The 205,640-nt window shown below is 41.8% G+C and overlaps 1 protein-coding gene and 1 non-coding gene across 2 annotated transcripts; both read left to right on the forward strand.

Moving 5' to 3' along the window:
• The first annotated feature begins 52,723 nt into the window (after nucleotides 1–52,723).
• LOC126188177 (non-homologous end-joining factor 1-like) lies at nucleotides 52,724–189,868 on the forward strand. Its single transcript, XM_049929698.1, has 7 exons — nucleotides 52,724–52,935; nucleotides 65,574–65,768; nucleotides 98,189–98,327; nucleotides 135,346–135,499; nucleotides 180,833–180,938; nucleotides 189,299–189,463; nucleotides 189,542–189,868. The coding sequence occupies exons 1-6, from the start codon at nucleotides 52,792–52,794 to the stop codon at nucleotides 189,419–189,421; spliced, it is 861 nt and encodes a 286-aa protein (XP_049785655.1). The 5' UTR covers nucleotides 52,724–52,791; the 3' UTR covers nucleotides 189,422–189,463; nucleotides 189,542–189,868.
• Nucleotides 97,311–97,382, forward strand: Trnas-aga (transfer RNA serine (anticodon AGA)). The gene has a single exon. It is a non-coding gene; the product is annotated as a tRNA-Ser (tRNA).
• Nucleotides 189,869–205,640: the final 15,772 nt, after the last annotated feature.

The following is a 205,640-nucleotide window of genomic DNA, read 5'->3' on the forward strand; positions in this document are numbered from 1 at the left end:
TCCGGAGTACCCAAGGAAGTGTGATAGGATCGTTATTGATTACAATGTGTGCAATGGATATAGTAACAGCATGGGATGCTCCTTAAGATTGTACACAGATGATGCTGTTGTTTACAACACAGCAGCAACTCCAGACGACAGTATTCATTTTCAGAACGGCCTCCAGAGAATCGATGAATGGTGCAGGCTCTGGCAGTTCACCCTGAAAGTAAATAAATGTAACATACTGCGCATACATAGGAAAAGAAAGCCAGTTCTGTACAACTGCGCTGTTGATGAGAAACTCCTGGGAATAACCGTAAAATATCGGAGTTATCTTAATTGTAATGACCACATAAAAGAAATAGTGGGAAAAGCATATGCCAGACTGAGATTCACAGGGATAATCTGAAGGAAATGTAATTCGTTCAAATGGATCTGAGCACTATGGGACATCTGAGGTCATCAGTCCCCTAGAACTTAGAACTACTTAAGCCTAACTAACCCTAGGACATCACACACATCCATGCCCGAGGCAGGATTCGAACGTGCGACCGTAGCGGTCGCGCGGTTCCAGACTGAAGCGCCTAGAACCGCTCGGCCGCGTCGTCCGGCGAAATGTAATTCGTGCACGAAAGAAGTGAATTATAAGGCACGTTCGACCGATTCTTGATTACTGTTCGTCTATATGGGATCCTTACCAGGTAGGACAGACAGGAGAGATAGACAAGATCGATAGAAGTGCGGCGCGTTTCGTCACGGGATCGTTTGGCCGGCGGAAGGGCGTTACTGCTCAACAAACTCCACTGGCAGACAAGAGAGGCGTTGTGCATCACGGAGAGGATTGCTACCGAAAGTTCGAGAGACCACTTCCCGAGGAGGGTCGGCAACATAGTGTTTTCTTTCACGTTCATCTCCCGTAATGACAACGAAGAGAAAATTCGAGAAATTACAGTCAGTGCAGAGGCTTACCGTCAGTGGTACTAAAAGTACCCTCTACCACACACCATTAAGTGGCTTTCGGAGTGTGAGGTAGATGTAGTTGGATACCAGGCACACTGTATTTCGCAACGAGTTTAATTCGTCGAATGTCCACGGGTTATAAGAAAACCTAGGGACATAGACAGATAGAGAACTAAAACTTTTATCCATTGTGGATGAGGGACACAGCGACTGTGATGAATGCAGGTATCTTGAAGTTACTACAACAGTCGCCTTTGGTTTTTTCCTTCAATTTTTTTATTATTCTATTACCGGTTTCGATCCGCCTAGCGATTCATCATCAGATGGTAAGTACATATTTATTAATTGTCTGCAGCAGTGTGGGAGTCGTGTAGCTGTGGGAAGATGTATAAACTAAACATGTAAGCACTGAGTGTGTCGAGAATTATTCATATTATGAGATAAATTTTGTTGGTTTACTTACAGTGATTTGTATCCGTCGGTTGGATGTTGGTGTATATAATATTGTGGAAAACACAATGAAGGTTTTCCAGTGACGTTAACTGCATTACACTTTACACACTTAGCCACAGGTTACACGTTCTACATACTTTAGAAGACGCAAATAAACCAAAGGGTATGGCTAAAGTTATATCAATGAGTAAGTGAAGAGTGTCTCATCTTTCAGCTGTTGTAATACAAAATGGCGTCAGTAAGTATGTATCTATTCCTCTATTGTAAAATAACATGTAGTAATATGTCAAATTGAAATGTATTTATAAACAATTACAGAGAATTAAACTGTCAATGAGCAGCCACTACGCTCAGCGATCTACATATCTCGTAATACGCCACAAAATTAAAAATTGTATCTTTGTTAGTGCTGATACTGCTGCTGCTTAAAATAAACGTCATTCGTCTTCGATGGAAAAAATGGTTCAAATGGCTCTGAGCACTATGGGACATAACAGCTGTGGTCATCAGTCCCCTAGAACTTAGAACTACTTAAACCTAACTAACCTAAGGACAATACACACATCCATGCCCGAGGCAGGATTCGAACCTGCGACCGTAGCAGTCGCGCGGTTACGGACTGCGCGCCTAGAACCGCGAGACCACCGCGGCCGGCGTCTTCGATGGAGTACATTAATTTTACGTAACAGCAAACTGATGGGATAGTGCAGTTTGACGACGATCTACTTTCAGAATTTCATGGTTTTATAACCTTAGTAAACATCTGTGTTTTTCCGGAGTAAATTACTTTTCTGTTATGAAATAATATTACTAGGAAGGAAAACTCTTATATGTGCTGCAATCGTCTTAAATACTGTACCAGTACTGCTCAGATGTCTATGGTACGTTAAGCTAGGCCTTAATGTGTATATTAGAAACCTACCGTGTCTTTCCTTCTTATAAACTGACACTGTACGCCCGAGGCTTCTTGAGTAGCTCCGTACACTAGTATATCCATTTATTACTTGAGACCAGTGGCGGACACAGAAAAACCTTAAGGAGGGGGCGCTAAAGATATCTTGAGCTACCTTTACTTGTACCGTAATAAAAAATAATCAAGGCACATGCAAAGTTTAAGAAAGTTTTATTTAAACTGATTATACACATACAAGGCAATGCCATCTTATGAAAAAAAAATTACAATTGTGGTTCTCTTCCTTAAATGACGCATTCTAGGCGCCTATTCTTTCTGGCAAATTGGTTAATTACATCGTCAATAGGACAATCAATGTGGGGGTGAGTATTCAACAGAGCTAAGCCATAAGTCGATCTTCCTTCCTTGTCGACCTCAACCATGTCTTCGTACACCACAATGTTGAAAAGCTTCTTTCTACTGTAGCAATAGATGAAGGTAGACAAGCAAATACTTTGTACAGCTTGTGCAACGTAGGATAGTCAGATCTTGGACAGACAGACAACGCTTGCATAACAAGAGTCACGATCATTAAGGGCGTTTTGCTCGTTTGCTTGAATTGAAGAATCTCTCCCATTATCCTCTTCTTAATCACATAACATTAGGATATTGGCGACTTTTCTCGAACAAATGCCAGACAGAGTAACGTATCGAGATCACTAGAATAACCGCGGCTTTTCTGTTAGGTATGTGTTAGCTATGTACACTCCTGGAAATTGAAATAAGAACACCGTGAATTCATTGTCCCAGGAAGGGGAAACTTTATTGACACATTCCTGGGGTCAGATACATCACATGATCACACTGACAGAACCACAGGCACATAGACACAAGCAACAGAGCATGCACAATGTCGGCACTAGTACAGTGTATATCCACCTTTCGCAGCAATGCAGGCTGCTATTCTCCCATGGAGACGATCGTAGAGATGCTGGATGTAGTCCTGTGGAACGGCTTGCCAACCCATTTCCACCTGGCGCCTCAGTTGGACCAGCGTTCGTGCTGGACGTGCAGACCGCGTGAGACGACGCTTCATCCAGTCCCAAACATGCTCAATGGGGGACAGATCCGGGGATCTTGCTGGCCAGGGTAGTTGACTTACACCTTCTAGAGCACGTTGGGTGGCACGGGATACATGCGGACGTGCATTGTCCTGTTGGAACAGCAAGTTCCCTTGCCGGTCTAGGAATGGTAGAACGATGGGTTCGATGACGGTTTGGATGTGCCGTGCACTATTCAGTGTCCCCTCGACGATCACCAGTGGTGTACGGCCAGTGTAGGAGATCGCTCCCCACACCATGATGCCGGGTGTTGGCCCTGTGTGCCTCGGTCGTATGCAGTCCTGATTGTGGCGCTCACCTGCACGGCGCCAAACACGCATACGACCATCATTGGCACCGAGGCAGAAGCGACTCTCATCGCTGAAGACGACACGTCTCCATTCGTCCCTCCATTCACGCCTGTCGCGACACCACTGGAGGCGGGCTGCACGATGTTGGGGCGTGAGCGGAAGTCGGCCTAACGGTGTGCGGGACCGTAGCCCAGCTTCATGGAGACGGTTGCGAATGGTCCTCGCCGATACCCCAGGAGCAACAGTGTCCCTAATTTGCTGGGAAGTGGCGGTGCGGTCCCCTACGGCACTGCGTAGGATCCTACGGTCTTGGCGTGCATCCGTGCGTCGCTGCGGTCCGGTCCCAGGTCGACGGGCACGTGCACCTTCCGCCGACCACTGGCGACAACATCGATGTACTGTGGAGACCTCACGCCCCACGTGTTGAGCAATTCGGCGGTACGTCCACCCGGCCTCCCGCATGCCCACTATACGCCCTCGCTCAAAGTCCGTCAACTGCACATACGGTTCACGTCCACGCTGTCGCGGCATGCTACCAGTGTTAAAGACTGCGATGGAGCTCCGTATGCCACGGCAAACTGGCTGACACTGACGGCGGCGGTGCACAAATGCTGCGCAGCTAGCGCCATTCGACGGCCAACACCACGGTTCCTGGTGTGTCCGCTGTGCCGGGCGTGTGATCATTGCTTGTACAGTCCTCTCGCAGTGTCCGGAGCAAGTATGGTGGGTCTGACACACCGGTGTCAATGTGTTCTTTTTTCCATTTCCAGGAGTGTATGATGACGCAGACGCGCGTGCTACATAGGAAAGTACGACTACTCGATAACTCGATTCAGTCGAGTAGACTGATGAAAGAAACGAACGAATTACGCTCGTCTGGGGGAGGAAACAAACAGCGAGGTCTTTGGTCCTATCGGATTAGGGAAGAATTGGGAAGGAAGTCGGCTGTGTCCTTTCAGAGGAACCTTCCTGGCATTTGCCTAAAGGGATTTGGGGAAATCACAGAAAACCTAAATCAGGATGACCAGACGCGGGTTTGAACCGTCGTCCTTCCGAATGCGAGTCCAGTGTGCTAACCACTGTGCCACGTCGCTCGGTGGGCATCCAAGTCATTGCAGCAGCGTGCAGTAGCACGTGACCACAAGAATGCACGGATGCGGTTGGTTCGCTATATTCTACTGTGTGATTGAATGTTGTTATCGCTGTTTAGCGTGATAATTATTGAACGATCATGTTACTACTTATTACAATAGAGAATTTTTCGTAATTAGCTACTTTAGTGCATAAAATGAAACCGAGTGTACAAAGTACGTTTTGAAAACGGGTATATATTTTTGTATGATCTTGCATCCAAAATCTTTAAAAAGTCGCCTAAGAGCATTACCACACAAAGAAAAATTTTTCTTCCACTAGAAAAAATTCAGGACTGAAAGGGTTAAGAACTACCACCTACTGTGTGGCGCAGCGTATTTGCCTGCAGACCACACCATGGAGCTGTGAATAAATCTCAGAGAACAAGTTTAAGTAACTGAACATAACTTTCATATGACTTGCGTGATGTGGGCAAGTTGTCTGGAGGCACGAATATTATATATTTCGTACTGAACTGTCGTTTGCAGTGACATCTGATGACAATAACAGGAGCACATTGTCATGTAAGTAAGAGGTTTACAACCAATGTAAATACTGTTTGCGAGTCATTGGTGTATGTCTGTGTGAGTGATTCATTACGTATCGGCGGCTGGCTGAGGTAGCACAACAGAACTAAAAATAAGAAAAAACACGTGTGAAGCTCACGTTGCAGCACTCCTCTTGTCAAGCTTAGCAAGCACAGTGATGCGTAGTTGAGGCTTATTGCCACAGTTCTTTGTCGCAGACTTTATGACAGACTTCTTCGCTGTGCCATGCAAAGAACAGTGTCAACATCTAGGTTTGATTCAAGGAAGGCAGGAAGTTGAAATCTGAATCACCCGCTGCGCTGCTTTATGTGAACGGAGCGAAGTTGTTGAAGCTGCAGAGGTAGTTTTTCGGAAAACGTTTTACTTGTACCGTAAAAAATATAACGACACATATTTTTGGTTCAAATGTTTTTTCGCTATGCAGCTGGTCTCAAACTACTGCAGGGAAACAGTTGTTTAAAAACATACGATTATTTCAAACTGTAAGTCCCGCATCACAACCTGACGATGTGGTGGTTATCTTTTCGTTGTTGGTCATAATGATTACAATACTTCGAACTGAGCAACTCATTGCCTGTCGTTCGAAGAATTAGCAGAGATTTAAAAAGTGCAAACTGCTATACCTAATGCGAGAGAAGCAGTAACTTGCAGTCTGAAATTGTCGTCGTATTTCAAAACATCTTTGGCCACATCATTGAGAGGTGAATGCTAGGTTAAAAGGTGCAGTGAAGAAACGTTACCCAGCCAGAAATTGATCCCGTAACTTTTGCGTTTCCAGCCAAACCTTCTACCTCCGGATCAGCACGTCACATAACGAAATGGATCTCGCTTGGTGCGTTCTCAACACTCTTCTGTTCTCTCGAGTTATGCCAGCTGTCCGGCTGGTGGCAGTGCCATCTTTTTTACAACTTAGCTTTAATTCATCGTAATTCAGACGATTTATACGAAATATTTATAAATTACGTAGAAAAACCTTCCTCATGAATCATTGTATATACTAGTCAAAACTGGATCAAAATCTCTACAGCAGTTCGTGAGATTAGCCTGCACATACGGACGGATATGATCAAACGATTTCAGTTTATGCATAGAGAGATTACTGCCAAGTTAAGCTTCTGCTGTCAAGTATAGATACTCAGTCGTTCAGTGAGTGTGTAATAAAGCAAAGGTTCTTCAGCGTTAACTGTCTATCGTATTGCGAGGCTCTCCGCAATACGTGGACAATATCGATACGATATCACTGGCTGTAGCAATTCTCAACAAAATATGTAATACTTCCAGGTTAATAATAACCCTTAATTATCACAGGTGAAAAGTTCAAAATTGATTTTATATTCAAATACAAGCTATTTCATACGAAAATTTACTTACTATCCCCTTTTTTTAAATAAAGTTTTAAAATTACGAGTGGTTCCCAATCTTTTATTCCGAGCATTATATCTTTCGTAATCAAAAATTCAACTATCGACCAGTAAGCGATATAGTATTAGCCCTCTGTTTTCTTTGATCGTAATCTACAATATACTTTCTCGTGTTCTTCTTTTTATTGCGACTTTTTTCCCTTTCATATAAAGTCGCTGGATTTGTATTAGTGAGTGTGTCATGAGTATAATTTGGCTTTAAATGATTTGTAAATGCCGGCCGGGCGGCCGAGCGGTTCTAGCACTACAGTTTGGAACCGCGCGACCGTTACGGTCGCAGGTTCGAATCCTGCCTCGGGCATGGATGTGTGTGATGTCCTTAGGTTGGTTAGGTTTAAGTAGTTCTAAGTTCTAGGGGACTGATGACCTCAGAAATTAAATCCCATAGCGCTCAGAGACATTTGAACCATTTTTGATTTGTAAATATAACTATCTATGGATTCTACTTTGCCAAATATTTCAAAAATTGTCGCTTAAAGCGAGTTCATTCCGAAGCGCTAATGCACTCAGCAAAATATTGTTCTTTTTTCTTTTGTATTTCTTTTTATCTCTTTTTGGTTTTATTTCAAATTGGAATGAGGTAATTGAAATATGTATTTGTTTAGGGAAACTAAAATAACAAGTCCGCACTTATCATATTCTTTTCGAACTTCCACAAGAAATTGTTTTATTCAAAAGTGGCCACATACACATAATAGGTTGCCGTGCACGGGTGCCCATGTTCCCCCAAACCTATCACCTAGCTGGCCAATTGAACAACAAGACAAAATATTTTAAAAAAATAAATATTATTTTGCCACCACCACTTCGACGCGCAATGAAATAGGATTTGTCAAAGCTACGCCTCGGCAGGCATCTACTCCGCAATACGTTTCCCCAGTTGTTACATTTGTGTGGATAGTCGCCACATCGGTATTTTGTAAGTGGCTACTAACACTATTCGTCAAATGGGTTAATGGTTCCTTAGGTGCAACATTAATCAACTGGCGGGTTTTAATTTTCCTTGCGAATGGACTAAAAAGCGGTATCACGAAGCTATATACACTGAAGAGCCAAAGGAACTGGTGCACCTATCCAGTATCGTGTAGGGGTCCCGCGAGCACGCAGAAGTGCCGCAACACGGCGTGACTTGGACTCGGCTAATGTCTGAAGTGGTGACGGAGCTAGCTGATACCATGAATCCGTGAGAGTACGAGGGGTTGCAGATCTCTTCTGAACAGCACGTTGCAAGGCATCCCAAACATGCTCGATAATGTTCATGTCTGGGTAGTTTGGTAGCCAGCGGAAGTGTTTAGAGTCTAAAGAGTTGCTGGATCCACTCTGTAGCAATTTTGAAAGTGTGACGTGTCGCATTGTCCTGCTGGAATTGCCCAAGTCCGTTGCAATGCACAATGGACATTAATGAACGCAGGTGATCAGACAGGATGCTTACTTACGTGTCACCTATCAGAGTCGTATCTAAACGTATCAGGGGTCCCGTATCACTCCAACTGCACACGCCCCACACCATACCAGAACCTCCACCAGCTTGAACAGTCCTCTGCTGACACGCAAGGTCCATGGATTCAGAAGGTTGTCTCCATACCCGTACACGTCCATCCGCTCGATACAGTTTGAAATGAGATTCGTCCGACCAGGCAACATGTTTCCACTCATCAACAGTCCAATGTCGGTGTTGACGGGCCCAGTCGAGGTGTAAAGCTTTGTGTCGTGCAATCATCAAGGGTACCTACACGGATTGGCCTTCGGTTCCGAAAGCCAGTATCGGTGATGTTTCGTTGAATGGTTCGCGGGCTGACACTTGCACTTGTTTATGGCCTAGCGTTGAAATATGCAGATATGTATGGCCGGCCAGAATGGGTGTTTTCTTGGTATCGTAGTAATGTGGTTTTCCATTACTCCCCATTCGGTGAGTTGAATGGACGGAACGAGTGTCATGCCGATGGGAGCGCACGCTGAGTGGCTGTGCATCTTGGTACGCATGTTTGTTTCCCCCCCCCCCCCCCCCCCTCTGTTCTCGTGCCCCCGCGGTTTGTTTCTGACATGTCATTCCTTACTTTCATGTGCCTATGCAGGAATTCATAGTCGGTCCGTTCTACGTTCATAATGAGTGTATAGAAGGTGAGAGCCTTTTATAGCAAGTTAGTACTGTTTTGGCGCTTACAATACCTAAGACTGTAATGCCAAGACAGGTAAAGCCTAGCATACAGGTTTTAATCACTCGTCACATTGTATCCAAGTCGTGCTATGAACAGCTTACTATGTGTATATTCCTGACTTCCATACATGAATAAGGGTAAATTATAATACGTAGTTTAGTATGGCGCTAATATGGATAAAGCCTTTGCTTCAGATGTTTTTACTCTGTAATTGACGCACTTTATAGGATGTATAGTATGCATAGTATGTACAATATTTACAGTAAGTGTATTCGATTAGCAGTAATAGTGAAGTTGTATCGTAGTAGTAGTGACTGGTTATACCGCGGGACTGTGTGTCCACTGCTTGGATAGCGCTATCTAGTGGCCGGTTGTGAACCACTAGAATCGCAGCAGGTATACCTGCGTGGAATAGGGCAGTGTGATGCCGACCGTTGTTGTCGAGCAGCGGTCATGTACCACATAGTTTTATCTTGTGGCTGCGGTTTTACACATTTTCTGGAAAAGAATGATCATGAGAGCAGTTGTTTTTTTTATTTTTTGTGACAATGATTTTATATCAGCTGGTCTGCCTCATGTATCGTTATATCCAAATGGTTTACAAATGTTAATCTACATTCAGGTATGTGTACTGTACTAATAGTAATGTATACAGTGTAATTCATGTAAGCCCTCCCTCAAGCCTGTCATGTTATATCTTCACAGATCCGATGATGGCACCTTTAGTGTGTTGAAACCGGTCATCCAGTAAACAGTGTTTAAGCGATGTTGGCTTTTGAATTATTTCTACAACAGTGTGATTGCCCCACTACGCACTATGCCTTCTGGAAGACTTCGTCTTTGTGTTGACTTTAAATTCGCTGTGAATCCACAAGCAATAATTGATACTTATCCAATGCCTCGCCCTGATAAATTAATGGACAGGCCTGGTGCAAGCCGCTGCTTTTCAAAAATCGCTTTACACAATGCGTATTTGCAAATTCCGCTCGACGAGGTGTCTTAGCAAGTGTTTGTGATCAACACACATTTAGGCTTGTTCAGTTTTTGCACTTCAGCTTTGGCAGCGCTCCCCTGCCTGCCACATTCTAACGCTGCTTAGAACAGCTTACTGCCGAAGCTCCCTCCTGTTCAAATTACTTGGACGATATTGTGGTGTCAGAACGTACACCGCAAGAACATATCCATAATCTTCGCACGCTTTTTCAAGTACTTTCAGCTGCAGGTTGTAATATTTCTGGCTTAGTCAGCCATCATATTAGGCTCCAGAAAGCTGTTCCCAGAGCAGTGGAGATGCAAGAAGTATACAGATGACGAAATGTGGTGTGACGTACCTGTGACATGTGTTAGATTCGGTACCATTCCCGTGAGAAAGACCGCCTGCATAATGCTACTGCTCTGTGACTGGCTGCTGTGTTCGGAGCAAGGGCGCCAAAACGTTAAAGTATAGTTATTATTATTAATTAAACCACTCATTGGAATGACTCCACTTTTTAATATAAATATCTCTCAACAGCTGACTATCAATCAGTCATTTTAGAATTATTAAAAACAATTTAAATCAAAAACAAAAGACTGACGAAATTGCAGACGAAGCACTTCGGAAGCGTTCGGGTCACGCCTTTTCTGGTATGGCGCGCGAAGTGTTTCGGGCTGTTCGTCACTCTGGATTAGGCAGTCGAGAAGAACAGACATGTCTATCGTAGGATGTGTTTGCCAGTATTCGGTATTAAAAGATTCACTCCGGTACTCATGAGGCACAGACACCTGCCACAAATAGTGTAAAGATACATTTTCGTAAACATTGTGTTTGATCATGTACTTTTCTGTATCAGAAGGTGTTGTGTTAATATCATCTAGTCTTCTCGTGTGGCTATATTAAAATACGCGAATTGCATCCCAAAGAAGTGATACATTATTTCAGAACAGAACCTCGCTAAAAGTCAGTTTCAACCTCAAGATACAGAACCTACGACCTGCGTGCTGTTTTCTGCGCTGGGGACATCAACTTGAAGACAGCAGGTTAGTGACCTATAACAGAACCTTCCTACTCCACACAGTGCAGTGGAAACAACTAGGCGCCTCAAGTGTACTGCAAGTACAGAACAAATGTGCTCAGTGACGCGTCATCTGCAGTAACGCAGAGCCGGTGAAGGTTTGTTTGGTCCAAAGAGTGCCAGGATGCATTTCAGAAACTTTAAAATGCCTTGTCGAGTGACAAATGCCTCGTTCATTTCGATCCCGCTAAGACTGGACGCTTGTTCGAACGGAATTGAAGATGTGCTTTCACATAGATTTTGTTCACAACGCAGGTTGATTGCTTTCGCTTCTAAGTTATTGACCAAGACTCAACGTAACTATTCCCAAATCGAGAAGGAAGCACTCACTATTATCTATGGCGTGACAAAGTTTCAACATTACCAGTTTGGTCGGAAGGTTTAGCTAGTTACGGACCATAAGCCACTTAGGTCTTCGTCTCATCCATCCATATCTGCTCCGCCACATACGACTCAGAAGCTGCAAAGTTGGGCTTTATTATTGCCACGGCCCACGTCGAAGCATGCAAATGCTAACGCCCTTTCTCGCCTTCCTGTTGGTCCTGATTCTGAATTTGGTGTTACTGCCGCATCTTGTTTTCAGATCGATGCGCAAGATAACGAACTTTTACAACCTTTTCCACTTGAGTATAAGAAAACTGCACAGGTCACAGAAGCAGACCTTGACTTGAACTTTCTGCTGCACTACATACATACTGCTTGGCCTCGTACAGTGCAGAGCATTCAGAATTCTTTTATACGCCGATATTTAAACTCGTCGGCATAACCTCTCCAACCAGCACAATTTGATTTTATTGGAAAATTACTCTGGACATTTGTGTGTGCTTATTCCTAAAGTGTTGCAAAAAGATGTGTTGCGTTTACTCGGCCAAGGATAATGGGGAACTGTCCGCGCAATGCACTTAGCAGTTGGCTGGGCACGAACTCCCACATTGAACAGATGACATCACGGTGTCGCGCTTGAGCTGAAAATCTGTCAGCCCCGCTGCAAACGTTTTCAGCTGGGCCAAAGTCTCAGTCGCTGTGGCAACGAGCGCACGTTGACTTTGCTGGTGCCTTTTGGAACACGCGTTGGCTTATTGTTGTGGACTCTTTTAGCAAATATCCATTTGTAGTGCCTGAAGAAACTGCAAAAAGGTGGGAATTAAAGGAGATGGGACCTGGATAAACTGAAAGAACCAGAGGTTGTACAGAGTTTCAGGGAAAGCATAAGGGAACAATTGACAGGAATGGGGGAAAGAAATACAGTAGAAGAAGAATGGGTAGCTTTGAGGGATGAAGTAGTGAAGGCAGCAGAGGATCAAGTAGGTAAAAAGACGAGGGCTAGTAGAAATCCTTGGGTAACAGAAGAAATATTAAATTTAATTGATGAAAGGAGAAAATATAAAAATGCAGTAAATGAAGCAGGCAAAAAGGAATACAAACGTCTCAAAAATGAGATCGACAGGAAGTGCAAAATGGCTAGAGGACAAATGTAAAGATGTAGAGGCTTATCTCACTAGGGGTAAGATAGATACTGCCTACAGGAAAATTAAAGAGACCTTTGGAGATAAGAGAACCACTTGTATGAACATCAAGAGCTCAGATGGAAACCCAGTTCTAAGCAAAGAAGGGAAAGCAGAAAGGTGGAAGGAGTATATAGATGGTCTATACAAGGGCGATGCACTTGAGGACAATATTATGGAAATGGAAGAGGATGTAGATGAAGATGAAATGGGAGATACGATACTGCGTGAAGAGTTTGACAGAGCACTGAAAGACCTGAGTCGAAACAAGGCCCCCGGAGTAGACAACATTCCATTGGAACTACTGACGGCCTTGGGAGAGCCAGTCCTGACAAAACTCTACCATCTGGTGAGCAAGATGTATGAAACAGGCGAAATACCCTCAGACTTCAAGAAGAATATAATAATTCCAATCCCAAAGAAAGCAGGTGTTGACACATGTGAAAATTACCGAACAATCAGTTTAATAAGCCACAGCTGCAAAGTACTGACACGAATTCTTTAGAGGCGAATGGAAAAACTAGTAGAAGCCGACCTCGGGGAAGATCAGTTTGGATTCCGTAGAAATACTGGAACACGTGAGGCAATACTGACCTTACGACTTATCTTAGAAGAAAGATTAAGGAAAGACAAACCTACGTTTCTAGCATTTGTAGACTCAGAGAAAGCTTTTGACAATGTTGACTGGAATACTCTCTTTCAAATTCTAAAGGTGGCAGGGGTAAAATACAGGGAGCGAAAGGCTATTTACAATTTGTACAGAAACCAGGTGGCAGTTATAAGAGTCGAGGGGCATGAAAAGGAAGCAGTGGTTGGGAAGGGAGTGAGACAGGGTTGTAGCCTATCCTCGATGTTATTCAATCTGTATATTGAGCAAGGAGTGAAGGAAACAAAAGAAAAATTTGGAGTAGGAATTAAAATCCATGGAGAAGAAATAAAAACTTTGAGGTTCGCCGATGATATTGTAATTCTGTCAGAGACAGCAAAGGACTTGGAAGAGCAGTTGAACGGAATGGATGGTGTCTTGAAGGGAGGATATAAGATGAACATCAACAAAAGCAAAACGAGGATAATGGAATGTAGTCTAATTAAGTCGGGTGATGTTGAGGGTATTAGATTAGGAAATGAGACACTTAAAGTAGTAAAGGAGTTTTGCTATTTGGGGAGCAAAATAACTGATGATGGTCGAAGTAGAGAGGATATAAAATGTAGACTGGCAATGGGAAGGAAAGCGTTTCTGAGGAAGAGAAATTTGTTAACATCGAGAATAGATTTAAGTGTCAGGAAGTCATTTCTGAAAGTATTTGTATGGAGTGTAGCCATGTATGGAAGTGAAACATGGACGGTAAATAGTTTGGACAAGAAGAGAATAGAAGCTTTTGAAATGTGGTGCTACAGAAGAATGCTGAAGATTAGATGGGTAGATCACGTAACTAATGAGGAGGTATTGAATAGGATTGGGGAGAAGAGAAGTTTGTGGCACAACTTGACCAGAAGAAGGGACCGGTTGGTAGGACATGTTCTGAGGCATCAAGGGATCACCAATTTAGTATTGGAGGGCAGCGTGGAGGGTAAAAATCGTAGGGGGAGACCAAGAGATGAATACACTAAGCAGATTCAGAAGGATGTAGGTTGCAGTAGGTACTGGGAGATGATGAAGCTTGCACAGGATAGAATAGCATGGAGAGCTGCATCAAATCAGTCTCTGGACTGAAGACCACAACAACAACAGTGCCTCGAACTCGACTACATCGCTTTGTCACCTATTTATTGCTTGGAAGGTTCGCCTGAAGTGTTGCAGGCAATGGTCCACACTTTATGGCTCAGGAGTCTGAACAGTTCTGTACAACGGATGGTATCATTCATCTTACCAATGCTCCATGTCATCTTCAGTCGAATGGAGAAGCTGAACGATTTGTGCACACATTGAAGCGACAGGTGAACAAACTACGTGCTCCGCACACACGGGAGCAAGCCCTGTTGTCCTTCCTAGCAACGCACTCCTTCCAGCCCCGCGACGGCTCGCCGCCGGCGGAGCTCCTACACGGCCAGCGCCACCGCACGCAGCTCTCATTGCTGCACCCACTGCAGCCTCCCACGCTCCGCAAGTCTCGCTTTGCCTCTAGTGATTCTATTCTTTTCAGAGTTTTTGGTCGAACAGGTGCTGGGAGAGAGGAACGATTCTTCGAAATTTGGGCGCTCGTACACAACTGGCCATTACAATTCCTACACCAAGAAGATGACGTGCTACGAAATTTAACCGACGGGAAGAAGATGCTGTGATATCCAAATGATTAGCTTTACAGAGCATTCACACAAGCTTGGCGCCGGTGGCGACACCTACAACGTGCTGACATGAGGAAAGTTTCCAACCGATTTCTCATACACAAACAGCAGTTGACCGGCGTTGCCTGGTGAAACGTTGTTGTGATGCCTCGTGTAGGGAGGAGAAATGTATACCATCACGTTTCTGACTTTGATAAAGGTCGGATTGTAACCTATCGCGATGTGGTACCAAAGCCAAGTCGGTAGACCATTTTCCCGTGAAAGGCAATGGTTTATGGTTCGACTCCTGGCCAGGCATATAGTTTTAAGCTGCTAGGAAGATTCAGATCAGCTTTGGAGAGTGAAAATTCATTCTGGATACAGGCAATTTGTAGATCAAATTCATGTTGAGGCAGTCAGTGCCCACTTGTTGGAACCGGCAGCTGAGCGTAAGGCTGTCCGTAGGCGCGCAGTCTGAGGGCGCCTTGTCACGGTTGCCGTGGCTCCCCCCGTCGGATGTTCGAGTCCTCCCTCGGGGGTGGGTGCGTGTGTTGTTGTTAGTGTAAGTTAGTTTAAGCTACACCACTGGCCATTAAAATTGCTACACCACGAAGATGACGTGCTACAGACACGAAATTTAACCGACGGGAAGAAGATGCTGTGATATCCAAATGATTAGCTTTTCAGAGCATTCACACGAGGTTGGCGCCGGTGGCGACACCTACAACGTGCTGACATGAGGAAAGTTTCCAACCGATTTCTCATACACAAACAGCAGTTGACCGGCGTTGCCTGGTGAAACGTTGTTGTGATGCCTCGTGTAGGGAGGAGAAATGCGTACCATCACGTTTCCGACTTTGATAAAGGTCGGATTGTAGCCTATCGCGATTGCGGTTTATCGTATCGCGACATTGCTGCTCGCGTTGGTCGAGATCCAATGACTGTTAGCAGAATATGGAACCGGTGGATTCAGGAGGGTAATACGGAACGCCGTGCTGGATCCCAATGGCCTCGTATCACTAGCAGTCGAGATGACAGGCATCTTATCCGCATGGCTGTAACGGATCGTGCAGCCACGTCTCGATCCCTGAGTCATCAGATGGGGACGTTTGCAAGACAACAACCATCTACACGAACAGTTCGACGGCGTTTGCAGCAGCATGGACTATCAGCTCGGAGACCATGGCTGCGGTTACCCTTGACACTGCATCACAGACAGGAGCGCCTGCGATGGTGTACTCGACGATGAACCTGGGTGCACGAATGGCAAAACGTCATTTTTTCGGATGAATCCAGGTTCTGTTTACAGCATCATGATGGTCGCATCCGTGTTTGGCGACATCGCGGTGAACGCTCATTGGAAACGTGTATTCGTCATCGCCATACTGGCGTATCACCCGGCGTGATGGCATGGGGTGCCATTGGTTACACGTTTCGGTCAACTCTTGTTCGCATTGCCGGCACTTTGAACAGTGGACGTTACATTTCAGATATGTTACGACCCGTGCCTCTACCCTTCATTCGATCCCTGCGAAACCCTACATTTCAGCTGGATAATGCACGACCGCATGTTGCAGGTCCTGTACGGGCCTTTCTGGAAACAGAAAATGTTCGACTGCTGCCCTGGCCAGCACATTCTCCAGATCTCTCACCAATTGAAAACGTCTGGTCAATGGTGGCCGAGGAACTGTCTCGTCACAATACGCCAGTCACTACTGTTGATGAACTGTGGTATCGTGTTGAAGCTGCATGGGCAGCTGTACCTGTACACGCCATCCAAGCTCTGACTGACTCAATGCCCAGGCGTATCGAGGCCGTTATTACGGCCAGAGGTGGTTGTTCTGGATACTTATTTCTCAGGATCTATGCTCACAAATTCCGTGAAAATGTTATCACATGTCAGTTCTAGTATAATATATTTGTGCAATGAATACCGGTTTATCATCTGCATTTCTTCTTGGTGTAGCAATTTTAATGGCCAGCAGTGTATGTATTTAATTCGTGGTCATGCTGGGTTGCTGGCCCGCCATCAGAACCAGATCCGTGCACGTTGCTTGCTAGATTCTTCTGCAGGTTTTCTGTCGATTCGCATCCTACTGGGATCTTGCTGCCGAGGCGGCCGCCCCGGATGCCTATTCAGCACTGCCTGTGGAACCGATGGAGCTGAGCACATCGCCATCGCCGCCGCAGCAGCTCAGCTTCCCAGCGCTCGTCCCGGCGCCCGCCGTCAATCTAGTCGTTGTCATCACCACCCTCTCCTTTTTTCGCCGGCCCGGCCCAGAAAGAGTGTGGGCACCTTTACAAGTGTTTTCTTACTGAGATTCCCGTTGGACCCCAAGACGGATGTCGAGGTGCGGCTGGGCGCTCCGCGTCGGTGCCAGCTGTAGCTTCCAGCTCCTCACGGCACCCAGCTTCCTACCTTCCACTCCCCTCCCCCCCCCCCCCCCCCGCTGCCGCAAGATGGCTCCCTACATAACCATGGTGTGATGGTGTCGCATCTTGAGGGTGGAATGTGCAGTCCTAAAGCGTCAACTACACAGCAACCAGTGCAGTGCCGTGAAACGGTATCAAGAAGATGCTGACCTGCACACCAATGGAAAGAGTGACCAGTGCCACACTTCCAGGAAGAGAGACTTTGTGACGCTACAACGCAGTCCGTGCTATGAATTTTTTCGCTTACTTAACACATGAAATTGTTTGTATATGATGTATCGTCTAGTGTAAATATGCACTGTAAATACTATGTTTAAATTATGTAATATTTAACACTAGCAAGTCAGGGCATATTTAGTTAACGTTGAAGTCAGAGAGATTGTTTTGTCGCGCCGCTGGCCGCGGGAGCGCGCCAGTGGGCAGTGGTAGCAGTGACGCCGTGCTCGGAGTAAGACGTACAGTCGAGTGCTGCTACTCCTAGCTGTGTTACATCTAACGGCTAGTGTGTGGGTCTAAGTACGACAGAAAAGTAATGGTAGGCATATCTGGAAGCATGGCCGGGCAACTTATTATGGATTCATGGGCATAGTGCTGAAGAAACGAGGACTTAAGTGTGAAGCACACTGTGGGCCCAAGTCGCAACAGTAAAAGCCCGCTGCCACATTGTGTCGCCGCCGTGGACTTCCGTCGATCCACCGACAACGAGGGAAGTAACATCTACGTAATTTTCGTAGGATAAAAATGTAGACGGCTTGTCAGTGACTGTGCTTTTCTCTGAAGTTGAACAATTAATAACAAGCTCTTTATAATCGAAGTGTTGCATTTACATTCCACGCGACAGTAACTCCAAGTAGGTTCCTTCCGATCATTACCTTACTGAACCAAGTGTGTCACGCCATTATCAAGAGAAATATGTTAATTATCAAATTATTTGCATAGACGGTGAAGAGCAAATTTCAGACTGTTTTGAACGATTGGTTATCGTAGTTAATTGTTGCACTTAATAAGCTTACACCAACCGTAGTAACTTAATAATAGACTGAAGTAATAAATTTGATTATTAAGATTTATTTCAATGCATATTCAGCTGAAGTTAGTTCAAGGATATTTCATGAAACTATAAAGCTTATTCCACCTGACAATCGCCCAATTAATGAATTATTTTCATTCAAAACATAGTTAATCAATTATTGGCAATATATTTCATTATCAGTAGATTAAGCTGTGTAAAGTACGTCATTTTAAAGACAGATTGACAGTCCATTATTCAGAATCTCGATAGATAATTATCTGTGTTGTCAGCATTGAACTTAGCTGACAACTTATGAACAAAATAATTATCAAAATACTTATTGAAAGTTAACCATTAATGTTTAAGTGTAGTTAGATTGTTATGACATTATTTTATATGACTACTGATCCTGACACAGCACTTACGTAAAAGTTTACGTTCCACCTGCTGTGCTACAAACAGGTAAACTTTATTTTTGACGCAATTATTCTGTCGCTCATCAGTTGAGCTGGCGACCGATTTTTTAATTACTTTTACAACTTAATCATTTCTTTCGGCAAAATTTCCACTGGTAAAACTTATTTCCAAATTATTTCCATTATTTCATTTACCGATCGTTATTGAATGAAATTACTCATTCAATAACGATCAAGTTATAACGTCTCCTGTTTCCCGCGGAATAATCATAATTTACTTCGGATTTGGATGCCTTATCCCGACACTGGTGAAAATTCATAACTCACAGTCATTGTTAACTTGTAATTTCGCAAGTCCCGGGAAGCGGGGGGGGGGGGGGGGGTGTTATAACTTCAGCGCCCTTGTCAACACTGATTTAACCAGTCGCCCATCACTGGTCACTCTGTTCGGTAGCAGACTTCGAGAGCATCAGTACTGAGTAATAGGAAGAAGGTACTTAGCCTGCATTCTGCAGCTAGTAATAGTCTGTGTACATACCTGCACGTAGGAAGCACAGAAGCACAGGCAACAAGTTAAGCAGTGGTTCTCTTCATTGTAGAAATAAAGTGTTAAATTAATTCACAACTGTTTTGTACAGATGATTGTGGCTTCCTTCCACCAGCCATCGCAGCTTCTCTCCTTCCTTGTTTGTGTTGGTGCTGACTCCCACAGTATCCAACACAACACATAATGAACTCTTAACGTTACTTGACGTTTTCAGATTTTGCTGTTAGTAGCTAGATGCATATTATTATAAAATACAACTGAAAACCATGGACTGCACGAATACTTGAGTCAGGCTGCATGCAGCCTGCAGTTTCACTGAATTAATGAAATCTACTGGAATGGCAGAGCTGAGCTGTCACCTATCTACATATCTATGTAGTACAGATAATGCAACTTCTTGCAGGTCTTGATTTGTGATAGCCCTTTTCAGAACACATATTGGCCTTTGTTGAGTAGTTTTTACACAAGGAAAAAATCATTTAATTGATCTTTCACCAATGTTTCAATAAATTTTTGAAATAATCGGTGCTATCACTATGGATCTGTATTTTTAAGGTGTACTTCTGTCTCCTTTTTTGTATATGGGCAAGACAGTTGTCAGTTTCTGACAGTGTGCAAACGTTCCCTCTCTAAACTTTCTCTTTATGAGTTTAGGTGATGGAATACATGTAGCATCTAAAATTCTTTTTATAATAAAACTAGATAAAACATGTATTTCTTCCATTCTGAAGTTGCTCAGTGATTTGGCAACACACAGTATGTCCTATGGATAAATAGTCGGTAATCCAAATTTTGGAAAGTCTAACTTAAACTCTGTTTCTTGTGAACTGGGGAGCCTATCCACATTGTCAGCTAAATTACTTTCATATTTCTAAGTTCCCAAAATTTATAAAACTATTATTTAACTCATCTGCACTTAGTGGAACTGCATTGAGTCATGCTTCTGTTTTAACTATTTTCCAAGGAACTTTATATTTGTTAATGGACTGAGAAATGTAGGTATCATTGGCTTTGTTCTTTGTAGAAATGTTATCATCTCTGTATATCTCTTTTGAATTTTTCATATGAATGTCTGCATTCATTAGTAGTATGGGATTTTTCACATTATCTTTTTAACAGAATCCTTAAATTATTCAAGTAAGGTGTGCACCAGTTAGCTACATTTTTGTTTTGTCTCTTCCCTCCAATTAGTTTGTTTGTATGTAATTATAAAGAGACAGTATCAATCAAATATAGTTGTAATGGAATGTGAGAAATAATCGAAACCATCATTCAGTGAGTCATTCTCCTTGACAATGGTGCACAAGTCAATTCTTAAAAGTATTTGTGTGAGATTTGATACATTTACTGATTTTAATTGCCCCACAGATCTAGGTTCTATTAGTTGAACATGATCTTTTTTGTACCTCATTAATTTTAGGAATATTCCATCGCGATCAGACAACATAGGTTTAACAACATTTAAAATTACATCATATCTCCAAATTTTTGATATAACATTATCTAGACAGGCATTCTGCCTCATAGACTTAAACTTAAGGCAAGAGAAATTGGGTAACTTGAGGCTGTGAAACAGGAGGTTACTTTTATAATTTTTCATCAACACATCAGTATTGATATCACCAAAAATTAAAATTTTACTTCTCTTATATCTAAGTAGATACATTAATGGACTATCTGTATGTTGGACAAAATCGTTACTACTAGTTTTGGTGGCATAATACATGGATACTACCATGATCTTGCTGTGAGGGAAGTGAACGGCTGCAAGTTGCAGGCAAACGAAAAGGTCCATTTCGACACACAGAGTGTGTTACTGGATAGAGCTATAAATAATGACCATGGCTGTTGAGACACTTACCCCACCTTGATGATGAATGCCCTGGAAGAACAACTCGTGTTGAGTATAGAACCACTCTGTCACAGTCTGCTGCACTTCTTCATCTGATCCAGAGTGGTGCCCCTGGAAGTATTTATTGAGTGGCCCAAAAACGTGGAAATCATGGGAACTTAAGTCATAATTATACACAGGGTGGTTTAGCTCTTCCCACTTCCAAAACAGCAAAACATTCTGTGTTTGTTTGGCAACATGAGGCCGGGCATTGTCGTGTAATAAGGTACGGTTACTCTGGAGTTTATTCTTGATTGCTAGCAACAGCCATCAGAGAATGTCACAGTATTTGTTAGCATTTATTGTTTCTCCTTTGGGGTAGAACGCCACTAGCAGAGGCCACTGCTTGTCGATGAACGGTCACCATGACCTTAGCAGCTGATGTTGTGGAACCTATTTTCTTTGGTTTAGGCGACCCTGTATGCTTCTTTTGCATACTCTCACGTTTTGATTCCGGTCGAAACAATGTGCGTATGGATTCGTCTCTGACAATAATCTTGAAAAAGAAATTGTCGCCCTCATTCTGATACCGCGTCAAATGGTTCAGTGATATTCCCATTATGTTGTGTCACTGTTCCTCGGACAAACATTATGAGATCCATTGAACTCAAACCTTCTTATAACCTAGTCTATTGCATACAATAGCATGTACACTGCCATGGTCACCTGTACTAGAACAGTAAGGGTATCCAAGGTGACCTGTCTATCAGTTTGAATGCAACTGTCAGTAGCAACAATTGTCTCACGAGGATTACGTTTTGTCATCTGCCTGGGTCACGCACCATCCATCAGTGTCTCCCTGCCATTACGAAAACGCCGACACCACTTACACACTGTTCAGTCTGAAACACGTTTCACACCATGCATTCTTCTATGTATGTCCTCTGGATGGACACCTTTCACACAAAAAAAGCTATCACAGTGTCGCGTCCCAAGCGTGGGTATTGCGAGGGATTGAGCGACACGGTTCGTGGATGGGATTTTAGCCGGTTGACCGTAGTGAGAGGGAGACTTTGATCTGGCTAAGATGTAGAAATCCCTGGTTGTCACAAGGCTAGGAAGGCGGTGGAAATTAAAGTCGTGATAACTTTAACAAATTACAGTTTATTCTATATGAGTACAGCTCGCCCTATCTGACGGTGGTTGCACTCACAGGAAGGCCAAGTCTAATACAGAGACGGTGACTGACTCCACCGTTCCGACTGCCTACTAGAAGTTCTGCCACGCTTCCTAACACCCTACGTTAGAGTCCCGCGGCTACGCCCTGACGCACTCCAGCGACTATCTCCGGCTGCCTGCCTACAGCCCGTTCCCCAGCCCAAGTCGGCTGCTGCTATCACCCGACACCACACTTAGCTTCGCTCCCCAGAGCGGCGTGCTCTCGGGTTTTGTTCGCGTTTCCCCTCCGACCCCGCCAGCGCTTGGCATGACGTAGCGTCGAAGGCAACTTGCCCTTATTTGGTCTCGTTAAAACATTGTTGTTGCTATTGTTCTTCAGAGGCTGAGTGGAGGGGCAGAGACGCCTCTCCCTATATGGTCACACACTGCGTCCTGAGCCCTTCATTGGCTCCTCATGACGTAGTGCGGTCCCCACCAAGGGCCCTCTTTCTTTCTCTCTCCACTCCCAGACCTCTCTCTCTAGCCAGGAATGCTTACTGTTGCTCTTCTTAATTGATTGCTTATCATGAGCCCCTACACAGACCTTCGTTTGTATCTGCTGGCTGTTTGCTTTCTTATCGAGCACCCAGCTGCCCAGCGGTTTGAGCGCCGCCTCGGCTGGCCCTTCGGCCACGCCTGGCGTCCCACGCTACAACTTTAACTTCTTCCTACGTACTATTTTTAAGGTACTGCATTTTAGACTTGGCTTGTTCCTGCGGTTACAACACCTCCCCCGCCAGGGAAATTGGCGTTACTCCTCAGAGTAGCGTCAATTGAGGTTCTCTCATTTTAATTGGTTACATTTTCTTTTGTTACATATATTACACTTCATATGTTTTCTTTTTCTTTCATATACACTTAATTTCATCTGAGACACAAACATTTTACACATACATTTGTCAAGATACACTTTTTCTTCTTTTCTTTTAAATCATTGATACAATTACAATCAAGGTACATTTTTAAACATTGATGCAAAATACCACTTTCATTCAACATTGGTAATTACAAGTATGTACAGTTTCATAAAACATGGACAAAACACTAAAATTGATTACACCTTTTTATAAGACACTTTTAATATATTTTTATCTTTTTATTTTACTTAACGCCTGTTTCTGAACAGGACTGACTCTTCTTGGTTTCTACCGCATCTTTCGTATATTACCACTTCGTCAGTTTCTTTATTAGCTTGTCTTCTACTTAAGCTAGTCTCTGGATATTGATTTACTATGGTGTTTCTTATACATACTTTTCCACAACAGTTATTATCGTCAAAGTACTTCCATAAACTTTTGAAGCATTCTTTACAGCATTTACAATTTCTACAACAACATGTTATTACAATAACAATGACCATTGCTATAGCTATGTATGTAGTGACTGAGTAATGGGTAAGGTATCTGGAGTATTTTAGTTCTTCCTCCTGCCTTTCTGCCATCCGCTGGACATCGTCCAACCTTTTCCCAGCGACTTTCAAGTCGTCTAATTGGGTTACTACCTGCTCCAATGGTAAATCTAAAGTTAGCATTGAGACGTTCTTCTTTTCTTCGTTTACTACACAACAGTCAAACTCTAAATTAATTTGAGGTATGATATCCTTTTTCGTTACGTTACTATGAATTACTCTATCTGTTTGTATGAACACTCTCGTTCCATACCCTTTACATTTGCTATAAAAGCTTATCTTTCCTACCCCTTTCATTAATAAATCATTCGGGGGTTCCTTTCCACATAATACTGTCAGTCCTTCTTCCTTCGGGGCTACATATAGCCATTCGTTACTGTTTAGATGGGTCCAAAGGCTCTGATTCAGTGCGACTATTTTTCGCACACAATCTTCCGGAATTTCTCTTACCGGTTGTAATAATTTGGCTTCGCATTCCTCATGGTCGAATGTCGATAGCAATGCAAATGACTGTCTGCACAGTCTTCTGTTCTTACTCAATTCTTTACATTTTAAATCATCCGCGGAAAGTTTCGCGTACTGCCTTTTGGATTCATCTATCAGTAGAAATTCCTTCTCTGGCTGTATGTATATGTACCTTCCTTTCATATTTGGGATCTCCTTTGGTAATGGGAGAACTCTGTACAAATTGAAATTATTATTATCTATTAAGGGGATATTAATTACATACCCTAGTATGCTACCGGAAATGAACACATCTAATTCAATTATTCTTAACAAGAGGTAGCCTGATGACTCCGCGAGAGGAACAGGAAACTTCACGTCCTTTAATTCGTCTCGGATTAAACTTAGATACTTCACAATTTGCACTGGGTTAATTATGTGAGGCTGAAGTATTCCTTTTTGAGCATTTACAATGGCATTTATCATTTGCTCATACTCTTCCTCGATTTGGCCAAACACTGCCGCTAATTGTAATACTTGTTCTGTTACAGTGGCAAAAGTTGCTACTCGTTTGAAACCTATATCTGTCTCCTTCACGTATTCTTTCATGAACCTTTCGAGTCTCTGCATGCCTGTTCTTAGAATGTGTTCGTTTGATTCTAGTGTATACACTGTTCTGTTTACTCCTGCTAACGTGGCCCTTACCACTGCCACATGTTCCTTAGTTAATCTCAGCAACCCTTCCGAATTCTTTTCCATAGCATCTATCCTTTCCTTATAGTATGCTGCGTCTGCTTCGTCCAATGTTCCGAACAGTATTTTACTTACCTGTCCGACGAAGTTGAATACTCCTCTCTTTCTTCTGGTTTCGTGTTTTGTGAGTTGCTGTACGAGTTGCTGTAACCCTGTAATCTTTTCAACGTGATGTGTAACTTGCTGATCTAATACCCTACATTCTATTAATCCAATGTTTAATTGTTTCAATGTGTCACGGCACCGCTGCACCGCTGCCTTACCGTACCTCTCGGCTTTTTGGAATCTTTCTGTTATTACATCTAAATTAACATATGTAACTATTCTCCATGTGGTACTGTATGTCTCTATTTGTCCTACGTGATCGTAATAGAGTCCTGATGAGCTGGGTATTGAGGTCACTTTAAAATCGTTCGTTTCGTATTCTGATGCAACGAAGTTGTATATTGCTACCACTATGATGAGTTGCATCACTTGCCACTTGAGTGCCATACCTGAAATTTAAAAGAACTGTTTCAGCCTGTTGGTATGTACTTTTGTTTCTTTATTTCTCTTAACTCTTATAACTACGTTAGGACCTTCCACTTTTAATACTTCAAATGGACCTCTCCATTGCGAATCTAGTTTCCGAGATCTACCACGTCTCACTGATTCGTCGTGTAATAATACCTTGTCCCCTACATTAAATTCTTTTGGGTTCTGTTTCAAATCATACTGTCCCTTACTGATTACCTTATTTTTTATAATAGAATCCCTAGCCACTCTGTGGGCCTCCTGCATTCTTGCTCTTAGCTTATTTACATACGAATCATAATCGTAACTTACCTGCGGTGTTTCTTGCTGCAGTACTCCTGATATGTTAACCTTTCTTCCGTACATTAACTCAAATGGTGTATAACCTGTGCTGCTGTGTGGTGTAGTGTTGAATACAAAAATTGCATACGGTACCCATTTGTCCCATGAACTTTGATCTCCTGTTAAAAAATGTCTGAGATATTCTACAATTGTTCTATGGCTCCTTTCTAGAGCACCATTTGACTCAGGGTGGTACGCTGTGGTATTTATACGTTTTACCTTCAACAATTTACATACACTTTTAAACACATCACTCAGAAAATTCGATCCTTGATCTGTTAACAAAACTGATGGAATCCCATATCTTAGTACTATATTTTCCACAAATGCTTCTGCTACAGTTTCCGCGTCTTGCTTATCAATCGGGACTGCTACTGTGAATTTACTCAGATCGTCTTGGAACGTTAGCATGTATCTTTTCCCTGTACTAGATACATCTAGTGGACCCACTATATCCATTGCACATTTTTCAAATATTGTCTCAGCTGTGTCTGTAATTTCTAATGGCATCCTTGTTTTCATCTGTGTACTTTTGTTCTTTTGGCATGATGGACACTTTCTAATATAATTTTCAATGTCTCGCTTCATTCCGCGCCACTGCTTGTACGCTTTTATCCTCTCGAATGTCCTATGCATTCCCTGGTGCCCTCCCAAAGGATTATCGTGCATCTCCTTTAATATGCTTTCCTTTTCTTCGGGGCTAATTTCCTCACTACCATTGGTTTCCTGCTTTATTTCACCTGACACTTGCGCTTGCCGCACGTTTACGGAACTCTGTTCCGCCTTTGCTTGTGCTACGGAGGTTCTTTCCGCCTCCACATTTCGCTTTGAACTTCTCTCTTCCTTTTCTTCCTGCCTTATCCGGCTTAACGCGTCTGCATTACTGTTTAGCCTTCCTGGCTTATATACTACCTCGTAGTCGTACTCTTCGAGCTTCAGTCTCCACTTCAAGAGCCTCGAACTCGGATCCTTTACACTGAAAATCCATGTTAGTGGCTTATGGTCTGTCACCACTGTGAATTTTCGCCCATACACGTATGGCCTAAACTGCTTTACCGCGTACACTATAGCCAACAACTCTTTTTCCGTTGTACTATAGTTCAGTTCTGCTTTGTTCAGTGCTCTGGATGCATATGCAATCGGCAAGTCTTCGCCAATCTTTTTCCCTTGCGATAACACGGCTCCCAACGCTGCGTTACTCGCATCCGTTGTGATTATAAACGGTTTCGTGAAGTCAGGATACTGAAGTAACGGAGGATTCACTAATTTCTCTTTCAGTTCCTCGAACGCATTCCTCTGTCGTTCTCCCCATTGGTACTCTACTCCTTTCTTTAAGAGCTCATGGAGAGGTTTCGCAATTTTGCTGAAATTGGCAATGAAACGTCGATAGTACCCTATCAATCCCAGAAACCCTTTTAGTTCTTTTGTTGTTCTCGGCTGTGGGAAGAACTTCACCTTCTCCACCTTTGCCATATCCGGTGATATTCCTTTGTCCGTGATACAATGACCTAGGAATATTACCTCCTTCCTCAGAAATTCACACTTGTCTGGTTGCAACTTCAGATTATGCTCTCGCAACCTGTCAAATATTTCCCGGAGCTTTTCGTTATGCTCCTGCAGGTTTTTTCCATAACATACTATGTCATCCAAATAGACAAAACATTTAACACCCTGTAAACCTGCCAATACTGTGTTCATTAGTCTCTGGAAACATCCTGGGGCTCCCTTCAGTCCCATCGGCATTCTTTTGTATTCGTAATGTTGATAGTTTGAGCTGAATGCCGTTTTCTCTCTGTCCTTCTCATCCGTCAATATTTGATGGTACCCGCTTGCGAGATCAAGCGTCGAGAAGTACTTGGCTTGCCCTAATTGATCCAGGATATCGGAGATATTCGGCAGTGGAAATGCATCGCCTACCGTGATGTCATTTAATTGTCGGTAGTCCACTACTATTCTCCATTTCTGCTTGCCGCTGGCATCTAACTTCTTTGGAACTAACAGTAACGGTGCGTTCCATGCGCTCTTGCTTTCGACAATTATGTCATCCTTCAGCATTTGTTCTATTTGCTCTTTTAGCACTTCCTTTTGCGCTTCAGGGATCCTGTACGGTCTAGCGTTCACTACTTTCCCCGCGTGTTCCGGCGCAATCGGTATTCTATGTTTCACTGCAGAAGTATAGGACAATTTGTCCCCCGGCAGATGAAATACATCTCCGTATTCCGTGCAGACCTCTGCTAGAGCGCTCTTTTCTTCGCCGTTCAAATGATTCATTCTGAGTTGCCCTCGCAACACACTAGCACGACTTTCCGTCTTGCCTACTGCCTCAGTGCTACATCTCACTTCGCGTACTTTCGCTATTCGTTCTAACTCTTCCGCTATTAATCTGACATTTCCTAATCGAACTCTGTCCTCTGACACGTTCAATGCACTTACTATGCATTTCCCATTTCTCACTTTTACTAAGGACTCAGGTACATGCACCCCTTGTGCAATCTCCTGCCTTGGTATGACCATTTCTCGTTCGATTCCCCGTGGTACCTTTCCGTCCACTTTCAACAACATTATTCTTTCTTCCCGGGGCCCTATCTCCCCACCTATTTCTGAATCTGCTTCTTTCTCGTGTCCCTTTGGTTCTTCCTCTACTACTAAGGGTATATCTCGCCCTTTTAGTCTTATCACTTTACCCGCATAATCCAGCTTGACTCTATGCTGTGTTAAGAAATTTCTCCCTATCAGTCCGTCGTACGGAATGTCTAGCCCTCTACCGTACACGTGAAATTTCTGTCTCACCTTGTCAGATCCGTCTATACTTAAGTTTATTTGTACCGTGCCTATAGTGCTAACAGCTTCACTCGTCACACCCTTTAACCGAAGCTTTTCTGTTTCATTGATCCCAAGCATACTCTTTACCGGAATACTCGTCCGCTTTAGCAAACACAATTGTGCTCCTGTGTCTATTAATAACTTTAAATACTTCTTTAGTTCTACACAGTACAATACGACCACGTCGTTTTCTGTTGCACAGTCGATTACCCTCACTGTGGGCTTACCTATCGCAACAAGGCCCGACTGCGCGGCCTTGCCGCCTCTTAGTTTCCCTGTACCACCTTTCCTGTTTTACTCGATACTGGTACCCTGCCTTTTCTCCAGGCGTGCCAGGGCCCTTCGTGGCAATCTTTCGCGTAGTGGCCCTGCCGCTTACACTTAAAACATGCGACATCTTTTACTCTCGTACACGGAACTCCGCAGTTCCCCGGTAAATTACACTGTGGACATCTCCACTCTCGTAACCCTCCATCGGTTTCTCTGTGATTCCCTCTGAATTCCCTGACATCTAGCGGGTGAACTTTCCTTAACCGCACCCTGCATTCCATGTCTGTGTGTCCCGGCTTGTCACACCCATAGCAAAAATTTGTAAATTCTCTACCTGTCATGGTTCGTACTCTATGCTCTGGCCTGCTTTTCCTACACTTGCTCGCTATGTGACCTCTCAGCCCACAATTAAAACATTTCAACTCTTTACTTTCTCTCGCGCTTTTTACGGCTTCCTTATTTCGAGTGTACGTTACCCTCGGGGCTAGTCCCCGCTCTCTCATGGACAATATCGCACTCTCTTCCTGCAGTGCCAATTCCACTGCTGCTGCCAACGTGATTTCATCGCCTCTGCTTCTCACTATTGTCTGTATTCTGTCATTACTTAAACCCTGTATAAAACACGCTCTTCCTAGGGAGTCAACTAGTTCTATTGCACCTTTCAAGTTTTCTCTGGCCGTAACTCTATTTACTGCTTCTCGAAAGTCCCTCTGCATTTCATCAATTCTGCTTGCCCACATTGCTATTGGTTCCCCTTGTCCCTGTCTGGCTTGGAAAATTTTACAAGCGTAATAGTCTATAGTACGCTTACTGGCATAATTCTCTTCCAAAACGCGTTTCACCTCTTGCCACGTACCTGTGCGTTCACGCACCTGCAATCTCGACCTAGCTTCACCGGTTATTTTTGCCTTAACGAACTTTAATAACGTTTCGTGTTCCTCTGGCTTTACTAATTCAAAAGCTGCATCTACGTTTTCAATAAATTCCCTTAAGTCTTTCTTGTTCCCTTCGGACACTTTCGACACAATACATAGGGCCTCTTTCACTGACATCTTACCACTAGTGGAGGATGACGCAACTTCATTAGTTAGGGGCATCTTAACTAAGTTAACACTTTACACAACAAAATACAATATTCTTAAGACAGTTTTACAATTACCGCTTCTCTTGTGGTGCGCCGTCTGCTTTGTTCGTCCGCGTCGTCCAGCGCCGCTTCGCGCCGTCTGTGTGCTCGCGCTGTTCCGCGCTGCTCCGCGCTGTCTCTGCGCCCTCTTTGTGCCCGCGCTGTCCCGCGCTGATCCGCGCTGTCTCTGCGCCCGCGCTGCTCCGCGCTGTCCCGTGCTGATCCGCGCTGTCTCTGCGCCCGCGCTGTCCCGCGCTGCTGCGATGCGCCGGCCGCCGCTCTGCTGGGCTGTGCCGACCCCGTCGCTCTCCTCGGCTGCCGCTGCTACGGCTGCTGCCGCTTCTGCTGCTGCTCGGCCCGGACCCCCGGACTCGAACGCTGGCTGCTCACGCACCTCTGTGCCTCGTCGCTCCGCGTCGCGCTGCCGCCGTCCTGCGTTGCCCTGCACCCGCGAGGACTACCTTTCTGGACTCTGACGTACTGGTGCTACTAATGCTGAAAGTTGCGAGTCGCCACAACTTCCTGCCAATTGCCACAGTCGCTGTAGCAAAATCTAATGGCTCCTATTTGCCTATTCGCCTTTGTGATAACCCCACACCTGGCACCAAAAAGTTTTATTTATGTCGCGTCCCAACCGTGGGTATTGCGAGGGATTGAGCGACACGGTTCGTGGATGGGATTTTAGCCGGTTGACCGTAGTGAGAGGGAGACTTTGATCTGGCTAAGATGTAGAAATCCCTGGTTGTCACAAGGCTAGGAAGGCGGTGGAAATTAAAGTCGTGATAACTTTAACAAATTACAGTTTATTCTATATGAGTACAGCTCGCCCTATCTGACGGTGGTTGCACTCACAGGAAGGCCAAGTCTAATACAGAGACGGTGACTGACTCCACCGTTCCGACTGCCTACTAGAAGTTCTGCCACGCTTCCTAACACCCTACGTTAGAGTCCCGCGGCTACGCCCTGACGCACTCCAGCGACTATCTCCGGCTGCCTGCCTACAGCCCGTTCCCCAGCCCAAGTCGGCTGCTGCTATCACCCGACACCACACTTAGCTTCGCTCCCCAGAGCGGCGTGCTCTCGGGTTTTGTTCGCGTTTCCCCTCCGACCCCGCCAGCGCTTGGCATGACGTAGCGTCGAAGGCAACTTGCCCTTATTTGGTCTCGTTAAAACATTGTTGTTGCTATTGTTCTTCAGAGGCTGAGTGGAGGGGCAGAGACGCCTCTCCCTATATGGTCACACACTGCGTCCTGAGCCCTTCATTGGCTCCTCATGACGTAGTGCGGTCCCCACCAAGGGCCCTCTTTCTTTCTCTCTCCACTCCCAGACCTCTCTCTCTAGCCAGGAATGCTTACTGTTGCTCTCCTTAATTGATTGCTTATCATGAGCCCCTACACAGACCTTCGTTTGTCTCTGCTGGCTGTTTGCTTTCTTATCGAGCACCCAGCTGCCCAGCGGTTTGAGCGCCGCCTCGGCTGGCCCTTCGGCCACGCCTGGCGTCCCACGCTACAACTTTAACTTCTTCCTACGTACTATTTTTAAGGTACTGCATTTTAGACTTGGCTTGTTCCTGCGGTTACAACAACAGTCTCCTGTTCCTCTTTGGTACTGTTCATCACTGGCACCTCCATTGGCCATTGGTGTATCACAGGGCACCACGTCTTACCTGGGGGAGAGAAAAGAACAGTGGTAAGTAACCAATCTCCGCTAATGTACCACACTACACCCATACGCAACAAATGTAACATTTATTATAGCCTACACGTAGGTGGATATAAACAGCATACAGGAATAACACTTTCCTCAAAACGATATCCAGAGATCTGCTGTTGGACTTTTTCATTTGACTGAACCTTATAGTTCAAGTTCTTGATGTTTGTTTCTCGTTGATAGCATGTTTAAGTGGAGGAAAGACACAGAGCCACATTCTTTAGCTAATAATCATTGCACAGATTTGTAATTACATGACTGTGTATTTGATGAGGCTGTAATTTCTCTGACGAAGGCTTGGTCATCACTGTGAGTTTCACTGGAGCAGACACTCATGTTCAATACTATGGGTGATGTACACAGATTTTAACTTGTTACTTAAAACCTTTCCAGTTACCTTTCATAAATATAGTTTCCCATTGTAGTCAAAGTCGTGGCCATGTTTTATGTAATGGTTCCTCTTAAAAGAGCTTGCATTAATTATTGAAATGGTCACAGATATCTTTGTATTTAATATCACTTTTCGACTCTTCTTTGTTTACACATGAGGTTTCCATCAAGTCATGTCAGTGTCATATGTTCACTATTATGGCATTTGTGGGTGTAAGGTTAGCTAGTGTTCTCTTGAGGGCAGAAATCGCATCATTACTAACATCATTTGATCTTCCTATTATTACGACAAAATCTTTAGCTGATGATTCGCAGAAGTCACTTTTACCTAGAAAATTACTCAGACAGGGCCCACATTTTGTAAACCCACCTAATACAGACTTGGTTGAGTCATTCAGCACTAAAAGCAATATACCAGACATACTACGACAGCGGTTATCTCAAAGCATCCTTGTTTTGTGTTACCTTACAGAATTTGGCACACAGATTTTTAGTTTGTAAGTGTTGGATCCTTGCCTTTCGTCTGTTAACAAGTTCCTTCTATTACCATTTGACACTTTTGATTCGCTGTTTTCGGATTTAGATAACGCTTCAATTACGCTTTTTTAGAGGGGGAAAGTTGACACCCAACATCATTGCACTTTCCAAAAGTTGTTTGAGAACTGTTGTTACAGGTATGAGTACATTTGTTAAGCCGGGTTCACACACGCAACTAATGTGATGTCAAAGCTTGTGGCTTTCTATAGTGGCACCATGAGCTACCATTCGCACAGGACGCCACAAATTCTATGTAGTTGCAAAGCACATGGTGTCAATTGAAATGATACAGGTGGGTATCGGTGTTGGTAGTGCAGGTTACGGTATGGCATTAGATGTGTGACAACAGTTAAAACAAGGAAGACGAAACCTGAATGTTGGATCTGAAAATAGAGAAACACACAGATAAAAATCAGAAGCCACAAACACCTTTATAGAAGAAATAACACGCGGTGACGAAAATACTGTCTGCTACAGCAAACTAACCAACTAGCGGCGTGTAAATATCATCTGCAGAGATGCCACTCTTCCACCGTTTTAGTATTCGTTCACGTAGGCATTTCAAATAACTAATTTTTAGTTTAACAGTTGTCACACCACACTCAAGTTCTATATGCCACATATAATCCGCAATTTATACAGTGTTCGGTCTCATAAATCATGTAGTTTATGTGACTCACATTTTTGGTTACATATTAAGTTCATTTATTCGTTCATCCAAAAATCTTTTAAGTTTGTGGGATAAATCATTGTTTTGCACACACACACACACACATACACACACACACACACACACACACACACTGCTACAGAAAACGAAACGCGAGTGCTAAGGAAATGCTTCAGGAACTCGGGTGGGAGTCTCTAGAGGAAAGGAGGCTTTTTTTCGTGAATCGCTACTGAGGAAATTTAGAGAACCAGCATTTGAGGCTAACTGCAGTACAGTTTTACTGCCGCCAACGTACAAATCTCGGAAAGACCACAAAGATAAGATAAGAGAGATTAGGGCTCGTACAGGGGCATATAGACAATCATTTTCCCCTCATTCTGTTTGGGAGTGGAACAGGGAGGGAAGATGCTAGTTGTGGTACGAGGTACTCTCCGCCACGCACCGTATGGTGGCTTGCGGAGTATGTATGTAGATGTAGATGTAGATAGTTTGTTGTTCTTGTAATGCCAGAAGCTGTGAAAGAGTACCTGTGAACCACTGTTTTCACTTTTTGTCAGTAATAAAATCAAAACACACCTAAATCGAATGGAGTACAGCAGCATACAATGTTGTTAGGGAGTCACTGCAAATGGATCGCACAACCCACTACAAAAATTTCATACTTCCACTGAAAATATCATACATTTTTATTTCTATACTTCTACCTACCTACTATCATCTTGGCCTACACTGCTATTATTATTAATTGGCCTATGCTCCATAAAAAGAACGTTAAAACTATTTAGCAAAATAAAATCAAAATAAACAGTGTCACTGCACATTAAAACTATTTAGCAAAATAAAATCAAAATAAACAGTGTCACTGCTGGAACTGTTTGCACTTGTCTGGGGGAAACTGTTCACTGTCACTGACTTCAGTATAATCGTCTGATAGTGTTGGAAACTTTCAACTTCATCTACATCCTTCGATGGGTAAAATGAGCAGTGGCCATTCTTTCAATTATAGACTTGGTCGGCTGGAATGTAGTACAGCAGCTGCTGGATCATTTGACGTACTGTGATGCAAGGAGAGCTCCATTCATTGTAGACGTAGACAGCTGGTTTCTCAACTTGGCTTTCATTCTGAATATCTTGCTGAAAAGTAAAATTTAAAAAGCAAATTAATTTAAAAACAGTGTTGATAATTTTGAAACTGGTATGTCTCATCTCTCACTCTACCTCATTCCTTGAACAATCTCACTAGTTACCAATAATGATGGTAACTGTTACAACCAAACAGCTTACAATCTTCTGACAATAATGACTTTAGCTTGCCTGAATACTCACTATGGAATGCGGAAGTGATATTATTGCCAAGGCTGCTAATGCACCATACAAATGCACACCATCATCAGATGAGATCTGTCCAATCCGAAATATGTGTACATTGTCCTTTAATTTTCCTGTATTTATACATATTTAAAGTATGGCATAAAACTTTTCCCTTCATATACGGATTCAAACTAATATCATTTTAAAAGTTCATACATAGCACATTACGAGGCGCATCCAGAAAGTAAGTTTCCCGATGTTGTTTTCTTTAAACTAGACATATTTAGCCGGGAATCTGCGCATGCGCAACTGATCTATGACGTCACAATCGAATGCTGGCTGGACAAAGTCCCGCCTGGTGCCAGTACTGGAGCCGCAGTGCCCTGAAACAGCGTCTCATATTCGTTCTCCCGCCACCGGCTAGTTTCAGTCAGTGATAAGGTTCCTTAATGCACAAAATATAGCTCCCATCGAAATTCATCGTCAACTCTCTCAGATCAATGGGCAGAGCATCATGAGCAAACAGATGGTGCGTTGCTGGTGTAGGCTTTTTTTTCCTAAATGTCTTCAAAGTGTCCTTGATGAAGAGCGCAGTGGGCAACTGTCCCTCACCCATTATCACCTGGTTGAGCTGATGCGGTAGCGCATTTGGAGAACCGTCATTTCTCGATTACGGAGGTCAGCAGCCATTTTCCGTAGACATCGCAATCTTTGTTGCATGAAATTGTTACTAAGCACCTGCTGTTCAAGAAACTGTGTGGCCGCGCGGGATTAGCCGACCGGTCTGGGGCGCTGCAGTCATGGACTGTGTGGCTGGTCCCGGCGGAGGTTCGAGTCCTCCCTCGGGCATGGGTGTGTGTGTTTGTCCTTAGGATAATTTAGGTTAAGTAGTGTATAAGCTTAGGGACTCATCACCTTAGTAGTTAAGTCCTACAAGATTTCACACACATTTGAACATTTTTTGAAACTGTGAGCCAGGTGGGTGCTGAAAAACCCGAACACAAAACGAAACACTTTGTAGCAGCACTGACATTTCTGCAGCCATATCGTGATGACAGAGACTAGTTCCCCGACAGTATCGTCATGGGTGATTAGAAATGGATTTCTCAAAATGGTTCAAATGGCTCTGAGCACTATGGGACTTAACGTCTACGGCCATCAGTCCTCTAGAACTTAGAACTATTTAAACCTAACTAACCTAAGGACATCACACACATCCATGCCTGAGGCAGGATTCGAACCTGCGTCCGTAGAGGTCACGCGGTTCCAGACTGTAGCGCCTAGAACTGCTCGGCCACCCCAGCCAGATGGATTTCTCACTTGACCCCAGAACTCTGAGGAGAAGTCAGTGCATTGGCATCACAGTTTGGTCAAGGTGAAATTCAAACAGACTGTGTCAGTGTAGAATGATGGGCATGGTGTTCTGTGACAGGAAGGGCATTCTGCTCATTGACTTTCTGCCCAGAGGTGAAAGATTGAACGCTGACCATTAAAGTTGATTCATACTTGGCGGGATGTCAACGTCACTTCAAAAGATTTCTCCCCTGTAGTTCAAATGGTTGCATTCACACACGCCGTCAATGGACCATCATCGGCACGCACGTTACATCAGGGTCACGTCAAGGTTTCTCAGGAAGAATCTTTCGATGGGCCATTGACGGAGTCATGTGATATTTCCCTGTTTCTGCTGGCAGGTAGCACCTGCATAATTGTTTTGTTTAGTTCCACAAAACGGCCAATGTAGACATATCTTCGGCAGACCACCAGCTTCTGCCATGGTGATACTGGACGCCTAAATCTTGCCTTTCACTTCATGATTTTTATTTTTATCTGGGTTAACAGGTAAAAAATTGTTGTTTAGACACTCTGAAAAAATTATAGAATGATGACGCCTTCTCTTCCATTTCCTTGTAAAGAGTGTCAAACTCTCCTTCTCAGTCTCGATTTTTTAACTTTTTTTTTCTAATACAGACTCTTTTTTGCTCACTGTTCCTGTTCCTCATCATCAAGTGCAACAGCAATCAATACAAGATGCTTTAAACTAAATTTCAGTATTTAATGACGATCTACGAAATAGCGCCTCTGTGGGTATTTTATGAACCAGCTGTAACGTCACGACATTCTTTCGACGTTGAAGTGCCGTGTAGTGTGAATACTCAGGAATTCTTCTGACTGTTGGTGCTCAAAAACGTGAGCGTTACAAGATGGTGACGTTCCAACAAGTGTGAATCCACCTTTATTGGGAAACTGCGGAAACTGCGACGTGCCAGTCAGAACAAGAGGTGTCGAATGTTTACTGCTGCTCCATGACAATGGCTGTCCCACATTGGTTCCATTAACAGGTGGCAGACTTCTATGACACAGCAATACCAAAGTTGATCCCAAGAAATGACAAGTGTCTCAATTATTTTGATGACTATGTCGAAAAACAGCTCAAACATTGCTGTACTTATTGCCAGTAAGGTTTTTCATGTAACTATGTTGTCTTTGTTTCAAAAAAATAGGGAAACTTACTTTCTGGATGCACCTCTTATTGTGAAAAACTAATAGTATTTAATTTATTGGCTTTTCCAGTCTGGTTTGAGAATATCAGACAACAGACAAATAATAATAGATAATGATAATGGTATGTGATCAGAGTATAAATTTCTAATGGTGCTTAATACAAACTTTGCATGCTTGACAATGGCTTTTTGCGTAAGGTCCATTCATTCTAAGTTTTACCGTGAGTGACTCTTCTGAAAATATTTCTTTATCAGACTTTGTAGATTGAAGAATTCCAAAGCATTGGTTCATGCTGGAGTGGCTGGACCATTCGTAAGATTTGTAACACAGAACCTTTAGCCATGCCCAGAAACCGTTTAACTGGAACAATAGCTTGGAACATAAATGAATAACAAGATTAAATAATATCACTGTATTCACAAAATATTACACTAAATTAAATTACATAGACACATTAATTCTGTTGCTGGGTGTAACTATGAGTATGCCTAGTGAGACTGTGTCTCAATAAAATAGTAGTAGTAATAATGGCGGTGTGCCAAATAATTATCTGCAGCGGTGGCAGATATGACTCCGATCTGGACCGCTACAAGAACAAAAAAGGTGCCATCTTCTCGGCAAGACAACTGAACGGCGTAATTATTCTAATGTTTCAGCGGTTTCACACCACAATCGATACAACCGCTTACACTAATTAATATGTTACGAAATTCTTTATTCATATTCTCATCCATTTTTACAATATATCAATGCCCATCCTGCAAATATGTCTTTAAAAGTACCCTGTAGCAGAATCTATCAACTTCAAATTCCAAAGAAACATCTGTTGGAATCAAATCGAATGGCGAGGAGCACCAGTCATGATCCAGTTTTTGCATTTAGAGTGGTTTAACTCATGGTTCAAGCTCTGCAGTGTTGTTAAAATAGGTGTAACCTCTCTCTCTGTACTCTTTTTGGAGATAATGATAAATGTTCTAGCAAAAGATCATAAAAATTAAACCACATCTGAGTTCCTTTATACCCACGAATTAAGAAGTTGCTGCATCTCTCCCTAGATTCCATTATAAGATGAGATATGACCAAAATACCATTAGAGCCCATTGCTTCTGGAAGCTGTACACCTAAATATATGCCATTAATATCTAACAAATTAGTCTCATCTGCTTCCACAATATTGTATCCATAGATTCTTTGTGATCATCATCCTGTTTCATGTAGGTTAGGAAACTGCCTTTAAAAGATTTTTCCATTTGTTTCTTTAAGTTGAGCACTACAAATTTTGAAGACTGAAAGTAAGCATTCATTGTATTTAATTTAGGCAGAATCCGCTGTAGAAATTGGAAATACAGTATAATAAATGGAGCATGCAGCAAGTTTAGGATCTTTTTGAACTTATTAACCTTTTCTGTTGCCAACTGTTCAATGAAAAATAAAATTAATACAACCCACTGCTCCACCATTCGTTCAACAGCAGAAAGAAGTGAAAGTCAATAAGTATGTGCTGGATTTAGTATTTTATGTGCAGGATGATTATAATTAAAGTTAAACTTTCAAAAATCTGTAGAAATAACACCACTGGTCAGAATGACGTCAAATTGCTATGGAATATTATCGGAGAAGGGGGAAAACGTATGACAGAAGAAAAAGATAGTGTGTAAACTGATCAATAAATGGCGCTGTATGTGTCAGAATACATAAATGAAAACACCTGTAATGCTCACGACTCATTGAAGTTGGTATAAATATGCCAAGTTCATGGCTTTTCCTCTTTTCTCATCTGCGACGCTCACCATGACTGTCTCAATGTAGGATCGCGCTCTTCTTGTAAAGCTGTATTACAAGAATGATGACTGTGCACACATCGCTCTGCAGAAGTTCCGGACACTGAAGGGCTTGAAAAAAGACGTTGGTCCAATGACTGCTGTTGGGACGAGTTCTTTTGGTGTGCAACCGGGTATAGGGATGAAACGAATTGTTTTGATGTCAGTGGAAGCAGTGACCACAGCAGTGCAGGAGGAGACGAGTGGTGGTGTGCAAACGTGTAGTGTACATAGAATTGCCCAAACATTGGACGTACCCATGAGCATAGTGTATAAAATCCTATGAAACATCCTTCTTTGCTATTCATTCAAAATTACCCATGTGCACGAGTTGCTTCCTGTTGACCTGCCAGCAAGAGATATCTTTGCTTTAGAATTTCTTGCTCGCATGGAAGTGGACAATGATTGGCCACGGAAGATTTCTTTGGACAGGCGAAGCCCAATTCCATAAGACAGGGTATGTCAATACACAGAATTGTCCAATATGGGCAATGGAAAACCCACACGCAAATAAACCAGTACCACTTCATCCTGAAAAGGTCACTGTGTGGTGTGGGTTTATGGCATCATTTATCATAGGGCCATATTTTTTCGAAGAGACTGGTGCTTCCGGTCCTGTTACCTGTACTGTCACTGGTAAGCGCTATGTGTGTCTTTTGCGCCACCACGTCATTCCCACTCTCCAACAGCGTGGATGGGATCATTTTTACGCAAGATGGTGCACCTCTGCAGATTGCAAATCCACTTAAGCAGCCGCTGAACCGCCATTTCGGAAATGCTAGAATTATCAGCCCCCATTTCCCTACAGCCTGGTCATCCCGATCACCTGATCTTAATTCGTATGACTTCTGGCTGTGGGGTTATCTGAAAGATGTTTTCAGTCTTCCAATTGCAAACTTAGCTGCATTGAAGGCAAGCATTGCACAACACATTCTGAACGTGACCCCAGAAACACTTTGATCAGTTGTGAAACATGCTGTTCCTCGATTTCAGCTTATTGCAGAAAACGGTGGAAACATATTTAACTTGTTTTGCCCCAGTCAAAAGGAAATTAGCAATCCTAGTTCATTTTGATTCATGCCTTTTATGCGGCTTTTGGCCTCAGGAAATTAAAAACCGATGTGAGTGATGCTTTTCATGCTGTTTTTGGCCTCAGGACAATTAAAAACCGATTTTTCCCATCCGATGTGATATGACCTTGCTGTGGTGGATGGTCTTACAGAACTAAGAGTATCACACCTGTACACACATGCACAGTGAGTAGTACAATTTGTTTAATGTCAAACATACACCTTAGATATTGTTGTGTGATTCATTTGTTATTTGTAGTCGACCACTATTAAATTATAAGTATACAGCGCCATCTATTGCTACATTTTGTAACTTTTTATTTATATTCGACACCTCAAGACAAACACCCCCAAATGGTTTAAACCAGGAGCGGGCAGGAATCCTGCACGTGTGCGGTGCACTTGCACGTGTGCAGTTAACAGGTGTTCTGCGTGCACACAGGGGCAAGCTGGCCACCCGCTTATCTCCCCTCCCCACCATACCTTCTGTCCGCTCCTTCCTGTGCAATGCGTTTTGTTTCCTAGCTTGCTTTATTAAATGTAGTAATAAGATTAGTAGTAGTAGTGCTTGAAAGATATCGTGGTTTGAAAGAGTACCTATTACCTAAGATACGTTTTATTTAATTATCACAGGTGGAGTGGAACAAAATAAGGTTAGTTGGAGTGCTTGAAAGATGTGCTTTGAAAGAGTACCTATTACCTACGATACGTTTTATTTAATTATCACAGGTGGAGTGGAACAAAATTTCTACATACAGATAAACGCAAGCAGTTACTTAAATTTTCATCACTGATGTTTGCTCTTAACCGACACTTACTAATTCAGCAAATGGTTTTCCAGCTCTCGCTACATTAAGCTCGTACCCCTGGGCTATTATTGTTGTCGTCCTGAAAAATTGAAAACGGTGCTCCATAAAATGAGAGACATGACGAAAGGAAGTCGTGACCACAGCAACTACGACAGATTCATCTAGTATCGTCAGATCGCTCAGTCAATTTCCCCATCCGCTCAGAATCCGACAATAAATTGTACTCGTCCTTGTGAAATTTGTTATAATGGCCTTCAATACTAAACGTCCGCTGACCAGCGAGAATACTGCCACATATTAAACATTTTGAATTTTCACGTTTTTGCACAAAGAAAAAATGATTCTCCCATTACTTTTTAAAAGATAGCAAATCTCCACTTCTCCGTTTCCTTGTTTCACTCTGCATTTTCCGGTTCTTGAAATACAACGTTGACTACGTAGTGGTCGCTACGCATCAACGTCCGCAGCTTAGCCTGGTACTACACTGCCGCAACCTATCGGCTGTCGCCACTGCCCCATTCGACGATTGCACGCGAGCAGCACACGTGCAGCGCTGTGCGCTCATGAGCCGCGTGCAACGTTTGCCCGCCCCTGGTTTAAACGATTATTCTGTAATAATGTTGTTACGATCTATATTCTTTGCACTTTGCGATTATGTCTTCTCTTCTGCTGTACGAACCTTGCACCCAGCTGATTCCAGACGCCATATTTGTTTACAAATGTGGCAATATACATGTGAAGTGTTACGACAGAAAAAGGAACCTGCGACCACTGGAGGTACTCTAGTTTACTTATTAAAGTTTACCATTAGATATCAGTTTATTTTTTGTCAAAAGTTATCCAAAACCATATTCTGAAATAGTGTCGTGTTTCCCCACTAGGCAGTGCCACAAGTTCCTCCAAAATCGTAACACAACATACACACATATGTAATACTAACTAATGTAAATCCACCTGATGATGGAGGTTTAAACCTTCGAAACGCGTCGTGGAAAAAATAAAATAAAACGGTGACTGGTAACAGTAAACTTGTTGTTTCATTTAATATTTATTTTTCTTTTTCCATACATTTTCCTCTTTCTCAGATAGTATTCTGTTGCAATTTGACATCATTCTGACCAGTGGTGTTATTTCTACAGCGGTTTGAAAGCTTAACTTTATTTATAATCACCTTGTACTTTAAGCAGCGCATATTTTTGAAATTGAGCTAGCTGATATCACCGTTTGCAACTTAGTTTTAAGTAATTATGTTCATGTCTTGCAAGTTGCTCACAACAACTAGGAAGTGTCATGCAACCATCATTAGTGCACAAGTGAACTGAATGACTAATGCATTTTGTTAATATGGTTCCAGGGAGAAACTCCTTTTGCTAAAGGAATATTATGTTGGACCAAGGCTTGAGTAAGTTCCTCATATGATACAAGTTAGCCCCAGTTACAGACACTGTCATTATTTCGGCAAATTAGAATTTGCTCAATATTTGGCCTTTCAATCTATCATAACAGAACACAATAACGCAGGCAGAAATGACTGAAGCAATATGGTTAGGTTAATATGTCAAAATGGAGAATTTTACCTTTTGAAGCTTGGAAATAATTTTTCTGAGAGGATGTAGTAGCACTTCTTATTGTATTCGTACTTTTGTTTCTTCCCATAACATTTTGTGCTATCTTAGAGTCAGGAAACGCACTTTTTAACATTGCTGTAGAATGGTCAGTTGTGTTAAGAGGAGTATCACGACTTGCTCGGAATGTAGCAAATTTAACCTGAGCTTCCGCAGTTCCTTAGTCGAACATTGTTGTGCCTTTAGATGAAACACTGCAAAAATTGCGCATGATTTTCCATTTATATCACTCATTTCACTAGTGGGATTTTTTTGGTGCATATGTTTCTTTAACACAGTTAGAGTAGCTACTATAGAATCATTACAGTGTTTGCATTTTGCGTTATATCAGTTACCTGAGTCCTTTACTATCCATGAACGAAATACTGGATTTTCCTCCTATGTCGTGCAATGTTGTTGAAGCCTGTTCTGGAGGTTTCTCACTTTTTGACAGTTGACCTCTTTGCATTTTTTCTTTGACGTAAGAACACTGCACATCTATTCCTTACTGCTTGACATTGCACCCACTTAATAAATTACACAAATTAACACAAAATGTTAATGTTTTATGTTGTTTGACAAGGGGTGCTACCTATCATACTAGAGGGTGAAGAGCTAAGATGACAAACAGCTCACAGCACAGCTGTCGGCGTAACCACGTGTAATGAGAAATCGTACACAACAAGGAAGCATCTTCGAAATCCATTGTTACTAAAATACACTCCTGGAAATGGAAAAAACAACACATTGACACCGGTGTGTCAGACCCACCATACTTGCTCCGGACACTGCGAGAGGGCTGTACAAGCAATGATTACACGCACGGCACAGCGGACACACCAGGAACCACGGTGTTGGCCGTCGAATGGCGCTAGCTGCGCAGCATTTGTGCACCGCCGCCGTCAGTGTCAGCCAGTTTGCCGTGGCATACGGAGCTCCATCGCAGTCTTTAACACTGGTAGCATGCCGCGACAGCGTGGACGTGAACCGTATGTGCAGTTGACGGACTTTGAGTGAGGGCGTATAGTGGGCATGCGGGAGGCCGGGTGGACGTACCGCCGAATTGCTCAACACGTGGGGCGTGAGGTCTCCACAGTACATCGATGTTGTCGCCAGTGGTCGGCGGAAGGTGCACGTGCCCGTCGACCTGGGACCGGACCGCAGCGACGCACGGATGCACACCAAGACCGTAGGATCCTACACAGTGCCGTAGGGGACCGCACCGCCACTTCCCAGCAAATTAGGGACACTGTTGCTCCTGGGGTATCGGCGAGGACCATTCGCAACCGTCTCCATGAAGCTGGGCTACGGTCCCGCACACCGTTAGGCCGTCTTCCGCTCACGCCCCAACATCGTGCAGCCCGCCTCCAGTGGGGTCGCGACAGGCGTGAATGGAGGGACGAATGGAGACGTGTCGTCTTCAGCGATGAGAGTCGCTTCTGCCTTGGTGCCAATGATGGTCGTATGCGTGTTTGGCGCCGTGCAGGTGAGCGCCACAATCAGGACTGCATACGACCGAGGCACACAGGGCCAACACCCGGCATCATGGTGTGGGGAGCGATCTCCTACACTGGCCGTACACCACTGGTGATCGTCGAGGGGACACTGAATAGTGCACGGTACATCCAAACCGTCATCGAACCCATTGTTCTACCATTCCTAGACCGGCAAGGGAACTTGCTGTTCCAACAGGACAATGCACGTCCGCATGTATCCCGTGCCACCCAACGTGCTCTAGAAGGTGTAAGTCAACTACCCTGGCCAGCAAGATCTCCGGATCTGTCCCCCATTGAGCATGTTTGGGACTGGATGAAGCGTCGTCTCACGCGGTCTGCACGTCCAGCACGAACGCTGGTCCAACTGAGGCGCCAGGTGGAAATGGCATGGCAAGCCGTTCCACAGGACTACATCCAGCATCTCTACGATCGTCTCCATGGGAGAATAGCAGCCTGCATTGCTGCGAAAGGTGGATATACACTGTACTAGTGCCGACATTGTGCATGCTCTGTTGCCTGTGTCTATGTGCCTGTGGTTCTGTCAGTGTGATCATGTGATGTATCTGACCCCAGGAATGTGTCAATAAAGTTTCCCCTTCCTGTGACAATGAATTCACGGTGTTCTTATTTCAATTTCCAGGAGTGTATTTAAGTATCAAGACGAATTGTAATGGACACAAGCTGCTAAAATGTACCTTATTGCACAACAAGGTCGCCACGGGGAGTTTGTATCAGAAGACGTTTGTACATAATTTTAACGTGAGCGTAGGTCATTGTTGTGGACGTGCTTCGTAATCGTTTGATAGTAACCTAGTAATGGATGCAGAGTTGACGAGTTACGCAACGGTTTCTCTCTTAGAAAGTAAAAATTCCAGAATTGCCTTATTTTCGAGTATAATCCTCCACTTAGGATCATATATCACACAGTACTTGAAATTATGATATGCATATGATCTTTATCATACAGCTAACAATCCTGAGCAGCAATTACGCCACAATAACGCGCTGCTTTTGTGATACGTTTGTGTAACACACTGTTTTCAACAACTTCACGCGCTGTACTTGCTGCTTGTCTAGTAATTAAGATTATCTGTTTCTCTAGTTTCTTGACTTCTCCGTGGGTGTTGTTACGTAATGTTTTGATCTCGTCCTGAATGTCATTACGCAATGTTTGTACGTCTGCTTGTACCTTGTCAATGTCTGTTCTCAATTGATTGTGACCTGTTATTAAGTTTCCTATCACTTTTTGAGATTCTTTTGCCTCATCTTCAATATGACTTAGGTGTAACTGAATTTTTTTGTTTTGTTCTTTAATCGCACGCATTTGTCTCGTGGTTTCTGCATTCTGAATTTGAATTTGGTTTGCTATGTCTTTATTTCGCCTTGTCATGGTTTCTGTAATTTGTTGTAATAATCCTGCCAGATTGGTGGGTCCTATTGCGTTTTCTTCCGACGTCCTAAGCTCTGTGTTTTCGCCCAAGTGTTGGTTCGCAACCGATTGCATTGAACTGTGCTGTGACGCGTTTCTGCTCGCATTCCTTGTACTCTGTGGTGAGGGAGCTCTGATTACTTGTACTATGGGTTCTACGTATTCAAGACGCAAGTTAGAATCCTCATCGACTGTCTCCCTACTTTCCTGCTCCTCTGTCGTATGCTAACTTATGTTTTCTATGCCTTGACGTACATTATCCTCGTTATGGTGCGTTATATGTCCTATTTCTCGCAATACTGCATCGTCTGTTGTACTGTCCTCTATTCTCTGTCCATTTTCATGCTGGGTCTCTACCTCAATTCGGTCAAGGTCTCGATCTGCCATTGCTAATCTTTCCGAATCCCTTATTTTCTGTTTTAATAGCAATTCACGCGCCCTACTTCGAGTCAACATGTGCTCATACGATCTCACGCGTTTCATTAACTTTTTGTTCACACGACTTGACACTTTTATACCCAAGACTGACAATCCATTCACTCACTTGTTGGGTCAGAACCAACTTGTCAACGATGTATCCGCCACCTGTGCGCTTGCATTGAGGAGAATACTTAACTCTAACAATTTTTAAAATTCGTAACTTAATTATGCTATTGTCTTTGCTAGAATGTCTCACTATCTATCGCTGCAGCTACTGTTTTCAACTATTTATGCCTTTCAAAAAAAAATTTTTTTATTACGAAAAAATTTTAATAGGATATTTTCTCACCTAGTTAGGCATGTGGTCGACCTTCAATCATAGTATTTTACCATCCTGGCAGGGTCGCCATTTTCTAACATTCTGTGTGGTGTCTGTTTGTTCTATATCGTGTCTCCCTACCACTTTCGTGCAACGACGCTCTGAGCGTGTTTTTTAGGGAATTGACTAGTTTGAACCTGGGACCTGTTGCTGGCAAGGAGACGCCAGACCACATATGACATGTAGAGTTCAGAAGAGTTCAGTGAGACTAACGATGATATAACCAAATACTTAATTATTTCAGCATCAGCTCCACTGCACTCCCTGTAATAGAATCTTAATACTAACTAAATTTAGTGGAAAGGGTTCAAGGCTTTCCTATTTTTAGTTAGCTGGTAAAATAACGTCGAAAAAGCAGTTAAGTTTACCATTGGAAATTTTATTCTACTCACAAAACATTGTTTATAAATTGCACTATTGATTAAAGGAAATGTTTTAATACAGGATGGTAAAAACCAACTGCGTTCAACAAAAATGTGAACGAATATTCCCTGAATGGGTTTCCAAGTTCTACAATGGATCAAAGGATGACCTATGCCATATCACATCTATAATCTAGGTTTAAATTAAGTTTCACAAAAGAGAAAACTATCAAAATGGTCTACAGTGACCCTCAATTATCTTTAATTACTTATCTAACTTGTCGTAAATTACAGTGGCTGATGTGGCTTCTCAATAACTATATAACAGAAAAATCATCGCGTTTCAGATTTTTACTTCAAGTGGCAAATGTGAACAGCGTGTGCTTTAATTGACGATTGACTCTAGTATTACGCAAAAAGGGGGTGTAACAGATGAGACTTCTGCAGTTCTGAGTGAAGCTTTATGCGCTGTTGTGCGGCATCGCGTGCGTTCATTACCTTGTCGGTGTTCGTCAGGGGGCAGCCGGCAGCACAGCTCCGCTCACCTCGCCGTCTCGGAAGCAACTCTACCCTAACTTCTCCTTACTACAATTTACCGAAGTTGGTTTAAAAAAATCTATCTAGCTGTGTTTTCATCTGACCAATCAGGGTCTCAATGTTAACCTCAAGCTCCGCCTACAAAAATTCTGTCCATCCAATGAGAAACGTTATACTTTTCGTGGTGGGGCAATGTTTTTAAAGTTTGCAACATAACAGAGACGCGAAAAAGTCTCACGCTAAAACTTGCAGCTGGTGTGGTCCTTTTAGTGTTATCGTAAGATCTATACTGTTCTTCTGGAGGGCTCTATCTTTTAAAATGGGCTGGGGGGGGGGGGTGGTCCTGACGTAACAGAGACGCGAAAAAGTCTCACGCTAAAACTTGCGGCTGGGGTGGTCCTAGCGGTTAGCTGGCGACGTGGGTGTCCGTCCCTTATCGTAGGGCCTTCCAGCTTAACACGGTTCTGCTCTTGGCTTTTGTTCTCGTTTCTCCCCTCGGAACTGCATCTGTCTCACGGTGGGAAGGTATGACATGCATTTAGGCATTCTTGTGTTAGTCTGTGGTATTCCATTTGCTCACTCGTTACTCGTATTACTTTGGTTAATTTAATGTCGCGATTTATTCGGAGCTATGTGACATACTACTGGATTTGCTTATCATGTCAGGGTTTTCATGGAAGTTGTTGGATTTGCCTGACACCTTACAACAGGACCTTGTGATGGTGTAGCAGGGACTGTAAAAAGATTAGCAAGACTTGCCGGCCTCAAGCAACCTTACAAAAATCATATTTTTATATCACGACAGTTGTTTAAGTGTCTTCCATTATACATCGGTTTCCCATCACGATCAAGATACGGGCAAGCTGAAACAACGTTTCAAAGATACAAGTACTATTCCAGGTGCCCATAAGCCTCATTGTGTAAAATATGTTAACAAAGGTTTAGTAAAGACAAAGACATATTATGCTTCTTTAGTGAGTAGAGAAGAGTCAGTGATTGCTATGGTGAGTGCAATGCTGTTAACGAATAATCATGGATTTTTTGCCTGTATGTTTGACAGTCATTGCAGTCACTGGTGGGTTGCATATGTCTTACAAACATGTGAAGAAACAGATGAGATAAAGGTCAACTTCTTGCATCCACATGGAGCAGCTCCATCATTTGTGTTTCCTGCCAAACCAGACACTTGTGTCATCAGAAAATGTGGCATAATCACATTAACAATTTAGTTGGAGAATTGTGAGGAGTGATCTAGTAACTATTAAATTGCCTTTTCATTACAGCTGTAATGTAATGTAAATAATTCATAATACCGATATAATAATGCAAACCATATTTTTGCACAATATTACTTATCGATTGTACTTTATCATAATTTGTGTTTCATATATGTGTGTTATCTTCTTCATTTGGTAGTGTAGTGACTTTTTGTGCATGATTCCTTTGGTGTGCCATCTTGATATTTAACATATTTATAGTAACATACTGGGGCAATTAAATATACTTTTTTCAAAAAAATTGAAAATTGGGTGTTTTGAGATATTCAAGGTCAAAGGTCAAGGTCAATGACCTTTAGTATTAATATTCTCAGAATCTTAATATATAGCATATCGATGTAAAGGTCTATTCGTTAGCTTCCCAATGGTACCATTTTCACTGCTGTAACTGAATTAGAAACAGAATTACAATCATTTATGTTGTGACAGACACATGTAAATTTCGCACTAATTGCAAACTTTCCAGACTTTCTTCACAGTTGTAACACACACCTGCAAATAGTTATTTTTCCATTTCTTATCTGGGTCATTGAATGCACCAAATTTGAAAGAAGTCTGAGATGGTCAGGTTGAAAATGTTACTTTACAGCGTTGAATTGACACGACACATATTTTATATCGAGTAAAATACGCTACTTCTTTAACCGGCGTCATCTGATTTCTGTTTCTCTGATTCACACAGAGTATGTTGATATCTTATCGACAAGGGTTCGAGTATAATGACTTTTCTGGAGACTAGAAATCTACTCTGTAGGAATCAGCATGGGTTTCAAAAAGACGGTCATGTGAAACTCAGCTCGTGCTATTCGTCCACGAGACTCAGAGGGCCATAGATACGGGTTCACAGGTAGATGCCGTGTTTCTTGACTTCCGCAAGGCGTTCGATACAGTTCCCCACAGTCGTTTAATGAACAAAGTAAGAGCATATGGACTATCAGACCAATTGTGTGATTGGATTGAGGAGTTCCTAGATAACAGTACGCAGCATGTCATTCTCAATGGAGAGAAGTCTTCCGAAGTAAGAGTGATTTCAGGTGTGCCGCAGGGGAGTGTCATAGGACCGTTGCTGTTCACAATATACATAAATGACCTGGTGGATGACATCGGAAGTTCACTGAGGCTTTTTGCAGATGATGCTGTGGTGTATCGAGAGGTTGTAACAATGGAAAATTGTACTGAAATGCAGGAGGATCTGCAGCGAATTGACGCATGGTGCAGGGAATGGCAATTGAATCTCAATGTAGACAAGTGTAATGTGCTGCGAATACACAGAAAGATAGATCCTTTATCATTTAGCTACAAAATAGCAGGTCAGCAACTGGAAGCAGTTAATACCATAAATTATCTGGGAGTATGCATTAAGAGTGATTTAAAATGGAATGATCATATAATGTTGATCGTCGGTACAGCAGATGCCAGACTGAGATTCATTGGAAGAATCCTAAGGAAATGCAATCCGAAAACAAAGGAAGTAGGTTACAGTACGCTTGTTCGCCCACTGCTTGAATACAGCTCAGCAGTGTGGGATCCGTACCAGATAGGGTTGATAGAAGATATAGAGAAGATCCAACGGATAGCAGCGTGCTTCATTACGGGATCATTTAGTAATCGCGAAAGCGTTACGGAGATGATAGATAAACTCCAGTGGAAGACTCTGCAGGAGAGACGCTCAGTACCTCGGTACGGGCTTTTGTCAAAGTTTCGAGAACATACCTTCACCGAAGAGTCAAGCAGTATATTGCTCCCTCCAACGTATATCTCGCGAAGAGACCAAGAGGATAAAATCAGAGAGATTAGAGCCCACACAGAGGCATACCGACAATCCTTCTTTCCACGAACAATACGAGACTGGAATAGAAGGAAGAACCGATAGAGGTACTCAAGGTACCCTCCGCCATACACCGTCAGGTGGCTTGCGGAGTATGGAAAAAGAAAGAAGAAAGAAAGGGTCAGTTCTAAGTACGCAGTAATAGGTTCAGTCGTGCATATAGCTTGGCACATATGACCATATTATGACGTGCAATGTACTGTGAGTCCCAGCTGTGCACAGACGCGTCTGTAGGAGTAATTACACTACATAAGGGAAAACGCTTGCATGTATTTTACACTGGAAGTGATCACTTTTATTATGGTGCACGAACACAATACAAACATACGTCAACGCGGGAAAATGAACATTCTTTTTCTCTAAAGAACCTCATTCGCATAGAGAGTGTTTCAGTGTCCTGTCGACTATCGACTTGTCACTCCCACTTGTGCAATTGTAGTGTAGGCGACTTGCCTACAACAAATAATCGCATAGCCGTCCGGTATAATGAGTTAACGAAGTAATATTTATTCGTGAAAACTCACAATGAGAAGAAACTAAAAACAACAGAGAAGTAACAAAAACTAGGAGATCCTATAGTCTTACGGCAAAGATAAAAAACAACACATGACCAAAAAAAACTCTCGTGCACTTAGATAAAAAACAACACATGACCAAAAAAAACTCTCGTGCATTTTTGATCTCACTTTGCACCAGACATGAAAAATATCACTGCCACACAGCCACCCCCTGTGGAGCCCCAGGGATATCTTGATACTTGAATTTTATGCGACGTCCAGCTCTGGTGTGCGTCAGGTGTCTCGGGGGCGGTGACGTTGTTGTTTGTGGTGGTGATTCACCTGTCTCGGACGATGTACTGAGCGGTGTTTTGGTATGCTCTGCATCCATCATGTGTTGATGCACAGGCGTGGTGTCAGAGATCGGAGAGGATAAAACCCATTCTGGCTTGACACGTTCAATCGATACCTTTGTCGGAACACCATTGTACATTATGTCCACGGTATGCTTATTCCTACTCAGCACCTGAAATGGGCCCGTATATGGTGGTTGTAAAGGCGATTTGGCTGAGTCTGTTCGCAACATTACGTGAGAGCAATTGCACAAGTCTTTGTGTACAAACACCTTACGGTTACCATGGCGAGAAGGTGGCGGGCAACGTATATTTGTGCAGTGACGTTTTAGCTGCTGCACCCAGTGTGTGAGGCCCTCTGATCCAGGTAGTAAGGTTGGTGCTAAATAATCTGCACTGTTTCTGTACATACCTTGGTTGTCTGAGTAGGCGCATGGTGATGTACATCTTTTAGCATCTCTCCCAAAACGTTTATGGTACCAACATACCTTACGCTCGTCCTCTTGTTGACTTCGTGTTTCACGCCCAGCCCGGTCTCTCTTGCGCTTAAAGATAACTTGTGGTCGTTGTAGCGTGCGTAGTTGCGCTCGTAAATCCTCTATTGCAGTTTTTAAATCTCTAATTTCGTTTGAACTTTTTGTTGTTTGTCGCGTTGCGACCGCAGCACAGTTTACTGTTATATCGTCACTTTGGTCTTGCTTGTAATGATAATTACCGTACGTGGCATCTGTCGACGTCATTGCGACTGTTGCAGTAGGCTCGTGCGTCTCGTAGATTCTGTCTGCAGCGAGCAGTAGTTTGTCAACTGATCTTTCGTCGTGTATAGCTAGTGTAGTTCTTACTTGCATTGGTAGCTGTTGTTGCCATACGTGGAGTAACAGTCTATCAGGGACTGTCGATCTATCTACCAGGCTGCGTAAATGACGCCAGTATTCTGACGGGGTCCTATCTCCCGGTTTCTCTTGGTACAGTACTTGTTTGACTCTGATGTCGACTGACTTCACACACCGAGAAATTAATTCTTCTTTCAGTCTACAGTATGCTCCTTCAGTAGGTGGATTCACTATAATGTCAGATATCAAAACCGAGGTCTGATGGTCCAAATTACTTATCACCAAGGTGAACTTCTCGTGATCACTGAATATTCTTTGTTGTAGAAATATATTTTCCATTACTGCGAACCATGTGTGTGGCTGAGAAGGCATGAATGGGGGCGCCCGTAATTGCAACCGTTGAGTTGGTGAAGCATTGAAACCAGCGGACCCCGTTGCTGTTACTTGCTGTGGTTGTGCTGCCATGGTTGTTGAACCAACGTCATTCCTTTGGTCCAGTATATGCTTTAAGTTCATATCTTTCGAAATATGCAACTGTAAAGTTTCTATCTCATTCTGAAGCCTATGAATTTCTTCCGTTATCGAACCGTATCGTTTGCCGTTGTCGGTCATTGCTTTTGCAGTTAATGTTCGACGTAGCTAACGAAAGATTTAAAGTTCCTTAATCGGAGGTCACCAATTATGTAGGCGACTTGCCTACAACAAATAATCGCATAGCCGTCCGGTATAATGAGTTAACGAAGTAATATTTATTCGTGAAAACTCAGAATGAGAAGAAACTAAAAACAACAGAGAAGTAACAAAAACTAGGAGATCATATAGTCTTACGGCAAAGATAAAAAACAACACATGACCAAAAAAAAACCTATTCTTACCTCCATGAAAAAAACTCTCGCGCACTTTTGATCTCACTTTGCACCAGACATGAAAAATATCACTGCCACAGTAGTCAGAGATTTTCCTACTAACTCTTGATACTTGATAGTAATAACTTTGCAGTTCATAATTGTGTATGTGTTGCTAACTCTTCAGCGCGAAGTATGTTTGTAGTTGAAGATACTCTCCAAACAAAATACCTTATTAAATATGTTTGCCTCGGAGAACAACATAGAATTGTTGCAACGGACCTAGTTCGTATATGGACAGAAGAAATGTCTTCGGAAGACATTATTCGTCGTTGCCAGGTGAGGGAGGATTTAATTTACATTGTACGGTGTGCATTAAGAGTATTTAAATTATTCAGAACTGGTACTGACCTTTGAGGAGGTGTCATTGCTCTTTTGTCGCCGTTAATAACAATATCCACGTATGGTCTGCCTTTGTTTTTCGTAGGTTTATGTCTTGGTTTCCAGGTGACATCAAATTTAAATGGAAAAAGCACGTTTTTAAAAGAATAAAAAATCTACAGTGCGCCCAGAAATGAACCCTCCATAGAGAAGACTATTATTAAGAAAAACATTTTGAGAGCATAACAAACGATCCCAGAATTATTGATCACACCGAAACCCCCTGCCAGCACTGACTCAAGAAATCATGTAATTGGCGGACGTAAACCACTCATTGAAGTCTAATATGCATAAAATCCCAACCATAACAAGAATTTTAGTTATTTTGATGTCCTTCGTTGGCATCACCAAACCACTTGTCACCATCCAGTCTAACCTAAACATCGAGCTACACTTCCGATATGTCTCTCACCACGACAAATATTTTAAAAGCGTATACTTTGTAAAAACCAAATATGTGTTATCATTGTTAGGTTCAATCTGTTTATCACATTTATGTCACATCATTATTATGTGGCGAGTCAAAACAGTCAAATGTTTACATTAAAACCTGCCAGTTTTATTGTTTGTGTGCCCTTGTCAGGTGCTTTCTCGTTTCTTTGCTTGTGGAAGAAGAACTCTACTCTATGACTGCTGTTACATCTGGCATCATATTCAAAGTTTCCATTGATTAGGTTTTGTTTTGCTTGCATATTAAATCGTACATCATCGCCTTATGAAAGAAACTACTGCCATTTTTCAGTTCTTGTCAAAGGGCTGGCTCGACATCATAATGTAAGCAGGTAGGTACGTAGGGAGGAAAGTCGTCTGTTTATTTCTAAAACCAGTTGTACTGTAAGAATAATATGTGGTGCTCACCCACAGTCCTCTAGCAGACTACTATTTAAGGAGCTCTGCATTTTAACTACCGTTTCACACTATATTTATTCTCCCATGAAGTTTGTTTATTTACTTCTTGATTCATCCATGGATTATCTGACAATGGTATAGGATCTGTCAAGGTAACACAGTGCAAATCAGTTGGCCAAAATATATATCAGCATTCTTAGTGTGCTTTATGAGGGTAGAACAGGTAGTCTATGGGAGTAAAGTCATTGGTGATATAAAATGTTTTTAGTTTTTTCTTTGTTTTTCCTGGGGAAATGTAATGCCAGCTGGCTCTTATTCCACTATTAGTGCAGACTTCGGTAATATTTTCCCTGACATATACATCACAGATTAGTTGATGTACTCACTTTGTGCAGTAAGGATGCCCAATTTCTTAGATAGCTGGGCAATTCCATAGTTACGGGTGTTACATGTAAACACCTTAAAATCAGGAAAAATTATGTAAGGAAAAATATTTATTGAATTTAATATTGAAAACTCTTAAGGCTTACATTATATTTCATGTTAGAAATGTTGATACTGGAATTGTTTTATTGTTCTCCTGGTTATTAATCAAAAAAAGTAGTGTTACGGGTGTTACCAAAAGTAGTCCTGGCCCTTGTTATGAGTTAGGGAATTCTCTAATTTCTGCAAACTTGATGAAGCTTTTATTCTTGTAAAACAACTGTTAACAGGTAATGCCCCAAATTTTATTTTGAAACACACACACAGAATTTCAAGCTTTCGCAACCAACGGTTGCTTCGTCAGGAAAGAGGGAAGGAGAGGGAAAGACGAAAGGATGTGGGTTTTAAGGGAGAGGGTAAGGAATCATTCCAATCCCGGGAGCGGAAAGACTTACCTGAGGGGGAAAAAGGGACAGGTATACACTCGCACATTAGGTGTCTGTGTGGGTGGATGTGTGTGTGTGCGCGCGAGTGTATACCTGTCCTTTTTTCCCCCTAAGGTAAGTCTTTCCGCTCCCGGGATTGGAATGACTCCTTACCCTCTCCCTTAAAACCCACATCCTTTCGTCTTTCCCTCTCCTTCCCTCTTTCCTGACGAAGCAACCGTTGATTGCGAAAGCTTGAAATTCTGTGTGTGTGTGTTTTTTATTGTCTCTGTCTACCAGCGCTTTCCCGTTTGGTAAGTCATGGAATCTTTGTTTTTAATATATTTTTCCCATGTGGAATGTTTCTTTCTATTTTATTTATATATATCTGTTACGGGTGTTACATTCAATGTTAAGGGTGTTACATAGATGCATCAGATTTGATTCTTGAAGGAATAATTGCACAAAAAGAAAAGAAGTATTGTAGTTTATTTGGAATAAAAGTATGTACTTTAGAAAACATATTTGAAGGATGAAGCTATTTATTACACAAAAATTTATAGTACAACTAAGCCAATATATCGTTACTTACTTAACATTTACCTCATTTTGTGGGCCTAATAAATTTATGACAAAAATGTTTTCTTATTATTGATAGGTTTAAAAACTTCATTTAATAATCTTTTTCAGCAACATCCAACTCAAAATTAAACTCATAGTACAAACGGTTACCTTGTTGTTTGATTTCTGATGTTGTTACCTTAGATAGTATTTGACTGAATTTCACAAAACAAACATCAGTTTCATCTAGTTTAAAATGTGTTTTACTTTTTCCTACTGACTTCAGAAACATTATTTTCACATCCTCCTCTTCATCAACCTCACGCTCGCAGATTCCCAAGTAACGGTGTTGAATTTTGGACAGGGCTGGCTTCTTTTTGTCACTTGGAATGTCAACCAAGACAAATAACCCAAATTTTAAATCAGACTTTTCAATTTTATTAGTTAGGCTTAACTCACAAGCACTTCCAATATTGACTTGTGATTCAGATAGTGAAACAGTCTCCTAATCAGAATCATCAGCACTGCACACTTCATAGAAGTTTATGCATCTTTTTGCATGTAATGTTTTAACTTTGGCCTCCTCAGTAATAAATACTGACACTCTTGTCATTAATGGCTCTGCTGTTTTTGAAGCCAGCAAATCAGTTGTGTTATAAGGCCGAAAGTGATGGCAGCCCTGGATTTGAGGAATCGCTTGTAAATTTTTCCACCTTTCATCCAAAATAGGAATGTTATGCTCCACTGTTATCTTATCAACCCATAGTATCTTAACTTTAGAAAAATTCTTCAGCGTGTGGTCATAAAAGTCAATTGTGTTGCTAACAATAATTTTCCTAGATCTAACAGCTGTCCACACGCTCCTCTTCAGTGCACCTCCAATGCCATCCATGGCTCCAAAAAAATTCCACTCAACTGTCAATCCAAAGTCTCTCTCAAAATAACATAGATTGGACAAAGTATATTTATTTTTGAACTGACCAGCACAGTTGTCAGAACATATAAAAACTCTTTTAACTTTAGGAAACGCTGTTTTAATCTCCGTTATAACAGTTTTAAGAAAAGTCCACACATAATATTTTGTGTGTGAAAGATCGTTACTGATGACTGCATAGGACCTGATGTCATGATTTGCAAACCAAATGCAGAAAGTGCAAATAGTTACTTGTGAATGCGCCCAGTGTGCACTCTGTGCCTCATCTTGTGAAATTAGAGCATAATTCTCTGTGAAGTCCATTAGAAGAACATTCTTCAACGTCAAGGTTGTTTTTCTTTCCTTGGAAGAAATCACTCTGCTTTATCTTCACGTAGCAATGTTTCTTAAACTGAGGCAATTTGTCAACCATTGACGCTAAGGCATCATCGCAGCTCCCTGGATGTTCACTAAGACAAGGACGATGTTTCGCATCATTTTCCCATTGCTTCCAGACAATCTTTTTAGTTAAGTCAAAGCCTTCTGGGATAAATTTGCTCAATTTAATTTGACGTTCCTGGCATGACCCAAAAACACAGTCTTCGTTCTGTGAATTACAACTTAATTTGTTCAATAATTCCTTGTGATTGCTTGGAACAGATGGAACAGCTTTACTCAAAGACTCAAGTATGCTTATGAAATTGTAGTGGTACTTACACACACATACATTATGTGGTGTATATGATGATAGGAGAACAAGAGGTGGTCGCAGTGAATAAAACGTGGGCTTTCCTACAGAAATATCTGGATGGAGTTTTTTGAATTCCTCATAAACCTCTCCTACAGTTAGTGCTTTTGGAATTTCTGTTTACATTCTCCCTTTTTCCATACAGTTACAACATCTTTACGCCCAGGAGCTTGGCGGCTAATGTCGTCCCTAGTGAAGAACTCGTGAATTTTTAGTTTCTCCTCTTCACTTAAGACTGGAGTTCTGGTATGTTTTGTATCACATATGAAAGTTTCAGAGCCAATTATATCGGAAACTATCTTTTTAATAACAGCAGATTTTTTACTGGGGCTTTTTGGAAGTACCTTCAACACTTTCTTCACAGCTTTACCAAATGTCTCTTTACACTTATACGTCCCAATAGGAGAAGATTCATTTGGAACTTTTGATCTTGTGAGTTTTTCTTTTATCTGAATGCTCTCACTCTCTCTCTTATTTTTCTTCGATTCTTATCTCTAAGACGTTGATTATTTTTCAATTTTTCTTTAACCTGCAATCTTCTTAATTTGTCTCTTTCTCGTTCTTTCTTCAAGTAAGCTTATCTGTTTTCTTGGTTTTCTTTCATCTTTTCTCGGTGCTTCTTCACTCTTTCCCTTGGTGGTACTGGTGCCATGGTTTGCAAAGACAAAAATCCTGCTAATGCAGGTCTATTTATGTATAAACATAACACTGTGCAGGGAGATAAAAGTAAAAGACATTGTTAAACATAGGCTGTTATGAATAACTAGAATTTGCCTCAATAAGCAGTTTACTGAGGTTAGCAATATTGTTGTTCTTGGAAAAGTTAGAATAGAAAACATAAACTATATGTAATCTAAAGAATTTTGGGCTTAATTAACTTTTTTAGGATAATGCCAGTTGAGTCAGGTTAATGCCCTAATTAACTTTTATAATGTAGGTGTAGTGCTTAAACACATGTATGCAGAGGAATAAAAATTTTAGTTTTCATGCTTAAAACTGTTTTCATCCGTAATAAGCAGAGTTAAAAACTTTTTTCATTCATAATAGTACCCTTTGGTTATAATTTAAATGTATGGCCTAGGCCTACTAAAGATGAAGGTGGCATTAAACCTTCCAATTCAAGTTACGGGTGTTACGCATGTGTTAAGTAACACCCGAAACAAAAATTAGTAGCATCCGTAACAGCTCTAAGAGTGTTAAATAAGATTTCAAAATGCCATGTAATGGTATGATATTGTAAAACGTGCATAACCTCACTTTTGCAGAAAGGTATTGTACAGAACAAATTTACTAGATTACAATTAAACTTTTGTGTCTTTTTTGTTACGGTAGTTACAAGCTGCATATATATTATAAAATTTTATATTTCATCGCAACTGATATTTCAGCAAGCATTATGAATGTTTTCTATTTTGCTATATTATAATTTGAAATTGATTGTTTTTTTATGTAACTGAATTATTCTGTTACATACTGTATATTTAGGTACGTCAAACGACAGTGCGCGCTTACCTCCAGTTAACAGCACTAGAGGCGTTCATGGCAGAGTGAAAGGAAACATTCAGATGGAAGGAAATCCTTCCATTGGGGATAGTGAAACAGCTAATGATGGAACAACATGGACTGTTACATCTATGAAAGCTTTTCCTGGAAGGCGTTCACAGCAGAACATGTTGAAGGTAGCACTGGGACCTGCAGGCTATGTGAAGAAGTTTGCCAGGGACAATATATATTCTAGTGCATGGAGATTGCTAGTTGATGACACCATGCTTCAAAATATAAAGAAGTGTACAGAAAATAGAACATGCCAAGGACTACATAATGACGATTGGACCATTAGCGTCGATGCAATAGGAATCGCAATATCACTTACGTATTTACGAGGCGTATATGGAGCAAAAAACTTTCCATTGAAGCTGTTATGGTCGAACACATGGGGAATAGTTTTTTTTTTTTTTTTTACACAATGATCAGAAATAAGTTCACTGAAATTTTGTGGTTTATGCAACTTCACGAAAAGATCACTTGTTCACATACACTAAAGACAGATCGTTTTGCACCTGCTGCCCATGTGTAGAATCGTTTCATTGCCAATTTCTTGCTGTGTTATATTCCAGGTGAAAATATCACTGTGGATGAGCAATGGTTTCCATGCAAGGCTAGATGCTCATTCATTCAATACATGAGCAGTAAGTCAGACAAATTTGGAATAAAGTTTTGGCTTGCAGTTGATATGAACTCTAAGTATCTGGCGAGTGGGTTTCCTTATCTAGGCAAAGATGAGCATTGTCCCATAGGTGTTCCCCTTGCTGAGCATGTTGTAACATGTCTTACGCAACCCTTTGTTTCCGCAGGAAGAAACATAACCTGCGACAATTTTTTCACAATGAAATACCTTGCAGAAAATTTGAAACGTAAGAGTACAAGCGTTGTAGTCACAATGAAGATATCTATAGGGGAAATACCTCGATCAGCAAAATCTGCTGTAGCGCCTTTGCACACAACTATTCTTCATAAGTCAGGTGACATGACTAACATGCTATCAGGGGAAAAAGAAGAGAAATGTGCTTATTTTGAGTTCAATGCATGACACAGTAACTATTGACGAACGACATCCTAAAAGCTACCAGAGTCAGTGGCCTACTACAATAACACCAAGTATGACTTTGACAAAATTGATCAAATGGCTCTGCCTTACACTGTGAAGTATGGATGCCGCAGATGGCCCATGCATGTTTTTTACAATGTATTGGACTAAGCAGCTATAAGTGTTTGGGTACTCCATACGGAAGTAACAGGAGAAAAAGTAAGCAGACATCAGTTTATATACAAATTGGCAGAAGAGTTGGCTTCAGCAAGTAAGGCCACAAGGGTACAAAATACTCTTGCTAATACAGTATCACCACATTGCAACATTTGGAAGACTTGTCAAATTGGAGGGTGTAAAGGAAAGAATAGAAGCAAGTATTTATGTATAAAGTGTGGCAAGTATGTTTGCAGATCGTATTTAGGCAATGCTGAATACACCTGTGTGAGGTGTCACGATGCCGCAGCTGGTTTTGAGTGAGTAAATCAGGGTTATAAATGTTTTCTCTATATAGAATATATTGTACTTTTCAGATATTTGTGTTAAAACACAGTTTTCTTGTCTACGGAAAGTTATATATTCCACATTTTGTTACATAATTTTTTTTATTAATTTTTAGGTATAATATGTTCATTGGAAGAATACTGGAACACGTGAGGCAATACTGACCTTACGACTTATCTTAGAAGAAAGATTAAGGAAAGGCAAACCTACGTTTCTAGCATTTGTAGACTTAGGGAAAGCTTTTGACAATGTTGACTGGAATACTCTCTTTCAAATTCTGAAGGTGGCAGGGGTAAAATACAGGGAGCGAAAGGCTATTTACAATTTGTACAGAAACCAGATGGCAGTTATAAGAGTCGAGGGACATGAAAGGGAAGCAGTGGTTGGGAAGGGAGGGAGACAGGGTTGTAGCCTCTCCCCGATGTTATTCAATCTGTATATTGAGCAAGCAGTAAAGGAAACAAAAGAAAAATTCGGAGAAGGTATTAAAATCCATGGAGAAGAAATAAAAACTTTGAGGTTCGCCGATGACATTGTAGTTCTGTCAGAGACAGCAAAGGACTTGGAAGAGCAGTTGAACGGAATGGATGGTGTCTTGAAGGGAGGATATAAGATGAACATTAACAAAAGCAAAACGAGGATAATGGAATGTAGTCGAATTAAGTCGGGTGATGTTGAGGGTATTAGATTAGGAAATGAGACACTTAAATTAGTAAAGGAGTTATGCTATTTGGGGAGCAAAATAACTGATGATGGTCGAAGTAGAGAGGATATAAAATGTAGACTGGCAATGGCAAGGAAACCGTTTCTGAAGAAGAGAAATTTGTTAACATCGAGTATAGATTTAAGTGTCAGGAAGTCATTTCTGAAAGTATTTGTATGGAGTGTAGCCTTGTATGGAAGTGAAACATGGACGGTAAATAGTTTGGACAAGAAGAGAATAGAAGCTTTCGAAATGTGGTGCTACAGGAGAATGCTGAAGATTAGATGGGTAGATCATATAACTAATGAGGAAGTATTGAATAGGATTGGGGAGAAGAGAAGTTTGTGGCACAACTTGACCAGAAGAAGGGATCGGTTGGTAGGACATGTTCTGAGGCATCAAGGGATCACCAATTTAGTATTGGAGGGCAGCGTGGAGGGTAAAAATCATAGGGGGAGACCAAGAGATGAATACACTAAGCAGATTCAGAAGGATGTAGGTTGCAGTAGGTACTGGGAGATGAAGAAACTTGCACAGGATAGAGTAGCATGGAGAGCTGCATCAAACCAGTCTCAGGACTGAAGACCACAACAACATGTTCATTGTACCATGTAATCCTACAGAAAAAAGTAAAACTATATCCTGGTAAACTGTGTAACTTGTCTGGAACAAATTGATGTGTTACAATGTGTTTACTCTTTTAGAAACGGCAAATGAAACTGTACCCATCAAAATGACAGGTTGGTCCTTCTAGGTAGATTGAAATCCCCAGTCCTTCTAATGTTAACTTACTCTTGAGATCTCAAAATTTTTAAGCGAGAAAAGCTAAAACTTGTATGGAAATCAGAGAATTTCACTTGGGGAAACGTGAGGCAATCCTGAAAACATATCCTGATTTCATTCAAAAATCTCTTCTTTGTTACACTGATTTTAGTTAACTATTTAATCTGCTTGGTAAGTTTATTGTATAGTCTTACATATGTCACTACTGTACACTGGTATGTAATTTACAGCCTCACTTGAAAATTACTCTGCTTTGGCAACCAGTTTTGGATGGCAAGTATCCATTCAAGTTTCCTGTAAAGTCTAAGGTTACTAACAGGAATTCAAATTGTACAATAAATCTTCTTACACAGTAGATTTGGTAATATACTTACAAATATTGATGACATAAATGGATTTCTTTTAGAATTCGAACTCTGTCAGTAACCTTAAATTTTGTGTATTTTTTGAAAGCGGTTGTCAATAAAATACAGTGTTATAGTAATACATTGTACTACATACTATATTGTCCACTTGCTGTTGGTCTGTGATCCTGTGGCAAATTTTACGAACAGTGCACTGACATACACACTGATGGCAAAACTCAAAGAACGTTACATGGTGGTAATAGGCAATGCCCATTGCAAAACAATTAATTTACACTGGAGGTATGAATTAAAAATGCCTTCAGTCACAATTGTGACTGAAAGCGTTTTTTTAATTCATACCTTGAGTGTATTGAGTACAGTCACATTTGAAGCTGCAAAATATGAATAAAACAAAAAATTAATTTATGTTATTTTGGCTTCTCTTTGCTCAAACTTTTTTCCACCATATTGACTTAACTTTCTTTCTTTCCAGAATTTCTGGCTACAGTATTGTCACCAGAAAAGAGAATAATTTCTGCATATGATAAAATTGCTGGGAAATAATTGATCTGGGTCTATACCAAAAACAAGTATGGTTCCTACTCTGAGGAACTGTTACATTAATGCATTTGTGTATAATACATATCTTAATAAAAATGGTGCCCCAAGGCCTGTGCTATCTGTACTCTTTGTATCTTGATTGCCAGATACAAACAAAATCAGTTGTTGATTATTTTTCATAATTTTAATGAGTCTATCTCCATCAGTATGGCATATGGCGAGGTATATTTTTTTTGACAGCCTTGGATATAGGTATCTAATTTTTACCCACAGAAGTCATTCTGATATCGTTCAACTATGGGCTCATTTTGGGTCAGTTCAACCGGCAAAAAGCAATTTGTCATTACCATCTCAGATTTGGATGAAAGTAGTGTTATTATTTCTCCCTGTGAAGGTAAATAATCATACCAAATTTTAGCATTTTATCCCTCTGTTTCCATTTTATAGCACTTCAAAATTTGGTAGTTTTCTTGTTTTTAATGTTGTGATGTCAGAAAACACCACTTGCTAACATTTAGAAAATAATTTTCTGTATTACACAAACAATGTGAAACATGAAAGTAGCAGGAAAAAAGTATTATACCATTAAGTAAAACCATCAAGACAGTAAAATAAATGTATACCAGTACTTATATTTTTGTATTTTTTTATCTGCAAAAAAGATGTTCCACCATTACACCAATAGTCATTGGAAGCATCCAATTCCACCCATCTGCTTTAACCCATGACGTAACTGTGGTGATGTTTGTGATGTCACTATGGTGCGGTGCTATTGAGTTGTTTCGTGTTTTTAGATGTTGTGTTGTTGTACTTGATGGTGCCCTCTGGAGGTGGATGTTAATGTATTGAGTTTAACATGTAATATGGGTTCATTTGAGTCTTGGTTATCACTGTGGTAACATGGATTTGTGTCTGAGTAGTCAGTGCTGTAAAGTGGATTTGTAAGTGTTTGCTTTGTTTTCAGTATATGTTTTTGTTAGGTCTGGTTACTTTGGTGTTCAACGTGTGTGTGTGTGTGTGTGTGTGTGTGTGTGTGTGTGTGTGTTTTTTGTGTCCGTGTCCGACTTAAGTGATTTTCTTGGAGTCTTTTGTTGGTAAGTAATTTTTATTTTGGTTCTATTCTACAGTACTTGTGGTGATTTGCCTATTTTATATTTAAGTATTTTGGCCCGGCCCCCTCTCCCCAGTGTCCTCTGGCTAGTTACAAAGAATGAGAACTCAATATTGATGTTAAAATTTGATGAAAACATAGGTTTATAAAATTAAGCAAATTTTTATTGCCCTGCATAGCCTGAGGGATTATCACAGTTTCTTGCTCTTTTTACACCACAGGCATGGCATGTTTCATGTCATCAGATACAATACAAAGATATTTAATTAATCTTTAATCATCAGCATTCTTTTAGGCTAACTGTAATATTATGTACAGCAGAAGTGTGTCTTGTGGTATCATTAGTAAAAAAATAGTTTTCACCGGGGTCTGTTGACACTGTAGCACTGTTTATATGTGATGATTCTGCAAGTGTCTCCTAATATTTTGATTGAAAGGCGGCAGTGTAAGAATTCGGAACAAGATTTTTCCATTTAGATGAAAGGTCCTTAATAAAGTCAATTTATTACAGAGTGGATTATTTCAGGTTTCAGTTCTTTTCTCTTTTCAGGCTTGGTTCTGCTAAAAACCCTTTTCTTTGAAACTATTTTGTACTTGCCCTGCTATAAGCCAGCCGCTCCCCCCCCCCCCCCCCCCCATGCCCCCTTATGACCACCACCACCACCACCACCACCACCATCTCAAGACCAGTTAGTTTAGTGGCATAGGGATAGTCAGTAACAGATTTTTTTCTTGTTTCTACAAAAAGGAATGAAAATGTTGTCAATTTTATTTTCTGAAGTGATTGACCATACTTTGACAATTATTCTTGAAAAACTGGGTATTGTCCCTTTCCCTGTATGTGATATGTGATGTATTGGCGAATCATGTTTTTTAACAAAACTAAATACTAAAATGTAAGTATAAATTTTTTCCTATCTTGATGGTTTTACATAAGATATGACATTTTGTTCTGCAGGCGTTACACTATAGAATATGCAAGCACCAAAGTTCACATTGTTTTGATAATGAATAAAAAATGGCAATTAATTTTCAGAAATGTTAAAAAATATTTTGTGCCATCACAATGTTAAAAGTGACAAACTTTCATGTACAATAAAATAGAATCAGAGCTAAAAGACTAAAATTTGGTGTTGTAACTTACCTAGGAAGAACAAATAAGCCAAGTTTCATCTAAATGGTGGGTGAGAAGTCTCTGGTAATTCAATATGGAATGACCCTATGGTTAAATCTGCTGTAATTGATTCTGTACTTCGACTATTTTGGGAACAGATCTGTTTGTATTATTTTATAAGGTTTACAATTATAAATAAATTTTAATTTGACTGTGTGTCACGTCTTTCTTTCTAACTCAATGGCTCCTGTACACGTTATTACAACTTTCCATCTCATATGGATGTTCTGGGAAAGCTCTAGAACATAGTTGAGCTACGTGATTCTTTTTATATTGGGAAAGAGGAGAAACTTAGGTGTAGCATCTTGTTTGTTCATAGAATTTCATACCTTGATAAGCTCTTATTATTTATTGAAGAGTTATGTCCACATTTTCTCAAAATTTAACATCACTCAGTATTACAGTCTATTTAATTTAGTGGAATATATACGTGAGTGAAAGATTTGGCAAGTGCTTCTGTAAATGTTAATGATATTACAATAATTACACATACTGCTTCACATTCAACACAGTGAAAACAATTGCATGACAGTAGTTGTGCTGCCATAATAAGAGGTGTGATGTAACTTAAAATTAAAAAAAAAAAATTCACCCAGTGCTTGTGCAGTGCAAGTCAGTAGGTGGTGAACATTAGGTTTTATAGAATGCTATTTATATAGTTTATATTTGATGTATGAATTGATAACAATATTTATGTAACTAATACGTGCAGTAACAGTTGTTTGGAACATTGGAATAAATTTACACTTTTCTGCTGGACTCATATTTATTTTGAAGAATATTTATCTCTTTTTGTGAATCCCTATCAATTTCATACATAGTTCTAAATTTATTTATTTTTTTCCAGGAGTTAAATCCAAATATTGAAGCACCACCAGAAAATCTTTTGTCAAAGGTTACCAATTTGATGGATTCTGTTGGTGCGGAAGTGAGGACTAATATTACAGTTAGCAAGGAAATGCTGTGCCTCAGCCTAGAAACGAGAGTATCGAGAATTTTGTTTAGATTCAACTTTAGACTCTCTCCTTCTGACCCAGCAACTGTGAGTATTACATTTGTTTTTATTTGTTAGGTTTTCAAGACTCTCTCACATACACATACAAAATATGTAATTTAGAATGTATTTAATAACAATTATTTTAGATGCCTGTTATTCTCATATGAATTATGAAACAAACACCAAAATCAATCTTCATTGGTACAGCTACAGATGTGAAAAAGTTGGACCGCAAGATAGAACAAATTGCATCCAGATCCACTATTAAAGAAGGGACATGACCAATTAATGTGGCTCTTAACATACTCAATACAGCCATAAGCTAGTTAAAAAGTGTGTGTTTACAAATACATCTCCAAATGATTTTATTAGGTGCATGATTCTCTCTCTTGTCCCTCTGCAATTCCCTAGACAGCCACACCATCAACCACCACTCCTCTCCTACAAACCAAGCTTGGCCAACCTCCATAATATCCCCCAGCCTTCACTGCTGCCTCCCAGGCCAGTGGTAACTCATGATCACAGGCACCATTCACAGCAGTACAGGGTTCTTAACAACCATCTAAAGTGCTTTTTCCTCCTGAATTATCTGTATTATCCAAGGGTCTCACTGTCAGCCTTAAATCTGCATTTAATTATGCTGCTTTGGTGAAGGACCTACTTTCCCTCACACATGTAACTGGAAATATCACTTTGCAACCCAATCCCAAAACCATTCCAACAGCAAACCTGTTATCCTGGTTTTGAACCCAGCCTTGAACAGTTCTAACCATGATCCCAACTTTATATGCAACCACTACCTGAAAATCATCCCTTACAAACCTTCCAAGAATTCTTCACATCCATTATTGCTTCACAACCCTTCCTCAGATCCCTGCAACATGGCCCTAATCTTTCCTCTGCTGTGCTTGAGGCTCCTTATTCTGTAAAAGCTGATGATTACATCATTGTCCTCTCAGTGGATCCAGTAGGTAAGCGAGGGTGTATACTAGCTGTGTGACACCCGGATGTACAACATCAGCCTTCAAGATCCCATCTTTGTGATTCAAACTGACCTGCAATCCCTCACTAAAACCTCAGGCCCCTAACAATGACTGACACCTCAATCCATAGACCTTCTTACCCCACCAAAACCACACATCCCCACCTTTTACCTTTTCTTAAGATCCACAAACAAAATCACCCTGGCCGTGCCATAGTTGTTCACTTCAAAGTACCCACTGTATGTTCATCTGCCTTAGTTGATTACAAAGACATCCCTCCTATATTAAAGACACCAACCATTACATAGACTGTCTGAAATCTGTGCCCATTCCACTTGTGACGAAGCAAGCTGGGATAATTTTACTTCCCCTCTTGTTTTGCCATCTGCCTTATATATACATACACTACTGACCATTAACGTAGGTGAATATAATCTGTATTTTCATAATAGAGAAAGGTTGACCCTCAGTTTTAAAGAATATAACACCAGATCTAATTTTGTGATTAGTTTTATGTATGTAATTGATTTTCTAATTTATTTCAACTGTTCCTAGTTAATATTTTCATTATAGGGACAAATCAGTGATTGTTTTGTAACTTAAATTCTATTGTTGGCAAATAAATATAAATTCTGTAATAATTGTAAACATTTGGAAGATGAAATGCTATTAATCTTAAAGTATTTATTTGACTCTATTCGAAAACATATTAGCAAAGCCAGCTCTTTATTAATTCCAAAGAAATTAACAGTTTTGTCAAAAGTATTTTTTACTTAACTATATACGTTAATTTCACGATTTAAACAAATAATTCAGCTTAACTCTTGTAGTAGAAGAAACTGTTAAAAATAATGAATTTTTCGACGTATTCAATTAATTTAATGAGTTAAGTTTTAATTGTAATTTCTATAAATTAAACTTCGAACAAAGTGTAGTTGCAGTACATATTATTGTGAGGACATATAAGGGCCTAATTTGTAGTCACAAGACAGTCAGTCCACAGCTGAGTTTCAGACAAGAAACCTGTGTAGGTTAGAACAACAACAATGCTTCAACTTAACCGTGGAATAAGTGTTAAACAATTAGGCCCTGTATTAAAACAATAAGAGTGTCTGTTCCATACGTACTTTCCTATTCTTCAAGAACTATGAATGTTGTGGTTAGGTTTTTACTGCTCGTAGATGTTCAATAGTAAACTATTGTAACAGTATGTGGAGGTTTGCTTGCAAACTGTTAATGAGGCTTATCAAAAGTTAAACAGTAGTGCACTGTCCACATAACTGTGTATTATTCAGGGGTTGTGGAAAGTGAAATTAAAGTACTGTGTAACTTAACTGTGCACCTGTCAGCGACATTATTTACCGTAGTCAGTGTCTGAATCCACAACCCATTTTTCAGTCAGTGTAAGCACCTAGCACGTCGACACTGAGGACAACAAACGAAGAAATAAAGCAGGCAGAATCGCTACACACTCCCACCACACACCTTTGTCAGTACATGCTGAGTTTTGTCTAGTGTGATTGGCTGCACTTCAACAGCACTACCCATACTGCCACAGCAAGATGTCAATCACAAAGTTGTTTTAATCTCAATTGGAGCGTAGTTTTGTGAATGGCCCTGGGCACACTTGCCAGTAGTCAGTACCAATTACATGTTCTGACTTTCTTCAAACTGATATTGAATTTTATTTTTCCTCACATGAGAAATGTGCTAAATATATACTTGATTACATAAAAATCATAGTTATATACATCAAGCAGTGGAAAATTCAGGATGGAATACAACAATATGCACAACAAAATGACTGTCACAAATAAGCTTTAAGCCAGCAAGGCCTTCGTCAGAAGTAGACCACACACATACGGATATATTGACATGAACATAAGTCACACACATGACTGTTGTTGTGCCTATCTGCGTCTCAGCATCTCAAAAAAATTAATAGAACAAAAGAATTGACCAAATCTACCTTCAGATAACATTTTTCCAAAACTGAGCCACATATAGCACAGTGTCATTGGCAAACAATAAATCTTATTCTGGGCATGAAACTGGGCAGAGGGGGCATTGGCACTGGTGGCTGACAGTTCATTGTTGGCTGCACTGACTTCCGTCCTCTGATGTTAAGTTCCATGACGTAAATGATGTCTTAGCCCTGCCAGTCTTGATGCTTAAATCTTCACAGTGAAAATCTTGCCTTCTATCGAGGTACTTCAAAAGGCTTTTATGTCTGGAGGATGCTTTTCCTTGATTTCCAGCTATGTTGAAACTGTTGATGGCCTAACAGTGAGCTATGCTCCAAAACTTCAGTCATTCTTGATCGGCAACGACTTCTTGAAAGATACTTGGAAGGTACAATGGCAGCAAGGGAGTAGTTCTTACCAGGAGTGAGTCTGAAGCAACTAGTGATCAACCTGTAAGCTTCATTCAAGGCAGGGTCCACAGTCTTAGCATGTGTTGATCTGTACCACACGGGGGATGCATATTCTGAAGCAGAGTAGCACCGACCCCTTGCTGCTGTTCTGAGAACTTGTGGTTTTGTACCCAAATTTGTTCATTATAGCTTCCTTAGAATAACGTATCTGGCACCGGCCTTATGTTGATGTTGAAAGGAAGATTAAAGTTTAATGATCTGTCGACAGGAAGGTCATTAGAGATGGAGCACAAGCTTGCACTATTAAAGGATGAGGAAGGAAATCGGCCATGCTCTTTTCAAATGAACCATACCGGTATTTGCTTGTAACAATTTGAGGAAATCACAGAAAATCCAAATCTTGATGGCCGGACAGGGGTTTGCACTGCCATCCTCCTGAATGTGCGTCCAATGTGCTGACTGCTGCACCACCAGACTATGTCTTGATGTTGGAACTTGTAATGGTCGCCTAGTCGTAGATATTGATATAATCACACTATTTCACTCCCATTTACGGAGCTTGTTAGCACTTGATGTTAGGTTGGCGCCATTAAAATGCATTGTGGTAATCACTGCTGCTTGCTGGATTGCTGCTGTGTGTCAATGCTGATGCTGGCTCTAAATCTGGTTGTCTAGGGATAAAAACATGAGATCCCATATTTTTGACGTACTTTTGATGATAAATAACGAGCGAAACCAACAAATATTTAAACTTCAAATATTTATTACTCTGGTGGCCATCTTAATTCCACTGTCCACCAAAGACAATGACACAACACAAAGTAGTACTTCTTTTACATGTTCCTTGCATTGTTTATCCACCTCGAACAATAATACACAAACACACTTTATCAAAGTGACATTCCGACTGCGCCCCCGACCCTTCTTGCTGCTTGTATTTATAACCTTGTCAAAGAACTACTAAAAAGAGATATAGTTGATAAGTCACATGTACATCTGTTATCATAATTTGTGCAGAAAAGTTATTAATTTACATCGAGTGACATAATTTAACATGTTATTAAAATGACAGACAGATTTGTTGACTTGACAGAATAATTCTTCGGTACAAAATGGCCATTTTTTAGAAGTTTGTCAATTGACTTCTCTAATTTGCATAAATAAGTAAATAACATGAATTATTAAGAATTACATTGGTTTTCGTCTAAAATAGGAGAGTTTACGTGAATACTGAGTGAAAACGGTCCTAGTGAACAAATAGGTTCCACTGGGTGATTTTTATTTAAGGAGATCCAAAATACGTAAGTTGGCCACTATTTTTTGTACTTCATATTAATTATTTAAGATGAACTTAGTGTTTTTACATGATGACATTTGCTGTATCAGTGATCAAGTGATATTAACTTTTATGTGTGTCAGTTATTCAGTATAATTTAAAGGGTTGACTGTTTATGGAAACATGTTATACAATCATTGTTAACATACACAATAACTTTTCTATAATCATAAATACTCGTTAAACTGGTTGAATTTGGAGGGTATCGCATACTTTGGTAAAGTAAAGCCTTTAATAGGTTCCGTTACAAACTGCATGTTCTAAAACTGAAGAAATGACTCAAGAATACTTGTAGTTACTTTGGTGTGAAAGAATGTTCCAATAGGGGTTCCATTCCAGGAGGTGGGTAATTTCTGTGAATCATTTATATTTTTGAGGTGGAAAACACAAAATTGAGATTTTAATGGCTTTGGCTTTAAGTAGTTAGCATTGTATTATGTGCCATGTTCCTTCAGAGTGCTATCAAAGGGTGAGTATTACCTCTTCGTAGGTTGCACCCAGGCTAGCTAGTGCAAAGTCTAGTGTAAATATAGAATAGCAATGCAGCCAGCCAGCACTCTTTCTTTGGGCAATCCATTTTTCTGTATTCTCCATTTACTTTATTGACCTTGAAAGTCAACAAAAAATTGTAGGGTATTTTGTTGGCTTTCCAGGTCAGTAAAGTAAATGATGAATAAAGAAATATTGAATTAATACATCGTTTGGCAGTGCAGAATGAATTCAAATTCAGTATGTGAACTGTTTCTTCAGGGGGGCGGGGTTAGGGGAATATTGACCAACCATTCCCCCTCACTAGCTGCACCCTTTGTATTAACCCATATTGAGTGAAGCCTAAAATTAATGTGATTTACTTTATACCCTCTGTTTTCTGTAACTGCATATTCATGAATTACATATCATTTGCATAAGTAATGTGTGACTAATTAGAAATACCGACAATAATAGTGGAATATGGTTGTGGAATGCATACCACCTCTCCCCTCTTCCTGTCCCTACCCCCTACCCCCTTCCCATCCTCTCCCCCAGCCCCCACTCCTCCTCCTCCTCCTCCTCCTCCTCCTCCTACTTCTTCTTCTTCATTCTAACAATAATATGGATATTACTGAGCATACCAAGTGCCATGCTCAATGACTGGACAATACTGCTTTCTTAGTGAAGGGAATGATCTAATCTGAAAATAATTCGTGGCAAACCCAACATTTGTAATCACCAAAACTTTGTATTGTAATTCTGATAATGAGTAAATACGTAGTTAATATCATGATATTCTATATCAGTCGCTACATTGTAGAGACTCTTAAGTAGTACCTTTATCTTTACTTCCGTGGGAATGGTTCACATCTCACGAAGTGGTTTATAAGGCCATATCCTACTCAGAGATCCTCTCCACAATTGCTTAACAGCTTACACTCATAAAGGGCAACTCATCTAAGGTACAAAACTGCCCTTTTAAGTCAATGTTTAGAACTTTTAGGTGCAAGTTATTGACATTAATAAAATTGGATCCATGCTGAACACAAAAGTGGCACCGAGACAGCACACTTTGAAGCTGAGTGTAAGTGGATTTGAAACAGTAAAACACATTATCTTGTCTAAACATTGATATGTAGTGGTTTGTTGCTTGTAATCAGTGCAACCTTGCTAATGATGTGGTCAGTCAATTATATAGTTCTTCTGTAGTAGATCCATAAGGCTTGAAATAAGTGTCTTTCTGCAAACTCACCAGGTGAACACACAGTACTTTGGAGGGCATGAAGGCCAAAATCTGTTAATCACAGCAGTCGTGAGTGTCCATAATACACTCCACCAAATGGACTGTGATTAAATTGGTCCCATGAACCCACACTGCCATCCTGGCATCAACTTCCGTGGATTATCAGCACCATCCACAACCCTTAGTATTTACTTTGGCCTAACTATATCTGCCCAACCAAAGGAACAGTCAACACCATGTAGCAGTTCTGCCTGCTTTATTTATTTCGGTTGTTGTCCTCGGTGTCGACATACTGCATTGCTACACTGGCTGAAAAATAGGGTTTGTAATTTGGACACTAACTAAGGTAAGTAACATAGCAGACAGATGCACAGTTGCATTTCACAGTCTTTTACTTTCATTTCTCACAACCCCCTATACACATTTAATATGGTCAGTGTACTATTGTTTAACTTTCCATAATCCCCATTAATAGTTTGCAGGCAAACCTCCACATACTGCTACAATAGTTTACTACTGAAGATCTACAAGCAGTAAAAACATAACAACAAAGTTTACAGTTCTTGAAGAATAGAAAGGTACGTATGGAGCCGACACTGTCACTGTTTTAACACACGGCCTAATTGTGTAACACTTATTTCACAGTTAAGTTGAAGCATTGTTGTCGTTCTAACCAACACAGATTCATCATCTGCATCTCGGCCGTGGACTCGTGACCAAAAATCGGGCTTATATATCATCACAACAATAAGTACTGAAACTACCCATTGTTTGAAGTTAAATTTACAGAAATTGCAATTAAAACTTAACTCATTCAATTAATTGAATACGCCGAAAAATTTGTTCTTTTAACAATTTCTTCTACTACAAGAGTTTAGGCCGAATTATTTGTTTAAATCATGAAATTGACAAATATCGTTATGGAAACAATACTTTTGACAAAACCGTTAATTACTTTGGAATTAATTAAGGGCTGGTTTTTTAACATGTTTACGACTAGATCCAAATAGATAATTTAAGAATACTAGCATTTCGTCTTCCAAATGTTTACAATTAATACAGAATTTATATTTGTTTGTACGTCAACAATAGAATTTAAGCTATGAAACAATTACTGATTTCTTCCTATATTGAAAGATACTAAATAGGAATAGTCGAAATAAATAAAATCAATTACATATATAAAACTAAGCATTTCTCTTTTATCAAAATACATATTGTACTCACATATGTTAATGGTAATTAGTTCAAAAATGAAAAAAACAAATTTAAGTAGGCAGATGCCAAAACAAGATGGGAGGTAAAAACATCCCAGCTTGCTGTGTCACAACCATGCCCATCATTCCTAGCATTTGAAAATCTGCAGAGACAGAATCTCTGGCTCATTGATTATGTTTCAGTATGAAGAAACTGTTGTAATCAGCTAACATCAATGTGGGGAATTATCTTGCATTTGGTGTTAGGATTGTGAATCACTGTGACTTGACCAGAAAGAGTTAATGTAAGGGTTCTAAGTTGTGTGTTGGCCTCTAATTTGCTTTTCCACTGTCTGCTCAGTGCTGAAATTTTTACAGGACTTGGACTGTGTGTGAATTGTTAATGACCAGAAATGGACTCTGTAACTGACTCAGTGTGTTGCGTTGCTTGGGTGCACGTCTTTGACTTTAATTATGATATCTTGTTTGACTCATTAGGAAGATGATGACATTGGCTAACCTTCATAAACAAATAAATAAATCATTTCAATTGATTCAGCTGTGGGTTCTTGGTGAAACATTGCATTCTGTATTGACTAAACAAAATTTTCAGTCTCATTTCACAGACTGTATTATTACTGTATGACCTTGGTTTTGGATTATGAGCCCCTTTTCTAGTGCACAATGTGTGCAACTGTGGAACCGCGACGATGTTTCTGTAAACCAATCTACTATACGTAAATGGCTGCCTAGCCTCTATTTTACATACTGTAATGCCACTACCCAGTTTTTAGCTAAAGTAATGAGAAACCTGCCATGAAGACTTGCCTTAACAACTTTGGGCTGGTAGCTTCAAGTGTGGCAACATGCCAGTCAGAAAAAGGTGCATGAAAGGGGATTGTGAGAATAGGCTAGCCACGTTGAGCAGAAAACTGCACTGCACAGCAGTAATGACTGTAGCTGGTGGGTCGATGTCACCCCACCAGGGCAACTCTCTTGTTATGGGTGATGTGACTAGGGGGCAGGTTTTAGCACAACAGATGTACCTTAGTATCTGTCTGGATTTTGAGGCAGAAGGAATTCTCTCATCACCGAACTCCAGCAGCAGCAACAACAATAGCTGAAAGACACCAAGGGCTATGCCAGGCATTGAGATGACTGGGTATCACCAGCAGGAACCATGGATTTGAGACCAGGCTGTGCCTGCTGCCGCCACAACCAAATTTCTGGTGCCTCAGCACCCGGCACTGTCTGACCCCTTCCAGGAAGCGCCTCCAGTCCTCAATACCGTAAGCTCTGAGCATGCTTCAACGACCACCATAAGGCGTGATGGTGGAACGTTGTACGGTACAGAGCCCGGGGAACTTGGCTTTACTGCTTGGCTCACGAGGATGGTATAAACCTCTATAAAAAAAACCTCAATCTCAAGGTGTGCTGCGCGCCGAGGAGACGCATGGCTGTTGAGGTAGAACAGTTGCTAGCGGGCGACCTCCGGGGAACCTGCTGCCCCCCGGTTGTATTAGGCTTACCCAGGGGCAAGCGGGGCTCTGTTTGGGTGGACATTCCTTTCCCTAGCTCGTGGGACCACCATGAAAAGAAATACGAATAGTGCGCAAGCACGAGTCTCTAAGAAAGGAAAGTTCAATGCTTTAAAGTATGACCCCCAATCGTTCCCTTCCCTGCCCACACCAGGGGAGGAACGGCAGTCTAAATTACCTGGTGAGACATATTCTCCTCGATTTCTGGTTTGCAGCCAAACAGATGGGGACTCATTTCTGACCACAAAGCCTCAGTTTTTTGTGGAAAATTTAGACGACAAGTTTGGAGAAGTTGAGGGCCTGTCTAAAATGAGGTCTGGAACAGTCCTCATACAGACAGCATCCCCAGCAGTCACGGACGTTGCTTGCTTGTGACAAGCTCAGTGATGTTGCAGTCTCCATTATGCCTCATAAGAGCCTCAATATGGTTCAGGGACTTATTTTTCATCGTGACGTGTTGCAGTCTGACGATGAGCTCCGTGCAAATCTGGAACACCGCGGTATCCACTTTGTACGACGTGTCTTCAGGGGACCTAAAGATAGTACGGTCGCCACCGGCGCCTTCATCTTGGCTTTCGAGGGTGACACCCTTCCGGGAAGGTCAGGGTGATGACATATCGATGTGATGTTAAGCCTTACGTCCCTCCTCCCATGTTCTGCTTTAAGTGCTGGAGGTTTGGGCATATGTCATCGAGATGTGACGCCAACCCTACCTGTTGGGATTGTGGACGTGCCTCCCACCCCAACGTCCCATGTTCGCCGCCCCCTGTTTGTGTCAACTGCGGACAGAAACATTCACCTTGCTCGTCAGACTGCGCAGTTTATCAAAAAGAACGGAAGATTGTGGAGTATAAGACCTTGGACAGGCTCCCTTACACAGAGGCCAAACGCAAGTACGACCGACTTCACCCTGTGCGCATTTCATCGACGTATGTTGCAGCAGCTTCGATATCGCCATCCCTGACGCTGAGCCCCCAAGCTTAGCCGCTTTTTGTGGGCCCTTCAGCCTGGCCGTCTATTCCTGCCACCCTGGTAGTTGGGGGAACACCCTCTTCCATTGCTCCCCTGTTTTCAACATCGGGAGTAACAACCCCTCCTTCTTTGGGGACTTCAGTCCCCACCTCTGCGCCGGAGAAGTGCCCATCTCCTCCGGCTCCCCTCGCACTGAAGGGATCGCTTGGTGCCCTCCCTTCCACGGTTACTGCCCCTCCCGATGTCAGCCAGTGGCTGAAAAAGCCACTACCTGAGGGCCATAGGGCTTCCCAGGTCTTCCTCGATCCATGAGACTTGGTCAGAAAAGCCCACCCAGCCTGATAAACCGAATCCTTCAATGGAATTGTCTTGGTTTTTTCCACCACCTTGCTGAGTTGGAACAGCTTTTGTGCCATTTCCCTGCCACTTGTCTGGCCCTACAGGAAGCCTGGTTTCCTGTTCGGCGAACCCCCTCCCTCCGTGGCTACCGGGGTTACTGTAAGAACCGCCTAGAATACGACAGGGTGTCTGGCGGGGGTCTGTGTTTATGTTCTTGCCACTGTTACTTGTGCCCCAGTGCCAGTTCACACGGCTCTCGAGGCTGTGGCTGTTAGAATCTGGGCAGGAATGGAGCTTACCATCTGTTCCCTCTACCTTCCCCCAGATGAGGTTGTCCCTCTTGCTGACATAGCTGCCTTGTTTGCCCAGCTCCTCCCGCCGTTCCTCCTTTTGGGGGACTTTAATGCCCACCACCCTTTATGGGGTGGGGCCCAGATCTCGGGCAGGAACGTGGAGGCTCTCTTGGCACAGCAGGACATTTTCCTCCTTAACACTGGTGCTCCCACATATTTTAGCTTGGCTCATGGCACATACTCAGCCATTGACCTCTCTCTTAGTAGCCCAGGTCTTCTCCCATACCTCAGTTGGAGGGTCGACGACGACCTCTGTGGTAGCGACCACTTTCCTATCCTGGTTTCTCTTCTTCAGTCCCAACCCCTTGACCAGCTGCCACGATGGTCTCCTCATGGAGCTGATTGGGCAGCCTACACCTCAGCTACTATAGCCATTGCTCCGCTTCCTGGTGACATTGATTTGGCAGTGGACGAGGTCACTATGGCCATTGTTTCTGCTGCCGAGGCAACTGTCCCCTGTTCTTCAAGTACCCTAAGGCGTAAGTCAGTCCCTTGGTGGACACCAGAGATTGCAGAAGCTATCCGGGACCATCGGTGAGCCCTGCAACGTCGCCGGCGCCATCCTCCCCTAGAGAATCTGGTTGCCTTCAAACGGCTGCAGGCCCGGGCTTGACGGTTAATCCGGCGGAGCAAACAGGACTGCTGGGAACAATATGTTGCCACCATAAGTTCTCGCACCTCCCCATCTCAGGTGTGGTCGCATGTTCAGCGCATTTTTGCCTTTCTCTTTGGGGTACACTTTGTACTGACCCAGTCGCCATCACCGAACATCTGCCAGAGTACTTCCCTCATAGTTCCGCGACAGCAGGTTACAGCGCAGAATTCTGAGTCATTAAAGACCAGGCTGAGCGTATGCAGTTGTTGTTTCGCACACACCGTTGGGAATGATACAACGCCCCATTTAGTGAATGGGAGTTCCAAAGTGCCCTTACACCTTGCCCCGATACCTCTCCAGGTCCAGACCGAATTCACAACCAGTTTCTTCGCCATTTCTTGGCGCCCTGTCAGGGTGAATTACTCACCTTGCCCTGTTTAACTGCATCTGGATGGGGGACGTTTTCCCAACTCGTTGGCAGGATAGCGCTACCATACCGGTGCTGAAACCTGGTGCAGATCTGCTAGTGGTTGATAGCTATCGCCCTATCAGCCTTACCAACGTTATGTGCAGACTCCTGGAACGGATGGTGAGTTGGATCCTCGAGTGTGGATCCTCGAAGCTCGGGGCCTCCTGGCCCAGCAACAGGGGGGCTTCCGTCAGGGCCACTCACCGATCGACAATTTAGTCTCGCTAGAGTCGGCTATTCGTAAAGCTTTTACTCGGCGAGAACATCTAGTTGCTGTTTTCTTTGATCATCGGAAGGCGTACGATACCACCTGGCGCCATCATATCCTTGCTACTCTGCACGAATGGGGCTTACGGGCTCCACTTCAGATTTTTCTATGGAATTTTCTCTCCAATCGCTCCTTTCGGGTTAGAGTTGGCACTTATTTTAGCTCTGCTAATATTCAGGGGAGTGATGTCCCACAGGGCTCGGTTCTCAGTGTTCCCCTCTTTTTTTGTGGCGATTAATGGTCTTGCGGATGCGGTGGGCTCATCGGTCTGTTCCTCTCTATATGCCGATGACTTTTGTCTTTATTACAGTTCCCCAAGCATCAGTGTCGCTGAAAGGCGGCTGCAGGGAGCTATCTGTAAGGCACATTTTTGGGAATCAACCACGGTTTTAAGTTCTCAGCCTCTAAGACCCGAGTGATGCATTTCTGTTGTTGAACGGTCCACCTCCATCCAGAGCCCTACCTAGCCAATGAACTCCTTCGCATTGAGGAGACGCATCGCTTCCTTGGCATGCTGTTTGATGCTCAGCTCACTTGGACACCTCATCTTCACGAGTTTAAACAGCAGTGCTGGCGGCACCTCAACATCCTTCGCTGCCTCAGCCACACCATTTGGGTGGCTGCACGAACAACCCTCCTACAGCTCTATAAGGCCTTAGCCCAGTCCCGTCTCGACTACGGAAGCGTGGTGTACGACTCAGCAGCATCTTCAACGTTGCAGATCCTTGACCCGATTCTCCATTGTGGCGTCAGACTGGCGACAGGTGCCTTCTGCACTAGCCTTCTTGTAGAAGCTGGAATCCTTCCCCTACGATTCCACCGACAACAGTTGCTTGCGTCATACATCGCCCGCGTCCATGCCTCGCCCAACCACCCAAACCGCAGGCTCTTTTTTTCCATCTTCTGCACTCCCCTCCCCACGATGGCAGCCTAGGTCGGGTCTACCGATCACAGTCCACGTTCGTTCCCTTCTCTCATCACTTGAGTCCTTTGCCCTTCCTCTATCCTTCTGGCCCTCTTCTTCTACCCCTCCTTCGTCCCTCCCTCGCTTGCGGCTTTGCTTGGATTTGTCCTGCGACTCCAAGTCGTCTGTTCCACCTGCCAGTCTTCGTCAACAATTCATGGCTCTTCTTGCCTTGTTTCACGATGCAGATGTAGTCTACACCGATGGTTCTGTGGTCGATGGATGGACTGGGTTTGCTTTCATCCATGGCAACTACATTTAGCACCATTCCCTGCCTTGTGGGAGCAGTGTCTTCACTGCGGAGCTGGTTGCTCTTTATCGTGCACTCACTCACCTTTCCTCTTGCCCTGGGGAGTCATTTGTCATATACAGTGACTCCCTGAGTGGATTGCAAGCACTCAACCAGTGTTTTTGTCGGGAGCCTTTGGTGCGCGGTATTCAAGATGCTGTTTCTGCTCTCACCGAGTGTGGTCGTTCAGTGACATTTGTGTGGACCCCGGGCCACATCGGCATTCCAGGAAACGAACGTGTTAATCGGTTGGCCAAGCAGGCCACCACTTTACCGCCCCTGGAGCTTGGTCTCGTGGAAAGAGACCTCCGGTCAGCCCTACATCGCAAGGTCCGCGATGCCTGGAGCTCTGAACGGTCTGTCTTGAACACGCCAAATAAGCTCTGCATGGTAAAGTCGTCCACGGCCGTATGGAACTCATCCTTGAGGAGCATGCGTAGGGACTCAGTTGTTCTCTGCCGTCTCCGAATTGGACGTACGCGGTTGACCCACAGCTATCTCCTTCGCCGTGAGAACCCGCCCAGGTGTCGCTGTGATGCAGGGCTGACAATGGTCCATCTTCTGAAGGACTGCCCCCTTTTAGCCCCCTTGTGGCAGTCCTTTAATTTCCAGCTGCACTTCCTTTAATTCTAGGTGATGATGCCTCTATAGCTGACTCAGTTTTACGTTTTATCCGTGCCGCTGGGTTTTATCATTCACTCTAGTGTGGGCGCTCTTGCATGATTTCTCAGGCTACACCCCTCCAGCGACTTTTAATTGTGATGTGGATACCAAAATATTGTCTTTTATGGTAACAAGTTGTGTTGGCACCACTATCAATGCTTTCCAGCTGGAGGTTCTTCGTTTGTACTTGAGTGGTTGATCTTTTACCTGATCAATCAACCACTTTAGTCTGTTTTACTCTAATCAACTATTTGCTCTGCTCCTTTTAAGTCTCCTCTATTGCGGTGTTCATTTTAGCTTTGTACCCCTTGGTGTTCCCTCCCTCTGTGTGCAGAGATTATGCTTTTGCTGTATAGGCCTTTTACAAGTATGTCTGTTTGGAACAGGGGACTGATGACCTCGAATTTTAGCCCCCATCAAACCCCAAAACCAACCAACCAACTAATTATCTCGTAGGCAACTGCCTCATTAGGGAGTTGTGCTGTTATCTCAGAATCTGGGTCATTTTCTTGCATGGATCATAAAATTTTTCTCTCCTGCCTTGCTCTTCATTTTATATTACTGTTGCTCACTTGGTTGTATAACAGTACAGTTTATTATTGTGTTAGCTGAAGCAATAATGGAGGAATAGAAGCTGGCTTGCAACTGTAAAACAGCAGTGGAACAGTACAAAGCAATATTATTTGTGATTGGCACACTTTATACATTGGTGCGCTCACTTGAGGGTTAAGTCAGGAGGTCGATGGCTAGTAATATCCTATTGCTTTCGCATCAAAGCAGTTGAATGGAGCAGAAAGGTATTACACTACAACAGAGGGAGAGAGGTGTTTAGGTTGGTTTACAGAGTAATATACTTCTGGTGTTACCTTCATGTTAGAAAGTTCAAGGTAATGACAGTGCTTTGAAGTGTTTGCTAGATTTGAAAGACTCATCCAATAGGTTGAAAAGGTGGACTTTAAAATTCAGTGAATTTCAACATGAAGTATACACAAGCAAGAAAACATGGAAAGCAGATGGGTTGAATAGGAAGGTAGTGGTAATTCAGGCAATAGGTTAGGACCTTGGAGAATGGTAGACTGCGCAGAGGGCCAATGAGGAATGGATACGATATAGCAGGTAGCAGCAGTTCAGCGTGCATTACAGATTGTTGTGTAGAGAGACTAAGTTAGGACAATGGATGGTTGTGTCAGTGGTATTAAAGGAGGAATTACTACGTGAAATGAATGATCGTGTTTTGTTGGATCATATAGGGTGCAGAGCGACAAATACTGGTGTAGGGAAGGAAAACAATTGTTTTAGAAATTGTATAGAAAGTGTGCAGCATGCGGATTTGAATTGAAAGCAGGTACTTTTGCAGAGGTTGCCAGATGCAACGGAACCATTTAGTTTCATTGGGGTGAATGTTTTAGGACCATTCATGTGAATACCACCAGGTAGCCATTTTGTGCTGGCCATAATAGACCATTTTTCTTGTTACATAGAGATTGTGTTGATACCAAAACAGCAGGTAGTCACATTCACACAGGTGTTGGTGAATAAGTGGATACTGAAGCTTGGAGTGCTCGGGGCAATAATTACTAAGCAAGGGAAAAACTTCATATTGCACCTGATGAGAAATGTTAGTTACTAAGAGTAAAGAAAATTAAGAACAAGTGAGCTTCATCCTCGGACTAAAGGAAGGACAGAACGAGTTCATTGAACAGTTGGAGAGATACTTGGATGTTACGTGAATGCACATCATTCAGACTGGGGCACATATTTATCCTTTGTAGTTAGTGCATATCTCAAAAGTAGTGAGCAAGCATGCATTATTCAAATGTTACATGGTGCACACCTATTGGGTGAAATTAGTGGCAGTTGGAAAATTTATACAAATGAGAGAAAAGGGGTGTTGCTAGTGGCAGAAGATGGGGATCGATATGTGGTAATGACCTGAGGGTGAGCTTCAGCATTGCGAGAGAGGGATCGTCACCGTATGCTCGACATGCAAGATCGCAACGGATGGAAGTCCACGTATCGTGCAGTTGTTCAGAGGTAGACCAGAGGGATGTCCCACGTCAGAAAGAGGCGATCGAAGCAAAACCGTATTTTTGGAGAGCAGATTTACTTTGGATATACTCCAGATTACACACTAGCATAGGGGTGTCACCATTCGAGGTTGTGTATAGGAAAATGATGCTGTCACAATTCAACATGATTAGACAGAAAGTAGGCAGGAATGGTAGTCAGTCCTAGAATTTGCAAGAAAAGTGAGAGAAATGTGGAAGAAGATCCAGTGAGTGAATACTAAAGCATTGGAGAAGACAAAGATTTACTGAAGCAAGCAGGAATGTTAACCACAGTACAAAGTAGACAATGGGTGATGTTATTGTGTCCATATGTTCCTAATGGGAAAACAAAGAAGTTTGTAACACGGTACCAGGGCCCATACCAAGGAGTTGACGCCACTAAAGCCAAAATTTTGAACAAAATCAACAATTGGGCATCTATGGCAATTCCAGAGTGCACGAGAACTGATTCCGTGGGAAATTGGAATGAAAGTGAACATAGAACCAAAGGAGAAGAAATAAGGGGAAGAACGGCAGGAGGTCCCGATACCTTGTGCTCTATAAGCATTGAAGCTAAGAAATGAATCAGTATGCATTGTTTCTTGTGGTTTCAGGTACCATTTCTCTTATGTGTTATAATGCTTGATTACATTGTTTTAGAGAAGGTTGTATGTTTTTGTTATTGTATTATGTTTCTGTAGTGTATCAAGATATGCTGCCAGAGAAGCAGGCTTCTGAGGGAAGGGTAGGTGATAATGGTCCCTGTCCTCAGATTGCTATATAGAGAAATGTCCAGAGGAGAAGAATGCTAGTATTGACAATTTTGTACCTCTTCACCAGATTCGGAGGGGGGAGACCGCAAGATCATCGTGTGGATGGATTTGCTGTATTTTCCAGGCAACAAGATACAGTGTTATCCAATCACAGGTGGTCACTGAGTTTAGTATTTAATGTTTGGGGATTATGGAATGAGGTAAGAAGACTTGAAGAGGTGTTTTCAAGGGTACAGCAGTTAGCGGGTAGTATCAGGGTACTGGGAAATGTTAGCAAGGAACACAGGAAGTCACTTGGGGAATATGCATAATTAAAAGAGCAGCTGCAGGAGGTAATCAGATTAGTGCCATCAGGCAGCACTCCACATGAATCCAGGTGGGTAAAAAGGGGATGGATAGTGTAGTGATTCGAGAATTTCCACGTAAATTCTGGAACCACTCAACCTTCTGCCACCTCGAACATGTGATGTTTTAAAGATAAGTGTGAGAGAGGGCCTATTTAGTGCACAGCACATGTCTGTGTTTGCAGGATGGACATTGGTCACGGGAGGAAAGGAGCTGCGTCAGACGAGCGACGCTGACAAGTGTTTGCCGCTCGCACCGTAGAACCTGTACGGAAAGTACAAGGAGTAATTACGTGAAAGTATTATGAGGGTACTAAGTTATTTCAAGAGAGAGAGTTTTTTTTAATTCCTCTAACCAGCATTATTTCTTCAGAAAATAAGTTGTGGAGATAGACGCAGCCGGGTATCCAGAGAAGAGGACTGGCTAACGTTTCAAGTAAGTCAACTGTAGTAAGAGAAGTGTGAAGTTCGCAATCCAGTTTTGCACCGCTTCTCTTGTTGCCGAAACCGTTAGAAGAGATGCAAGAGGTAGCATTGTAAAGATCGTATTCAGGACAGCAGATGCAAGCGATGTGAGGAAATGGAATGAAACAGTGGAAGCTGCAAAGGGCTTAGCAGTGGAAAATGAAGCAATAGCATAGTGACATTCCTTGCAGATTGTGAATCTGGAGAATTGTGGGTTGATCGACACATGCATGTTTCGGCGGCTTACCAAAGAAGATTTTGGCAGGGCCTCAGCTAGTACTCTGAACTAAGATTTGGAAGCAATACAAGCATGGATACAGTTACTAGATGTGAGGGCAATGCTGACACAACTATTGCAGTCTCTAGGGGATAGCATTTGTAATGAAAGAGTAGAATTGACAAATTTGCAGGAAGCTGTTCCTCAGGTGCTTCACGGGCAGTTAAGTCTAGTCTTGCTGTTACCTGAGCAGTATCTAAGGGGCGTGTGGAAAGTAAAAGGAGAATTCCCATCAGAATTACAGTTATTAGCAGAGCTGGGTAGCCAGAACTTGCCATTCTGCTACTGTAATGCAACAGTGGATGTGACCAACAGATAATGCATGGATGTACATTACAATGAGGATACCAGTAGTGAGCAAGTATGCATTTTTCAGATGTCACATGGTGCACACCTGTTGGGTGGAGTTAGTGGCAGTTGGAAAGTTTATGCAAATGAGAGAAAAGAGGTGTTACTAGTGGCAGAAGATGGGGATCGATACTAACAACTGAGGGTGAGCTTCAGCAGTACGAGAGAGGGATCGTCACCACATGCTCGACACGCAAGATTGCAACGCATGAAAGTCCACGTATCGTGCAGTTGTTCAGAGGTAGACTAGAGGGATGTCCCATGTCAGAAAGAGGTGATCAAAGCAAAACCTTGTTTTTGGAGAGCAGATTAACATTGGGTGTACTCAGTACACGACAAGGTAGTGGTGGTAGCTAGGTCCTGTGAGCAAGGAAAACTCGTGGAAAAATTGTGTAGAGTTGCAAGGTTGTTGATCAAAGCAACTAAGTGTAATGTTATGGGACCTACGTCTCATTCACCAGACACTATGACAAGAGTTACTCTGTTGAATACAACACAGCCTCAGCTGTATTGGTCAGATGAACCTGTGGAGATGTTGTCCAAACAGAACCTTACCTCTTTTAACAACAGCAGGTAACTTGGCCTGGGCCATTCACTAAGTCAGATGATAGCTGCACAAGAGGGGCGACTCACAGCGGAACAATTGTTGCAGCATGTAAGACAATTTCAGGATGGCAGATGTTAAGCATCGTGGTCTTAGAGTGTTGCTGTTCTGAGCACCATAGTCACATCACCCATAACAAGAGACTTGCCCCGGTGTGGTGACATTGATTCACCTGCCACAGTCATTACCACTGTGCAGTGCAGTTTCCTGCTGAGCATGGTTAGCCTCCTCTCACAGTCCCCTTATGTGTTTGTTATTCTGACCCACATGTCACCACACTTGCAGCTTGAACCTGTGGCTGTTAATGTAGTACTTCACAGGGGCTTTCTCACTACTTCTCATTATTTTAGCTAAGAACTGAGTGGTGACATTGCATTGCCCTCCTCCACGGAGAAGACCCGGCTCCTCATGTCTTACTTTGACCATGTTTCCTGCTAAGTCTGTACATGTGCATATCGTTATCCCATGACTTCTGTCACCTCAGTATATTAACAACATAAGTATTTTCACACAAACACATCAACAAATTTTGGGAAATTAATAGTAAATCGATAATATTCTGCCCAGAACTAATGCTTAGGTAAAAATGAGCATAAAACAATAACTAAATAAAAACTTCCTAAGCAGTAGAAGAAAACACACACACACACACACACACACACACACACACACACACACACACACACAGAGAGAGAGAGAGAGAGAGAGAGAGAGAGAGAGAGAGAGAACATTTGTCTACCTGCTTAATAGTGTGTTGGTCCACCTTTGGAACTCAGTACAGCAGCAGTTCTGCATGGCATTGATCTGGCAAATCCTGGGTAGATTTTGCAGAGGCTGCACACAATTTCTGTATCAGGTTCAAATCGGGTGAATGTGGTGGCCGAGACACTATTGTGACTTCACTATAATGCTCCTCAAACCACTGCGGCATGGTCCTGGTCTTATAATAAGGACAATTATCCTACTGGAAGATGTCATCACCATTATGGAAGATTTTGAACATGAAAGGGTGCAGATGATCTGCAATAATGTTCACGTTATTCATAGTCTCATGATACCTTTGATTACTACGTGTCTCATGGAAACCCTGGTGATGGTATAATACTGCCACCACCAGCGAGTTTGGTGTGGTGCCCGTATTGAGCAGCACTTTGCCAGAATAGCATATCTAGACACCAGTATCACCTATGTATTAGAAGAAATGTCCATTATAATTATCCGGGCTGTTATGCCGTGGTCGGTTGATGAATTCTGTGGTGATTCCCAACGTTTCGTCTCCGACTGCGGGAGACATCTTCAAGGGGGTCCGTAGCTCGATGGAAGGTCCAACACACACACTGGCTCGCTACTCCCCTTGAAGATGTCTCCCACAGTCGGAGACGAAACGTTGGGAATCACCACAGAATTCATCAACCGACCACGGCATAACAGCCCGGATAATTATAATGGACATGATATTTCCGGCCGTGAAAGTCTACATTTTAGTATTAGAAGAAATGTGGATTATCTGACCCAGCAAGGCGTTTCCATTGATCTATGGACCAGTCTCGATGATCATGAGCCCACTGCAACCACAACTGGCGATGCCATTGGGTCAACATGGGAACACACATTGGTCATCTGCTGCAGACTCCATGTTTAACAAGGCATGCTGAACAGTATGGTCTGACGTGTGCCTGCGCCAGCATCGTACTCTGTTATTACGGGTGCCACAGATCACCACATACCCTGCATTACAGAGTGCCAGGCCTCCAGCCAGCACATTATGTAATGATGTGTGACCTTGTCACATACTCATGTTTTCTCTGTTCTTCGACCACTTTCCGAAGGTGCTTCTGGCAATAGCAGACTAAGAGGATTTCCCCATTTGTGGCCCAAATCATTGCTAGAATGATACATGATTTTTCTCTGTGCTGCTTATACACTTTCATTACCACATCAAGTGCCTACAATGCCACCAGTTGGCATTTAACATTTAATGTTGTTGGAGGAGGACCGGGGGGTTCTTCGAGCATATGCCTTAATACAGATCAGAAATGCTAGAGACACAGATTGTTGTGCGGTGTGTACTTGAAGCCAGCTACTCTGTAATTTCACTCATACACTGTGCTTTACATATCATGACAAACATCATTATAACATCAACAAGAAATTCATCATGGAAATTATCATACTGGGTGGCTGTATGTGTGGTCTGCTGTAACAGGGATTTGTGTTTCCTGTGTGCTTCATTCATGATACTGTATGTGCAGCACAGATGTAGTTACATTAATGATAAATTATGGAATAATATTCTCTCAAGTGGGCCTGGCTTATTTCTGCATTACACTGGAATATATGTGCATGAATCTAAAACTATCGTATGTTACAAACTTGCAGCCCTTGTCACGAAAATCCAAACTTTTTATGGTGTAAACTTTGTGGCTACAATTCCCATGCGTGGAACATGCATAAGAATCTTTTCTCCACTTGATCATAATCTGCCATGCATATTAGGCCATGTGACCTATTCCTATTTAACTGACTGCTTCTTCTCAGAAACTTTTTGTCTTATTAAGATTCTTGGTGGAAGTTGTTCTTCTTCCATTTTTATAGTGGAGCAACTGTATACTGCACAGACAGTCCTGATACTTTTTGAAATGGTAGTTCCTTTCAGCATTTGATCACTCTATTTCGTAAAACAAACTTCTTGGAGTAGTGCTTTTTTGCATGACCTATATATGTGCTCAATATAGCCAAACTTCATTATATTTTTAGGTTATGTCATTAGTTACCTGTTTTTAAAATTGTGCTGTTCATAAAGCTTTCTGATCGAATGGAGTGTGTATTTACTTTGATATATCATGATCACAGTATTTACCGTCATTGCTTTATGGCCATGCTCTTGATCTTATAGATCTACAGAAGATTGCTGAAGGAAGAAAAATTACATGGCAATACAGGGAAGATCGAAATGTGCTACAACCTGGTATCATGTTTTTGTTTTGCTTTAGGAACCCAAAGACATTAAGGAGCCCAAAGACATCCAACCACTAAAGCACCTGCCCTATAGTTAGACACCTTGTAACATCCTCTGGGTCACACAACTTGCTTCATACTGTGTACCACCAATTTTGGGAAGTGCCTGTGTGTTACTGACAAGACACTAAATACATTCCCTCACACAAAGGTGTTATGACATGGTGCAGGTTATTTTTATTGAACAAAAGACACAAAAATAGTTTACACAGTGCACAGGACCAAGTCCAATCATGGTCGTCAACACCAAGTGAGACCCCCCTGCGGGTCCGGGGGCTAGAACAGGCCCGAGGTATTCCTGCCTGTCGTAAGAGGCAACTAAAAGGAGTCTCACACATTTAGGCCTTTATGAGATGGTCCCTTGTAGGATTTGATCTCCATTTTTCAAAATTTTCCCGAAGAGCCAATTGGGGAAGGGCGCCTTACATGGTGCATCGTGTCCATTGTGCATTGAGATCTTTAGCCCAGTTTCTCATTGTCGCATTGCAGTCCCGCCCATTCTCCATCTCTTAGGTGAGGACACCTTCCTGGGTGAGTTTTACACCATGCACTGTGCAGTGTCACTTTCTGTGCCAACGATGACCATGGACTTCTTTGCACCTCATATCCAGCACGGTAGCCAGTCCGTTGTGGTGGGGCTGCGTATACCCTGTTGGTTGTAACCCCCTGACAACACAGGGATCGCTCTGCTGATGCCTGCGCTGTTAACTCCCCACATATGCCGAGGAATAGATGCTCGTCATCCTGGGACATTGGGACTCTCAGCAATGGCCGTCTTTCCAGGTGGCCTTTGCTGCGGCTGGGTGGCACCCATGGGGAGGGTACCTGGTCGGAGTGTGTGGCATCAGGTCGGATGACACGCCATGAAGCGAATTATGTCATCTCTTGCTGGTGGTCACTGCCAGCAGTCTCTAAGTGGGCAAAGTCTAACTTTAATGCTAAGAAATATGACCGCAAGTCATTCCCTTCCCTGACCACACCACGGTAGGAACTCCAGGTTAAGGATGGCAGTGAAGCTTATTATCCCCTGTACATCGTATGTATGAGAGTTGTTGGGGAATCTTTCATGTCGATGAGGCCTCAGTTTTCTGTGGAGCATTTGGAGGACAAGTTTGGGGAGGTGGTGGGCTTGTCCAAAATGCGCTCTAGGTCCGTTTTGATAAAAACAGCATCCTCTGCCCAGTCACGGGCATTACTCGCTTGTGGCAAGTTGGGGGATGTTTCTGTTACCATCATGCCTGATAAAAGCTTCAATATGGTCCAGGGCATTATATTCCACAGGGACCTCAGTCTGACGACGAGCTGTGTGCCGATGTAGAGCAGCGAGGTGTTCATTTCGTCCGGCATGACCATCGGGATCCGAGGGATAATCAGGTTGCCACCGGTGCCTTCATCTTGGCCTTCAGTGGTGATACATTCTACATCTACATCTGCATCCATACTCCGCAAGCCACCTGATGGTGTGTGGCGGAGGGTACTTTGAGTACCTCTATCGGTCCTCCCTTCTATTCCTGTCTCATATTGTTCGTGGAAAGAAAGATTGTTGGTATGCCTCTGTGTGTGCTCTAATCTCTCTGATTTTATCCTCATGGTCTCTTCGCGAGATATACGTAGGAGGGAGAAATATACTTCTTGACTCCTCGGTGAAGGTATGTTCTCGAAACTTCAACAAAAGCCGGTACCGAGCTACTGAGCATCACTCTTGCAGAGTTTTCCACTGGAGTTTATCTATCATCTCCGTAATGCTTTCGCGATTACTAAATGATCCTGTAACGAAGCGCACTGCTCTCCTTCGGATCTTGTCTATCTCTTCTATATCAATCCTATCTGGTACGGATCCCACACCGGTGAGCAGTATTCAAGCAGTGGGCGAACAAGTGTACTGTAACCTACTTCCTTTGGTTTCAGACTGCTTTACCGACGATTAATTTTATATGGCTGTTCCATTTTAAATCACTCCTAATGCCTACTCCAATGTAATTTGTGGAATTAACTGCTTCCAGTTGCTGACCTGCTATATTGTAGCTAAATGATAGAGGATCTTTCTTTCTATGTATTTGCAGCACATTACACTTGTCTACATTGAGATTCAATTGCCATTCCCTGCACCGTGCGTCAATTCGTTGCAGATCCTCCTGCATTTCAGTACAATTTTCCTTTACCCTAGAAGGTCAAGGTGATGGTCTACCGCTGTGATGTCAAGCCATATATCCCTACTCCGATGAGGTGCTTTAAGTGCTGGAAGTTCGGCCATATGTCTTCTCGCTGTACTTCCAGCCCCATCTGTCGATGCTGTGGATGTCCATCGCATCCCAATACACCGTGTGCCCTGCCTCCCAACTGTGTCAACTGCGGAGAGCATCATTCACCTTGCTTGACAGACTGCAGGATTTTACAGAAAGAGGGGAAAATCGTGGAATATAAGACCCTGGACCGACTGACCTACACTGAGGCTAAGAGGAAATTTGAGTGCCCTCATCCTGTGGCTATGACCTCCTCATATGCCGCCACTACAAGAACAGTTGTCGCCCCATGAGTTCCTTGAATTCCTGTCGCCTCTCAGAACCGGAAGATTACACCTGCCTCCTTTATGGTGGAGGCCACTTCCCTCCCTGTTGCTCCCACACCACCTATTTTGGGTTGGGTCTTGGAGTCACGTGGCCTACTGGCTCCATGTCAGGGCGGCTTCCACCAGAAGTGCTCTACCACTGATAATCTTGTGTCCCTCGAGTCTGCCATCCGAACAACCTTTTCCAGATGCCGACACCTTGTTGCAGTCTTTTTTGATCCACACAAAGCATATGAAGCCACCTGGCGACATCATATCCTTGCCACATTATAAGGGTGGGGTCTCTGAGGTCCGCTCCTGATTTTTATCCAGAATTTCCTGTCACTCCATACTTTCTGTGTCCAAGTTGGTGCCTCCCATAGTTCTCTCCACATCCAGGAGAATGTGGTCCCGTAGGATTCTGTATTGAGTGTATCACTATTTTTAGTGGCCATTAATGATCTATCAGCAGCTGTGGGGCCGTCCGTCTCACTCTCTGTTTGCAGACGACTTCTCCATTTCGTACTGCTCCACCAGTATTGGTGTTGCTGAGTGGTGCCTACAGGGGGCCATCCCCAAGGCACAGTCATGGGCTCTCACCCACGGCTTCCTGTTTTTGGCCAGTAAATCGTGTGTCATGCACTTCTATCGGTGTCGTACTGTTCAGCCGGAAACAGAACTTTACCTTCATGACAGTCCACTCACTGTAGTGGAGTCATATCAATTCTTAGGACTGCTTTTCAACGCCTTGACTTGGCTACTTCATCTTTGTCAGCTTAAGCGAAAGTGCTGGCAACAGCTCAGTGCCCTTCGCTGCTTGAGCAACACCAACTGGGGTGCAGATCGCTCTACTCTGCTGCAGCTCTACAAAGTCCTTGTTCAATCCCGCCTATGGGAGTCTGGTTTATGGTTTGGCGGCACCCTCAGCGTTGCGTGTACTCGACCCGCTGCACCAATGTGGCATTCGCCTAACGACGGGAGCTTTTAGAACGAGTTCGGTGACCAGTGTCCTGGTGGAGGCCGGAGTCCCTCCATTGTAGATCCGACATGCTAAACTGCTCACCAGTTAAGTTGCACACATTCCTAGTCCTCCTGAGCATCCGAATTACCATCTCCTCTTTCCACCCGCAGCAGTTCATCTTCCGTTCATCTCCCGCATCAGCGGCCCAGGTCAGGGCTAACGATTGTGGTTTGTGTGCGATCCCTTCTGTCAGAAATGGAGTCCTTCCCTTTTACCCTCTTCCATCCAGGTCCGTCCACATACATCTCCATGGTGTACACCTAGGCCGCAGATTCATCTGGACCTTTCGCATGACCCAAAGGACTCAATTACTCCTGCCGCTCTCTGCTGTCAACTTCCTCTCCATTCTTGATGTGTTCCGGGGCTCTGAAGTGGTTTACACTGATGGCTCGATGGCTGATGGTCGTGTTGGCTTCGCCTATGTCCACAGAAGCCACTTTGAACAGCACTCCTTGCCTGATGGCTGCAGTCTATTCACTGCAGAGCTGGTGGCCATCTCTTGTGCACTTCAGTATATCCGTTCATGCCCTGGGGAATCGTTTCTTCCGTGCACTGACTCCTTGAGCAGCTTACAAGCTATCGACCAGTGCTACCCTTGCCATCCTTTGGTAGCACCCATCCAGGAGTGCATCTATGCCCTGGACCATTCCCATCATTCAGTGGTTTTTTTTGTGGATCTCAGGACACGTCTGCATCTCAGGCAATGAACTTGCCGACAGGCTGCCCAAACAGGCTATGCAGAAACCACTTCTGGAGATAGGCATCTCTGAACCTGACCTGCATTCTGACTTACACTGTAGGGTTTTTTGACTTTGAGAGATGGAATGGCATAGAAGTACACACAACAAACTGCGTGTCATTAAGGAGACTGCGAACGTGTTGAAGTCTTCCACACGGGCCTCTCGCGTGGAATCAGTTGTTCTCTACCAGCTCTGCATTGGCCACACTTGAGTGACCCACTGTTACCTCCTGCACCGTGAAGACCCGCCTCAGTGTCGTTGCAGCGCCTGGTTGACAGTGCCCCATATTCTGGTGCACCGTCCCACTTTGACTGCCCAATGATGAAATCTTGGGTTACTGGACTTGTTGCCACTAATTTTATCTGGCAACGCCTCATTGGCTGATTTAGTTTTATGTTTTATTTGTGAGGGTGGGTTTTATAGTTTGATCTTATTTTTAGCACATGTCCTTTGTCCCTCTGTGTCCTCCACCCTAGTGGTTCTAGGGTGGATGTTTTAATGTGCTGCAGAGTGGCTGGCTTCTCCTTTTTTATTCTCATGGTAATCTGCTTTGTTGTTTTAATCTCTTCATCCAGTTTCTTGCGTTTCTGTGGTTTTCATGTCCCCTTTTGTCCATTTATATGTTTATTGCCCTTCATCGTTCTTGTGATTTTTCATTTCATTCCGTTTTGAGTTGTCAGTCTCGTTTGTTTTATTCGAAAGAAGGGACTGATGACCTCGTAGTCTGGTCCCTTTCCCCCTCTTTTAATCCAACCAACCAGCCAACACAATAATTCATAGCAATTCTGTGGAGAAGGCAAGAGGCATCAGCAGTGATGCAGCTGCAGTGTAATGTGATGAAGTCTAGCAAGCAAATACACAAAGCTGGTGGTGCATCACAGTGCAGGCATACTTACGTCACTCCGCAGACCCCTGGTTGGCACCAAGTAACCATAAACAGAGCCACAGGGTTTGTCCGCTGTCTGGTGTGTCATCCTCAGCAGAGCGGAGTGTAACAGGCGTTGCGATCTGACGAGCCTTGTCGTATAAAGTGCTGTTACTGTAGTTTGTGGATACAGTAGAAAGCACCGAGTGAATTGGCAGATTATGTATCTTGCCCACCACAAACAGACCAGAAATTCACCAATAGTTGGTCTTGCATAGAAAGAGATTGTCACTGTTTCAGGCATGCCCCTGGGACCCATTCATTCATGGCAATATAGTGTGAAAGAGACCAGTAGTGGTGTCATTAGTGCTTTCCAATGATAGGGCGCCATGTTGGGAACTTTCATACCAGTATGTGTGTTATAAAAGGGTAGTGTGAGGACTGCAGTCCATAGGGATGATAACCTGCATCTTGAGAGGGTATGCTACTGGCAGAGAGGCACAACACATGGTAAATGCCACCCATTGTTAGAGCTAGTCAGCGGATGTGGTTAGCTGATGAACAAGTCAAAGTTTCCAATAAGTGCACTCCCTCCAGTAGTCTCAGTTACTGCTGTAGGAGCTGGAACTAGTTGGAAGAGGCAATCATTTGACTAAAGCATAGCTGAACATTTGGAATGTTTAGTACTATTGTTAAGAAGCAGTGAGGAAACAAAGAAGCTGCTCATTGGATAAAAGACAGCAAATGGTCTCTAAAGCTGAGTGTTCTGAGGTACTTTACATTTCACATGGAGAAACTTTTTTTGCAAATACTATTGCATGTGTTATCAAAAGAAGTTATTTTTAGGCTTGTCAAAATGAAGATAAGGTTTACTTGTGACGAAATGAACACAAGAGGTATTTTCTTTAATCCAGTAATGAAAACTTTTCAGAGTAAAAATTACTGTTATTTAAGAGTTACTTCCATTTTATTGACAGTAAAATTATTTATTAATATTTTAGTTCATATGTCATATTTTTGTTGTTAAGCTAAAAATACACATTTTGATTTTCTTAGTTTATTTCGTGTGCTGCATACTACCAAGAAACTTTTTTCTTGCTCTCCATAGTGATATTCAAATTTACAGTCGTTATTAAGGCTTTTCCATCCAGTCTGAGAGTTTTATCCTCGTTAAACTACAATATCACACTAAACACCAATGTGTGTTTATACAGAATTCACTGTTATGAATTTGGGCATTCTCTTCCCATGCATTCATAAAGATAGCACTGATTTTAAACATTTTTATTCTTCCCTGTGTTTCTAATCCCTCTGAACCATCCAGCAACATGAAAATTACTGAAGATTTCTGTAAACAAATATTTCAAACACTTGTAGCTGAAACAGAAGGCAGTCGGCTTGATTCACCTGTGTGAAGGGAAATGGCACAGAACCTCCAACTTTGGAAGGACCACTCTGTTTTCAGCTCTGCCCACTATATATGCGTGGTTTGCAAGTGTACTTTATCCATATTACTGTGTCATGCATCACTGTGTTGCCATGGCACTTTTTATTGCTCACTTGATTGCCAGAGCACGTTTTGTGGATCTAGATTTCTCAATTCATAAATGTGCATATCTTAAACTTTTGTGTGATTAGTAATCACATTTTTACACATTATAATCTGTAATTGCTAATATCTGTGGTCATTGGTAAATAAAATATTATTTATTGTTTCCTGTGACAGCTTGATTTCATTTCTGCTATCCATATTTTAACCATGGCATAAAGGGGTAAGTTGAATAATATTGATGGCATAATTAATCTGTGTGACACCCCTCAAATAAAAAGTGCTATGGGTTTATTAAATGTTGTGTAAATTATGACCCATCAGTATACTGGATGGACTGTACAAACAGCATTCACTTTCTGTGCTGGCAAAAAAGAAAGAAATCTTGCAATTATTGTCAGATGCTTTTGTGTAACTGATGAATGGAGAACTTGTTTCTGCATATATTCTTGGCACTTTGCAGTGGTCTTAATGACATGGAATAAAACTTTAAATGTATGATCATAGTAAAATTTATTTGGATATTTGTTGGTAGGACATGTTCTGAGACATCTAGGGATCACCAATTTAGTATTGGAGGGCAGCGTGGAGGGTAAAAATCATAGAGGGAGACCAAGAGATGAATACACTAAGCAGATTCAGAAGGATGTAGGCTGCAGTAGGTACTGGGAGATGAAGAAGCTTGCACAGGATAGAGTAGCATGGACAGCTGCATCAAACCAGTCTCAGGACTGAAGACCACCACAACAACAACAACAAGTATTAGGAAACAAAATGGTAGACATGTTTTTAAAATATTTAGGAAACCAACCACAACTGATGTGTTGATAGAAAATAATTCCTGCCATCCTAATAGCCAGAAACTTTCTGCTTTTAGATCTTTGATAGATACAGCCTTTAGAGTCCCTATGAATGAAGAAGACAGAATGACTGAGCTGAACATCGTGAAACAACAGCCAGAGCTAATGGGTATCACCAGAACGTTGTCAATAAATTAATATGACAGAAACAGCGCGCGAATGCAAGGAAGAATACCGCAAATAATGTTATGAGAGTTACAGTACCATACTTCGGTGATATTTCGCAAAAAGTGGCTAACATTTTCAAACCTTTTAAAGTTGATACCGCTTTTTAGACCAATAATATGCTGCGGTTTAAACTAAGAAATAATTTACAGCAGAAAAGCGATAAATATGATGGAGCGAGGATCTATAAAATTCAGTGTAACACGTGCAAGGCAAGCTATGTAGGCCATAGCGATGCTTTCCGGCTTAATAATTTCGAAAAGTCAGCTGTAGCCACACACTTTTGGGAAACAGGACACCCCATATTGGGAATAGATCAGGATCTCATTATTTTACATAGACAGCACAAAGGCAAATAGCTGGATCTACTAGAACACCTGGAAATTACGATACATAGCGTGGATAATCAGAACACACTGAATGAACAGCTAACTGGTGATACAAATAACCTTTTCAAACATTTCACTTGTTTCTTTTTGTAACTACATTTTTAGCAATTGGCAGGATACCATCATTTCATGAGGTCCTTGGAACATGTCTATGTTATCTGTTTGTTAGACATCTCTGTGACTTCCTTGTTTACTTGCGCATGAGCTTACTCGCGTTTCAGTGTCATGTTTGGCTATGTGGTGTGTGGTATCAACGAAGACCCACGGGCTGTTTACGACGATAGAGGAGAGAGCCATGTGGTTAGATGTTGAACACCATAGGCAACACCATTTTAGAGTTTTTTATATTTTGATGACTATGTTGAGATGCACCTTGGAAGACACGGCTGCAACAAGGAAAGTAGCCACGATGTTTTAATTTTATTATCAGTTTTATGGTGCCTGGTGCATGTTCCAATTTAGCGAGTTTTAACAGGTTCTTTTACTTTTTATTGTTCTGATGATGGAAGCTTGACTTCCGAAACGCGTCAATATTAGTGTTTTACACTATAAACAAGTGGTTGAGCTGATATATTTTTTAACATTGACATAATTGTGTGTTTCTTTTCTGGTATGTGTCTGCATCCCTAGTATGTATTGAAATCTACACGCCACAACAGCATACCAGGACATTAGAGAATCTAAAGAAAAATGGCGCAAACCATTAATAACGTGTAGTCATTGTGTAGGTGCTGTGGTGTGAAGGGTTTCAGTATTCACCAGCACTACAAACCTTCAAATAAACAAAACATTATTTATATAGCTTTATTTTTTCAAGGTGATAATTATAATTTTGACTGCCCGTAGTAGTTGACATCCTTTTTGTTGGGACTCGCTCTGTGACCAGCAAGTATTATTTACAAAATCTAATATCAATCTTATCAAGATACTTCAATGTTTATGATGTATAGTAATCGTGCTCACAGAGACAGATGTTGTTTTGCTGTTGTGATTTTAGAGCATTTATCATTGCTTTAGGCCTGCTTTGATGCTATTCCAATACAACTGGAGAGCCTCTCTGATAGTGTTAGGGGGAAACCAAGTGGACTGAGTGTGAATGGGAATTTGATTGAGGAGGGAGGCTTGCTATGGTAGTCTGTGCAGTAACGGAAAGCCATTGTTCGTGAGTGGCAAAGTGGTCAGCGCATCGGCTTGCTGAGCAGGAGACCTGGGTTTGAATTCCAGCCTCGGTAAAAATTTTCATTCATTGCTTCAGTCTGCATAAACACATCATAGATGTTTGAGATTTGGAAAGGTCTCTGGAACCGTATAGTTTTATTTGAGTAAAAGTATCTATGCCTGGGTTTCAGGCAGAATCCCACGGTTCCTTCGATGCTGAAGTTCTGTTCCAGTACAGTTCAAGAGCCTCTGCAATGCTTTGCGAGCTGAGTGGGAAAACCAGTGGGCTGAGGTGTGAATGGGGTTTGGATTAAAGAGGGAGGCATGCTATTCAGGACCGTGCAGTTGTGTAAAGCCGCTGTGCCAGGGTGGCATAATGGCCAGTGCATCTGCCTAGAGAGCAGGAGACCCAGGTTCAAATCCTGGCCTTGGTACAAATTTTCATTTGTCGCTTCAAACTCCATATATGCATCTTTCATAACTGAGTTTGCAAATATCATAATATGTGACATAATTGGCAATATATTTGAAGTGCATTGACTTAGAAGTTAATGTTCATTATACCACCAAGACACCATAGATATTAGTATGGGACATAAATTTCAACTTGATATGTATACCGGTTCCTGAGAAAAATAGTTTGAACATTTGGATGGGAGGATGGACAACAATGTCAATTGAGACACAGAACCCTAAAAGCACACATGTGCTTTGGCCCCTCCCTCTGCACACACACACACACACACACACACACACACACACACACACACATTCTCTCACTGCCACAGTGATTGGACAATGTAGATGAATAGGACACTGCAGCCAAGCGATTCGCCCCACTCCCTCCAAAAAAAGACACTGCCAGAAGGCTCCTCAGTGATTTCAGTCATGCTTATGTGCCTGTCAACCACTCAATAATGCAACAAAATGATTTGTATTTCAACCAACATCATGCAGTACCTCATTCATATTTCAGTGTGTTGAAAGTAAATTAAAGATATGATAATACTACCTACTCCACCATATTTAATTATAAATTCAAACTATAAAGTGTATTGGGAACTGTAAATAGAAAATAAAATTTTTGTCATCTGACTGAATTATTTATTGTGGGGTGTTCTAGAATTGGAGTTTCTCTTTGCACATTACATTGTAAAATAAATTTTAGTGTCTTGCAATAACACAGTCACTGATATTCTGTTGCTTCACTTGTTATATGTCTACAAAATTTGCTTTTCAGTTTATGCAAGAAGTAACAGTTCCTTTGGCACTAATGGTAAAAGAGCTGCAGGGTAGAGTAACACAGTTATATGAAATTTTGAAGAGAAAAGATATAGAAATTCAGCAATATAAACTGGAGGGTGCACAGATCTGCAGAAGTAAGTTACTCAATGGCATATGCAAAAACAGTTTTATGATGGTTGTTTTACATGTAATCGAACAAAGAGCTCTAAGAAAGTTTGTGGGTTAAGTCCCATTTAGTTAGAATACAATGTGTCTGTTTCTGCTTTTTCTTCTTATTCTTCTTCAAATGCTTGTCAAACTAATTTACAGGAAAACAAACCTTGCTTTCATCATTTTGTCTGTGGTTTGCTCACCCAGCCAGTTCTTGGTTTTCTGATCCCTATTCACCTTTCAAGATAACATAAAATTATAGTGTTTGTTGCAAACCTCACTTTAACAGGGAGCTGGTTTGACTCATTATCCTTCAACTGTGTAAAAAGCTGAAGATAAAAGTTGACAGATTAGAACAAAAATCTTAATGTCAGTCAGAAAGTTTTAAATTTTTATTTGATCTTACCTCGATTTTGTATGTAAATTGTGTCTCCTTCTATGTACTGGTGCAGTCATCTTGAGATATGAATGGTTCCTACATGGTGCAGAAGGATCTGTGGATTCTTTTCATTTGGTATATTGACATTCTTTTCATTTGGTATATTGATATTAATAATAACAGCTTTAGAGATGTATATTCATTTTTTAATTTGTGCAGTCACACATTTAACAACACACCATACGCTATACAAAAAAAGGACTGCCACCTATCTTTCACATCTTGTCAACAACTAATACGCACATCCGAATGGCCATGAAGTTAGACTAAAGTGACCAGTGAAGTTCAACTAGGAAGACAGAGATGTTTATATTTACATATCAGTATTTGCCCCCATAGATAAAAGTTAGTAGACACTGTGTGCTTATGCACACAATATGTAAGGCACACAGCCTGTGATTACTACAGATTTTGTATGGACCATAAGCTTGTGGTAATTTTATTTGTATGGTCAGGTGATATTCCTAATTGTTATAATGGGCACTTTGAAAAATTTATCTTTACTTCTGGTGCAACACTATTTGTTGTTCGTAACCACAGCATGTGATCTTTAGCTTGTACTACACATGCCCTCCAGTGGCGAGATAGGCGACTTTGTAGCTTGTCTGCTGCCTCTGTTAGAACTCCGCCAACAGCATAGTGCTGTGCGGCAAGCTTGTGACAGTCACATTTGCTGCTAACATCCATGGTTGGTACAAGGATTTTATCAATTGTGCACATTTTATCAACTGGATTTTAATCATGATAACTATGTGTGGGGAGTGACTTTTATGATTTTGATTTCATGTAATGTAAAGTTCCATAAGGTATGTGTAATTTTGGCCTTTTTATAACAAGTTCATAAGGTATATGGAATTTATTTTATATAATGCATGATACAGTTTGTAGTCTTCCTCCAACCCCCCAGTCACCCTTTAGCATCTTTGTTTTCCCCTTAGATCAAATAACATCCACACCTACATGGTTAATCTGCAATTCATACTTAAGTGCCTGGCAGAGGGTTCATCGAACCGTTTTTGTACTGCTCTCGAATGGCACGTGGGAAAAAAGGAACACCTAAATCTTTTCGTTTGAGCTCTGATTTCTGTTATTTTATTATTATGATCATTTCTCCCTATGTAGGTGGATGTCAACAAAATATTTTGACATTAGGAAGAGAAAATTGGTGATTAAAATTTCATAAATAGATCTCGCCACAAAGAAAACCGCTTTTGTTTCAGTGACTGCCACCCCAACTCGCGTATCATATCAGTGACATTCTCACGCCTGTTGCACGATAACATGAAACGAGCTGCCCTTCTTTGCACTTTTTCGATGTCCTCTGTCAATCCTACCTGGTAAGGATCCCACACCACGCAGCAATATTCCAGCAGAGGACGGACAACTGTAATGTAGACTGTCTCTTCTTCTAAGTGTTCTACCAACAAAGCGCAGTCTTTGTTTCGCCTTCCCCACAATATTATCTATGTCGTCTAACCAATTTAAGTTGCTCGTAATTGTAATTCCTAGGTATTTAGTTGAATTGACAGCCCTTAGATTTGTGCGATTTATCGTATACCCAGAATTTATCGGATTTCTTTTAGTACCCATGTGGAAGACCTTGCACTTTTCTTTGTTTAGTGCCAATTGCCACTTTTCGCACCATACAGAAATTCTCTCTAGATCATTTTGTAATTGGAATTGATCAGCCGATTATTTTACTAGACTGTAAATTACAGTGTCATCTGTAAAAAATGTAAGGGGGCTGCCCGGATTATCTCCTAGATCATTTATGTAAATCAGGAACAGCAGAGGGCCTATGACACTACCTTGCAGAACACCAGATATCACTTCTGTTCTACTCAGTGATTTACCATCTTATCACTACGAACTGTGACCTCTCTGAGGGGAAATCACGAATCCAGTCCACAACTGAGATGATAATCCATATGCATGCAATCTGATTAATAGTCACTTGGAGGAACGGTATCAAAAGCCTTCTGGAAATCTAGGAATATGGAATCGATCTGAGATCCCTTGCCAACAGCACTCATTACTTCATGGGAATAAAGAGCTTGCTGTGTTGCACAAGAACAACGTTTTTGAATGTGTGTTGGTTATGTATCAATAAGTCATTTTCTTCAAGGTGATTCATAATGTTTGAGTACAGTATATGCTCCAAAATCCTACTGCAAACTGTGGTCAGTGATATGGGTCTGTAATTCAATGGGTTACTACTATTTCCTTTCTTGAATATTGGTGTGACCTGTGCTACTTTCCAGTCTATAGGAACAGACCTTTTGTCAAGTGAGTGATTGTATATGATTGCTAAGAAAGGTGCTATTGTGCCTGCATACTCTGAAAGGAATCTGATTGGTATACCATCTGGACCAGAAGATTTGCCTTTCGTAAGTGATTTGAGTTGTTTCGCAGCACCTAAGATATCTACTTTTATGTCACTCATGCTAATAGCTGACCTGGTTTCGAATTCTGGAATATTTACTTCATCTTCTTTCGTGAAGGAATTATGGAAAACTGTATTTAATAACTCTGCTTTAGTGGCACCATCATCGGTAACATTTCCATCGCTATCGCGCAGTGATGGTATTGACTGTTTTCTACCACTGGTGTACTTACTTAACATACAACCAGAATCTCTTTGGGTTTTCTACTGTATTTTGAGACAATGTTTCATTGTGGAAACTATTAAAAGCATCTTGCAATGACATCCACACTAAATTTTGAGCTTCCGTGAAACTTAGCCAGTCTTGGGGATTTTGTGTTCTTCTGAATTTGGCATGCTTTTTTTGTTGCTTCTGCAACAGTGTTCTGACATGTTTTGTGTACCATGATGGATCAGTACTGTCTCTTATTAACTTATGCAGTATGAATCTATCTATTGCTGTCAATACTGATCTGTGAATTTGAGCCATATCTGGTCTACACGTACATAATTAGCTTGGAAGGAATGGAGACACACTCTTAGAAAAGCATCAAGCGAATTTTTATCTGCTGTTTTAAATAGATATATTTTACATTTATTTTTAGTGGTTTTGGTTGGTATGGCTTTGAGCCTCACTACGGTGACCTTGTGTTCACTAATCCCTGTATCCGTCATGACACTCTCTATTAGATCTGGATTATTTGTGGCTAAGAGATCAAGTGTGTTTTCGCAACCATTTACAATTCGTGTGGGCTTGTGAACTAATTGTTCAAAGTAATTCTCAGAGAAAGCATTTAGTACAATTTCAGAAGATGTTTTCTGTCTACCACCGGCTTTGAACATATATTTTCGCCAACAACTCGAGGGTAGACTGAAGTCTCCACCAATTATAACTCTATGACTGGGGCACTTATTTGTAATGAGATTCAACTTTTCTTTAAACTGTTCAGTTATTATATCATCTGAATCGGGGGTCAATAGAAGGAGCCAATTATTATTTTGGTACGACTGTTGGGTATAACTGTGGTGTCACCACCAGACACCACACTTGCTAGGTGGTAGCCTTTAAATCGGCCGCGGTCCGCTAGTATACGTCGGACCCGCGTGTCGCCACTGTCAGTGATTGCAGACAGAGCGCCGCCACACGGCAGGTCTAAAGAGACGTCCTAGCACTCGCCCCAGTTGTACAGCCGACTTGCTAGCGAAGCTACACTGACAAATACGCTCTCATTTGCCAAGACGATAGTTAGCATAGCCTTCAGCTACATCATTTGCTACGACCTAGCAAGACGCCATGACCAGTTTATATTGAGATTATATAATGTATCAACAAGAGCGATGTTCACCAATTGTGGATTAAAGTTAAGTATTCTACCAGTTACGCTTGTTTGGCTAGTCTTATTTCTCTGACTTGTTCCAGACCTCACGCCAGCCTGTGTGAGCTTAATCGCGTGCTATTCGGCTACAAGTCATAGTGGATTGACTGTCGGGTCAGTCCACTACAATAACCTCTACCCCTAGTAATTCTCAGGAACTATCTATTTCAACTTCACTAGAAGATAAACTACTCTCAACAGAAACAAACTTCCTACTGTCTTCTTTATTTAATCTATCCTTTCTGAACACGGTTTGCGCCTCTGTAAAAATTTCGACAGAGTTTACCTCTGACTTAAGCCAGCTTTCTGTTCCTATAACGATTTCAGCTTCAGTGCTTTTTCTCAGCATTTGAAGCTTTTGTACTTTTCCAACATAGCTACAACAATTTACAACTACAGTACCGATTGTTGCTTGGTCGATTCTCATTGTTTCTTTGCCCTGTACCGTTTGAGACTGGAGCCCTTGTTGACCTTTCCTGAGACTGTCTAACCTAAAAAACTGCCCACACTCACACAGCCCCTGCTACCCGTGTAGCTGCCTCCTGTGTGTAGTGGACACCTGACCTATTTAGCGGAACCTGAAACCCCACCACCTTATGGCGCAAGTCGAGGAATCTGTAGCCTACACAGTCATAGAACTGTCTGAGCCTCTGATTCAGACCCTCCACTCGGCTCTGTACCAAAGGTCTGCAATCAGTCCTATCGATGATGCTGCAGATGGTGAGCTCTGCCTTCATCTCGCTAGCAAAACTGGCAGTCTTCACCAACTCAGATAGCTGCCGGAAACCAGAGAGAATCTCTTCCGATCCATAGCGACACATGTCATTTGTGCCGACATGAGCCACCACCTGAAGTTGGCTGCACCCTGTACCCTTCATGGCTTCTGGAAGGACCTTTTCCATATCTTGGAGGACTCCCCCGGTATGCACACAGAGTGCACACTGGCTTTCTTAGCATCCTTAGCTGCCATATCCCCAGGGGGCTCCATTACCCGCCTAACATTGGAGCTCCCAGTGACAAGCAATCCCACCCTCTGCGCTTGTGCGGACCTCTTAGGAAGACCGGCCACTGACGCAACAGGCGAGGCCACCCTTGCTGGCTCAGAAGTACTTTCAGCAGTGGGCAGTACCTCAAACCTGTTATGGAGGCATAAGGTTACAGCCTTGCGGCCAGCACCAACTTTCGCCTTCCGCCCAGGGATTCACGACCCCGCCACAGTTCGCCAATCACCGTCAGGCAAGTGTCGACCAGCAGGGATGTCCGAATTCGAGGGCGCAGTGGCATCAGAGATCCCAGGCGATGCTACAGGTTCCAGAGGCGCCAAAGCACTCTCCTCGGGTGTCCCAATGTCACCGCGGCCCAGGGCAACAGCCTGGAGCCTGTCGACCACGGCCAATACAGCTTCCAGCTGTTTACGGATGGTGGCCAATCCCCCCTGAATCCATACACAACAGGCACAGCCCCTATCCATCCCTAGCAATTTTTTTCCCTCTCTTTTATCTCACAAGCTGTTCAAAACAAACAGATAACTGACGACTAAGCGAATTTACACTATATGGGTACTAAAATGCGATTCTACAACTCTCAGATACTCTAATACTCCCAAAATTTGTGAATTAAACTATGCAAGTACCTAAAAACACGCAAAGAAAGTAAGAATTAAACTATAAAACAAATAAGTGAGCTAAGATTGCGACTTGCTGCTGGTTGCTGCTTATCCAGCGGCGGCAGGGAGCTCATAATCATAGCATAAGGATGTTGAAACTCGTGATCTTGGAACAATAAAAGTGTGTACACTCTGATTGCATTGTAAAAAATACGTTCATTTCCAGTATGTGGTGTTAATCACTTCCATTACAGTGTGGTACAAGCATCAGACTGATATGGAATCCGAACTATGGTTTTATTGGACTTTTTCTTGTACACAAAGTATTGTCAGAGGCAAAAGTTGCATAGTAGTCAAAAAGGTCGTAGTATCAACAGTAGCTCAAAACCCAAATGGTTGGTCATTTTTTACATTTTGGGTTTATAACCAGGGTACTTAACCACTAAGTCAAAGCAACAGGGTGACCTAAAGGAAACGTACAGTTTTCAAATGAGTGGTAATATGTTGTTTTTTTTTAATACAAGATTAAAAGTTAACTTCTGTTTGATTTACATGGTCATTTATGGTACATATCTCCAATTTTCATATCTTGAGCCATATGGCATTGGTCAGTCAGAGCCACCTCATCTTTAATGGCAGTTTTCACCTCCATTCAACTTTGGGGTTTGTTAACATAGATGCTTTTTATCAAATAGCCACATAAGAATGTCACAAATGGACAAGTCTGGTGACAGGCAGGGGAAAACATTCATCACAACTGGCATGGGTGCATTTGCAGTGTGCACTGTTGCACAATCGTGTTGAAAATAAGCACCCCCTGTGTTTATCCATTGTCTCTATAATTCCATCAGAATGTCTTTATCTTGAGTATGTAACATTCAGATTCCGTTGTATCTGTTATGCTCTCCACCCCAGAAAAAGAAGACCTGATTAACAGCGGCTACAGCATATCACTGAGTTGCACGTGTGGAGTGGAGAGATCTTTTGTGAACTAGGTAAGGCTGTTCAGGGGCACAAAAACAATTGTTGTTTGTAAAATGAAACATTTAAGTGAAAGTATACCTCATCGGTCATATACGCCATTGTATTTGGGTCATCTTCTCATTTTTGGAAGCCCTAATGATTGCCTCTTTCACAGTGGAGATGTTATCAGGTTCCTGGCATTTTTAATCAGGATCTCATGGGTTCTTCTTGACAATATTTGCTGCTGTTCTGGAACCAATAACACACCTTATAGTGGTATTTTGACTTGGAGGTGTGCACTGAAATCGGGTACAAAATATTTGCCACATTGCAACAATGGACTCAGCATTTAGGAGAACGGTATCATACACACACACAATGCTCTATCACCCACAGTTCCATTGCTACAAAAATGGACAGTCCTGAAGTGAATAACATAAAATGCCCTGTATCTGTTCTAACTAGAAACACAAGGAAATACAGTCATAAATAACTAACTTTTAATTGGTTACTGAATGACAATGAGAATATGAGTGCACAGTGAGTAATAACATGACTGGAATACATTTGACAAGTGAGAGCTCAGATGCTCAAGTATGCAGATAAAAAGTTACAAATTCTGGCAGGTGCCACTCTGCACATATGTCGGATCAGGTAATAGTTATCAGTAACAGGTGGTTTACTACTGGCATAGACCATATAAATTCAGGCAGGCTAAGAAAAAAAATCTTACCTTTATAATATTGGATGATATTGAATTTGTTGTTGTTGTTGTTGTTGTTGTTGTGGTCTTCAGTCGTGAGACTGGTTTGATGCAGCTCTCCATGCTACTCTATCCTGTGCAAGCTTCTTCATCTCCCAGTACCTACTGCAACCTACATCCTTCTGAATCTGCTTAGTGTATTCATCTCTTGGTCTCCCCCTACGATTTTTACCCTCCACGCTGCCCTCCAATACTAAATTGGTGATATCTTGATGGCTCAGAACACGTCCTACCAACCGATCCCTTCTTCTGGTCAAGTTGTGCCACAAACTTCTCTTCTCCCCAATCCTATTCAATACTTCCTCATTAGTTATGTGATCTACCCATCTAATCATTAGCATTCTTCTGTAGCACCACATTTCGATACCTTCTATTCTCTTCTTGTCCAAACTACACTCCTGGAAATTGAAATAAGAACACCGTGAATTCATTGTCCCAGGAAGGGGAAACTTTATTGACACATTCCTGGGGTCAGATACATCACATGATCACACTGACAGAACCACAGGCACATAGACACAGGCAACAGAGCATGCACAATGTCGGCACTAGTACAGTGTATATCCACCTTTCGCAGCAATGCAGGCTGCTATTCTCCCATGGAGACAATCGTAGAGATGCTGGATGTAGTCCTGTGGAACGGCTTGCCATGCCATTTCCACCTGGCGCCTCAGTTGGACCAGCGTTCGTGCCGGACGTGCAGACCGCGTGAGACGACGCTTCATCCAGTCCCAAACATGCTCAATGGGGGACAGATCCGGAGATCTTGCTGGCCAGGGTAGTTGACTTACACCTTCTAGAGCACGTTGGGTGGCACGGGATACATGCGGACGTGCGTTGTGCTGTTGGAACAGCAAGTTCCCTTGCCGGTCTAGGAATGGTAGAACGATGGGTTCGATGACGGTTTGGATGTACCGTGCACTATTCAGTGTCCCCTCGACGATCACCAGTGGTGTACGGCCAGTGTAGGAGATCGCTCCCCACACCATGATGCCGGGTGTTGCCCCTGTGTGCCTTGGTCGTATGCAGTCCTGATTGTGGCGCTCACCTGCACGGCGCCAAACACGCATACGACCATCATTGGCACCAAGGCAGAAGCGACTCTCATCGCTGAAGACGAAACGTCTCCATTCGTCCCTCCATTCACGCCTGTCGCGACACCACTGGAGGCAGGCTGCACGATGTTGGGGCATGAACGGAAGACGGCCTAACAGTGTGCGGGACCGTAGCCCAGCTTCATGGAGACGGTTGCGAATGGTCCTTGCCGATACCCCAGGAGCAACAGTGTCCCTAATTTGCTGGGAAGTGGCGGTGCGGTCCCCTACGTCGTTTATCAGTTGCTGACCCTCGAATCATGAAACGACGTGACGCAGTCATGTTTCGATTCATGAGGGTCAGCAACTGATAAAAAAAAATGGGGCCCCCGGGTCCCAAGGTCGCGATGGCGGCGTCACTGTCCCGCCGAGATAATTTGTCCTTTTAGGACAATTATCTGAGCAAGCACCCACGCCAGCAAAAGGTTGCCCAACACGTGCTGTTCGGTAATGTAATCTGGAGTGATAGAAATGTAAGTATTGATAACTGAAATTGCTTAGCAACCAATCTAGTATATAAGGGGCGTAAAATTGTTGTCTTCACAGTATGTCCTCTGACTACACCTCGAAAAAGTCTATTGTGTGTGACGAGCTCCCAGAAACAGTAAGTACATTTCTGTATAATGGACACTTTGTACAAACTTGCACGAATTGCTGTTTGTGGAAGACTTACAAATGCTTTAGATATGTATCAATTAGAAGTACCACAAACCATACGAGATGATATTTTACTGGAATTCAGATATTCAAAATTCAGTTTCATGCTGAATTCATATAGACTGCCAGAATGCTATATTTTTGATGGAAGTGAAAATGTCCCAATGATAAACGAAATTGTAAATGATGCAATAGAAGCAGCTTCCAAAATAAGAGCTGGAATTCCAGTTCCATGGGAGACACTCGCTTTAACCACAATGTCTTTCTTCGATACTACTACATTCTGGCAAAGTCGATTTAAAATTAAAATGTTTTTTTATGAAATTACTTATAAGCAATTCGTATTTACCATTTGTGAAAATTGCTTATATAAATTATCAGATTCCTGGCAAAATCCGCTACTACAACCACTTCTAACTGATATGAAAATTAATATGGTTACCAAGCCACCATATTTTTCAAATGGTGTAATTTGTCCTCCACAAATTAAGCAATATAGCCTTTGGTGCATGTTCTGTGCCAATTGTCCTTTATTCAGAAGTGTACGTTGTGGTGGCTCATTAAGCCAAGTATTTGATTCCGAAGACGACGACGATGATTTACCTGGTTTATTACTTGCAGACCTCTAATGGAGACGCTGACGGAAATCTTTCAGTCCATCTTCACGCTGGTTCAAGCTCACCTGACGAATCCAACCCTGAAAATCTTCATTTGGATTGCTACGAGATTGCACTGTCAGTTGGGAGCAACCGATGGACCCTTAGGAACATACATATTCACCATTTTGAATTGTTTGACGAAATTCGAAAATTCCTGTTCACAATTATCGTTTGGTTGCCAGAACTTTTGCGAATATCTGAAATCTCAGAACGATGGTATTACACTGACGTCATTGTCATCAGAGGACCGAACGATATTGATGAATTTGGTAGACGAATTGCTTCTATCGCATCAGTCTACCCTGGAGAAATTATCATATGGAAACATGATGACGACCACATCCACCTCGTCCACGATTGCACATACTCCTCTAGACGATGTAGATGCCGATTTAGGGTTGACCCATTTATTGCCACCAGAATTAAGAAATGTCCACGACGAAGGAGAGCAATCACAGCCATGTCCGACCTCGACTGGTTCAATATACTCATATATTTCTTCTTGCAAAAAAGGCCAAGTCGGGGACAAGTTTGGATTAGAGGAACCCATAAGAGAGTGCCTGGTGAATTTGAAATTGTACAATGAGTCAGTTTCATCGAGGGATCCCTCTCAGTATTGGAAAGGGAAAACCCTCGAATTAATGATCAGTTGCAACAAGAACTCACCAGAGATGGCTCACGTAAATGGCCTCATACAAAGCGCAAGCCAATCTCTGACTACCAAAGGTGCAACCCTGAAACGACGGCAAAAAAGGTACTTTCCATATTAATGTCATACAATTGTACACCACCAGAAAATTTAGTGAATGTAATACCATCTGCTCATCCATATTTTATTAATTTGATTGACCCTAAATTCAAACGATTTTTCGATATGGGTTTGGAATTGTATAAAAAAACCATAAATGAATTGGATTTACATGGTATAGAAAATTTATTGTGTTCTGGTTCAGAAGATAATATTTTTTATTCTCATTCCACAAATGTTTGGGAGTACTATTATACTCTTCAGGATTCTCTTGCTTGGCTAAATAAACTTTTATGGTGCAGATGATACTGACGAGGTTACTAAATTTTTAACAAATCTTGTATCTTGGTTCAATAAAAAAGGATTGTATCAATGGCAAGAATTTGAAGGTAATAGTGTATATGTACCAAATAAAAAATTAAACACATTATGTATTGTTGGTCCACCCAATAGCGGCAAAAATTGGTTTTTTGATTGTATAATTTCACTTGGTTTAAATGTTGGCCACATTGGACGTTGTAATAATAAAACAAATCAGTTTGCATTACAAGATGCTGTTAATAGACGTGTCATTGTTGATAATGAAATTTCTTTAGAGGAGGGTGCAATTGAAGATTTTAAAAAAGTGTGTGAGGGTATTGCTTGTAATATTAGAGTAAAGTACAAAGGAGACGCTATATTAAGACGTACTCCGTTATTGTTAATTTCAAATTCTGAACCAGTTATTTGTTCTCACCCAGATTTTAAAGAAATTCGTGTACGTACAATTAGGTGGAGAAAGTTTGATGATTTAAAAAAAGCCGTATCCTCTGGCTTTCTTTCAATTACTCCAAATGTATAATATTGATTATTAAATAAAAGACAAGAATCTGTACAATGTATATTTTATTGTCAATTATTACAAGAAATAAAAATAAATTATAATTGTTACATTTGAAATTACACTTGTTTAAGTGCCTTAATTTAAATGGCAACTACGTAGAAAAGTAGTATTTAAGTGTGGTTTTCATCTGTATATAATAAAAAAAAATTCCAATACTTTATTTATTTTTAATTCCAAAACGTAATGTACTTTGTGGATAGCCCTCGTACTTTCAGAAAAGACTTGCTGACACTTAAATCTATACAAATTTCCCTTCTTCAGTACGCTTTCCTTGTCATAGCCAGTCCACATTTTATATCCTCTCCACTTTGACCATCATCAGTTATTTTGCTCCCCAAATACCAAAACTCATCTACTATTTAAGTGTCTCGTTTCCTAATCTAATTCCCTCAGCATCACCTGATTTAATTCGACTAAATTCAATTATCCTCGTTTTGCTTTTGTTGACATTCATTTTATATCCTCCTTTCAAGACACTGTCCATTCCATTCAATTGCTTTTCCGGGTGCTTTGCTGTCTCTGGCAGAATTACCATGTCATCGGCAAACCTCAAAGTTTTTATTTCTTCTCCATGGATTTTAATACCTACTCCAAATTTTTCTTTGGTTTCCCTTACTGCTTGCTCAATATACAGATTGAATAGCATCATGTATAGGCTACAACCCTTGTCACTCCCTTCTCAACCACTGCATACCTTTCATGCCCCCGACTCTTATAACTGCCATCTGGTTCCTGTACAAATTGTAAATAGCCTTTCCTTCCCCGTATTTTACCCCTACCACTTTCAGAATTTGAAAGAGAGTATTCCAGTCAGCACTGTCAAAAGCTTTCACTAAGTCGACAAACGCTGGAAACGTACGTTTGCCTTTTGTTAATGGAATTCTTTCCGCCATTTAAATGTCTTCCTCAGGTCCCGGATATAAAACACCTCCGTCATATTGTATAGAGCCATGGTTGCCCGTGCTTAAATACTGATTTACCCAAGACATTTTGCTGACTATAATAAATAAATCATTGCCACCTTTTATATACATTACGTTATCGAAAAGCACGTGTCGGGCAACCTTTTGCTGGCGTGGGTGCTTGCTCAGATAATTGTCCTAAAAGGACAAATTATCTCGGCGGGACAGTGACGCCGCCATCGCGACCTTGGGGGGCCCCTTTTTTTTTATCAGTTGCTGACCCTCGAATCATGAAACGACGCAGTCATGTTTCGATTCATGAGGGTCAGCAACTGATAAAAAAAAGGGGCCCCCCAAGGTCGCGATGGCGGCGTCACTGATAATTTGTCCTTTTAGGACAATTATCTGAGCAAGCACCCACGCCAGCAAAAGGTTGCCCGACACGTGCTTTTCGATAACGTAATGTATATAAAAGGTGGCAATGATTTATTTATTTTAGTCAGCAAAATGTCTTGGGTAAATCAGTATTTAAGCACGGGCAACCATGGCTCTATACAATATGGCGTGCATCCGTGCGTCGCTGCGGTCCGGTCCCAGGTCGACGGGCACGTGCACCTTCCGCCGACCACTGGCGACAACATCGATGTACTGTGGAGACCTCACGCCCCACGTGTTGAGCAATTCGGCGGTACGTCCACCCGGCCTCCCGCATGCCCACTATACACCCTCGCTCAAAGTCCGTCAACTGCACATACGGTTCACGTCCACGCTGTCGCGGCATGCTACCAGTGTTAAAGACTGCGATGGAGCTCCGTATGCCACGGCAAACTGGCTGACACTGACGGCGGCGGTGCACAAATGCTGCGCAGCTAGCGCCATTCGACGGCCAACACCGCGGTTCCTGGTGAGTCTGCTGTGCCGTGCGTGTGATCATTGCTTGTACAGCCCTCTCGCAGTGTCCGGAGCAAGTATGGTGGGTCTGACACACCGGTGTCAATGTGTTCTTTTTTCCATTTCCAGGAGTGTATTTATCGTCTATGTTTCACTTCCATACGTGGCTACACTCCATACAAATACTTTCAGAAATGACTTCCTGACACTTAAATCTATACTCGATGTTAACAAATTTCTCTTCTTCAGAAACGGTTTCCTTGCCATTGCCAGTCTACATTTTATATCCTCTCTACTTCGACCATCATCAGTTATTTTGCTCCCCAAATAGCAAAACTCCTTTACTACTTTAAGTGTCTCATTTCCTAATCTAATACCCTCAACATCACCCGACTTAATTCGACTACATTCCATTATTCTCGTTTTGTTTTTGTTGATGTTCATCTTATATCCTCCCTTCAAGACACCATCCATTCCATTCAACTGCTCTTCCAAGTCCTTTGCTGTCTCTGAAAGAATTACAATGTCATCGGCGAACCTCGAAGTTTTTATTTCTTCTCCATGGATTTTAATACCTACCCCGAATTTTTCTTTTGTTTCCTTTACTGCTTGCTCAATATACAGATTGAATAACATCAGGGAGAGGCTACAAGCCCTGTCTTACTCCCTTCCCAACCACTGCTTCCCTCGGGTCTTATAACTGCCATCTGGTTTCTGTACAAATTGTAAATAGCCTTTCGCTCCCTGTATTTTACCCCTGCCACCTTTAGAATTTGAAAGAGAGTATTCCAGTCAACATTGTCAAAAGCTTTCTCTAAGTTTACAAATGCTAGAAACGTAGGTTTGCCTTTCCTTAATATTTCTTCTAAGATAAGTCGTAAGGTCAGTATTGCCTCACGTGTTCCAGTATTTCTACGGAATCCAAACTGATCTTCCCCGAGGTCGGCTTCTACTAGTTTTTCCATTCGTCTGTAAAGAATTCGTGTTAGTATTTTGCAGCTGTGGCTTATTAAACTGATTGTTCGGTAATTTTCACATCTGTCAACACCTGCTTTCTTTGGGATTGGAATTATTATATTCTTCTTGAAGTCTGAGGGTATTTCGCCTGTTTCATACATCTTGCTCACCAGATGGTAGAGTTTTGTCAGGACTGGCTCTCCCAAGGCCGTCAGTAGTTCCAATGGAATGTTGTCTACTCCGGGGACCTTGTTTCGACTCAGGGCTTTCAGTGCTCTGTCAAACTCTTCACGCAGTATCGTATCTCCCATTTCATCTTCATCTACATCGTCTTCCATTTCCATAATATTGTCCTCAAGTGCATCGCCCTTGTATAGACCCTCTATATACTCCTTCCACCTTTCTGCTTTCCCTTCTTTGCTTAGAACTGGGTTTCCATCTGAGCTCTTGATGTTCATACAAGTGGTTCTCTTATCTCCAAAAGTCTCTTTAATTTTCCTGTAGGCAGTATCGATCTTGCCCCTAGTGAGATACGCCTCTACATCGTTACATTTGTCCTCTAGCCATGCCTGCTTAGCCATTTTGCACTTTCTGTCGATCTCATTTTTGAGATGTTTGTATTCCTTTTTGCCTGCTTCATTAACTGAATTTTTATATTTTCTCCTTTCATCAATTAAATTCAATATTTCTTCTGTTACCCAAGGATTTCTACTAGCCCTTGTCTTTTTACCTACTTTATCCTCTGCTGCCTTCACTACTTCATCCCTCAAAGCTACCCATTCTTCTTCTACTGTATTTCTTTCCCCCATTCCTGTCAATTGTTCCCTTATGCTCTCCCTGAAACTCTGTACAACCTCTGGTTCTTTCAGTTTATCCAGGTCCCATCTCCTTAAGTTCCCACCTTTTTGCAGTTTCTTCAGTTTTAATCTACAGGTCATAACCAATACATTGTGGTCAGAGTCCACATCTGCCCCTGGAAATGTCTTACAATTTAAAACCTGGTTCCTAAATCTCTGTCTTACCATTATATAAGATACCTTTTAGTATCTCCAGGGTTCTTCCATGTATACAACCTTCTATCATGATTCTTAAACCAAGTGTTAGCTATGATTAAGTTGTGCTCTGTGCAAAATTCTACCAGGCGGCTTCCTCTTTCATTTCTTAGCCCCAATCCATATTCACCTACTATGTTTCCTTCTCTCCCTTTTCCTACACTCGAATTCCAGTCACCAATGACTATTAAATTTTCGTCTCCCTTCACTGTCTGAATAATTTCTTTTATTTCATCATACATTTCTTCGTCATCTGCAGAGCTAGTTGGCATATAAACTTGTACTACATAGTAGGTGTGGGCTTCGTATCTATCTTGGCCACAATAATGCGTTCACTATGCTGTTTGTAGTAGCTTGAATTTAGCATATGTTAAAATGAAGGAGTAAGTAAGGAATATGTATTTTTTTGTTTTCTCCAAAAACATTTCTGCTCCAAAGATGACACTGTGCATACCATTTTGAAGATGCAAATATTGGAAAAAATTTTAAACTGCTGTATCTCTGGAACATTTCTAGATATTTTAAACATAGCTGCACAACAGCAGCGGTTCCACGTTGTCGGTTGTGAGCTCTGCAAGATCCATGTACTAATTTATATTTACATGACAAACCCTAATTCTAGGGCTATATTTCATTTTTGACAAATGGATCTATGCCAACAGTTGTAAAAATGGCGATGGTACATTACTCCTTACTAATGTAAAATTACCACCTTCTGAAGAAGACAAATTTATATTTGTCGAAACCTAGGTAAAGAATTCTTTATCCATTGCAACTGGTCGGCTGTTTATAATTTTATTTCTAGATATTTTGTTTTTTTGAAAGATAATTGTTTTATGATTACAAAGCTATCCTCCAGTTGGATTTATATGTCAGAGTTCTGATCTTTTTTAATAAAATTTTGATTTTTTTTTTTCCCTGTTGATTAGTACCATATTGTTCTACATTCCCTGAAAACCATACATAAATCCAATTTTATACCACATTGTCACATAACAGGCTCATAAAAATCAAAACCTAGCCTTATTTAACATAATTTTAGTTTTGAAAGATGAGTAGGAGACTCATTTTTCAAGAATTTTAAATGGTTCCAAAATGTATGTGAAAGATCCAAAGACTTCAAGGTTTCAATTTATACAACTTCTGTGCACCCTGTTTTGTACTGAATTAGCCAGTCACTGAACTAAAGACATGTTCCACTGCTTCAGTATCTTCCTTTGATATAGAGTGATGCCTTCCTGTTGAACCAATAGGAAGCGGAGCACTTACAATCTTCAAAACATTGTGAACAGGAAGTGAGCACTGATGGCATTGTTGGTGTCCTTCAGCTGGAAACCTATATCCAGCAGCTGGTCCATGTGGTGGCATAAAGTTCACTACAATTTCGTTTAACTCATAGCTGGTGTCTACAATCTCTACATCCACCAATCACAGCCATACACATATACCAGAGACATCGTCCTTCTCAGTTTGTGAATCTGAATATTATCCTGCTCTTTCTGAGATGTTGGCCAAATGAATGGAATTTCTTCTTTCTTGCTCTATAAAGTGCATGCAATATGAGTTCGCCTATCACTTTTGAGTCCAAAAATGTGCCTTCTGAATTCCTTTCACAGGAGTAGTTCGTTTGGACCATTCTCCTTTTTTCTGCTTACGGAATTCTTGATTTCCTCTTTGGACGAAAGAATGAGAGCTGTGGATGTGTAAGATTTCACGACTCTCGTAAAATCCTCAGCATTCTGAATCGCAGCTATATTTGGTCTGGAAAGCATATGTTTTGTAGCATGATGCTCTATCAGGCTTCCTACACCATCACAAGGGCCCTTCCCGTGACCAGTAGCACTGTGTACCCAGTCACTTCACAAAAGCGACTTACTCAATTCAGTCAGCTGGCAATGATTTTTAAAATGACTAGGAGCACCATCAGGAATAATGATTATCTTCTCTACCCCTGTTTGCAGTTGAAGAATTTTGCATATTGCTGGCAAAGCATGTGCTGAGTCATGTCATGTGTCATGACTTATAAGTGCAACACTTGTGGTCTTGTTTTGAAAATACGTCACTCCTGTAAAAATTGAAACCTGATCATTACTCCAATGATACCCGTGTACTTCTTGTGGGAGAATTACAGACTAGTTCTGAGCAAAGTCACAGTGAAGCACTAAACATAGTTCTTCAGCCTGTACACACCCTTTCACTTCTGCAACGTGTTGTTGTTGGAGTTTCTTCAGATGCTGATGTGTTACTACTTTCACTGACCATTTACCAAGTTTATCAATGAAACTGTCAGAGGCAACAGTTTTTTTAATTAGTTTATTTTCCTCCCAATAGCCTGTAAAGACAGTCCTCCCTTTCCAGGGCAGTCACCACATTCTTGAAACAAACAGGTCTCTCGCTTTACATCACAGACTACTAATGACTTTACATGCCCAACCAAGGTGTCATATGTCACGTGCTCCAGTAAGTTCTTCAAAGTTACCACACAAAGTTCAAAATTCGCATGCAGTACCCACATAAACAGACATCTCTAGGAGGGTGTGGAACTACCCACGTAGGTCGTAGTGCATAAAATTTTGATCTTCCAATATGTGAAGTTGTATAGTTGCTCTTATAAATTGCAAAAGTTTCTTTAATACTGCGAGTCATGTACCTCTTCACTTTCACAACTTTTTGACTTCCAACTGTTACAGTTATAGGGTCTTTTTTGTTGGCACTCTGGTGAGAACAGTCCCATTTATCTTCCAGATAAAATGACTGCACTATTTGAACTTGAGCTGCTTCTACAGGATGACCGTACTAGGGACCTGGTCTTCCAAGGACTACTTTTACAGGCCTCACATTTATTGATTTGTCTACCATGTGCTTTGATACTGATGGAACATGGTTCAAAATTGTTTTCTTTGAAAATGTCTCTGGAATAATAATTAAAACTCGTACCTTTTCACTGTAGGATGTACAATATTTAACGGCTGAATTGATATTTGTGAAAAATTCCTGGCAAGAGGTGCAAGAGTGCTTTGGTTCATTTTATTCTGAAGATGGAATTTCTACATTGAAGAGTGTGGTCAGTTTTGCTGTAGTGTATTCATCCATAGCTTTAGTAATTTCTCTACACTTTATTGATGCATAGAACTTAGGACTCAACTTCACTGACAACGGTTTCTTAGCAGAACTAATACCTATCTCTGTAGCTGACTAATTCAGGGTATTTAATTCTTCCTCTGTTGATGCAAAATCTGCGTGGGAGGCTTCACCTTGTTCAGATACTATCATTGTTGTTATTCTGTCAAAGCATTTAGAACACAAAAATTCATCACTGGAAACATCTTCACTTTGAAACAGAGTCGTCGAATGAGAACTCTTATTCCCAACCTGAACAAAATCTGTTTTTTGTGTGTGTGTCTTGTATATCACTCTTTTATGGATATGCAAATAGTCAGCACACTTCACTCTCCTGTGGCCCCAGTCAGAAGACATTTCAAACAGTCCTTTTCACAAATCACACTGCAAGTGTGTCAACTGGCAAATTCCTCACGAAAACACAGAACTTACTGGAAGGTCTCATATTTCTTAGAAGCCTTTTCAGTAAACAAATTAACACTGTACAGCTACAAACAGAAACCTGCAATGAACAACCACGACAAAGGAACTGACGAGAAACTACAACAAAGTGTAAGAAATATCTGCTACAATGAAAATGAAAAGAAATAACTGCAACAAAGACAATAGAAATAAACATTGTAACAAAGAAATTAGTAAGAAACAACTTCAGCAAAGACATACATTACCCTTGAAAGTTTAAAAAATTTTTTGAAATAAAACTTGTCTAACTCAAAAGTGGAAGCTCTCCTTTACAGAGGATATAGGACTACATAGTACTAATCAACAGAAAAAAATATAATTTTTCTGGCTTGGCATTTAAAAAAAAAATCTATAAATTATTTTTTTAAAAAAATCAAAAGGCGACAGTAAAAGAACTTGGACAGATATGTCCAAACAGAGGATACCATTGTAATCATAAAGCAATTATCTTTCAAATAAAAAAAAACCTAACAAAATATCTAGAACTGTTACAGAGATACAGTATTTTAATAAAAATTTCCAAAATTTGTATCTTCACAACGATGTCGCAGTGTCATCTTTGGAGGCCTGTATGTTGGGGGCAGGAATTTTTTTGGAGAAAACAAAAAAATATGTGTTTCTTACTTACTCCTGCATTTTTAACATATGCTAAACTCAATAACATCCAAGACTGTGAAGTTAACCTCCCCTGCCTGAACTGATACGGATTATGCCTAACTCTTCTCCTTCCTTGCTGGGGTGGGGGCAGGCATCACTGGTTCATGATGCTGTGTCTGCAGAGATATTCATGGTGTCTGTAGTGGCAGCAGAAGATGCGAGGAGATCCCAGTCCACTGGGACCAGTGCGTACAGACAAATATGAGTGGGCAAGTGCATCCCCATTGTTGTGGGCGCCCGGTAGATGGGACCGGCAACGGAAGGGAGGCCATCTCTACGTTGAGATCAGCAACAAAGGGCACCTGCTCATGGAGCAATGACAGCAGACTGGTGAGGAGAGGTACTGAAGAAGGCGACTGGCTGCAAACTCTGCTGCTGGCCGTGCAGCCTCATTGCAGGGGGAAGAGCCAACACGAGTTGCAGGAAGCAAATGTGAATCATAGGAAACTGGGGCGAAGGACGAACAGGTGGCAGCAAGTGAACAGTCGGCGTCAGGCTCCCAGCCTACGCCGTAGGACACAACTTGTTCTTGTGATGTGCCACAGCTAATCGTTAATGCAAACCACAAAGACACAGACATTGCACTGGCTGTGGATTACCGCTGGGATCCAGTGAGGTTGAAGGTACTGTCCAGAACTCCTGGCCCAGACAGGTGTAAACTTCAACGAAACCACTACTGGTGGCGGATGTCCACTCGGCAGCAAGAGGTTGAGGAGAGTCAGCAGTTTATGGCTGTGCGGGAGCTCAGTGGGACTCTAGGCCCCAGTTAGCATCATTCTGTAAGAGCTTAAGAAAAATGTAAGAGCCTCCTCAGTGGGAAAGTCTGCCATGTACTAACGTGTCTGTGTCTTAAATGTCCGGACAGGGTGTTCGAATGTGACTCGAAAGGAGGTGCTGTGACATGGTGAATGCCATTGTCGTTACAGAAGTCCTTGAAAGATTGAGCCACAAATTGAGCACCATTGTCTGAAACCAAAGTGCAAGGCAAACCATTGATGTCAAATATCTTCGATAAGGCTTTGGCAGTTGCATCTGCTGTCCCAAATGGACAACAAATGACATAAGGAAAACAAGAAAAAGGATCAGTTGCCAAGAACCAGAAAGTGTCCAAATAGGACCAGCAAAATGTATGTGGACTCATTCCCATTGTTTACCCTGGTTACAGCTGGTTGCAACAAAAAGTGTTCCATCTTGCAATTGAGGTCCAGTCAAAAAACATGGTGGCACACCAACAGTTTCTTGCAAGTGATCCCCAAGTGACACTGATGCAATAAATGGAGGACCTCTCACCACAGAGCTGCTGGAATCATGATGTGGCGAATAAACTCATCTGTCTTCAAGAAAACTGTAGTGGGCTGACAAGACAGCCAGTCCACAGTGACGGGTAACCGAAAGCACGCGTACACACACACACACACACACACACACACACACACACACACACACCGGCTGGCGTGAGTTCTGGAACAGGATACTTTGTGAATGCTATAGAGAAAAGTATGCTCGGATACTTAACTTTATTCCATCATTGTGGTACATCGCTCTTGACGATACAAATGAGACTTTAATTACAAGCACTGTAAGGCTAATGGCGCCTTGCTAGGTCGTAGTCATGGACTTAGCTGAAGGCTATTCTAACTGTCTCTCGGCAAATGAGAGTAAGGCTTTGTCAGTGTAGTCGCTAGCAAAGTCGTCGTACAACTGGGGCGAGTGCTAGTCTGTCTCTCTAGACCTGCTGTGTGGTGGCGCTCGGTCTGCAAATACTGACAGTGGCGACACGGGGGTCCGACATGTACTAATGGACCGCGGCCGATTTAAAGCTACTACCTAGCAAGTGGGGTGTCTGGCGGTGACACCACAAGAACAATGCCATCTGAGAGGGAGAGATGGTGGCTCAATACTTAATAATCCTGAAGCGGGTCTGAAACCCAGCCTATCTGACGATCGAGTCACCACTGTTGCACCATGTGCATGACCTGCTGGAGCACTGGACCCATTGCCACAACAGAGGCAATATGGGAACTTGTGATGGGAAAACCATCCACTGTGTGTCTTGCCTCCATATGCAATTGTAAACAAAGCAGTTCCTCTTGGTTAAACAAGTGGTCTGGGCCCATGGGGAACTGGGATGAAAAATCCACATCCCCACATTGTGATGTGGGATGAAAATGGATCTCATAATTGTAACGCTAAGGACCTCGTAATTGTATCATGACAAGAACAGAGCACATTGCTGAAGACCAAGGGTGCCCAACAGGCTAAACAGGGAAACAAAAGGCTTATGGGTGGTAACTAAATGAAATTTGGCACCATGCAAGTACACATGAATTTTTTTTCCTGCATAGGTTATAGTAAGAGCTTCTTTCTCCATACCTTTTCCACCTGAGATTAATATTGTTGTCGAGCCTAGTTGAATGTTTCTGATGCAAAGTCAGTTGGCTGTTTAGACCTATCGGAATGATAATGGGTAGGACTGCTTCCACCCCCGTACTCAGGTGTGTTCGTGGCCGGGACCAGATGCATGTCAGGTTGAAGCGTTGCAAGATGTAGCACAGAACGAATACTATCTTTGACCCACAGGCTGTAAACCAAACAGGAGGAGGACTTTTCCGAAGTAACAAACACAGGGTGTGGTCTGGAAATAAACTTGTGACATTTTGCCAAGGAATGCATGAAATTCTCATAGATTAGATCAATGGGGAAAAGCCATAATGACGGCAATGTGCTGTTCCATGGGGGCATACCCTGCTAGGAAATTTCATGACCCAAATAAACAGTGGACAGTTAAAATAAGTGAGACTTGCAAGTTTACATTTGAGGCTTGCAGAACAGTAAACAAAGAATGAATGAAGCTTACGTAGATTATTCTATATGGAAGCACATGTCACAACAGTACCATCAAGATAGTTAATTTTCTGGGGAACAACCACCGTGACCTGTTGTAGGAAACGTTGATAGATTGCTGGTGCACTACCAACCCCAAACATGAGCCACAGATACAATAGAGGCCAAAAGGCCTATTGGGCACAAGCAATTTTTTGATGCCTCGTTCAATGGAAGCTGTAAGTAGGCTTCAGCCAAGTTTGTATTTGGGGGGGGGGGGGGGGGGGGGGGAGAAAGCTACCCCACCCAACCTAGTGAGCAGCTCCTCTGGGCGATGTAGGAGGTAAGTGTCCATGACTAACTTGTGCATGTATAGTGACCTTGTAGTTTCCATGGACCTGAAGCTGATTGGACAGTTTCTTTACAATCACTAAGGGCATAGCCCATCCTCGTGAGGAAGTCAGTTGAATCACTCCCACCTGCTTTAAGCATTTCAGCTCTGTCGTGACCTGGTTGTGTAAAGCAACTGGCACCAGCCTCAGCTAAAGAAAAAAAAAATGAGGGTGATGTGTACTGTGAAACTGTTTCCACAACCTAACCCTGAGACCAACAGATCAGAAAACTCAGAACACGAGGAATCTGATTCATGATAAGGCACTTGGTCTAACACCAGATGCACCGCATCTGTGATAGAAAAATTAAAACAGCGAAGTCGATCAACACAAATCAATTTTCAGTTCTCACGTCATTGACCACCAACTACATAACAGAGTGCACAACTGACTTGTAAACTGTGTCAGCCGTGAACTGGCCAAGAGTAGTACTCTATTTGTTATAGCTTACCAGTTGACACTTGACGCATGCCGACCATGGGGACATGAGCCCGGTGTAAGTTTATGAGTTAAATAGGGATAAGGCAGATTCTGTGTTGACTGGTTAGTTCATCACCCACACTTCAGTAAAAAGTTTGTTCTGACCTTCAGAAACAGTGAACACAAAAACGAAACAGCGTGAATATCGACGTCCATTGATTCCTGCAAGGACGCCAGAGGTATTAGAGATTGATATACAACTGGTTATGTGACCTTTATTCTTACAGTTATGGCATGTGATCCACTGCTTGGATCACGCCGTCTGCTCATGCTGCACGAAAGAAGAGGGATGTGAAGGAAGGAGCATTCAGTGTTCCTGCTGCTAACAAAGTGTTTGCCTGCAGCAGCCCAGCAAGCATGTTTGTACTGTGGCCGTCTTCTCCTATTCCTCTAGCACGCTATGCTCCATGTGCCAGGATTGCCCATAGTCAATAACAGCAACATCTCCAAGTCTGTAACTGGTGGCTTGTGCTGTAAGAAACCTCAATTGACTGTGCAATACCGTAAACTTCTCCTAACATAGGGTCCTCAACTAAAGGGCATATTGACGCTCTTCTTTATCGGGGGTATTGAGTCCTGGACCATGATCTCTGCATATGGCTCCTGAGACTTAACTGTGACAAAGCGACATTTACTACTATGGTCATGAAGCTCAGTGCCCAGTCTAGATATGACTGCCGTGGCTGTTTGTGACATTGGTAGAATTCAACATACAGCAACCAAATGCATACACTTTTTATGATAGGAGGACAGCAAACAACACATATCACCAAAGGAAAGCAACGCCAGTTCTTGCAGAGGCACTAACTGGTGCCGTAAGTTACATATACAAGAGGTGTCCAGGATAAGAAGGGAGTCTTACAAACCTCCCTATCAACCACGTGGAATGCCACAAAACGTTGTTGAAGCCGCTTCTCGTTAGCATTCCAGTTGTCTGTGGATTCATCCAAGCAGGAGAGGTGGGGGGGGGGGGGGGCTGTAGTGACTGAGCAACAAGTGGCAGAGCGTGCTTCAGCATACCCAACAACAGTTTCAGCACAGCTGCAGTAAGCCGCTGCTGTTACGTGAGCGATTGAAATAGTCTACACAGTCGAACTGATGGCAGTAAATCCTCAGGATCCAGACCACATGAAAATACTACCCTCGCTTGTCACCAACTAATTTCTTTTGGGTCACAGAGTGATAACAACAATATGTGTGTACACACACACACACACACACACACATTTAACTTCTGAGTGCTCGGAGGACTGAGTATGCATCTTGACATACGTCTTTGACTCTTCCAATGGTTGTTGTAGAGTGTATGGTTTCAGACGTTACACCAAAATGCTATGTGTCCGGGGGAGCAATGTGATTCATCTGGTAAGGCCACTTGTCACCACGCAGTGGACATCCAGTTGCAGTATTGTCATGCAAATTCCTGACTTTGTCACCAGTGTATGGTTTCAGACGTTACACCAAAATGCTATGTGTCCGGGGGAGCAATGTGATTCATCTGGTAAGGCCACTTGTCACCACGCAGTGGACATCCAGTTGCAGTATTGTCATGCAAATTCCTGACTTTGTCACCAATGAACTCCAGTCAGCATGAATAAATGAACCAGCCACCTGCTGAGGAGGCCCATATGCAGCAGCAATTGCTGAATGGTCATTGAGGAGACACTGCTGCTAGCGCCTTGGGGCAGTTAGTTGCTCAGTGGCTGCATGTCTTTTTGCTTGTACACATCTCTGCAGCTGTTGTTCACTCCTGTCATCCATGGACCGTGCTGAACCACAGTTGCCTCACACTGATTTTGGATAGTGCCATTTTGCCACACACTGTATACTTTAACCACAGCAGTGCGAGAACAGTTTATGTATTTAGCTGTTTTGGAAATGCTTCCACACTTGGCCCAGTAGCCAATGATTGTGTCCTGTTTGGCATCAGATTGCTCCGATTCTGCATTACAACTGCAACTGCACTGTTTTCCGCATCCCCCTCAACATTCTTTATATATTCTCCAGTGCTAGTGCTACCACCTGCCATCTGATCTGCGAGCAGTTATTGCACATTTATATCGAACGTATGTGGTTGTCACTATTAATAGGACTTGACTATGCAGAAGCATGTAGAGATCAAACTACTAGCCCATCACACACAGAAAGGAATTCATGTTGCTTTTCGGATGATCATCCCTCAAATGCAAGGAAAGATTACATAGTACGTGAGGGCAAGCTCCATCTTGCTTCTCTTAACAAATGACCACATACGCATACGTAAACTTGCACACACACACACACACACACACACACACACACACACACACACACACACACAGTTTTTCCGTCATCAAATGGCAACCATGTGCCTGTTTATTGCAAAGTGTACGACAAACCAGCTGATGTGGTCAGGTCTGGTTAACATAAATGAATAATAGTTGTGACATGAGTTAAGTTACTTTTTTGTGTAACTCACTTGCAAACAGCTATAGCACGTTCTGGAATCTGCCAAAGGACTCCCACTAACAAAGAACAGCTGTTGATCTGGTTCTTTTGATGCTATTTCTGTTCTGTGTCAGCACAGAGAGTGGCTTCAAATACATTTTCTGTAGTTGGGAACAACTCCGAATATGGCAGTTAAGTACAATATCGGTTGTGGCACACATTTAATGCTAATGTAAACAGAAATAAAGGTTTTCACAAAGGATGCTTGTGTATATTAAAGCAAGAAGTAAATAGTAACACTATTTTAACACTGCACCCGTGGCTATTATGTCTGCAGAAATAGGTTTCACTGATTGTAGACTATGGATCAAGTTTAAAAGAATAGTTGACCGTGCACTGGATAGATATGAACCCAATATAACAGTTCATAATGGGAGGGTACCTTCATGGTATACATTCGCTGTAAGGAAACTTCGAAAGAAATTGAGATCACTGTATAATAGGTGTAAAACAAAGCATAGGTCTATAGATAGTGAGATGTGGAATGAAACACGTTTGGCTGTCAAGAGATCAGTGCATGATGTCTTTAGTGACTACCGTAGCAGAATATTCTCAGGTGATCTTCACAGAACCCAAAGAAATTCTATCATATGTAAAGGCTGTTAGTTGACCAAAATTAGTGTCTATTCCCTGGTGAATGAGACAGGAACTGAAATTGATTGTAGCAAAGTGAAAGCTGAAATTCATAACTCTGTTTTCAAATGTTCCTTTACAAAGGAAAACCCAGAAGAATTGCCTCAATTTAATCCTTGTGCCACTGAAAAGATGAATGAAAGAAGTATTAGTGTCGGTGGTTTTGAGAAACAGCTGAAATTAGTGAACTTGAACAAACCTCCAGAGCCCAATGGAACCCCTATGAGATTCTATACTGAATTTGTGGCTGAGTTAGACCCTATTGTAACTATATCGTAGATCCCTTGAACAAAAAACTGTGCCCAATTCTTGGAAAAAAGCAAAGGTCATACCTATCTACAAGAAGACCAGTAGACGTGATCCCCAAAAGTACAGTATGATATCGTTGACACTGATTAGTTCATACATAATGAGGTATCTTGAACAGAATGATCACCTCAACGCCAACCTGCATGGATACCGAAAACATCGACCATGTGAAACCCAACTTTCAGTTTTCTCATATGACATACTGAAGGCTTTGGGTCAAGGCAACAGGATGGATGTAGTGTTTTTTTTATTACACTTACTGTCAAAAGCACAATCACATAGGGTGTCAAGGGAAATTTGTGACTGGATTGAGGACCTTTGGTTGGAAGAATGCCTCATGTTATTTTGGATGAGGGGTCATTGTCATACACAATGTAACTTCAGGTGTGCCCTAGGGAAGTGTGTTGGAACCCAGCAGTTCATGTTATATATTGGTGACCTTGCAGACAGTATTAATAGTAACCTCCCACTTTTTACAGATGATGCAGTTATCTTTAATGAAGTACTGTCCAAAAGAAGCTGCATAAATATTCAAAAATCCACTCACCAAGTGGTGGCAGAACGCACAAGTAAAAAAAAAAAGTTATAAGTATGCAAGCTTTTGGAGCCAGTGGCTCCTTCTTGTGACAGAAAGGTTGAAGGGGAAGGAAAAGGGGTGAAGGGGGAGGAAGTGGGGTGAAGGAAAAGTACTAGAGATGTTTAGGAAAGGGGGTAGATTTTAGAAAAGCCACCCAGAATTGCATGTCAGTAGAGACTTACCCAATGGGATGAGAAAGAGAGACTGATTGTGAGGGACTGCTCTTGACAACATTTGAAAACTTGAGAGCTTAAAGTACCCTGTATTCCACCTTTAAGCTCTTAGGATTTCAGATCTTGTCTGGTGCTGTCCCCATCAATCAGTTTTCCTTCTCATGCCGTCCAGTAAGTCTCCCCTGGCCTGCAGTTCTGGGTGACTTTTCCGAAATCCACACCTTTTCCTAGGCCTCGCTAGTCCTTTTGCTTCACCCCTCTTCCTTTCCCTTCAACCCTTCTGCCTAAAGAAAGAGCCACTGGCTCTGAAAGCTTGCATAATTATAACATTGTTTATGCGAATGTTCTGCCGCTAAATCGTGAGTAGATTTTTTTATCTATCCAGTTAAATTATGTTGTCGCATATTGATAGTTTTCATTGTTGTATAAATATTCAGTCACATCTTGCTAAGATTTCAAAGAGATGCAGAGATTGGCAACTTGCTTTAAATGTTCAGAAATGTAAAATTGAAGTGTCACAAAGGTACTGAGGGATCTAAACTGGAAGACTCCTGAAGATAGACATAAACTATTCTAAGAAAGTCTGTTAACAACATTTCAAGAACCTGCTTTAAATAATGACAGAGAATACCGTACAACCCCCTATGTATTGCTCACATAGGGGTTGTGAGGATAAGATTAGAATAATTACTGCATGTGAGAGGCATTCAAATAATCATTCTTCTTGCACTCCATATTTGAATGGAATGGAAAGGAATCCTAATAATTTGTACGATGCAAGTGTTAATATCTTTGGATTAAAATTCATTCTGCTTCATTGTCTAAATAGTTTCATGATGTCTGTTGCAATCAGATTCTACCTTTTTTGAATTGTTTTCAGTTTCTTATTTTTTAAGTTACTTATTGAGGATGAAAAAGTTCATTACACCTCAGCCACCTCTCTTTGAATACCTTCTTTAAGTTAACCTGATTAGATCTCAAGCACTTTGACCAGCAAACTTTCCAGGTCTGCGTTTAGGCCACTATTGGCATTAGGTTACACAATTCTGACACTCATTGGGCTTAGATCACTGTTTGCACGATTTGTGTTAGCTGATATCAATTGAAGAGTGCTACTCGTCAAAGGCTGTCCACATTTCTCAAGTTTTTGTGAGAGAGACTAATAACCTGTCTCCTCAAACACATTATCTGGTTTAGGCTCAGTTTTTATTTGGGAGGACAAATTCTAGTACAATACTTCAGTATTAAACAGCTTGCAGATGAAAATTGCTAGCCTTATCAATCTTTTGCAGCTCGATAAATTTGTCGACGCAGCTAGGTGGTAGCCGTCCGAACAGCTACAGTTGTGTGTTCGACATACTCAGCCAATCGTACAAAATATGTACTCCAGTATGCCAGAACAAATAAACATTTCTTAACCAATAAATGCAGAAAAATACTTGATAATACTTGTGACTAGGTAGCGCTAGAGAAGAATTTGACAAGAACTGACCATAATTGCAAGAAAAGTATAATCTTATGTAACATTCATGGTAAGTCGCACTTGTGTAACAGGCTGTTTCACCACCTCGTGGCAGTCAGATGAGAGATATTATGTAAAATATTGTTTAGGTTTTTAGCGTGTAGAGAATTTTCACAGTGCATGCTTCAATTTAGATTTGTGCAGTGAGGACGCAAGAAGCATTGAGCGCAGAACATAGGCAAAGCTCAATGCTGTCAAGAGTCTCTACCTGCATAGGAGGTGGTGGTTATACTCTGGCATTGCGGCTTGGCAGGGTTTTGGAAGGCACAGTGGAAGCACCTGTTTTGACAGTGTAAACACCTAGAAGCAGCTGATAGGAAGCTGTAGAGGAATGTCACACTCTTGGGTGTTGTTCTGAGCTTCACTTCAGATGTGTTGTCCTGAGTAAGGAATCTGTCACCTAATGTTGTAAATGCTAAATATGAGAACCATCAAATACATACAAGTTCTTTAAAAGAGCAGTTATGTCATTTCGTAGTGAGTTGGTGTAGATATGAGCATTAATGGCACTGCACAGTAGGTCCACTGCATCAAGAAAACATGATAAGGTGACCGTATACGTTCAGTGAACATCATCTCGATGACAGATCAGTCGAGAAGTGAGAACTTAGTTTCAACCCAGAACTAGCAAACCTTTTATTGCAATTCACATTTGATGACTGTGAGAGTACACAGATAAGGTGTTGGAGTAAGAGAGCTTATAAGATACGAAAAGGAATTTCCAGGAAATAATGGAGAAATATGTGAAGTTGCGTGGAGACACGTGGATGCGAAGACCTTGGGAAGAATTGTTCCGGAACATGAGAACAATATCCGGGGAAATCGTACTCAAAAAGGTCAAGGTTTGCTGGACATGTAGTTAGTATGAGTATGGACAGAATGAGAAAGAGTGTGGGAAACAACAGAGAGGACAAGGGAAAGACAGGAACGAAATGGGTTGTTGAACTTCGGAAGGACTGGTTGGAATTGAGTATCATGGTCGAAGGAAAGAAATTGGAGGAACAAATATGCACCGACCAATATGCCGGAGATCAATGACAGAGAAGAATACAGGAAAAGATTAGAAAGTCACCAGTGGAGCCGACAGGAGAAACGGAAACTGAAGATCTCAGAAGAAGAGCAGGAGAGAAGCAGAGAAAGAATGAAGAGGTTCTGGGAGAAGAGGAGGAAAATGCAGTCCACGAAGGGGCTACCTGTGGTCCTACAGAGGCCGTAACGCAAGAAGAAGAAGAAGATGCGTGGAGCAGCTGAAGTAAAAGTGAAGATACTTAGGCAAACACAGGCTGTAATGTCGCCCTTAAGAAATAGGTATTTGGTGACCTGATCAAAAAACCAAACAAGTGTGAATTAACGCAATATAATGCATAAATGAGATTAGTTGACCTTAACAACCAGGTTAACAACAACAACTTGCACGTTGAATTAACCATCAATTTGAGAGTAAAGAAACAGTACGTCTACAAATTGAAGATTTTGATGTGCTACTTCTATGCCTACATCTGTTGCAGTACTTCTATGCCTACATCTGTAGCAGCGATCTATGTGATTATATTTGCAACAACCAGGCAACATGATAGCAGTGTGGCCTTGCATCCAGGACAGTGGCTGATAGCTGACTAAGTGACCACTGCACAGTGGCTACGAGAGACATCGCATCAGCCACACACAACACAGCGGCAATGTGTGGTGTGCCTGGCTAGGTGAGCTGTTACTGATAGTGTTATTGTATTAGAAAACCACTCGAAAAATGGATAACAGAATGTCAGATATTTTGAAAAAAATTGAAGGAGTTATCAAATAGTTCTGAACCGAATTAAAGTCAAGTGCCTTGCTTTCGCTGACGATATTGCAATTATCACCAATAACAGAACAGAAGCGATTCACGCAGTGGAAAAACTACATGAAATTTCACAGAAAACCGGACTACAGATATCTTATGAAAAAACCCAATATATGGAAAGGCAGCCAGAAAATAAATCCCCTTTAATAACAAAATATGGTAAAATTGCACAAGTCTGCCATTTTAAATACCTCGGTGAAACTATACAGTCCTCAGGATTAAACCGAATTGCCAATGAACAAAGAATCACCAAGCTCCAGAAAGCCTACAAGCTAACATGGACGCATTACAACAAGAAGTGCATTTCGACAGACGCAAAATTAAGGCACTATACAACAGTGATTCTTCCAGAAGCAATCTATGCAGCTGAAACAATGGTGATTGACGGTCATTCTAAAATTAAGGAAATAGAAAAGCAGGAAAGAAAAATTCTCAGGAAGATTTACGGTCCAATCAACAAAAATGGCATTTGGATGAAGAGACCACAAAACGAGCTCTATAGAAAGATCAACATAGTAACAGATGAAATCAGAAAGCGCCGAGCCAAATTTTATACACACATCTACAGGATGGAAGACTCCAGAACAGCAAAGAAATTATTCAATATTATAACAAGGAGTAAATGTGGCACAGAATGGCTGAAAGAAGTCCAGAGGGATCTACAGCAGATCAACATAAAAAATCTCGAAGATCGCACCGAGTGCCGGCATAAAATCGCAAGTGTGAAGTTTGGGGAAAGAACATCGCGTCAGCCTGGTAAAAAATGGACAGAGGAACGGAAGAAGGAGCATTCTGAGAGGATGAGGAGGTTTTGGGAAGCAAAGAAGAAAAACATCCGAAGATGAAATTATGAATTCAAGTTCAATCGCTCTCCTAAAGGGGAACAATCGTTATAATAATAATAATAAATAGTTCTGAAGCTGAAGCAGAGCACTTGGACAAATCAAAAAATAGTGTTAGAGACAACGAGAATTGTTGAATGGAATTACAAATTTAAAAACACAAGCAGAGAACTAGGCTACGAAAGTAGACACTTCAAGAATTAAAATTTCCTGTATAGAAGTGAATTTGGTAAAGTTACCTAAGATGTTGCAAACTAAACTAGAGGAATCTTCAACTCAGGAAATAAAAAGTAATCAAATCTCAAGTACGCAAAGCCAGTAGAGGTATTTGAGCTGAATAAAGATTTTGGTGAAGTAGTTTGTGCACCAAATGCTTCAACTGGTTTGGTGGAACATCGAGAAGTAGATCAATCTTAGGTACACGAGAAACTTTAATTCACTAATTCTTTGGACAACATTGTAGTACACTGGAAGGAATTTATGAAGTTCAAATCAGATGGTACTTGTACATCCCGTTGCATTTTTAAAACAATTTAGGGAAGTGTTAAACAAAGGCTGGGCAGGTACAACTAAAATTAACTTTATTCTTGTACAACTAAAATTAACTTTATTCTTAAACATTTACAAAAGGAAACGATAAATTGGAATGCCAAATACCAGCATAAGTTTAAAACTTTGTGTCAGTTTGAAACTCCATTTAAAATAGAATTTTTGTGTCCTAGTGAGCTTACTAAAGTGTATGACTATTATAAACCCAGTATGAAAAATATTTGTGTTGTAAGAAGTATTTAGTGAAGAAATGATTTTTGATTTTTCCACTTGTTGAGAAGGCAGACATACTAGTAAAGATATTTGTTGCTATACTAAATTCCTATTTAATTGTAGTAAGTGTAAAAATACAGTTGAATATTTAAAGGAACCTTTCAGCTGTAATGAGTTTTCTAAAAACCTCAGCCTTGACTGTAGTGTATCTCTGGGAAATAGAACTAAAAGTGAAGACTAGTCTGAAGTTTCACGGCCCCAAGAATAGGATAATGAAAGAGTATGTGGATGGGTTATTAACCTACAAATACGTATTATGTAAATTAACAACTCATTACTGCTTATTGATAGAACAAGGTTTATTAGTGGATGACTGTACTATATCTTGCAACCCGTATTATGTAGCTATAGTGTATCGGACCGAGCGGGGTGGCGCAGTTGTTGGACTCGCATTCTGGAGGATGACAGTTCAAACCCGTCTCCGGCCATCCTGATTTAGGTTTTCCGTGATTTCCCCAAATCGTTTGAGGCAAATACCGGGATGGTTCCTTTGAAAGGGCATGGCCGATTTCCATCCCAATCCTTCCCTAATCTGAGCTTGGTCTCCGTCTCTAATGACCTCGTTGTTGACAGGACATTAAACACTAATCTCCTCCTCCTCCTATAGAGTATCCAGCAATGAGAATTGTATTGTTTGACGCATTAAGGGGAGATAAAGATTTAAGATGCATTTGCAGTCCGAATACCTGTGGTGGTTGTATGGTCTTCAGTGGAGTGCACATAGAATCATTGCAGATGTGTTAGTCATAATCTTTATTATAACGGAAAAGAAATCTTGTTTATTTTGTGAATTGATTTTAAAGATTTATACATTTTTGTTACTATAATTATTTGACAAAGTTAATTTAATTTTTTTTCTTTGTTTATTGGTAAATGAGAAGAATTATAATAGAGAAAATTTACATATCACAATTAATGTTATTAAGTGTTCATCTGTTCTTGTCTGCTGTGACAGAAGTCTAATGTTAAATGTAATTGCTGTTTCAGCAGTTAAGCATAAGCTGGACATTGCACAAATTTTATCGCAGACACTAAAGTGTTACTGCTTAAATTGGTTTTCATTTCAATGTAATTGGAAGTAAATATTAGAAGTGCCAGCGATATGTTAGGCAACCTTTATGTGGGTTTGCACCATCATTAGTAATAGAAATGACAAGAGGTCTTGCCTTGAAATGAATAATGTTAACAGATAATAGAATATGAATACTATTTTTAGATAAGTAAACAGAGGCAAAAGGAGTGGGTATAAACATTTAACTTTCTGTGGTCAGGAGAATCTGCTACCTTTGCGGATTAGGCGGATTGACGACTGGCAGGTTCCAAGATAATTGCTTCATTACTTCGTATATAGTTTTCCATTGAGCAGTTTCTTCCTCTTAAGCTATCCTGTTGTCTGTAATTTACGTGCCTCTCTTACTGTCCTAGCTTACATCATAAAAGTGTTAAGAAAAGCCTTTTTTTCAAGTATAAGAAGATACATTATTAAATAACAATTATAAGCTCTATTTGAGTACATGAAGAGTAATTTGTATATTCTTTAAGCAGGATTTTCTTACCTTTCATATCCTTTCATGAACAATGGTTGGGTTTCATATGTCTTTTATAGGGGAGGTTAAGTAATAAAAGATGTTAAGTACATCTGTTAGTCATTAAGTACAGAGGTACTTTAATGCATCAAGTACATAAATACATTTCAAAGTGAAGCTAAATACTCATTGATATTGTGATCCCAAGTTTGTTAGTGATGTCGCATAAATGTGGAGGAGGGCGAGGAAGGGGGGTAAAGAAAGGTAATTAATATCATCCCTGAATAAAATCTTTTTGGTTTACAAGCCACGTCAATGCGAATAAAATTGTCAAGCTTTCAGTGGCTATTTCCACCGTTGTCATCATTAGTAAAACAGCTGACTTCCAGGGCTGACACAATTTTCTGCTTGTATAGCCACGATTACGGCCACTGGCGCCAATCACAGGGAATAAACCAACATTGCGCTGAAGGTGAGTTGGGCAGCTCGTAGCAGCTGCTCCCGCCATGGGACCGAGTGGCATCAGGTGGCACGAGGGCCCTGTGCCACGACTGGAAGTGCCACTCCTGCTTCCCTACAAGTGTTTAAGCGTCCACCATTGCTCCCTTTTGATATCCGAAGCCCATTTTCATGCCCTAATCACTGTGTATCCCTTGTCTCTGTTCAAATTGTTGCTCTTCATTCTAATATCAGGCGCCTCTTTTATAACAGAATCCCAGTATAATGACACATGAGCCAAGACTCTTGTATTCTCGAACTGTATTTTGTGTCCATTTTACAGGCAGTGCTCAGCTATGACCGACTTGTCAAGCTCCCTTTCTTTAATATGTCTCTTGTGCTCGGTACAACGCTCTGCAACTGTGCAATTTGTCTGGCCTATATAGACACTGCTGCACTCGCAAGGGCCACCATATACACAAAGAGCTGTGTCATTTTTAACAGGGTGCAGCATATCTCGTATCTTGGGGATGGGCCAGAACACTGGTCACAGTCCATGTCTCTGCAGTACACATGTTAACTTGCTGCTCGTTGTCCCACAGTGAGACAGGAAAGCTGCTGGCTTTGCTTCTTGTGCCGATTCACAAGACATCCTTCTTTGGGGGCACCTAAAAGTGCGTTCCTATAACCATTCTCTGTAAACATGTGTCTCAAGTGCTGTGATTCAGGCAGGTGGCCACCATCAGAAATAACTTTTGCTCTGTGTATTAATGTCTTCAGGACCACTTTCTTGTGTACAGGGTGGTGAAAACTATCAGCATTCAGATATCGATCAGTGTGCATCAGTTTTGTATGCACTGAATGACCAAGTCAGCCTCCTGCCTTCCACTCAACTAAAACATCCAAGAACAGTAGCTTGCCGAGACTGTGCAGCATTGCGTAGGCCAAATGTCATGATGCAAATGCTTTCTAACAACCTAAATGGTGTGATAATGATTATCATCTGTCACAGGAATTTGTGCAGTCTAGCACACTAAACACAGTCGCACCACACAGGGCATAGCTGTAATCCCTTAAAAGGGTTACTGGGTATCTATCAGGGTCTGTTCTCACATAAAATGCACAATAATCACCACATGGCACCCTGTGCAACACTTCGTGGGTATCAGTTGAAGAGGTGATGACTGCTAGAAGGGTGAATAATATATTATCTGAGCATAGAATTGAATTCTGTCTTTACAATAGCCAGACGGTCAGGAGCTAATCACTAGGTCTACTGTGTAAGTGCCAGAGATATTATTGTGACGATTTTCTGTCACTGATATTTTATTGTGTTAGGGCTTGTCGCATATGCTTTTCTTGTGACGTGGAAACCCTGCAAATTAACTCAGCCTTGATTTTGTTGTGGGAGTCTCATTCAGGAGGTGCTGTTATTACATCTTAGACTTAAGGTGTGTAATGACAGTCAAGCTGGCTGACCACTAAGGCAAATTCATTCAAATCTATAGTTATTCGGGTGTAGTATAAGCTTGCTTCTCCCGGTGTGAATCATAATGAGGGGTGGCTTGTGCATCTTGCATTTCACAAAAAATCTTTATTGTCTCTTGAAAGTTAGCCCTGGTTCTTCTGGCTACATAGATTGAATATGTAGACAGAGATCATGTTTGGGCCACTAATGTCAGTGCAACTAAATGTCAGCTGTCGAACAACTGTAATTGTGTGTTGGAGATACTCAGCAAATCATACAAAATATGTACACCAATGAATCAGGAAAGTATAAATGTACATTAAGCAATAAAAAAAAGTCGTTCATTAGTTAGCACTACTAGAGAAGAATTTGACAAGAACTGTCTATAATTTCCAAGAAGATCATCCTGCTATGGAGCGCCGCACTGTACACGCAGAACAAATAAAAACCCAGTACCTGTAGTGGCTGGGGTGCAAGTTCTTTAACAGCACATGTAAACACAGCAGCAGATAGTAACACAATCTTTGTCACTACAAATGCTTTCAGCAATTTGGGAAGGCAGATATCTCTGAACTTTGTCACTATGCCATGAAACTGCAGAAAGTGACAATGGCCTCCCACACCTTGGCCCACTTTCTACACTGCAGATGAAGCATGCAGTGTAATGCACACTATTTTCGATAGCAGCCATTCAAGGTTTTCCTCACCTCTTTCACAATACTATTAATTATTTGTTTCTGGTAGTTTAGTTTTAGGAAAAGCAGAGACCTCACAGGCCTATAACAGTATGCTATCGCTTAACAAACATTTGACAGCATGTAAGTTTATCCTGTGAGTTTATTTAAACAACATGTTTAGCTATGTTTGGAATTTAAAGATGACTAAAATCCAGAAATGCTTATGCAACTATTTCTTTCATTGTTACGGTAATGACATTGTTCATGATTGTTATGGTATGAGTTATAATCTCCTCATTTTGGCATGCATTTTTCTTGAGTCTGTAATTATTTGTGTTACAGAAAGTGTTGAAACTGAACCATTTAAGAAGGAGGAATTTGAAAAACAATGTCTGACAAAAGACCATGGGAATGTCAAAGGGCCTCCAGCAGAAGTGATCACAGAGGACATAATTCAGCTCTGGAAATCAATGAAAATTTCTCATGCCACAAAAATGTAAGCAACAAACTTCTTCATTCTATGCCATCCATTAAAAATTCAAAGAACATTGTTTATTTTATTTATCCATAAGTATTAATATCATTGTTGTTGTTTTCTTCATTATTTCCAATTTCATGCTGCTTGTAATGTTTCCTCTAAATTTGGTGGCAAGGGGAATGACTAGTCTCTTCATATGGTAATAAGCTATTCATCATTTGTCATTCTTCAGTTGTTTCTCTTTCTTTATAAATAATGGACAGACCAAAGTCAGTAACTCACTGTAAAGTCTAGGTGCTGGATTTCCAGGAGAAAGAAAGAGAGGAGGAAGGGTGAAGTTGGAGGGAAGGGAGGGGCTTACAGCTGGAAGGGAGATGTAGCTAGCACACAGGATAGGAATGTGGCACTTGAAGTGGAACAAGTGAGACTTTGGTATGGTATGTTCCACTCCATACACGTTCTGACCCCTGATGATGGGTGTGCCAACTTTTACCTTATAAATATCTTGTGGTTGCTGTTCTTGATGTTATTCACTTTAATGGACCTGCTATGCAGTGATGTCAGACTGTTACGTGTTCACTTACTGATGGACTACATCTTTCACAGGGGTGGGATGCTGAAAAATACTTTTTACCTATTCAAGGTACTAAAATGACAGTAATTTTTGTGACATCTTTTCTATATTATAAACACAATCTTTCCATGACATCTTTTCTATATTATAAACACAATCTTTCCACTGTACAACTTCATTAACTATTTGGGTGAAAAGGTCTCTCTTTAACCTGTAGCTCAAAATAGATCACAAGATGTATTCAAGTACTGATATGACATTTCAGAATGACAGTTCTCATGTATAATCTTCAGTTGCTCCAGCATTAACGCCCATGCCCTTTTCTCCATGACCTCCAAATTACCGGTGAGCTTCAATGCCAAAGCATAAGTAGCCCTCCACGGCAGATGGAGATGCTCGCTCACTGTAGCACCTTGTCGATGTTCTGAGATGACATCTTTTATGTGCCATCTGCATATATGGCTTACCAGAATGTGCACTGTGGGATGTTCCACACTTGTCAGTTACCTACACATCATTTATGGTTTCCACGAACATCTTTCATAGGACTGAATAGTTAGAAGTGGAACATGTTATTCCTCATTTCATTCATATGTATGTTTTACAACACAGCTTCCCGCCAGCGAGATTAAACATTTTGTGCATCTCATCTTACTTGAATAATTACAAACATCTCATAATGTCAGCTCAGTAACAATAGATTTAACTTTCACACTATGATTATTATTATTATTATTATTATTATTATTATTATTATCTGTGCTTAATTTCTTCAAGCACTAAAACATGTAGGAGAATATTTCTTTTCTTGTGTTCCATTTAATTATTGAATACTTGGTTTTCCAAGATAAACTTCACACGCATCATCTGCATTGTCTTTAATTACCTCTCTGTGTTATTACAGAAATCACCATCACATTTACCATATGTCGTGCCTCATCATTCTTTATATAATCTTTCATGTTTCGTAATTTGAGAGCTTAGCCCCCCCTTTGCATTCTCACCTTAGGAAAATATTTATCACATAATTCAACCTGCTTGGTGAAAGTCAGTCCCTCTGTTTAACAGTGTCATTTCACGCTTAACAAACTTCATTTAAAATACTGATGTATGTCTATTCAACCATTCGGTTGTTCACGGCATGCTATAATATAGTAAATGAATTTCTCATTACATATTTTATTGCTTTATTAGTATTGGATTTACCTTTTACTGCCATCTAATTATTTTTCAGGTACATTGTTTCAGTTTCACAGAGAGATATTTGCCCTGTTTGGTTAGGGTATATCATTGTTATGGTACTCTTACTCAAAGGTAACTGCATTTCCTTTCCTTCCAATTCATTGATTACAATAGCACAAGGTTCTCAAATTTATTGGGATAGAAAATGTTTAAGTCCATTTTTGCCATGAGGAATTACATGCTGACACTTTGATGTACACCACTCTCCACAATTTCAAATCTCAGATCTGTGATAAGTCAGAAATGTGCAGAAATGTAGATTCGAAGAATCTTTACTGATCAGGTTGGTCTATTACTCTTACTGTTTAGGAGAGCACTTCAACAGCGTGAACCACAGTCACTGTATAGCTTTCTGCCTCTGTAAGAGCTACACATACACCTTCTCTTAGGGGCAGATACTGAGTAAATACCTTTTTGTCTTTTTGATTTGAATGTCTCTTTATTAGTCCCTCTATGCAAAAAATGCCTCAATTCATTCTGTCTGTTGATTCACCTGACCAAAGATTAGATGATCCCTTCCGTGCGTTGCCAGTCCTTCTCCTCTCCATTACCTACATAAAATTGGGTGCACCCCCTCTTAAGTTCTTAACCATATGCACAGCCTCTGACTCTTACCTTTATGCATCTGAGTGAAGTTTCTCTGTTGGATATTGACTCTACCCAGTTATTCCAGACATGTTTCCTGACTCCTCCTTTTGTACCTTTTTACATATACTTCTTCCAGTGCCAAAACTTACAGACAGTGCTGCAGCAGGAGCATTGGGGAACTTTCAGGACCAAGCTGCTTGCTCAGTGCCACATCCTAACACTATCATAACACTGTATACTTTTTTATGCTGTTCATGAGCATTGGGGCTTTCTCTCATGGCCATGTCATTCTCCAGCCTTTCTGTGTTTGGTGCACTTCCTGCAGTATCGGACTGCTGTAGTAGTTTTATATTATGTCTGCACATGCTGCAGAAATCTCTTGTAATGGTGGCTGCCATGTGGAGTCCTGTCCTAAGTCTGCTCCCAAGTTATGTGGTGCCTGAGGTTTCAGGTAGTGGATGATGATCCCTGGTTTGTCCATGACTGCTGTAGCTCCATAAGAAGTCTGATCCTATTAATTACTCCCCTGTTCACCTGAGGTTCATTTTTTCTGTAGTAATTCTAAAGCTGGATTCCACGCCATACTAAGCTGGTACCCTGGTACATAGCTGATCAACTGGGATGTAAATCCTTAACTAATACTAAGTTATTCACCTGTAATGCTGATGTCATTGTTTTTTAATGCATTTCTCTATCCTGCTTGGTGTGCGTTTCTGTAAATTTTCCTTTAGCATGTTCTGTAATTCATCTGCTTTAATTTCTACTCAAGGTGACCACTTTAGTCGTGATTTACCAACGAAAGTTTTTATTCATAACCTCTGCTGGTGGTGAACCTGTAGACAAATGCGGTAATTCTTTCATAATAATTTGGGATTCAGGAGTCATCTGACCCCATATGGTATCTTTGTTGGAATAATGTGTCCTACACAGATATCCAATCTCTTTCATACTGAGCGGTTTGAAGCACCAAGTCACAGATTGTGCGACCTTTCCTGCCGGAGGTTCGAGTCCTCCCTTGGGCATTGCTGTGTGTGTGTGTGTGTGTGTGTGTGTGTGTGTGTGTGTTAGGGACTGATAACCTCAGCAGTTTGGTCCCTTAGGAGTTCACACACATTTGAAAATCACTCGTTCACAAGTTTTTGTTAGTAAAGTACAATGCTCTTCTGATGTCTTGGACACTATTAAATATCCTCTACGTATATAAATTGGTTCTTGTAATAATCCTTTCCACAAAGCTTCATCTAAAGCACAAATAAATAATGAACTGCAATATTTAAGCCAAAAGGCAGTACTTTCAATTGGTATGACTTTCCTTCAAACAAGAATCTGTAGAGCATTTTAAATTTTGATATAATCTTGCTTGCCAGTATCGATCCGCGAAGTCCATTCGACTGAAATAATTAGGCTTGTTCAAATCTAGCTAACAATTTTTCAACATCTGTAGTCTACCTCTTTCAGTTTCAATATGTTTGTTGAGAGTATGTATATCTAAGACCAGGCGTATGCCACATGTAACTTTATTAACAACCTACAATGGATTGTAGTAAACACTTACACTATGTTCAGTGATTTGATTTTCTCTTGTCTTATTTATTTCCTCGTTACCGCATATCTCAAAGTTACAGGATAACATTTTTTTTTTTTTTTTTTTTTTTTTTTTTTTTTTTTTTTTTTTTTTTTTGAGATTACTGATTTATATTTCTATAGAACATTCCCTTAGAAGAAAGGCATAAACTTTACTATATATTTGATTGGTACAGATTTGTATTATCAATTATAGATTCTTCTTTGCCTAGCAATTGTGCATTAGCAACCAAGCGTGCAATGTTTACCACTACACTTTATCTGTCGCCAAACTTGTTTTAAAAGGTACTACTATCTGATAATTTTTAATTTTCCAAGTCAGTAATTCTGCACCGAGATCTAAAGCCACTTCATATTTCAATAACAAGTCTATAACAAATAATACTTGTAAATTAATATTAGGTGCTATTAGTAAAATTTGGATAAATTGAAAATTTCCTCTACTGATAGGTACATGCATTTCTCCTTTGATTAACACAATTCATGTAATATCTATGATTTACACACTGGTAACAGGCAGGATGCAGGTCATTATGTCTCATTGTTTGTTATAAATTTTGAGAGATCAGTGAAATTTCACTTACAGAGTATATATAAATATCTGCTTTCTTTCCATATATTTAACCAACAATTATGGATTTTGGATGACTTTCTTCTATTTCTTCCTCCTTCTCCTCATCTCATAACCACTCCCATGTATGTATCTTATGCATAAAAGCAATGAGCTTTTCTAGATATGGGCCTACGAATGCATTGTCATGTCCTGGAGCCTGTCCCCTTTCTCAGGACGTTCCACATTTCCCAATATAACTGGAGGATAATTCTCTTTTATTATCCCTTTATTTGACACAGATTCATTTATAAATCTTTTATTATCCATACGGCTGTTTACTGAGTTTGGTACAATCACTTGTGACTGTATATTATTCTTTCTCTGCTCTTTGGAATTACTTAGACTGTTATATCAGTTACGAACTTGATGTAAGTTAGTTTCTCTTTTCTGATGTGCACCTCCTGCGATCTGTCTGGTGGCTACTACACTCCTCCTCCTTTGGGGGTGAAGCCACTGTGATCCACTGCGTCGAAAAGTGGAGTGTCGGGCAGGAGCAATGACCTCCACATCCATTGGAAGGCCGGAGTCGAGGGGATCTGCCAACCTTCAAATACGGCTGGAAGTGACCCACACGAAGAGGCTCCCGTCGTCCCACCACTGGAGCCCGGGACAGAACGGGCGACAAACCGTCGAACTCCGGATCCTGTTCCACCTCGGGAGGGGCAAGACCCAGTGGCGGGGACGATAGGGAAGGGACGACCACAGGTGAACCAGCCTCCTGAGAAACCGGGCCTGCGAGGGGGGCCGGCTCTCGCTGGGGCATCTCGAACGATGGCGATGCTGGTGCTGGAGCTACTGGAGGCTGCCAAGGCTGAGAACCATCGCAGTGCGGCCGAGTCACAGTGGGGAGAGGCGGTAATGTCTCCTGAGAAACCAACACGGGTGCCGGCAATGGGGAAGCCGGTGTCCGAGAGGTCGGAGGGTGGGTGCCCAAACGTGGACGTAGCTGATTTTGGTGACGACGTACCACCCGGTCCCCCGCCTGCAAGGTATAGAGCCGGCGGCCATTTCGGCACAGGACCACCGCCGGTATCCAACGTGGATTGTGACCAAACCCACGGGCCCAGACCGACATACCCAGTTGAAAGCCAGGTACTCCGTGTTGCAAAGACTGGCGAGGACCAGACCAGAGGAGGTGCAGCAGAATCCTAGGTTGGCGCCCATGGAGGAGCTCTGCGGGGCTGCGTTCTCCCATTGGTGTGGTCTGGTATGCCGTCAGGAAAAACGTCAATGCTTCTTCCGCAGGAAATTCGTGCACGTACTTTTTCATCTGCGTCTTAAATGTGCGCACCATGCGCTCGGCTTCCCCATTCGATTGTGGATGGAAGGGGGGGAGAGCAAACGTGCTGAATACCGAAGTGCCTACAAAAATCCTGGAAGGTCTGCAAAATAAACTGCAGTCCATTGTCCGAGACCAGGGTGATTGGCAGACCTTCCACAGAAAAGATTTTTGCTTGTGCCTGGATTGCAACTTCTGAAGTGGTTGAGGAGCAGCGAACCACATATGGGAATCGGGAATAAGCATCAATGACAATGACCCAAAAGCCATTGAGAAACGGGCCCGCAAAATCGATGTGAACACGTTCCCACGCTTGGGTTGCCGGCGGCCATGAAGAGAACGCTGCCCTGGAAGATGCCTGTTGGCTCGCACACTAGGAACAGACGGCCACCAAGTGTTCAATTTCTCTGTCAATACCGGGCCAGTACACATGTCTGCGAGCCAAGGTTTTAGTATGGGAAACACCTCAGTGCCCCGCATGTAATAACGTGAGGACCTCCCTTCATAAACTTGCAGGAACAACCACGCGAAGAGCTGTATCATCGGTAGCCAGAAGGAGAACTCCTTCCAAGACCGAGAGGCGGTCTCGTAGACTAAAATAATTACGAAGAGGGTCCGAGGCTCGGCCTGGAGGGCGGGATGACCACCCCTGCTGAATGAGGCGAACTACTTGCCGGAGAACCGGGTCAGCTGCCGTTTCCCTGGCGACTCGAGAACTAGTGATCGGGAAGCCATCAACCACTTGGCTGGACGCCACATCCAAATGAAAACACATAATCTCCTCTCGATCGAACGTAGGATCCGGGCCCACCGGAAGACGGGAAAGAGCGTCGGCATTGGCATGCTGTCCTGTAGGGCGAAAATGAATGTCATAATGGTACTTAGAGAGGAACATGGCCCAGCGCTGTAGTCTGTGGGCCGCCCTATCCGGAATCTGAGAGGCGGAGCCAAATAATGATATTAACGGCTTATGGTCAGTGATTAACTGAAACTTCGTGCCATACAAGAAAGGGTGAAACTTGGTAACAGCGTAGACAATGGCCAAAGCCTCTTTTTCCACCTGGGAGTAATGGGCCTGCGCTGGACTAAGCGTTTTAGACGCAAATGCCTGTGGTTGTTCGGAACCATCTGCGTTGCGATGGGCCAGGACCGCCCCCACCCCATACTGTGAAGCCTCTGTAGCGAGGACCAACGGCTTATGGGGATCAAAAGTAGCCAAACAAGGGGCTGACGTGAGGAGGCCCTTCAACGAGGTGAACGCTCGCTCGCATGCAGGCGACCAATCAAAAGGAACACCCTTGTGCAGAAGGCAGTACAGGGGGTGGGCTATAGTGGAAGCCCTGGGAATGAACCGGCGGTAATAGGCGATCTTGCCTAAAAAAGCTTGTATCTCTTTCAGCGAAGCGGGCCGTGGAAGGTCGACGATACCTTGGACCAAACTTCCTTGTGGCTGGATGCCGTGCCGAGAGATGGTGTATCCCACATACTCAATGGGCAGTTGGAAGAAGTTTGACTTATGCAGGTTGCAACGCAAGCCCACAGGCCTGAATTTGAGAAAGAGGGTGCGAAGGTTGTGCAAGTGTTCCTTCGTGCTGCGGCCTGTGACAATTATGTCATCCAGGTAATTAATACAATGAGGGATTGTCGACGTGACGTGCTCAAGATAACGCTGGAATATCGCCGGGGCACTGGATATTCTGAAGGCCAACCGCTGCTATTGGTAAACGCCAAACGGGGTGTTGACGACCGCCAGCCGTTTGGAGTCTTCATCAAGTGGTATCTGATGGTAAGCCTCCGAAAGATCGATTTTCGAAAAATATCGGCCTCCCGCCACGGCAGAGAGCAATTCATCAGCACGAGGCAAAGGATAGGTGTCCACCACCAATTGGGAATTAATGGTGGCCTTGAAATCGCCACAAAGACGTAATTTTCCCGAGGGCTTCCTTACAATAACGAGGGGCGAAGCCCACTCACTAGAAGAAATGGGAAGAACGACCCCTAGGGCTATCAGCCGGTCTAGCTCTTCCTTTACGTGGGGGCGGAGAGCCGAGGGGATCTGCCTCGCGCGTAGAAAACGCAGACGAGCCGACGCCTTCAACGTTAAGTGAGCTTCAAAATCTGAAACACACCCCAGGCCCTCCTCAAAGATATCTGGGAAGTTTGAGATCAAAGATTCCAATGAGTGATAGGGAATGTCTTCGGAGGCCAAGTGTATGTTGTCAGCGATAGAAAAACCGAACGCTTGAAAGGCATCCAGGCCAAAAAGGTTAGCGGAGCTCGCATCACTGACAACAATAAAAGTAATAGGCCGAGTGACTGATTTGTAAGTCACGTCGGTAGTGAATTGACACAGTAGGGGAATGAACTGTTTACCATAACCGCGTAGACATCGGTAAACTGGCGCCAATGGGGGCGATCCGAGGTCGGAATAAGTTTGTGCATTCAACAACGAAACCGCCGCGCCCGTATCTACTTGCAGTTGTAACCGGCACGACCGAACTGACACCTCGATAAAGAGTTTGCGTGCCGATGTGTCGGGAGCCTGTCCCGATGAAACTTCCTGAATGTCAACGTCCATGTCCTCTGTATCTGCTTCCTTCGATTCTTTTGAGGCTGAGCGGCAAACTTTAGCAATGTGACCTTTTTTATTACATTTGCGACAAACGGCCCAATGCTGGGGGCACTCTGACCGATCGTGATGTATATAGCACGACGCACAGGACGGCAACAGGGGCCGGCGGCCGGAATTCTGTATACGCGCCGTGCGGGAGCGGCCGTAACGGCCGGATTGTACTGCTCGCACGTCGTCCGCCCCGGACACAGTGGACATGGACGCACCGCCCTGAACCGCCGCGACGTCGCACCACGCTTCCAGCTGTTGACCTGCGGCGTGAGAGACTTCATACGATTGAGCAATGGACAGGACTTCCTCAAGGGAAGGGTCTTCTAACTGCAGGGCCCGTTGCCGGACCTCCCTATCAGGGGCAGAAAGAACAATGACGTCGCATACCATAACGTGGGCATACGACTCTCGCGACTGCTCCGTGACAAAATGACACTTGCGACTAAGACCGTGCAGGGTAGTGGCCCACGTCCGGTAAGACTGATGGGGCGGTTTCTTGCATTGATAGAACTCAACCCTAGCCGCCACAACATGCGTGCGGCGGCGGTAATATGAAGACAGCAATGAACACAATGTGTAAAAAGATAAGGACGAGGGTTCCTGCAACGTCGCTAGCTGCCGGAAAACTTGATACAGCGAGGGAGATATCCGAGACAAGAAGACAGCACGACATACCTCCACATCGGCAACATGAAATGCCTGGAAATGCTGCTGAAGGTGATGTTCATATGCGTCCCAATCCTCCGCCGTCTCGTCATACGGGGGAAAGGGAGGAGGGAACGGCGCTGGAGCAGACTGCATGGAGAGCAACGCCGGAAGCACTTGTTTCATGGTGGCCATGAGCTCCGTCTGCTGCTCGACCAAAACCCGCACTAAATCCTCCATGCCGTGGAGAAGCTGCGAAACCGGAACAACGACGCAACACGCGAAAGAACGACCCTACTCGTCGCCAATTGTGTAGCAACACTGTTCACGTTTACGTAGCACTTCACTTAGCATAGACCGGGACTGAGTCCTCAGCAGGCCCGATGTTAACTGACTGGGCATGGACCGTGCTGCCTGAGTTGTTGTTGTTGTTGTTACGCCGGCAGAGGTCACGTCCGAATTCTCGCGTGCCCTCTGGTGGACGGGACTCTACTTGCGGCAACTACCGTCCGTGACGCGCCGTGCCGATGTGCGCCTCCCGCGATCTGTCTGGTGGCTACTGCAGACAGAATGTATTTTCCTAAATGAATTGGAAATTTCGTTACATGGTTATTTCATATCTGCATTGAGAGTAACATTTCTTGTAATTGACTAAGTATTTTTACATATGTACAGCTAAGATCTAGGTGGCTTATAACCCTTATGTAAATGTATAACCATCCCCACCTACTCACTGGATGTATAAAATATATGTACATACAATACATACATATATATACATAATTATTTTATGAATGTACTAATGTGGTTTGTTTAGCAATAGGCATGGACAGATATGTCTTTCCACTGTTAATATGTAATTTATCTTATCGTGATTCATATTGTTGCAACCTGGACATTCTTCTTCTTCTCCCTTCTTCTTATATCACCTTGTTGGGCTACTTCAGTCAAGCAGTTTCTGGTCTTCTTTTCATTCGTTCTGACCTTTATTGACGTTGCTCATCTGTAAATACCCTTTTAATTGTTTGTTTGTTTGTCTATTTCTTGGTTTAAATCTTACTTATATATTTCTTTAAATTTTCTGTTTTGTTTTACAAATCATCTGGGGTTAACACTAGCTCCTTCATATCCTCCTTGGTTTCCTTTATGCCTCCTACTTCTTGCTTCATGTTCCATAGTTTCTCTAAAAATCTTGTTTTTGGTGTCCTACAATGTGACCAAAAAGGGAGATCGTTTTTTTCTGTATGTTATGTGTATGGGCTCCAGTTTGCTATACACCACATCATTTGTCACTGCCTACAGCTGTTCATTTTGTTGAGTCTGCTTTTCTGGGTGACTTCAAAAAGACTTTCAGTTCTGTATGTTACCTCTGGTTAAACCACCTTCTTGAAATGTTTTTATTTAGTTTTGATTGATTGACACTTTTTGTTGTATAGACCGTGTTAATTTCTAAGCTTTTATCATTTTGTTAGTTCTTTCTTGCCTTGCAGGTTTCTAGCCCAAGTTGTATGTTGTAATCTCTACTAGGTATTTAAGTTGTGTTACTGTTTTCACTTTGCTGTTATTTACTGGTATGTGGTTGATAACTAGTGTATTACCTCGAATCTTTTCGAATGTTAGGTAGAGTCCTATTTTTTTGCTATATTTTGTAGGCTTGTTATTTGATTTCTGGCTTCTTGAATGTTATTAGCCAGTAATGCTAAATCATCTGTGAATCCCAAGCAATTTAAGGTTATTTGATTTTTCTTGGTTCCAGTTCTTATGTTTTTAGGATTTTCCTTGTACCATTACCTCATCGCATATTCCAGAGCACAGTTGAAAACTAATAGCAACCTGGTTTAATTGTAAATGGCTCAGATATTTGTTCTCTGAACTTTACTTGAGGTTTAGTGTTTGTTAATCATTTTTATTAATTTGTGATGGAGACCAAAGTTCCTTAGTATTGTCGTCATTGAAGATCTGTGGGTACAATCATAAGTTATTTGGAAGTCTATAAAGGTTATGACTTGTTGTTTTTTGTCTTCTTCTGGAGTAATCTATTAACAATTTCAAAGTTATTATCTGTCTTGGGAAGCTTTTCTGGGGTCTAAATCCTCCTTGGTACTCTCCTAGTTCCCATTCAAGTTGATCATTAGAACATTATATAATTATCGACATGCCTTTACGTGTAATATCCAAAAGGGAAAGTCCTCTGTAGTTGTCTGGATTTGATTTATCTCCTTTGTATATAGTAGATGTATTATTGTTGTAGCCCAGTGTTCTGGTAGTTCTTTTTTGTTCCACATTTTTGCTATGCATTGGTGTAATATCATCTTCACTGCTTCTGCTGCATGTTTCCAAAGTTCTACAATTTTTATTTTATCTTCTCCATGTGTTTTGTAGTTTTTGAGCTCTTACAAAACTTTGTAGACTTCATGGATTGTGGATGGGTTTATATTTTATGCTGGTGTTTTGATAAGGGTACTGGTATTTATTTGAAAAAGTTTTGGGGGATGTACAAAATTTAGCAGTTTGTTAAATGTTTTTGCTAAAATTTCTGGATTTTTCATACTGTTATAGGCCATCTTATTATTTGTATCCTCTAACATTAATGTTGGCATGTCATATGTCTGTAGTTGTCTGCTAAATGTTTTGTAGCTTTTCTCACTCTACACCCATTTTATTATTTCTTTGGGTTATCTTTCTTTGTTCTGTGAGTTCCAGGTTATTGGTGTTCAAGCCATCTTATTATTTTTTGGGGTATTTTTCTTTGTTCTGTGAGTTCCAGATGTGATTCTTAGTTTTATGGCTCTGATACCTTAACCAGGTTTGGTGTCTATCTACCACTGTTTTGTCACAGTCCTCGTTCTGCTATTGGTATTTTTTCCTTTGGTTCCTTTTGGGCTACTTGTTCAGTTATTCGTTTTAACTGGAGAACTATTTACTCTAGATCATGTTACTTTTATATTCCTTGTTTGTGCTTTGTATTTTTTGTCACTTATCAGTTTGAAGCTCATAGCTCTCTTCCCAAAAAGGGTGGGATTTTTTATTTGTAAGTGGGGTGCATTTAGTTTTTATTTTTATCTCATAACAGAGTATATATGTCCTGAGAAAACCGGGAAAAACTCGGGAATTCGGAATTCCGGGAATTTTTCTTGGTTTTAATTTTCAGTTAAATTTTTGTAATTTTTTCTGGTAAGAACTGATATTCTAACAAATAATATTTCGTTATCCCGGTACTGCAGAATAATACGGCAGCAATAAAACATAAACGAGAGAAAAATACCAAAATAAAACTTTAGTTGCAAAGGAAATGCGGCAATTACAACGAGAAAACACCGTGCAAACACAAGTGTCTGCTAACAGCAAAATGTGTCGCATATGAGCCCTACCTTCTCTCGCTGCTCTGGCTAATTTAAGCTAGATGCTGAAGATAGAAGTTTTTTCTGGCACGCCCAAGCTGCCAGATTACCGCATGTGGAGAGCAGTCTGAGCTGTACTGTGAGGGGGGTTAGTCTCGAAGTTTGCTGTTTCCATTTTGTGTACAGTACCCGCGTCAGATGGACACAGAATGGATTTCTGTGGCCTGCAGCTATCAAACGAATTAAACTACATATACATAATTATGAAACCCCACAGGGGGCTCTCTTCTTGGGAGTGTGTGAGTGGCAACCACACGGGCCCTTCCACTTACTTGTGTCAGACTTCTGCTTTCTTCTTTCCTGTCGGCCTCTCGTGGACAACTCTCGCTGCTTTGACCCTGACGGTATTAGGTTGCGAGGCCCAGGGTGTCTTTCATTTTCATTTTCTTTTCCAACACATGGCTGTTAACCGAATGGCTCCCGGTATAAGGAGACCAACCTTATCAAGTGCCAACAGCCAGTAAGGGGCGGATGAGCAGGTAAGGTAGGGGCACCCCCTTGTGCCACGGACGAGGAATTGTCCCTAAAGGTGGAGGAACCATTAACATGGTCAACGGCAGGAGGATGCAGAAGGCAACGGAAAACCACTGTATTAACGATCCCATAAAGGATTCCCAAATAGAAAAAATTATGAAAGGCTGAAATATATCATTAGTTTCAGTTTTCTGATTTTCGTTTCCACATTTTTGGCAGTCAAGCAATAATCGCCTTGAGGAACAATGAAGTTATTTTTGTCAGTCTGCTAGAGTAATTTGGCTTTTATTAATCTTTACTGCTGAGGCAGTCAATTTATTTGAAATTAAGTTTTTCATTCCACAGTGTAGGATAGTTCCAACTGTTCACCGAATTTCAAGTGCACATTTTCATCTTCTGGTACGCATGGCATTTTGATATAATAAAGAATCAAACACGAGATAGTACAGTACAGGTACTCTAAGAAAATGTACATCCCGAAAACCACACTGGAAAGTTTATTATCAGGTTGACGCCTACTTTATTGTGAATCTGAACATACGAATGTGCACTTCAAGCTGAATTATACATTTTAGTATGGTTTACAAACTTCTGATGCTCTTGGAGTATCCTCTTTCTTTTATAACTGAATGTAAGATGTCTTATAGTGCATTTGAAATTAGTTGCGACTTTGACATTTATCCGGGTAACACCAATGGCGAGCCAACTTTCCGTGCCATGCCAGTGGCGGTTCAGGTGGTAAAGTGCCCCTTTTGAATAAACGGTACCATGTGGTGTCACGCATTAGATGCACGATGTTCATCAACTCTCGTAATAAAGTTGAATTTGTGCCACTGAAACGTTCCGTAGTCGTCAGGTATTGTGAAGAAGTGTTTTTTGTTTATTGTCTACATTTAATACGCAGCAACATACAACCTAACACGCACAAAACACAAATTCATAGCAACACCTATTTTTCACTGCAAACTTCAGATTTCTTGCGGGAGTTGATGTACTATCAAAATATCGCAATAACTATCACCATTAATGAAATGATACGAGTTTTATCATAAAGCAGACAAATTAAACTATAAGATGTGTGAGAATCAGATTTTATTACAAAATAGTTTATTTAACATCACTTGAGAAAGATCGCAGATCAGCCGGCTTTCACAGCTTGCTGTTCACGCAGTTGAGTGAGCCTGCTAGGTTCTGTGCCGAATGGGCTTGGCACTATACTATGGTCACATGCTGATGCGCCCAACTCACACTGGCTGGCTACTATGCTTCCCTGCACTCGCTCCGTACCAAACTGTCAGAAGTCGCAACTTATTACACATAAACACGGGATTCCTACACTACCGTAGCTGCGCAAGTGCAGTAACGCCTGTTTTGTGGCACTCTCTGGCAACTGCTGAAACGAACTTATTTTTAACAGGTCTTGGGGAAAGTATTTCGAATGGTGGTTTGAAAAGTGTTACTTTCAAGGATTAATTATGTTGCGTGTGAGAAAGTGCAATGAATTTCGTGAACCACAGAGCATTTGACTCTTGTTTACAACTTATCAATTTGAGAACTGGCCACTTAGAAGAATTTTGAGCCCAGAAGACCAGACATTTATGTCATTGTTTTAATTTTTACTGGCACATTTGTATGATGTTTATTAAAGTGTAACAAACGCCAAAAGAGCCCAATATTACATGTGAAAGCTTTGCTTCCCTTGTAGCTTATTAATCTTTGAGGTCAATATTAGAAGTGAAAGCTTGGCTTTTCTTGTAGCTACGCTATGTATATTAATTTAAACTTTTCCTATTTCTGTGTTTGTACTACGTAACAGTGATGTTGCTATTGGCTGACTACATCACATATCCTATGCTCTGAATATCTGCTGTCATCGGCTAGCGAGATCACATGATGTGAGCTATGATTGGCTTACTAAAGGGCACTGCAGTCTCGATTTCAATACATTGCAAACTAACATGCTGTGTTTGGTGGAATGTGAATTTTCGAATTTACACTTTCAAAATTACAAAAACATGTAGCGTATCTTAATTACGAAAACATGTAGCGTATCGTAATAAGTAAAAGAAAGTGGCAGCGGGAAATCCGGGAATTTTTTTTCTTTGTCCACGTATACACCCTGCATAATAATGTGTCCCTCTCAGAACTCCCTCATTCTAGATTACCCCATGATAATTTTTATCCACACAGACGCAATCCAGTTGCCATTCTCCTTTTTTTCCCTCTGGATGTTTCCATGTTATTCTTGAAGTATGTTGACTTTGAGATCATGTTGGAATTTCAGCAGAATTCCACCAGTCTCATGCTATTCCTGCTTGTTCTTCTTTTTGCTGACCATCCACTGTTATACCTCTATATCTCTTTTCACTTCCTGATTGGGCATTAACTCTCAAGCGGATGTGCAGTATTTCAAAATATGAGCAGGCGCATGGAATACTATGAACACAGGTGAAGAATAGCTGTCTTTGTCCTTACCAAGGTAAAGAGATAAGAGCAAAATCATAGTTTAATCTTAGTTTAACTAAACAATGATAAAATAATTTTACATAATTTGTACTTATGCACTGTTTGATTAACAATAATGAAATGAATTTTCATTATATCACTCTGTTGCCATGGATAGGTGGTCTGCCACACTAATGAGTCACTCGAAGCATTAAACAGCACAGTTGCATCAGATCCCAGCCAACCGCATATTCAGTTTGTCATTATCTAGTAGACAACTGTCTCATTGTGGAATTGTGCTGCTAGCTGGTTATGTGGGTTATTTTCATGCACAGGTCGTAAACTTTTCTGGCCTAGATCACTGCCTATTTTATATTACTGCTGTTCACTTGGCTGAATGACAACATAATTTATCACTGTATTAGCTAAAGCAGTAATGAAGGGATATGTGTGCACTTGTCATTGTGACATAACAGTGGAATGATGCATAACAATTTTATTTGTAACGAAACTTCCTGGCAGATTAAAACTGTGTGCCCGACCGAGACTCAAACTCGGGACCTTTGCCTTTCGCGGGCAAGTGCTCTACCATCTGAGCTACCGAAGCACGACTTACGCCCGGTACTCACAGCTTTGCTTCTGCCAGTATTTGTATTTGGCCAGTTTTCTACATAGTCATGGCTGCTCGAGGGTTAAAATCGATCATTAATTTGGTGTGGTTTTTTATTTGTTTTTGTCAAATCAAAAATCTCCCAGAATTCATCCACATCTGCTCTCTCTCTCTCTCTCTCTCTCTCTCTCTCTCTCTCTCTCTCCTCCTCCTCCTCCTCCTTTCTTCTTCTTCCCCCCCTCCCCTCACCACCACCATTGTCTGGGGTATGGCCATTTATTGTTAGGTATATAGGTATAGCGCATGGAGAGCTGCATCAAACCAGTCTCAGGACTGAAGACCACAACAGCAACATATTTTGTTTGCAGTTTTTATAGTGAGTGTTGATAGCCAGGGAGAATTCCTTTCCATTCCATTCCCTGTGTCAAAATTTTGAGTTTCCCTAGTTGTATGATGGAATTTATGTTGTGTGTTGCTTTTTAGTTTTTCTGGCCTTTCTTGAGTATAAATTTTCTGTCAGTCTTTGGTATTTCCAAATGCTCCAACTCACCTAAGTTATCTTTAATATGACTGCTCATGGTATCAGAGTGTAGTCTTCTTTGGCATTTCACAAGTGGTGGATTTTTTCCTTTAAAGATCTCTTTCCATGTTTGACTGGACATGCAAAGTAAATGTAAAATTGACAGAACGGGTGTGCATGAATAAAATTGAAGATTTTTTTGTTCTGTATGCTATATACGGTATATTAAGCTTCATGTAATGGTTAGTTCACTTTGAGTAATGTTATTCAATCACATATGTTTCTGTTTGGAGTGTAAAATATTTTGGCCTTTTCTGGCACACCAGCGAGGATATGTTTGCTGTCTGGCAAGCTGTAATCGGTAACTGTCAGCGTCATGTATGAAGGAAGTCTCTGACAACAATGAGCAAAGCTGATTGTAACTGTCAGTTTACATATTGAGTGACTACAGCTTACATGTACTATCATGCATTCATGTAGACATAATGACATGCTTTCATTCCACGTAGTATTGAATATAGACTATGTAAAACGTGGCCTCAAGTGTAGAATAGAAATTTCTGTCACGTACAAAATCTTATGTGATGTGCATCCACATGTACGTAGAGTTCCAAGTTTGTGACCCATCTGTAGATTGTTGTTATGTCTTGGAGGTTTCTATAAAGTATGTGTTGATGTTGTAACATGCTCCATGCTGGTACATTTCGTTTTAGGTGCTTGATAAACAACATAATGTCGAAATAGGGAGATAGCACAGCTAATAAAAATTAAAAATGGTACAACGTACTGCAGACTATGCTTTCCTTGATGTTGTTGTTGTTGTTGTTGTGGTCTTCAATCTAGAGACTGGTTTGATGCAGCTCTCCATGCTACTCTATCCTGTGCAAGCTTTATCCTCCCAGTACCTACTGCAACCTACTTCTGAATCTGTTAAGTGTATTCATCTCCTGGTCTTCCTCTACGATTTTTGCACTCCATGCTGCCCTCCAATACTAAATTGGTGATCCCTTGATGCCTCACAATATGTCCTACCAACTGATCCCTTCTTCTAGTCAAGTTGTGCCACAAATTTCTCTTCTCCCCAATTCTATTCAATACCTCCTCATTAGTTATGTGATCTACCCATCTTACCTTCAGCATTCTTCTGTAGCACCACATTTCGAAAGCTTCTATTCTTTTCTTGTCTAAACTATTTATCATCCACGTTTCACTTCCATTCATGGCTACACTCCATACAAAAACTTTCAGAAACGACTTCCTGACAGTTAAATCTATACTCGATGTTAACAAATTTCCCTTCTTCAGAAACGCCTTCTTTGCCATTGCCAGTCTACATTTTATATCCTCTCTACTTCGACCATCATGAGTTGTTTTGCTCCCCAAATAGCAAAACTCATTTACTACTTTAAGCGTCTCATTTTCTAATCTAATTCCCGCACCATCACCCGATTTAATTCAACTACATTCCATTATCCTTGTTTTGCTTTTGTTGATGTTCATCTTATATCCTCCTTTCAAGACACTGTCCATTCCGTTCAACTGCTCTTCCAGGTCCTTTGTTGTCTCTGACAGAATTACAATGTCTTCAACGAACCTCAAAGTTTTTATTTCTTCACCGTGGATTTTAATTCCTACTCCGAGTTTTTCTTTTGTTTCCTTTACTGCTTGCTCAATATACAGATTGAATAATATCGGGGATAGGCTACAACTTTCCTTAATAAAATTTAACATTTATGTGTGCAGACGATGTTTGTCTGTGGTGGTCGTAAACATTGGTTTCATAGCATTGAATTAGAGGTAGTGGGGTTTACCAAATTTACTCTCCGTTTATTGCTTACTGCATGAAAAAAGTATGGCATGTCAAATTTCTGATAACAAGTTGATGGACGTTATGAAAACTTACATAAGCATCATAAATTTCATTCATGCAGATGAACTTAATGTTGGAAAATTGAAAGTTACTAAAAGCCTTCACCAAAGAAGATGAAGTAAATATTCTGGATTTACAATCAACAACAGCTGCTGTCATGAGTAACTTAGAAGTAGATATCATCAGTGTAGTGGAACAAATGGAATCACTTAATGAAGGCAAGTCTTCTGGTGCACGCTCTTTACCAATGAGGTTCCTATGAGAGTATGCTGATACAATAGCTCCATAATTAACAACCATATACAACCACTTGCTCATCACATGATCCGTACTTAAAGAATAGAAGCTGCACAGGTCACACCAATATTCGAGAAAGGCAATAGGAGTAATCCACTGAATTACAGAGCCATATCGTTAACATTGATGTGCAGCAGGATTTTGCAACATATACATGGTGATTATAATTAAAGTTAAACTTTCAAATTGCAATGGAATATTATTTGAGAAGGGGGAAAACGTATGACAGAAGAAAAATAAATAGTTACAAAATGTAGCAATAGATGACACTGTAAGCATCATAATTTAATACGTGACTACACACGTCAAATGAGTCATATAACAATGCCTAAGGTGTACATTTGACATTAACCAAACTGTGCTACTCAGTAAGTACTACTCAGTGTGCGTGGGTGTACAGGTGTGATACTGTTAGTTACTTAAGCTCATCCACTACGGCAAGGTAATATCACATCAGATGGGAAAAATCGGTTTTTAATTTTTCTGAGGCCAAAAACCACATAAAAACATCACTCACATCGGTTTTTCATTGTCCTGACGCCAAAGACCACATAAAAAGCATCACTCACATCAGTTTTTAATTGTTTGAGGCCAAAAACTGCATAAAAAGCATTACTCAAAATCAAATCGGATTATTAATTTCCATTTGACTGGCGCGCAAAACATGTTCAGTATGCTACCCACTGTTTTATGCTACAAGTTGAAATCGAGAAACATGTTCCACAACTGATCGAAGTGTTTCCGGGTCACGTTCAGAATGTGTTGCGTAATGCATGCCTTCTATGCAGCTAAGTTTGCAATCAGAACACTGAACACAACATCTTTCAGATGGCCCCTCAGCCAGAAGTCACACGGATTAAGATGAGGTGATCGGGGCGGTCAGGCTGTAGAGAAATGGCGGCTGATAATTCTAGCATTTCCAAAATGACACTTCAGCAGCTGCTTAACTGGATTTGCAATGTGTGGAGGTGCGCCATCTTGCCCATATTCGACAGTTCTGTGTATTGACATATCCTGTCATATGGAAGTGGGCTTCGTCTGTCTACAAAATCCTCCACGGCCAGTCATTGTCCACTTCCATGTGAGCAAGAAATTCTAAAGCAAAGGTCTCTCTTGCTGGTAGGTCAACAGGAAGCAACTCGTGCACATGGGTAATTTTGATGGATAGCAAAGAAGGATGTTTTGTGGGATTTTACGCACCATGCTCACAGGTATGCCAATGTTCAAGCAATTCTTCTTGCACTACACGTTTGTACACCACCACTTATCTCCTCCTGCATTGCTGTGGCCACTGCTTCACTGACATTGAATCCCTCTACTAGGTTGCACACCAAAAGAACCCATCTTTTCGAATTTCTGAATCATTTTCTCCAGACCCACGGCAGTCGTCATACCAACGCCTTTTATTGAACCCTTCAGTCTCCAGGACTTCTGCAGAGTGACGTGTGCACAGTCATCATTCTTGTAATACAGCTTTACAAGCAGAGTGCGACCCTGCATTGAGACAGTCATGGCGAACGTTGCAGACGTGAAAGGAGGAAAAGCTGTGTACCCGACATGTTTATACCAACTTCAGTGGGTCGTGCGCATGACAGGTGTTTTCATTTATGTATTCTGAAACATACAGCGCCATCTATTGATAAATTTTTACACAATTTTTTGTCCTTTTGCTATACGTTTTCCCCCTTCTCGGATAATATTCCATTGCAATTTGACATCATTCTGACCAGTGGTGTTATTTCTACAGCATTTTGAAAGTTTAACTCTAATTATAATCACCCTGTATTGTGTTTAAACAATATGAATTACCTCAAAGAGAACGGCTTGTTGACACACAGTCGAAATGGATTTAGAAAAATCATTCTTGCGAAACACAACTAGCTCTTCACTTTCACTCGCATGAAGTATTGAGTGCTGTTGACAAGAGATTTCAAATTTATTCCATATTTTTAGTTTCCAGAAGGCTTTTCACCTTGTACCTCACAAGCGGCTTGTAATCGGATTTTGTGCTTATGGAATACCGTCTCAGTTATGTGACTTCATTCATGATTTCCTGTCAGAAGGTCAGAGTTCATAGTAACTGATGGGAAGTCATTGAATAAAACAAATGATTTCTGGCATTCCTCAAGGTAGTGTTATAGGCACTCTGCTGTTGTTTATCCATATAAACAATTTAGGAGACAACATGAGCAGCTGTATTAGATTGTTTGCAGATGATGCTGTTGTTTATTATCTAGTAAAGTCATCAAAAGACCAAAACAATTTAGTAAAGATGTCTGTATGGTGTGAAAATTGGCAATTGACCCTACATAATGAAAAGTGTGTGGTCTTCCACAAGGAATCCGTTGAACATGGTTACACGATAAATCAGTCAAATGTAAAGGTCTTAAATTCAACTAAATAACATAGGAATTACAATTACGAGAAACTTAAATTGAAAAGAACACACAAAAAATAGGGGGAAGGCAAACCAAAGATGGCGTTTTATTGGCAGAACACTTAGAAAATGTAACAGATCTACTAAAGAGACTGCCTACACTACACTTGTTCATCCTCATTTGCAGTACTGCTGCACTGTGTGGGATCCTTACCAGATAGGATTAACGAAGTACATTGAAAAAGGTCAAAGAAATGCAGCATGTTTTGTATTATTGAGAAATACAGGAGAGTGTGTCACGTATATGATACAGGATTTGGGGTGGACATCAGTAAAACAAAGGTGTTTCTCATTGCGGCAGGATCTTCTCACGAATGCAAAAATATTTTGTTGATCAACCTACAGAAGGAGAAGTGATCATCATAATAAAAATAACGAAAAGATATACGTAGGTGTTTGTATTTTCTGCGCACTGTTCAAGAGTGGAAAAATAGAGAATTATTGTGAAGGTGGTTCAATGAACCCTCTACCAGGCATATCAGAGTGATGATGTCCTACATGCTGCTATCAGATGGCCTTTAAAAAAAGGTTCCACTTTCTGGTTCTGAAGTGCCAGTCGGGACCTACTAACTGTCACCTCTCGCTCTGCCAGTGACATCATTTAGATGTGATGTGGAGCTGTGTGGGGTCAGAACACCTATCTCCTGGCAATTATCGTCTTTCTTGACCTTGGAGCCACTACATCTCTTTCTAGTAGCTCCTCAGTTGGCCTCATGAGATTGAGTGAACCCTTTACCAGTTGTCCCACCAAGGAAAAAATCCAACTCAGGACCGGGAGTCAAACCCAGGTCCTCTGCATAGCAGTCAGATGCACTGGCCACTGAGCTACAGAGGTGTACACAAAATGCTAAATAAAACAAAAGTGCTGGAACAGTGTGCCAGTTTGAAATCTGGAATTATTTTATTCTTACTACAAATCGGTAAAAATTATGCTGAAATTGATGATAATTAATGGTAGATACTTGCAGCTTTTTTGTCTCATATTACACAAAAATTCATCGAATTTAGTTTGGAATTGCAAAGGCTAAGCAAGATAGTTGAGCCGAATGACTAATAAAATTTGCAGTTGTATATAAATGAGTCCAAAGAAAAAGAACTGTCTAATTTTTCAACTGTTGCTGTACTCTGATTATGCTTAACTATCACTGAAAGTATTTACCAAAACATGGCATTCTGTTGGAAAGAATAATAGGAAAAAATAAAAAAACAGATTTACAGACATAAGAAATATTCGAGGCTGTGATGTTCTAATAGAGAAACTTTGGCATGTTGAACATGATGATCTCAAATTATGCTGCCAGTTTGACTTTCATGAAACTCATTTGATAAAGAAAATAATGAAAATAATCAAATTTCAACAAGACACACAGCTTAAAGCTCAGTTTATAGAACCTCATGAGAAGCTGGAGCACACTGAATTTTGGAGATGTGTGCATAGCACTTATAAAAATTTACGAGACTATTCACAGTTTATTTTAACACTACTTCCTTCAACTTACCTTTGTGAAGCTTCATTTTCAAAAATGAACCACTTGAAAAATAAATATTGCAATTAAACAATGGAAAATCCGGGATGGAACATAACAATATAGTGAATAATATATAATGAATAATATATGCTACTCACCATATGGTGGAGATGCTGAGTCACAGAAAGGCTCAACAGAAAGACTGCCGGAAAGCTAGCTTTCGGCCAACAAGGACTTTGTACTTGGTTTAGAAATGCAGTGAGGTTTGTACGCACTTTAAACGATGCAAGTACAGATGAGACCAGTGCTGTTTTTCTGGGGGAACGTGGGGGATGCATACCCCTAAACTTTTTCATCGACAAAGTACTTTTTTTTTATAATGTTGAGAACTTGGAAGAGTGCCAAAGATTTATATCATGGACGTAAATTTTTTATTTCAGTTTCTCATGTTGGTAATTGCAATAGGAATGATACCAGTGCAGTTTTGGGTGGGAAAAGCGATGTCATTGACTGTTTCAAGCGTTTTGAAGCTGCAGCAACCTATTTGACTACTGAATCGCTGGCAGCCAGTTCAATAAGCATGTAGTGCCCTTGCCCGCTAATAGTGGACGATGGTAGTGCTAAACGGATAAGCATACGCTCAAACGCCAAGCTACTGATAGGTGTCTCTACGGTCCCGCTACCATGATCCTTCATAATTCATTGCCATCTTTGTTTTGTTGTTCTTTATTCGTTTGTGTTTGCTGTTCCGTACTTGTCGGTTGTGCGAAGTTTTACAGTGTGTCCTGTCTTTCGTTGCAACTTTTAAATTAAAGTTGGAGGTGAGAGATGAGCAGAAAACTAATAAACTATTTTACTTGTTCTCCTGCTATAGTAAAGTCAACTGAGAGTCTGATACCTTTTTTTTTTTTTTGTTCGAGATATTGATGATGTCATGGCTAAAAGCAGATGGGTGGCATCCCATGCTTCAGTTATAAGCAATTTTCTCTGCATTATATCCAATGTCGGAGTACCCTCAAACGTTTTTTTTAGAAAAAAAGCACTGGATGAGACAGCCAAAAAAATACAACACAGCTCACTTTAATTAACTTTTCTGTTTTTGTACTTGAGCACACTACTGCAGAATAATATTGTAGCAATAAAAGATAAGTGAGAAAAAAATGCCAAAATGAAACTTAAATTACAAAGAAACTGCACCATTTACAGCAAAGCACAGTGCACACACAGGCATCTGCCACCGCTTCTTTGTAGAACAACATTGCAATAATGAAAAGTGCTTTTCGTTTATTATGTGGCAAAAGCTAGGACAAAAACTATGCAGTACTTCATAACAACAAACTGCTTTTGATGAGTTTGACATCATAGCTGTTCACATTAGTTTCATTTGATCAGTTGCCAGCGGGCTCATGCACATACACAGAGATTATGTTGCATATGAACAGCGCCTTCTTCTGCTTCTGCTTGCTTGAAGTGTGGCTGTTAGCTGTATGAGCAGTAGCAACAAGTAGCCAGATGCTAGGAAAAAATTTTCTAGCACGCCAAAGCTGCCAGATTCATGCATGCGCAGAGCAGTTGGAATTCTAGTTGGAGGTAGTCTCCATGTTACCCATGTTCAGGTTTTGTGATTTTGCTGTTCTCTCTTCATTTACATCTTTCATGTCAAACGAAAATAAAACGAATTTCTATGGTTGGGGGACCTCAAGTGAATTAAAATGCATTCACATAATTATTTAATTGGATAGATAAAAAATCTACTCACCAAGTGGCAGCAGAACACACACATAAAAGACAGCTGTAATTGGCAAGCTTTCGGAGCCAGTGAAGGAAAAGGACTGCAGAGGTCTAGGAAAAGGGATACATTTCGGGAAAGTCACCCAGATCTGTGGGTCAGGGGAGACTTAACATATGGGATGGGAAGGAAAGACTAATTGTTGGGGACTGCACCAGACGAGATTTGAAAACCTGAGAGCTTAAAGGTCAAAGACAGGGTAATATGCAGGCAGAGATTACTGCTTAAATATCATGCGTGAGTTAATGAGAGTGAAAAGATAAGTCAATTGTGCATAACAGGTGGGAGGAAGACAGTGAAAGATAGAAGGGAAAGACAATGAATGATGTAGAAAACTAAAACGGAGTGAAGCAAAGAATAGTTACTGTGAAGAAATGCTGAGATAGAAGAAATTAATGTAAATTAAGGCCTGGTGGGTGGCGAGAACCAACGACACCGCTCCCCTCCCACCTCTCTTACATACAGTGCACTTAGCTTTTCACTCTTATTAACTCATGTGTGATATTTAAGCAGTAATCTGTGTCTGCGTATTACCCTCTCTTCCACCTTGAAGCTCTCAGGTTTTAAAATCTTGTCCAATGCAGTCCCCAACAATCAGTCTTTCCTTCTCACCCCATAACGTAAGTCTCCCCTTACCCATGGTTCTGGGTGCCTTTCCTGAAATCTACCCCTTTTCCTAGACCTCTCCAGTTCTTTTTCTTCACCCTTCTTCCTTCTCCTTCAACCCTTCTGCCTGAAGAAGGAGCCACTGGCTCCAAAAGCTTGCCAGTTACGACCATCTTTTATGTTTGTGTTCTGCTACAGCTTCGTGAGTAGATTTTTTTTATCGATCCAATTAAATAATTTTGCCAATAACTGATTGTTTTTGTTGCTGTATTATTCACATAGTTATGGAAGACTAAAATACGTTATTAGTTTCATGTTTCAGACTTTATTTCCACATTACTGGCAAATGAGCATTAATCATTGTGCTGAACAATGAAATCATTTTTGTCCATTTGCTAAAGAATTTGGCTTCCATTAATCTTTTCTGCGCAGGCTGTCTATTTATTTGAAGCAAGGTGTGTTCATTCCACATTATTGGCTAGTTTCAACTGTTCGCAGAATTTCAAAGGCACATTTTCATCTTCTGCCACGTATGGCATTATGCCATAATAAAGAACTAAACATAAGATATTACAGCACTGGTACTCCAAGAAAATTGGCATCCTAAAAACCTCACTGAAATGATTAATACCAGGTAGTAGCCCACTTCAGTATGAATCTAGATATAAGGATATGCACTTTATGTGGAAGTAAGCATTTTAATGTGATTTATGAAATTCCGATGCTCTTGAAGTATTCTGATGTCCTGTTCCCTTTATGACATAATGTAAGATCTGTCAGTGCTATATACATACAAACATACGTAAATATTGATGTGAAGATGACGAAGCAGGCAAATTTAGCCAGTAGTATTGAATAAAATGTTTTGTTGCAAATATATTGACATCTATGGCAGAATTTTACAAATCTGCCTTCCATGAAATACATTTTTTTTTTTACTCACAAGACATGTTTCAACACTTGTCTGGTATCTCCTCTAGGCTTGATATTATTTCGTAATTCATATTGTTTACATCTTAAATTTACAGAATGCTGTTCTTCGGTAAATTGTAGACTGGCAGCATACTGTATTTTATCATTGTAACTCACTCCCCCCAAGCCTTCATATTTACTCCTGGGGTAGAATATAAACTGCCAGTTATACAGTTTCTTGGCTTCACAGATAACCTTATTAATTTTTTATACTATGAAAAACTTAGTATCCTTAGTTCTAGCGTATACACACAACTGTTTATTTTTGCAAGAAATTTTTATTCCTTCTTACTAGACCGTGTGGATGCAAAACTGATTGGAATGCTAGCTGACAGTTTTGCAGAGTACAAATAAAAAAAAAAAAGTCACCATATAGCAAAATATAAGGGTACTTTGTAGTTGTAGACTCTAGTTTAGTGAGTATTATACAAAGTACTGCTTTCTTATTGCACATTCCTTATCTAGAAAGGATATAATAAAACAATTGCTCAAAGTACAGTAACTCTGTACGTCCTCTCTGAACGACATGCTGCTGCAGTGCTGCACATGGTCATGTGATGCCCCACTACGCACGAAATTCCAAACAGAAATGTGACAAAAGGCATATGAGCAGAGAAAATGCCAAACAAGGGCTTCCTTCATCATTGTAGCTGCACACTCGCAGTAACGCCTGCTTTCTGGTGCATTCTGGCAGTTGTTCAAATAAACATATTTCTAACAGGTCATGGGAAAATATTGTGAATGGTGGCTTGAGAAGTGTTACTTTCAAAGTAAATTTTCTTGTACACAAGACAAATTGTGTTATGTGTGATTATATGCAATGAACTTCTAAAATCACAGAGCGCTTGACCCTCATTCAAAACTTAAGACCAGCCACTTAGAAAAATTTCCCCTCATGGGGCCCATCACTCCACTCTTTGGTAAGTTTGTGCTTTGCTATCATGGGGCTCCAGTCTTTGCAGCTTCCATGCTTCATATCTATCCTCCTGCTATTCTTTTTCCTCTCCCTTGCGGACATGTCTGGGATATTTTTGGGAATGTGTTCTGAATTTTCAGTAGTCTGACATCAGAAAACAGTATCTCCACTCTTTCTTTCTTTGTTTCTTCATTCTACATCTCCTACCCTTCCTCAGCATTGGCATTTGAAGTTCCTCTTTGTTTCTTCTTCCTCCTTGTTCACTCCTGAAGGTCGGCCCACGTCGGCCATGTAACAGGTGTCTGGGTTACGTGTAATTCCCAGCCCCAGGTCAACAGGTAGGGCTCACATGCATCCCCTGGTACAGTCCAGACCTATGGATGGGTGATTGCCTGAGCTGTTACCTTCTCAAGTTGTCAGTTGGTCCCTCTGTCTGGAGTCCAAGAAGTTTAACCAGAGGTGTGAACAATTATCTAAGGTGGGTGCGGCCACTGTGGTGGAGGGGTGGAAGGAGCGCACCATAAGAGACACTGGCAGTTGTGGGGAATTTTCTCGCAATGAGTCTGTCACCACCTCAGTCTACATCTACTAAATGCAAACGGAATGAGGCTCAAGATTACGAGACTCTCCCAGCTGCACCTCAGTTCCTTGTGGTGTCATGTACTGAAGGAGGTTAGTCCTTTGCTACGGTTAATCCATTTATCATCCAGAAAGGTGCTGATGCAGTTCCCAGCCCTGTGAAATCCTGCTCTCTTTTATGCAATGGCAATTTGCTTTTGGAGACTAATTGTGATTGTCAAGCACAACAGCTGCTTGCAACTTTGCTCCTCCACTGCTATCCTGTTCGTTTGTGTTGAGGCCCATCAAACACTGATTTTTTTCACTTGGTGTTATTTGCAGTAGGCTCCTCAATGGTCTGACTGAGAGAGAAATATAAACTTACGTCTCTGGTCAGGGCGTCACCGAGTCCCTCAGGTAATGGAAAAGTTGACGCATCCCTAGTGCCTTCACGCACTTTCTTTTTCTCGTATTTGATAGAGAAATGCTTCCATCAAAGATTAAAGCAGGCTATGAAGTCACCACAACTCGACCGTACGTTCTGAACCCAATGTGTTGCTACCAGTGTCAGTGTTACAATCACACTTGAATGTTCTATCGAAACCTGGCAGTAGAGATGTTCACGAGTGCGATTGCCTGCCTCCTGCATCAGTCGCAATGGCAACCAAGCACCCACATCCTGAGAATGTCTCTTGTATCTCAATGATCGGGCTGTCCAGGAGACATGGGTGAAGGAAAAAAAGTCTTAATCTGTCGCTCACAAGTTGTTGGCAAGTCAAAAGCCCTGTGTTTTACTCTCTGGCTCTTACAATACTGTTCTTGCTGCATCTCGCTCCACGAAGGACATGGCCATGCAGACTTGCGACCTCAGATTCGACACCGCCATGCAGACTTGCGACCTCAAATTCGACACCGCGGTTTTAAACTTTCCCAGAGTCATGGTAACATCCCCGTCTCCTCCTCCTCCTCCTCCTCCTCCTTCCGCTGTGCAACAAACTTCCAAATTTTTGCCTCCAGTAGCGAAATCACGTGGTACACAACTAGCAGGTCAGAAAAGACAGGAGGAATACTCCTGTGAAGACTTTTTACATCCCTACAGCCAGCAAACATCTAAGTCTTCATCTACCAACTGCAAAGGCACCAAGAAATGAAGCAAAGGAAAAAGCTCTTCCCCTTCGCCGAGTAGGAGATCTTCTTCAAGTGTCACTGCGCGATACCCTCGCCCAGCTGACCTCTATTTCGCCGATGCACACTGCCAACTGTTTTTCTGCCCTGGAATCCGCAGACCAACCCAGTGTGAATGCCGACGCCTTTGTAGATCTCATGTAGCAGGATCTCCAGCCTCTGCATCTTGTAGCAGTGAGTCTCGAAAGGCCGGCACCTGAAACAGCCAAGGTGACAACCCTTCATTTTTCCCTCCTCCCCTTTCTCCATCATGACCCTTCTCCAATTGCCTGACCTTAGATCCAACAAGGACGACTTACGGCTGCTCTTGGAATAGCAGTGTCCACTTGCTTTCTGCCTCCAGGAAACAAAATTGCATCCTCATGACCACTTTGACCTCTTGCGTTTCTTTCCAATCCGCTTTGATTCCCCCGCCACTCCCTCTCCCCCCAAGAATGGCATTCCATCTCATGAGATAGTCATGCTGCTCATCTGGGATGACAGTCATAGTCAAACCATCTCACTGAACACCCAGCTGCAAGCTATTGCAGTTTTTGTTTTCCTTCCTCTCTTCACTTTTTCTGTTGTACTGTCTCCATCCCTTCATCAGTCAGTGCCACTGGGGCAAACTTCCTTCCCCTTTTTGCCATTTGGTGACTTTAATGTGCTCTTCCAGAAACTGTCTGAGAGGTGCCCTCTTGGTTGACCTTCTCAATGAATTCAATCTCATCTGCCTTAACATTGGGGCACCCACGTTCCTTTAGACTCCACACACACCTGTTCCCATTTGGGCCTCTCATTCTGTACTGCCCAGCTTGCCTGTCATCTCAAGTAGTCCGTTCTCGCTGATTTGTACCAGAGTGACCATGTTCCGTGTGCTATCTATTTGCTGACTCCTACCCTACCTATACATATAAACCCAACTAGCAGCTTTCTAAGGCTGGCTGGAGGCCTTACTCCTTGCTGGTGATCAGCATTTCTCCAGTTGTGATGACCAGATAGAATACCTTATAAACATTATCCTTATGACTGCAGACTTCCGTTCCTTGCATTTTGTGTTTGCTGTGCCATGTCCCAGTGCCTGCGGTTTGCCCCCCCCCCCCCCCCTCCCCCTCCGGTGTGCATTTTTATCTGTATCCGACAGTGGCGAACTGTATTCGTTATAAACAGTTAAGTGCACAGTGTCGTCGCATTCTTTGCGATAGCAAAAAAGCTAGCAGGATTTTAACAGTTCCACTCCCTCTTCCGTCATGTGGGCCAACCACCAGCAGCTCTCTGCGACCAAGGTCCATTCTGCAATTTCTGGCTTTTCTGCAGTGGATGATGTCATTGTGGACCCCATTGCTATCTCCAGCAGCTTAGACCACTATTTTGTGGAGATTTCGAGCTCTACCCACTATCACCTTGCCTTCCTCCATCGGAAATGGGCTGGGGGAGGCTCAGGTGACATTGTTCTCCTTTCTTAATCATGAATGCTACCATGCCACCTTTGCTATGAGGGAGCTAGAGCATACTCTCACTTCATCCCAATCATCTGCCCATGGCTGGATAATTGTGACATTCAGATGTTGCAGCACCTTTGTCTTGTGGGCAAGCACTTCCTCCTTCACAAGTATAATTGCGTCTGGGCAGATGGCATGTTTCCCAGACGTTGGTGTGAAGCCACCATCATACCCATACCTTAGCCCGGTAATGACAAACGGAGACCTTAGCTACCACTCCATTGTCTCACCAGCTGTGTTTGCAACGTGATGGAACATATTATTCATGCCTGGCTGGTAAGGTGGCTTGAGTCTCGCAATATACTAATGATTGCACAATGTGGATGCCAAGAGTGCTGTTCTACAGTTGATCATTTCATCACTTTGTGAAACCCCCCCGCCCAATGTCATGAACGGTTTTCTGTGAAAATGTCAGACTGTGGCTGTGTTTCTTGATTTGAAGAATGTGTGACACACTTGCTGGAGGACCGGTATCCTCTGTACTCTCGATGAGTGGGGCTTCCAAGACCACCTGCCCCATTTCCTTGAGGAATTTTTAAAAGACTGAGTTTTCGCGGTCCGTATCATTTCTGCTGGGAGCCTCAGGGCTCCGTCCCTAGCATCGTCCTCTTTGGTATAGCCATTAACCCTATTATTGCCTGTCTGCTGCTGGGCATCTCTGGCTCCGTTTTTGTTGACGACTTTATGATCTGTTACAGTTTTCCACTGTCTCCTTGAGCAGACGATTATCTTTACTCGTGGAGCTTTGACGATGGTGGCTCTCACTTTTCTGCTGCCAAAACTGTGTGAATTTCTGGTGGTGCTGTCGGTTTCTTCCACCATTCTTATACCTTGGGCCTTTTGCACTTCCATTCACTGAAACTACGAAATTCCTTAAGCTCGTGCTTGACAGGAGACTTTCTTGGTCCTCCCATGTGTCTTACATGGCCGCCTGCTGTACACAGTCCCTCAGTGTCCTACATGTGCTATGCGGCACTTCCTGTGGAGTGGATTTTACCACACTCCTCAGTTTGTACCGATCCCTTGTCTGTTTGAAAGTAGACTATGGGTATTTTGTTTATGCATCTGCACGTCTGTCCATCTTACACCGTCTGAATACAATCCACCATCAGGGAATCCATTTAGCCACTGGTGCCCTTTACACTAGCCTGGTTAAGAGTCTGTATGCAGAAGCTGCTGAGGAGCACAGTCATACCAGCGTCATGTCCTACTCAGCTGATACGTGTGCCATTTTTCTGCTGTGCCTGGCCACCCATCCTATGACTCCTCATTCAATGACCCCTTTGACCGACAGTATGGGATGTGTCCCTCTTCTCTGTTCACTCCTGGAGTTTGCTGTCGGTTATTGCTCTGACAGCTTAACTTCATGCTACCTGCCAATTTCCCAATGGGTGTGAACCCTTCACCATGTAGGCTTTGCGGGGTGGCACCTTGTTCACCTTGGACTTAATTCGCTTCCTAAGGAAACTACTCCAGATTCAACCTATCACTGTAAGTTTCTCAACCTTCGCACAAAACTTAGCAATAATACCTTTGTGTACACTGACAGCTCTCGGACTGACCATGGTGTCAGCTGTGCCTTCATCATTGACACTGTGGATTTTCGTTATCAGCTTGCAGGACACTTCTCAGTATTTACAGCAGAGCTCTTCGCCCTGTATCAGGCCACACAGTACATCCGGCGACACACGCTTTTCAACTGTGTCTTCTGCTTCAGTTCTCCTAGTGCCGCCAGCCTCTGTGTGCTGAACACAGTCTGCCCCTTAGTGCAACAGGTCCAAGGAAGCTGTCACTTGCTCATTCTTGATGGAGCCACTGTGTTGTTTATTTGAGTTCCTGGTCACATCGGTCTGATGGGAAACAAGGCTGCTGCCAAAGCTGCAGTCCTCCTGTGGTGGCCCGCTAGTTCTTCCATTCCTTCCGACGATCTCCGTGTTGCCATCTGTCAACAGGTGGTGTCACCACTGGTCTTCCCATTATGGGAACAAACTCCAGGGAGTTAAACCTGTCCCAGCATCTTGGCCGATCTCCTCTCGGTCCTCTCACCACGAGGAGATCATTTTAGCTAGGTTGCGTATTCCACACAGTCATTTTAGCCATCGCCATTTGTTAAGTGGTGATCCCCCTCCACTTTGTGCTCAATGTCATCAATCTTTGACAGTTTGCCATTTCCTGACCGAATGCCCTTTTTCTAACTACTTATGTTCTAATATACGTTTGCCGTCTGAGTAATCAGCTGTTTTAGTTAATGACGCAAGGGCTGTTGTCCGCAGTTTACTTTTTATCTGTCATAGCAGTACGGCTACGAACATTCAATCTTCAGTTTGGAACCTCCGTTGTCACGATGACATACTTTGTGGACCTTTTTCCAAGAGGAAGTCCTCGTTCTTAGCTCTCTTGCCTTTCCTCGATTGGACTTAACATGTAATTGTTTTTAACTCTCTTTTTTACCTATTAATGTCCTGGGGTTCTGGCATGGGTGCATATGACCTTAGTTGTTTTTGCACCCTAAAACAAAACAAGCAAACATAGAAAAATTTGGAGCCCAGAAGACCAGCCATTTATGTCGTTATTTAAAGTTTACTGGCATGTTTGTATTCAATGTATCTTAAAGGATAATACATGAATAAAGGACCAATATTATACATGAGATCTTAGCTTTGCTTGTAGCTATCTGTACTGTACACTAAGTGATCAAAAGTATCTGGGCACCCCCAAAAACATATGTTTTTCAGATTAGGTGCATTGTACTGCCACCTACTGCCAGGTACTCCATATTAGCGACCTCAGTAGCCATTAGACATTGTGAGAGAGCAGAACGGGATGCTCCACAGAACTCACAGGCTTCGAACGTGGTCAGGTGATTGGGTGTCACTTGTGTCATACGTCTGTACGTGAGATTTTCACACTCCTAAACATCCCTAGGTGCACTGTTTCTGACGTGATAGTGAAGTGAAAACATGAATGGACATATACAGCACAAAAGCATACAGGATGACCTCATATGTTGACTGACAGAGACCACTGACAGTCAAAGAAGGTAATAATGCGTAATAGGCAGACATCTATTCAGACCATCACACAGGAATTCCAAACTGCATCAGGATCTGCTGCAAGTACTATGACAGTTAGGCGTAAGGTGAGAAAACTTGGATTTTTTTGGTCGAGCAGCTGCTGATAAGCCACATATCAGGCCAGTAAATGCCAAATGACACCTTGCTTGATGTGAGGAGTGTAAACATTGGACGATTGAACAGTGGAAAAATGTTGTGTGGAGTGACGAATCACGGTACGCGATGTGGCGATCCGATGGCAGGGTATGAGTATGGTGAATGCCCGGTGAACGTCATCTGCCAGTGTGTGTAGTGCCAACAGTAAAATTTGGAGACGGTGGTGTTATGGTGTGGTCGTGTTTTTTTTTTGGTAGGGGGCTTACACCCCTTGTTGTTTTGCGTGCCACTATCGTACCACGGGCCTACATTGATGCTTTAAGCACCTTCTCGCTTCCCACTTTTGAAGAGCAATTTGGGGATGGCAATTGCATCTTTCGTGACTGAGCACCTTTTCATAATGCACAGACTGTGACGGAGCCCTTACACAATAATAAGATCCCTTTAATGGACTGGCCTGCACAGAGTCTTGACATGAATCCTATCGAACACCTTTGGGGCGTTTTGGAACGCCAACTTTGTGCCAGACCTCACCAACCGACCTCAATACTTCTCATCAGTGCAACTCTGTGAAGAATGGGTTGCCCTTCCACAAGAAACCTTCCAGCACCTGATTGAAAGTATGCCTGTGAGAGTGTAAGCTGTCATCAAAGCTAAGGGTGGGCCAACACCATATTGAATTCCAGCATTATCAATGGATAGCACCACGAACTTTTGTCATTTTCAGCCAGGTGTCTGGATACTTTTGGTCATATAGTGTATGTATATTAATTTCAAGCATTAACTTTTCGTATTTTTGTGTGTAAGCCACTTAACATTGATGTTGCTATGGGCTGACTGCATCATGTGTCCTGTGCTCTGAATCTCTGCCGTCATCAGCTGGCGAGATCACATGAGATGAGGTACGAATGGTGGACAAAAGCACATTGCAGTCTCGATTTCATTGCTTCGGAAACTAATGTGCTGTATTTGGTGGAATTCATGTTTATACTTTCGTAATAAGAAAATATGCAGTGTACATATTGCTGTGCATCAAAGATCTTTCCAAAACACATTGTGTTTCTGCTGTTTCTTGTTTCCCAAAGCACCAGGATGTTCTCCGCTGCTGTATGAAACCTTTACCATTCAAAGGATTGCTAAGTTTTACAGCTCTGAGGGAAAATATGCTGTCACTTAACATGGAAAAAGTGTATTTTCATCCAGGAAATAATGTACTTTTAGCTGGGCAAAATGTGGGAGGGTTCCCCAAACCCACAATATCCACTCCAGTAAAGCTTATGTGGCCATTTTAATAATGTTAAATATTTTTTAATGATCTGATCTTGCTTAAAAGTACTTAGAAATCAATTTCAGGAACAAAACACACTAATCCCAGACTTGGGTTTGATAGTAACTTGGTGATCAAATTACAAATGAGTCCCTTCCCTTCCCACACCCCTAAAGTGACATGAACATTATAATGTTGTGCACAGCAAGTGAAATCAATTTTTGCAGGGGTAAGGAAGAGAGGATTTAATTAGAAATGTGAATTCTTCTGCTTAGCTTATTAAAAACTGATCAGTGGCACTTTGTTATTTTCTACTCGCAAACATTTGGGCAGTCATTCTTTGAAATTCTGTTAGTGGCAAATCCTGTCTGACCCATGCCACGACAACAATTATTCCAGTTAGTGCCAACACTCACCTCCTGTGAATATGTGGCTAAAAATCTAATGTGAATATGTGGCTAAAAATCTAATCACTGTCAAAATGGAGTGTGCCAACACTGGTCTCCCGTTCTGGTAGTAGACTCGCGTGAATCCCTCCCTTAAAATATAATAGCAGTTGTCAGACCAGCACATGGCAATTTAAAATTCTTATTCCCTATATTTAAGGACTTTACTATCATAAACTTGGGATCATTGTTAGCAATTGGACAGTACTGTATTCAATGAAGGAGCCAGGTGCAACCAATGGATGTGAATGGCAAATATTTATTCTTTACCACTTTCGAATGGTAACAAGTGTTAACATTAGATAGCTTCTGAAGGGTAACTTATCCACATCAGAATTTGATGATGAATAAATATCTACCTTTACTACTGTTGGCTGTGCCTGACTTCCTCATCTAATCAAAAATATACTGGATGAATTAGAAATGAAAGGAAGGAAATTAGTGTTTAGTACCCAACTACAAGGTCACTGGTATGGAGAAAAAGCTTGTGTTGAGGAAGGATGAGGAAGTAAGTAGTCTGTGCCCTTTCAAAAGAAATGTCCCAACATTTGTCTTAAGCAGTTTAGGGAAGTCACGGAAAAACTAATTCAGGATGGCCAGATGCACATTTGTACCATTGTCCTCCCGAATACGAGTCCAACGCACTACCTCACTCGGTGGGTGAAGAAATTATAGTTGGCACATGGCAGTCACCTCAGTCACTTGCCAGTCAGGGAGGAAGCTGGGTGCAGAGTATAACACTACCTTTTCACACCCCAGGGGGATCACTGCTCTTTGGTGGGTTCATGCTTGACTACCATGCGGCCCCAGCCTTTGCTGCATCTTTCCCTCCCACGCTGCATGTCTATCCTCTTGGTATCCTTTTTCCCCTCCCTTCGGGGACATGTCTAGGCTGTTTTTGGAAATGTATTCTGCATTTTCGGTAGTAAATATCAGAATAATCTTCACTGTTTTTTGTTCCTTTTTTCTTTCTTTGGTCGCCATCTTCTATCCTTCCTCCACTTTGGCATTTGAGGTTCCTCTTTTTCTTCTTCCTCCCTGTGTGCTCCTGAAGGCCAGCACATGCATCTGATGTGTAACAGGTGACTCAGTAATGCATAATTCCCAGCCCCAGGTCAACAGGTAGGATTTTGCATGTACCCCCTGGTACAGGTCAGGCCCAGGGAGGAGTGATTGCCTGAGCTGCTACCTTCCCAAATTGCCGATTAGTCCCTCTGTCTGGTGTTCGGGAGGTGTGACCTGAGGTGTGAACAATCCCTAAAGCGGCTGCACACCTTTCTGAAGGGGGCCCCCAAATTGAAGGAGTGTGCCATTGCAGACCCTGGCAATCGGGGATTTTCTCGCAATGAGCCAATCATCTTCACAGTCAACAACTACGAAATGTAAACGGAATGAGGCTCCCCCCTGCGGGTCCGGGGATTAGAATAGGCCCGAGGTATTCCTGCCTGTCGTAAGAGGCGACTAAAAGGAGTCCATCCCCCTCACGGGGGTAGTTAGCACCTGCGTCCGGAGACGGACGGTTCCACGACCTATAATTGTGGTCTTTCTGGTTTTTCACTTCTCGTTTCTTCCTTCCTTTTGTTGGTTCCTTTCTTTGCTCTTCTCCACCTCATTGTCTTCCTTACTCTTTCCCTTGACTTCTCCTTGCCTTCTCATTGCCTTTTTCTCCTTGCCTTCTCATTGCCTTTTTCTCCTTGCCTTCTCATTGCCTTCTTCTCCTTGCCTTCTCATTGCCTTCTTCTCCTTGCTTTCTCATTGCCTTCTTCTCCTTGCCTTCTCTGGTCTCCGCCTCGGCGTTTGAGACAGTCTGTCCTCTTTCTCCCTCTCTCTCTCTTCTTTTTCCTCTTCTTCCTTCCTCCCTGTGCGTGCCTGAAGGCCGACCCCGCCCTGGGTAGACATGTAAGGCACGCGCGTACCCCCTGGTAAAGGCCAGGCCCGGGGAGGGGTGATTGCCTGAGCTGATACCTTCTGACCATGCCAATTGGTCCCTCCGTCTGTTTCTCGGGAGGTGTGACCTGAGGTGTAAACATTCACCTAAGGTGGGAGTGCCCTCTGAGAGGGTCCCCACAAGGAAGGAGCGCGCCATCGGAGACGCTGGCAATCATGGGGGATTCCTCCGCAATGGATTCTACTCCATTGCTTTCGACTTCTGCCCAAAAACAGAAACGTGACCAGCCACCAGTGACAAAAGTACTACCGCCTGCCCCACAGTTCCTCATCGTTTCTCGATCTGAGGACGGAAAGGATTTTTCCTCTGTCAACCCTTTCGTTATCCAGAAGGGCGTAGATGCCATAGCCGGATCTGTCAAATCTTGAACCAGGTTGCGTAACGGTACCTTATTACTAGAAACTGAGAGTGCCTTTCAGGCTCAAAAACTGCTTCGGGCCACACTCCTGTACACGTTCCCTGTCCGGGTGGAGGCCCACCGAACTTTGAATTCGTCTCGTGGTGTAGTCTATACTAGCTCCCTCGACGGATTGACTGACGAGGAGATTCAATCTTTCCTCGCTGAGCAGGGCGTGACGGCTGTCCATAGGGTCATGAAAAAGGTCAACAATGACCTTGTACCAACCCGGACACTTTTCTTGACCTTCGATAGTGTTAAGCTGCCATCGCGCATCAAGGCGGGATATGAGGTTATTTCTGTTCACCCCTATGTCCCGACACCTACGCGCTGCTACCAGTGTCAGCGTTTCAATCACACTCGACAGTCTTGTTCCAATGCGGCTAAATGTGTCACTTGTGGCAGGGATGCCCATGAGGGTGACTGTCCACCTCCGTCTCCTCGTTGTGTGAACTGTCAGGGTGACCATGCCGCATCCTCCCGCGACTGTCCTGTCTATAAGGAAGAACGCTGTATCCAAGAAATTCGGGTCAAAGAGAAAGTGTCCACCTCGGCTGCTCGCAAGCTATTGGCTAGTAGGAAGCCCGCGCTGCTCCCAGCGGGGAAATACAGTACTGTCCTCGCCTCTCCTCGGACTACCAGGGAGGTAGCAACCCAGACATGCGATCTGACCTTCAGCACCACGGTCGTCTGTTCGGCCAGTGCTAAGATCGTGCGGTCGACGTCTCCTCTTCCTCCCATCACCCCACAGACACCAGCCCCTTCATCAGCTTCTGCTAAGACGAAGACCCCGAAGTCAGATGCACGGGCCTTCAAGAAGGAACCATCCCGTGCAGACGTCCTACGTTCCTCGACCTCCCAGCCTTCGACCGGTACTTCCACCAAATGTCCTTCCAAAAAGGCTCATAGGAAGCACAGTTCTCCTTCTCCGCCACGGCGGATTTCTTCTCCTGCGCCACCCAGCGGTTGCCGCCCTAGGCCGTCATCCGTTTCGCCTGGCCGCACCGCTGGTAGCCGTACATCTGGCCATTCACCGGCGGAGGAAGCTCCCCCTCCCGGCCATCCTCCCGAGATGGCCGATGAACCTATGGACCCAATGGACGATGACTGTCCGCCTACTGATAGCGGCGGCGGTGCTCGCTCGAAGCCATGCCCTCAGCGGCCTTCGAGGTGACCCCTTTTTTCATCTTCCTTTTCTTACGATGACACTTATTCGCTGGAATATTCGCAGCATTCGCTCCAACTGAGAGGACTTGAAGTTGCTGCTCCGCTTGCACCGTCCGCTCGTCGTAGCCCTCCAGGAAACGAAGCTACGCCCATGCGATCAAATTGCCTTGGCACACTACACCTCTGTGCGTTTTGACCTACCCCCCGTGGTAGGTGTCCCAGCTCATGGAGGGGTTATGTTGCTGGTCCGGGATGATATTTACTACGATCCCATCACGTTGCACACCGGCCTGCAGGCAGCTGCCATCCGCATTACTCTCCCCACTTTTACGTTTTCCTTTTGTACCGTTTACAGTCCATCTTCATCTGCCGTTACCAGGGCAGACATGGTGCAACTTATTGCTCAGCTACCTGCACCATTTTTGTTAACTGGAGACTTCAATGCCCACCATCCCCTTTGGGGCTCTCCAGCATCCTGCCCAAGGGGCTCCTTGTTAGCAGACCTTTTCAACCAGCTCAATCTTGTCTGCCTCAATACTGGCGCCCCTACTTTTCTTTCGGACACATCTCACACCTATTCCCATTTAGACCTCTCTATATGTACTCCCCAACTTGCACGCCGGTTTGAGTGGTATGCACTTGCTGATACATATTCGAGTGACCACTTCCCGTGTGTTATCCATCTCCTGCAGCATACTCCCTCTCCGTGCTCCTCTAGTTGGACCATCTCCAAGGCAGACTGGGGGCTCTTCTCTTCCAGGGCGACCTTTCAGGATCAAACCTTCACAAGCTGCGATCGTCAGGTCGCACACCTCACGGAAGTCATTCTCACTGCTGCTGAATATTCCATCCCTCACCCTACTTCTTCTCCACGTCGCGTACCGGCCCCTGGTGGACCGCAGCATGTAGAGACGCTTTACGTGCTCGTCGACGTGCTTTACGCACCTTTAAACGCCACCCTACAGTGGCGAATTGTATTAATTATAAACGATTACGTGCTCAGTGTCGTCGTATTATTAAAGAAAGCAAGAAAGCCAGCTGGGCTGCTTTCACAAGCACCTTCAACAGTTTTACTCCTTCTTCTGTTGTCTGGGGTAGCCTGCGCCGGCTATCTGGCACTAAGGTCCACTCCCCAGTTTCTGGCTTGAAGGTCGCGAATGACGTCCTTGTGGCCCCTGAGGCTGTCTCCAATGCCTTCGGCCGCTTTTTCGCAGAGGTTTCGAGCTCCGCTCATTACCACCCTGCCTTCCTCCCCCTCAAACAGGCAGATGAGGCTAGGCCACCTGACTTCCGCTCCTCGAATTGTGAAAGTTATAATGCCCCATTCACCATGCGGGAACTCGAAAACGCACTTGGCCGATCACGGTCCTCCGCTCCAGGGCCTGATTCTATTCATATTCAGATGCTGAAGAACCTTTCTCCTGCGGGTAAAGGTTTTCTTCTTCGTACATACAATCGCATCTGGATTGAGGGACATGTTCCCGCATGCTGGCGCGAGTCTATTGTTGTCCCGATTCCTAAGCCGGGGAAGGACAAGCACTTGCCTTCCAGTTATCGACCTATCTCGCTTACCAGCTGTGTCTGTAAAGTGATGGAGCGAATGGTTAACTCTCAATTGGTTTGGCTGCTCGAGTCTCGACGCCTACTTACCAATGTACAATGTGGATTTCGTAGGCGCCGCTCTGCTGTTGACCATCTGGTTACCTTGTCGACCTTCATTATGAATAACTTCTTGCGGAAGCGCCCGACCACGGCTGTGTTCTTTGATTTGGAGAAGGCTTACGACACCTTTTGGAGGGCGGGCATTCTCCGCACCATGCATACATGGGGCCTTCGCGGTCGCCTCCCTCTTTTTATTCGTTCCTTTTTAATGGATCGACAGTTCAGGGTACGTGTGGGTTCTGTCCTGTCCGACACCTTTCGCCAGGAGAATGGGGTGCCACAGGGCTCAGTTTTGAGCGTCGCTCTCTTCGCCATCGCGATCAATCCAATAATGGATTGCCTCCCAGCTGATGTATCAGGCTCCCTTTTTGTGGACGATTTTACCATCTATTGCAGCGCTCAGTGTACACGTGTCCTGGAGCGCTGTCTTCAGCGTTCTCTTGACCGTCTTTACTCCTGGAGTGTCGCCAATGGCTTCCGTTTTTCTGCCGAAAAGACTGTATTAACTTCTGGCGCTACAAAGAGTTTCTCCCACCGTCCTTACGACTCGGTCCCATTGCTCTCCCAATCGTGGAGACAACCAAATTTTTAGGCCTTACATTTGACAGGAAACTTAGCTGGTCTCCACATGTGTCATATTTGGCCGCCCATTGTACCCGTTCTTTAAATGTCCTCCGTGTTCTCAGTGGTATGTCGTGGGGAGCGGATCGAACTGTCCTACTTCGTCTATATCGGTCGATCGTCCGCTCCAAGCTGGATTATGGGAGCTTTGTATACTCCTCTGCACGGCCATCCATCTTACGCCGCCTCAACTCCATACAACATCGGGGTTTACGACTTGCGATCGGAGCATTTTATACTAGTCCCATAGAGAGTCTTCATGCTGACGCTGGCGAATTGCCACTCACCTACCGGCGCGATATACTGCTTTGTTGGTATGCCTGTCGGCTACTGTCAATGCCCGACCATCCGTCTTATCGTTCCTTTTTTGACGACTCTCTCGACCGTCAATACGGGTTGTATGTCTCTGCCCTGCTACCCCCTGGAGTTCGCTTTCGTCGCCTCCTTCAACACCTTAATTTTTCACTCCCTGCAACCTTTCGAGTGGGCGAGAGCCACACGCCACCTTGGCTCCAGGCTCAGGTCCGCGTTCACCTTGACCTCAGCTCGCTCCCAAAAGAGGTTACCCCCGGTTCGGTCTACCACTCCCGTTTTTTGGAACTTCGTTCGAACTTCATCAACATGACTTTCATTTATACAGATGGCTCTAAGACCAATGACGGGGTCGGGTGTTCCTTTATTGTCGGGGCACAAAGTTTCAAATACCTGCTCCATGGCCATTGTTCGGTCTTCACAGCTGAGCTCTTTGCCCTCTACCAGGCTGTTCTTTACATCTGCCGCCACCGACATTCTGCTTATGTCATCTGCTCCGACTCCCTGAGCGCCATCCAGAGCCTCAGTGATCCGTACCCGGTTCACCCTTTCGTACACCGGATCCAACGCTCTCTTCAGCAGCTGGTGGACGTCGGTTCTCCGGTTAGCTTTATGTGGGTTCCTGGCCATGTCGGTATCCCTGGGAACGAAGCTGCAGATGCCGCGGCCAAGGCTGCGGTCCTCCAGCCTCGGACAGCTTCTTGTTGTGTCCCTTCGTCCGATTTTAGCAGGGTCATTTGTCGGCACATTGTGTCGCTGTGGCATGCCGATTGGGCTGCACTTACAGACAACAAGCTTCGGGCCTTAAAACCTCTTCCCGTGGCTTGGACGTCCTCCTCATGCCCTTCTCGGTGGGAGGAGGTAGTTTTGGCCCGGTTAAGAATTGGACACTGCCGGTTCAGCCATCGCCATCTGCTGACGGCTGCGCCAGCGCCGTTCTGCCCATGTGGGCACTTGCTGACGGTTCGACACATTTTAATGTCCTGTCCATATTTTAACACACTGCATCTAGATCTTAACCTGCCAAGTACTTTCGATGCCATTTTAGCGGATGACCCACGAGCAGTTGCTCGTGTTCTTCGTTTTATCAATTTGACAAACCTCTCTCAGGACATTTGATGATGCTGTTTTTTAATCCTATGCCTGTCAGTCTGTCTTTTATCACGTTTTCCCTTTTAGTTGTTGTTGTCCACTTGTGCCTCGCGGTGCATTCTTAGAGTAGTCAGGGCGCTAATGACCATTGAAGTTGTGCGCCCTAAAACCACAAAAAAAAAAAAAAAAAAGGAATGAGGCTAACAATTCAAAGACCCTCCCAGGTGCACCATGGTTCCTCGTGGTTCCACGTACTGAAGATGGACAGTTCTTCACTACAGTAAATCCGTGTGTTATTCAGAAAGGTGTTGATGCAGTTGCTGGCCTTGTAAAATCCTGCTGTCGTTTACACGATGTAACTTTGCTTTTGGAGATCATAACAGGTTTGACAACCGCTGCATTAATCCATTAAAACTGTTAGCTCAGGGCATATTTCAGTGTGCACCATGCAGTGGGACATTGTCTATCTGGGTGTAGGGGATCTCATTTTAACCACTCAGATCATTGCGATAAAGCAGTCATTAGTAGGCAACAGTAATTAGTAGGCAACCTTTCAGGCAAGTACTACACCCTAGTCATATAAAGTTTGTCTAGTAAAGTTGGATTTATGTATGACTTTACCTTTGCTTACCTAGCTGCTCATGCGACACCACTGAAGCTGCCTTTTAATCAGCAGTCCGTAAGCCATTGAAAGATATTTGTTTGTGTGCAAAAACAGTAGTCCAGTGTTTGTAGAATATAGTTCCTTTTTTAATGCCTTAGTGCATTGCAAAAGAATCCATTATCTGTGTTAAACTCTGCTTTTTAATGGTAACGTATCTGATTTTATACTTCAAAACTTACTTCTTGTTTGTAATATGTCTTGTCAAGTTGCTATGATACAATGAAGTTCCACGTACAGGAGGAGGATGGTGCCTTTCCCATGTTCTGCAATTAAAATGCTAATAAAGGCCCATTGATCCAGTTTTCTACTTTTGCTAGTGATTATGTTTATTAACTGATCCCTTTGTTCATGGAAAAATATTTTATACAGTACAAATGAAGAACACGTGGTATTGACAGGTGCAAAGGCAAATACAAGAGGCTGTGAATTTTGTGAGATCAAAGATTTTAAATTAAGTGCATCCAAAGAAACTCTCAGTTGGCTGTCAGAAATGACAGTTATTAATGTTTTACTCACCAAGTGGTGGCAGAACACACACATAAAAGCCAGTGGCTCCTTCTTCAGGCGGAAGGGTTGAAGGGGAAGGAAGAAGAGTGAAGGGAAAGGACTGGAGAGGTCTAGGAAAAGGGGTAAATTCTGGGAAAGTCACACAGAACAGCAGATCAGGGAGACTTACCACACGGGATGAGAAGGAAAAACTAATTGTTGGGGATTGCATCATCGAGATTTGAAATCCTGAGAGCTTAAAGGTGGAAAACGGGTAATATGCAAGACAGACATTACTTCTAAAACATCATGCATGAGTTAATAAGAGTGAGTAAGCTAAGTGCATTGTACGCAATGGAAGTGGGAGGGAGTGGTGAAAAATAGACAGAAAAGACAATGAAAGATGTAGAAAACTGAAACCGAGTGAAGCGAAGAGTAGTTACAGTGAAGAAAAGCTGAGACGGAAGAAATTAATGTAAATTAATGCTAGGAGGGTGGCAAGAACTAAGGACATGGTGTAGTGCTAGTTCCCACCTGCGGAGTTCTGAGAAACTGGTGTCTGGGGGAAGACTCCAGATGGCGCGTATGGTGAAACAGGTGCCAAGGTCATGAATGTCATGTTGTAGACTATGTTCTGCAACAGGATATTGCGAGTTGCCAGTAGATACACTCTGCCTTTGTGGAGGGATCAGCAGTACCAGCTTCGGAGCATGCCATTGGTGACTCAGTATTATCCTGGTCTGGAATGTGTTAATCAACTACTTTGACAGGGCCATGACTTCCTAAAATCATGCCCTGAAATGAGATCCATTCTCTCTGTAATTCTGACCACCACACCAAGAATAGCTTTCCGTCACCCTCCCAATTTCCGCAATATTCTTGTCAGACTCTATGCTCCTTCTGCATCCATCTCCCTACCTTATGGTTCCTATCCTTGTGACTGTCCCTGCTGCAAGACTTGCCCTATGCATCCTCCTACCACCACCTATAATAGCATAACTGGCAAAACAATACTATCAAAGGGAGAGCCACCTGCGAAATGACACGTCATATACCAGCTATTATGTAAACACTGTTCAGCCTCCTATATCGGCATGACTATCACCAAATCATTAATTTTGTTTCCCAAAAATCTACCCCTTTTCCTAGACCTCTCCAGTCCTTTCCATTCACCCTTCTTCCTTCCCCTTCACCCCTTCTGCCTGAAGGAGGAGCCACTGGCTCTGAAAGCTTGCCAATCACAACAGTCTTTTATGTGTGTGTTCTGCCACCACTTGGTGAATAGATTTTTTTATCTATCCAATTAAATAATTTCATCAATAATTGACTGTTCTCATTGTTAAATTATTAACATTTGATATAAGACTAATGTGAAAAAAATTAGTGAATTAAAAACTATTTAGCTATGGTAAAAAATGCCTCATTAAGCTAATGAATTAATGCCAAATTACAACAGCTATTCAGAGAAGAAAACATTGTTTTATGGGCTCAGTGATATTTGCACAGTGGCAGGGCAGCGTATCAGATGTTGAATCTTATACTGGCAGATTGCATATTGTTTATCAGGTGACAAGATGTGCAAGAAGATAAATGATAAAGGTGAAATCGAATTAATATGTATGAAGTTTAAAATGAAAGACAAATGCTTTAATTCTTGGTTAGAAGTGCACTTTTTCTATCTTTCATTTCATAGATTGTTTTCCTAACCATTTTCAGTTTTCTGCCTTTTCCATTCTCCTAAGGGACTACCACAACTGAAAGTGTGAAACGGAACTTTTCTTTTCTGCTCATTTTTCTATTCAGAATGCTGTGATTGTATTTTGACATTTAAAGAATAGGAACTTTATTTTGTGTAGTAAATATTTAACAGTCTGTTATTGCTTTTTTAACATGTAGGTTGTTTGCTTTAAAAATACTCATTTTCCTTTATTTTATTTTCAGTAAAGATGCAAATCCAGTGAAGCAAGAAATACAAACAAATATCAAAGAAGAACCAGCATCAGATGACAGTGATAGCACAGAGAGCAATCACTTAACTAGAAGTAATGTAAGGCTTGTTTTAATTTATTGTATGCCATCATATTTATTGAGAACTGTTAAAACTATTATTGCTTATTTTTAGAAGACTATGTCACAAATCTATAATCTTCACTTTACCAAATTTGGTTTGTAGGGTATTCTGTTTTAGGTTTTTTTCTGGTTTATCTCTAACTGATCCAAGTTTGAAATTTGCAAGCCTAGCACTATTGCAAGTTAAAGGCTTGTCTGACATTAAAGAAACATTTCATGTCTCTTCAGAAAGACAATCTTTTTAACGGCAGTAAGTTCATATTTGTTGATGTGTTGATTTGTTATGTTACATGCACGTACATCAGATGGTTTTGTACAAAAACTGCATATTAATGTTTTATTCAGAAACAACAACTATTATAGTGAAAAGACAAATGGTGTATTTTTAGAAGTGTTTGAAACTTCTCTTCTGACAAATCTTATAAAGCCATCAGTTATTGTCATGGATATTGCTTCACATCATTCTGTTTAAGTTGAGGAACAAACTTTAGCTACTAGAAAGACACCAATTTACTAGAAAGACATCAATTTAAAGTTGTGCTGATAGTTTCTTCTGCCATCGGTTGGTAGAAGAAGTTAGTAATGAAAATGAAAAATGATATAAGTGTTGCATAACTGTAAAAATAATTCATGTTGTTATAATTAAATATAACAAACAACTTTAGATGATGTAATGTACCAGATACAGAATAGTTTCTTCGTCCTTTTCTTTTATTAATTTTTTTTATTTTTTTCAAACTTACGTATTGGACCTAGTAATTGTAAATAAATTTATGCCGATAAATATTATTGTACCAGATAGAAACACACTCATCAGTAATATGGTGTGTTCTTTACTTTGCTCCAGGAGGAGAATTAGTGGATAGTATAACACATAAAATATTAGTTCACTTTATTATAACACAGATAAGAAGTATTACTTAATTTTGTTCAGTCCATGTCCACAGGACTATGAGTATTTGCAACTATCCCTGCATATTATCGTTATCAATTGATATAGACAAAACACAAATCTTCACTCAGAGTAAATTTAACAATAACTTTCATGTTGTGTTCTGTCTCATAAAGTGGTCACACAGCTGGCCTACTAGAAGTCGATGCTGTCGCAGACTGGGCTGAGCGGTACTGTGTAGAAGAGTGGCTGCGATGGTGTAGCAGAATGTTTCTGCGTGCTGTTTCGCCAGTGTGACTCATTTGTTGATGTGGCTTTCAGTGACCGTCTTCTGTTGTTGCATTGCAAGGCATCAACTTTGCTTTTGTACCTTTCTCTTCAGATGACATCACATATTATGTTCTTGCTGTTAATAAAATGAGTCAGAGTGACCATCGTGTCATACGTCTCATCTGGCAACACTGCCAAATGGCCACATGAACTGTCAGTACTAATTATTCATGTTTCGACTATAGTGACAGTTTTATTATCTTTTCTGTACAGTTTTTAGCCTAGCTTTCCTATGCCCTATATTCACTTGCACATAATCAAATTAAAGTTTAGCCTTCTGTTCAATTTCATCCTCAAATGTACATAAATTGAATGATAATATGGGCAAATAACAATGAACATACAACAATGCATAATATTCATATACTGAAGTGCCAAAAAAACTGGTGTACGCACGCGTCTTCAAATACGGACGTATGTAATCAGGCAGAATTAGGTGCTCCTATTGCCAGCGCCTATAAAAGACAACAAGTGTGTGGCGCAATTGTTCGATCGGTTACTGCTCCTACAATGGCAGGTTATCAGAATTTAAGTGAGTTTGAACGTGATGTTACATTCGGCACACGGGCGATGGGACACACTATCTCGGATGTAGCGATGAAGTGGGGAGTACCGTGAATATCAGGAATCTGGTAAAACATCAAATCTCCAACATTGCTGTGGCTGGAAAAAGATCTTGTAAGAACTGCAGATTTCAGTGCTGGGCCATCAGCAACTGTCAGCTTGCAAACCATTCAACGAAACATCATCGATATGAGCTTTCAGAATGGAAGGCCCATTCATGTATCCTTGATGACTGCAAGCTTTATGCCTTGTTGCCTGGGCCTGTCAACACTGACATTGGACTGTTGATGACTGGAAACATGTTGCCTGGTCAGACGAGTCTCGTTTCATATTGTATAGAGCAGATGGTTGTTTACGGGTATGGAGACAACCTCGTGAATCCGTGGCCCCTGCATGTCAGCAGGGCCTGCTCAAGCTAGTGGAGGCTCTATAGTGGTGTGGGGCATGTGCAGTTTGAGTGATATGTGATGGGGCCCCTCATACGTCTAGGTACATCTCTGACAGGTGACACATAGTAAGCATCCTGTGTGATCACCTGCATCCATGCATATCCATTGTGCATTCCGACAGACTTGGGCAATTCCAGCAGGACAATGCGACACTAACACATCCAGAATTGCTACAGAGTGGCTCCAGGAGCACTCTTTTGAGTTTAAACACTTCCGCTGGCTGCCAAACTCCACAGACATGAACATTATTGAGCATATGTGGGATGCCTTGCAGCGTGCAGTTCATAAGAGATCTCCACTCCCTCTTACACATTTATAGACAGCCCTGCAGGATTCATGATGTCAATTCCCTCCAGCACTACACACATTACTCAACTCATGCCACGTCTTATTGCGGCACTTCTGTGTGCTCGTGAGGTCCTATAAGATATTAGGCAGATGTACCAGTTTGTTTGGCTCTTCAGTGTATCTGTAGCTTTGATAAACTACACAGTTCCAGGGTCATACTAAAAGGTAAAGGAATGTGGCTAGTCCTCTATATAGGTATATGTTTGAGAAATCTTGGGTTACTAGATATTGGGGGTACGGTGAATGCTTCCATGTCTATATTACCACAAACTTGATTCAGCTACCACTATATTTGATTGTTAACCCCTCTACACCATAAGGATGATACAATCATCAACACATACCCTTCAGCCCTCATACACACTGCATAGTGGGAAGTGATTGGGGCTTCTCATCTATCAACACTGTTCTACAACAGCTCCTCCTCCCTCCATTGTATGGATTTGTTTCTGTGCAAGAGTAATCAAACTGTCAGGTCATGACTGAATGGAGGGCAGCACCCTATGACACATTTGAATATTTCGTCCATAAGGGACGGCATTATGAGGCCTGTGACTGTTAATAAATACAAATAAAACAGTTTCTGCATACCGTATTCACTCGAATCTAAGCCGCACCTGAAAAATGAGACTCGAAATAAAGGGAAAAAAAAATTCCCAAATCTAAGCCGCACCTGAAATTTGAGACTCGAAATTCAAGGGGAGAGAAAAGTTTTAGGCCGCACCTCCAAATCGAAACAAAGTTGGTCCATTGTAATATGAGACACAATTTAGGTCGACTGAATGACGATACAGCTACAGTAGTTTGGTTTGAGTCGTAAGCTTAGCAGTTAAGCTTTACCAAGTACCCATTGCTATGCATCAGGCGCTCCGTCCGTATTTATACGGATACCCTTCCTTTTTCACGTGCTTCGTCTGGTTTGAATCGATTGCTTATTTTGCTTTGATCTGATAAGTGCCATTTTCTAAGTTATAGGTGTTTACGTCAGTCACTCTAAGCTTAAAATGCATTACTATACTGAGTCATGCATTGTTTGTGACATTCTGATAGTGCATGTTTACGGCCTGTCGCTGCTCGCGGCATGGCTTGCTTTTGTGCGCGCTACCGCCGCCTACAATTAAAAAAAGAGAGGAATCGTCTCATTAGCAAAACAATGGCAAGAGACTGCTATTTGTTGTTACTTACACTGCTGCTTTCTTTGCTAATGATCAACAAAAACCAAATAATAGACTGCGTATGATAGAACATGTTCTGAACGAGAGTTTGGCGAAAATTTTTCTCCATTTTAAAATCTTTGCGGCCGCTTCTTTAGTACATCAAATTCTGCACAGAAATTAGTCATCTTAGATTTAAAAATCTAGTCAGTTGCCGTGCTTCATTTCTGACTGTATCACTATTAGGCATAAGAGTAATACGAATATAAACATGACACGATACGTATATTCTTCCGCGTTTGCTGTTGTCTCACTCTAGTTTCGTAGTTTATTAGGCAGACAGGATTTAAATGAGATAGAAGCAAACACGAAAGAATACATGGCAAAATGTTTATATTCGTATTATTCTTATGGTGAAGAGAATACTGCATGTGATTCACATTTCATCAGGTTTCTATTAGCAACCATCTCTTCTCACAGGTAGGAAAAAATTCAGAACGTAGAGTTGGCCATATTGACAAAAATCCATGTCTTGCCAGTCGGATTTTCGTAGTACATTAAAATTCTGCTACATTCGAAGATGAACAATACGGATTTTGTATTTACTTTGTTGGATAATGTATGAAAATGCAGTGGTCGAAACTCGGGCGGAGAAAAAAAGCTCGTCTTCCAATTTTTTTTTTATTTTTTTTTATTTATATTTTTTTTTATTATTATTTTTTTTATCTTATTTACTGGCGCAGAGGTTTTGGTGCCAGTATTTATCTTTGTGCCTACAAAGGATGCCTGTGGAGCGCTACATATATTCAACGGCAGAAGTTAGTTGCGGCGGCACCTACTGACATTTTTCAGAACTTCCGCTTGCTTTGCACTCAATTCTAAGCCGCAGGCGGTTTTTTGGATTACAAAAACCGGAAAAAAAGTGCGGCTTAGATTCGAGTAAATACCCGACAGGAAGAAGATGCTGTGATATGCAAATGATTAACTTTCAGAGCATTCACACAAGTTTGGCGCTGGTGGCGACACCTACAACGTGCTGACATGAGGAATGTTTACAACCGATTTCTCATACACAAACAGCAGTTGACCAGCGTTGCCTGGTGAAACATTGTTGTGATGCTCATGTAAGGAGGAGAAATGCGTACCATAACGTTTCCGACTTTGATAAAGATTGGATTGTAGCCTATTGCGATTGCGGTTTATCACGACATTGCTGCTCGCGTTGGTCGAGATACATTAACTTTTAGCAGAATATGGAATCGGTGGGTTCAGGAGGGTAATACGGAACGCCATGCTGGATCCCAACTGCCTCATATCATTAGAAGTCGAGATGACAGGCATCTTATCCGCATGGCTGTAATGCATCATGCAGCCACGTCTCGATCCCTGAGTCAACAGATGGGGACGTTTGCAAGACTGCACGAACAGTTTGACGACATTTGCAGCAGTATGGACTATCAGCTCGGAGACCATGGCTGCGGTTACCCTTGACACTGCATCACAGACAGGAGCACCTGTGATGGTGTACTCAACAACGAATCTGGGTGCACGAATAGCAAAACGTCATTTTTTCGGATGAATCTAGGTTCTGTTTACAGCATCATGATGGTCGCATCCGTGTTTGGCGACATCGCGGTAAACGCACATTGGAAGCATGTATTCGTCATCACCATACTGGTGTATCACCCGGCATGGTGGTATAGGGTGCCATTGGTTACACATCTCGGTCACCTCGTGTTCACATTGATGGCTCTTTGAAAAGTGGACGTTACATTACAGATGTGTTATGAGCCGTGGCTCTACCCTTCATTCGATCGCTGCGAAACCCTACAGTTTGGCAGGATAATGCACGACCGCATGTTGCAGGTCCTTTACGGGCCTTTCTGTATACAGAAAATGTTCGACTGCTGCCCTGGCCAGCACATTCTCCAGATCTCTCATCAACTGAAAACATCTGGTCAATGGTGGCCGAGCAACTGGCTCGTCACAATACGCCAGTCACTACTCTCGATGAACTGTGGTATCGTGTTGAAGCTGCTTGGGCAGCTGTACCTGTACACGACATCCAAGCTCCGTTTGGCTCATTGCTCAGGTGTATCACGGCCATTATTAGGCCAGAGGTGGTTGTTGTGGGTACTTATTTCTCAGGATCTATGCACTCAAATTGTGTGAAAATGTAATCACATGTCAGTTCTAGTATAATATATTTGTCCAACGAATACCAGTTTGTCATCTGCATTTCTTCTTGGTGTAGCAAGTTTAATGGCCAGTAGTGTAGATATGTGCACATTTCAATTTTATATATAAAAAGATCTGAAGATTAGATATTGTGAGGCATCAAGGGATCACTAATTTAGTATTGGAGGGCAGTGTGGAGGGTAAAAATCGAAGAGGGAGACCAAGAGATGAATACACTAAACAGATTCAGAAGGATGTAGGTTGCAGTAGGTACTGGGAGATGAAGAAGCTTGCACAGGATAGAGTAGCATGGAGAGCTGCATCAAACCCGTCTCTGGACTGAAGGTTGTGGATGCAAGATGAGTTATGGTCATGGGGCAGAGATTCAGAGGGCATGGGGTAATGGCTATCAGAGATCGAGGACAGCAGCTCTGAAAGAGGATATATCATAAAGCGCACTAAGGTCTGTCTTGTTTATATGCCTTTTTTACAACACAGCACCTATACTATTCAGTGAAATGTTACCTTCACTCCTCAAACTATTGTTTCTAGTTATAAAGTGAAATAATGGGTGATTTGAGAAAGTATCTCTGTCATGATGGGAATTTTAAAATTTGTGAAAAGACTTCAAAATGAAGCCCTTTTCGATTGAAGCTGTTACATCTCAGCAGGCTTACATCTTCCTTGAACATGTTCCATTGTAGTATATTAATGCATGCTTTATTTTAGCAACATACAGTGATGCCATGGACATCTTACTATCAGAGCAGCAGCAGCAGTATCATCATAAGGGGGAGGGGGGGGGGGGGGGGGTTGCTGCTTTCAACCTTACATTTGACAATCGAACACTGCCTAAATAAATTAAAGCCAGGTTAATATGGATTTTGTTATTCCAAATCCCATCCAATGGTTCAGGCAGTTGTTCTGTGGAGCATTCAAGCCATTTGCAACTAGAGGGAGGAAACAACTCCGGAGTGTAAGTATTGAAATTTTATTAAATGTTTCATTATGAGGTTGGAGCAAGTTTTCCATTCTGGTTACAGATGAGGCCCAGGATGAGTATAAAATTGATAGAGTACATGAAGACTTATACTATTTATTTTCTTTAAACCGAAATTTTACTCTCATTTAGATGACCACAATGTAGCAATCGTAGTTCGCTCTGGGTGGTCTGAAGAGCTGGGTACAACTGGATGTTGTTCATTTTTCCACATTGTGCCTTTGGGATTTGTGTACAAGTAGATTATTACTGTTATCAGTGCAGAAATGTACACGATCCTAAGGGCAATGGAGCAAATGAGGAACAATCAATGGAATAAGATCTAATCTGCTCCAATCCTGTGAGTGCCGTTCAGATTATCACATAGAACCAATGAATAAGAGAAAATACTCAAACATTCAGGGAACTTGCTTCCATTTACAAAAACCTACAGAAAGATACTTCATTGTGCTGTGTACCACAGTACATGTGAGTCAAAGAGAATGAAGAATGTGGCACATGGCCTAAGAAACTTTCAAAGTTCACACCTTGGTTTTGAGAAGGAAGGTTGTGGCAAACATCCTCCCAGCAACTCATACGAAAATAAGTCACCCTAACGAGACATAGCTACTCCTGTACAACAAGACAAAACACTAGTTTGCGATGCTTGCATTAGATGTTTTTAGTGAATTGCCGATTTGAGAAAACTGTTTCACATTCTAATAGTCTGGCTTGTTCATCATTTCATGTGTTACCTGTACTCTCTGTGGACTTCCCAGTGATGAAACACATTTTGTGGAAAGTGCTCAACTTACGGCAGCACAAGCATGTGCAGTTTTGGCAGAGGTAGGGGTTGTTAAATTGGAAGCTTGAGCACTTTTTTCCCTTATCAGGCCAGTTTTTTATCTTGAAATTCCTTTATATTCTACCTTGTTTGATCAACAATTTGGGCTGACTACCTTAGTCGATCATTCATTAACGTAATTTCCTGCAACCCCTCCCACTTTCTCCAGATGAAGGAACTTTTGGCTTGAAACCCTACTATTTCTTGTAACAGCTTATGTGTGCCTCCTCCTAGAGCTTTTTGTCATGTAGAAAAACAATAAAACATTGTGGTTCCACTAATTTCCTAGTGCATCTCTGCTGTTGTTCATCACATGTATAGTGTTCTTAATTATTGATTGATAATTTGTTTCCCAAGAGCAGTAACATGATGCATACTGACAGCTCTGCAAGTTACTGTCTTTAGACACACACAGGGTATCAACTGTTCATTTTGACAGTAGTGTGCGGAGATCATGATTTTACTAGCAATAGATCTCACAGTTAACCCTATTTCCCTCCTCCCTGCAATATTGTAGCATCATAAATAAATATAACTGGAGTTTGTGTACAAGAAGTTATGGAAAGTTAAAAAGATGGCAATGTTATTTTTGTCTACAGGCAGCTGATTTGACTGAAACACATCGTGAGTTGCAAATAAAACGTGAAAAGGACTCCTCAATTAACAATTTGAGTGTTGGGGTGACACAAAAGAAAGTGTTGAAAAGAAAACTTCGTTTGTAATTTGATTTGCATTTTGAAACTACCATTATATATTGTGTAAAGGTAAGTCTTAATTAAAATATAACTTTTGGCAAAACCTTCCTCTTAATATTTCATATTTACGGCATAATAATTTTACAGGCTGCGGTCCACGAAAACTGGTGAGGGTGAAGACAAAAATGATGCCTTTGTAGCTATATAATCATTTGTGATCATGGTGCCAAAGACAGTTTAATATCTGGGTGATTGTTTTTATGTTGATGAAAAAGAGAGTAACTTGAATCCATTTTCATATGCTGATAGATTTTATTTTAATGGTAACAATCTTTTTTAAATATATCTGTATGGTTTAGTGGCAAAGAACAAGGCTGCTGTTTGATGATTAGTGATTTTTTTTTTCTAATCAACAATTTAGTATACAAATACCATAACTCAAACTTTTAAAAACAGGAATTTTAATTGATCATGTATGAAACTCTGATTTTTTTATGTATTTTAATTAGAAAATAAATGATGAAATTTTATTTTTTTGTATGTTGTGCTGTATTTTTTGCTGTCTAATACATCTCAGTCTGCTTAAACAGTGAAATTTGTGTACAGAAATACTGAATCCTATAAGGAATTAACGAAATATAGAACTTAAAAAAAAAAGCTGGTTACAATGATTTGTCTAAAGTTTTAATTGGGGCATCTGTGATATAGACCAAGACAGGTTGTATGCTAATTCAAATTTGTGAAAGGATGGTAATCTCTGAAGGCATAATAGTTTCATTCTTAAATTAGCACACAATGCACAAGATTGCGAAGACAGAATTTTTAGCTCCAAAGTATCATACAATCCATTCTTTATGAGATGGTGAATGAATTAAGGTTGCCTGTGCTGAAACAAAAAATGAGGTAATAATCTTGTCTGTAAGAAACAGTATTTCACAAAGTAACTTCTCATTTGGAAAATTTCTTCAAAATTATGCTTACTATGTTAGGAGCACTTTTCACGATTTACATAAATAACTAAAGCGATGTACTGAAAAGTAATGTCTCTAAATTTTTTATTCTGTTCTCAACATTAATTGAAGTGTTACATGTAACGCCTATTATTTGGTTAATTTCCCCCCCATTTGCTGATGGAAGCTGCAACCCTCTGTCACTAGAGGGTTCTGACTTGTAGCATGTATCATAGTGGTGAGTAACATAACTATGTTGGTGAGTGAGAAACAGTGTGATGCAATCAAATTTTGAATTCAAAGATTTTGTCCACACATCGAGCACCCTCACTACCAGACCACACACGAGTTCTGCAATACCTGCAATAACCCAACACTTTCGGTTCACTGTCATTGATTATCCTCCATATAGTGCCTACATAGCTCCATCTGATTTTTCATCTGTTTCCTAAACTTAAAGAACAGCTCCAACCAATTTACTTTGATAGTGATGAAGTGGTGCATGCAGAGGTGAGGTTGTGGCTCCGTCAACAAAATCAAACATTCTACTGTGATGTTATCAACAAATTGGGCTCTTTTCATTAAGAAATAAATATGTAGACATGGAGAATAAAGATAATAGAATGTTTATACACTTTGTTTTACTTAGCTTTCATAGCAGTCACACACAAAATTCGAAGGCATTAGTTTTCAGGATGCCATCGTACAAAAGTGGGAAAACAGTATGTAATAAAGGGGAAAATCATTTAAGGACTCAAGATACAGAATTGAAATGTGTACCCAAAACACAAGGCACAGATGAAATATATGATGTATTCTGTACGGCAAAATCAAACAATGGAAAGTCCAGGATGGAATATCAACAATACTATGAAAATCATATATTACTATTCACCACATAGAGGAGTCTTTGAGTCACAGATGGGCGCAATGAAGGGACTGCTAGACATTTAAGCTTTTGACCAAAAGGCCTTCTGAAATAGAAACCAAACACACATTCGCAAAACTCACGCTCATGGCTACCGTCTCCAACTGCTGTGGCCTGACTGCAGGCTGCAACCGCATCTACATGAGCAGCTGTCTGGAGTGGTTGGGGCAAGGGGGGGATGCAAAAGGGAGAGTAGAGGAGGGGAAAAGGCAGTGAGTACGTTGGCGGACTAGAAGCCATGCGTAGTGCTGGAGTGAGAACAGGGAGAGGAATAAGTAACAATATTATGAGAAGAAAAGTTGCCACTCACCATACAGCGGAGATGATGAGTCGCAGATAGCCACGACAAAAAAGACTCTCACAATTATAGCTTTCAGCCGTTAAGGCCTTCGTCAACAATACACACACGTGTGTGCTTACACACACACGACTGCAGTCTCAGGCAACTGAAACCACACTGCAGGCAGCAGCACCAGTGCATGATGGGAGTGGAGGCTGGGTGGGCGTAAGGAGGGCTGGAGTGGGGAGGGGGAGGGATAGTATGGTGGGGCTGGCAGACAGAGAAGTGCTGCAGGTTAGACTGAGGACAGGGGAGAGGTGGCGAAGGGGGGAGGGGGGGGAAGTAACAGAAAAGGAGAGAAATAGAAGACTTGGTGTGGTGGTGGAATGGTGGCAGCTGTGTAGTGCTGGAATGGGAAAAGGGAAGGGGCTGGATGGGTGAGGATAGTGACTAACGAAGGTTGAGGCCAGGAGGGTTACGGGAACGTATGATGTATTACAGGGAAAGTTCCCACCTGTGCAATTCAGAAAAGCTGGTGTTGGTGGGAAGGATCCATTGGCACAGGAAGCAGTTATTGAAATGAAGGATATCATGTTTGGCAGCGTGTTCAGCAACAGGGTGGTCCACTTGCTTCTCGGCCACAGTTTGTCGATGGCCATTCATGCGGACAGACAGGTTGTTGGTTATCATTCCTATATAGAATGCAGCACAGCGGTTGCAGCTTAGCTTGTAGACCACATGACTGATTTCACAGGTAGCCCTACCTTTGAAGGGATAGATGATGTTTGTGACTGGACTGGAGTAGGTGGTGGTGGGAGGATGTATGGGACAGGTGTTGTAGGGAATGAGTAGATGGAGGAGAGAGTCTCATAGAGGTTGAGTCCAGTGGGGTAACAGGAATGAAGAATATCATCGGAGAGTTACTGCTAGAGGTGGTGGTTGTCACTGAAGCAACTAGTTTTTCGCAACAAAAGTTCTTTTCACTCCAATTTAATCTGACTGTTGAAGCCACTCAAACCACCCGATTTCTGAAATTATCGATTTTCGATTCTTTGTGTTGTTACTTCAAGTAACAAATGAAGACTTTGAAGAAATATTGAGAAATTGCAATGGAGTTAAAGGAATAGCAGTTCATGATAGATATTGTGTGGAAGCGTGGCAGAAATCTGTCTCGTCTCCAGCAAAGGTGGAGACAGTTGCAGAGATAGTGAGAGCAAAAGGTCACAATGTGTTGACTTCCCTGCATCATCAGTTTTGATTGGTACAGATTTTTCATCCTGAAGCAACCACAAAATTAAGGGTTGGGTTACTATCCAAAATTTATAGTAAGTCAATGAAATTGTAGGTGTATGAATCAAATTTACCTTCTCTTCCAAGGAACATTGTGCATGTTTTCTTCTTATATGTCGCTGCAGGTTTGTTGTGGCTCCTCCCCCTTTTAATCTTATAAAGCATATGAAGCAGTGTACTTGATTGCTTCAGCATTTCATAAAATACTTCCAAACTAGGAAAGGTTCCATTCTGCAGTACAACTGATGTCTGAGGATGGCAGCGAGTAACGATCCTACAGACTAAGTGTGGGCAAGTCTTGCATTTGCACATACATGCTTACCTTCTAGCAGAGCAAAATATTTAGGACCACTGCATGACGATCGTTGACTACTGAATAAAATTTATTGTATGTCGTTAGAAAGTGGGAGACATGTATTGATCGTGGCGTTTCTCTGCATGTGCGTGTTAACTGAATGGCAATGGATATGGCATCGCTACTGAACGGGGTGCTGCTGGCAGCACCCCACATTTGGTCACACTTGCTGTTCTTAATATTTTCTCCGTGCAGCAAACCCCTGCCTAGGAGTTGTGCCGGCCTCAGTGGGAGAAGATGGCTGTGACAATGCATGAAAAAGTCACAGAACAAAAGAAGTTGAAGTTAGTAGGGTCTGCTGAGAACTGTGGCTGTGATTCTTGCTAATGTATTTGAGATACACTTGTCAAGTAGACAGAGAACTGTTTGAAGTTCTTTCCTGAGTGCAAAAAGTTCTAATATATATGGTTTATGAAAGAAGAAAATCCTCTCAGTTAGTAGTAGGGAGAGATGTTCTCTATTGTTGAATTTTCATCAGCACTCAGTAGCACGCCAAAAAGGAGAAGTAGTCACAAGGCATACACGGTATAGCTGGATGCCAATTTGAAGGGGGGGAATTTCCAAGTAAAGGCATAGGCGATAAAAAAATGACATTTTCAAATTAGAAACCTATCCTCCAACTATTGTATTGCATTACTCAGCAGAACTGTCACAGAGATACTTGGGAAACATTTCAGTACACTATTCTTATATCATGTGTTACTTCAAGTTTCTAACTATCGTTGTTGTTGTTGTTAAAATAGTGCTAATCACTTTTCCCAGTTTACATAGTAACCCAATATTTTAAAGCAATAGCAATATTATGAATAAGCATTATTCATGGTTTTTTTTTTACGAAAAACTGTAGTAGTGCTACTGATGATATACCGGTTTTTTAACCAGTTATTAAAATGAAAAAAATCCTATTATAATCAAGCCCAAACAGATACAAAAAATTACTAGTTATTGAGGACTAAAATACCGATATCGGTTTAAACTGGTCGTTTGGTCGGTTTTCCCATGCCTAGTTCCCACCTGCACTATTCAGCGAAGTTGGTGTTGGTAGGAAGGACCCAGATGGCGAAAGCTGTGTAGCAGTCATTGAAGGAAGCGTATCATGTTGTCGTGTTGGGTAGCATGTTCTGCTTGGGTGGTCCGGTATCTCTTGCACACAGTCTGGCGATGGCCATTCATGCAAACAGATAGCTTGTTAGTTCTCATTAGGGATTAAAAAAAATCACATTTTGTGTTAAATGTGAATTCTGCTTCAAAATGCAAAAACACAATACTACCTTATAGACACTATTTCATAGCAAATTGTATCCAGATGAACTATTTTATCAGCAGTAGTTTCAAATAGCTTTATTTTCTGTGTATAAATATTGAAAATGTAAGATAAGTCTTTCCGCTTCCGGGATTGGAATGACTCCTTACCCTCTCCCTTAAAACCCACACCCTTTCATCTTTTTCTCTCCTTCCCCCTTTCCTGATGAAGCAATCTTGGGTTGCGAAAGCTTGAAATTTGTGTGTGTGTTTGTGTGTTTTTTATTGTCTCTATCCACATACCAACGCTTTTGTTTGGTAAGTTACAGCATCTTTGTTTTTATATATTTATATTCATTGTTACACACGTTTTGGTTTTCCTGGGTTTTTATTGCAGTCATTTTCTTTCAAAGTTTGTCATCTGCAAGTACATGGGCAATGGGAACTGGCAGTTGGCAAGAAAGCAGCTAGGAGGAGGTGGTATTCAGACTGTTATACTTTCCGTATATGCAATAGATTTGCCCAACTGTCAGAGTTGAGTGGAGAGGAGCCTCTTTGGGCTGTAGGTGTAGGAAACAAGCAGCAGTCCTCAGCAGTAAGGAGGCCTAGGTCAGTTGCAATGTCTAACAGAAAGAAGAAGGTTCTGCTGCTAGGTAGTTTGCACGGTAGAGGTGTGAGCCAGCAGTTGCAGGAAGTGTTGCGGAGTGAGTACCAGGTCACCAGCATTGTGAAGCCTAGTGCAGGGTTGGCTCAGGTGGCTGACAGCTTAGGAAGTTACGTAGGAATGAATAAAAATATTGTCTATGGCTGTGCTACTGTTCCCCTGCACCCTAGTTGGAAAACACACAGTCTGCAGGTAGGATCAGGTAGTGATAGTGGATGGAGCAGGGAACAGTCTTGATAGGGACAGGGAATATGATGTAGGTGGTGACCTGGTAAAGATAGCTACTCAAACTGGTGGCACTAATGTGCACATTTCATGCAACTGTTACAGTGTCAAGATCAGCCTCATCTTAATGCGGCTGTTAGGCTCATTAACATGGGGCTTGGAGAATGCACTGATGGCAGAGGGCATGGGCCACATTGCAGTGGTGCCATTTGAGTGCATTAGTAGATCAGGTTTCATTAGGCATGGCCTGCACCTCAATAGATATGGGAAGGGGAGGCTGGCAAAGTGTATAGGTGACAGTGTAGTGGGTGGTGGTGGGATCGCTCACGGAAAAATTCCTATAGTAGTCAGTGTTAGAGCTGCACCTTTGTTTGATTGAAGTCAGAGCATAGGTATACCTGCTTAAAGGAAGTCGCTCTAACTGAGGGCTCACCTTCAGAGGACGTGATGTTTCCAAGTAGAGAAGGAATTAGCATATTTTATCTAAATATAAGAGGTATTAGAGATAAAGTTAGTGAACTGCTTATAGATGTTGACTTTGAAATTATTGGTGTATACGGAGCACCACTTAAATAATTTGACAGTTCAGAGGCTTCCTTTACCAGGATACAGATTAGCTTGCTGTTTTTCAAGGAGTTCCTTGTGGGATGGGGGAGTGGCCATATACATAAAAAACAGTATTCCATTTGAGTCCATAGATGTATCATGGCACTGCACTGAACAGATATTTGAATGTTGGGCAAGGACAGTTGAATCTAGTGAAACTAAACTTCTAATTCTTGTTGTTTACAGGTATATGATGGTGCAAGAAAAAGGATGTAGGTAGATCTCCTAACTTCGTATGATCTGATGCAGACTGTGTGTTTTCCAACTAGGGTGCAGGGGAACAGTAGCACAGCCATAGACAATATTTTTATTCATTCTTAATTACTAGGTGAATGTTCTGTTAGTAAAAGGGTGTATGGCCTTTCAAACCATGATGCACAAATTTTAACACTAAAAGGCTTTTATACTCTAACAAATGTCACATATAATTACAAACTATGTAGGAAGGTTAAACCAACAGCAATAGAGAATTTTTCAAACCTCATCAGGGGACAAGAGTGGGGTCTTCAGTCCTGAGACTGGTTTGATGCAGCTCTCCATGCTACTCTATCCCGTGCAAGCTTCTTCATCTCCCAATACGTACTGCAGCCTACATCCTTCTGAATCTCTTTAGTGTATTCATCTCTTGGTCTCCCTCTACAATTTTTACCCTCCACGCTGCCCTCCAATACTAAATTGGTGATCCCTTGATGCCTCAGAACATGTCTTCTTGTCAAGTTGTGCCACAAACTTCTCTTCTCCCCAATCCTATTCAATACTTCCTCATTAGTTACGTGATCTACCCATCTAATCTTCAGCATTCTTTTGTAGCAACACATTTCAAAGGCTTCTATTCTCTTCTTGTCCAAACTATTTATCATCCATGTTTCACTTCCATACATGGCTACAGTCCATACAAATACTTTCAGAAATGACTTCCTGACATTTAAATCTATACTCGATGTTAACAAATTTTTCTTCTTTAGAAACGCTTTCCTTGCTATTGCCAGTCTACATTTTATATCCTCTCTACTTCGACCATCATCAGTTATTTTGCTCCCCAAATAGCAAAACTCTTTTACTACTTTAAGTGTCTCATTTCCTAATCTAATTACCTCAGCATCAACCGACTTAATTCGACTACATTCCATTATCCTCGTTTTGCTTTTGTTGATGTTCATCTTATATCCTCCCTTCAAGACACTGTCCATTCCGTTCAACTGCTCTTCCAAGTCCTTTGCTGTCTCTGACAGAATTACAATGTCATCAGCGAACCTCAAAGTTTTTATTTCTTCTCTATGGATTTTTAATACCTACTCCGAATTTTTCTTTTGTTTCCTTTACTGCTTGCTTAATATACAGATTGAATAACATCGGGGATAGGCTACAACCCTGTCTCACTCCCTTCCCAACCACTGCTTCCCTTTCATGTCCCTCGACTCATATAACTGCCATCTGGTTTCTGTACAAATTGTAAATAGCCTTTTGCTCCCTGTATTTTACCCCTGCCACCTTCAGAATTTGAAAGAGAGTATTCCAGTCAACATTGTCAAAAGCTTTCTCTAAGTCCACAAATGCTAGAAACGTAGGTTTGCCTTTTCTTAATCTAGCTTCTAAGATAAGTCGTAGGGTCAGTATTGCCTCACGTGTTCCCATATTTCTACGGAATCTAAACTGATCTTCCCCGAGGTCGGCTTCTACTAGTTTTTCCATTCGTCTGTACAGAATTCGTGTTAGTATTTTGCAGCCGTCCATACAGAGGGTACTAGCAGTAAAAGTCAGCCTCCCAAGGATATCATGTAGAACAAAGCGGGTATTATATCAAAATGTTAGAAGTAGTCACAATCAAGCTACAGTAGCCCATTACAAACAGTACTTATAAGGTGCTTAAAAATGTTACTAGGAAGCCGAAGAGTATGTGGTACACAAATAGAATAGCTAATTCACAGGATAAAACTGAAACCATATGGTCAGTTGTGAAGGAAGTGTCTGGTTAGCAGCATAAGGTTGACGATATAAAATCATTTCATAGTAAAAATACTTCTGTTACTGGTAAATCAGATATATATATATATATACAGTATTTAACAATCATTATCTGAGCATTGCTGGAGAATTAAATAAAAATTTAGTTTCTAGAGGGAATCTGATACACTCTTGGCAAGTGCCTTTCCGAGATTGATGTCTGAAATACTCCTCTGTGATACAGACAAGGGGGAGATTGACTCAATAATTAAATCACTGAAGATTAAGGATTCTCATCGATATGATGGGGTGCCTAGCAGAGTATTAAAGTACTGTGCTGCACATGTGAGTCCTGTATTTAGCCATATTTGTAATTTTTGCTTTAGGAATGGTCAGTTTTCTGAATGATTAAAGTGCTCAGTAGTAAAGCCGCTTTATAAAAAGGGAGAAAGGGATAATGTAGATAATTTTAGACCTATTTCTATGCCATCAATGTTTGCAAAAGTTATTAAAAAGGCTGTGTATGTAAGGATAATTGATCATTTTATATCACACGATTTGCTATCAAATGTACAGTTTGGCTTTGGAAGTCATTTAACAACTGAAAATGCTATACTCTTTCCTCTGGTGGGTATTGGATGGGTTAAACAAAAGGTTTCAAATTCTAGGCATATTTTTTGAGTTAACTAAGGTGTTTGATTGTGTTGATCACAAAATATTGATCCAGAAGTTGGACCATTACAGAATACGGGGAGTAGCTCACAATTGATTCACCTCTTACTTTAACAACAGTCAGCAAATGGGCATTATTCACAGTGTTGAGAATGGATGTGATGTAGGGTCTGAGTGGGGTATGGTCATGTGGGGGGGGGGGGGGGGGGGGGGGTGCCCCAGGGAATAGTGTTGGGGCTACTCCTGTTCCTTATTTATACAAATGACACGTCCTCTAGTATTATGGGTAATTCTAAAATATTTCTGTTTGCTGATGACACTAGCTTGGTAGTAAGGGATGTTGTGTGCAACATTGGCTCGGTTTCAGATAGTGCAGTTCATGACATAAGTTCAAGGCTTGTAGAAATAAACTAATGCTAAATCACAGTAAGACTCAGATTTTACAGTTTCTAACACACAATTCAACAAAACCTTATGTCTTAATTTCACACAATGAATATATGGTTAGTGAAACTGAACAGTTCTAATTGCTGGGTGTTCAGATAGATCATAAACTGTCATTCAGAATCTTATTCGAAGACTTAATGCTGCCATTTTTACTATTTGAACAGTATCTGAAGTAAGTGATCATTCGACACAAAAATTAGTCTACTTTGCTTATTTTCATTCGCTTATGTCATATGATATTATATTTCGGGGTAACTCTTCCCATTCTAAAAGGATATTTTTGGCTCAGAAACGGGCGGTTCAGGCAATAGGTGGTGTAAATTGACGAACCTCTTGCCGACCCCTGTTGACGAGTCTGGGTATTTTGACATTGGCCTCTCAATATATGTGTTCCTTACTGTCATTTCTGGTTAACAATATTAGCTTATTCCCAAAAATAAGCAGCTTTCACTCAGTTAATTCTCGGCAGAAATCAAACTTGCATTTGGATCAGACCTAATTAACTCTTGTGCAGAAAGGTGGGCAGTATACTGCTACATCCATTTCCAATAAGCTACCGCTCAAATTCAAAAATCTTCACATTAATCCATGCACTGCCAAATCAAAACTGAAGAGTTTCCTCATGGGGCATTCCTTCTATTCTGTCGAGGAGTTCCTTGAAAAATTGAACTGATTCTTGTTGTATTGTTGACTGCATTAACTTAAACTTATGACTGGTCTTTTTTTGGGTTCATAAACATTTTATTTTTATATGTTATTACTTTTTTGTTGTAATTTCATGTACTGATGTGTTCCATGACCTTGGAAATTTGGTCCTATGGAACTTGACATGTAAATAAAAAATTAAAAAAATCATGCAAACTTGGTTGGAGAGTCATGAACAGAGGTAGAAGTAACTTCATGCATGCCTCAGGGAAGTGTGTTGGGACCCTTGCTTTTCACATGGTGTATTAATGATGCAGCAGGCAACATTAACAGTAATTTTAGACTTTTTGCAGAAGATGCAGTTATCTATTAGGGTCATTCAGTAATCGGAGAGACAAATTGATCTGGAGAAAAAAGCATTTATTTTTACAAAACAATACTTTTCTATTTTTCAACGTGATCTCCTTGAACATTTATGCACTTGTTCTAATGGGCTACAAGCTTTTTTATTCTGGCTGCAAAGAACACTTTATCTCGTTGTCCTGGAACCTCTTCCTATGTAATGTCTCCTACAGTGCACCAAACAAATGGAAATCACTAGGTGCTAAATCAGGGCTGTAAGGGGGATGAGGCAGTATTTCCTAGCCCATTTTGTTGATGGTTTCACAGGTCAGTTCAGCAATATGAGGACATGCATTGTCTTGCTGGAGAATTTCACCTCTCCTCTGAGATCCACAACATCTCTCATGGCTGGCTTCACCTTCTTTAAAAGCAAATCCAAGGAGTATTGGCTGTTCATTGTATGCTGTACTTCGAGATAATCACAAAAAACTGGAGCCTCAGCATCCCAAAACACTGTCAACATGACTTTTCCTGCTGATGCGTGGGTTTTGAATTTTTTCTGGACTGATGAGCTGGTGTGGTTCCACACCATGCTTTGTCTTTTTGATTCTGGCTCTCAATTGTGAACCCAAGTTATATCACAAGTTAAAGTTTTGTTGAGGAAGAACTCGCCTTCTCTTTCATAACCTTCCTTTAGCTCTGTGCACACTCTCAACCTTGTTTCCTTGTGTAGCCGCGTCAACTCCTTTGGTACCCATTCTGCACATGTTTTGCGGTACTTCAGCTTGTTACAGATAATGTTATGACCTGTACCAGTACTAACTTGAACCTTATCAACTATCATTTCCACAGTCACACAGTGGTCGGAACGAACAATGTCATCCATTCGACTTCCAAGTGAGAGAGTTGAAACTGCAACTGGTCGGCCAGAACGGTTTTCGTCAGTCACAGAGTTGCGACCATTTCTGAACTGCTCTAGCCACTTGTAAAAATTTGCACAATTTATACAACCTCCACCATAAACTTTAGACATTCTACAGTATATATTCACTGGTTTCTCACCTTCAGCAAGTAAAAAACGAATAAAAGAACGTTGATCAACTAATGTGGATGTTTCAAGTGGACTAGCCATCTTGAAATGTATTTTTGAGATTATGAACAAAACAATGTTGATACATCGGCCAATCAGGGCTCACCCCAGAGATCCAACTTAAAGCCATAAAAGTACCATACTTGCCCTAGTAACAGTTTCTTCCCCAGACCAATTTGTCAGACCCTCATTTAATGACATACTGTCTTGAAGAAGTTGCAAAAAATTTCCACTCAGATCAAGATTTCAAAGTGTTGTAAAGATTGGCAGCTTGCTTTAAATGTTCAGATACGTAATATTGTGTTCTTCACAAAATAGTATCCTAAGAGTGCAGTATCAGTTAATAACAACTGGAATCGGTCAGCTAATACAAATACTAAAGTGTAACAATTTTGTGGGAATATGAAATGGAATGATCACACATGCTCAGACCATAGCTAAAGTAGGTGCAGACTTTGATTCTTTGTTAGGTTACTGGGGAAAATGCTGTAATTGTATACAAGAGATTGTCTACTAAACACTGTCACCCATCCTAGAATATTGCTCGCTGTGTGGGGGCCCATACCAAATATGATTAACAAGGAATATTAAATGTTTACAAAGAAGGGCAGCACTAACATTCACACATTTGTTTGACTTCCTGAAGAGTGTCACAAAAATGTTGAAGAACTTGAATTGGCAGATTCTTAAATACATCTGTCAAGTATTCTGCTGAAGCCTATTTGCAAAGTCTCAAGAGCCAATATTAAGTAAGAATCCAGGAATACATAACAGTGTACTGCATATAATTCCCACAGGGATAGTGTAGACAGCATTACAACAATTACAGCATGCACAAAGGCATTTAAGCAATTATTCTTCCTGCAGTGCACATGTAAATAAAATGGGAAAATAAGTGAGGTACAATGGAAAGTACTGCCTGTCATGTGGAACTTTACTCACTTGGCTGTTGATAGTAGTTCCACGGTGGCACATGCAGAACTGAAATCTCATAATCTGAAAATGCTTTGTTGGTAGTCATGCAGTTCAGTGACAAACACGATACACTTGAGTTACATTACAATTCCACATTTATTCAATATAAATATTTTCATTGGCGTGATGACCAACCTCTGTCAACTGGAAGTTGTTATTGGAAAATGCACTCATTACATACCTAACTCTGTGGACTTCACTGCCAAACTAAAATCACTCAAACTGAACAGTTCTGATATGTTCGTCATTGTTCACAAAGGTCCCTCTTTCAGAATCATTGTTCCTCATTGGCAAAACCTTCATTAAAGAGATTTCACCTTTGTTTGAATATATTTTGACCTTGACATATTTTTATTCATTAACGAATTTTATGAACAGACTGATAGTGTCGTCATGGGTAGTCCTTTGTCGCCCTTGGTGGCCAACTTTTTTATGGAGGACTTCGAGGAGAAGGTGCTGGAACCTGCTAGCTTGAAGCCCACAGTGTTTTGGAGGTATGTTAAAGACACATTTGTAGTGTGGCCCCATAGTGAAGACAAGTTAACAGAATTTTCAAATCATCTGAATTCCATCTACAAACAAATTCAGTTCATGATGGAAAAGATGGATGCCTCGCATTTTTGTATGTTTTGGTATGACCCAAAGAAAATGGCACTTTGAGTCATGCTGTATATCGAAAACAAAGCCATACAGATTTACATTTACATGCAAATATCTGCCACCACCCTACGCAGACGATGAGCGTACTCAGAACTCTGGCACACGGAGCACATGTCACTGCTGATGAGAGCAGTCTGGAAGATGAGCTTCTATACTTGTGAATATTTTCTGAAGACAGGTACTCTCCACAGCCGATATGTTTGGCACTACAAATGAAACCAACAGTGGGTGAAAGGAATGCAGAAGAAGACAAGGAAAGTTTTAAATCCATGGCTCTTCTGCCATGCATCGGAAGTCTATAGTCGGAAACAGGGTGATTCCTCAGTAAACACATAGAGAAAGTGATTTTTCGCCCTCCACCAAAGAGAGCAGCACTGCTGTGTTCCATTAAAGATGATTTAGTGCTTCGGAAGCCTGGGGTTTACAAGGTTCCCTGTAAGTGTGGCCATTCATACATTGGACAGATGACACGTACAGTCCGTGACAGATGGCCAGAGCACTGCAGGTACCAACGGCTCTAACAACCTAATAAAGGTGGCAGAGCACTGTATCAACACTGGGCACTCTATGGTGTATGATAACGTCAAAACTTTAGAGTGAACGTCATCTTTCTGGGACTCAGTAGTGAAAGAAGCAACTGTAATTTGGTTGACAACGAATTTCATTGAGACTTCAGCTTGGACAAATCATGGAATCCAGCACTATCTGTAATAAACTCACAAAAACGTTGCAATGATACAGCTTGCAGTGATACACCAGTATCATCATGTGGATCAACCATGCAGCCATAGATCTAATTCCACGCATATGTTATACCATTTTGCCACCCATCAGTGTCTCTGGTGCCTTGTGTATGTGGGGCCGCACGTGCAGTGGTGCGGACCGCGGGTTTAAAAGTACGCAGCAAGTGCTGCAGTGTCAGTCACCTTGGCTGACTGTGAAGATGACTGGACAGTATACAGCCGAAATATTAGAAGAAGAAGTGAATTATATGCAGCTGCACACCCGAAATTTTATGGAGCAATCATTGTGCTGCAAAAATATGAAGATTCACATCGTCTTTATTGTTTACAGGAATAACACCTACCTTTGGCTTTCCAACATATCTCCTTTTCTTAAAAGCCTTCAGAGAATTTCTAGTCACTTTACATTTAGCCATGATTAGCCTTCAATAAAACAGAGACTTCAATGAACAAAATTCAATATGAATATTTTCAGCATTACAAAAGAGGAAATAAACATGAATCACACGACAATCGAATGAGCCAGATATAAATAGAACTATCACAGGTTAGCCACTACACTTATTTTGTAACACTTACACTACGTCAAAAGTATCTGGACACCTGGCTGAAAATGACTTACAAGTTCATGGCATCCTCCATCAGTAATGCTGGAATTCAATGTGGTGTTGACCCACACATAGCCTTGGTGACAGCTCCCACTCTTGCAGGCATATGTTCAATCAGGTGCTGGTAGGTTTCTTTTGAAATGGCAGCCCATTCTTCATGGAGTACTGCACTGAGGAGAGGTATTGATGTCGGTCGGTGAGGCCCGGCACAAAGTCGGCATTCCAAAACACCCCAGAGGTGTTCTATTCGATTCAGGTCAGGACTCTGTACAGGCCAGTCCATTACAGGGATGTTATTGTTGTGTAACCACTCCGCCACAGCCCGTGCATTATGAACAGGTGATCAATCATGTTGAAAGATGCAATCGGCATCCCCGAATTGCTCATCAACAGTGGGAAGCAAGAAGGTGCTTAATCAGTGTAGGCCTGTGCTGTGATAGTCCCCTGCAAAACAGTAAGGGGTGCAAGCCCCCTCCATGAAAAACATGACCATACCATAACATCACTGCCTCCAAATTTCACTGTTGGCACTACACACACTGTCAGATGACGTTCACCAGACATTCGCCAAACCCACATCCTGCCATTAGATCGCCAAATTGTGTACTGTCATTCGTCACTCCGCACGTTTTTCCACTGTTTGATGTTTATGCTCCTTACACCAAGCGAGGTGTCGTTTGGCATTTACCAGCATGACGTGTGGCTTATGACAGCCGCTCGACCATGAAATCCACGTTTTCTCTCCTCCCGCCTGATTGTCATAGCACTTTCAGTGGACCCTGATGCAGTTCAGAAGGCCTGTGTGACATATAGATCCATAAAAAAGTGAAACAGATGCTTGCACTATCAATGTTGCCTGTTCTTCACAGTCAAAGTCTGACAAGCAGTGATGAAAAGCGTGGTCCGAAGCACTACACAGTAGGCAATCTTTTATCCGTTGGCCGGTAAGGAGTAATGGGAATACCCAAAATGAAACTAATAATTCACGAACAAAAACGGATTTAGGGTCACCACTGTGGATAATCTCACTCTACGCTCAGTGGAGATAAGAGAAGACGCCACCTTAAATACAGATTGCACTTTATCATGGAAGAAACACGACATGTAAAACAGAAGCATCGAAGATAGCAGATGGCAGAGTTGTGTCATAATAAATATCATAGCTGTGGCATCATCTGCTGGAACGGGTGTATTGTGAGAAATTTCGCCAAGAATTTGCCAGTGTGAGAGAAAAGTGATTTAGAAAAAATAACTGCCAAGACAAGTCATTCACAATGAAACAGTTTTGCTTTAATCCATATAAGATCTGACTGTATGTCCTGAATTGAAAGTTGGAAGTGGGTATAATAAAAAAAAAAAGTATGACTAATGCGATATCAGAATGAAGCTGTAAATGTAGTAAGACTCTTGACTAGAGTATGTGGATTCCAGCGATGTAATGATCTAAAAATGGAGGTGAATTTTATAACGAATTATGAATGAAAGAATATTTTAAGTTTTGTGATAAATACTTTTAATGAATATGATTTAAATGTAAATATAAATGACTGTTTGCAACCAAATGTGGTTCGTGTCAGATG

The sequence above is a fragment of the Schistocerca cancellata genome, chromosome 5, assembly GCF_023864275.1.
Source record: "Schistocerca cancellata isolate TAMUIC-IGC-003103 chromosome 5, iqSchCanc2.1, whole genome shotgun sequence".
In the NCBI taxonomy this organism is placed as follows: domain Eukaryota; kingdom Metazoa; phylum Arthropoda; class Insecta; order Orthoptera; family Acrididae; genus Schistocerca; species Schistocerca cancellata.

Coding starts and splice junctions, on each gene's coding strand:
- LOC126188177 (XM_049929698.1), top strand. CDS start 52,792: ATGTTTGTAGTTGAAGATACTCTCCAAACAAAATACCTTATTAAATAT. Junction 52,936..65,573: donor ACATTATTCGTCGTTGCCAG/GTGAGGGAGGAT, acceptor ATTTTTTTCCAG/GAGTTAAATCCAAATATTGA. Junction 135,500..180,832: donor ATTTCTCATGCCACAAAAAT/GTAAGCAACAAA, acceptor TTTTATTTTCAG/TAAAGATGCAAATCCAGTGA.